The 284,784-nt window shown below is 44.3% G+C and overlaps 25 protein-coding genes, 1 long non-coding RNA gene and 2 other non-coding genes across 46 annotated transcripts; 13 read left to right on the forward strand and 15 right to left on the reverse strand.

Moving 5' to 3' along the window:
- Positions 1–2,563: 2,563 nt before the first annotated feature.
- LOC1276349 (brachyurin) lies at positions 2,564–3,539 on the forward strand. The gene has a single exon (XM_315686.2). It carries the CDS (start codon positions 2,582–2,584, stop codon positions 3,485–3,487), a length of 906 nt encoding a protein of 301 aa, XP_315686.2. The 5' UTR covers positions 2,564–2,581; the 3' UTR covers positions 3,488–3,539.
- A 1,944-nt stretch (positions 3,540–5,483) lies between these two features.
- On the reverse strand, positions 5,484–6,461 carry LOC1276350 (brachyurin). The gene has a single exon (XM_315687.2). It carries the CDS (start codon positions 6,432–6,434, stop codon positions 5,532–5,534), a length of 903 nt encoding a protein of 300 aa, XP_315687.1. The 5' UTR covers positions 6,435–6,461; the 3' UTR covers positions 5,484–5,531.
- A 2,292-nt stretch (positions 6,462–8,753) lies between these two features.
- Positions 8,754–9,742, reverse strand: LOC1276351 (chymotrypsin). Its single transcript, XM_315688.2, has one exon. It carries the CDS (start codon positions 9,716–9,718, stop codon positions 8,816–8,818), a length of 903 nt encoding a protein of 300 aa, XP_315688.2. The 5' UTR covers positions 9,719–9,742; the 3' UTR covers positions 8,754–8,815.
- Positions 9,743–11,626: 1,884 nt separating this feature from the next.
- On the forward strand, positions 11,627–14,615 carry LOC133391873 (uncharacterized). The gene is made up of 3 exons (XR_009765327.1): positions 11,627–11,720; positions 13,941–14,123; positions 14,191–14,615. It is a non-coding gene; the product is annotated as an uncharacterized LOC133391873 (long non-coding RNA).
- Positions 11,717–15,596, reverse strand: LOC133391872 (putative nuclease HARBI1). The gene is made up of 3 exons (XM_061648437.1): positions 15,395–15,596; positions 14,760–15,062; positions 11,717–13,879 (listed from the first exon to the last, which is right to left on the reverse strand). Exons 2-3 carry the CDS (start codon positions 15,059–15,061, stop codon positions 13,024–13,026), a joined length of 1,158 nt encoding a protein of 385 aa, XP_061504421.1. The 5' UTR covers position 15,062; positions 15,395–15,596; the 3' UTR covers positions 11,717–13,023.
- A 1,919-nt stretch (positions 15,597–17,515) lies between these two features.
- Positions 17,516–25,484, reverse strand: LOC1276352 (staphylococcal nuclease domain-containing protein 1). Of its 2 annotated transcripts, none has more exons than XM_315689.4 (8): positions 25,031–25,484; positions 24,581–24,732; positions 23,014–23,138; positions 21,808–22,935; positions 20,112–21,120; positions 19,440–19,621; positions 18,989–19,115; positions 17,516–18,885 (listed from the first exon to the last, which is right to left on the reverse strand). In XM_315689.4, exons 2-8 carry the CDS (start codon positions 24,656–24,658, stop codon positions 18,775–18,777), a joined length of 2,760 nt encoding a protein of 919 aa, XP_315689.3. In that variant the 5' UTR covers positions 24,659–24,732; positions 25,031–25,484; the 3' UTR covers positions 17,516–18,774. The 2 variants fall into 2 exon arrangements, with proteins under 2 accessions (XP_315689.3, XP_061497437.1); XM_061641453.1 differs by having other exon boundaries at positions 25,021–25,463.
- Positions 19,980–20,071, reverse strand: LOC133392360 (small nucleolar RNA SNORA53). The gene has a single exon (XR_009765685.1). It is a non-coding gene; the product is annotated as a small nucleolar RNA SNORA53 (small nucleolar RNA).
- Positions 25,485–29,139: 3,655 nt separating the features above from the next.
- Positions 29,140–30,051, reverse strand: LOC1276353 (EEF1A lysine methyltransferase 2). Its single transcript, XM_315690.4, has 2 exons — positions 29,694–30,051; positions 29,140–29,633 (listed from the first exon to the last, which is right to left on the reverse strand). The coding sequence occupies exons 1-2, from the start codon at positions 29,899–29,901 to the stop codon at positions 29,179–29,181; spliced, it is 663 nt and encodes a 220-aa protein (XP_315690.4). The 5' UTR covers positions 29,902–30,051; the 3' UTR covers positions 29,140–29,178.
- A 672-nt stretch (positions 30,052–30,723) lies between these two features.
- LOC133392250 (uncharacterized) lies at positions 30,724–32,113 on the reverse strand. The gene is made up of 4 exons (XM_061652122.1): positions 31,827–32,113; positions 31,724–31,755; positions 30,956–31,390; positions 30,724–30,870 (listed from the first exon to the last, which is right to left on the reverse strand). Exons 1-4 carry the CDS (start codon positions 31,855–31,857, stop codon positions 30,862–30,864), a joined length of 507 nt encoding a protein of 168 aa, XP_061508106.1. The 5' UTR covers positions 31,858–32,113; the 3' UTR covers positions 30,724–30,861.
- Positions 32,114–34,003: 1,890 nt separating this feature from the next.
- LOC1276354 (uncharacterized) lies at positions 34,004–102,180 on the reverse strand. 9 transcript variants are annotated; one of them, XM_061652115.1, is made up of 6 exons: positions 102,023–102,180; positions 99,777–99,984; positions 43,234–43,633; positions 39,561–39,698; positions 39,022–39,207; positions 34,004–36,766 (listed from the first exon to the last, which is right to left on the reverse strand). In XM_061652115.1, exons 3-6 carry the CDS (start codon positions 43,631–43,633, stop codon positions 36,744–36,746), a joined length of 747 nt encoding a protein of 248 aa, XP_061508099.1. In that variant the 5' UTR covers positions 99,777–99,984; positions 102,023–102,180; the 3' UTR covers positions 34,004–36,743. The 9 variants fall into 9 exon arrangements, with proteins under 9 accessions (XP_061508099.1, XP_061508100.1, XP_061508102.1 ...); XM_061652116.1 differs by having other exon boundaries at positions 101,749–102,093; XM_061652118.1 differs by having other exon boundaries at positions 101,932–102,043.
- A 6,332-nt stretch (positions 102,181–108,512) lies between these two features.
- On the forward strand, positions 108,513–113,391 carry LOC133391877 (ice-structuring glycoprotein-like). Its single transcript, XM_061648455.1, has one exon. It carries the CDS (start codon positions 108,571–108,573, stop codon positions 110,086–110,088), a length of 1,518 nt encoding a protein of 505 aa, XP_061504439.1. The 5' UTR covers positions 108,513–108,570; the 3' UTR covers positions 110,089–113,391.
- A 39,021-nt stretch (positions 113,392–152,412) lies between these two features.
- Positions 152,413–169,781, forward strand: LOC1276355 (uncharacterized). The gene is made up of 4 exons (XM_315692.5): positions 152,413–152,531; positions 154,401–154,685; positions 154,770–154,870; positions 167,751–169,781. Exons 2-4 carry the CDS (start codon positions 154,496–154,498, stop codon positions 167,913–167,915), a joined length of 456 nt encoding a protein of 151 aa, XP_315692.4. The 5' UTR covers positions 152,413–152,531; positions 154,401–154,495; the 3' UTR covers positions 167,916–169,781.
- Trnap-ugg (transfer RNA proline (anticodon UGG)) lies at positions 153,421–153,492 on the forward strand. Its single transcript has one exon. It is a non-coding gene; the product is annotated as a tRNA-Pro (tRNA).
- Positions 167,960–169,781, forward strand: LOC133391090 (uncharacterized). Its single transcript, XM_061641418.1, has one exon. The coding sequence runs from the start codon at positions 167,960–167,962 to the stop codon at positions 168,131–168,133; it is 174 nt and encodes a 57-aa protein (XP_061497402.1). The 3' UTR covers positions 168,134–169,781.
- On the reverse strand, positions 168,885–184,872 carry LOC1276356 (PAN2-PAN3 deadenylation complex subunit PAN3). 6 transcript variants are annotated; one of them, XM_061641412.1, is made up of 17 exons: positions 184,717–184,872; positions 181,172–181,974; positions 177,471–177,552; positions 177,293–177,385; positions 176,882–177,203; positions 176,685–176,785; positions 175,111–175,249; positions 174,883–175,029; positions 174,675–174,815; positions 174,474–174,590; positions 174,249–174,369; positions 174,046–174,168; positions 173,830–173,959; positions 173,633–173,769; positions 173,375–173,566; positions 173,126–173,288; positions 168,885–173,054 (listed from the first exon to the last, which is right to left on the reverse strand). In XM_061641412.1, exons 3-17 carry the CDS (start codon positions 177,534–177,536, stop codon positions 172,938–172,940), a joined length of 2,109 nt encoding a protein of 702 aa, XP_061497396.1. In that variant the 5' UTR covers positions 177,537–177,552; positions 181,172–181,974; positions 184,717–184,872; the 3' UTR covers positions 168,885–172,937. The 6 variants fall into 6 exon arrangements, with proteins under 6 accessions (XP_061497396.1, XP_061497398.1, XP_061497401.1 ...); XM_061641414.1 differs by having other exon boundaries at positions 181,172–181,977; positions 184,717–184,826; XM_061641417.1 differs by having other exon boundaries at positions 184,629–184,814.
- Positions 184,873–185,369: 497 nt separating this feature from the next.
- LOC1276357 (G-protein coupled receptor 52) lies at positions 185,370–233,089 on the reverse strand. 5 transcript variants are annotated; one of them, XM_061641544.1, is made up of 6 exons: positions 208,501–208,657; positions 207,012–207,826; positions 195,382–195,704; positions 195,165–195,305; positions 194,836–195,094; positions 185,370–191,478 (listed from the first exon to the last, which is right to left on the reverse strand). In XM_061641544.1, exons 4-6 carry the CDS (start codon positions 195,295–195,297, stop codon positions 190,902–190,904), a joined length of 969 nt encoding a protein of 322 aa, XP_061497528.1. In that variant the 5' UTR covers positions 195,298–195,305; positions 195,382–195,704; positions 207,012–207,826; positions 208,501–208,657; the 3' UTR covers positions 185,370–190,901. The 5 variants fall into 5 exon arrangements, with proteins under 5 accessions (XP_061497528.1, XP_061497527.1, XP_061497524.1 ...); XM_061641543.1 differs by lacking the exon at positions 208,501–208,657 and adding an exon at positions 232,547–233,089 and having other exon boundaries at positions 195,165–195,704; XM_061641540.1 differs by having other exon boundaries at positions 195,165–195,704.
- Positions 212,300–213,012, forward strand: LOC133391663 (uncharacterized). Its single transcript, XM_061647232.1, has 2 exons — positions 212,300–212,589; positions 212,667–213,012. Exons 1-2 carry the CDS (start codon positions 212,444–212,446, stop codon positions 212,842–212,844), a joined length of 324 nt encoding a protein of 107 aa, XP_061503216.1. The 5' UTR covers positions 212,300–212,443; the 3' UTR covers positions 212,845–213,012.
- On the forward strand, positions 222,682–237,710 carry LOC1276358 (epidermal growth factor-like protein 7). The gene is made up of 7 exons (XM_061641539.1): positions 222,682–223,958; positions 236,380–236,478; positions 236,578–236,663; positions 236,726–236,947; positions 237,037–237,134; positions 237,207–237,302; positions 237,384–237,710. The coding sequence occupies exons 1-7, from the start codon at positions 223,420–223,422 to the stop codon at positions 237,429–237,431; spliced, it is 1,188 nt and encodes a 395-aa protein (XP_061497523.1). The 5' UTR covers positions 222,682–223,419; the 3' UTR covers positions 237,432–237,710.
- Positions 237,499–239,830, reverse strand: LOC1276360 (uncharacterized). The gene is made up of 2 exons (XM_315697.4): positions 239,437–239,830; positions 237,499–239,049 (listed from the first exon to the last, which is right to left on the reverse strand). The coding sequence occupies exons 1-2, from the start codon at positions 239,613–239,615 to the stop codon at positions 237,885–237,887; spliced, it is 1,344 nt and encodes a 447-aa protein (XP_315697.3). The 5' UTR covers positions 239,616–239,830; the 3' UTR covers positions 237,499–237,884.
- A 1,697-nt stretch (positions 239,831–241,527) lies between these two features.
- Positions 241,528–243,147, forward strand: LOC1276361 (syntaxin-17). Its single transcript, XM_315698.5, has 2 exons — positions 241,528–242,187; positions 242,261–243,147. The coding sequence occupies exons 1-2, from the start codon at positions 241,866–241,868 to the stop codon at positions 242,878–242,880; spliced, it is 942 nt and encodes a 313-aa protein (XP_315698.5). The 5' UTR covers positions 241,528–241,865; the 3' UTR covers positions 242,881–243,147.
- On the reverse strand, positions 243,134–243,960 carry LOC1276362 (protein LLP homolog). Its single transcript, XM_315699.5, has 2 exons — positions 243,572–243,960; positions 243,134–243,468 (listed from the first exon to the last, which is right to left on the reverse strand). The coding sequence occupies exons 1-2, from the start codon at positions 243,746–243,748 to the stop codon at positions 243,169–243,171; spliced, it is 477 nt and encodes a 158-aa protein (XP_315699.3). The 5' UTR covers positions 243,749–243,960; the 3' UTR covers positions 243,134–243,168.
- A 3,625-nt stretch (positions 243,961–247,585) lies between these two features.
- On the reverse strand, positions 247,586–248,516 carry LOC5667393 (brachyurin). Its single transcript, XM_001688654.2, has one exon. The coding sequence runs from the start codon at positions 248,477–248,479 to the stop codon at positions 247,586–247,588; it is 894 nt and encodes a 297-aa protein (XP_001688706.2). The 5' UTR covers positions 248,480–248,516.
- Positions 248,517–249,761: 1,245 nt separating this feature from the next.
- On the reverse strand, positions 249,762–250,728 carry LOC3290023 (brachyurin). Its single transcript, XM_556332.4, has one exon. It carries the CDS (start codon positions 250,726–250,728, stop codon positions 249,835–249,837), a length of 894 nt encoding a protein of 297 aa, XP_556332.4. The 3' UTR covers positions 249,762–249,834.
- Positions 250,729–251,054: 326 nt separating this feature from the next.
- Positions 251,055–252,191, reverse strand: LOC5667341 (brachyurin). The gene has a single exon (XM_001688655.2). The coding sequence runs from the start codon at positions 252,159–252,161 to the stop codon at positions 251,190–251,192; it is 972 nt and encodes a 323-aa protein (XP_001688707.2). The 5' UTR covers positions 252,162–252,191; the 3' UTR covers positions 251,055–251,189.
- A 1,422-nt stretch (positions 252,192–253,613) lies between these two features.
- On the forward strand, positions 253,614–254,664 carry LOC3290022 (brachyurin). Its single transcript, XM_556335.4, has one exon. The coding sequence runs from the start codon at positions 253,703–253,705 to the stop codon at positions 254,603–254,605; it is 903 nt and encodes a 300-aa protein (XP_556335.4). The 5' UTR covers positions 253,614–253,702; the 3' UTR covers positions 254,606–254,664.
- A 2,247-nt stretch (positions 254,665–256,911) lies between these two features.
- Positions 256,912–257,981, forward strand: LOC133391403 (brachyurin-like). Its single transcript, XM_061645564.1, has one exon. The coding sequence runs from the start codon at positions 257,020–257,022 to the stop codon at positions 257,920–257,922; it is 903 nt and encodes a 300-aa protein (XP_061501548.1). The 5' UTR covers positions 256,912–257,019; the 3' UTR covers positions 257,923–257,981.
- Positions 257,982–260,242: 2,261 nt separating this feature from the next.
- Positions 260,243–261,293, forward strand: LOC5667342 (brachyurin). The gene has a single exon (XM_001688656.2). The coding sequence runs from the start codon at positions 260,353–260,355 to the stop codon at positions 261,253–261,255; it is 903 nt and encodes a 300-aa protein (XP_001688708.2). The 5' UTR covers positions 260,243–260,352; the 3' UTR covers positions 261,256–261,293.
- Positions 261,294–263,411: 2,118 nt separating this feature from the next.
- Positions 263,412–264,335, forward strand: LOC1276364 (brachyurin). The gene has a single exon (XM_315702.5). It carries the CDS (start codon positions 263,415–263,417, stop codon positions 264,318–264,320), a length of 906 nt encoding a protein of 301 aa, XP_315702.5. The 5' UTR covers positions 263,412–263,414; the 3' UTR covers positions 264,321–264,335.
- Positions 264,336–284,784: the final 20,449 nt, after the last annotated feature.

Below are 284,784 nucleotides of genomic sequence, written 5' to 3' on the forward strand. Positions count from 1 at the left end.
TAAACGAATATAATAGTCAAACATTTCCATTTGATTGCCGTTTATTGCAAGCTTGTTTTTAATAAAAAAAAGGCTACGGTTCTCTATAAAAAGAATACCAAGCAATGCTGCCAGTGAGTGTTCGTGGTAGTTTGGTTGTAAATTCAGCTCGTTAAATGTGTATCAAATGCCGGTGGGTTATATGGTGCGTATTTTAAGCCTTCAAAATATGTTTGAAAAAAAACAACCCTTAAACGTATTGACATGCATGTGGTTTGCGTTAGGTTGGTGGTTGTTTTCAACGCTGTAAACCGTATCGCTACTCTTCGTCTCCAGTGTCGTAGCGCTTCCTGTGCTGTCTATGAATTCTGCTCGATAGAGGATAAGTTCGCCCTTAGCTATATTCCCGAAACTACCCGCAGGGTCTACATGTACCGCAGTTGCATCGAACGCATGGATCTCCCGCTACTAAAGGATCTGCCTAGTTTTGTGAAATCTTTATACATACAGCGTGCTACCCCTTTAAAATGGATCAGTGTCCCGCAAACGCTCAAGGTTCTTTCGATAGAGCAGACAAGTCTGCGTTCAATCGAGATTGAAGCAAATAGTACACTAAAGCATCTAATCATCGCATACTGTCATCTATCTACCCTTCCCGATGCCATACGACATGCGCCAATGTTACTCCACCTTCAAATAAGATCGTGCAACATACAACAGCTTGATCTGGCAAGTTTGTGTGAAAACGCGCTCCTAAGAACAGTCATTCTTACTCAAGTTCTTAGTCATTCTTCAGAAACAAGTTGCGCTACATTGCGAACACGTCGACCAAACAGTGTGCCCTCTACGATTCACTATCGGCCCTTGTGTTGACAGGAAACCGGCTGAAATCGATCAACATGGAGCTGTTCAATGTGTTCGTTCGGCTAGACTCTGTGTTTTTGCAGAGCAACAGAATCACCTCGCTTGCTGGCCGGTTTGTTCACAACGCAATAGCGGAGCTTCGGATGGACATCAACAGGCTAGCGTGGGTAGACCTCTGCCAGTGGAGCGTGCCTGCACTGGTTTGGCTTTCGTTCGACGAAAATGTTTTGGCGGAGGTTCCAAAGTGTATGAACAATTTGAAGAATGTTACGAGGTTGGTTCTGAGCTCCAATGTACTATCTAACTTTACAATCGAAAGCGTAGCCGGGATGGAGCATCTAGTTAGCTTAAGCTTATCGTACAACCAGTTACTCTCAGTTACGTTGAACAGTGAACGATTTCCGCGTCGTCTAGAGTTTATAAATTTGTACCATAACAATCTTACATCGCTTGATCTGTCCTTCATACCGGTACGATCGCTAAAGATCGATGCTTCCCGTAATTTTATTGCGAGCTTTGATGTACACGGCACGTCTGCAAACGTTACCCGATTGGCTATGGAGCACAACCCAATCGACTGTTCGTGGGATATCGACACGAAACGAGAGCAGATGCAATGTAAGATTCAGACAGGATGAAGTAGTAGTAATAGTATCCAGCATAGAAGCTTCAAGTAATCCTACTGGTATATTATGATGCAGTCGTATCCATAGCATAGAAGTTGGCAGAGTAATAAATCATGGAGTCTCAGATGTTGGGTTTCAACTGCAGAATCTTCTGATATTTGGTGTCTTTATCTCGCTTAGTATCAAGTATCTTCGATCGTCACAAAGCACCGTTCTCGCAGACCATGCATAAAGGACTGTTTGTCTACACTGGTAGCAGGCTCAAACAACTTCCCTATCAGCTCAGCACGACCGATTATCGATGTTCCCAAATCTTGTGCTGCATCATGGTGCGATACACCTGCCATAAAATGCTTCCAAGCGGCCGGTGCGTCAGTAAACCCCGTATCGGATTGCCCCAGGTTCGCTTATAAGCGGCTAATCAGTTAATTGCTTGAGCGTAATGCTACCATCCGTCCAGCGCTATTGTGGCTAACCAATTCATTACCTGAAGGCCCGCTACCGGTAACGCAATCAAAGGGAATTCCCGTGTTATTATTTTTGCGTTCCTTGGGTTATTTTGGAGATATGCCGGCTTCGTTCTTAGCCTGTTTGGCTTTCCGAAGGATGTGTGTTTAGCTTTGCGTTTTAATCGCCTGCTTTTTGTTTTGCTGCTTTCTTATCTATACGCCCTCTGTCTGGTAAGATACGATGATGCAAGTAGCGAAGAGTTTGACAAATAATGTACGTACGATACATATAAACATAATGTGGGCTGGTAAACAATGGTTAAGCAAAAATGGCCATTTCTTTCATGATATGCGCACAAACTGATAATGCTACTAAAGGATTTATGACGTCACTTGCGGGCATTTTAATCGTTCGCTCGCTTTCGTCTGTTGAAGGCGTATTTTTCAAGGCACTTTAGGTATGAATGAAATGCAACTTTCTGGTGACGAAACAATTGATAAACCGTCACGCATGACTTGATGCATCGTACACCTGCTCCAGATCTAACGTCGGTTTCGCCCACTGGAAACTCCGCCACTGATTAAGCTTTATCATAGATCTATTGGATTTAGTTGTTCTATATAAGAAGTTCAACCCAAGCTGCAGCTTCATTCAGTTGCAAGATGAAGACGTCCGTACTGCTCGTTGCCTGCCTGGCTGCCGTTGCCAGCGCCGAATGGATCGAGATCGATTGGTCCAGGGTGCGTCCGATTGAAGACTTCGATCACTACTGGGAGCGTCTGCCGCAGCAGCTGCAGATCTATCGCCATGTACGTCCGTCGCACCGCGTCACCAATGGGCAGGAAGCGACGCCCGGCCAGTTCCCGTACCAGATCGCACTGGTGAGCGAGTTCGTTATTACGAGCGGTCTGTGCGGTGGCTCCGTCCTGACGAATAACTTCATCCTTACCGCTGCTCACTGTGTCGTTGGAACGGCCGGCATCCTTGCGTCCGGTGGTACCGCCATCATTGGCGCTCATAATCGCAACACTGCGGAAGCGTCGCAGCAGCGCATCCGCTTCTCCGGTCCCGGTGTGATCCCTCATCCGTTCTATGCCTCCAGCAATCTGCGTAACGACATCGCGCTGGTTCGGTTGGATGCTCCAATCGTGTTTAACGATCGTGTGCAGCCCGTCCGTTTACCGGCTCGCTCGGATACCCGCCAGTTCGGTGGTTTCCTGGGAACCGTGTCCGGATTCGGACGCACGTCAGACGCTAGCACGGCTACCTCGGATGTTGTGATGTTCACGACCAACCCAGTGATGACCAATGCTGACTGTATTGCCCAATGGAACAGTGCGCTGATCGAGCCCCAGCAAGTGTGCCTGAGCGGTGAGGGTGGTCGCTCGGCTTGCAACGGTGACTCCGGTGGCCCGCTGGCTGTGCAGGACGGTGGCAGTCTCCAGGTCGGTGTTGTGTCGTTCGGATCTGCTGGAGGTTGCTCGATCGGTATGCCGTCGGTGTACGCTCGTGTGTCGTTCTTCCTGGACTGGATCGTTGCCAACTCTGACTTTGTTGCGGCTGCCTAAATCTGTACGTGATCTGCGATATTGGTGATATAGGATTAGGATTTTAATAAAATCTAATTAACAAAACAAACAAGTATTTGTTTCATTGAAAAACAATTATGAAAAACTGCTGCTGAGGTGCATTTGGAAAACTGCACCAATAGCACGTGTGTCCTCAAAAAGTATTTGGTGTACAAAAATGATTGATTTCCATTGATCATTAATGAAGTGAATGTTTTATTTTGAAATTGTCCATTGAAGATCTCTTTATTAATGGGCTGTTTTATTCTTTTTTGAGGAGCTGGCTGATTGATGATTATTTTTATCGATGACTAAATATGACTTGGAGTCCAAATTATTATATCAACCATGTGTTGTTTCGTAGAATCCGTACACATGGTCCAAAAACATGGCTAGCTTAAAATATTTTCTAGTGTTTTCATTTGCCAAAGATGTTTTGGGCTCAAAAAGATTTTTATATTTTTTTTATGCTGATCCATTATTTCTATTAATAACTGTTCTGTTGTTGCCATCATATTAATTATTATTATTTTAATTTTGTTTTATAATTATAATTATTATAGTTATTTAAACGATTGACAACCTCTTGAATGATTTACGACGAATTCAAGAATGACTTGTGTGGATTTGCAATGGGACGATCACAATAAATCCTGGGAACGATTCAAAAACATGTAGGAAGCGATCAATAAATCATCATTAGACGAACCCAGGATTGCAGATAAACGAGGCAAAGACCAAACTGATGGTGGCAACATCAGCGGACCTACCAACAAATAATCAGAACCTACGTAGGCGTGACGTACAGATAGGTGAACGCACTTTTGAAGTCAGAGGTCAACAACGACAATAGCATGGAAGCTGAGTTGCGCGCAAGGATGCTGGCTGCCAACCGGTCATTCTACAGCCTGAAAAATCAGTTCACCTCAAAGAACCTATCACGAAGCTGGGACTATATAGTACCTTTATAGTACCGGTACCCACATACGTCTCTGAGACATGAACACTGTCCAAATCTGACGAAACATTTCGAGCCGCGTTCGAGAGGAAGATGCTCAGAAGGATACTTGGCCCCGTATGTGAAGAAGGACAATGGAGGAGTCGCTATAATTACGAGCTATACGAGATGTACGGTGACCTCACTGTCGTGCAGCCAGGTTAAGGTGGGCTGGCCATGTTGTACGCATGGAAACGGACGACCCAGCCCGTAAAGTATTTTTAGGCCGTCCACAAGGACAGAGGAGGTGTGGTAGGCCCAAACTCAGGTGGCAAGATGGCGTATAGGCGTCCGCCTTTAAGGCCGGGATAACGGACCGGCAGACGATGGCGCGAGACCGCGAGCGGTTTCGGACACTCCTGAAGCAGGCCAAGACCGCAAAGCGGTTGTAGCGCCGGATAAGTAAGTAAGTAAGTAAGACGAACCCAAACATTATGGAAAACAACCAAAAACCCGGTAATAATAAGAGGAATTTTGGTAATAAGAGGAATTCTTTAGTATAAAGAAAATAAATTTAAAATGGCATGAAGGAAAACATATAAGATGTCTGTTATAAGTTATAAGACCATCTGTTAAATTTAATTTTATTCTACTCGTGACTTTATTAGAACAAGAAGTTCCTGGCAATTTTATGAAACATTAGTTAGTTTTAGCAGATAGCACATTTGAACAGTTTTTTCAACAAAATAATTAGAAGATGTTTCAACTGATATTAAAGATGGGTAATTAATAGTTAGACAAAATATTTCTTTCGAAAAAATGAAGTGATGATCGTAGTTATGTCCAGTCAAATGCCCACCGTGCTATGTTCTAGTGGACAGTCTCCTCAATACGCCTGCGAGTTCTGCAACGAAAAGGTTCAACTGCCAATCCAACCATTATCTTCTTGAGATATCTTGAACTACAATTCACTCTGAACCAGTTGTTAGCTCACTATGAAGAGAAATATCTTGTCCATGGTTTGAATCTACTTTCCAGTAAATGATTCACAGGTTGTACTTAATTTTGGAACTAAGTTTATTTATCATTCAACATCAACGCATCCGCTTAAGGGCGGGCGACGAAATCAGAGTTGGCCTCAATCCAGGACAGGAAGAACGACACGCGAGCGTACACCGACGGCATACCGATCGAGCAACCTCCAGCAGATCCGAACGACACAATACCGATCTGGAGACTACCACCGTCCTGGACGGCCAGCGGGCCACCCGAGTCACCGTTGCAGGCCGAGCGACCACCCTCACCGCTCAGGCACACGTTCTGGGGCTGGATCAGGGCCGTGTTCCAGCGAGCAATACAGTCAGCATTGGTCATGACCGGGTTGCTGGTGAACCTCACCACAGCCGACGTAGCCGTGCTGCCATCAGAAACGCGTCCAAATCCGGACACGGTACCGGTGAAGCCACCGAACTGGCGGGTGTCCGAGCGGGCCGGCAGACGGGCAGGCTGAACGCGAGTGTTGAACACGATCGGAGCATCCAGACGCACCACGGCAATGTCGTTACGGATGTTGGTGGTCGTGTACTGCGGATGACGGATGATACCACCGGTCGAGAAGCGGATGCGCTGCTGGGAAGGCTCGTTGACGTTGCGGTTGTGGGCTCCCATGATGGCAGTTCCACCACGGGCCAGAGTCGTCGCACCGGACACAACACAGTGAGCAGCGGTCAGGATGTAGTTGTTGGTCAAGACGGAACCTCCGCACAGACCCGTGCCAGTAAGGAACTCACTCAGCAGAGCGATCTGGTACGGGAACTGGCCGGGCGTAGCCTCCTGGCCGTTGACGATGCGGTGCGTCGGAAGCATCTTGCGGTAGATCTGCATCTCCGCTGGCAGACGCTCCCAGTAGTGATCGAACTCCTCGATCGGACGGACCTGAGACCAATCGATCTCGATCCATTCGGCGCTGGCAACGGCCAACAGACCAACAAGAAGCACGAAGGTTTTCATCTTGACTCAGAGGGAATGTAATCAGAAGGCACGAGCCAACTGCTTTTATACCCAAAATCGGTTCAATTAGGGCTTATCCGTCCAAAATGTTCTTTTCGCACTTCCTCAAATCGGTAAGCAAGTTACCGGTTCTTCTCACGCCGATAAGATACGCTACCCACAGGCAAGGATAAGGCCGTAATTTTCTTATCATAGGTGGCACAATAACCTCTGTTTTGGAGGGACTTTTGTTTTTCACCTTGTGTAGATTGGGTGAACCGCCATTCCCACCGATGAAATCCACTCTATTGCCTGGGATTATCTGTCAACGGCGGTAAATTATAGCCTTTCGTCAATGGTTAACGTGTTTCGTCAGACGTGCGGTTTGGTGTAATTCGTATGATAAGCGCTCATATGCCGGCAAAGTATATACCGTTTAGAAACATACTGCAAATGGCTCAAAGGCTCAAGGATACATTCGGCTTTGCATTACATCGGACTGTGTCGGAGTTCCAGACAGCACTCACGAGCACTGTAGTTGATGCATTCCCTACGCAACTCAAAAGAGTGACAAAGGCCCAATCTAAACACAGGTTGTTCCTTTTCCACCTCAAATGTATGACATTGTTGCCTACATTTAGGCGCAAAACCAAACTTTCCTAAAGATGATGACGAACCTATTGAAATCTCTAACAAAATAGGTGAATGTACTTTTGAATTAATCTTAAAGTCAACCATCGACACATTGTCAAGTTTTAGAATCACGTACAATTTTTGGAACTATTGGAACTGTTCAGGGGACGCAATCTTCAAAATGAGTTAACTAAATATGTTACTAGCTCCGGTCTGGTGGTACAGGCATCAACTCGTACGACGTAACAACATGTCCGTCATGGGTTCAAGTCCCGAATAGACCGTGCCCCCATACGGTAGGACTGACTATCCCTGCTATATGGTAACAATAAGTCACTGAAAGCTAAGCTCACTTCATTAGTGGGTACTGGCCAGGCCTTGACCGACAGCGGTTGTTGTGCCAAAGAAGAAGAAGAAGAACTATGTTACTTATATTGTAATCTCTCTGCAAAGTTAATTATTGGATGTCTTATAGTGGGTGTGTTTATATGTGTGAGAATTATTTCGTCTTGATACAGTTTTTTTTTTCATATACAAATATAAATTCAATTTTATGATAGGCTACGATAGTTTTCCTCCGACTGACTCAACTTAGGTGGACTTCCTACAATGACAACCTTTATACTTGTATTTTTCCATATCTCTGATAAGATACGGTGTGCTTCACTATCCCGAATAAGTTTTCTTATCTTTGTACCACAATAACCTTTGATTTGGTAGTGAACGTTAATCTTGGTGCTCCAGCCGAAGGAATGCTCTGGATCTAACATTAGCTGCGATAGTATTCGATTTATGACGTTCCCTCAATGTCCCCCTCCCTCTATCTCTCTCGCGATGGTCTGCTCTTGAATTGAATTTGATTGTTGTACGTCGGTGAAGCATGGCCCGGTCAACAATAAGTGACCAAGCTGCTTGGTCCTTAGCTGCCACTTCCATTTGAATTAGACATTGCCTGTCTCCGACAAGTCTTGCTTCACATCATCCGGCATATGAAATCACTGAGCTTCTCTGCAGCCCGAGTTTAAGCTGTGAGATACCTCACATTTCGATCAATCTTGTAGCCTTTAGGATTGAAGCCCGTAGTATGTGCGATTCCCTTGTACAATGCATCCTCGGATTTCGCTGCTAATATCGTCGTAAGGCCGGTGGGGGCGGTCCCGTGGTACAATCGTCAACTCGAACGACTCAATAACATGCCCGACATGGGTTCAAGCCCAGAATGGACCGTACCCCCGTAGCAAAGATTGACTACGAGTCTCGAAAGCCTGTATAGGCCGGCATGTCCGCGTAGGACGTTACGCCAAATAGAAGAAGAAGATCGTCGTAAGGCCGTGCTTAGATAGTAGAACTCCCCAACCACCTTGTCGTAGTCGCCGTCAATTAATACACTGCCTCTTAGCGGGGCCCTTTGACCGGGTAAACCACCGGCAAATAGGTATTTCGTCTTAATTGTATTGATTGTCAATTGGTGGATTTTATGTTCTAATGCTCATTCAACTAGTTAAGTAATCCAATGAATCCAATTTCCAATTCAACACTCAAATGTTCTTGCATATACTAAACTTTTGAAACACGTGATAATTATGTGTATTACATTAAACAAAAGGATCTCATTGTCTTTAACCGACTTCATTCTGAAACAAGCTCCACTCAAAGGAGTCCAACTCGACAATAGCCAACTCTACAAAACTTTGATCAATTGGGATGTATGTTACATTGAAATCAGACCTTTTTATTGTAAATTTAGTACCAAAAACGCATGCAGGAACTTAAGGACGAGCCACGAAGTTAGAGTTGGCCTCAATCCAGGGCAGGAAGAACGACACACGAGCGTACACGGACGGCATTCCGATCGAGCAGCCGGCAGCAGATCCGAACGACACGATACCGATCTGGAGGCTTCCACCGTCCTGGACAGTGAGCGGACCACCGGAGTCACCGTTGCACGACGAGCGACCACCCTCACCGCTCAGGCACACGTTCTGGGGCTGGATCAGGGCCGTGTTCCAGCGAGCAATACAGTCAGCATTGGTCATGACTGGATTGCGCGTGAACCTCACCACAGCCGACGTAGCCGAGCTGCCATCCGAGGTGCGTCCGAATCCAGAAACAGTACCGGTGAAGCCACCGAACTGGCGGGTGTCCGAGCGGGCCGGCAGACGGGCAGGCTGAACGCGAGTGTTGAACACGATCGTACCATCCAGACGCACGACGGCAATGTCGTTGCGGATGTTGGTGGTGCTGTACTGCGGATGACGGATGATACCACCGGTCGAGAAGCGGATGCGCTGCTGGGAAGGCTCGTTGACGTTGCGGTTGTGGGCTCCCATGATGGCAGTTCCACCACGGGCCAGAGTCGTCGCACCGGACACAACACAGTGAGCAGCGGTCAGGATGAAGGTGTTCGTCAGCACGGAACCTCCGCACAGACCCGTTCCGGTCGCGAACTCACTCAGCAGAGCGATCTGGTACGGGAACTGGCCGGGCGTAGCCTCCTGGCCGTTGACGATGCGGTGCGACGGAAGCATCTTGCGGTAGATCTGCATCTCCGCTGGCAGACGCTCCCAGTAGTGATCGAACTCCTCGATCGGACGGACCTGAGACCAATCGATCTCGATCCATTCGGCGCTGGCAACGGCCAACAGACCAACAAGAAGCACGAACGTTTTCATCCTGAATAACAATGACTGTACCTGAAGGGCATTTGCGGTGTGCTTTTATACCCCAAAGGCAGGTGCAACATGCAATCGTTCTCATATCTGCCGAGTTAAATGGGAACTTCCCAAAAATCCTCAGCTAATCAATAGGTGCAGAGAACAAAAGCGAAATCTCACTTACTGTAATGAGATTAGCTGATTGGAAGCAAAGCGCAAAACTCCCAATGTCGCGTAATTTACAATGTACAAACCCCAAATAGAAGAAAAGATAATTCTGGAATCTGATAGCTTTCGGTATTACTCGTTAGCGTAAATGAACGACGTCATGTGATAAGAATTTGCACAGCTCCGAGCTCAAAAGCACTGTTACAATCCCACGCTTAATTCTATCGATAATACGAATCGGTTAGGACACAACAATAACGCTTTATCGCACTTCGTCGATGTAGGATTTGTGTTTTGTTATTGGCTGACTGCCTTAATTTTAACGTGATGGATAAGCTTTCTGGTGATTTAAATATTTACTGAGCCAACTCGCTTATCTGACCTATTTTTTACATTTTGTCACTCCCAAACCCAATCCAAATTAGGATCGTATAATGAATCAATCATTGATCAACCACCGAAACTGAACTCCTACAGGTCCTGAAACTGACACTGAACCCAATACAGTCTTTTGACCGATAGCAAATCCATACCGGCCCTGATACTTATACTGAACTCATGCCTGATCTGGAACTGATACTGAACCTGACCAGGAACCGATACTGAACTTCCGACGGTCCTGTAATCGATTAACGACCTAAACCTGTCCTTAAACTGATGAAGAATCCATAATGTTGCTGGAACTGATCACGAATCCATATCGGTCCTGCAACTGATACTGAACTCATAACGGTCCTGGAATCAACTAAAAATTTCTATCGATCCTTCAACTGATGATGAACCCATATAGTTCGCGGAACTGATACTGAACTCATATCTCTTCAGGATACTGATACTGTTACTACGGCGAACGGATCTGTGGGCCACGCGAAGGATGCGGCCTTGTGAGTCAAACCCGCTCGGGTAACAGCGATCTTCTCAACCGTTCAACACCAATAATTAACCTTCCCCCTAGTTGCTCTCTCAAGTAATTTGAGGAGCCTATGCCGCAGAAGGGGGTGACGAGGGATGAGAGATTTCTTTCTGATCCGAATATGCAAAATTAAAAAAGAGGTTTCTTAGAGTTGCAAAATCCGAATGATTATTTATTGAAAGTTCGGTCCCTTTTATACCCCCGGAAGCCCATACAATTTTTAGGGTGTTAGTTTATCCTTTCCGAGGATAATAGCACCGACAAACCGACGTGACACTTCGAACAAAATGAGCTTCAAAAGTTGTCTCCTTATTTCAAATGAAAATACGTTAAACACTAGCGCCATCTCTATAATGATTCGCTTACTACACTGACACAGAAAAGAAACTGCTAAATCCCCTATTTGTTTTTCTTCGCAAATTCCAATGCGTATTGTTTTATGTACTTCTCACATTTTTTGCATTGATTTGGAAACTTATAAAATGATTTTCCTGGGTGTTTTGTCCAATAATTCTCACAAAATCGTGCCTCGCACTTCCTTCGCAATTTGTATTTATAAAAGTTGTTTACATCGAAGCAGCAGTGAACAGAGCTTAGAGAGCGGTACTTGTTGCGACGCAATGCGTTGCGATTTTGCCAAAATGTATGGGATTTGACAGACGCATGCGTTAACGACGCACGACGCAGCGTCAAAGTAGAAAAATTTCTATTTCGACGCACGTCGTGATGCGTCTGTCAAACTAATGTCATCATTTTTGGAGGGAGATAATGTTTTGATTGGAAAATTGAGTTGAAAGCCGTACAGGATGGATGAAGAAAAATTAATAACACTGGTAGAGCAAAATAAGTGTTTGTGGGCCAGTAGCCATAAAGAATATAAAAATCAATATATGAGACAACAAGCATGGAAATCAATTGCGGCTGTATTGAACTCGACTGGTAAGCATGTTACAGATCGTCAAATCAACTGCGCAGTCATGAACCTTAGAATTATTTACATAAAAGTACATCTTAAATGGAAATAGAACAATACATTAACTCATAAAATGTATTTCTCATTTTTGTGCTGTTACATCTGAAAATATTTAAGTTGTTACGAATTTGGGCATAGTGAAACATTGCATAGTGAGCTTTTCCTGCGTCGCAGTCGCAAGGTGATCTTGATGTAGTGCAAGAGTGTCTGGAATCGCACCGGGTCCGGACTTTTCGATGTCCCAAGTATTTTGAGCCAACACTTCCCCAGTCCTTGAAGCCGGTTTAAAATCAACGCCAGCAAACGAGTCAAACGGGGCAACACTTATCAACATCGAGATTGCCTTAAAGCTCATGACCCGCTCTGGTGACGGTGCCGTTCTGTTACTTCAACGCTGGTCATCGGTAGCCGAGCGAGCCTCCGTTGTGTATTGAATCCCAAACTATCATGTAACTATACTGACTGTGCAATTGGCTGCGGGTTTCGCGTTGGTCTTCGGACAGTATACCACCGATGACTCGCGATGGTATGACGCGGGCTGACATTCGAAACGACAATGCAAATGGTTGTTTCATGGGTGTTCGAAATCGGACACTTCTAATTTATCCACTGCTGTCGCTTACTAAAATCTTTGAAGTGGATACTGGCGTTGGTGTGATGCCACCAAGGCAGATATTTATCGGTGTTAGGATGCTTGCATACCTGTCCCGAGAACCGACTCTGACTTCGTAGACCGTAGATCAAGACCGGAGAAGTGCCTCCTACTCGAATTTTGTTTTCTCTCTTCTTTCTTGAAGGGAAGTAAAAAAGGATAAAACACAGTACTCTAATTTAAGGTAAAAATGCATCGTTAAGTAGAAAGAGCAGTCGGATTGCGATGTGAATTTCGAAGAAGTGTTTGATTTTGAATACCCAGTGTAGCATATTGATGTATCGGATCCTCCATTTCGTCAGAGGATTTTTTTCTTGAAAGATTTGCCTGTGTCTCAAATGTACATTTGAGTACCAGTACAATAAAGGTATATTCTCTTCTTTAACCATTGGGATAGGTGCTTACTATTTACCTGCTTTTTTAGGATGTGGAATGAACGCCGGAATCCAGCATCCAGCCTACACCAGTAAAATTTAATTAAAAGCTTCTTAAATTTGCATTGTAGAGTTGTGAATGAACTGTGACTATGGGGGGAAATTCAATGCTTTTATTGTTCGTACTTATTTTCTGTTATAGGTTTACTTGAATCTACGTACATATCCAATTTAAGGTGAATTTTAAACACCATTTTCAAAGAAATAATTTTTGAAAATCTCCCTCACCCTATAAGCATCGCGTGAGGGATGATTATGACTATTTCTGTTTACGGTAATACCAGTTGGATTTGTCCATCGTAGGATTTTGCGTGGTTTTATTACATTTGAGCAAATATTATGCAGCAAACAGCATGCTTGTACAATAATTGTTACATGATCAGGAGTCATTTGAAGCTCCGTCATTAGACACCGCCATCTCGTAACTAGTATGCCAAAAGCACACTCAATAATCCGCCTCGCTCTTGCATGCATAAAATTAAACCTAATTTGCTCTGCCGATAAATTATTAAATGGATAGGGTCTGAGCAAATATGTTTTTAAAGGGTATCCTTGGTCCCCTAATAATACGTATGGCATAGGTTCAATTGACCCTGGAAGTGGTTTCGCTGGGGGGATATTTAGCTCTCCATTCTCTATTGCTTGGTACAATGACGAGCTATTAAACACCCTACTGTCACTACGTCGTCCATATTCACCTACATCGATAAATATAAATTTTCCATGTGCATCAGCGACAGCTTGTAGATGCAAAGAAAAGTACTTTTTGTAGTTAAAGTAATCTGATCCACTATTAGCCGGTGCTTTGATCATCACATGCTTGCCATCGATGCATCCGACGATGTTGGGAAAATTGTATTTTTGCCAAAACTCTCTGCTAATTTGTTGAAATTTTTCAGTTGTTGGTACCGGCATGAATTCGTCTTTCATCATCTTCCAAATAGCATCGCAAGTTTCATACACTATTTTAGCTATTGCATTATGACAGATCCTAAAATCAAATGACAGAGCCCGAAAATTTGTTCCAGTAGATAAGAATCTAAAATTGAAAAAGTATGGTAAAAATAATAAATTATTTTTTTTGTGATATCAATTTTCAGAAAATGAAGTAAAAAAGCGGTGGAGATCTCTACGTGACACATATTCGAGGAAGTTAAATGATATGAATCAGCCTTCAGGATCGGGTTATAAACATGTAGGTTGGAAATATTTTCAAGTTATGTCCTTCTTGAAGGATTGTTATGCGTCTAGGCCTCGAGAGGGAAATGTTCCTATCCGCAAAGGTAATACTCTATTATTCATTTTTTTACTGATGTTATTATTGAAGCGTTTCATTTTTTTATAATGCAGATCCTGCCAATGAGGAATACTTAGAATACGACTACAACAATAACGAGGTTGAACATCTAGATGAGGATGAATCATATTCTATCTTCGATTCCGAATCATCAAGAACTGCGACAAATAGCCCTGCGCCGTCCAAAAAAAGAAAACAAACGCAGGTTCCGTTGCTAGAGGAGCTTCTTGAGGTAGAACGGTCAAAGCAGGAAACATTAAAAGCCCTTATCGAAACGCGGCCGAAAACATCATCAAATTATTTATTTTTTAATAGTTTAATTGAACCTGTAGATGCTTTACCTTTACATGTACAGCTACAGGTAAAAGAAAGCATCATGAAAGTAGTTCATGACGCCATGTTACTTAATGAATAATTAAATACGTTCAAAAATTATAGCAAAAGTAAATAAATGCATTGAATTGGGTTTTTAAAATAAGATATACTGTACAATTAATGTGAATAACGTCATCATGAACATATCAACAGATTGAAATTCAATACAGGAAAGATTATAAATAAGATTGGAATCATTTTAATAGTAAACTCCGCATCAAAATATAATACTCAGTAAATAATTTACCTTAATGTGACCATCAACCGTTCTTCTAAAGAAATATGTTGAATATTCCGCTTCTTTTTCGCTAAGCTTGGGGCAATTTTATTGAGAATGTAAAAGAATGTTTCTTTAGGCATCCTCATATATTGAAAAAAAGAAACTTCATCTTCCAGGAGCTGGTTGAATAGAGTATGGAACTCTCCATACTTCGTCCTGTCGGCATAAATTTGCTTAATACTGGCATTAGATCGACGTCGTTTTGCAAGAAAATACTGAAGTACCAGGTTAGGTTCTGCAACAATGCTACAGATAATCTCGTCGAACATCCTTAAAAAGAAAAAAAAAGTATGTTAATTTGCAGTTACATTAGCAGTTAAGTTAGCAGAGGACATGATTTTAGTGCAAATTTCCAGTAGAAACGGGATTTTACAGCGAACCTCATTTGCGAGATGTTATGTAAATCTATTTTCAGTCTAATGGTTTCAACCAACTTCCGATAAAAGCGATAATGGTGTAAACGTTCGACGTTTACTTTTTCGGCTTGTACTGGCCGTATTGTCGTTTGAAGGACCAGACGCTGTAACTACCGTACTACACCAAGTTTACTGTCTTGATACAGTTTGTTTCGTAACTCTTTATGAGTAGATATAATAAATTACCTTTATTTCAATTAGTGATGTTTCAAACAATTTAATTTAATGGTTTATTTAGCAGCAATCAGTAAAGAAATCTATCACTCCGTTTATCTAAACCAAACCATTATCTGTTTTATTTATGTTTGTTTACGTTTTTCTTTGTCAGATGTGTTTGACATATCTATGCAGAACGCAGCGAACAGGTACCAGCTTGCGTCACGCAATGCGTTGCGATACGGTGCGTCGCAACAAGTACCAAGCCCTTACTTTGACAGAAGTGATCGCCTCACCCGGCGCTCTAGCACCAATCGAACACGACATCGAACATGAAAAATGTATGGGATTTGACATGTTTGTCTTGTTTGTTTGTTTGTGTCTGACAGTGCACCTCCATATGATTATATGGGTTTGTTCGAGTCGGTTGTCGTGTTCGATTGGTGCCAGAGCGCAGCCTCACTGGTAAATGTCAGTACTTTCGTGTGGGACACTTTTGTAACGCCAGTGTCACGTCGGTTTGTCGGTGATAATAGTACATAAGTGTGCGTACGCGTGAGTGCCGCATGTTAGTGTTTGTGACGCATTTTTATTCCGCTTTTACACGCAGCGTTCTCGGTTTCTACATTAAGGTGATCGCGCACCACGCGAAATCCAGTTTGAGACATTTTGAATAATCGCACGCGTAACAGATACTGATTCCATTCTGAATCTGGAACTGATACTAAACTCATACTAATCCTTTAAGATATCTCTAACTCATACTAGTCCTGGAACCGATCACAAAACCATTCCGATTCTTTGTCTAATCATCATACTATAATAATCGATACCGGTTCCGGAACTGACAGTACACTCATACTGGTCCTGGAAATGTTACTAAAACCCTACAAACGTACTTGTCTGGTTATGGTTCCAGATTTTATTTCAATCGTGAAATGGTTCCTGAACCTGTACGAATTGTGAACCTGTTCCGGTCTTGAAACCAATACATTCAGCCGTACCGGTGAACTCGTTCATCGAAAACCATTCGTCGGTCATGGGTGGACAGGATTGTACCACCAGGTTGGGCAGTACAAAACCTAGACGGTTATCTTATTTTTTATCTAGAGGGCTATGAAATGACTGAAAATGAGCATCGCGGCGAATGTTCCAGGGAACGAACGAATTCACCGGTATGGCTGATTGTCTGTTTCGATCCTGTATCTGATTCCCAGGTTCAACGGAGGAGGTTTTGTAGGGATTTTAGCTCAATTTTTCCTTAACGAAATTCTTTTTCTTCCTTACAAGTGCAAAACAATTATGAAATAATTTACAAAATTTAAATTAACTGCTTCACCAACGGCACCACTGTGCATAATTGTGTCTTCTACAGCAAGACAGATCCGTTCCCCCGTAGCCGGTCTGTCATGGAGCATTCCTTTGCTAAAGCAGCATAGTAGGCTGTAAATCCCTTGAGCTAAGACTTCTGGCCATTAGTGTTGCAACGTTCAGTGAAGTATCCATCAACTAGTTCAAGTCGGTAAAAAGTGAGGTTGAAATCTTTTCAGCATGAAAAATGGCCGAAAACTGCTTCGAAATCGTATTAATTTCACGTAAGTCCGTAAGTACGATCGATCTGTTGATGTTGTTATGTTTTTTCTCTGATTTTTTTTTACAATTATGCAGCCAATTCCAAGCATTGGGTCAACCATTTTTTTCTGAGTAATGGCTGCCATGTCCTTGCTTCTCTAAATGCTTGTAGAAGTCTAGTCTGATCGAGTTTCAAAGATGATAATCGACAGCCGGTAAGTGATCAACATTAAATCTAATAAATAATTATGCGTTTCGTAACTTATGTGAAATTGATACCGGCTTCGCAAGAAAGGGCTACCAAAGTTATCTATAGCACTGTAGCAGTCAAATTCACTTTACGGCGCCATCTTTTGGTGTGTAACGAAGCTGTGCAATATTCGTAATTGTCATAATTATCGTGGAAAATCGGCATCATTTTACTAATTAATGCTAATCGTTTCTTAGTTGCCGCAGTTTAGTCGTTTGACTTGTTAATACTAAATAAAGTAGGGCAGTAAGACACTAGCATTGCGCCCTCTTTCAAATTTCGGATATCATTCAATACACAACAGATTGCTAACACTCCCGAGGCACAGCTTTTACAGTTTTATAATGTCAGTATATTTTTTGTTTTATTTCCACCATGAATTGAACCAAGACAAAAGAAAAAAAAAAAAGATAATGCGATATAACGCAGCAAATAGAGAAAGAAAAAAAAATACAAATCAAAAGATTCTTTATGACAATCGGAGGCAAATGGAAGATACAATGCGTTACGCGTAATTCGTAAAAATAAACACATAGCTTTGTGTGGATACTAATGGGAAAAGACAAACCTAATGGCTAAATGTGAACGCGTGATAACAAAAGGCCAGCCGCCCACCAAAATATGCATTGCTCTGGCGCGCCCGCGAATGTGTGAGTGTGAGTGTTTGTTTTATATGCTCCAGTCTCATGTTTTAGTAGATGCCCTTCTATGTTTTTTGCTCGCAGCACCGTCTGAGTAGTGTGGGTGGGTGCTGTCTGTTTTGTTGTTGTGAACGGAATCGAACCGCATTCCAACAGCCACAAAGAGTATTAGGCGCGCCGATTCCGTTCACGACCAGCCTCTCTTCTCTGGAAACACGAGGAAAAGCGCATGTTTGATAATGCGCTGGATGGTGACACACGCATTCGGGAGGGCCGAAAAGGGCAGTGCGACGACACACTTACTACTTCCGCTTTGTGGAACACGCCAGAGCAAATCCATCGTTGTTGGGCGCGTCCCCTCATACCGCCTCTTTCTTTTACACCTTTTTTTTCTTCGTTTTTATCTCACATTATATAGTGTAGCTTTTTTTTCTTTTTTATATAGTTTTTTACTGTTATATATCGATAGGCAGGTGTGTAATGATTCATTGTATGCGTTCAGCGCGGTTCTCGGTTCCAGCTCGGTTATCGGTTGCTGTGTGCGTGTGCGTTCCGAGTTTTGCGTGTCGCCGTGAAGAAGCCGCTTACATCGGAACGGTTCAACCGTTTGAAAATGGCGCAGCATTCACACAGCATCACACTTCACAACCAAACACAGCACCACCAAGCAGACCGATTTAGAAAGACATCTTTGAGCCTGGCAGCCATTTTTTAGATGGCCAGTTTCATCGCCCTTTTTTTACACAACCCTGAATGAACGATGCACACATCAAATTACGATGCGCGCACCTTTACATTACACAGATCGGCAATGAAGGGAAAGAATTAGCGACCATCGATGGAATGGGCGGGGCCGGGTGACAAGATAGAGCGAACGGAGCACGAACGGAACCGCTGCGGTTGCGCTTTGGCCGAACAGCATACTGGGAGAGTGGGGCTTGACCCCATTAACGGCTGAGGCCAAACTCTCCGGCCTGGTCCTCGGTGCTGTCACCGTACTGCCAGATGCCCTTGTGCTGCTTGCGGGCCTTCTGCTCGGCATCCTTGTAGTCCGCAATCTGTGCGCGCGTGGGGAGAAGAGGAAGAACGATAAAAACGGGGTTAGGGGAAAAAACGGCACACAACCCGGTTAGGCTCAGAGTGTTCCCATCAAACACTTACCAGCTTGGTCAATCTGCGATCCTTCTTGTTCTTGTCCGCGATCAAGTAACCGTCAGCGATCAGGTCCTCGGCGATGTCGGCCTTTGTTGCGGGGTCGGTCAGCGTCACGTACTCGGTGCCCGAGATGCTACCAAAAAAAAAAAGAGGAAATATTAATGCAATTTTACTACGAGACGCTACTCTGTTTGCTGTGTAGCATTCACAACGCAACTTTTTGGTTTAAATAATGTAAAACCTATTTAAGGCTGCACGCAGTACCGTTAATCGCTGCGCGCGCTTTCGAAAGTCGGTACGGATACAGGCAGTGCCAGATCCTGTCGTTACTTTAGGCAATGGTCTAGAAGATCTGGCTAGGGGCGCAGCGCAAGCACTGCACAAACCCACATCTTTGGCATACCATTGCCAGAGAGGTCGAGAGTGTGTACTGTGTAGAGTAATAATTCAGACTTACCGATACTCCACGTTCATGTTGAGCGTTCGGTTCAGCACGTCCTGCGAGAACGCCTTCACGGCCTCGGCACGATCGTCAGCATCGGTCGGCAGCAGCAACAGCGCCGGCACGTACAGGTGCGCGAACGGCTTCTCCGAGATGAACGTAGGCGGGATCATGGCAAGGCGGGTCGATGGGACAGTCTGTGTACGGTGTGGAAGAATGTTAAAGCCCGATTAATATCAAGTTGTTCTCTCTGGCTCAAAAACATATCTATAAAATTATGTTTTGTCCGAGCAGAACGCAACTGAATGCTGTGACCAGGCGACACAATTTGCAGTTGCACTCTCACACCCTAAGCACTCGGTTTCCCCGCACCTTTGCACCATGCACCGGACCGCGATGGAAACGTAGCAGCGCTAATAACGAACAGGTAAAAGAATATTACCGCCGCTTTCACACTACCAACGTTCCCGGGGGTACGATACGATGCTACGCGCCATAGGTTCAGGGAACCACCTAGGGAGGAGATTGATCGTGCGGCAAAAGATCGCTAATCCCAGGGTTCCAAAAGCTCGAAATAAATTGCTCTGGCAAGCTTATGACTCAAGCATTTCTTTCGCAGTTACAGAAATGGATCTAAGGAGCTTGCGGGGTATTACTCTTGCTGCTAGGCTCTACAACCACACCTACCTCACGGTTGCCGTAGTCGATGTAGAGAATCGTCACGTTGCCACCCTTCTCGACCTTCTCCACCTTCGCACGGTACCACTCGTTGTCCTCGGAGAACTTGGCCGCGCACATGTCACCGCGCTTCGGCGCGTACGAGCCCGTTACCGGCGGCATCGCCTTAAAGTCCTGGCGCAGCTTCGTCATCAGCTCCTCCAGCTTGGCGCCCTGGTCCGTGTGCTGCGCGTAGAACTGCAGCTCGGGCGTCACCTCCGTCACGACCACGCTCTCGTACTTCACCTTGCGCTCGACCGGCGTGTTCACGTCCGGCGTGTCCTCGATCTCGTCCTTCTCCTCCTCGGCCGCCGCCTTCTCGACGTAATCCTTCCAGATGTTCTTGCGCTGGGCCTTGGCGCGCGCCTCCGCATCGCGCAGCACGCGATAGTAGTCGGACTTCTCCGCGGTAAAGTGCACCTCGGCCAGACCCTCCTCGACCAGGGCGACCGACAGGTTCACGTTGTGGTCGGTGAACAGCCAGCCGATCACGCTCGTCGCCTGCTTGTCGGTCGTTTCGATCTTCACGCTCACGTCCCGCTGCAGCACCTTCTCGCGCGTGAACTGGAGCGCCTCATCGCCGTACGGTTCCGCTTCCTGGGCCGGGGCGCCACCGATCGCCGGGCGGGACGAGCGGCGGCAGCTGATGCCGGCGAGCAGGAACGTGACCAGGCAGCTTTCCTTCGGGCAGTAGAGCCGGAGGCGGGAACCGCTCGCGACGAACTCGACCAGCGCCTCGGTACGCAGGGCACGCTGCCAGGACGGCAGGTAGTGATGCTTGATGCGGGAATGGTCCGTGGTCAGATCGTTGATGCGGTGCGACGGCGTCTGCTTCTTCGCGTGCATACCCTTCTGGCCCTTGATTGCCTGCTCCTGGGCGGCGCGCAGTTTGTCGTACTCGGGCGAGCGCTGCTCATCGTCCTGGCGGTAATTGATCACCGTGGCGAGGCCCCGCTCGAGCATTGCCTCAGCGATGTTCCTGCGGAGGGAAGGAGGAGCAACGGGAAGAAGAATTTCAGTTTTAGGCTGCCCCTTTTTATCTCTATCTAAACGATTGGATCTAACAAGTGATACTTAAATTACTGTTCAATGTATCGAAAAATCGACGCGAGTGAGCTCTAAGGAAGAATAAAACCACTCTCTATCGATCATTGCGAACGATAATGTCCCACCATTTGATCAAAACACTTTCCAAGGGTATAAAAGGATAAAAGTGTTTAACCTATATATGGTGGTAAATCCCCCGTAACACTGTTTTCAAAAACTTGTTGAAGTTGTATCGCAGAACCTGATAGAGCTTGTCCAATTTTTCCCAAAGGATGGTTTAGCTCATCGTATCAAATTACGAACGATAATGTCCCACCATTTGATCAAAACACTTTCCAAGGGTATAGAAGGATAAAAGTGTTTAACCTATATATGGTGGAAAATTCCAAGTAATACTATTATCAATTGTTTGTTGAAATTGTATCGCAGAATCTGATAAAGCTAGTCCAATGTCCCGAAGGATGAAGCAACCGTATTGTACCAGATTGCGAACGATCATGTCCCACCAGTTGATCAAAACACTTTCCAACAATATGAAAGGATAAAAGTGTTTAACCTATATCTGGTGGTTTTTCGAGCTTATATATTCGATAAAACTACACTATCCCCCTTCACTTACTGGTCGTCCAGGCGCACGGTGTAGCAGTACTTCTCCGGGTAGTTGTCGCGGGCCGGCGCCACGTAGTCGAGCGTACACGTCACCCGCTTGCCGATCAGCTTCTTGCGCAGGAACTCGCGCGCCTCAAACATGTAGGGAATGTCGTACAGGGGGCGCGAGTTCTTCGCCCGCGGACCATCGTCCTCCTTCGGGCGCGGCGGACGGATCGACGAGAAGAACACCTTCTTCGACACCGTGCCGACCTTCACCAGCACGGCATCGCCGTTGTACACCTCCATCACCGTGCCGACCAGCTCCTTGTCCTTGGTGTTGGCCAGCGCCGCCGGCGGCTTGTAGTCCTTCCACAGCCGCAACCGGGCGGCCTTCGCTTCCCGCTCGCACGCGCGCAGCCGGTCGATGCCCTCCTTCACGTACGGTATGCTCCACTCGACGCACTTGGCGAACCCGTTGCGCAGCAGCGACTCGGCAATGTTACCCTCCGGGCACAGGATCGTGCCGAGGAAGTTGGTGTTGCTGTTCGACTCGAGCCGCACCTTCACCTCGCGCTGCAGCAGCCGGCACTCCACGTGGAAGCGGGCCTCGTCCGCGTACGGCACCTCGGTCGTGTTGTCCGGCCGGCCCTCCGCGTCCAGCTTGAAGCCCGGGCAGCGGATGCCGGACATCATGAGCGTGACGTGCTGGAAGACGCGCGGGTTCGGCATGAGGAAGGCGCGGACCGTCGAACCGTCCCGCACGTGCTCGATGATCGCCTTGATCAGCTGGCCGGCGTGCTGGTCCACGAACTGCTTCGGGTTGTCGATGTTCCACACGATGTTGCGCACGTGTTCGCCCTCGGGCGCATCGCTCCAGAGGCCCTTCCGGGCACGCCGGGCCGCATCCTCCAGCTCGATCAGGCGGGCATGCTCGGGCGTCTGGCGCACGTTGTCGCGGCGCACCGTCACCAAGCCCTCCGACACGATCGACTCGACGATGTTTTCCGCGTTCGGTTCCTTGCCGAGCTTCACGTAGCCGTACTCGCGGTTCGCGTTCGGCGGCTTCTCCGAGTAGAACCACACCTCCTGCCCGATCAGCCGCTGGCGCAGGTACTCGCGGGACTCCCAGGCGTAGGGTTGATCCCTCGAACCGTCACTGCGGAAAAAAAACAAAAACCGTTAGATCGTTCATACATAACCTCAATCATCTGGCTCCTGGCGTTTGACCACTTACCTCGATCCGTTGGTTGGTCGGCGGGCAAGCTTCGGTGCGACGATGCCAGCAAAATTAAGCTGCTTCTCTCGTGGCGGTCCATTGACGGGTTTATCGCGCAGGATCAGCGAATCACCGGAAAGAATCTACGGGGCGAACGGAGAAAGAGACCCGCACTCGTAAGAATATGCTGCACAAGTAGACGACCTCGTGGACAACGAGACGCGTTCCACTGCCGGCACTTCCGATTCCGCACGAAGCCAGCAAGAAAAAGACAGCGTTTTGACATTCCTGCGCCTGTGTAAATCCAACTGACAGCACCAACACACACACATACACACACAAACGCACTCGCCGCGAGCCGAGCGGCCACGTTGAAAGTTTTAAATCCCGCAATATAAATACGCGCACACCCGGGGGCAGGCATATCCTAAGCATAAATTGCCCTACATCGAAATGGGGGTTAGATTTCGTCTTTTCTTTTTCTTTTTGCATCTCGATAAAATTATCTCCACATGCTTCTTCTTCTTCTTCGACGGCAATTTCCATTGCAATCTTGTGCAATACAATTGGATGCAGTTTTTGCCTCTTTGCAATTGAATCCACAAACAAAACACACTCAACGTGTTTCCGAAACATATGGAACACGAAGCAATAAATAGATACCACCGTGAAACAGATGAGAGAGAGAAGAAGAAAAAAAACATGCAACGGGAAATACTTTCACCGTTCTCCAATTTCTTCTTCTTCGTCTTATTCTTTTCCACTTTGGGACACCTTTCACCTTTCGACCAAGTTTTGGTTCACAAAATGTGTAAAACTAAACGAAACCCCGCCGTTAAGTAGGCATTGGGAGGGCGATCAATTCCACCGTGGCAACCCCACAGGTGACCAATCGCTGGAACCGGAAAGGGGAAGGGCGACGTCATGGTGCATAGGGGGGAGAGGCAGGAGGCAGAGGGTGTGTTATGTGGCGAGCAGAAGGGACACAGCAGCGCTACATAAAATAATGCCAACTTGGCATGCCACATCGCAGCGTGTCAGCGTGGAACGGTGGCGTAGCGATAGGGAGGAAAAAGCGAGAAAGAAAGAAAGATAGAGAGAGAGAGAGAGGGGGAGAGCGAGAGCGAGAAAGGTGCGTTGGATTAAAAGTTGTTCAACAAAGACCGATGTGCACTGGATGGAAAATCACGGTTTAAGAGGCAAGAGGGATGCTTTTCCCCACAACAGCTTCTTGTTTTTTTCCTCTAGCGAGACAGAAGATTCCCCCCCCCCCCCCTTAGCCCGCTTCAACCGCCTCCGAAGGGGGTGGAGGGTAAGTCTTTCGATAATGGGCTGATGGCAGGGTGATGTGTGCAAACTTGAGCTCTAATCATTTATCGCCGTCCACCAACTCGTGCCACGGATGATTTTTTCGATTACTTGGCTTTCTGCTGCTCCCGTCGGCGATGTGTGTGTGTGGCTGTGCATTTGTTTGTGCCACAATGGAGGAACGATGCACTTTATGTTGGGCAGTAATATGGTGTGTGGATGCAGCAGTCATGTGGAAAGCGCGTGTCGGTGTGCGTGTGTATGCTGTGTACGTTACCTGCTTCACGATGCCTTTCTTCAGCACGGGCGGTGGAGCAGGGTTGGCGGCGGCGGCGGGGACATTAGCGGCACTCATTTTGCGTTCCGTAGGGCAACGTTGCTGCTCGGCAGAACTTTTCTGTTTTCACTACGGGACTGTTGGGAAACACACTGAGACGGGAGGAAAGATGATACGAGAAAAAACGGTGGTCAACTTCACGTGAAAAACAAGATTTCACACCCCACAGATTTCTTCCCTCACCCTCTCGCTATCTCACTCTCTCTGTCGGGAAGTTAGCACATTCCACCGTCGGTGGCTGGAAGACTGGCACACTTTCACGCGATACCAATATTGTTATGTGACCGGGACGGGAAAGGAAAGAAGGTTCAATCCCGGAAACGAAGCAGAGAGAGAGAGAGCGAGCCAGAGGGAAAGATTTTAGAGGCACCGGGGCTGACCTTTCTATACCTTTGCGATCAGGAGCAAAACGAGTCCGTACGGGAGCTAGCGGCGTTTGGAACTACTGATCACACCACACCATGTACCACGACGACGACAGTGACACACCGGGACAGCAAGAGCGACACACGCACACTCACAAATACACACACACACACACACTAGTCGGCGACGACGGCTGTAACGGGTACAATAGACCAGAGGGGCGAACGTGTGTAACCACCGGAATCGGGGTGCAGGGGCAACCAGGTCACCACAGTTGCACCGGACGGCACCAAATTCAGGGAAACGGCCGAAAAATTGAACACTTTCTGTGACCGAACGGCACTACAGCACGGGAGAAAATATATCTGCCCCAGTCTTGGCCCAAGCAACAATTATTGCAGCAGGAGGCGAGCGGCACACGTAGCCCAAAGTGCTGACGGAGCGCTGACAGGTGAGCGACCCAATGAACAAAATACGGCAGACAGTAAATTTCAAAGCCGTTCGACCAAGAACTGTGTAGGAACGAGATCAAATATTAGCCAAAATCAGATTGGCCATCTTGGATGCCATTTGACAGCAGAAAGCCCTTAAAAATTTAATTCTTGCTAAACAGACTACAGGCGGTCCCCGAGATACACGGTACCTCTTATACGCGGATTCGGAGATACACGGTTTTCTAAATTTGACAGTTCTTTGAGAAAATTGTACTGTTTTGACACATCAATTGTAAATTGCCAAATAATTTCCGTTTCGATCCAATGTTAAAAACTTTTTAAAAATGTTTAAAACTGTTATATTCAGTCAGGATCATATCAAATAATTCATAAAATGACTAAAACCGCCCCCTACTTGCAAAATTACACGAAAATTTGTGATATTTTAGCTAGAAATCACGAGATTCGACTTACGCGGAAATTCGAGATACGCGGTATTTTGCGGCCGTTTTCGGTCCCCATTAACCGTGTATCTCGGGGACCGCCTGTAATTTATCATTTGACCGCGCGGCTACATGAGGTAAAATATACAGCGAAATGAACTATTTGACAGGCGAAATATCTGACGGATAAAGCATCACAGCAACCAGCTGATGTGTAATGTAAACAAATAACATGCACAAAATCGTAATTAAATCCATTAAATAAGTTCAATATCGAGTACTTCGTCAATTTTCAGTCAACAGTTCATAATTTCTTCTAATTAGGGAATCCCAAGTGCCACAAATCCACTAAACGACCACTAAACGGCTTCTAAACGACTCAAGTTCTCTACCTAAACGGAATATAGAAAGACTTCGTTTAGCAGAAGTTTAACGACTCATGCATTCTAAAAATAGCAAAAAAGCTGGTGAGATACCCCAACCAGTTGAGCTTCATCGCTTGGAGAAGAGCTTTCTCATACCCTCTGTACTGTTGTATGGTTTCGCATTGAAGTTATGCATCGCTAGAACTAGAACGGCGATACGTTTGTTTAAATACTAAACTCCAACGGAAACCACCAGCACTGAAGCAAGTGAGATTTGAGTAATGGTCGTTGGTGTTGATACCCACGTATCTGATCACACGACCATTAATATCCCAAGTGCCACAAATCCACTAAACGACCACTAAACGGCTTCTAAACGACTCAAGCACTCTACCTATACGGAATATAGAAAGACTTCGTTTAGCAGACGGCAAACGACTCATGCATTCTAAAAATAGCAAAAAAGTTGGTGGCGCCATCTGTTTGTGGGATACCCAACCAGTTGAGTTTCCTCGCTTGGAGGAGAGCTTTCTCATTTCCTCTGTACTGTTGTATGGTTTCGCATTGAAGTTATGCATCGCTAGAACTAGAACGGCGATACGATTGTTTAAATACTAAACTCCAATGGAAACCACCAGCACTGAAGCAAGTGAGATTTGAGCAATGGCCGTTGGTGTTGATACCCACGTATCTGACCACACGACCATTTATATAGATTTTTGCTCAGAAAGTTAGAAGGCTATATAAGTCATGATAAGATGAAACTTGTCGAAACACATTGCAAGAAAAGGATAGCAATATAATAATCAGTTTTAATACGCCATCTATTGATCAAACCAATGAAGCTATGGAGCTTTCATTTTTTTTCTATGGATATTCAATTTTCCAGTCGTTTAAGCTTAATCTGTGGCGCTTGGGATAGATTTTTGCTCAGAAAGTTAGAAGGCTATATAGGTCATGATAAGATGAAACTTGCCGAAACACATTGCAAGAAAAGGATAGCAATATAATGATGAGTTGTAATACGCCATCTATTGATCGAACCAATGAAGCTGTGGAGCTTTCTTTTTTTTTTCTATGGATATTCGATTTTCCAGTCGTTTAAGCTTAATCTGTGGCGCTTGGGATGTTCTGCTTAAGAATATGTTATTTTTAATAGAATTTCGAAAGCGGATGTTGTGTCTCCCCCAACCCTTTAGCTGTACCTGTCAGATATTTCACCTGTCAAATAGTTCATTTCGCTGTATATTTCACCTCATGTAGCCGCGCGGTGAATCACAAATAAAATTTGAATCGAAAAATGCTCTTAGATGTCAAACTGCCTGTAACGAACTTTTGGCTACTTGCCAAATCGTTCTACAATACGGGACATCCCCAAGCGCCACAGATTAAGCTTAAACGACTGGAAAATTGAGTATCCATAGAAAAAAAAAATAAAAGCTCCACAGCTTCATTGGTTTGATCAATAGATGGCGTATTACAACTCATAATTATATTGCTAGCCTTTTCTTGCAATGTGTTTCGACAAGTTTCATCTTATCATGACCTATATAGCCTTCTAACTTTCCGAGCAAAAATCTCTATGAATGGTCGTGTGGTCAGATACGCGGGTATCAACACCAACGACCATTACTCAAATCTCACTTGCTTCAGTGCTGGTGGTTTCCATTGGAGTTTAGTATTTAAACAATCGCATCGCCGTTCTAGTTCTAGCGATGCATAACTTCAATGCGAAACCATACAGCAGTACAGAGGAAATGAGAAAGCTCTCCTCCAAGCGATGAAGCTCAACTGGTTGGGTATCCCACAAACAGATGGCGCCACCAGCTTTTTTTTTTGCTATTTTTAGAATGCATGAGACGTTTGCCGTCTGCTAAACGAAGTCTTTCTATATTCCGTTTAGGTAGAGAACTTGAGTCGTTTAGAAGCCGTTTAGTGGTCGTTTAGTGGATTTGTGGCACTTGGGTCGTTCCTACACAGTCTTTGCGTTCGACATTGAGCTCGATTGCAAACGCGATTACAACTGCTATGCTGTCAGTCCTGTCATGTTTATCGCTCATGTGTCATCGCTCAAAAATGCCAAAATCGTTTTCGGACCCATAACGTCGGACATGGGATTTCGTTGTACGACGGAATCATTTTTTTTTTATTCCGTCGGATCGTCGCATCCAATTTCCAATATCCAATATCTACCAATGTAATTATGTAGGTTATTTAGGAATAACATAAAATTACTTGTTTATAATGGTTAAACAATTAAAATTATTTTAATAATCGCAATATGGACCCAAACAGCGTGTGTCAGAGGCGTCCGAAGAAACCGCTTCGGGTGGGCGGCCACAGGTACCGAATCGGTTCAATCGAAGCGAAACTGCGTGCTAAAATATAAAACGAGCAACTTTTTACACACAGTTTATTGTTAAATTTAAACAGCAACAAAGTATTTTTGTTTCTTTGCACTATTTTAATTTTTATGAAATTATTGTTTGATTTTTCACCAAAATAATTGCAATTACAGAAAGTAATGAAAACCATTGCAAAAACCATTGAGCGCAACTGCAAATTTGCGTATTTCGAGTATCGCATACTGCCGATATTTGGTGTAAGTGGCGTGTTAGCGGCTCTTGCGATGTACGAGTTTAATTAGATGGTCAAATAAGGTTCTTAATTGAAGCTCACTATACAGCCTTACATTTGCTATTTGGGAGCGGAGGTAGCACATGGAGCCGAAGTTTGAAGATTCCCGAAGTTCGACAGCAGTGACTTCAACGTGGCACGGTGGTCGCGCATGCAGTCATACATTATTGACAAATTATTCTGTTTATAATTTGTGCGAAAATCAAGCATTCGTTCAAATACCGTGGAAAACGGACAATGAAATGTATTTCATCTTTTCCTGAGCGATAACCATTTATTCAGTCTAAAACTAATCACTTTTTCTCAAACACAATCGACGTTACCACGCTGCCCACCTTGCCACCGAATTTAAACGTCGGCGTTGGTATGACCGTGCGTAATTTAAACAGTTCGGCGAAACTTTGAACCAGCTCACTCTCGGTCCAGTTGCAGGACGTCAGTATGAAAAGTCCATCATCATGCAACATCCGATGCACGTTGGCGATGTAGTGCGTACGCATTGTTTTCGCATCCTCCGGATGCAGACTGATCGCGTCGTACGTGCCCTTATCGTGTACCACTTTGAACTGTCCCAGCGCAGCCACTTCCGGTTCCGACATCAAATCCACCACCTGGTAGTTGATGTTAAGGTCCTGGTCCCGGCATATGGCTTTCGATAGTTCGATGGCTTTCGGTGAGTAATCGATGCCGGTCAGCTTCGTGTACCCTTCTCTGGCCAGCTCGATCAGCATCATGCCATTTCCACAGCCTGGAGCAGATTTAATTCGGTGTTGTTAATGATGCAAGATGTAACACATTGCCAACATACCCAAATCGATGATAGAATCGTCCGCTTTGATTTCATCCTCCTGTTTGGCAATCCAGCAAATGATGCGGTTCTGGCTGTCCTCATCGAACCAAACCTCACCGACATCGCCATGGTCGCGATAGTTCGCTATCTCTCGAGTGTAGCTCGACTCCCAGAAATCTTTTGTTCCAAGCTCCGACCCTTCTAGCTCTTCAATTTGTTCACTCATCGTGGCGTTTCAATGTCTCTAAACTTCAGTATAAAACTGTTTAAAAGTTAGGCTCAGAATATTAGCACTGCGTTTTCTCGATTGGAACGGACCAACACGAGCCGGGTTTTGTTGGTAAACAACTTGATGTCAAACTGACAAATGGTATACACACTGTCAGCTGTTATACGGAATACGAAAACTAGTTTTTTTTTTATTAAATATTTAAAATATAATTTACAATTCCTGATTTCGATATAAACAAAACATAGATAAAAATTTCTTTTAAGTGACCGGAAGTAGTAGCAATTTGATAGAAATGTGTACAGAATAACAACACGAAAAGGGTAGAACAGTGTCTTATCATACACAGTGGAATTTTGTTAATGTATTGGCTATTATTTAAGCTGAATTTGGCTGTATGGATTATCACACAAGACCGTTGCATCTTCCGGGGAAGTAGTATTTCCTCCAAAATATACCAACATCTTAGTTAAGTCATATTTGTTTCCTATTTTCAGAACAGGAAATTAATCCAGCAAGTGTATGACTGTATTGTGGAAAGTCAAGTGAAGGATAGACCATGAAAAGGTAGGACACGAACGAGTTATCATACTATTAATCTTGTTGTTTCACAGGAAGAGATATAGGGGTGAATTTTATTTTATGTTGTATATTTCTGCAGAGAAACTAACGGTGGGTGGGATAGACCTTGAAGACAGGTGGTACACCAAGTTGATAGAGAGATTATAAAGGCAGTTCTTCGAACGATACGGTCTGCCTCTAGCTACTGTGACGGGTTCAACGACATCGTTCGTAAAGGGGTATTGCGGTTGTGCAGTATTTTGTATTTCATTTATATATATTTCAAGGATATCGTTTAGTTTAGTTCTATTACATTCAAAATCACAAAAGTTGCATATTATTAATAACGCAATTAAATTCAAATGAAATAATATCAGATCCGAAGAAAGTACTGCTCTAGGTAACCTGTAAAACAATAAGCATGTTGTTAGGTCGGTTTATTTTAACAAAAGTGCTCAAGGCAAATAAAACACGGCTACTTTACGCTCACCTTTTTCACTTCGCCGATTTTCCGTCCAAAGTTTTTTTCGAAATGATCTGCTTCCTCCTCGATAACTATTCTTTGCATCCGTATCAAACACCGTCTGCGACGTTCTGGTGACCAATTCCGGATCACGTGGCTCATCCCCGACAGCTCAGCATCGACTGGGTCAGTTGGTCGTTTCAATCGGTTAAGCATCTCTGTTGTGGCACTTTGAAACGCCCGCAACGATTCCATCAGTTCCTCGTGGAGAGCACGACTGACTATTAGCCTACGCCGCTTGATTGCCCTTGCCGTTACATTGGGTGCAATGTTTGGACGAGGAGATGCGGGATACCCTGACCGTCCAGGTTGCGGTGATGGTACACGCTGTGGTGACGGCACGCTGGACGGTCCAGTAGAGGGTGTGAGTCCCTCGTCTAACACCTTTACTTCCAATTGTTCCTGTTGGTCAAAGAGGTTTTGATGTTAAATATAGAATTTGCATGTCCTGATCTGGAATTCATTTTCTATGTGTATCAATCGGCAAACGAAAAACCAAAGTCCTTTAACATGTACTGTTTTGTTTCGCTGTGATTTGCTAGAACCTAAACAGATCGCTCGCCGTTGATTTGCAGCGAAATATACCTGCACAACGGTTATCAGTACGTAGAAAGGCTCAATGTGTAAATAATATTTTATACAATTTAATCTCGTTTCACCACGGCGATTTTGGACGCCATAAATTGCTTCATAAAACACATCTGCTGTTACTGGCATGTGCGTACCTCTACATACCTTCTTTTGGTTCTTCGGTGCAGGTTTGGTATCTGGAAATCAAAAAACAATGGTTTGATTTCTGTAATATTCATGTTATTTCTCTATTAAATGCAATAATTACCCATTTTTGTGTCAGTTAGTGTAAATCTCATGCAATTCTATTCCACGCTACGAGCTGTTTGCCGTGCCAAATTGTAAACAATTAAGAAAGACCGCGAAATCGTAGACACAGCAACAGGGTTTGCGTGCGCGGAGATTGACAGTTGAACCGTTATACGTCTGTTATACAGAAAGCGGTATTTCACGACCGCGAAATTCCTGTTCGTGTGTTTTTGTGTAGTTTTTAAAATCTTTGTACAGTCTACTATCGAGTTTTTGTGGTCAATGCGTTCCTAACACATCGAGTATAACGATTTTCAGTCAAAATATGTGCTAAAAATGAGTATTTTACTAAGCCTAGTACTTGTATATAAAACACTATCAATTTCATACATTTTACAGGGAACATCAGAATACTTTTCGGTTTCTTTTGAAGATTGTATAATTTAAGAAAAAAGCAATTTATTGTTCATTACACTATTCTTCACTAATTAAAATGTGTATAGCCGCTCTGTTACCTTGATTCACATAACTGAAAAGCGAGAATACAGTGGAACCTCTCGTAACGAGTATCCATTATTAAGAATTCGTCGAATAACGAGGAAATTTAAATGCTCAACATATACCTCTCTTAGAGAGACGTATCTCGCATTACGGGCAATATCATTAGACTTCCTGATACGTTTTTTGGTGTCGATGTGAAATCAAGATCACAATCGGTTAAAATTGACCATTTCTGTAATTTTGCTTATAGCTTAGGCAAATGAGGGCTTCGTTTAATATAAAACTATTGCCAGGAGGAGAAGTATCGTATAATTGTATGATGTACAAGTGTGTGGTGTGATATATTGACGAGTGCTGTAGATTTAATGCCAATTCATTTATCGTAATCTTTGAAAAATTTGTTCGTACTGCAGAATATTTACAAACAATTTTTAATGGAGATCGAAAAAAAAATCGGTAAAATCTAGTTGGAAATATCTAACATATGACCATCAAAGTCTGCCTAGGCACAAACCAATAATAGATCGTTCAACATTTGTTTAGTTTGCAGCAATGCAAGCGGTGACTAGGAGCTGTTGACTCAATCATTGATCAAGAAAATAAATGAATCATAATGACGGAGAAATAGTGAACTACAACCGTCTTCCAATATATTAGTAATATGAAGACATTTTTTTATTTGTGTTTGGTGCACATGTTCATTTATATTAACTCCTTTGTGGTTCTGCAACCAATTATTTCAATTTTCATAGAAATTTTATCGGTAAGAGTCTCCCGCTTAACGAGTTTTATATTAAACTTTTATGTTTAGTTGCTTACCTTACAGTAGAACAGTAGAACACATGAATTCGGAATAAAGGGGAAAAAACGAACACAAACACGCAAGTGTACAACATATCACAAAAGAATATGTTTTATTAAGAAATTTGATATTTGAAATTTTCATGTTTCTGCTGCTGTTGCTGTGGCTGTCTGACGCTCGACGGTCTTTCGCTCTATCTCACTGGTAGTGTGTGTGTGTGTATTATGGATCTATTGTTTATGCTACAGTTATTGTATTTCTGTTCTTTTTCTTCTATATAATTTATTCCCATTGTGGCCCAATCTAATGGAGAGTAATCGAGTAAACGCAACCAAATGGGGCCTGATCATCGTTAAAATGATGTAATGCAATTACGCATTGACTGTGGGTGTGAAAGAGGAGATCTAAAAAAGTATTTTAAAACCATTGTTTTACTACATCGCTTTGTGGTTATTTTCCAATTCCAAACACCTGGTATATTGTAATCAAACTCAAACATCAGATACCAAAGTAAAAACGTATTGCAAAAAAGAGCAGTGTAAAACAAAGCCAAACGCTGAAAAGATAACACACACGTCGCATTGGAAAATGGATCGCTATCCGTAATTTGAACTGTTTTTTGTTGCTGTGTTTTGCTTGTTTAATTGTTAAATACTAAGAATATCTGTATAAGTATCTCCTCCCCTGCCCCTCCTTCTCGTTCGAGTTCGAGTGTACGACTTGGTTTCACTTTTTTAAGTAACTACTTTCCATCATCTTTCCCTCCCTAATCCTGCATGTTACTTAACGCATCGTTCTTGTGTGAATTTGTGTATGTTTGTATATAATATATATATTTATCTAATTTATATTGGCCTTTACATTCTGTGTGTTGCTTTTGTGTAATTTTGTTGTTGCAGTTTTTGGCTTCCAGATTTCCAGATTTACATCCACCGGTGTTTGTGTTTGTAATATGTCGTTTGTAACATTTTCATGCTTCACTTTCCGTGGCTTTTGCCGTTAATCCATTACGTCCAATAATTGGAGGAGGCTTTTTCTCTACACGGTTAACACACCTGGTGGCTAGTGTTGCATTTCAACTGTTTGAATGTTCGACCATGTTTTGTTTCGTTTTTATTCAGTAACTTATTGAACCTTTTCAGAAGTTTACAGTGAAAACGCTTATGTGTTTGCATGTGCATCGTGTTGCTTTTCTGTCGAAACAGCTCGCTTCATACACACACACATATACAAACGTGGATCGAACGGATTTTCTATGTTTGTTCCAGGGCCGGCCATCGCATACTCTACTACTCAGTATTTCTTAACGTGCTATCAATAATCGGTTTACTTTCGAGATGAGAACATCAAACATACAAGAGAGACGACCACAGTTGCTTACGGCAATTAGTGACGGAAAGTACGCAGCCAGTTCCATTGCATTCGTCATACCCACTTTTCCTTTTCTCGCTTTCATTCTTCATTCGTGTTTGCTGCTGCTTCGTAAAATCGGAGTGTTAAAAGTGGTTTCGCACACCCCCATTCTCTACCCTTTCCATGCGAAATATGTGTTTGTGTGTATGGATCTGAGTGTATGTGTGTTGTGTGTGTGTGGGTGGGTGATTTTTAAATATATCGCAAAGCATTCAACGAACAGCAAACGCCGCCTGCCTGAACCGATGAAGAATCGGCACCACATTTGTCGATGTTGCAAACGGAAGAGAAACTGATACCGGCCTGGCTGGCGGTTTTAAAGTTGCCTACTGAAAATGGAATTCATGTCGATTAGCTTGCTTTCTCTGTTATCTAGGAGCAAATATAGGAGTGCTGCGATTATGTTATGCTTCGGTTCTCGTTTCGTCAACGATCTCAGCAACGGTCGCAACGCGGAGAGTTTTCGGGTTAGGGATTCTCGGTTTATTGAACGGAGCTGATCTTGCTGCAGTTTATTAGTGGTGGTCGTTGAAATAGTTAATTGAAACGCCTTTCGGTACGAAGCAACGCAGCAAGTGGTTGGAAAAATGAGTCGACAGTTCTGCCAATATATTTACTTCTCCAGAGAGATGAAAGATTCTGACTAATAACCTTTCTCCCGTTTTTGATGTGTGCTATTGTTTTAGAATCCTGCATGAATTTGTCTCGGTTTGATTTCGGTTTGCGTTTTTTATGCGTTCCTTCAATGCATTTTCTTTCGAAGGATAAAACGTTTATTTATTTGATTCCATTTATGAAATGTGTTATGCGTTGTTGCATTGTTGTATTATCTTCTTCATGCTTACCGCGCATAAAGCCGCGTTTTGGGAACAACTTTATGGGTGTTTTCCTCTGAGAGATACATTACTTTACGTTTACACTCACACAGACAACACATAAACCCTTCTTTTTCTGTTGTACATTTGGGCAGACAAAATTGTTTGAATCGTTAAAAGCGCAAGACTGCGGGACGATCCATTAGATGTCCCGCTTTAGGCTGCAATCTTCGGCACAGGGTGACCAGGGCCAGAGGTTTTTGTGTTCAAAGTGTTTCTTTATTTAAAAAGACAGGCCACACTGTTATCAGACCACATCCAGACCCTGCTGGATAGTTGGAGGTGCCCCCAAGGAACCCCAAGGTGGTTTTGTTTCACTTAATCATTTCAGTTGTTTTATTACGTTTATTATGATTTCTGCTTTTTTGTTGACATAAGATCTGAAAAATGCCATTTGCCGGAATGATACTACATCGCAGCGATTCACGACATTCAAGAATGTGTCGGTGTTTAGACGTTCAGTTTATTATTATTTGCTAAAAATTATCGAAATATCCCACACCCGACGAACCCTGCCCACGGCTCTGTTGCAGCAGTAAGTAGTGTTGGAGAAATGTGTGTTGTGTGTGTATGTTGGCACTTTATAATCGTACCGATAAATGTACTGCAAGTATTTAATAATCTGCACATCGTCGAACTAACCTGTTACGGGTGTAAAACAGTTGCCACTAATGCCTAGTTTATGTTGTATGCTTACATCTGTTATGCTTCTTGTTGATGTTGCTCCTATGCTCTGTGTTGTGAGTGTGTGTGTGTGTGTGTGTGTCTGTTCGTATGAATGATATAATGCTTCTCTGTCTCTCTGCTAATCTGCTTAATAAATAACGCTACCGATCTCAGCACCGCCCACGAAGAAAGAAGAGAAGATTAAAAGGGAAATGGAACTGAGGTACGGTGGCGTGGCAAAAAAAGAACCATACGCACGCACATACGCCGTAAGTCTAATTATTCAAACACACTCACACGCACACTCGCTTCCTCCTGCTATATTCCATCGCAACTAAGTAAGTGAAAAAACGGGGATGCTGCAGGAGGGCATCTGGAGACAGATCGATCCCAATTCCTTGGGATTGATGGGCAGCTAGGGGTTTGTGTTTTTTTCTTCTTCTTTTCTTAACCCCATCTATTCCTTTCCCTCGCTCTCCTTCCCGTTTTGTATTTATTTTAAAGAAGACGATTGTAGCTTATTGTAACCACATTGGGCGATGATGTTGTGCTGCTGTTGTTTGTTTTGCGCCGGGGGATGAAAGGATCTGGGTCTGCACCGGGCGCACCGATCAGAAACTGAGACATTGTAGAACGTAGGGGGTGAGTGTGTTGTTTGGCACACGCGCTCGTGATGCATTTACTGGCGGTTTTTGCGGACACCTGTGGTTGTGGAAGGGAAGAAACGAAAGAGAAAGAGAGAGAAAAGTTAGTGGACAATTCGAAGCCAACTGTTCACTGCAAACAGTGCGTTCAACTCATATCCATTGCGTGGGGTTATTGGTGGGGCGCCATTTTCTTATGTGATTATTACGTTATCAATCAAACAGTGTTTTCCACGATTTATTGGTTGGTTCCAATTGTATTGATATCCAATCGGAAAATATCAATAAATTATGGGAATGCACCAAAAATCTATGGGATACGATCAAAAAATCGTGGGAACGCACCAAAAAATCATGGAAACTGACCAATAAATCGTGGGAAATCCTGTATTCTAAAAGTGCTAGAAGTCCTTTTTTAAGTGAGAGCGTTAATTAATATACGAATAGTTTTATCTTGACACCCAAATTGGAAAAATGTAGGGCTTTCGAAGGATTTTGGACTGTATCACACATAATTTTGAATTGACTGCGTAATTTTTTTTAAAAATCTTGTTTACAATTAATATTTGGCCTCGTCCTGTGATTCATTGACATTGATTATATGACTAGAAAAAAAAAAATTAAACACAGCATAGGAATTACAATAATCGTTAAACACTCTACTATTGTATTTTTTTATTCTTTTTCGTGAAACTGTCTAAAGCGAGCTGAAAATGGCAACCTAAAAAGGGGATTTGCTTAGCAACCTGTTCTCTTGCAAAGACCTTGGTTTGTATAATTCTATCTGTCAAACGCGACAGCAAAACAATATTGAAAATTTGGGAGTATCGTGTGGTAATAGCATTTTTTCCGCAAAACAAAAATTTGGGCATTACACCGTTAAGTTTTGTTAAGAAAAAGTTGTTGAGAAGAATATATTATTTAGTCAAACAGAATGTAAATGCACTTTGTTAGCAAGTTAGCTCAAAAATAAAATATATAATCACGAACCAATAACTATTTTTTAAACAGCGAATTATACTTTGATTGTGATTTGCTTTGTGATTAATCATTCTTAATTAATTTTTTTTAAATTTAGTTCAAAAATTAGAAAAAAAATAGTTGAAAAAAAAAAATTAAAACTATTTCGAAGAATTTTTTCTGAGCATTTTGGGAACGATTGTTCTATGTTTTTGCAAACATCCATGGCATTGTTGCATGTTTTCGGTAGCAATTTGGAACATTCAACTGTTTGGATAATTCTTTAAATATTCTTATTCAAAACTCTCTAACCGTGGAGAATTTATTTAAAAGATAATTAGGAAACTGTCAATAAATTGTATGGCGAGTTAAAACAAAATATGATAAACAGTAAAACAAAATGTTAAGAAAAGTAAAAACAAATAAATAATGTTTCATATTGCGAACATTGCAACGATTTCTCGTCTCACTCTGTCTCATAATGTTGACTAGGTCTTTAAATTATTAACTATGTCACTGTTACAGCCATTGCTTGTAATGTCAAAATGCCAATCAAAAAGCTTCTGTGCGTCAGTTTTTTTTTTATGTGCGCTAATGCTGCTAAACACTCTTTTTGCTTGTCCATTTTCCTTTGGAGATAATAGTGCATTGGTGGAAACACAAATGTTTGGTGCCGCTGCAGGTGTAGTTTTATTTTTTCGATCAACTTTTCTACAACATAGCAAAACCTCAAACGCACAACAAACCACAACCTTCTCACCCGGTCTTAGTGGAGCATTTTCTTTAAATGAAATTACATTAAAAAGAAGCGACTTTTGAAGCCGCCACACACAAAGATAAAGGCGCTGCAGGGATCAACCGCATAATTGAGCTGCGTGTGTGTGGATGCGTCCATTACGCGAACTAGGATGCGTTGTTGAGTTGTTTCTGCTTGTTGTGCAGCTTTAGGAACCGCTTAAGCTTTCGCACTGGTCGGGATGATGGAAAAACAAAGTTTTTTTTTCATGTTTACTTCCCATTCGCTTACACAACAATTCGGATGTGGAGGATCGCGGTGGAAAAAAAATGATCATATTAAAAGGCATACTTTGGGGCAGGTGGTGGTGGCCCACAGCAATGGTCGTGTGTCGTTTATTTTTCGACAAACACACACAAACAAAAGCAACACAAAACGGGTTGATGAAGAGCAACCCTTTTTAGCCTGCTTAAAGTTTGCCCCGAGATAGTGTAATACCATTTTTCATTCTTTTCCCCTTTCACCCCGGCATAGTGGGTGGTAGCGCCCAGTGGGCCGAACCTGTGGACGAAAGGGCTAAAAGTGGCTCGTGTGTGTGCCACTGTCGGGACATTTACCTTTCTCCTTCTTCTCGGCCTTCGGTGGTTTGTTCTGTTTGTCTTTGGACTTGCCCTGGTTGCAGTTTTTGTTGACCACTCTCGTCGTCTGGCAGGTGGCATCGCTGGTCTGCTTCAGGCTGTCCGTGCGGGACATCTGTCCGTTGTTGTCGCAGTCGGACCAGGCACCCTTGTCGTAACGGCAGGCTGGCGACAGCATTAAAAGCAAATGAACAAAGAAAGAGAAGGGCATACAGTTGTATTATCCGCGAGCATTAAAGTTAAAAATTAACAGATAAGATCGTTTGCCGTCAGCAATATGGTTTCAGTTGTATGGGGGAGGGGGGGGGGAGGGGGTTGGTAGCAGCTTGGGAATGGTTGATGGGTTAAAAGGACGAAAGGGGTAAAAAAGTCACCATAGGAAGAAAGCTAAGCGACCAAAAAGTCCCTTTGCGTGTATGTGTCATGCTTTTGGCATCAAATAGCAAGGATTCTGATTTCAGTGCGTCCTTTTTATCTTTTTTAGGGATGAATCTTTCGGTTTTATGACATCGACTAACCTTTTTTGCATTTCTTCTGGATGGTACGGGTCTGGACGCAAGACGATTCGCCCTTTTTCAGCGAAAGGGTTCGCGAACGTGTGTTGGACTTGGCGTCACACTCGGTCCACGGTCCCTTGGTGTAGCGGCACTGGGAGTCTGCGGTTGGGGGGTGGAATTGGTGTTTGTTTTTTTGTTTTTGTTTTTACCGTACAACGTTCGTTATCCACAGCGATACGGTGGGAAGAGATTGCGGAAAGAAAGAAGGCGAAAAATAAGATTATAGAAAGTTATGTTTATCGCAGATTCTGTACATATCTAGATGGATGTTACCGTCGACGCTACGGCTGTACTGTTAGTATGATTACTGTTGTTAGTTAGTTAAGTTTGTTATTCGGCGAGAAAAACACACACACCTTTTACATAATAACGTGCTAAATTATGCAATTTAAGTAATGAATGAAGAAATTAAGAAAAGATCAAAACACACTCACACTATAACTCAAATTATACGACAAATCACGCAAAGGTTAAGATGATTCAAATCTTTGGCTCACAAAAATTGTTAAAATGCTTGATATATAATTTATAAACATTACGAACCAGATTCTGGCTGCAGTAGCTATTCGAAAGCATTAAAAACATATTTGGTTGTAAGGGCTTATCCTTTCATTACGTAACACTCATACCAATAAGGGAGAGTTCCTTCTAGCGTTATGATGCGTTGAGGCCGGGGGACACTGTCCGTACTCGCTAGTGTGATTTCGATATTCACTAGCGCATCTGGCGACAGCTGGTGAACGCATTTTTCCAAACAATTTGGAGCCGCTTCAGAAAATATATTATTTTTTCATGTTTTTTACTTAATTCGGAGGAGAAAAGTTTTGTAAAAGGTAGTTGCACATGTCCTGCACGCATTGCATCTATTTTCACGATAAAAAACGATGGAAAAACTACAGGTGTCCCCCGAGATACGACTGTATTTGAGACCGAAAAAATGGCCCAAAGCAAGGCGTAAGTCGAAATAGTCGTATGTCGAATATCTGTCAAAGTTAAGTTTAAACCCGAAGTTGAAGAGGCGAAATCTATGATATCGTGATTTTTATTTGAAATATTGTTTGATAATGTATTAATTTTACACCGAAAGTCGTTTACGCGATATAAATATCAAAGATCGGCTAGTTGTAGAATCTTTGGAAATGTGTTTGTAACGGTTTTCAGCACAGAAATTCAAAAAAATACATCAATTTCTTCTCACTGACAACTTTTCACTGTCAAAATCAAAATCGTCGTATCTGCGAATCGTCGTAACTCGAGGGGGTCGTAACTCGGGGGACGCCTGTACTTAATTTTGAGATCCGGCATGACCATTCCTTCGATGACCAAAAAAAAGCTTCCGCCAGCCGCCGCCAGAAGCGCTAGTGCAAATCGAATTTACACTAGCGAGTACGGACAGTGTCCCCCGGCTTTTACATAGAGGGAGAGAACAGATTTTAAGGAATGCTACAACAACTCTATGTTGCTATTCGAAGAGATTCGAGACTCCGAATTTCGTACCAAATATGATGATGATAGTTTTGCGTTTTGTGGCGCCAAATACGTAATTAATAGAGCGGGCGTTACGCTTTGTTACACTAATTGAGGGATTGTTTTGAAATATCACACCGTAAGCGTTACCCAATTAATGGATAGCCCCTAAGCAGTTCTTATGAAATTTCTTACGATATACGATAAATATTCATGGAAAGAAGGAACGGGCAGCCATTTTAATCAACGCATTGCGCAGAAGAAAAAAAAGGTCCTACAAGGTCCAAGTAATGAAAAGCACCACAAATGCACCAACGGCACAAATAACGCTTCAGTCATGGGTGTTACGCGAAACGAGTCCCCAACCTGCAGCACACGTTGGTGCCATTTGTAGCACATTTTATGAATTATTTGCACATTGTAAGGAACAAAAAACCGTCCCAGCGTTGGTTCGTTTACTGCACGAATGCGTTGCAGTGGGATCGGGGTGGAGCAGTAAGCGTAAAATTGTGCCACCGTGCAGGAACGGAGCCAAACGTTTCGCTATTTGGCACAAATCAAAGGACCTGTGCTGCTGCTGCTGCTGGGTGCGACATGAAAAATGAAAATGGTAATCATAGTGCACGTGGCATGCACCCTGGTAGGGTGCAAATGCTCGAGGACGACGATTGGTGAAAGCAATTTTCATCCCACGTCGGATGTTGCTCGTGTCTGTGTGTGCTGCTCGCAAAAGCGTATTGCGACGCTCCGGGACATAGCTGAAAGCGGCTGTGGCTGGCGATTGTTGCAGGATGTCTTCACCGATACTGACCACCACCACCACATGGGGCGTTCGGTATGTCGGTCCAGTAAGCGCATCCAAAGCGTTCGGTAATGTTTGTGAGGTAAACTTAATTTTGATTAAATTCATTCCACCAGAAAGAAGCTGCTGCCCCGGCCGGGAGTGGGGTTTAACGATGCAATGGAGAAGGGAGGGTCGTGAAAAAGGGGGTGGGTGGTTATGGCGTATATGGTTGGTATGTTGCTGTAGTCGTAGCCGAGCTAAACCGTAACATACATACAGGTCGACCAACACAAACGATGGGACGCGTTCCCGTTGGCCGCTTGCGTTTGTTTGAGGTTAGGACACATCGGCACGGTCCTCTAACTGATTCTTAGTGTATCCCACGCAGCGGCATTAGCGTCCGAGTGGCATATGAGTCTAATTAGTGTGTGATCTTTGTGTGTCTGTGTATCCCTCGCACACCGATCGACATGTGCCGGGTCGCTGATGTATACGATGCGTCCGGATCAAGCAAGGGATTGTGGTTTGTCTCGCTATGCCCCGAGCACACAACTCTTCGGTCCTGCGTCCCGCAGAGGTCGACCTCATAGTGTAAGGGAGTTGGGACTAATTCTGCTTAAGTGTATGCGTGTCGAATTAGCAGGTAATAAATTAACACGAAAACATGGGTCCAACTCAAACATTGAATTTTGTTCGAAACCACCAACCGACCCGTACACTTCACAGAAGCGCGGGTCATAAATTAACTTGGAGCGGATGTAAATTAAGTATTCCGTTTTCCGAGGACTTTTGTTTTGTTCGGGAAATTTGAGGCACCAAAACCCTGGAATCCAGAACATTCAACCAGTAATGCATAGCTCTGAGGTATACATTCAATTAAGAATAGTGTCTGTAGTAGAATGCAGATGATACAATTATGGTGCTGCAATGCATCTGAGGATACTAACAAATTTAAAGTAGTCTTAGAATAGTCAAAGTATACGCTTTGATCTGCAGCTCTGATTGCCCAAAGGTTTCAGAATTTGGTGCATTATTGCTTGATAAATCATTCAATTTACTTCTGAGCGTGAGATTTTCATGATAACTTGTTAAGGCTTCAGATCTGAATCTCACTTATTACAAAACTCCTGTTTTGTTATCAGGATTTGAAGAACATTTCCAGGAATGTTCTTATTATCAACTTTAAATCGCAGGAAGCACAACACAAACTGATAAGCAAAACCAAAACCAAAGAACATATCACAACCAAAGAGCACAAAATCACACACTCCTCAAGCAGCGGTGGGGTTAGTAGCAGGTTAGTGTAGCAGGTTCACTCCAGAGCTTGGGTCGCGCCATCCACACACTCGGCGGTCACACACGCGTAAAGAAAGCTTCACTTACTCGCTGCCGGCTCCGATCTGGTCGCGTCAGTCGGTTTCACCTTTTTCTGTCCCTTGCGGCCAGAAGCTCCGGTTGCAGGCTGCTGCTGGTGCTGCTGCTGCTCCTGGTGCTGCTGGTGTGAGCTGTAAGGGGAAACTTTCTCTTTCTTGTGGTTCTTCTTACCGGCGGCCGCGCTGCCCCCGTTCTTGGTGCCGCGCTCGTTGCGGATCAGCACCTCCCGGTCGTCCTCCTGCCAGATCTCCTTCAGCCCGTTGTCGTTGACCGGCAGGGCGGCTTCGGCGGCGGCGACCGATTTCTTCGGATCGTGCGCGCCACTGCTAGCGGCCGGCGTACCGTACGTGCCGGCCGGGAAGGTTGTCAGCGACACCACCGCCAGAAACGATATTACCAGAATGTTCATCTGTGCAATGGAGAAGAGAGAGAGAGAGAGAGAGAGAGAGAGAGAGAGAGAGAGAGAGAGAAAGAAAAAGGGAAGGTTAGTTTTGTGCTTTCGTTTATAGAAAGTATCTTGATGTAATTCTAGATTCGTAATTTTTCATAAAAATTGTATTGATACAAAGCACTTTAAATGCGTCTACAAAATAGCTTCTACCATAGATTTACTGGATCAATTTGCATCCACATTGGTGCAGCCAGTATCCAGCCAGAACCGAGTACGATGGCCCAAACTGATTGCCCTAGACATCGCGTCACTTATCATCCTAAGCATGCATGGAAGGTTTGCTATGTTTCCTGATCTAAATTTCCCACCAGACCCATAACAGCGAGTTACATCCCTTTCCGCACAAGAGACCGTACTCTTGAACCATTCTGCCCAACAGGGCTCTTCTACACATCATGCCAATGATCCGATCTGGCTGAAGCCGAACCCTCACATCCATTCATCTTCCCATCCCTGGAACGGGTTGAGAGCAAAACCAACCCGTGTCCTTCGCCGCAGCTCATCACCATCTCCCAGCGGGAGTTTTGCGACTGGGCAAAGCGGATAGCTTATGAGCGATGATGATGCGATGGTGGTCACTGCACTGTATATAGGCCCATGATAGATGGATGGCACGTATGAATGGTTTCGCTCAGCAAAAGAGTAGCCGTAAGAATACGTATCCATGTGCCGGAACGCCGAGGCGCACCGTGAGATGATCGTCCGCCCGTGCTCGGTGGGGATGTGTAATAATAAATTCTAATTATTTTTCCAGCCACCTTCTCGGGTCCGTCGGCCACAAAGATATACCCATAGGTGTGTGTGTGTGTTGGCCCCTTGTTGCCAGTACGGGGAGCTACGGTGAGCTTTCGCTGGCTTTATTGGCTTTCCGCTTTGGACCGCTGTGCCACATTGGATGGATGTAATTTTCTTTCACCGTCGTCGTGCTTAAGGGGGACGAGAGGGTCGTGGGGTGAATAATTAAAACTGATTGCCTACATCGTCCACTCTAATGTCCGGCAGCGACGGCAAACGGTGATGCTTTCTTTCATCCTCTCTTTTGCTCCTTTCCACGCTCCGTTTTAGTTGATTCAACACAACAACGACAAACCCGGTTTACTGTTGGTGGTGGTGGTAATTACAATGACCCATCAACCTGTTCCCGTTTAACATCCGATCTGGTTGTTTTGAGAAGGAAAAAAAGAAACCCCGTTACTGATCGGTGGGTGAAGAAAAATAATAAAACAAATATTCCACCACCTCACGCTGACCGCTAACGTCCCACAAAGCAAAACTGCTGGAGCGCCCTTTTTTTGTAGTGCTACAAAGTATTTTGCGCGCAGCATTGTGTGTGTTGTGCGATCGTGTGGGGCCCTTGGGCGAGAAAATGTCAATTAAATTTTTATTTTCCATCCAAGCTCTGCTGCACTGTGGACGGTTGCATTGCGGCGAGGAATTTGCTGCATCGTATGAAGGCAGAAGAAGCAAAAGGTTGCTGCATTTACACTGTGGTTTTTATTAACTCGGTAAGTTTATTTATACAAAAAAAACAACAAGCTCGAGCTTATGAAAATGGTTTACTACATCCGCTTCCATCGGTCAATATCGATCGACGAGAGAGAGAGAGAGAGAGAGGGCATGAATGGTAGCCTTTTTGTCGTTTTTTGCACTTTTGAATCGTTTTCGGAACCAGAAACGAAAGGTTCGAATTTTATTTGCCTGCCCTGGGTGGTGATGCACGCAACGGAAGTGGCGTCGGAAGAGTAAATTCGAAAAAAGTAATTTACAAGACCAAACCACCACACTCCGCTCGGGGGTGGTGTTTGTATTTGGGTAGGATTTTATATTGGCCCCACATTGCCGTGCCGGTGGCGCTTGTTTGCCAATTCTGTCGAAGAGAGGTAATGCCAGCGTTCGGTGCTGATGGATCTATTTGTTCGGCTATTTTGATTGTTGAGTGGCACATTTTCCCATTTTAAAATAACAAATAACAAATGAAAAGAGTTGCCGAAAGTAGTTGATGGAGAATATTGAATAATGCAGAACAACGGTTAGTAGTGTGGATATGGATATTATTACAATGTTGTCGAAACAGCAAAGTTACAATAGCAAAAATTAAACAAAATTAAAAAAAAAGGCTTAAACTCCAAGGATGCTTTATGCTTTTCATATATCGATATCATTCGTTTACTTACAATCTTCCATTCAAATCTTATATTAAATCCTTATCATATTCTTTCCTTCAAAACTTCATCTCTGTTATTAAGCTACAGCAGCGAGCACATCGCAGCGAGCTCGTTTCTCAGTTCAGTTAGTGTAATTTATAATGGAAAATCGCCAACAATCCCGTACGTGCTGGCCTTGGTCACGCATCCAAGGTTTTTGCCCTCCCCTTACCACACGCTTGACGCGATGCAAATGGTAAATAATGCCGGCTGGAGGAGTAACTGTGTGTGTGGTTTGCAGGGAGCAGTTGATAAAAACCAGAGCATTAAAGTATTTGCTACCGCGAGCTATCCTCCCACTGCACAAATGGTTGCGAAAGCGAAAGAACCAGCTAGAGCAAGAGCCGAGAAGAAGCAGAAGACACTGCTTTTGTAGCGAATGTACTGTGGGTTGAGATGAAGATGGCTCGGAAGGGCGAAGAATAATTGCTTTTCTTGTGCAAACGTCGTGTGTATTTTTCATTACGCGTGTGCTGCACGGATTCGTTTTTGGTACGAATGATTCTAGTAAAATAATATTATATTCGACTTGATGTTCTTACTTTGAGAAGACTTTCAGACCAATTTTATGGATTGCGTTACATGAAGTGGCATCCATTGTTCATAGCTACCTCCTGTTGCAAGAGTAACGATTATTATCAGTGATTATCTTTGCATAACAACCTGCTTCAGCAATGTAGTTTATGTCTCTAAATTAGCAGATTTGGAGTTTTGATTATCGTACATTTCTGTATAACCGACGTGATGTGTTACCCTCCACATTTCTCACTACCCCGAAAGGTTTTATAGCCGTCTCGGCGCCACACACAACACCCATGGAAAACTTAATTTCGACCGTGCACCGATTCCAGCAAGCTTCCTTCACCTTCCCGTGTGTCGGCAAATCAGCTCGAGCGGCAAATAAAGTTGCCTCCTCTAATCAACCGTAGCAAATCGTGGCAAACCAATTTCACGACCACGTAACTGGCCGGGATTTATCAGTCACGATGCGCTCCCCATCTACGGCAAGCGGAAAGCGACCGCATATACAAGTCTACGATTGACCCTGACCATGGTCCAGCCAGTCGAAAAGTGTCTGCCGTTCTCGCCCTACCTACGTTTCGATTGGCCCGTTAGCCAAGCTAAAGTGCACGTACAAACACATACAAACTCACACCAGTTCGAGGGGTTAGAAAATCACTGTGTGGGGAGATATCACTTGGTCACGTCCTTAATTAAATTTCAACAGGCGCCAGTCGGGCAGCACCGTACTGGTGGCTCGTGTGGTAATCGACCGGTCGGGCGGGCGTCGGGTGGAGGGAGGTCTCGGGTATGGGGTATGATTTGTTCCGACTCGTTAGCTATCACACGATAATAATCACCACTTGCAATCGTGATTATTTGTGTGCCGTCGATCTCTCGTTCGCGCTCCTCGGTATGATGGTGTACTACCGCGAGGAGGTCCGTGACCTATCGCTCTTGTTTGAGTAGGTCGGATATTATGCCCTGTGCCAGTGGCGGTTGGATGATGCATGCAGTCCGTACCATGGTGCTGCGGGTCCGTTGATTGTTTGTGACCAGCTTGTGACTCTTATCGTATCATTTCCCTAATTGATTTGTGCAAATTTGCGCGCAGCACTGTAACGAACTGGCGGATTTGTGAACTTTATCAATCCAGTGTACACACGGCTTAATGGTCGGAAAGGTTTTGAGTACGTTTATCGTGTACAAACAATATTGCAAGGGCTTTAAAATCATCGTGTCCAATCGCTCAAATTCAGCACGCAGCCAGTTTTGTGGCATGAGCTACTGGGCGGCTCCATCGTTACGCAGCGACACTTTCTTCTGCGCGTAAAGCAAGGCATTTCAATATGAATGTGTCGATTTTTGTGGTATTTGATGTTTGTTGTCGTAATTGAGGGTCAATTGAAGCAAAAAGTTATCGAAAAATCGACAAAATAGATATTGCGTCGTTTGCATCAGTACGCAGCCAGTTAGTCACTATGAGCTACTGGGCTTCTCCATCTGTATTAGATCGTTTATATTTTAAGTAACTTATTGTACAACAAACTTGTTTGCATTTTGTTCGAAAATATCAGGTTCATGTTTTCTATCTCCACTGTCATGGGACTAAAACATTCTCGTAAATCATTGGAAACTATTATTACACTACATTCACTCGTGCACGCTACTCCCCAGCCAAGAAAGGCCAACAAAGGTAGCATCTCTGGCCCGGCATTGTGCCCGTTTTGCAGATAACCTGAAAACGTTGGAATTTCCCGATTCCGGTGCGATGGTGCTTGCTACTGCTGCTGCTGGTCAGCTGATAAGGATGGGTCCCAGCAGACGCATGACCTGGGACCACCCGGAAGCGTTTAATTAATAAATCCCCTATAAATCATAGCACTTTTTGCACTTCACAGCATTTTCCACGGTCGATAATGCTCCTAAACGGTACGGAACGGCCGGTATGGTGCCGAAAAACGAACGGTCACCCGTTCGGTTGGCTCTATCGGAACCGAATTGACTTTCTGCGCAGAAAAAGGTTTCTCCAAACCCGGTCACGAAATCCCTGAACCCGAAACACCCACCCGTTTACATCCCATCCGCTTTCCTGGTTGGTTGGTGTAGAGATGGTTGGTTTTTTATGTGTGTGTGTGTTGGAGTTGAATGAATTTCCAGCCGATTTTGCTTCACAGTCGGTGTGTGACAAAAACGGAGGAAACGAAGCGTTCGTTTTGTGTTCCCGTGACCACTTTTCGGAGTATTTTAGATGTTCAAAGTCCACTTCCGCTAGGGGATGGGAACTGAAAGGCAAGGCTGTGGTAGTAGTTGGTAAGACGATAACCTCTCAAAAGGGCCAAAAGTCAAACAAAAAAAAAAGAAGGAAACCGGGTTGGAATGATGAAAAGGATAAGACCGGAGCGAGCAGTTGGGCTACGGTCTCTTATCCGTTTCCGGTCGAGTGGAACGATGGAAGGCTGTGCCGTATATCCGCCCCGTTTCGGTGTGGGTGAGCTGCGGAAAACCCGGCCATTCGCGCGGGCTTTCACCTCCAATAAAACGAACGCCGTACAAACAAAAACTGGCCAAAAAAAAAAAAGGTGAAAGGTTAAAACCGTAGCTTCTCGTAGATTATTGCAGGGAAGAGTCTTTTGCACCACATATACACACACACATGAGGGGGGAAAATTTGGGATGCTTTCAGTGTTCCCACGTGTACGTGTGAAAGATAGCTGCCGGGTCGTGCAGGAATGGTAGAAAGCTTTAAAGGCGGCTGAAGGTCCCAGAAATCGGACCAGATTTATGCACACACCATACACGATTCCACCAAAGCCGCGCGTCGTCCAATGGGCAATGGACGCATTCGGCAAGGAATTCCAATCATTAAGCAACATTGGAGGCCAAAAAAGAAGATGATTGGAAGCAGCGGATTCCAATGCAGTTGGACAGCATAAAATCTCTTTTTTCTCGTTTTTTTTTAATTTAAAAAGCTGAAAATGAAATGTGGCATACCTTGAAATGGTGAGATTGCAGACACGAATGGTGAATTTTTGGACATGTGCACCTCCTTGTACGGAGGAATGCAGTTTTGATAGCGCATTCTTCTCGGACACGCGGAGCAGGGGAAAGAGTAATGGCTATCAAATAAGAAAGTTTCTTTGTTGTTGCGGTTATGCGATAAGGGGTGGCACCATTTTACCTTGACCATATGACCGGAAAGACGTGACTTGGGTTGAACGCTTTTTTTTAGTATCCATTGCTGCAGGACCATGGACAGTCACGTGCGCAAGGTACGCCTTTATCTTTGGCAGGATGTTATTGCAATGGAAATGGAAATTCCATGGTAGTGTGGTTTGTTGCATTCCGCAAACGCAGATTGAACGAATGCTCGGGCACAGGATGAAAAATGATAGTTTGAAATATGGTTTTATTTTTATGGCGTTACTATTGCTTCACAAATCTTGTTTATATTTTATATATTGACTAGTTAAAATGGCCCGGTTACAGGGCTACGCAACGTTTATCGGAGGGCGTATAAGAATTGCACTTCAATTAACCATTTTGTTTTTGGATCCTTTGTGAAAGATTTTTTTCTGTGTACTTATATTATTTATAACATATATTGCAGTATATTGATTTATGATTTCTTAATTTTCTTTTATTTAATATTTTGTTGATTATTAAAGGATCGTGTACCCCTTGCAATACATAATTTATGTATAAAAATTTACATTGTTTTCCCGCATGTTTTCCCGCAAATGCAATACCCTAAATTTGCCCCAAATCATGCTCCGCCGAATACACTGCTTCAGACCTTTACTGTACACGGATATCATAGGGACTGTGAGCATCCAGGATGACCGATAGCTTGAATGTAGAGTGTAGCGTGCTTTCCATGGTCAGCAGCAGAGTAGCAATTCCACTCGAAGCCACTGCGATTGCAATTTTCGATTAAATGCAAGAATATTTTCGAGCATAAACGGATTTCCGATGCCACCAGGTCAATCTAGCAAATAACCTGTACATTTTGTGTCTCCTCTCCGCTGGATTGTTCTGTCAAATCGTAGCTGTCCACTGCTGCGGTAATTTCATCGCACACCGTTCATTGTTCAATCGGTTCACGTTTACTAATATGTTGTCCAGCTCATCGATAGCATAAGAGTGTTCCGCGTCCACCGGGGAAAATATTTCGGCTGTGGATAAGGCGTATTGTAGAAAGTCTGGCAGTATCTGCACAAAGTCGTCTAAATGCAGCATGGTCGGAAACATCGTCAGCGCCTTCCGTGGCGTCTTTTCGCACAGGTACTGATTAATGAGTCGCAGCGCTTTGAGGTTCTCGAAAGCTCGCAGTATCTGATTCTGTTTGGAGTCTTCGACGGTGTTCTGATCTTGATTTTGCGAGTGTAAATCTTCACAAAAGTGGTTCACGTTTGCGTTCTACAATAAGAAAGGACAATGCGACATTTCCTCCACCAATATAAGGGTCAATAAGGTAACGCAGATTATTGAACATTTGAAATGAGACTGCTGCCTGTAGAGTCTTGGATATTTTGTTGTCGTTCTGCAGCAATCCAGACATCAACAGTACACCGTGCGGCCAATAACGATCAGACAATCAGTCTGGCGGTGGCCCGTGATCCACTGGTTACCCGTACCAACATACCACGGAAGCTGCTGCAATAAATTTTAAGCTTAACTGTACTTTTTGAATCTTTATGCTGTTTAGATCACTTCATAAATATTACACAACTTCACATACGTGAGGGCGATATTCGTCTGTTCGTTTGACGAAAACATCGTTGCCGTCTTTCGTCCAACGCCAACATCAATGAATAGCTACGTCGTTGCAAAGTGTGCGAGAAAACCAACACGGTACAAAAATCATCCAAGCTATCCGCATCAGCTAACCTAACATCAACTCACTAACCTACATCGTCTCACTATGGAGTGAAAAAGTAACGCTCTATAGTGAGAGATTGAAAATGAGAACCTTTTTGTAAAATTTGTTATAGGATATCTTTTTTTTGTATTCAATATATGTTATATCATATTGAGTTTAAAAATTAAAAAATGTATAATCTTAGGTACTCCACACCACCTGTTGTGTTTGTGGAATTATAATTTCGTTCGAATATAATCATAAAACCATCTTTTTAATCTTCCATAGTAAATGTTACCAGACCGGTCTCAGAAATCTACACTACAAAGGTACCATTTAATTGAGTTTCAGCAGTAAAAATGCCCCCTGTCTCCCCCCATCGCGTCCAAACGGTCAAACAAACTGGAAAAACTTTTAATCTCAGTACGTTCCAATTGGCCGGTGCGCTTCTTTCCCGAAGCATGGGCCGATTTGTTTACTTTCGCTTGATTGAAATTTAATGCAAACAACTTTCGAGCGATGATCGCAGTGCTGAGGGCGTGAGGAAAACCCATTACACTGGGGAGAGGGGGAAGCCTTAACCTTTCGAAACCACGCAACCAATTGGGAAATGGAAATGGAACTCTCCAGTAAACTCCCGTTCCAGCATGCGCTAATCCTGGCCAGGCGGTGCGATCTATTCGCATTCCGACCGGGGGACCATTCTTCCAGTTCCAGCTTACCCGACCGAGTGACGATGAGTGCCGTGTTTTGTTATTTTTAATCTACTCCTCAATCCCGCCGTTCGCCACTGCCACTTCTCTGCGCGAGCTTGAAAAATGCTCGATCTCAATCCGTTAGCGTAAACACGAACCACCGCCGGAGGCCGCCTCCCACATCGATTGGCTAATGTAACCGGGCGGCCTTAGTTTGCCGGCCCTTTCCCCAGAATGCGGGCAGATGGAAATTGAAATCTTTTCCTGCACACAGCAGATGCTTTCCCGACTGCACGGGAGGAAATCGTCGCACCCTACCGCTGCATAAACAGCTCCCGCGCGGTGTGATGCATTATGTGCTGGAATGCGTTGAGCCGATTAAATGGTCCCTTTCTAGGAAACACCCGCACTCACACACAACGCTCTAAGCGGGACGGAAAACAATCGCTGCAGACGGGCGCGTGCAATACGCCCACAGAAACACGCCAACGATCGCACGTGGCGACCAGAGAGGGAGAGAGAGCACGCTTATGCTGGCGAAGCATTTTGTCATTATTATCTTTGGCGTGTGTTGGCACCAGCGCTGCTACGTGTATCCGCCGCCCGGTGTTTATTATGATGATGGCACAATGCACTGGCATTTTTCTTCTACTTCTCCTTCCCGCTCCCCCTTCTCGCAAGCTACACGGAAGTGGGTGAGTGTGGTGAAGAAAATATGAATGAAGCAGTGGAATAGAGGGCGTTTGTGTGTGTGAGATAGAGAGAAAAAAGCATCGTTTCTGCTTCACTACTACCCAGCGCAGGAAGTGTAGGAATATAAATGGCTGCGGAAGGGCTGGCAGTCGCCGTGGCTGCAGCTGCAAGCGTGCACGAGCTCGCCGCACAAAGTTATCGCAACCGAAACAACAAACTAATCCGTTTTAACGGGAAGAACATAAATAGGTATTTGCTATTTCCTGCCCGCAAACACCGGACTCTTTGTGCTTCGCTGTGTTTTTCTCACTCACAGACACACACACACACACACACACACACACACACACACACACACCTAGAGACATGTGTACAAACGATCTCGGGTAGTTTCGTTGCACGGAGCTTGCCACGGATGTACAATGTGTGGTTCTCGGATATCATTTATCTTGTGATGCAAGCGGGGGAAGAAAACAGAAAAGACAACACCGACCGCTCTAAAACGCTTCCGAAGAGCAGTAGAACCAGCAGACAGCCTTGCAGTGAGCATGAACTCGAGAGCGTTGTGAAGCGATGTGTGTCCTTCCGTTGGCCGTTGCTTGCCTATTACTCATTCGACCGCTTTTTGGAATGTGTCTATTCATTAGCAACAAAAAAGGGGAAAACTAAACGTTCCGGTCTAAAACTGTTGTTGTTTTACTCAAAGACAGTGTTTGTTTTTTTTCTCCAAAACATTAAATAACATTGGATTTATTGGTAAAATATTGATTGAAATCATCATTCGGTTGTCATAATGATGGTTTAAGTTAGACAGCTCAAATGTTAGTCCTTTTTCTTCTTATTCTATTTGGCATAACGTCCTACGCGGACATGACATCCTATACAGGCTTTCGAGACTTAATTCATTACCACGCAGCCGGATAGTCAATCCTTGCTACTGGGTCAAATTAGTCCTTTTTATGGGACATATTTAACCAATTGGATTGTACTTTCCGTTCCTAGTTAACTGTTGCGTTCCGCTGTATGGGATTTTCATTACCAAATCGCTCTTTGTTTGATTCTGATATTGTTGAAGAGTTTGTTGAAGGGTAATTTGCCAATTGTTGCACACTTAAGTTAACAGCCAACGTATTTCGTATGTTTGAGATGGATAAAATCACAATATTATTGTTATTTGTGTCTAGCATACATAATTGTTGTTTATAAAATGTATGTATAATTATGTTTACGATTGCCCGGAGTAAGTTGTAAAAAATATTACTGGGAATCTTTATTTGCGAACTGCTAAACTAAGACTAAAGCTAACTTCTGGATTCGGTGCTATTTAGCTAGGCTGGTGTTTTCGGTGCTGCCAGGTTTACCGGTCACGTTCTCATCCACGTTTATGATGATCATGTTGCCTCGGTCCGTCCGACCATACGATACCACACCTGGTAGTGAGAACCTGCTTCCAGAGGAGTTCCCGTTGGAACCTGACTCCGCGCTTGGAGTAACATCGATGACACGCTTGCGACCGTTTTCTTACTCAGCACCTGTATCATAGCGCGTAGCGCATGTGTACATATCTGTATATTTTATTTTAGGGACAAAAATGATAAATAATGCCAAGAAGTACTGATTTTTAAACCTACTCAAAAATCCAATTGTTGCACACTTACAAAAACTTTTAATTGTATTATTGCACACTTCATAGCCAATTATTGCACACTTTCCAATACACTTAAATAGACAAAAATGAGCCCTAGAATGAATGTTTTCCTATAGAATAATGTTTAGGACAATACAAAACGCTATTACATTACATGTTTGTCCTTGGCTCAAGCCGGAATTCCGTAAAATAAGTAGCGAACTTTCATCTGCCACCACACGCCAATTGTAAACAAAACACTGTCAAACTGATAGCGCGGTGAAAAAAGAGGCTTTGGGTTGTGTAATAAATAGGATCAAAGCACTCTGTTTATTCCAATTATTAAACATTAAACATATTAAAGTATTTTTTGCAAAAAATCGAAAATTTTGCAACGGAATCGTGAGATTTAACCTTAGTTGTTTGATTACAATCAAAATAAAAAAAGTGTAAGATGTTCACTGGGCGATATACACCTTATTTTATGATGCACAATTCTTAGCGGTTTTTTTTCTAAGAAATCCAATATAAAAAAATGGCTGCTATCATCGTTTTTTCACCAAGGATTGAAACTGGATCTCCCGCTAATCGTTGAAGTGTTGAAAATCATGCTGAAGAAATTAGAATTTATTATGATGAAAGTTTTTTAACATCAATTTTCAACACATCATAAAAAACGGTCAAACTTAATCCAGCTTGAGACGTGTTGAATTCATGTGAAAAACCTGATAAATTATTGTGATGCAATTACAACATTGTCTCGGAAATTGTCTCGGAAACCTCTGTAAACAAGATATTACTAATTTTTAATATTATTGTCTTCCCAAATGAAATGGCTGTAATATGTTGCAACAAGATCTAATGTATGCTAAATTAATATATTTTGAACGTAGTTTTCGTAAATAACTATTTTTATCGCTTTTCTCGTAAAACGAGAATCGCCGTTCGCCGTTGAATTATTTAACAAATATTTTTAAGAAAATATGGCTACAGACATTCCATTTATTTCGTGAGCTTTCGGTCATTTATTCGATCCAAGGGATAACAAATATTCCTATCCCTTATATTGTAACTGTGTCACGAATATTAGAATATCCAAAACATTCTTACTGAAATCATCATAAATAAAAGCTTCACTAGCATACTTCGGTTACATGCCTTTTCATTAATAATAGGCCAAGTTGAAAATAAATCTATACGTAACATAAAATATCATTCCGATTTAATTATACCCGTCGTAGCGTGAACCGAGGAAATAGCAGGATCACAATAAAAAAACTGTATCGACATTCATTACATACACATCACTTTTTAATTTGTTTACATTCGATTACACTAGACGCCTAGACGCCGTGGATATACTATACAAAAGCTATGAAAAATGTAAACAAAAGCTGCTTGGCCCTCAGTTCAACAAAACCAAAACAAGTGATGCGGCACTCAAAGCGTAAAAATTGAGCTGTAAATTGCTCCATAATTCCAGAGTATGTAAACTATTTACATACCAACCTGTGGACAGCAAATGTACTTTATTCAATTGTAATAATCAACAACACAATAAAATGCACACTTTCATTACGACAGTCTTTCTTGTCAGCTGACGAAATGAGGAAGTACGCTAGTGCCAATTAACGCACAATGGACATATTTTGTTGTGCATTATTAATCGCAATGCAGTGCAGTAAAGTTAGAACACGTCCGCGTCCAGCAGGGCCATTTCTACTGTCTAGCTCATGTTTTGTTTTTTTTTTTTGTATGCACATGGGCAAAGTAATTATATCGCAGTGCGTCTAATTAAAATACAACATTAAACATGTGTGTTGAAAGTTTATTTTATATTACCGTTACGGTAACATCTGGCGTGTAAAGCGCCGAGTATCATTTTTGCAAGCCTGATGCACTGCCGTATTTGTTCGCTTCATTTCATAAATTCAAATTGTGCATGTTTTTTTTTATTATATCTCCCGACAGCTGGAAACGGCAATAACCATTTCATAGCTCTCCATGTCATCTCTTGCATCCCATCACTCCGGGCCAAGAATGCAATAAGTGTGTGTGTGTGTGTGTGTGTGCGGTGAAGGGTAAAATCGATCAGATGAAAAATGTTACTTTCTCCATATTGAGTTTCATAAGCCGATTGCAACGAGAGCTGCCCTCATCCTGCCGTCCCGTTTCCGAACCGTAGCGAGACACGAACATGTTGTTGTAAAATTTTGCTCCTTCTCTCTGAGCTTTTTTTTGTGTGATAAAAACACAAACAAACTCACAAACTGTGGGATGGCCACAGCAGCATTGCCACTGACATGTTGCTAATAGGAAATGTATTACAATTCATCCGAGCTGTAACGCGGCGTGACTGGTGGTCACCTTGCGCCAAACGGAAAAAAAGCCACCAGAGCGTTGGGATCGATGCATGATGAAACCGTTCGCTTGCTCTGCAGATCGATCGACCCACAAAAGGGGAGGGGCGACGGGTACGGGCAGGGCTGCACGAAACGATGCAACCGAACCAATTGCACCCCTGGGCGCACCGAAAAGCAATTTCTGATACCATCCTGCTCGCTGTTTTTGCCGCTTCTACACCCGATGACAGACGGCATTTCTCATCGTCGCAGTGGTGTGGCAGTGTTGTGGTTATGGTAAAACAAACTGAACACACACACGCTCTCATTCGAATACAAACAGGCAACATATTTGGCTCCACAGGGAGCGGGAGAGAGAGAGATATATAGGGGACACAAACTCTGAGGGCTGACGCGCTGGAAGCTACCTGGAAAATGAAATCCCACTCACCGGAGGGCGCTTGGAGTGTGGCTGTGCCGAATGCATCTGCCAGCTGAAATTGCATCTTTCGATTTGGGGCTGGTGTCGAATGAAGGACGACTTCATTGCACCCGACATTCGAAACCAACCATTGGCCCCGGAGCAGAGACAGACATATCACACCCGACACATATCCGGGTTTTGCAGAAAGAAATAACGCTCCACTCAGCTCGCTTCGAGGAAGGGCACGGTTTCGGGGTTTTAGGGTTAGGGTTTTCAAAATTTGATATTATTGGATATGAATTTTTCATCCAAACTTCCGAGTAGAGCTCAAAGCTTCGGCTGCTGCCGTTTCGGGGAGGGGGCGGCTTTTGGGGCGTTCGAGTGGGGTGTGAGCTTTTTGAATCGTTTGTTTCGTTGCCCTGCAGGCACCCGGCACTCTCTTTCGCCACCCAGCTCACTGACGATCGGAATGACGAAGGAGATTTCGCATGGAGTAAAAGTGGCGTACCGTTTGATTGCGAACTCATAGCCACCTCCCACCCATCCCCCCCTTTTTGGTGTCAATTTTGAGTGGCAACGGGCTAAAGGTTTCTCACCCCTTTCTTTATTCGCCCGCAGCTAGCCAGCCAGCCTCCGGGGGGGTGTCTTGAAAGCTGAGGACTGCTTGAAGCGGGATGAAAAATGATGTTCTTTTTATTATGTGAGGTTCTTCCCCAACGTCCCCCTGCTCTCTAGTGCTCAACCTTCCCACTCTGCCCACATCTCGTAGCCGATCGAGAACCATTGATTGCACACGGGATTGCGATATGGTTGCGGTGGCGGGTATTACCCGCACCAGCACCAGCACCAGCAGAAGACACGCGCTGGGAGGAGTTTTCCATTTAAATAAAATGCCCCTACTCCTACCCTTTCTTACTCCTGTATTAAAATACGCAAAAGGCAAGCAGGTGGTAGTAGCAGCAGCAGCCGCAGCCAGTCTGCACGAAAAGTTTCGATTCGTTTTTCGGGACAGATCCCCGTTCAGCAGCACCAGCAGCAGCGCCCCAAGAAGCTTCATTTGAAATTCAATTTATTTTGAACCGATTTAGATATGTAGAGCAATACACGTCTATCGGGTGTGTGTGTGTATGTTTTTTTTTGGGAAAGAGATATAGAAGGTGCTTTTTCTGTTCGCTTTGTACGATTGGTTTTAAATCGATTGAGTGTATGTATGTGTATAGCTGCTGCTAGATGTTGGTATCAGCTTCACGGTTCACGACAAAGCTTCCCAGGGACTTCTAGCGAAAACTCGCAGATAGTTTGCCCAGGGATCCTTAGACACTTTTGGCGGTGGCCGTGGCCGTAATTGTACGCCCTCGGCAAGTGATGTAATCAAACTCGCGAATAAATGAACGAACCCGAACCGTTCTGGGGTAGAGTGTGAATTGCGCGCACGAGCTCTTGATGACAGTTTTGGAGAGGTTTTTTTTTGCATTCTAAAATCCTCGGTTTCGGTTGCAATGCAAGGGTGAAATCACAATTAGATCTCTATTTCTCACCGGGCTATTTTCAATGAAAGCTCAACGTTAAAAGCTCAACGCTTAGTCCTAGGCAGTGCTGCAAAATGTCACTGTCAATGTCATAAAAAATCTGACTGAAACAAAATCCATATCAGCATCACGTGCTCAATTGTGATAATCAGAGGTGATACTCAGAACGGTTGGTGTTACTAATACTTGCTCATGACATGTTTGCGACCATCGCTTGGTTAGTCACGACCTTTTTTGTGCTGTGATCTGTTTTGCAAAATGTCAATGACATAGTCATGACAAATTCCGGCTGAAACAAAATCATCTCAGCGTCACTAGCTCTACTGTAATGATCAAAGGCGAGCCTCAAACAGTTGGTGCGACCATCACATGCTTGGTGACATTGTGTGCAACCAACTCTTGGTCACTCATTTGGTCTCGACATTTTCAGTCAGTGATCATCGCGATGGTCACGGGAGATATGCGGTGCGTGCGAGTGGTTCCAAAATGAGCATGTTTTCTCGCTTTGTTTGCCCGACAGATAATCAAAACAGATAGAGGGAGAAAGCTTGCTCATTTTGTTGTTAGAGCCTACGCGCCAAGTATATTCCAAGAATGTCGTGATTATCGCCGAAAAAAATGTCGTGACCAAGTGAGTGACCAAGAGTTGGGTGCTAATCAAAATGTCACCAAGCATGTGATTGATTCTCCAACTGTTTGAGAATCGTCACTGATCATCTCAGTTGTGTACATGATTTGTGAATCACGTCATCACTCAGTTGTGAATATTTGAGCTTCGTTTCAGTCATGAGTGTTGATGACTGAAACAGTGGCATTTAGCAGCACTGTTCACAGCCAGAACAAATCATGATTATGCGTGCGCCGGCATTAAGCTAAGCTTATCAGTCCGAGTATCGTGTTGGACTCAAGAATTCTCATGTCGTTTTCAGCAAGTCATGACGCACTTTTATTGACTATCAGCAATGAGCATCAAGCTATCACGGATAAGTTCATTGTTTTCGTTGGTGAAAATCTCGTGATACTCATGACATTTTGCAGCACTGGTCCTAAGTGTTATGTCAGTTTTCAGTTCAAGATGCTGATATCTCACAAAACATAACTTACCAATGGTATTTGATTATGTATTATTTTACTGTCACACCAATGAGTTCAGAGTGATACATGACAAGTCTTTGTCTCACTTCTGACATGGTTTTTACATGTTCAGATTACGGTGAAATGTCAAACACATCTCTGAGTAACGTGGCGATGGTAAGACACTGAACGTAGCTCTGGTAACTGATTCCAGCGTAAGAAGTGAATATATATGTCATAGTTTGTAATAACCTCGTAAACCTAGGAGTAACATAACCAAAGGCATTTATTCCTGACCTCCTCATAAACCAAAGCAATGAAATCGGTAAATAACACCGCCGAAGAATACACATCAAACAAAACCCTCTTCATTGGGTCCAACGGTTCAAAAGCCTTCGTTAGCTATTCACAAATCAGATAGGCATACAAACACACACACACACACACACACACACACACACACACACACACACACACACACACACACACACACACACACACACACACACACACACACACACACACACACACACACACACACACACACACACACACACACACACACACACACACACACACACACACACACACACACACACACACACACACACACACACACACACACACACACACACATACCTCGTTCGCCCCTTCCTCGCTCCACTGTTCCACGGTGGAGATAATTCTTACCCGTGACGGTTATGATTTCATCGAGAGGGAAACGTAGGAAAATGGTTCAAATGGACCGTGACCGAGCACTATCCAGCTTGGTATGGTGGTGGAACAGGGCCTGCGGGGATGCTGCACAGGATATGCTGCCTAACTTGTGACTGTGCAACGTTCGTCCATCGTCCAATAAACCAGAAGGACGCAAATATCCTCTGGCTTGGTTTCGAGAACGTATTGGAACCCATTTTGGATGTGATGGAAGTGGAGGATAAAGACACACACACACACGCTGGAGAGGGATGTGTGGGAGTGGAACTATCACAGAATCATCCGTATGTGTGCACAATCAGTGTCGGGATGAAAAATGGAACCGTATTCCAGGGTAGGGCCGACCGAGGCTTGGATTATTACAGTCATTTTGATGGGGCGCCCAACCATTACGGCCGTCGGTGTGGGGGTATGTATTTTCATGAGAGGCACACCGACACATCGAATATACATTCATATAAATCCGCCTCAGATGTGTGTGTGTGCCTTTCTGCTCACAAACAGCCAGCAGATATTCACATTCATCCGATTGAAGTGTCGATGAGGGGACGGCGGTGGGTGGATGTGAGAGCGAAGTCAGCCTATGCTAACGCTGGACATAATTCCCATCATTCAATCAAATGGCGCTGGACACAAAAAAAGCATACAGAAAGCAGAGGAAAACGTGTATCACATACACGATCAGATGCGAGTGTTGGAACACAAATACAAGCGCCACTTTCCACCGTCCAATATACCATACATATGCAGGAACAAACAAAACCGATTGACAATTGGGTACTTCTACATATTTGATTGTGTGTGTGTTTGTGTGTGTGCACATGTGTGAGGGGAATGCAAAATTCAACTATCATTTGTTTTGATTTATGTACTCTTTTTTCAAGCAATAAAGATTACCCTGAACGACCGGGCGCCTCCACCGGACTCCAGGGCGGGGGATCCATATCAGCGGGACACCCAGCGGGGTGTCGGGAACACCGAATTGGGATGGCTGTTTTGTTGTGTAATTGGGTTCGTTTATCTCTTTTATGAGGCGGAAATAAATTGACATGTGAAGCGAAATGGCTAGCCCCGTTCATGCCGAAGTCGGAAACAACGCTGGCGATGGCATGCAAAAAGCGTGGTGTGTGCGTGTGTGTGTGTGTGTGCAATGGCATTGACTGACTGGACGTTCGCTCCAACGTTTGTGCGTTCGGTTGTTAGTGAATAGATGAGATTCTGAATTAGATTGTGAATAGTTTAGTGTTGTACATTTCAAAGTGCATTGCTTTTGTGCGGGTGAGTGTCGGGATGGCGTTTTCCCGTACATAAACCCCTAAATCGGGTATAAATGGGGTTTAGGACATTTGGAGTGATGAAACTGTTTTATGAAGCGTTCAAAGGTGCATCATGTATCAAAATATAATTTAATGTTTCTTCAAAGAATATTTTGTCAAATATTTTATGTATTTACAGGGTTTTCTAGGTGTTCTCATAGTTGTGGGACACTTTATTGACTCTTTTTTAAGTGAAATGAACTAAGTGTAATGAGAATTAGAATCTGTAGCACCCTTGTTTGACAAATCCAATAGGAAGTTCCGAGAAGTCTGTCCAAAAAGGGTGCCTTGGAGTCCAATTTCCATTGTATGAAGTTCACTTCCCATAAGAAAAAGTCAAGCAAGTGTCCCACAACTATGAGAACCCCTGGAAAACCCTGTAGATAATTTAAAATAAATTTTCAAACTATTCTTCATATTTTCTGGAACCCTGTTTGCTTAAGCATAAACCTATTCAAATCGAAGAACACGAATCTAAAACAAGGTAAATAGCAAGCGAAACTTTCCTGGCGCGTGATTGCGATTTAAGCGTGCGATAATTCCGCAACAAAACAACAAACGGGTCGAAAATGGCGCCGACTACATACACAAGGCGTGGCGTCACTCTGCTTGAAACTGCCTGCCACACAACAGGCAAATTTCTCCAAGCAGCAGAGCACCCTGAGATAAAAAGAGTCTGTTTTCAGGCGACAAAAAAAACCCCTCCATCGCTTTACCGTTTTCCCCTTTGCCACGAAAATCTCAAACCGAGACACCGTTAAACCGGATACTTTACACGCCAAACGCGATCGCGGTACCATTTTGGGGCCAATCGAAGCATCACACACACACAAACGGCACTAAAGAAGAAGACAAAGAAAAACAACAACCCAAACGGCCCTGTGTTGTACATCACGGCTCTGCTTATCGACTAGCTGGCGGACACATTTGAAACGCCATTTTCACCACACGTTTGCTAGGGCATTTCCTCCTATTTGCACCGCCGGAGCATAGCCTGGGAGTCAACTTGATGCTCATAAATATTCAATAGCTGCACAGCCCAATCTGCACACGGCAACGACGACAATCGTAGAGAAACGACATCACACCGCACGATGTGTGCTCGCGAGCGGATAGACAAATTGGAAGATGAATTCGCACTGGCAAGAACAATCGAACAATTCACGAAGGGGGGAGGGTAGAGAAGAGGCAGATGGATCAGAAGCCGTACCACGCGGTGCGTGTTTTCTTCCACCGGGCGTCGGGAAGCAATTTGAGTTGAGCAGGAGAATTGCGCTGTCACGCCATTTTGTTCGTCACCTGGATACGTGCCTTGATCGGATTCTCGGCAAGCCTGTTAGAATTTGGTGCGCTTAGCGGTGCTATAAGATTTATATTAACTGATAGGCGTCGTGCCGTACAGAGTGAGAAAGGGGAAGAGCAAGGTAATTGTAGCCCATTGCCACGCCACGTTCGGCGCCGACGCCATAAAAGCGCCCTGTCGAATGTGTGTAAAAGCCGAACGGTGCTTAGCGGGGAAATGGCGATGAAATGAAATGGTTCATCTTCCCCCCCGGTGTATGAGGCGGTTTTTGGCGGTGGAACTTTGTTGTTACCTTTGGTCGCTGATGGGTTTTTTTGCCTTTCCTGGAGAAAAGTAAGTTTCCACTGAGCCGGAAAATAAACTTCTACCCAGTAATTGGCCGCACGATGGTTTGGCCTTGGTGGGTGGAGAAAACAACTGCGGGTGTGTCTTTGTTTTTTTTTTGGCTCAAGAAAAGCTGTGGGTATGTGTTGTGCCTTTTCTCGCGTTACTTTGCTGAGCTGTCAAGAATTCGACCACAAAACCTGCGCCCTTCTCCCTAGCCCATGGGCGTGGGAATGTGTTTCAAATCGCTTTCTCTCACGCCGATAAAAGCCAATCGCTTCCTAATACGCCCTGTTGTTGCGGTTTGCAGAGCGCGTTTTAATCCAATTTACGCGAGGTACAGGTAGCAACCAAAGCGTGGGCCAAAAAGTTTTCATCTGCCACCCGCTGTCATATTATCTCACTCACTCTCACATACACACAAACACACTCGCTTATCGGTCGGATCAGTTCGAAAGGAAAAGTGCACGAGAACAAAACAAAAAATCCCCCCAATCGCAGCTCTGCACGACGAGAGAAAGGACGGCTGCTGCCATCCTTAGCGAAAGCAGCTTTTTCCGGTGCAGAGATTTTGCGGTGGGCCGTACAATGAGCCCAAACCCACCCACCCACCCCGAAAGGGATGTGAGTATGTGAATTCTGTTCCCGCGGAGTGAAGAAATTTTATGCACGTTTCACATATCCATAAATATTTATGAACAGCCAGCAAGGCTGGAATGGGAGGCAAGTCGCACTGAGAAAGTATCATCTCTCGCGTCTCGGTTTGCCTCGTTTTATTCCTTCCAGCATTATCCTAACCTTCAACTCAATCCGCACACATACACACATGCGCTATCTCTATGCTCCACCGTATTTGTTTTCCAAAAAAACACACACACATACAGAGCAACCGAAATAAAAGGATTGCCAAACACCGTGCCAAGCAATGGAAACAAATGGAATGCAATGAATCTTGGCTTCCTCGGGGCGTGTGCGGTGTACCGCACCACCGCCACCATCATCATCAGCATTATTATTAAGAAGCGACACAAAGTGAGTGAATTGAAAAATGCTTCCCACACACACATACACACACGCCCGTATGTATATATTTTGTTGGTTTGAGAATGAGCAAGAATGTTTGCTGGCGCTGCTCGATTAACTCAATCATCTTGTCCCGAAATTCCCCGTTTCAAAATGTCCCGTAAGGCACAAAATGTTTTTTTTTTCGCGTTGTCAGTTCGGATCGCGGTAAGGTGAGAAAGAAGAACAGGAAGGGAAAAATTCGAAAAGAAGCATTTATTAACTTTTATTCCGGCTCTTGTTTCACACCACCCTCCTCCACAGCGCCCTCTGCTGTGATTTGGTTTTTGCATCCACAATTGAACTTCTCGCGTTGCCCTTTCTTTTCTACCCGGAAGCGACAAACATCGAACATAAATTGGGCGTGAAACGGTTTCGTTTTTGTGGGAAAAACATAAAAAACAACATCCAAGTACAAAATGGTTGACGGAGGGATGTAAAGTTGCCATTTTTTTAACAATGCTCGATGAATAAGAAATATCGTAGGGTGTTTTTTTTCGTGTTGTTACTCTCTTATTTACACTTCATGTTCAAAAATATTGAAAGATGGCGGTTTCGTTCTTTTTGGAAATTAAGAGTTGCTTAGATGTGGAAGTAAGGCACACCCGATTTTTGATTCCAGATTGAATCAAAGTGAAGCATTCCCTGCCGGAAAAGCTGGAACTTTCCAAGCACCTTGTTTATGTGGTATCTGCCAGAGCAAAGGCGAACAAATTAAGTGCTCCAGGGAAAACTTGGAGCAGCAGCTTTGGCGAATCGATCGTGAAAAGCCTGAGACCTTTATTGCTTCGACTTATCCCTAAAGCCGACCGCCACCACCGCTGCTTGGTGCGGTACAACCGTGCTCACCGTAACGGTAGTAAATTTATACAATTTTTTTTCCCTGTGTCTTATCTTGCGTTCAGCCTCAAGCCACGCTACATCGGCTCGCCTCCCCAGTGTGTGTGTGTGTGTGTGTCAGATACTGGTTTCGAGCCCGGGATGTTGAGAGCAAAAGCGGCGCACCCAAGAGCCATTCATCTCGATGAAGGAAGCATTTAGAACGGCTCGTGGAAGGAAGTGCCTTTCCTTTTGCTTCAGCCGCCATTTGTGCGTCATTTGCCAAGTGCACACGATGATGATGGCTTTTTTGTTTCGGAAGCTGCCCTTAATGGCAGGGACGGAATAGGTGTTAATGCTGCGCGCGACAACCGGAGACTTGTTGGACATCCGGGGCTCGCTTGCGGGGTTGTCTTAGTGTGGTTCGCCATTGAATGTAAGCAAAGCTGTTAGCCACGTGGAGACTAGCCCATCCATTCCGAGGACGAGAGTCCTTGAACACGATGAATGGGACGGGAACGCATTAGTAGGTCTTTGGCTGAAGGAGACGTTAAGACGGGTTGGGTACTCTTACGAGTAGATTTATTGCACAAAGATTAGGAGAAAACATAGGAGAGGAAAAAAGCTGTTAGGTAGTTGAAATGCATTCATAGGGTTTTGTGTATATGCCGAAGGAATATGTACAGTGGTATTTACTAACACAGATTGTTTATAGTGACCAATTTAGATATTTTCAGCTTCTAAAGCACAAAAGACAATGAACCAAACTACTCAGAGCAGCAAGCAGTCTTGAAGACACCATTAAAAACCCCTCGGATAGTGTTAAACTTGCACGAGAAACCCATTTCCGGCATATCGTCCCGCCAATCGCCATCAATAGTTATGGTGAAACTTGGAAATTCCATCACAAAACCCAAACATCTTGCTACGTCTTGCAAGCGCTGCTCGTCACGAACCAACCAAAACGAGGACGTCCAGTTAAAGTAAGTGCAGGAAAATAGCACCTCCGGGAGAGAGGATATAAATATTTATGAGCACCCGGCCGGAACGAGCCCGTAGCACATTAAAACTAAACCGTTACCTAGCACCATGTTCGCCATGTTCCGCGCGTTCCGGTTAAAACCGGAGCAATGGCTCGCGCATGCTTGCTCCGGAATGCCTGGACGCTGTTTACCATAAACACGGCTTTGTTTATCTTTGACACCAGGACACAGGGCCCGGGACAATAGTGCCTGCCCGATGAACGTTAAGGGGCAGTGTTCAATAGCTCAAATAAAACGATGTTGCTAAGACGGCTTGTGGGCTTAGACTAAACTTTATTTTACAATTATTCCTACATTATCCTATTTCATCCTAATCCTATCACTAACACTAGTATATACATGCTTAGGCTACGCTATAGGCGTGAACATCCCGACCACCATAAAATTCTAATTTTATCGCACCCATTAATTCAATACAATTCAATCATAACATTCTAATTAGCCTCTCTTATTTCACTACCTTCTTCTATGCTCTTAGCATTAAATGGCAAAATACAAATTTTAGCAACAGGTCGTTTTACCCTTTCTGTTTGTGCCGTTTTGATAGTTACCACTCTTACTACCCCGTCTTCTGCTGGATGTACTTCTGTAATTCTTCCTAACGGCCATTTGCCAGGGGGCACATTATCCTCCCTTATAAGCACCATCATTCCAGGACTAATCTTGACAGCTGACCTGTGCCATTTTGTTCTAGCCTGTAACTGCTGAAGGTATTCTTTTCTCCACCGTGCCCAAAAATGTTGTACCCGCTTTTGCACAGCACGCCAATGATTTAGTCTATTATCAGGAATATCGCTAACATCAAGCTCCGCAATTTGCTGCATATTTGACCCCGTAAGGAAGTGTCCTGGCGTGAGCACTTCCATATCCGCAGGATCATCTGATAGCGACGTTAGAGGCCGGGAATTCAGACATCCTTCGATCTCAACTAGAACCGTTAAGAGATCTTCGTACGTCATGGGAGAATCTCCGATCACACGTCGAAGGTGAAATTTCATAGATCGCACAGCTGCCTCCCAAAGGCCCCCAAAATGTGGAGCGCGAGGGGGTATAAACTTCCAATTAATGCCTTGCTGACTACTCCACGATTGCACACTCTCCTGAAATTGTACAGACTTAAATAGATCGTGTAGTTTACGAAGTTCATTAGCAGTTCCCTTAAAATTTGTCCCATTATCCGAGTTCATCTCTGTTACCAACCCTCTTCTAGCTACAAATCTTCTTAAGGCTGCTAAAAATGCTGACGTGCTCAAATCTGAAACTAGCTCGAGATGAATTGCTCGTGTAACAAAACACACAAATACGGCGACAAATGCCTTGGTTGGTACTGATTTGCGTTGATTACTCTTCACATAAAATGGACCGCAGTAGTCTACACCGGAGATTGCAAATGGCCTAGCTTCTGTCACACGTGATGTTGGCAGATCTGACATTGGTTGTGTTACACATGATGGTGGTTTAGTTCGAAAGCACCGCACGCACTGTCTTGTAACCTTTCTTATACTGGATCTAGCCTTAATTAACCAAAATCTTTGTCTTAACGTAGTTGCTAACAATTGAGGCGCCGCATGTAGATATCTTTTATGGAAGCATTCTACCAATAATGTGGCTAACTGACAACCCCTCGGTATAACAATTGGGTGTTTAGTATTCGCATTTACTGTAGATCGTCCCAGTCTACCACCTACTCGAATCAAACCAGTTTCATCCATATATGGACTAAGTGTTGCGAGTTCTGAACGCCTGGCGACCAATTCGCCTTTCTTTAACAATTTGATCTCTTCTGGAAAATGCTCAGTTTGTACTACTCGACAAATGGCTCTTTCTGCTCGGTATAGTTCCTCAGTCGTTAACGCACTTCCTCTCTCTTGCTTGCATTGGTTAAGTCGACTTTCAATATAACGCAAACAATATCCGACAACTCTTCGAAGCGTTGTATACGATGATGTTCGACTGAACAAATAACTACAGAAGCTTTCTTCCGTTCCAGAAGAAACTAGTGCTACCGTCACCCGTTTTTCTTCGCTGGTTGTTTCTCCCTTAGTTGGAATTCCTGGCCACCTCTCCACTCCTTCCCTCAACCACTGTGGCCCCGACCACCATAAGGTATTCTCCGAGAAACTATCTGGCTCACAGCCTCGTGATACGAGGTCTGCTGGATTCATAACGCCTGGTACATGTCGCCAGTAACAGCCTTCTGTTAACTCCTGAATCTTTGCTACCCGATTAGCTACGAACGTTTTCCAGTGATTATGTGGTGCGTTTATCCAGTGCCAAACTGTCATGGAATCAGTCCACAAATAACAAACTCCCTTAGCCATATTTGCTCTCCTCATTGTTTGATACAATCTACTAGCCAACAATGCTCCACATAATTCCAACCTAGCAATGGTAAGCCTTTTCGACAATGACGCCACTTTCGATTTTGACATTAGTAGCGCTACCTCAATCCCTCTCCTTGCCTCCGTGTTTCTCACGTACACCGTTGCACCGTAACCCCTCTCAGACGCATCACAAAATATATGATACTGCCATTCGCCATCCATAAGTAACCTTCTTGGAATACGAATCTGTTCCAATCTATTAAGTTGGTTTACGAAAGCCTTCCATTCTATTTGCATCGCTTCTGGTAGCAGTTCATCCCACGACCAGTTTTTTCCACTATTATTCTTCATAGCCCAGATCCTTTGTAATAATAGTTTTGCTTTCATTTTGATCGGATCTAGAAAGCCTAACGGATCATAAATCCTTGCCACATCGCTCATAACCACTCTCTTTGTGATGGGTTTTTCAGCATCTAGTGCTGGGATTTGTACACGAAATTGATCCGTCCGAGGGATCCAAATCAGCCCTAATGTTGACACATCTTCGTTATCCACATTAAATTCATCTGACTGTGCGCAATCATCTTCTGGGACATGGTCTAAGGCCTCCAACGCGTTTGAAGCCCACTTTCTTAGCTTGAAACCTGCCTTACTCAGCATCGCTGACACTTGTTTAGCTATCTCCTTAGCCTGCTCGACATTGTTGGCTCCGCTGATAAGGTCGTCAACGTAAAAATCATCACGCCACTCTTGTGCCTTAGGAAACTCATTTTCATGATCTTCAAACACCTTTCTCAGCGTTCTGATGGCCAAGTATGGAGCACATGCTGTGCCGTAGGTTACTGTTTGAAGCTCGTATACCTTGACAGGTTCGGTTTCGTTTTCTCGCCATAATATTCGTTGAAGTTTCCTATCTTCTTCTTTAATCAAAATTTGCCGATACATTTTTTCGACATCTGCTATCATGGCTACCGCTCTCATTCGAAACCTCAACAAGATCAACAAAATATCGTCCTGTAATTGTGGACCAATCATAAGAATGTCGTTTAACGAATGACCACTACTTGTCTTACATGACGCATCGAACACCACTCTACATTTTGTGGTAGTACTGCCAGGCTTCCAGACTGCGTGATGTGGCATGTAATAAAAAGCTTCATTTTCTCCAACTTCCTTACTATAATCACAAATCAGCGACATGTGTCCCATACTCTCATATTCACTCATGAATTTGTGATATTCCTTCCGTAAACTAGGATCAACTTTCATTCGTCTTTCAATTGCCAAAAATCTCTTCAGTGCAGTTGATCCTGAGGCACCTAACATAGCATTGTGTTGAACTATTTTTGGCAATTCAACTATGTATCTTCCTTCTCTTGTTCGAGACGTAGTGCTGAGATACAACTTCTCTATTACCGTTTCCTCCATTGTTTTTACTCTCTCTTCGGGAACGCCTTCCAACATCACCAATCGGTCCATTGCCTTTTTCATTCCCTCATCAAACATTCCACACGCAATTACTTGGATATTGGTTTCCTTATCCTTGCTCTGCTCCCTGCCACATACGACCCAACCAAGCTTTGTGTTTAATAACATGGGCAAATGAGGCGCTAAGCGCAACTGGCCTTGATCCAATAGTTCAACGAATATTTCAGCACCAATTAATATATCTATACTGTCTGGCTCTGAGAACAATGGATCTGCAAGTAACAGTGCTTCTGGAATATTCCAATCCTTAACATCCACACGCCGAGGTGGAAAATCCGTGATTACTTTAGGTAGTACTAGGTAATCTAAACATGCCGTAAAAGGTGTTACTCGTGATCTTATGTTTGCTGTCACCATACTGGCTGTCGTTAGAGAGACCGATCCTATACCATGCAATGGTTTTTCTAAGCGTCTTTTTCGTAACTGCAGCTGCTGCACTAATCGCTCAGAAATGAAGTTTGCTTGCGACCCTTGGTCCAAAAGTGCCCTAGCAGGAAATTCTTGCCCATCCTGTCCACTGACCCAAATGATCGCTGTAGATAACCACACCATACCAGTTTTCCTTACAATTCCGTAAGTGGTAGCAGTTATCGTCCCAGTTTGTGGCTGATTTTCTACCGATGCTGGTTGCACCATAGGAATAGCTACTTGCGCGTCTGATGGTACTTCTCTCATACATATCAACATATGATGTCGGCCTTCACACTTGTTACAATTACCTCTCACCTTACACCAACGTGCACCATGCCCTCGCCTCAGGCATTTGTAACAAACCTTGCCTTCTTGTACAATTCGCCATCTTTCGGCGACAGATAAACCTTCAAACGCTGTGCAGTTTGCTAACTGATGATTGTTTTGGCAATACACACATTTCGAAGGATCTTGCGGTGTCATTTGTGCAGCACATGTCATCCATGTACCAGGTGCCCTTTTCACTGTCTTCTCTGCTGTCCGCGGTGTCCAGCCTCGATGAACCGCTTGACGTTGGAAGCTGCTGCCTTGGGTGACTGGCTTCGTGAGGATCGAGTTACCATGGTGAAGGGCCGTGCTGGTCAACATCTTGATTTGTCGTTCACAAAAGTTCATCATCATTTCGTACGTATCGGTTTTCTCGTCGGCTGAAAATTGTTCCCACGCTATTAGTAATTTTGAATGTAATTTCCATCTTACCATGCTGGTGAGCGGGGTGTCCCACTGATTAATGGGTTCCTTCAACCTTTCCATGCCTCTCACTAAACGTTTACATTCGTTTACCACTCGAGTGAGTTCCTCTGCGGAAGCAGCGGTCATGGGCTCCAGCCGGTACAGCGCCTTGAAATATTCCCGACGAAGAATCTTGCTATCATCATAGCGTTCCAGCAGCGCCTTCCATGTTGTATCATAATTTTCTGCGACGAGCTGGACGTGTTCGAAAGATGCCAATGCGTCGCCCTTCAGCGAGGCTAGCAAATACTGCAGCTTCATCACTTCCGATATTTCTGCCACGTCATGCACCATCGATACAAATCGATCCTTAAAGGTTACCCATTGAGTTATGTCGCCATCAAACGTTGGTAACTCAATCTTAGGTAGCCTTACTCTCGCACTCGAGTTCATTGACACCGCCATCGTACTGTTGGAAAATGGACGTTCCCCTTCATCTACACCTCGTTTGTCACTGAGAAAACCCTTTACACTGTGATACTGTTCGTAAAACTGGTTTCGTTCTTCGTTAATTAATTGTTCATCATAATCGTCCAGCTCCAGCAATACCTTGTCCCTCACACTTTCAAACTCTCGCTTAGCTTCTTCTAACGCCTGCAATCGACTCGCTAACTGAGTATAATGTGTTGTCGCATTATAACCCTCCTTAAACTGCACAAACGCATCAATCGCACGTAACCGATCATCATACGTACGCTTCAGTTGCTTAATCGCTTGAGCCTTAAGCGTCATGTTGACTTCTTCCAAGTTTTTAACAAACTGTAAGCAACAATGTTCCGATTCGTTGAATTAATCACACACCAAAAAAATATTCTTCTCAAAATTCTAAGCCTTACGCGCACCGTATCTAACACTGTCGCAATCCAGAACGTGTCAACAACCTCTCAAACACACTATTGCACGGACTCAAATTTAACGCACGTTCACTCAATCTTGCCTCAGCTATTAGATGCTTGTACTCAGCGCAGTGTTCACGCACACACTTTCCTTTCTAGCGCACTCCTTCACAGTCTCTATACACTCTCCCGCTATTATGCGTTAGACAACCCTGCTGAGAGTGACCAATACGTAGCTCTCTCCCTATTCGAGTGCGTTTTACACGTACACTGCAGGGCAATACACGAACACTTTCCACGCACACTGTCCTTACACACTCTTGATGTGGTACGCATAAAAACCGTTTGGTTGAGGCTACACACACAAACCCAACTCAATAGGCCATCATGGCTGCACGAGAAACGTAAACCTCCTATCACAAGAAAACGCTACGCTCCAGTCACACTCAAATTGGTGCAAATAACACAAACTACAATTTGGTAGACCACACTAATTGAACGCAGTTCAAAAGTTCACTCTCTGATGCCAATATGCCTCAACTGTCCTAGCACAAGTTCACTAATCATCCGCAACAGTTCGTACCCGATCCAGCGCCCAATAATTGTGCCTCGAGTCTAGCCACACACTCTATTATTCAAGCAACATACCGAACGGCAAAATTAACTAACTCCAACTTAATCAATGTCACAGTATATCCGGCTCGAAGGACCAATGTTCAATAGCTCAAATAAAACGATGTTGCTAAGACGGCTTGTGGGCTTAGACTAAACTTTATTTTACAATTATTCCTACATTATCCTATTTCATCCTAATCCTATCACTAACACTAGTATATACATGCTTAGGCTACGCTATAGGCGTGAACAGGCAGGTTGAGCGAAAAAAAGCATTGCAAGCAATTTTGGACCTTCGAACGCTTCGGTACAATCGAGTGTTGTACGGGTTGTACGGCGGGGTGCTTTATCTCTCGCTTTAATGAGACGCCGATTTGCGATTGAGATTGGTGTGGTGTGGGTTGCGCATAACCTTTTTTGCTGGCTGAGTGTGATCTTGAAAAGGGAGAAGGGGTAAGAAGGGATGTTCAAGGTCTAGGTAAAGAGCTCAGTAACGATCTACGAGGTTGGTCGGTGCTGCCTTTGAAGCACTTAGCACAATTGGGACGGATAAAGAAAGCAACAAAAGGTAATTTATGTAAAGCTGGTAGTGGCATTTGCAAGAAGAATCATTAGTAAAGTATAAGTATGCAATCGGGACGAAAAGTATTGCAACATCATGTCGTGAATTCACAAGACAGCGCGTATTACCAATGATAAAAGGAAGCTATTTTTCAGAACTATTTCAGAAAATTGCATTTTATTCTTCAGATTTATTTTCCAAACACCATTGTTTTACACATGTCAAAATGATTCCAATTTTTGTTAAATAAATACTGAAGGCCTTAAATTCCCGGTTTGAAAAGTTGTTTCGCTGAATTCTAGTGTAGTTACGTGCAAATTTCAGTGTCTTAGGCACTAAGTTGGTGCACCATTTCGCCAAAAAAGGCTATCCGGAGGGCCTATCTCTCAATTTTCAGAAATTGGGAGGAGGGATATGAATGCACAACGAGGTTTCTTTATTCGATATCCACGCAAATTTTCTTGAATTTTTGGTAACATGACATATCTGATAACTGTGCATTCATTTCATTGATGTTGATGTTGATGACTTAGGTAAAATCGTTCTGCATTGGATGCATATCTCCAGCGGACGGGTCGACTCCAAGGTTGGCTGTGGTCTTGGAATTCACGACATTGATCAACTGGTATCGTTTTGTGTGGAATACGAGGTTACACTACCAGTCTTATTAGAGGCAATAGAGAGAAGATCTCCTGATATTTCCTTGCAGGATATAGCATTTCTTAATTTGACAGAGCAAAAGAATTAACTGTATTCTACAAGCAATTGATCAAACTCCTATTATGCATTGATTTCAATTGAAATTCAAACCATTCAAAACATCATATGTCTAGTAGTTAACATTTTAAGATGCAAACATCTCTTGAAGTTATCTATCTTTTTGGCTAAAGACGATCAAAAACATTCCTCAGCATATATCACATGATACATCCAAAACGTATACTCTAATGCTCATCCAACCTATACAGACATTTTAAAATAAGGCTAGTCTTAACTTCAACAGCAAGAAAAGTTTTCAATGAAATGCTAATTTTGCTTTAATTCTAATTTCAAGTAATATTGCCTCAACATACACCGTTGTTCTATGTCACGATAAACCAAGCGAGAGATAACGTAACACAACATCAGAACCAATTGTACAACTTGTTTGTTGTTGTGAATAAAATTAAGCTCAGATTTCTCCACGTGTTTTTGTTTCGGTTTTTGCTGAAGCATCGTTTGCTGTGTATATTAATTAGTATCCTGCACGAGCGAGCATAACAAGCTCATAATTGAGTGCGCGTTTCATTACCAAAAATCCAAGGGAGGAGTTCCGAGGAACCGTTACCTCATCCGCTGGCAGCGCTGGTGTGTAAAGTGTGATGGAATTTTGATATCTTCTATCCATCCACACAGATTCGGGCACACACATCTTGGAGCATTCTTTTACGTAGCCCGGGTAGAGATTTTTGGGAGCCAATTTGCACCACAGTTCAGCATTGGCACCAGAAAGTGGTTTGAGGAGCCATCCAACCCATAGCAAACTCACGCTATGCATTGAAACGCAAAAATGTGTGTTTTTTGATGGGGAAAACGGAGCGATGCTATGTAAATGAGGTGAAATAAAAACACAACAAACACAGGCAACGACTCGCCCTCGCCGTCTCTCTGTTTCCGGCCCCAATCACCGACCCATTCTCCAACCACCGATGATACCCTATTTGCAAACGTGTGCGGCATAATTGTGAACCGTGTTTAACCACAAACGTCCCATGTTTTAAGTATTGTTGGGCGCGAGAAAGAGAGTGAGAAAAAGGGAAAGCCCTTAATAAAAGAACAAAACGAGCGCTCATGTGAATGTGCCCGAATGGGGGTGGTTCGGTTGGTGGTGGGATCTCTGCGTGTGTGTGTTTGCTTTGTTTTGAGTCGGCCCGCTACTCCGGCGAACCCTCCGGCCAGAACGCCAGGAACGCTTTCTGGGCTCGAGGACGCTTTAGTGCGCGCTATGTCGAAGCATACAAATCTTCTTCCCCGGCTGCTATTTATGTGCTCTCAGGGACGATGCTCGACAGAAGGACACACTCGTGGTACCGCTAGCGGCGTTGGTTTTTGCCCATCCTCCATCCCTCCCTTGCTGCCCAGCTTTGGCCAATGTTTAGGTTGTCTAGTGTGAGGTTAGTGACACCACTTCAAACAGAAACCGTCAGCGGTAGCGCTGGATATATTTGTCAGGTGTAACGCCGCTGGCGCTAATGGCAAACGGGGCAGGACACTGACGCGACCACTCGAGGACATTTGTGCGCGAGACCCCCGGGTGAACGGCATTTAGCTCAGGAAGGGAGAACGAACGAGACAGCCTCTCACAACGGAACGGTCCCTGTAGCTATTGGGGCTCTTTTAAATGGGGCAGACAAAAAAAAGCTAGACTCGTGCTTCGAAGCGTACTCTTATCGCACTCCCATCCTTTTTTGTCGCATCTTGGAATGATCTTGTTTTTGTTCCGAGGACGGCTAGCGTCAGCCACGCTGTAAGCGACTAGAATAATAACGAATTTCCACGTCCACTTGTCGCGTCCGTTTAGACCCTTTTTCCTATCAGTCGTGCTGCTTGCACAATGGGTTTGCTTAGTTTCTTCGTTCCAGTTCCAGGACGCAGGTCCACAAACTAATAAACGCAAAACCATTCAGCGTCACGCGTGTGTAGCGATGGCGACGTTGCGTAGCTAATGCGTCATTATCCGACCAGCAAAGAGTTCCCCCGAGGAAAAGAAAGCACAAAACTTGCGTGCCTTTCTTTTGGAGGTCCCGTTTCCAGAGCTTCTCCCGCTCTTTGTAATTGAAATCACCTGTCCTGTTGGGCGACGTAGGGGAGCCTGCCTGTGGGAAGACGAAAGACGCAACCTGTGCGCGTCATCCGTTTCCCAATGTTTGCTCGCGAACGGAGTGATTAAATATTTGCCAGCGGTACGCTTTAATCAAGCCAGTACATATATTAGACTTGTAAATTGCGCAATGTTGCACTTTCACCCGCGGCTGAGATGAATCTTTTCCGGGTCCCAGGAAGGTCTGTGGATGTCTGTTGGGAGAACCGTCAGTGTGTCTCCATCGTCACCAGTTCCTTGCACACACACACAGACGGGGTGAGGGAGCATTCGCAACCGCAGGGGATGAATTTTCCGGGTGTCTTACATTAAAATTACCTCACCGAGACCGAGGCGTGTGTGTGTGTTCTGCTTCAGGTGTGGCTGTGTCGTCTCTCAGTACGAAAGATGCTCCAGACTTTTGCTCTTACCTGCGGACGAAGAAAGAGGAGAAAGATGAAAGAGCTCATTTTAATAACTATTAAACTTTTCATGCACGAGAAAAACCCACAGTGGGGAAAAAGGTACAGAGAGAGAGAGAGCGCGCGAGGTACAAAATGAACGCCACAACATCGGCAGCTTGGATGTGGTGTGGTGATGCTGGAGATGGAATTATTCATGAAAATGTTGTACCACCCGTGTGCTACGCCTTAATAACTTCTTCCCGACTAAGCAAATTACGTATGCACGCGTGTTACGGAGGTGGGAGGAGAGAGAGACGCTGTTGCTCACGTTGGGTGAAGTGGGAAACAGAGGGAAGGAACAACCGCACAGTGTTGCCATCGTCTTAATTTCTTGCATGACATGGAAGCCGCTCGCTTCGCCAGGTTCTCCTTCCGCCCATGATCCAATGTCACAATTTTGCAAAGTGTTCGCTGTTGCCCCCAGGAACGACAAACTTTTCTCCCCGGGAAAGTCGCACGGCGGGTGTATCGTCGGGATTATGGGCCGGGAAAAGTTACCGTACCGAACCCACAGGTACCAGTGTGGCAGTAGTGTGCAATTCTACCACTTTCGAGTCGATAGATACTGTCACAAATGGTGGGCAAACAGCAACAGTGTGGATACTGGAGGACTGTTTTACAGCAAGCAAAAAACAATGGTAAAACAAACATTACACAACACCGTTACATCGAGTTCGGTTTGCACCATCCCCCCATTGAAAAACCGGTAATTAAATTGAACGTTGGCCGCAGGGCTATAATTTATATTGTCCTTCAATAAATCAGCTCAGCTGTGCCGGCTGGGTTTGCATTTTATTCGACAAAACGGTACACTTTCCAATCGCCCTCCCGGCGGTTGTGGTTCGTTGTTGGTTGGAATTTTCCTCCCTACATTCCCTGCATAGGGGAGGGGGTAAATCGATGTCCGGAAGTTTCGTCCACGTCCAATATTTATTGCACTATTTAATATCGGTTTAAGTTTGTTTCATCAATCGTGTTGTGCTGATTTACCACGAAAAAGGAACAAGGGTGGGCGAAAACAATTCATAACACAAACACTTTACAGAAAGGTTTCACAAAGGAGGGGGGAGGTGCAAAAAAGGATCCCGTTGCTAGTAGATTTTTAATTAATTTCGCGCAATAAACAATAATCGTCCAGCGAGGGAGGGAGGTTTTCGGCCCGCGATCTAATGAATCGCGTAAATCACGCCGCAAACCGGGCGTTTCGGTTTTCTCCTGTTTCTGTGGATCTGCGTCCTCTTCGCCACACCTTTTTGCTAACGAGGTCGATGGAGCTGTGCGTGGAGGAAGGCAAGGAAAGCGTTTTATGGTGTGTCGCCTTTGCGGTAATCTCAAATCATCCCTGACAGTGTGCGCATAAATCAAACGCCTCGTGGATAAAGTTAAGAAACTCTCGGCCCCACAACCACACGAACCGTCTGCGCGTCCTGGAACCTGTTTCTGTTCTGCACAAGTGCGTGCGTGCGTGTGTGTGTCTATGCTCGCTGAACGTCCCTAAATCCAATTAACACATACTCAACGCGATCGGTCGGGGAATCCGTGATGGAAAGGCGGGAAGAAGCAGAGAAAGGAGTCCATTTTCAGTTTTGGCGTATTTTCCGGAAACGGTGCGCTAGAAATCCCAAGCAAACGACCATTTCTGAAGGAGTGAGGGAGACGATTGTAGCAAATCAACCTTCCTTTCTCCCTTCCTTTCCCGTTGCGCTTCCCATGCCCGAAAGGAATCTTTTGTGCTGTGGAGGTCCCTTAATTGTATTTATTTTATTACGCGCGTTCCCCCCTAAAAAGGCTGCAGAAGATGGCAAGAGGCGTTAAAGCTATTGCTCGTCTCCCCCCCCCCCCCCCGTGAAAACCGTCCGAACCCCAACACCCTTTCTTTAAAAGGTAAAGCGACGGAATGAGTGTCCCTCACTCCCGTTCTCTCCCTCTCTGTCTCCTGTTGCTCGCTCCCAAGGGGCCGATTGCACCATTTGCGAAGCACCGATCGAGCCTCACCGTCGTCAATTGGCCGCCCAAATTGATCGATCGAAAGTGCTTCCGGTGTGGTGCTTTTGGGGGGAGAGGCGGTAAGCGCGTAATCAATAATCGAGTGTTGCGGTTCCGGCGTGTGATGTGCGCGCGGGAACCGTTCTCATTATGCTTTCATGGCATGTGCCTCCGGGTGCTCACGGGCTTGTGTCTGTGGCCCGCTTCCAGCCGCGCGAGATAACGAACCAACCTCGTCTTCACCATCACGAATGGTAGAAGGTGTAAGATGGAAGACAGAATCGAAGACACGTGCTATCGTGCCTCAACCCGCAACTGTATCGTCCCTCCCCCCGTTCGCTTACTGTGGATGCCAATTTACCACTAATTCAGTGTCCGGCCGCAGAGACTCGGGGACCAAGCGGGAACCGTCCGTTGGTCCGTTCACACACCGGATGCTAAAGGGAGGGAACCAGACCCAAGAGGGCAATGGTAGAAGAGGGTCGATAAAAACATAAAATTGTTTATCATTCGGCTGTGCATTTTTTTGCCTGTTTGTTTGTGATTGGTTCTTGGCGGTCTGTGCGCGTACGTGTTCTGCATGCCGGTTGGCGAACGTCCAGACGCGGCCTGCCTGTCGCTCACGCTTAATTACGCAAAATTTGATTAGGTAACCGTGTAAAGGGTACCCCGCGCAGGGAGGAGAGGTGCATCGGAAGGGGGTTGGAATGGGCCAACCAAAAAGCACACACACACACACACACACACACACACACACACACACACACACACACACACAAACACAGATACTCCGAAACTCGCAACCGGACGCGCGGGGAGTGTAAATTTGTAAATATTGCTATGCGCTTTTTTTCTCTCTCTTTTTGGTGTTGCGCCCGGCGGTGGTTGTACTGGTTCGCAAAATTTCGCATCCCAAGCTTCACTTCCGCTGTTTCGGTGGTTGGCCGGATGTGGGGAGGATGGAAAATTAAAATGTAAGCTAAACTGAGAAAGCAGCTCGGCAAATAAAACGTTTCCACCCCATTTTCCCAGGAGGAATGATAACGCACGATTTAAAGTTAAATTTCGATGTCGAGCGGGAGTGTTGTGCCTACTTGCGCGCGCGTTTGTCACACTTTAATGGTAATGTTTTTTTTGGTGTTGCAAAATCATTCTAAAAATCTTTACCTATTATAAGCAAAACGATTCTTGGAAACTTTTTTTTTCGTCCTCATTCGGAAGGCAAAATTGACAGCTTTGGCATTCAACGTGCAGTATTTGAGCTTTTTTTCTCCTTTGCCTCACACACACACAGATAGGCCCACAGTACGATAACCGATCACCGTGATAAGGGTACGGTGTGGTTGTCGCAGCTGTCAAGTGCGAGATGATAAATTATGCTTCAAATTGTTTACCTCCATTAGCCCTAGGACACAACCGCTGTGCTTCGCAAGGGAAATGTGCAGCGAAGGGACTGCAAAATCAAGCAGGGGAAGCAAGGAACCGTTTGTTGGGATAAATCTTTTTTTCTTTTCTGGACCTCCCAAACGAAATGTTGGTTTATCATTGCGTTGCACCACCACTACCGTGGGTCTGGTTCCGCCTGGTAAGCTTTCTATAGGGCTTTCCACGCATAATGCCGCTGAAAGCCTTTGTCCGGGACAGATGAATTTGTGAGGCTTTTAAGGGACGGCGGTAGCAAAATTTAAAAAAAAGGAACTGTTACACCTGTCGAACTGTTGATTTTGTTGTTGCTGGTACTGGTTTTGTGATGTTACCAATTGTAAGGCTCGGAAATGATGCTTAAATTAAAATTAATGTAGAATGGGGCTTCTGCGCTCTCGCACCAAGTATTCTGAGCTCCTGAAGGTATGCAAACTGTTTTACAATAACTACAAAACATAATTATGGACGTTTGCCAGCTATAATATACCTTTAGGCACATCAAGACTAATTTAAAATATAAAATTTCGAGGTTGTAAACACTGTGCTGAGAAGATCGTCATTTAACGTCCTACGCGGACATGCCGGCCTATATAGGCTTTCGAGACATAATTCATTACCACGCAGCCTGATAGTCAATCCTTGCTACGGGGGAACGGTCCATTCTGGGCTTGAACCCCATGACCCCATGACGGACATGTTATTTAGTCGTTCGAGTTGACAACTGTACCACGGGACCGCTCCAAATATACAATGATATAATATACTAATCACAAATCAAGTATACTAATGACAGTCAAATATAAACTCTTGGTTGAGTCACGATGTGCTCAGATAAACGGTGTTCCACTGTAATTAAACCATTTAAAAACTATGCAATGAATGAAGCTGAAATTCACTGATGGTCCCAAAAACCGCTCCTGTGTTATAACCGTCTACCAAACCATGGCCTGCGTAAAGAGCGATCACACAAAAAGTAAACAGTCTCACTATCAAGGTCTACAAAAGACGACATGAAACGAAACTACTCTCAGCAAAATTCACATTCAATGCAGCTCCGTAACTGATTTGTAAAATTGTCCATATACCTCGCATCGCGACACGGATGGTGTGCTGTTATGCATACCTAATTCACAAGGCTCGTTCAATCCCAACCTTCAATCTCACAACCGATTACCAATATTCACTGCACAGAAAAGGTGTTAACGCGTATATCTTCGATTTTGTTTTGTCATCAAATTCCCACCCCCGCCATTTTCAAATTTGACTAGCATCGTGAGGCACACATTTTCTCAACCATTGCTATCATAAATACTGCGACATGTTTACACATTCCAGTGATCCATCCGCAAGTGCACACGAGATGCTCCGGAGCACACGGGCTATCTGCATGGGGGAAGCACTCCCGGTGCCAGACGGTTTTATTGTGCGAGTGTCATAAAAATCGTCATTTTCGATTCCATCGAGCTAATGGACCGTTCGCCGTGGTGCCGGATTGCCAGCGGCCAAGGCCAAACCAGACGGCGACAACATCGTACCGCACGCGTGTGTGTTTGTGAGGGTACGCGCCACGCAAATCAGGTTTATTCGAGCGCAAATCACTCTCGGTCGGGTGCGTAAAAGCTCACAAGCGTCCCTTGTGGGGCAACGTGTGCGCCGGAAGGTCGCCATATTTTCATGGCACCACCATTTCTCTAAAGTGTGGTGCCATTTTCCAGATTACGGCACACACACACACAAACACACATACACAGCGAGTTATGGACGGCTTTTGTTCGCTTCACTTGATCGGACGAGGAGACGAGAGATGGTGACGTCAATCTTGCGAATTTTCTGCAAGTTCACACAGCGACGGTAGCGTAGCGGTGAAGGTAAAAAGTGGCACAAATATGATAACGGTTCATTAGTTTTCCAACAACTCTCCAGCACGAGCCGAAGACTACGTAACCGTGCAGAGCAGAGGGAGTTGGCAAGTTGAGTTTCAACGTTCAAGCGTTCCCGTTTTTCTTTACTTCCCAACATCAGAGACGTGCCTTCCAGTTGATTTCTTTCCAACGTAGAATAAGAGGTAAAATTAAGAGCACAAAACCATCTTGTCCGGTATGCTTGCCGGAAATACAAGGAGAAGTCGAAGAAACTATGCACCATTTTTCTGCCAAACAATACAAATATCATGCTCCGCAAAATTTGACCTTTTTTGTTGGAACTACAAACGGCTCGGGGTAGAGTAAAAATTGGGTCCGGAAGTTCAGGATGTTCTTGTGGCATTGGTTGGGACTTTGGGGTGTAAGGTACGTAATCAAGCGGCTTGTTTTTCGGAGAAATTCTGAGCGTTCTCTAGAGTTAACAGAAATCACAGTTCGCCGTAAAGCAAATGTCTTCTTGGAAAGTAATCCTTACATAAGAAAACGAGTAGGTTTTGTATTGGCCGCAACTAACCTCACTTCTCTCTCACCCAGCTTCTGCTACTTCTTTGCGTGTGTGCGTTTATGCCTTGAAGTTTCTTTCCCGTGATATGGTGTGCTGAGAATTTGTCAAACTGGCACGACTATATTTTGGCAGCTTAGATTTCCCGTTGTTCCACTTCCCCATCCAGAGTACGTTCTTCCGCATCTGTCGTCCATCATGTGCGAGTGGGTGTGCTGTTGCTACTGTGAAAGAACTTAGCCCACGGAAAGTGTGGATAGCGCGAGGTATAGTAGCGAGTGGCAGGTCCCGCTGGCAGAGATTTATTTAGTTGCAGAAATGATTTATGGTACACGAGCAGCTCACAGCTACAGGGGCGGGCATCTTGGGAGGTTTCAGTTTACTTGTGTCTTAAGACATCTCGCTTGTTAGACGTTGGCTATCGTGTAGTAGCAGACGTACCAACACACCTACACCTCTAGCTCGATCTTGACGTCCTTGTTCAATCGTGCCATCGAATGTTATTGGAATCTTTGGCATCTAGCTGTCCGAGAGTGTTCGTTACTATGGCTTTCCACCTCCGCAAAAGTCAGATCTACACCCGGCCCAAAAAAAAAATAAGGTTACCGAAACGTCGACACTCTTGCTTGATGGGCAGCCAGCAGTGCAGCAAGACAAATGGTCACCAATTTTATTGGGCCACATTTGGTGTCCTGTGCTGTTGCCTGGACGGCAGCAAGTCCCAGCGGATGTAGGAGAATGTGTTTCTGTTGTTTGGAGGAACTAGTTGAGTAGATTGGTGTACCGTCGTTAAGGCAATTGTTTGGCATCGAACTCCAATCAGCGTTCGGGTTTGGTTCGGGTAATTTAGCAGAAGACCTTCCAGTTGCAATGTTTTGTATCATTGTTCGCTTAACAAGATGATAAACGAGATTGCGCCACGAAAGACCGGTGATTGCATCTCTGCCACAAATTAATGAATTGCCCTACTTATTAAACTTCTGAAATGCATCAATAAAGTCAGGCTGGCCAGGCTATCAGGCAAACAGCAGTAGGAACTATGTTGCACACCCAACTGAAAGACTTGAAAACGGCGGAATAAATTGAAGATTTAATTTAAATATCTTGCTCGAAGGAAGGATTAATTACAGGCCTTCATTTATCCGTCCCGATCTGCTTATACTACACCGAGATGACATCATCCCCGAGAGTGGACAGCCTCATCCTTCCACCCTCTCAAGCGGCAAACGAGAGTTATTTCTCGGCAATGTTAACTCATGGAAATATGCCACAGAATGCCATTGCAGCTCAATGTACCGTGCAAGAAGGTGAAAGCGGGCGAGAGGGGTCGCTGAATGTGTAATGTCTTTTAAAAGCCATCTCGTCCGTGCAAACCCGTCGAAGAGCAAACAAGCCGGAAACTTTTAATGAGACCCGGGAAGCACGGGGCACAATCTGCATGTCCTTTTTGCCGTGGCGCCGTGGCGTTCCCATTGGGGAGGGATGGAAGGGATCCAGCAGAAAATGGTGACATTTCGTTCGCATATTCATGGCATGCCTTTACACGTTTGTCGGTACGATTGGGAGTGGTTGGGGATGGTTGGTATTTAATCACTTTGTACGCTTGGTAAGTTGGAGCACTCTTTTTTTTGCCCTCCCCACAGTGCATAACTACGATCGACTCCTTCGGGAGCTAGGCTGCTTTGCTGCTCTGTGCAATGGGGCAAATCCGTAAGCAAATGCAAACATTTCAATTTAACATCGCTTGAGCGATTTGTTCTATTTTTCCTGTCGCTATATTCATACGCTGCTGGTGCTTGTGTTGTTGATGTGCCACTTACGCCCTCAACTCATCCCGTTTTAGCATTTTCGTAACTCTCGGCTCGGCCTTACCCAAAGATGGCTGGATTTTCTGAAGTAGGCGCAAGGCATCAGAACGACAGCTTTTGGGGCGCGAGCAGTGAAGCAACAAGAAACAAACACAATGTTAACAATATCATCCCCCCCCCCCTTCCTCCTCCCATCATCCAATGTAAGGTGTGGTGTGGCTGTTGATCGGTGCAGCAGGTGCCACCCTGTTTCCCTTTCTGCTATTGTGACTGTTGTGTTTTCTGTGGGCAATAGCTGTCAAGGATTTGCTGCAGGGGTGGGGGGGGGGAGATGGTTTGAGGGCATTGTTTTTCACGGGAAAGATCCTCCAACTCCTACTTCTCCCAACATTTTTCGCCCTCGAATGTCTTGAGCGCGGTGAAGCATTAAAAACAGGCTTTGGTTCTGTTCAGTTCCCTTTTCTTTCCGAGTCGAACTGCCAACAGGGGGGTCTGGGGGGAGGGGAGTGCGTGTGGAGCCGAGAAAAGTTTAACTCCCGCTCCCTGGACTCCTTTGCCAAAAGGTAGGCTTCACCGGAATTTGCCAATCCTTTTGTTTCATCGCCCAACAATTCGACAAACAGCAAACGAAACGCCGCCATCTGCTTTTGGGGAGTTCTCTCTCTCTCTCGGGTGTGGGCTTCCTGCACAGCTTCCTACGCCCGTCTTTCATCGGGTAAAGTTGCAAAAGCTTTCGACCATGGCGGAAATGATGAATGATGTATTGCTGGGTGCTAGAGTTGGGCGTCTTTCTGTGTGTGTGTGTGTGTGTGTGTGTGTGTGTGTGTGTGTGTGTGTGTGTGTGTGTGTGTGTGTGTGTGTGTATGTGCAAGTACGCAGAACAATAAAGAATGGGAGCATTGGGGTGGATGGTTTATATTTTTCTATCTGTCAACTTCCGCCGTTGTTGTTTCATCGCTACTCCGTCGTCGTTGTTGTTGTTATGTTTTCCCAGAAGGAAGTGAAAAGAGTTTTATGCTTTGTTCTCGCACCTCGTTTGCGCCGGCTACTTGCCCCCTTCCCGGGTAATTCCGGGTTGATGTTGTGCTGTGGCGTAGGAAAATAATAATCCGTCGCAAAAGTGCCGCTTAATAACTCTCGACGCTACTACTCGGTTCGTCTGTCTACACGGGAAGCAATTCCGGTGCTGTGTGTGTGCATCGAAACAAAGCTCGTAAAAGGTGAGACAATCTCAATTGTCTAGCACGGTGTAGCTCGTCGTTGTGCCTTGTCTCCAGTTGCCTCACCCCACCTGGATTGTGAAGGTGGGGTAAATGCTAAAAATACCTGTCTTTCGGATGGCACAAACATGTTTCTTTTGCCTCATGGGAAGTTATGCTTTGCAAGGATTAGCATTGACTTTTTTGATGCTTGGGTTGGGAGATTTTAGAACAAAAAATTACATTAAATACTTTTATTGCTCAATGATGTTTTTTAAATTGTAGTTCTGGGGAATATGAGACAAAATTTAATAAATAAAAAATAGAATAATCCGTTGATAAATTTTTAAAACAACAATCACAACTTCAATCCAAAATTACAAGCTATGAAACAATACTTTATAACTTTAATATAGTAAACAAGATAGAGTATGTCTTACTGACTTAATATAAACAACTAACTGGAAATCTAGCTTCAACTGTGAAACGAAATACTTCTTTGTTTCCTTTGACTCCACATCTTCATAAAACGCAGAATTGATTACTTCATAGACTACGTCCTTTCTGCTCGATCACTAGCCAAAATTGAACGTCCCATCATCCCCATTCAGAAGATATTTATTGATCTCCCGTTGATTCGCATCTTTTTGTTTCGACCCGCTCACCAGGAACGGAAATGAAACATGTTTGCTCGATGTACCTGGCAGTTCCTTCCGCCAGAGACTCACAAACTCTCCCACCCACACGCTCGGGCGTTCGCTGTCTCTTTCTCTTCCTAATGGTTTAAATGTCTTTCTAACGGGCTGCTAGATTGACGCGTGCGGATCTCAACCGAAACAGGCAGGCGAAACGAAAAACGGATGCAAATTGTCACCAGGATAGAAATATTGGCAAACGACCAAACCCCCTTTTTAACGCCACCAAGGGGTCGGGAGGAGAAAGATGTTGCACGTGCCCGAATGAAAGCCCGGGAATGCAGTGGAAATCTGCCTCCATCTCTTCCACCCAATTTTGCTCCCCGGGGAGAGAGAGCGAGAGAAGACCAACGCTGCCCTTGTGGCTCTCCTCCCGCCGGTACGGTTCCATTTTGTGCAGAATTTTAAGACATTCTGTCGACAGCAGATTTACGGTAACTGACGAGGGTTTTATGAGCGACGAATCATGCAAAAAGGGATCAGCGCATAAATCGGCACCCGAAACCTTCATCGTCTTCACACCCCCCGCCCATCAGGGTGAGTGGATGTTGGGGCGGGTGTTGGAGTTTTGCATGTAGGTTGTTGTTGGGCGGTGCGTGCTTATACCGACTGGGAGTTGGCAAGAGGAAAAAAAGGGCTACAGTACAAAATAAAACCACAATATGAGATCTCGTGCAAACGTTGGGTAGCGTTTGCTTTGCTTATCCGAGTATCGTTTTGTATTGAATCCAAGGGAAGCGGCAGCCGCACAGGAGTGGGCAGAAGCAACGCAAGAAAAACACTCTCCGGCTTCGGCAATGTGAGAAGCGAAAGTTTCACGCGAGTGAAAATGATCCGAAAATTACATCATCAGCTAAGGCAGATCGGTGCTGCTGCTTCCTTTTTTTGTTTAGTCTTCACTGAGTGGGAGCACCGAGCAGCCGTACATCCGTGGCCTCTGGGGAGTAGGGCAGCAGAATAAGGCATCCCTAAGCACCCCAAAAAGGGTGTACAATTTGAGTAAAGCGAGAGCAGTTCTCGTATTTCCTCCCGCACGCTTTATGGAAAGGCAGCGGAACTTGCCGTCGTTCCATCATCATCAACATCCTCGAAATAAAGCGGGAAAAAGTCGAGGCGTAAGGCACCGGCGCAGAAAGAAACATAAAAAAGCCACAAAAAGAAAGCATCAAACACCACAAAACAGTGTGGCCGGCCCCACCCTGTTCCGGTTCCGGAGCGGGGCTTGGAAAAATGGCGATCCGTTACAGCCCAAGGACGCGCCCAAGGAAGGAAAACCCGAACCATAAAGCGGTGCCCCCTTCGTGTCCGTACCGCAACGTTTTGCCTGACGGGTTTAGGCTTCAGCGTGTCGGATGAAGTTGCCTAGGCGTTAGGTTTGCTGGGCGTTTCGTTGTGCCTCCGGCAGTTGGACTGATTTGTCGTATCCGCTTCATATATACATACATATTTGTTGGGAGCATTGGGAGCCTTTTCTAGACTACAATACATTTGACGGCGAGATAATTCGCAGATTGGAGGCGTCACGTATGATGCCCGAGATGCTGCGGGATATATGGGGATGAAAGTCTGCAGTGAAATTGTTTGGGAGAGGGAACGTTCTGTGATTTTAAGTCATAAAGTAGCGCTGCTCGGTTTTATCACCGGTCGTGGCTAGTGGACAAAGTTTGGTCGTTTTGCAAACTCTTAGGCGTTGGAGTTGAAGATCCCATAAAAGTTGGTGTACAGTGTACAGTTCAGTGTCTAACACGTTCTGAAGTCGTTTTATGGCAAAGAGGAGACGTTTTAGATTTATAGACACACATAGTGAAAGTTTTAGACCATTGTAGTGTGCTGTCGATGACGATGGATGAAGTAATGGCAATATCGAAATCCATTTCAAGGCATCATAATAAAGACACGTGTATTGTGAGAAGTATTGAATATTGTTTAAAAAAATACGATGTATAAAATTTTGTACAAATTCATGGAAATAATACTTTGAACATTGAACATTACAGTGCAAAAAATGAAAAAATGAGACCTGAATTCAAAACATACTATCAACAGTTTTTCATGTTTAGTATTACAGTATGTGTAACATATCAAAATGGATGTAGCATTGTTTTGCTCTGCTTCGTGGTGGTACTCGGTTATGCCGACCTTTTTTACTAACTTCATAGAATTATTGTATATTTTTGTGTATATCGGAAAGTCAGTCCTTGTTACGAGAAAACGGTCTGAATAAGAATCGATCCTATCCGAACTTGTAGGAGCCGGTGCTTCTGTCGAATGAACCATCGAGCTACCTCTGAGTATTTTGGTCTATATCCAATTAAAATAAAACAAAAGCTGATCCACTGTTATGAAATATTTGAAAGAATTAATTCAACGATTCATTAGACGCAAATGGCACACGATTGGAGTTCTACTTTCATATAATCCGTTTGTAAATGATAGCCCATCGAGAGCGAATTAAAAGTAAATGTCACAAGATAAAGAGAGACGTCAAATAATGGACTAACACACACACTAAGCATCAGTTGGTAGGATCCAAACTTTGCTTTTACTCTAGCTACTACGGCTTCTACAGTCTATTACTGGCATGAAAAACGAAAACAGAAAATGGACTCCAAAAGCTCTTAGTTTCCCAAATCAAATTATCCCACGTCTCTTCCTTGCACAACATTACAATGTTTCAGATTCTTTTTTTTTTGTTGTTGTGTCTATAAATTTCCCTATTGCTTTTACTGCCGGTTGTTCTCCGGTGTCTATGCCCCGAACACACCGCTCACAATGCCGCCCCGAATCGCGTGTATCCGTTGCTAATTGCTGGCTCGGCAAACTTGTCCTTCCCGGAAAGAGTGCCAGCTCCCACGGGACTACTTCATTCGAAATTGACTTTTCATTTCATTTCTCTCCACCATTTTTTCCAATGTCCCATACCCCAAAACACACACACAACAGCGTCTGTGAGGAGAAAAGTGGAGGCTTTTCAATTCCCTCATGTGCCGGTACACGTGCGAGCACTTTTTTTGTGTCTTGCTTTCCTGTAATGTCGTTTTTTTATCGATCGAAAAGCGGAAGACAAATCAAAACTTTTCAAAACACCAGCGCGCTGCATCACTCTCTCTGACAGGTTGAAAATCATTTCGATTCAATAATATTACCTTGTTTGCTTTTCTTTTTACGGCCACTTACTGGGTGGAAACCACCGAGGAGCAGGAGGATAAGTGTCGCAAGAAGCGGATGATGATAGAGACACTCCATTTTCCGACTGTCATCCGATCTGTCAGCGTAATGGCGTTTGACACGATGCCACGGTGCTGGCAGCCGCTAGCAGGAGTTGAACCGGGACAAATTTACAGATATATTTGCGCCTTTCAAGTCATCATCTCGTCCCCGACGGCAGACAGGTTGGGCATTGGACGTAGAATGATCTTGTGATGCATTGCTTCGTAGTTTAGCGCAAACGAATTATAAGTAATCCGAAGATAATTTGCTTTCCATTAAAGTATGGAGAGCTATTATAGGAAAAAAATGGCTGAAAATGTTGACGAAATACTAAGCCTGGCTTCACATTTTGAAGGAAGATTCCCATTTTTGTAACGGAATGGATTGTGTAAAAGAATTCCTGAAGCAAATCTCTAAATTATCTACTTGTTTCAAAGTCGCATCGAATGTACGACAAAAAAAAACCATTTGATTCCATGTTTATTTGCAACTTCGATGAGATCATGCTGTCATAAAAAAGAAAAAAAAAGCAGCATCGATTGCACCCTGCCGCAAGCTGCAACAAAACGAAAAATTGCATTCTTCTTACGTCGGTGCTAAATCGAATCACAGAGTCGTCCCACGTCTAACCTCCCCTGTAACTGTAACCGGAGCTCTTCGCGCCGACCGGCCACTTGGGATGCGCGTGCAATTTATTTATTTTAATATTGGTATCACTTTTCCGTGCCAGCAATTTTCCCCTATCTCCTACCAGCACTCTCTCCCTCTCTCTCTCTCTCTCTCTCGCTCTTCCTCGACGCTGCATCTCACTCACCGGGAGTGAGAGATGCGTTCGAACCATTTTCCCAATTGGCACCCGCGGTATCAAACAGTACGGAAAATAGTTTCGCGCTTCATCGCCGCCCCAGAAGATCCCAGCTGTTGCGGTAGTTTCGCCAAACAAGGGTGCAAGTTAGGCCACCGGCCAGAATGACACGAGCGCCAAACCCCCAATGTTTTACTTGCCAAACCCCCGCTTGGTTGGATGTGTAATGGATACGTTTTCTCGCCCGCAGACTGACAGATTTGTGGGGGAAAAAGAATTTCAATTTTTCGGTTCTATTTTTTTTTTAACAACCACTTTGGATCACAAACTTCTTTTTGTGTTTGACGTCCAGGACATAGACAATAAGAAAGAAATAAAAAAAAACGAGAACCATACAGGACGTTGATGATTCATCCACAAAGAAAGCCCATCCCCTGTACTTCTTTAACACACACGTCAGGTCGGCTGCCACGAGTCAGCAGACTTGCCTTCGCCTCGCCCACCCGACTGATCGGTAAATTGAATTCCTGGGCCCGGGTCTGTGCCGGACGGCGTAATCGGTGCAACGTTTTTATTGGACAGAAGGATGGTAGGAGCTGGGTTGGAAAAACACGACAATGAGCCGCGTTTTTCAATTTGGCAACGTGCCTGCATCGGTTGTCACGTAATGCGATACCCTTTGTGTGTGCGCGCCACCCGTTTTTTTTTTTGGCGCAGAGAGATTGCACTGGCCGCACCAAGAATCCCTCTTTAATATGGTTGCCCAGGGGAGGGATGGTAATTTTAATTTTTGAATAATTATTAGATTTTTATTATTTATACCACGACACCACCACGAACACGGGAAGCATACCAATCCACTCATCCGGGGGCTCATCAGCTTTCCGCTCAATGTGAACGGGATTTTGACGGCTCGTTGCCGTCACTCCCGGTGACACCGCTGGTCCCCGTGCCCGTGCCACAATTTATATCAAAAATCGATCACCCTTTCGATGCGGTTGAGTGAAATTTATACACAGCGTATCCGTTTTTTTATTATTATTATTATTTGCTCAGTGCTGCAACAAATTATGCCCTTTCCGACGGACCAGCGGGAATGGAATGCTTCGACTCCCTGCCACTGGGCTGACGTCAATCGAATTATCCCACTACGCCCAGCATGGGTTTTTGGGGGTGGGGGGAGCTGGATTATTGCTGAGAAACGTAGAAAACCTATACCGTTGCGCGCCACGCTTTTGCCACGGCTCGTTGGGTCCTTATCCCTTTGGCAACGGTCCGGTTGCAGGATCGAACCATCATCAGCGCGTTACCGTCATGTTCGATTTTTGATCCATTTCGCGTATTTTCCATTCGTTTTGCTCCATTTTTTTGTTGTTGCTCAAGCTGTTGTACACATGACCCTGGGTGTGTATGTGTGTGTGTTTCTATTTAGTTAGTGATCAATTTATCACGATCGAAATACCATTCCGCACCCGTTCGCCGAATGGCAGTTGGAACTGTGCCCGCCGGCCAAGCGGGGCCGTCGTAAATATAGGGCGCAATCATGTTTTAATGTTTTAATTTATGAGGATGCGCTGCGGAAAGCAATTTAATTTATGATGATGCGTGGAGGAGTCAACAAAGTTATCCGGGACCAAAACACCCCGGGCTGGGTGAGGTGTGTGCTACCGAGGGTTGGCGAAACAAACCCGATCTGCGGGCTCTGTTTGCTAATTTTCTTAAGTGCAGCTGGTTTAAAGCGAATGATCGAATTTAAGCGAGAATTTAAGATTTTCGATAGCCAGTAAAGCTTCTTTGCTGAGTATATCGTTTAGTGTACGGGTTTGTGATAGCAATTTGTATGAGAAAAAGGGATTAAAAGCGATTTAAAACATACCACTTTGTGAAGCATGACTCGTGTCGTTCAAACTCCACAACGTTCTTGCCCAGAAAATTCGGGCTGCTTAAAGATGTTTCACGGTTTCTAGGGAACACGTACACACATACATACCAGAGCGCTCTATGAGCATCAAAAACCCGACAGTCCCACCACTCATTGGCAACCGGCTCCGAACCGGGCATAAATTACGTCCCAGTGGAAAATTAGATAATTTATCATCATTAATAACGTAATCGTTATTATACTAATATGTGTGTGTGTGTGTGTGTGTGTGTGTGTGTGTGTGTGTGTGTTCTAAGTGGCATCGGACCTTCACCCACGTTCGCAGTTTTGCACATCACTTAGCTGTACACACTCTCTCTCCCGGCAAGGTTATCGCATCGTATTTAAGTTCGGCAAGGGCTTATCGTTCTTGTCACCGACACACGGCACCAACTGCCATCGTTTCAACAAAAGCAACCACAAACTTGGGCTTTGAGCTTTTGGGCACCAGCCAGCCAAAAACGAAAAGCCCCATCAACGCATGAAAGGATTGGTACGTCCTTTTTTTTCTTTTGCTTTTTTTTGGGGGGGTACTTGCAAAGCAAAAAACTGGGACACAAAAAATCAATTTCCTCCTGCATGTGCACGTGCAGCTTTGTGCCGGGATATGGAGCACAGCAAAAATGGTCGAAGATTTCTGCGACCAGAAGGAGCATCGTAAGGGTAAGAAAAAAAAGGGCTAGCCTCTTCCTGCTGGCCGTACGACAAAAGGCCTGATTGCCAGGCCACCAGGGGATGTTGCCACGGAAAATGACCACGCGATGAAATGGATCGAAAAGCGTAGCAGCCGGAGCCACAGCAAAAAAGCGCACAACCGGGGCGAAAGAAATGAAATGGAAGCTCAGTGTGTTTTTGCTTCATCGTCCCGGTGTCCCAGAGTGCCCCGTTGTGTGCAAGCAAGAAAAATGGACTTTTCGTGCGTATCGAACCGGTCCCGATCGTTGGAGCCGAAATGAAGGAGCCCATGTAGCAGTGGCCCCCAAAACGTTCCAGGACGGCGTGCAAGCGAGGTCCCTTATAATCGAGAAAGGTAACACCAACTTGTGTGTCTGTGTGTTACCGGATGCTTGCAGATGAGTTCACTTCTTTCTAGTAGTTCGCTGGAGAACATACAGACACACACACATTCGTCCTTTTTTAGCTGCTATCTTGCCCTATTCTTCGGTAGTAGTGTGCCGAGTGCTTGTTATTTTTTGCAAACTTCCAGTGTGTGCGATGGCATTTGTGATCGTTTCCAAAAATACCTATCCAACCCCGTGCAAAGAACAACTTCTTCGGTGACATCGAGAATGGTTGCTTGTTAGTGGGGGAAGAAAAAGGGGGAGAACAACAAAGAAAGAATAACACGCTTCAAGCGCTTCAACATTCCCGAAACGATGCCCGAACCCCTCGAATGTCGAACCAGAGATACCATTTCGTTAGCATCAGGTTCCGTGCACATAAATGTGTCGGTGTGTGTGTGCATGCTCCATTGATGCTTTTAAGGTGGCTTTGTCCTTCAGTGTTGGGCTCCCCGGGCTTCCGGGCTGCATTTCCTACCGAAACACGCTAATGTAAAGCACACACACCCTCACACATGGAGAGAGCCATCTCATCCATTGACCATTATCCGCCCTCGAACACTCCCATCGCCGTACAGCAAACCCCATCTTAGCCGGCTAACAAGAGCACGGAGCGTTACGTTAAGAAGTGTCAGTTAGCATCCTTGACGGTTCCGCCGTGCCGAAACCGTGACTGTGCATCTTGAACGATGCACAATCATGGTCACGTACGGTGAACCATGGCAGGGTCGGGTTCGATGGTGAAGATTGTGCCGAGATAAAGACACACACAAAGAGGGGCGAAAGCGGTCGCACCAAGTCGGTTAAAGTGATTTAGAGCGTAACCCATTTGCAAGTACCATCGTGTTTCCGGTTGGGTATTTGACCGGCACTCGCACATGAAAGTCACATGCCGGGGAGGGATGCAACTATTTTGGGGGAGAATGAATGTGAAACTATCCCTCGTAAACGATGTGTGCGGTGCTCCGTAAAAGTGTACCCTATTGACCCGTTTAATGGTGCGGAGACTTTCCCGGAGTGTTGTAGCAACTTACATACTCAAACGGAAAGGATGTTACGCAAGCAATGAGCTCCACACATCCTACTCGATGCGTTGATAGTGTGCTTTTAATGAGACTAAATAAACCACGGAACCATTTTCATTATCATTGCTCGTTTGCTTAGGACCTTTCGAGGGGTATCTTCAAATCGATCGAGCGTCTCTACAAAAAAAAAACCCTTAAAACCATCTCCCAAACGATTGCTATCGTACCACACCAGCGTGACACAAAAGTTCACCCCGTTCGAATCGGTGATTAATTGAAGAGGTGAATAAATTTATAGTTCACTTCAAAGATATCTTTCCCTGTGCTCCAAAATGCCCGCGGCACTACGGGGCAGGTGAAAAAGGGATGATGCGACGATGATGATGAGTTTCTTATCTGCTGCGTAGTACGTGGAAAGAACACGACTCCTTGGCGCTCTCCTCCATCGATAATGTAAATGGAAACCAGCGAGGGGAACAGAAACGGTGGAGGTCCAGAGAAGTGTGTCTCTTACCTTGGGAGAGAAATTAATGGTAGAATTTTAATAAATGATCTGTCACTTCCATTTCCAAGCGTAGTGATGGTAGCTGCAAACAATGAGGGGTTGGAGAAACTCCGCTGGAAGGTAAACTTCAAGACAACTTTACCGCTTGACGAGCGCCGTGTTGGACAAAGATGGTGGGGCTCATTTTTCTTTGATGAAGTACATACTTCAGCAGCTCATTTAGTATTCACCCTCTTTATAACTCTCTCTCTCTCTCACACACACACACACAATCTAATGCTTTGCTGTCCGTGGACAGGATATTGTAGACACTCGATACACCCACGGCCTTGCGACTGCCACTGTTTGCGGGGACGGTGTAAACAATGGGCAACGGGCAACAGTTATCACAATATTTATGTCTGATGGAAAGCCGGCCCGTGCAGCATGATTGAAAATGGAACAGCGAGATAGCGCTGGGGCCCTTACCGGCCGTCGATTCTGCCGAGCTGTGGGAGTTAAATGAGCACAATTTCATACGCCCTACGGTGTGCAATTACTTACACATCTTGCTTGCTTTAGCCTGCTCTCTGCTGGGGAGGATACAGGTGGATATTGAAGCGTGCTCTTTGTGGATGTTTTTTGGTGGCTCTTTTTTGCTACTTTTGTACGAGCAACTTTAGTCAACGCGGTATGGTTTCTGTTGAAGCTGACGGTTAACATGAAGCTTAACGTATGAAACAGAAATTTAAACCACGCTCAAAGAGCTCCCACTTGCCGGGGCTGAGCGACTTGTTGGGATAAGAAAAAAGAAGCCTAGAAAACCACAAAAGTGCTCAAGTATCTTCTGGTATAAAAACTCGGTCCATTTTTGTAACCAGCGTAACGGCTTTAGTTGTGAAGATTTTTGATGGACTTTACGCGGGGAGAGAAAAATACGTGCAAGAAACATTGAGTCAAAGCATGTTTCATACCTTCTGCACTGTGTACTGTAAGCTCTGTTGAACTGAAAGCTGTTAGTGTGTGTGTGTGTGTGTGTGTTTGAGTGCCACAGCCTAAGGGACGTGGAAAGAGCAGAAGATTAAGGACGGTCAGATCAAAGTAATCGCAGCATCACAAGGACTCCTACGGCAGGCACTAAAGCTTTAGCCTCAGCTGCTTGGAGAGCGCGAACGAGACGGTAACGAATTAAAAACGACGAAAGGTATCTTTCAAGCGCCACGCGTAAGAGCGAACAAGAATGTAGCCTTCCCTCGGAGCTCAGAGGAAAAAGGTGGAAGAGGTGTAGAAATAAATGAAATTGGCAGAGAGTCAGGACAAAGTTTGCCGCGGGCAGCGCGCGGAACTCGCAAAAACTCTCTCTCTATGTTGCCACGGTGCTGCAGGGCCGACCGGGCCTTACGACCACACGAAAAAAAGTCCAGAAGACTGGCTGACTGGTTGGCTGGAAGGGCGTTAAAAAGATTCGTCAGATCCTACAGTACCTTGGTTTTTGGATAACTTTCTACAAAGCCACTCACACAAAGAAGTAAACAACCAAAACAAAATCGCCAAGTCAACGCCGAGCCGATGTTTTAATGCGTCAATATGAGGACGACAGAGGAGTTCAGGGGATGAAAAATGCGTCAAAAATCTTGCCACTCTCGGTGCGCGCAAAAAAAAAAAACGCACAGTAAAGGATGACTTATTGTGCTTCATTGAGGCGAAGAACATATGCTAATGTGAAGCGAAAGAAAAGCGTACTGCGAGGCGACATGATAAACTGTGGTGTGGTTTCTTTTTTTGGGGGAGGCGGTCGGTCGGTGGCGGCATCTTGCCACACGCATTAATATCATGGTAATTTCTGCCCTGCTGTGGACGGCAGGACGGCTGGATGGTGGCATAATTTCGGAAGTCAGCGAGAGGAGGACAGTTTTAAAGGAGGTTCCTACCTAATCCTACCGCTCAAGGAGCGGAAGGATCTTTTATCGACCACCGCAGCGTGGGATATGCAAAAGCTTAAGCGCTGCCGGGCACACAGACCGACCCGGGGATCAATGGCTGTGTGCCTCAACTTTGTTGAGTAATCTTTGAAATGGGTTTTAAATTATGTTTTATAAAGAAGAAAAAAAACTCTCCATTTTACGTCGCTTTTAGATTGACCAAGCGAACGAGAAAGAACCGAGAAATTGAGCTTGTTTAAAGTGTTTTGTCATGATGCTACTGTGGCACAGTGTTTTACTTTTTAAAGCCACGTTATGCAACCATGAAGTTTTGTCCACCGTATGCAATAATAATAAAGATAGCACAACATGCTCGATTTTTTGTCGTTTGTACTTTGGCCACCAACAAACAGAAGTACACACATCGACGATATCAATCGCAAATTCAGCAGCAAAGAATCTGCAAAGTCGTTGTTGTGTGTGCGTTTTTTAAGCATAAAGTTTTGGATTAAGAATTTAAACGGAGCAAAACAAACCGCCCAAAACTCGCTCCAGCTTTTAATGGGGAAGCATGGAAGCAAAGAAGAAAGTCTATATAAAATATTGAACATTTTGCCAAGAGGAGATTTTGCGTCCTCCTTTTGCTGTTGCGCCATGGAGCAGCACAGGGCTATCGGTACGAGCAGTGAAACAGTGCCTGCAGGCTGAACACAGGCGCTAGCGAATGTCATAGACGACGGTCACTGGAGAGTACAAAAACAGCTCACGCCATCTTGAAACAGTATTGAACGCTAGTTGAAGGTTTTTCTTGATGATTTGAGCATTGGATTGGAGCTTGGGGAGGAAAACATAGCTATCGAAGTTTCGCTTCACGTGGTTTGTTCGGTTTTTATGCCTGGCCGTGTTCAGCGTTTTCTTGGATGCACGAAATCTGTCAGTCATATCCTCACGTCTTGTGGCAGGGTGGGAGACTCCAATGAAGCCGAGGTACGTTGATTCTTGGTACAGATTCATTTTGCTCGGCCATTGCCTATAGAAACATTTCCACAACAACGTCTCCAAAGGCAAGGGTCACATTGGTGTTTGGTTCAATATTTGGAAGTTCTGAGGCTGGTAGGCTCTTTCTATTTGTCAATCTGCCGAGTAAATATGCATTGGAGTAAGGCAGAAAGGCAGAATCTCAATGGACAATCCATTGACAGACAGTGTTCGTGTTCTGGAATATGTATTCGATGTCCGATCAGATTTCTCACCACCACGCTTATCCCGATGCTTAGCTCATAGATGGCAGAATCGTGTCCACACATCTCAAAAGGATTCGTAAGTGCAGTTTGGTGTGAGTGTGTGGGCTGTGATAAACTACACTTATTGCCTTCACGCCCTCTACCGTATCTAATCTCCGACCGGAAAGCGCTTTCGCGCGCCGTACAGTTTGCCTCGAAACAGTCCCCTGGATAGTTTTCCTCACGTTTGCCTCTGCGACAGGACTTCTCAAGCACACACACAGCATCGAATCGATTTTATGGACAATGGCTACCATGAGAGTATAGGGCACGGTACGTCGAACAACTTCCATCCACAGCACATCCGTGCACCTTATCACAAGTGTACAATCTCGAGAAACAGTCCGTCCCTTCGGGCTCTCTCCGTGTCCTTTTCTTTTGCGTTCTGTGAAGGCACTGTGTCGTTGGCATTGCGCACTTCCCCTGTGCGTCTCTGCCTCGCTTCAATCGTACGCTCATAAGCGCCATCACGCCGGAAAAAGGAGGGTTTTCGTTGAAGCAAACCCTTTCCCTGCCACAGTGCTGCCGGTGGGAGGCAGACTAGCCACGGGAGAGTAGTTTTTTGAAGTGGCTCGATTCCGAAAGCTAATCAGATTTATTGCTTCCTTTTTTGCCTGTTCTCCCCGAGACGCGCTCGAGGGACAATCTTCATGTCAGTGCTCGAGGGCTAAAGCACACACACACACACCCGCACGGAAACACAAAACACACATAAACGCTGTTCAAACAAGATGCCTGGCCAAGAGTGAGTGCTTGGGTTTCCAGAAGGCGAGTGGAAATTGAAAACGAAATATTGATCCCACTTCGGTACGGAATCGATGCACCACTTTTCGCAGAAAGCGCTTCCGACCTAGCTTCTGCAGAGAGTTGGCAAAAAGATTCTAATCTCGGCCACTTCGCATCACCCAGGATCGCCCCCGGGGAGGGGTTAAACTGGCACCGTAAACAGAGCTGTGTAACCTTCTTGAGACGAAAAGACTTTTCAATGACGGTGGCTACGCTACGGTCCTGCGGTCCACCCGGAGTCCGGAAACGACTTTTTGATTAAAGATTCTGCATCCGATTAGCTATTCATCAAGTTTACGATAGCTCAAATATTGAGTGTTAACTAGGTGAATACATCAAACTGCTGGAGTGGTGGTGGTTCGAACTGCTCGCATCCGTTCTGATCGGGTTGTCTGAGCAGCCAGCCCACTGGGGAGGGTGGCGAATTCCAAATAAGGAGCCAGGGCACGGATAACTGGTTTTACATCTGCACGCCCCAGTTTATCGATACATCGGGCAGAACACACTCCAAACTGGAGAACTTCCAACCCTTGGGACACAGGCGCTGCAACCCTGACATTTAGTGCCGAGTCGAAGTTGAAGTGTTTATTCTGGGAATTTAATCTTTCTCTCTCCCTCGCAAGCTGTAACCCACTCCTTCATTCCAATATGGCGCCTCGCAAAATCCAATGCGAAATGATAAAGTTTTCCTGCATAATCCAGTTTATAATCCTCACCTCCTCGAATATGGTGTGCCCGGCAGGGGAGGCCTCGGAAATTTATCGACACCACATGTCGATCGTAAAATTAGCCACCGATTAATGCGACTTTTCACCGGCCAGAGTGCCAAGGTCTCGGTGCCAAGTCAAGTAGGTGTCAAGATATAAACAGGTCTTTGCCATTCCCCGGAGCCTGCAAGCAACGGGTCTTAACGCGGAGAGAGGGATTGGGTATTGGGAACGTAAACCCATTTTACGGCCTGTTTTATATTTATTAACGACCCAACGGTACCCGGACTTTAAATCTGGGCACTGTGTGGTTAAGGGGCATAAGAAAATCCTGCGGGGGCTCAAAATCTCAACGCACTGGAACACTGGTGGTGCGGCTCGAGCAAGCGACAATCTTGCCCAAATCAGAGATATTCCAGAAGTGTTAACAGAGAAAGAGACTGGTTGGGTAAAGCAGCAGTACGTTCAGTCTTCACGCTTATCCTTTCCACTCACCTTCGCACGATGAGGTTCGCTGTTGGGTTGATTCTTGCTGCTCCGGCTCAAAGATGCCACCGATAAGGAGTTTCGGACTTTCTGGAAAGTCAAAGTTCACTGTTCAAGCGCTTCGCAACTCTGTTTTTCACCTTTTTTCTGTGCACCAATAATTTATTCTGTTGGATAATAAACACACACACACACACTGGAACGGCTGAAAAATTTACTGTAAAGAAAGTAACGAAAAAAACGTATTGGGATAACTTGCGTGTTTGTGTTTTGCCCAGTACAGTCCTTCTTAGAATATACAGAAACCCCGTTCGAGGAGCAAAACAGTTTCAAACTTTCATAACGCAATAAAAACACGCTTTCCTATTCGGGTTTTGTAATGCGCGTTAGATTTTGTATTTGCTGTCGATTGGTTCATTCTTTCGTTATTCTTTTACGACTCTGGCAAGAACTGCATCTCACTTGCCCCGTACGTAGCAGAGTTATCGCTTGTGCGCCTGTCTGGCTGTGCTGGGTTGCTTGCGCTGCGTCACAGGCGTAGGGCGAACACTGATTAAGCAGGCTTTCTCTCTAATCGTTGCGGCACCCGTCTTCGCACCAGCGTCGTCCCCGGTTCCTGGTGCACAGTTATGTCCCCTAGTTTGCTAGCGTCCCGGTTTTGTTTTTTTGTTTGTTTGCGGTCGGTTGTGCAGAAATGACAGAACCAGTTCACGGCGTATAACACCGCCTGTAGCTCGGGAGGAGCTCTTATCGGATTGGGGCGCATCGGACGCAGGGCAAATCGTTGCAAGAAACCGTTATTCCCAAGCCTGAATGAGACACACAAACGTACACATACACCAACACACAGTCATCCCATGGTATGGCTAGATCCGCAATCTACTCAATGTTTCTCTATTGACATTAATACATCCAATTAATGAAAGTCACAGCCCGGGTACGGACACGAACGCCGGCCACACGGCCACTTGGAAGAGCGAGTAGAGTTTTCCATTTTCTTTCTCTCCCCCACATGACACGGCGTGGAGAAAGAGTCGGGCAACCGCTGGTGGGGATTGGAGTTGGAGAAGATAGAACCCTCTCCTTGCCTTCCCCTATTGGAGGTCCCTGGTTAGGTCTTTGCAACCGTCGCTCAATTGAGTTTATTTACACCGCGACGCGACACAGGGCAAACCCGCCGCGGGAAGCACTGGTTTCATCGGTCAATGGCACTGGGAACGGCGTATTGCATACACGCTGCTGGAAATTATCCAACCATCTTCTGCGGGAACTCGTTTTGGAACTCGCTAGGCGGAATCGCGTCTGGGCTAAGCAGAGTGGAAGAAAATTTGCCAGCCAATACTACGGTGGCATGGGGTAAAGAAGTTATCAAAAATGCTTTAACGACAATGCTTGGCTCTTCAGCATCTCGCTGTCCGAATCTCGATCTATCAGCATCTTATATTATATCACTTTTTGTGTGCTTGTTTTTTTTTTGCTTCGCCTCCCACCGTGTCTGTTTCTGTATCTGTGGTGTTATGCTATTTCTTATGCTTCTTTGTTTTGTGTCCAATTTTCGTCGTCGTTGTGCTTTGTGGCATGTTTCGTTTACTTCCACACACATTCACACACATAAATGCGACACATACAAACACACACACATACATTGGCACTTGAGAACGTAGATACACACATAATCGATTACACACAGTGTCACACATACAGCATCTTCGCACAAAACGCCACACCATTATAATGTTGGCAACATGGCACGGCAAGACAATTCCCCTGTGCTGTCCATACACCCTCCTGCTATCGAACCCGTTTCATTTACACGCCATTTAAATGGTCCCTTTCCCTCCCGCCCGCGTCTTTTGCCGTTGCGTTCTGGTCTCTGCTTTTCCCGCACCCCTTTGCGTATTGCTGTATTGCCCATGGTTTTATGAAGTTTTATGCGTCTTTAAGCGAAAGGTGAAACATAAGGAACGCTGCTGTCCCGTACACAGTGTCGTTGCCTTCTTTTGTCGTTTCACCCACTCACAAACACACACATGAGTGCACACACACACACTGGAAGAAGATGCTGGAGATCTAGCACTGTTTGTTCAGGTTTAAAGTACCATACACAAAAACGCACTACACGATGCGGAATAGTTCGAAACAAATCGCTCTTTTGTGAACGAACGCGGCAGAAAAGGGTGTATCCTACACAACCACTCTCAGGGGGGTGGCGGTTGGTTGGGTTTTGTACGATGAAAGGGTGGAACAATTCTTACAGCAGCCACAAGACAAATCCTCCAACGCAGCGGTAGCGCAGATCGAACCAACGAACAGGACGAAAACTCACTCACTGAGACAGGCCGCAACAACTCACGGATGTCGCTTGCTGGCGTTGATTTTTCTGTCCACTCTCGCCAGCCGTCTCTCGCGGGCTCGTTCTCTCACTCTCTTGGGTGGGTTGCTGCCGTGGGAGAGATTTCGGCTCTCTTGCTCACCAATTTGACTATGCAGAATTGTAGAATGAAGTGAAAAAATTGTAATTTTAATGAAAAATTAGTTTGTAGAAACGTAGAAAGAAAACTAACAAAAGAACGCAAAAGAAACATGAACATTAACATAACATAAACAAAACAAATTGAAAGCTTAAGAGAAATAAGTTTGTAGAAACGTAAAAACATTAAATGCATTAAAAACGTAAAAGAAGCAGAACAAAAAGCTATGAAAAAATTAGAAATGAACATAATTTATATAATTTAATGAAATATAAATGTCGTCAACTAAGATATATAACACAGTAATAAATAAATAACCAAGAAGGGAAGTACAAAACAGCATAGAAACTAAACGCTTAAATAAGCTTATCTAATTTTGATGTTTGAAAGAGTTTTGATGTTTTGAAAATGAAAGTGATAGTTTTATAGAAAATTGGTAATTAAAGAAATTAAAGTCAAAAATAAAGCTGTGATAACACTAGCCTCTGATTATGGTAAATTAGCAAACAATACATCAATACATAATTACAGATCAGTAAACAAAATTAAACAATAACCTTACTTTTGCATAGCAGTTCACAAAAAAATATGTCACTAAGCGATCAAAGGAGAGCAAATTTAAATACTTGAGATCTTTGATGTCATGATGATGATGAGCAACACATTGATTTAGTTTCTCTATCATAAATATCTCTCTAAGTTATGCGTCCCTCAAAGATTCACCTCAGACGGACCTCACTGTTAATGAATACAGCCCATAGTGAGATAGCAAATTAGCATTACGAGAGCCGAGCGAGGGAGCAAAGAGAGCGAGAGACAAGAGAAATCAAATCAAAACAGGGCACTGAGCATAAGAGAACGGGGGATGATTATCTCTCGACAGCATCCCACCAAACCACCCGGAGATTGGAAGCCACCGACTGCTCTGCAGAAGCGCACACCGAAGAAGAAATGGCTCTCCGATGTTGCGTGCCCCCGGACCAACGCTGCCGGAAAGGGGTACCATCGAAAGCATAATTGACACCCGCGAACCGCTTACATGGTCGCCCTCACGCCGCCATCCCACCTGGTGGTTGCTATAACCTTCCGTACATGTTCTTCCCCAGCGTACTAGGGTATCTCCAAACTCACCCCCAAAAGTGGCGTGTGTGTGCGCGTGGGCGGTATGGCGTAGGTTGCGTTGTATCGTACCACCTCCCCCCTCCCCCACCACCCTCTTTAGGACAAAATTCGCTCGCCCTCAAGTGTGTCTGCAGCGCCCGAGGCGCCCTTGCACGGAGAGAGTGTGTACACGCTTGCTGCCGTTTGGCTGGCAGCATTAAATATTTAGCGATTTCGGTCGCTTCGGAAACCTGCATCTGATGACGCATGGGAGAGGGGGGGGGGGGGGGGCGGAACGCGATGTCTGCCGTTTTCGTCAGCAGCGTTGGCGAAGGTTACGGATGCGTGTTTGTTCTCCTGCCTGACATTCCGCGGACAAAAACGGAAGAAACTGCATGCTGCGACATCGCTGGAGGAGGCGCTCCTTGTTTGACTGATTTTTTTTTGGAGGTCGGTTGTTTGTTACCTCTTTGCCTCTTTTTAGCTTGTCTTTTTGACACATTTGTTTAACACATGTTTCTGAGAATGGGGTGAAAATTATGTCACGTTTTTATTGCAACTGGAAATGATTTTATTTTGAATAATACTAGCTAACTAATGAAGAATATGATACATAATTAAATACTCGAAGTACTCGACGTAAATTAAATGCTACTTTTAGTTTGACGAAAAATATTCCAATCTCTCCAGCTCGCACAGCTCTCAGACAGGGGAGAATTACTGGCCAAGCCAAATTAATCGTTACCCCCGCACATAGCCCAAACAACGCCCGGCGGAGTTTGGCCGTAAAATAGAGCAGCAAAAACAAAACAAGCAGACTACGAAGCGTCCCGCATCCTACAGCAATGGTACCGGGGCCATGTGGAACCGTCGATCTTGCTACGAGTGGCTTTCGTGTAGGAAGCGATCAGTCCCAAAATAGAAATAAATCCGATTTTCTTATCTGGCGGCTCCGAGCAGTGGGCAATATGTGTGTTCGTGTGCGTGCGTGTGTGTGTGTGTTGGGGGAACGAAAGGGGCGTTGAAGGCTAGAACAAAAAAGAAAAACCAAAAACCCTATTACGTTCTTGCTGCTCTGCTGCCTATGATCTCTGGGTACGTGGGAAAGGGAACTGTAAAACCCCTGAACTCACTCCCTCTAGTGCGGTCGTGACTGTAAATGGTAAATAAATCAGCAAAAGTGCGTTGCTGTGATTGCGGTTTCCGTGTCGATCGGTTAGCGGAATGAGCGTGCGAAACGATTTGCAAGCCGTGCTGGGTGTGGGTATGGGTACGTTGTTTTACATTGAACTAGTCCAGACTGTTTCGACGGTCCAACCACGCACATTACATGGAATGTAGCCTGGGAAGTTGAAATTGTGTCACTCAATTAGTGTTGTGAGAACGTGTAAGGCTTTCTTGAGGCGTTTTTGGGAGTTGTTGGATTTTTAATCAAGGTCACTTGTTATTTCAAGACTATCTATGCGACAACATTGTTTTGTATCAGATGCAATGCTCGACGGTGGATTTAGTATTGATATTGGAACTTGGACGACTTCAATCATATGAACGGCAATAATTACGTAGATTTTGAAGAGATTTTAGGGACATGAAGAGGGAATTTTTGGGAAATATAATCAGGATTTATCATGGAGTTGAACATGTTGAAGCTTATGCCAGTCAAGAGAGTGCATTATAGCCAAACACCGTACTTGGAATCACATCATCAACACTACCACTGGTCGACGGCTGCTTCAAGAAGTCTGCAGACGCAGAAAGTAGAAAATTGGAGCAGTGGGGATGAAGAACTCCCCAAGGATCGAACAATTCGGCACTTGGTGTGCTTTGTGCCGGAAGCAGCGACTGCTGCTGTAGTGCTCCAGAAGGACGCCCGAGAGGGAGAGAGAGCATACCGGGTTAAGTTAAGAATCAAGCTAGAACTTTATTTCAAGTACCTCGGTACCTCCTCCCTTTTCGTTTCTTTCCTCATCCACGCCGGGCAAGCGAAATGACCAAAGCAAAGCTTTTGTTGAAAAGTTGCCACATTGTTGGGAACGGAACACGACCGTCTTGAATGAATTCTTCGCTCAGCGTTGTCAAAGGGCAACCGTTGGCCCCCCGTAATTCCTGCCGTCCTCGGCCTCTTAGGGCTACGCGCTTGGCTGGTGCTACTCCAGAAGCAAAATTATACTGCCGCATACTTGCGAGTCGCGCACACTGAAGGGTCTTATGCAAGCGAGGTCTTTTACATTAGATCCTTTTACGGGCACACTGCTCCTGAAAGCCTCAGTACGTCCGCTCCCGGGTCTCGTTCCCGGGTCTTGGTTGTTTGCACTTGGCAAAAGCATAGGCAGCAGTGGATGCTGCTGTTGCCCAGGCTGCCTGCTAACGACTCAAGCAGCTCAGCGGTACGCAAAGACTGCCGTGCCGGTGCCGGTACGATAATGCTGCCATGGATCGCTTCAGAGCGTGACGCCAGTGTGCGGCGAAGTGGAAACAAATTACTGTAACATTAATACCTAAAGAATGTGCAAGCGAACGTGCGGTCACACACTCGGTACTTATGGGTTTGGCCCGTGCCCTCTCCCCTTTCGGTGCACGTGTAAGGGATAAATTTGTGATGATTATTTAGCAATTAAGAGCATCCACCTCACTGTTGCTATAAAGTATACAGTCCCGTTTTATAGCGTACGATGGAGGTTGGGTTTTTCCATGAGAGGTGTTCTCCCACGTACCAGATGGATCAATAAGGAACTAAGGTTTATGGTTCGTGTTTTAAGCCGTTAACCGATATTTTACGCAGCTCCATATTTATTCCAGGAAACATTATAAATTTGAGCTTAACACGGCTAATGATGTTGTTATTTTTGTTGCTGTTGTCACAGCTGAACATATGCATTCATTAGGATCATTTTTTTATGTAAAGAAGTTTTAATTTCAACTTTCAGAATTTCGATTCGATTATAGGTTGAAATTAGAGTTGAAAAGTATCTTAGACATTTAAACTGTTATACTTAGCTTAATGGCGATATGCCTGAGGTATGGTTTGTAGAGTAATCACAGCAATGTTTGGTTATTTTCTATAATTTTCCGGTATTATAATATTCAGCCTTTTGCCTTAGACATAGATAACTGACGTAGAGAAATTATCAACATATATCATAAATTGGTCAATATCAAAATCAACACTTCTATCGTACTGCTATGCTATTTCGATTAGTAAAGAAACTACGTCGACTAACATACACAAAGAGTAATGTAGAATAGTGCATTCATACTAAAATTAGAAGCGTTGCCCTGTGGGCTTCATTGATCGTAAGAGGAAGGTAAAAAAAATTATACAACATGTGATGCCGTAGGTGTATTTCCATGTGACCTCCCATATGCATGCAAACCATCGTTATGCCTCACATCTATATATCTATATATTATATAATTTAATAAAACAAGTTAATGCAGCAAGGGATACTCAGTCACTGCGAGCAAGGTTTTAAAAATAATGCCAATATTAGCAACAACTTGTAACGCCACAAACCTGCAGTAAGCTAAGTGTGAAAAAAGAACACAGCCAACATTGCTGCTTCTGGCATTTTGCAGCAATCTTCCTCGATGACTTTCTATTGCAACAAATTTCCTGATTTCCCGTTTGCACTGTCTACGAATCGATCATGTTCATGGTGTGCCAACAGTACCTACCGGGAGCTTTTGTAGAATGCACTTCACCCCTATTCGAAACGGTGACCAACCATTAGATCTTCATTTGCTGGATTGTGCACGTTTTCACGTTCGCTCTCCATGGGAAAGGCTGGGACCGAACTGCCCGAAGATTAATGCTTCGGCATCCTACACTTCTGTCAGGCGCCCCCTTTAACTCCCCCCCTCCCCTCCCCCAGTTCCATGTCACATTCCTGTCCACTCACCATTCAATTACATTGTCCGCATTGTCTGCGTTGAAAGTTCCATGCGTGCTGCGGTACTGCAAATCGGTGCACTGCGCGCTACCACATTGCCGAACTGCCGGAACTGTCTGCCAATAAATTCTCGAATATAATCACCGAAAACTGGTCGCCCCGGCCGGTACGGTAGGCGCGCGAACCCGGCTTGATAAATGGTGATGTTGGCTTAAACGGTGGCTCATGCGATTGGAGAGGTGCGGCCATGGGAAGCCGGACTTTGCAAACGCAAATGAACCGAATCCCGATACCGTTCCCGACCGTTGCTGTGCTTGGAGTTTTGCAGAGCAGGATATAAATGTGCTGTGTGCTTGGAGTAGACTAGGATATCCAGGCATTCTAGAAGTGATAACAAGAATAACAGAAAAAAACGGATGAAAGGGTTGAAGCGTTTAGGCTTTGTTCTTTTCTTTTCACTTGAGTCCTATTTGGGCAAATTTACGGCATTGAATTTGGCCCTGAATGGCTTAATTACTATTCAAGATAGAGGATTACTGTAATCTTTTCCAACGTGCAAAGTATATTTAAGAGACAGGAATACAGTTACCATCCATTAATTTAAACACTTTCAAACTATTTCACTCCTATCTATATCACAGTATTCTTACAGTATACTACTTCATGCTTCCAAAACCACAACTCGTTTGCCCTAATGACTTGATACGTAAAGACACGTGCAAAGTTAACTTCAATCTCAGAGAGCAAGCGTTGGATTTAATCCGACAGGATCCGATCATTCTAAACGATACTATCGTTTCCAGGAAAATGGCTTTTCTCCGCAATGGATGAGGCTTATGGTATGTTTCCTCAACAGACTCAACCAGATATATTTAGACAAAAAGGGCGAATTCCTGTTAAACAGAAATTAAATAATTTAACAAATGAAAAAGTTCAATTTACTACTTAAAGTGTTGGTTCAATTTTTCTTGTCATATGTTTCCATTTTGTTATAAAAATATATTATTCCTTTTTCTATATATTAAGGCAATTTTATATTGCACAATATACGATTTCACTTTGTGGTTTGGTTTGAGGAGTGTAAAAATTGAAGAAATAAATAAAAATGGACAAATTTTTATTAACATATAAACCCAAAAACCAATCATCCATTTTACGATCCATAATTTCGTTTGATTGTGCGAACGTAATACGAAGCATTTTCCAATACCTTCTATTAACAACTCTAGCTAATCCAATGAACTGTCTGAAATGATTATTGTTTTTTTTTTTGCAAATCAGTACGAATCAAAACGTCAACGAGTGCAGTCGTGTTTTGATTCATTTTTGCAAACCCCCGCGATGGCGAATAAGCGATCGCAATATGCGGACGGAACGTTCCGCATCGATTTCTCGATGGTGCCAAAGCGACCGTCTCCTTCGGAGACCGTCGATTTCATGTGCGAGCGGCTGGGAATCGGCGGAAAAAAAGTGCAAGTCGCCCAGCTAAATAGTGCGAAGAGCTGTGTGTTTGTGACGATGGAAAGGGTGGAGGATGCGGAGGCCATCGTCAAGGAACACAGAGGAAAGCACTCCATCACGCACGAGGAAAAGCACTTTCCCATCAATATTGAGATGGTAGATGGGGCGGTAGACGTGTCCGTGCGCGATCTGCCTCATCTAATCCCGGACGAGGAAATTGTTGCCGAGATGGCACAATACGGTGAAGTCCTATCCGTCACCAAGGGCGTATGGGCCCCCGATTCACCGTTAGCTGGTGCGCTCAACGGTGTGCGTGTGTTGAGGATGAAGCTGTTAAAGCCCATCCTCTCCTACGTAACACTCTGTGGGGAGGTTACAGGTGTGTCCTATCGTGGTCAGGCACAAACTTGCCGCAACTGTGCTGCACCGGTGCACCACGGTCTGAATTGTGTACAGAACCGGCAAAATCGGTTTGCGAACGTTGTACAAGTAAAGGCCACGTACGCCAACACCGTTAGTGCAAAAACAGTTGCACCCACACCACAAGCAGCGTCACACACTGCAGCAGGCAATAGTGGCCAGAAGAAAAAGAAGAAGAGCCGCTCAAGGTTCCTATCGGCGGCGACACCTGCACCTACACACGCAAACGTGGAAGATCAGCATCCACGCGACGCATCGAAGATCGCCGCACGACTGATCATCCCGATCGTGCCGGTGACCGTTCGGCCTTCCAGCCCGAAGCCGAACTCTCGCAAGGGGAAGATAAGCAATGCGAACGATAAGCATGTCGCTCCAGCTCTATCTATCGCTCCCACGACGGATGCTGTCGTCTCCGCGCATGATCGGCGCTTCGATGATGCGTCATCACCTGCCGTTCCTGCCGCTCCTGTGGCCACCGCCGCTCTTGCGGCTACCGCCTTTGCTGCGACTAATGCTGCTTCTGTGGCTACCGCCGCTCCTGCAGCTATCACCGCTCCTGCAGCTAACGCCGCATCCACGGCTGCTGCTCCTGCTGCTGCCACCGCTCATGCGGCTACCGCCTCTCCTGTGGCTACCGCCGCACTCGCTGCCGGCGCTCCTGCGACTGTCTCCACTCCTATGGATAAGGATGATCCTGCTGCTGCCGCCGCTCCTGCTACTGCCGAAGTCCCTGGTGCTGTCGTCGCTAACCCAGCGGCAACAAGTGCTCCACTGGCCCTTAAGGTACCGCTCGATGTCCTTCCTGCCCCCTTTCCAGGCCCTTCCACGGATGAACCGCGAACGGTAACACGTAAGCGAACCACTGAGTCAGATGTCGAGAGTGACGCCTCAAGTTCATCCATGAACAGCTTTACGATGGTCGCCAAGCGTAAGCCTGGTCGACCATCCAAAAAGGCCACCACCACTAACAACCTCTGAATTTCGTTGCGATGGATACGGTGACCAATAATATAAGAACAATTGTTAATGGTAGCTGTAATATAGCTTCTATTAACATCAACACCATATCCAGCGCAACGAAATTAGAAGCTCTTAAGACATTTATCAGGACGATGGATCTGGATGTTGTATTTCTGCAGGAAGTATATCATACGGATCTAGCGCTTCCAGGATACAATGTTTTGTCTAATGTTGACGCGTCGAGGAGGGGTACGGCGATCGCTTTACGGGACCATTTAAAATTTTCTCACGTCGAGCGCAGCTTGGACTCACGTCTAATCTGCGTTCGGTTGGAGAATATAGCCACCCTATGTAACGTTTATGCTCCTTCGGGAAGCCAGCGTGGGGCGGAGCGGGAGGAATTTTTCAACCGTACCGTGGCGTTCTATCTGCGGAATGCATGTCCTCATGTCATTCTTGCGGGCGACTTCAACTGTGTGTTGAAGTCGAAGGATGTCACGGGTGGGGGGAATTTCAGCCTTGCTCTGCGAAACGCCGTAAACAGCATGGGTATGAGTGATAGCTGGGAGGCTCTCAGAGGCAACTCTGTGGAGTTTTCCTACATCACTAGTGGTTCGGGGTCACGCATCGATCGTTGTTATGTCTCCTCTTCGCTGGTAACACAGTTAAGGACTACCGATATGCATGTGCTCTCCTTTTCGGATCACAAGGCACTCACAGTGCGCCTCTGCCTCCCAACCCCGCCCAATCGTTTGACCAACAACGGTTATTGGCAGCTGAGGCCACACGTATTAACTGAAAGAAACCTGGAGGAGTTCAGATGCAAGTGGAATAACTGGACTAAACAGCGTCGAAACTACGGCACGTGGATCTCGTGGTGGGTGGAGTTCGCGAAGCCTAAAATAAAATCATTTTTCCGCTGGAAAACAAATGAGAGATTCCGAAGTTTCCACTTGCACCACGAACTCCTCTACAGAGGGTTGAAGTCCTCATACGAGCGATATCTGTCTGACCCTAACGAGTTGACGAATATCAATCGTATAAAAGGTAAAATGCTTCTCCTTCAGAGACGTTTTTCCGAGGACTTTAAACGTATCAATGAAACCCGCGTATGTGGCGAAAACATCTCGACCTTCCAGCTTGAGGAAAGGAGGAGGAGGCGAACTGTGATCGAAAAACTAAATATTGAAGACGGGACATCCTTAACTGATAAAGACGCGATAAATGTTCACATTAGGAGCTTCTTTTCAGAGCTATACACCACAGACAACACAGACAACACACAAACAGACGACACATTTACATGCACACGCGTCATTCCTGAGGATTGTGAGATCAATAATGGTTGCATGGAGGAAATCACTTCTGGTGAGATCCTCTATGCGATCAAAAACTCACAGTCTCGAAAGTCCCCTGGCCCAGATGGAATACCCAAGGAGTTTTATCTCCGCGCGTTCGACGTCATCGAGCGCGAGCTTGGGCTCGTGCTCAATGAGGCACTCCGCGGAGAGATTCCTCGAAGCTTCGTCGACGGGGTCATAGTGCTGGTGAGGAAGAAGGGGGGTGGGGATGCCATGTCTTCAATTCGACCTATATCACTCCTTAACACAGACTACAAGCTTTTGTCGAAGGTTATTAAACCCCGTCTCGATTGTATAATCGGGAAATGGGGGATAATCTCGACAGCGCAAAAGTGTTGCAACAAACCTTGCAACATTTTTCAAGCTGTACTCTCTGTTAAGGAGAGGGTGGTTGATTTGAAGATGAAACGCAAGTGTGGTAAACTAGTCTCCTTTGATCTCTCGCAGGCGTTCGATCGCGTCGATAGAGGCTTCCTCTTTAATAACATGGTTTCTATGGGTTTCAATCCTGGGCTGGTGGGGCTTTTGAGAAGGTTTGGTGATCAGTCCTCCTCCCGTATCCTAGTCAACGGATCCCTATCTCCCCCTATTTCCATCCGACGATCCGTTCGTCAGGGGGATCCACTTTCCATGCACCTTTTCATCCTATACCTTCATCCCCTCATCACCAGACTAGAAGGCATATGCTGCGACCAGGATGACCTGGTCAATGCGTACGCCGACGACATCTCGGTGGTGACTACCTCATCCCAAAAAATCGAGTTGGTGCGTGAGGCTTTTGAAGCGTTTGGCAGAGTCTCCGGAGCCCGCCTCAACGTCGACAAAACCATCGCGCTCGACGTGGGATACACCACATCAAATGCCATTCAGGTCCCTTGGCTTCGTACCGTGGAGAGGCTTAGGCTCCTCGGTATATTGTTTACCAACAATGTACGAGAAGCTATGAGCCTCAACTGGGACCTGTTGATCCACCATTTCCGACAGCTGGTGTGGCTTCATCGCGTGAGGGACTTAAACGTGGTGCAGAAGGTTGTTCTGCTGAACACCTTCCTACTCCCCAAGCTGTGGTTTGTTGCATCGGTTTGTGGCGCCCGTGCAATGGACATAGCGAAGGTGACCTGCACCGTGAACACGTTCCTCTGGGATGGATCCGGAGGCTTCCGAGTCCCACTGCAGCAACTGGCGCTGCCTCGCAACCGTGGTGGGCTTAACCTTCACCTTCCTGCCATCATGGCCAAGGCGCTGTTGACGAACCGGTATGTTACGGAACAGGACTGTCTACGAGTCGGAGGTCAGCACATTTCTTGTGCTGGGAATCCTCCGAACATCGCCGCTGTTTCGTCAACGTACCCGTGTCTGCGTATCGTCATACAGCAACTTGGCTACCAACCCCCATCAGCCACCATCACGACACGCTGGATTCGCCAAACAATGACGGAAGTGCTTCTTGAGCCGAAGGTAGCCTTGGAAAATCCGTCAGTGAATTGGCGGCTACTCTGGCGCAATATTCATCGTTCCTGTCTATCGTCCCTTCAACGCAGCACGCTCTTCTTGCTGGTAAACGGCAAGATCAGCCATGGAGAGCTGCTGCATCGAATGAACCGCGTCCCATCTCCGTCATGTTCGTTTTGTTCTGCAATAGACACCCTGGAACACAAATTCGCTGGCTGCAGAAGAGTTGCTGATGCTTGGCAGATTCTGCACCAGCGAATTAGCGTTGTAATTTCAGGGTGTCCGTCTTCGTCAACGTTATTGTTCGGTTTGTTGCGTTTGCCTGTACTAAACGGCATTAGTGCAGGTAAACGCAGCCATATCCTAAGTTTGTTTGCGAACTATGTCATCCACATCATTGGAAACAATGATGCTGTGATTGACATAGAAGTTCTGCGTTGTTCATTGTAAAAATTAATGTTAAATAGAACCTAAGCACGTTTTTAATAAAACATTTATAAAAAAAAAATTTCAAATTCACATCAAATCCGTTAGAACACGTGTCGAAAGTAAAGCTTGTAAAATAAATTCCCCTTTATCCTGATCCGATCAACCCGATCGTTTGCCCGAAAAACTCACACGACAGTAATCCTGCTTTATGGTCGATAATGGTGCCACACTTCACTCGTAAATTAATAACTTTTCACATCGAGCAAACGAATGCGTGATGGGGTTTCGACTGCTAGGGTTCATTTTCTCGATTGCTTTCCGTAGAAAACAAAACCGTCGTCCTGCAGCCGAAAAAAGGACACGGGACTGTAAAGTCTGCCAAGCGAATGAGTTCCCGTTTCCTTGCCGAAAAGGAATCAAGTAACAAAATGCAGGGGGACACCGAAATCGATCGCAAAATGGGCAGCAAATGGGATGGTACATAAAAGAAACAAACCAAAAAACAACATGAGGAAACTACTTTGGCCTTAATTAAAAACTTTCTTGGCAACGGGCGCTCGGGCAACCGCCTTACCGTACCTGGACCGGGCCCCGCTTCCGGCGTAGTGTATCTCCCTGACGCGTCAGACTGGTGGCAACCGATGCCAAAACCCTGGACGCGCTGGTACGTGTGATATGGGACGGTCGTTTTGTGCCGTCTAAACGGCGGCACTGGATGTAAAATTGGCAAAACTATGCATAAACTTATCTATACGTTTTATTAACGATGGCAGTTTTATGCCCGCCCGGTCGATGGGTTGCATCTGCCCGAAGGCCAAGAATTCCAGCGGAAAATGACGGAGAGAGAGAGAGAGAGAGAGGATCCCGTGGAATGGCAAGTTTGCTGGACGGTGGTGTGTGCATCGTTTATCCAAACGTTTCGAAGTACTTTGAACAAACTTTGCCCAGACCTCCGGCTTCTTGCTCGCTTGTTCCAAGAACCTTCTTTTGCCGTGCTGCTGTGCACTGCAGGGCTCGAGACGACCTGTCTGGATATTGCTCCTACACCGTCGTCCAGCAATCTGTCCGACGTCTTGAGCCACGGCGACTGGGGGAGGTCCTTTGGAGCACGGAAAATGTAACGCACCTCACACACACACATACACTCACACCACCGCTTCTCCTCACAGGGGGGACGATCGGCAACAGCAGATCGGCGGGAATGGAAGCAAGAAGCAGCCAAAGCAGCAGGTAATTTATGCAAAGCAAGATACTCGACGAAAACCCGGGCGAATTTACGATTCTCTCGGTCAAATGTACCGTGACCGGTTTGTCGTTGACCGGGGCCAAAGAGGAGCTTCACAGGTGAAGAAGAACCTCACGGTGGAAAGGGACCGAAAACGGGGAGGTTGGGTTTTGGCTTTGACTTTTCCTTGAATCCTTTGCGTAGTCCGACTTTGCGTCGCTACCGTGTAGCGTATTGTTTGGAGCAATTAAATTCTCGTTCAGTGTCCAAGAGAGCATAAACACTGGAGATGTAGTTAATGCTCGCTTCTGCTTAAGGTTTCTGCAGAAGACCGCCATGTTGTGTAGGTGGTTGTTTGAAGAATTAATATGGCCGGCAGTGGAGTGGGCCGAGTGAATGGCGTTCGCTTTAACGAAAGAAATATAATCAAAATGTCGCAAAGCATTTAATATTCCGCAAATGAAAAGAACTTCCAGACAGTTCTTAAATTAATTCTGCGGAGGGAAAATATGATTTACTAAGAAGCTGATTAAGAAACATTTCATAATTTGCTCCACAATTTAAAATACCCCTAGAACTATGCAATTGTATATGCAAAGGAGCAGTCCCGGCAAAAGCTTAACACTTTTAGAATCTCTATTAGTGGAGTGTTCCGGTAAATAGTTTTTAATACTAAATAATCTGTATATTTCAAAGAAGCCTTTGATTCTGTCCTTTGATTAGAAAAACTCTAGTATTTTAGGGATCCCCAAGGACTACTTACTGAAGGCATATTTGAGAGTTCTTATTTATTTAGTTCGTTAATAACGACGACGCTCACGGAATGCGGACATATTGAACTTGTACAGGTCATAGGCGTGGTTGAACGCGACACACATAACGTTAAATGTCTGAAATTGGTTCGATAACGTGAAATATAGAAAGCTTGATGTGGTCTGAGGGATCTTGTCGGTGCAGAAAGGTTTAATTAGCATAGTATACTAGGTGCGTCAATCGTGTTGTTAAGGAGACTGTCTACAAAGAGACATAAGCCTATTTGGTTACGAGTGGCTAAAGACTGAAGACCTAATAGTGGACAGCTAGCTTCGTTCGAAGGTCGAGGGTCTCCAGCCCTCCAGGGAAGTAGCATTATCGCATATCTGATAACCTTTCGCTGTATCGATTCTAGACGTGCAGACGATATGTCTGAGGAAGGGCTCCGTACTATGATAGCATATTCAAAAATTGGACGAACAAAAGAACAATACAAAGCAATAATAGTCGTAGGGTCGCGGAACTCTCTCGGCATTCGTATAATTAGACCTAACATTTGTTTTGCTCTTGATATCACAGATTCACATTGTGTTCTAAAGCTGAGACGGCTGTCAAGTAGGATACCAAAACCGTGAATGGAATTGGTCCTTTTTAGAGTTTGATTAACTGTGCTGTAATTAATGGATAACGATTGTTTAGCCCTAGCAAACGAAATAACACTACACTCATCAACGCACAAGGACAAAGCATTATTAGTGCACTACAAGTTGAAAACATTTAATGCTTGTTGGAGACACCTGCAGTCTTGTAAATCCTTCGCCATAGCAAAGATTTCATCAGTGAAGAGTAAAACTCTATGATATTGAAATATTCTAGTTAGTTTCCAGCATTCCAGAATTTCTTCATGCGAAACATACAGAACCTGAATTAAAATGCAGAAGTTTAACTACCCGTGGTAAAGACTGAAAGGCCTGAAGGTGTTCAGCATTGTTTGAATGTCTTGTTTGCTAGTGACAGGTAATTCCAAGTCATTCAGACTACATCCTTATCTAGGAAAAACGATTAGCTACGGAAGCAACAGAGTAACCAGTAACACTCAGGAACGGGTCATGATATCGTTAGTTGTACATGATATGACGTTTTGATTAAGGTAAGCTTTCGAGATTGGGTATGATAGAGCAAGATCTCAACATGTAAATTGCATGATGTCAAGTCCGCTCAACCATGCAAATGAATGATATTGTTACTAGAATGCATTCGAGTAACTATTTTCAGATAACGATAACGGTCCAATCATGTGGTGCACCAAATGAGTAAGCTAAAAATGGAAAATCGGATGAATCAGTTCGTTGGGAACAAAAATCCACCAACCAAACGTTAAATCACGCCTAGAAAATCCGTATCAATTAGTTCCATATCTCGCTTATCCTTTTCTATACCTGCCTCGCCCTCTCATTCTCCTTTCTCACCTACACCTAACGGAGAAAAATTATTGCCATCTGTAAAATTTAAGACCACATTAATTTTCCGACCGTGGTGCCGGAAAATTATTAATCTCTTTGGCCGCGCGCGAAAAGTTTGGCCCGGCTCCAAATGAATTGTTTCCGGCCGATGCTGATTGCTTTATTTCCCATTTACCAACTTATCATTCGAGAGGCGACGTTTGAGCTGGAGGAAAAATGAATGCTTAAATTTATTGTTTTCCCCGTTTGTGTTTTTTTGGGTTGTCATTTTTTTTTTTGGCAATTTTTGCCCTTTTGTTATCATTATTCGACGGTGATGCGTCATATGGGCCAAGAGGGCGGGTGAAGTTGCTGCGATAATAAAAGAGAGTGTTGTTATTGCATCAAAAACAGCTCACTCCCGCCTCGCTTACCGTTTAACCCGAAATCACTCGGCCACTCGGGTCTGATTATCGCGCTCGACCGTTAATGCTTGTTGAATTTTATGCACGCACTCTTCAACCGACATACATCCCAGCTCCCGTTTCGAACCCCTCCCATCGCAACGAAGGGTTATGTGAATTTTAATAAAATTTAATTTTAATTTCTTTCTTTCTTTCTTCTTTGGCACAACAACCGATGTCGGTCAAGGCCTGCCTGTAGCCACTTGTGGGCTTGGCTTTCAGTGACTTATTGATTCCCCCCATAGCAGGATAGTCAGTCCTACGTATGGCGGCGCGGTCTATTTGGGGATTGAACCCATGACGGGCATGTTGTTAAGTCGTACGAGTTAACGACTGTACTACGAACCGGCTTTATGAAATGAAATTAGGTTCAATTTTAATTTCATAACCGTCAATAAAGATCAATCAGCTCAATCGATGGGCACAGCATGAGTCTTTCCATCGTCTGATGTATGCTGACACCAAACGGCATTGGAGAAAAAAGCTCCGCGCGACCACAATAAAGCGTGTGGGAAGTGGACCATTTTGCTACGTCCCATCCAGTCCCTCTGCCTTGTCCCTTGCCATGTGCAGCAAAAAATCTATACGTTTTTCTTTTTCTCTTTTTCTCCCTTGTTTGCTGTCATCAAGCGACAAATCGATTGTTGTGTATGGTGATGAAAATTATACAACAAATCAATGAACAAAAACACACCCATACACAGAAGGAGAAAGCAAATCAACCGGGCACTACAATCGTGTCCGAGAGTACAAACTGAAGCACCCATGATCGGGCATAATTGCGAATTGGATTCATTATTCACGCTTATCGCACGCAGCAAAGAGATTATTGTTAAGAGAAAGGGGACAATGGAGGGGTAAGAGCAGCTGAAGTGAAACATTAAACTAGCGGCAATGCAAACACTCTGTTGCAAATCGGAGGTGGAAGGCTGTGGAAACAAAAAACACTCATCGAAAGAACAATAACTAAATACAGTCAAATCGGACAGCATAGCATGCGATTGCAGCGAGTAGACAAATTTGTCGCTGCAGTATGCAACTGGGATCGATATCCATTTGCAGCATAAAATGTGCACCCGTGAGGGGTGGTGGTTGCATACCGTGTATCAATCTAATATGTGTACCGTGTGCAAATATTTGCATCTATTAAGCACTCATACGCGTATCACATTTACATTTGTTCAGTGCGTGCGCGGAGAAGAGTAGATGGAGTTTAGTGTATTTTGTTTTTGCTTTCTTACTGATCAATTTGGTTGTCTTTTATTTGCTGTATATGTGTATGTGAGTGTGCAAATTTTCATCCTGGAATTGATATTAATTTAGCAGACATGGACATGGCAGAAACGGATGAATTTTGAGCGGTGTGCTCTGGTAGGAGGGTATACAGCAAATAACATATTGCATTAAGTCTGTCAGATAACGATTGAATTTGTTTCCAAATTAATTGGCATGTAGCCGTCATACGTGATTGCAGAACTGCACAATAGCGTGCACCATGAAAAGGTTATGAAATAATCACATTTGATGTTACAGTCGTTGCCGCATATTTGCCCACCAATTTATCAATGTTTGTTTCTAAAGCATTATTAATTTTGGTCTGTAAATCGATTGATTTGGTTGGAATGTTCTACTTAGTTGCCGAAAGTATGTGTGTGCCTCAAAATGAATCAATGAGTTATGGGACGTAAAGTTATGGGATTTCATTGTATTGCAGATTTTTTTCATAAATGTACCATAAAAGTTATCACAATTCTTCAAGCTGAACTGATAATGAATTAAAAAACAACGAAGCAAACACCGTTGACCTACAGCAGCGATGTCAAACTCATTTGACTCCATGGGCCAAAATGCCTCTTAAAATAGGAGCATGGGTCGCATACTAGTTTTTCTATGATATTGTATTCATATTCATATTCATATTCATATTCAAATTTATTTGTCTACCTTTTGGTTACACAAATACTTAAATAATACTTATTACCTATGTTCCTAACCTAACAAAAATTAACACAAATTATCTAAAATTTGAGAAAAAATTTTTTTTAGAAAATTAGAATTTAAAATTTAAAAATTGAAAATTAAGGCAGCACGGGATTATGGAGGGTTCTGATGCGGGATCGGAAAGAGGATAAGGGAAGGTTGAAATCAAACATAGAATATACACAGTTAAATCGACGAATTGCACGAAGAAGGGGGTCATTACGGCCCACTGCAGTTCGGCGGGAAGGGATCACTAGGGGAGGGCGGTTTCGAAGAACACGGTTAGGGGCGTAGAAAGGGATAGAAGAAAGAAGGGAAGGAGAATCAATATTACCAAGGAGTAATGCGGCAATAAAGGTGGATTGGGCATGGGAACGGCGGTTTTCCAATAGTTCCAGGCCAAGCTGCCGGCACCTGCCCTCGTAAGGAGGTATGGGGGAGGACAATCTACCCAGGATTTTACATATAGCAAAGCTGGTGAACGATCGCTGCACCCGCTCGATACGTTCCACGTGGGTTCGAGCTATAGGGGACCAGACTACTGAGCAGTACTCCAAAATCGATCTGACCAGAGAGCAGAACAGAGTCTTCAGGCACATTGGGTCGGAGAAATCGCACGCAATTTTCTTTAGGAGACCAAATGTTTTCCGCGCCTGATTGACAACTGAGTCAATGTGGTGGCTGAAGGTGAGGCCTCTGTCAAGCAAGACACCGAGGTCTTTTACGACACAAACACGATTGACTGGTACAGAATTTAGGACGTACGAGTAAGTGATTGGAGACTGCGAACGACTAAACGAAATGACGTTACACTTATCAGGACATAATGTGAGGGAATTACTAGAACACCAAGACGAAAAACGATCAAGAATATTTTGTAGGGAAATGCAATCACTAGGAGACGAAACTGGGAGAAAGATTTTGAGGTCGTCTGCGTAGCAGAGGAAACACTCAGGAGGGAGGGTGGTACGGACATCATTAATAAAAATTATGAACAGCAAAGGACTTAGAACACTACCTTGCGGTACGCCTGCACTACATGAAAAGGGAGTCGAAAACATATCATTAAATTTAACACTATAGGAACGATCACATAGAAAAGAACGTAACCAAGATACAAAAAGATTATTGACGTCAAGTTGTGAAATTTTATTTGGAAGTAAGGAATGAGGAATACGATCAAATGCAGATTTGAAGTCAGTATAAATAGTATCAACTTGTTTAACTGACTCTAACTGGGATGATACGAAAGAGGTGAAGGACATAAGGTTAGTTGTTGTAGAACGGTTAGGAAAAAAGCCATGTTGCTGAGGGATAATAGTAGAACAGGTGAGTTTAAACATATAGGTATGGATAATATGCTCAAATACCTTGGTTATTGCGCATTGTATTGAGATGCCACGGTAATTGGAAATGACAGACGGGTTACCTTTTTTGTGAATCGGAACTAGCCATGCTCGCTTCCACAATAAAGGGAATGAAGACGAGGACAAAGATAGGTTAAACAATTTTACCAATAGAGGGACGAATAGAAAAGGTGACTTTTTTAAAACCGAGGCTGGTATTCCATCCGGTCCAGGGGAGAAGGATGGCTTAAGTTTTTTAAGAGCTTCAGAGACTGTATTAACATTGACAATACCCTCAGCCCATGCGACGGAGTTTAAACCAGGCCACATGCCCTCAGACTCTGTCAAAGGTTGACTCTCCGGTCTAGACAGACCATTGGCGAAATGCTCAGCGAATAGGGAACAGGTGTCAGCAGCATTGTCCGTAGTGACCGAACCGAGCGACATGGAAGTAGGAAGGGAAGAGGGATTACGACGCTTCTTGGCATAAGACCAAAAAAGTTTAGGATTACGGTATAACATGCATTGAAGCCTTCCAAGATACAACCTATAACTGGCCCGATTATAAATACGAAAAGCAGAAGCGGCATATTTGAAAACTCTACGATTATACTCAGAAGGAGTTGAACCGAGTTTTTTGAGGGCACGTGTCCTATCCGCCTTTAATGACCGCAATGTAGCATCGTACCAAGGAAGGCGAGAGGAGGGTTTAGAACGAGGACAACATAAAGGGAGAGCTGCCTTAACAATATTACTAAATTGCTCCACCGCTACGTCCACAGTGGAGGGAGAATCGGTTCTAATTTACTAAAAAATTCCAATCAGAGTTGGTTATGATTTCCCTAAATTTTTCTAGGTTCATTTTCCGATAATTCAACTCAGATTTGTTATCTCTAACATTATTACCATTATGCGGTAAAGGAACATTTACTACGAATTCCAGAGGTGGGTGATAATGATCTAATTTAACAATAGGGTCAATACTACAAGAAACTGGTGAACATGAATATGTCACTAACTCATTAACAAACACTAAACCTAGTTGCCTCCGAAAAATATTTACGACCCCTGAAAGTTGACGCAGATTGAATTCAGCTAATCCGTCTATAAAGTAGGATGAGGCAGGGTTAACGGCAAGCGGTGCGAAATAATCTTCATTTTGAGACCACGATAGTCCAGGTTGATTGAAATCACCGCATAAGACAAACAAATCCCTATCTTTCATGCGAGATTGTATTAATGTAATTGTATTGAAGAATGAGTCTAACGTGTCAGTATTCGAGCTGAGGTTTGGAGGTAAATACACACCACCAACAAAGAGTGAGTGACCGTTCAGTTTAATTTGAATCCATAAAAGTTCTAATGAGCATTGGGATACTTCAATGTGCAGCGACAAGAGCTTAGCGGAACAGGCAATGAGTACACCACCGCCGCGAGAGCAGGTACTGTTAGCGCTTGAACGATCACAACGATAGACGGTATACTTTCGGTCACAGAAGAGGGATGAAGGAATCGAATCGTCCAGCCATGTCTCAGTTAGTATTATGACATCATAACTCGCAACTTCGAGAGAGATGCGAAGATCCGAAAGTTTGGTTTTGAGACCGCGAGTGTTTTGATAGTAAAATTTTAACGGAGATTTAGAGTGCGAGTGTGTAAGTAGTGTTACTATTGCTGCTGTGATGATCGAGGAGGTGACGTCGAGACTGCAGTGTTGTTGGTGGAGGCAGTATTGTTGTTGTTTGTTTCCATATGAATGTGGATGTTGGTGGTGTATTTGTTGGTGCTGTAGTGGTAGTGGTTAGGAGATTTGCCGACAATGTAGAAATAGGAGCATTCCTACGATCCGTGAACTCTTTGAAGACAGTTCCGATCGGCCACGATGAGCATAATAATGCTTTCTCCTTATAATCCGGCGACAAACCGACTTTAAACGAAGAGAAAGTCAGAGTGCGGACATCGCGGTTAAGTGGCACCAGCTTAAAAACGGTGACATCCTCGATGCCGATTTGCTCCTTGACGAAAGTCTAAATTATGATATGTAAATTATGATCTAAATTATGATACATATGATACAATTATGATACAGATATGATACAAAAATCAGATCGTTAGGAGATCTTTTGGAATTTTATTTTTGAATAATAGTTACGTTACAAAAGTTTAAACTTTATACCTCTGATATTGGCCTCCGGTATTTGCAAAATTTTCATAGTTTTGTAGCAAACTAACAAAACTCAGTACGCAAAAATAATGGCAAAAACTGACCATGACTAACTGCGTTGGTATATCCAATACAAAGTAGTAAATTTTGTAACGTAAAGTTGATATTGATTATCATTTTGATTATTAATATTTTTGAGATGGTATTGATTGTACACTGCATTTACGTACGTTAGAAACAGTGAATTCTGAATTCTTTTGATGCTGTCCAAAGTCCATACATTACTACAGATCGGTTTGTCCAGGTCCACCTGTACTTTTTCTAATCACGGGGTCCTTTCCGTTTTAAGTTGGTAGGCTGAAATGTCAGCCAGTCAGCTGTTTGCATTGAACTCGAATCTAATTCTAGCATTGAGGCTAGAATAATCTAGACTGAAATTTGCAGGGTAGTTTTGTGCGTGGTTTTGTATGGAGTGTTTACATGATTTCAGCCTCCAACTGTCAAACTCCATACAAAAAACTGACTAGAATCGTGAAGGGCTCCCACATAAGTTTTGGGCTCATAAGGCTGCCTCATGGACTGTTTGAGATCGTTTGTAACATCATATCAAAAGTATCACTTGTTTGTGCTGACATCTGAATTCATCTGATTTCTAAAAGTCTTGCAGAAGTATAATGTTCTAAGCTGCAACCATACCTAAAGAGGGGTTCGATCTTTCCCAAAACATGTGAGAGGTTGTGTTTTTAATTCCAGTTGGTTGAGTGATCTTGTTAATTTTTCCAAGTTTTTTTTTTCTTATATTGTCTAAATTGGTGGCTAAACAATAGAAAAAGTAATGTTCCAAAACAACAGATGAGTAAGACATTCACGATTTAAAGAAATGTTTATCAAATATTTTTTATTAACAAATTTATTCATTGGGAAGGGTATAAAAGAATTTTCATTAATTTCAAACCATTTTACTAAAATTATACGAATCGAATGCTCATTTTCATTAAAATAAATATGTTTCGTTTTCCTTCTATAATTCGAAGACATAATGCATGGTCTGACAATTAGTAAAGAAACCTGCGAAGTTGAAAATCTCTTCATACTTCAGGAGTTCGGATTTGACTGGCATGTACTATTGAAGCAGAAATATGCTTCTACAAATAAATTTTGGCCCATGCTATCGACCTCGCAGGCCTCATTTAGCCAGCGGGCTACCAGGTTGATATATTTTATCTACAGATAAGAATAGGAGTATTACAGTTTAAAAAAAACTGATGCACACAATCAAAAATTGGTCCGTTGGAGGCAAACATCAACGGCATCGACTGCGTTACATCTCTTGAGCATGTCATGTTTGAGTATTTTTACTTAAATTAATGTCATATCCACAAAGTGTTTCACATTGAGCCACAAAACAAGGTTTTATATGAATCACAAACATAGTTAAACTAATACCCATAGCTCATGTTTTACTTTGTTTTACATTTGTATCGTTTTAAGCTGCGTCTAATTGAACTAAAACCACAACAAAGCAATTTCATTTGATGTTTCCATATCTAACGTTTGTAAAACATCACTGTAGGAGTCGAATGAAAGATATCCACTTCATGTTCATGGTGAAAGAAAGTTTCCACAAGTTTGAACCGTTTGTTTAACGCTACCTTAATTTTCAATTCACACCCAGAACTCCACAAACGCCAACCCATCACGCCCAGAAAATTAAGATATACTGTCTACTGACGGACACGCTTCGGGCAATCGTACGTCAAGGCAATGCACCCACACATTATGACTTTCCCTGCCCTGCCCTGCCCAGACAGCAGCTTTCGCACACTTTTGCATGGTCAAATTTGGGCGATAATTTCACAATTTTGCCATCGCTACCATGTGGGACGCTCGGACGAAACCCACATGGAGCGTCAGAGAGTTGCAAAAAAAGAGAATAGAACCCCCACTTGGACTAGCTAGGGTGAGAATGGTAAATAAATTTCCAACGTACCATCTTACGGATGAGGTAAAGCGGTCGCGATGCTTGCTGCATGTGTGTGTGTGTGTGTGTGCCATGCCCTATCACGGTACAGTGAAAGCGGAAAAGCTTGCCACAGCTTGCACATAAATCCTGGCCCAGCGGCGGAACCATGTCTGCCCGTTCGGGGTCTGTGCAAAATGTGAAGATCTTTCCTGGTTTGGGAGAGAAAAAGAGAAATATGAGTATCAAGCCACACACAAACAAAAAAAACTGGAAAAGTGATTACGAATCGAAGCAACAAAAAATGCAATCTTGTTAAAACTCTATCCAAAAAAATGCCCAGCAAGTGGTGCAAATGAAAGCGAACTAAGTGAAAAGGATAAAAGCCCGAACCCCCCGGTACGACTGGCGCAAGTGGGTGGTTTCGTCTGGTGAAATTAACACACGCGTTCGAATGTGTTCGAATTCGGCGATTGCGTATGACGATTTTGGCGAACAATTTCGCGAACCGCGTACGAAGCAAAACGAGTGCAAAAGCATTGTGCAACCGTATCGTACGTGACGCGTACGTGGGTTCAATGTTCTCCTTTTTTTGTATGCATTTGTGTGGTCACTTTTCCACACTGTACCGTAGCACCCGCGCGCGGTGACCCACAAACGAGTGAGTGGAAATATTTGCACAGCAAGAAAAGCTCGTTTCATAGCATTCGCTCGTTGTTCATTTTCTGGTTTTTCTCTCTTTGCATGTCTAGATGTTTAGATTATTCGGCGAATTTCGCACTTGGACGAAATGTTTAAATTCATTTTTGTATCAAAAGAGCTTAGTTGGGATTAGGCTACGGGGAGAGAAAATGCTGCTTACAGTATTAAAAGTACGATTTTGTTGCGCAGTTTGCATACATTGCAATATTTGTGCGCCTAATTGTATGCAATAGTGTCCCATAAAACCCTTTTGCTGTCTTCTTGGTGAGTAGTTATGAGCACATTATCAACTTTTTAACCTGATCCTACAGTATATAATATTAAATTGCAGTGAAACTTATAATTAGAACGCATTTCTAGGCATTCATATTTCATTCGGAATCGTGTTTCATTTTTAATGATTTCGCCGTAAGATAAATCCCATAAGGAACCATATTATTTTACACACATTCACCGTGCTCACCATTTATCGCACTTCTTGGTAAATAATATCACACGCGCCGGACCATTTTCCACGTCCAGCATCCGTTTCCGACGATTTGCTCCGCCAGACATGGTGATTTCCTGCCTCCTCACGGCGCCAAAGAGGAAAATAAGTAAAGGTAAAAATGAGAAAATTATTCATCCTTGAAATTTACTTTATGCTCCGTTTGCGTTCAGCAAGCGCCATCCGAGCCACCACCACCACCACCACTACCTTGCACACGGGGACAAAACCTCAACTGCTCCCCAAGAGTGCTTCACTGGTGTCATTTCCGGTTTCAGTTTCGATGATCCATCAGCTCAACGCCCTGCCATTCCCCCATCCGACAGGGAACTGGACAGCTGTGTAGAGAAAGAGAGAGAGAAACAGAGAAAGAAAGACGGAGAGAGAGACAGAGAGAGAGAGAGAGAAAGACAGAAAAGCCTCCACCCTAAAGCGTGGTGGGAATTAATCCGATCCGGTGCTTAACAGGATCATTGTCAATGTCCGCCGAGGCTTAGCCCGGTATTGAGAGTGGCGAAAAGCGAAGACAAAAAAAACGCTACAAAGCTCCGTCTCCAGCTCCCTTACCCCGGGGGGATTTTTCAGTACATGCGCCGTCACCGGCGAAGCGGCGGTGCGTCATCCTGGAGTACATTTCGTCAGAAAGCCATTACCATATTTCTAATGCGGATGCGTTTCCGTTTCGTGCAGTTCGGGAAAAGTTGTGGCCTGCTTTTGCCCGAGGTGCGTTTTTCGTCCACGTCGTCATCGTCGTCGTCGTCGGTTAAAATAAAAGCTTTTTCAAGAGTTTCAGTGCGGGTGAGGTTGAGGCGAAACGTAAAGTTTCGCAGCGATGGGTTTAAGCAAAAGTTTTATGAAATTAAGCTTCATCGCTTTCCATCCCATTTCCCTGCTAGCTGCAGGTTCCGGTGGACAATGCAAACGCTTGCCACGGAACTTAAACAGTACAATGGCCGAGCGTTGCTAAATGAACAGAGGGAAAATCTTTTTGCAAAGTTTCGCATCGTGCCGATGACGAGTTTGCCTCGATAACAACAAAGGGAGCTGGTCAGCGCACTGGGGAATCACGCTTGGAGAAAAAAGTTTTTGTTTGACTTTTGTGTGTTGGAAGGAAGATTTAATGCTGCACTTGTTTTGCCGCTTGCCGTTAACTGGTTTTTGAGAAGTGTCTGTTCTTGCAGCAGCATTTTCACTTCAAACGTTTTGTTGTGTTTGTTTTTGCTATTCATCAGTTTCTTCTCATTGTTTGAAGTTCTAAATTAGTTAAAAACGGATGAGCAATTTATTAGTAGACCAGATCCAAAAAATAACCTGAAGCAATATCCTCACACCATTCTGCAAAGGTTTGCAGTTGCCCTCTATGCAATCGCAATAAGCAGCATCGTTTGAATGCAATGCTAGATGAACGTTCGCATAAGCTTCGGTGGATGATTGAGACAACTTAAAGCACCGAAAGCAATCCAGTCGAACGTAATCGGAAATTTAATTTTACGAGCTCAAACAATTTCATCCCGCCCGAGCGACGAACCCTCACAGTTCCAACCCATGGTCTGCTCTCATCTGCTCTCATGCAAGGTAATGTATGAATTTTCATTAACTCGGTTTGTGGCATTCGCAGTAGAACGATTGCACCTTTCCCGAGAACCGAGCGGAAAAGCGTACGAGTGCCACACATTCTGGTACGGTGCAATCACTCCCTTTGCTCCATTCCGTGCTCGGTGCCGTGTCTCATCTGCAACCGAACGGTGGCTGCAACACTATTATTGAAAACCCATAAACCGCTGGCCAAAATGATGTGAGAGTGAGAGAGAGGTGTAAGCACAAAGTAGCAACCGGCAGCTCGGCATTATCTCGCAAGAAAGGAGCATCAGCATCAGGGATGAGGAGGATGAAAAATAGAAACCACAGAACCCCAATACATCTCATACGACCTCTGTTTGCATCTTCTCGTGTCCAACCAGGTACTTTGTGCCATCTTGCAAGTCAGTTTGGCTAGAAGCTAAGCCGGAGTTAGGACCGTCTTTAAGTTCGAAGTCTGGGCGGTGTTGTTTTTTTTTTGTCTTAAGATTTATGCACCGACATTTTGCTGCCAGCATGGAATGTCTGTTGAGGATAATGTCTGTTTGAGGTTTATCGATTGCAATATACAATGTGAACGGCTTTGGCACGGTGCAGGTGCTTGTTTTATCTGTACTTTATGTTGAAGAATATTTAGAATCGGAAACAAAAACTAGAACAAAGAGCCAGTGTTCATTTAAGTGTGTTGAGTCCATAGAGAGAAGAACGGTTAAATGAGATCATTTCGGAGGTTGTCCCCTGTTGCAGGTTAAACTTCTAATGTTCGAAAAGTCAGAGCAATAAACCGCAACACACGAAATCACAAACCCACACACACTTCCCGCATTCCCTTTATCGGGAATGCAACGGAACGCTGCTCCCACAGGAATGGAACTCATCCTCAACGATGGTGTCGCTTCAAATCGGTTTACATTTGTCGCTTTTCATTGGCGTTGGTGTCCGAGTTTCCAGCGTGTGTTGCATCTGCACTAGTGATGGGTAAAGTTGGCAAACATCCGGAGTCGACTCCGATCCGACTCCGATAAATTCGGAATCGACTCCGTAAGGTAGATCCGCCCTGCATTATCCAGCGTCCTTCGGAGTTGCTCGGAATCGTTCGGAGTCGTCCGGAGTCGCCCGGAGTCGGAGTCGTCCGGAGTCTTCCGCAGTCGCCCGGAGCGGTCCGGAGTCGCCTTGTGTCGTTCGGAGTCGTCCAGAGTCGCCCAGAGTCGTTCGGAGTCGGAATCGTCCAGAGTCGTCCGGAGTCGTTCGGAGTCGGAGTCGTCCGGAATCGTCCGGAGTCGTTCGGAGTTGTTCAGAGTCGTTCGGAGTCGTCCGGAGTCGCCCGGAGTTGGAGTCGTCCGGAGTCGTCCGAAGTCGCTCGGAGCGGTCCGGAGTCGCCTTGTATCGTTCCGGTCCGACTCCGATAAATTCGTAATCGACTCCAGAAGGTAGATCCGCCCTGCATTATCCAGAGTCCTTCGGAGTCGTTCGGAATCATTCGGAATCGCCCGGAGTCGGAGTCGTCCGGAGTCGTCCGCAGTCGCCCGGAGCCGTCTGGAGTCGCCCGGAGTTGTTCGGAGTCGCCCGGAGCGCACCCACGATTCCGATCTGATTCCGACTATTGTTAATCCGATTCCGATTCCGGCTAGTTGGAATCACTAGATCCACCCGGACTCCGAGTCGCCCGGAGTTGCCCGGAGACGTCCAGAGTCGCCCCGAGTCGCCCGGAGTCAGAGTCATCCGGAATCGTCTGGAGTCGACCGGAGCCGGGCTTCGAAACAAAGGCCTGTATACGAAGTGCACGCGTAAAGTGAAAGACAAAAAACACAACGAAAGGAAATGCCTGATCACAAGCACATTAAATCACACGACCCGGGCGACTCCGAACGACTCTGGACGACTCCGGGCGACTCCGAACGACTCTGGGCGACACTGGGCGACTCCGAACGACTCCGGGCGACTCCGGGCGACTTCAGGCGACTCTGGGCGACTCTGGACGTCTCCGGGCAACTCCGGGCGACTCGGACTCCGGGTGGATCTAGTGATTCCAACTAGCCGGAATCGGAATCGGATTAACAATAGTCGGAATCAGATCGGAATCGTGGGTGCGCTCCACAGAGCACATCACTAATCTGCACCATGCCAAAACTGCAGCCATACATACACACTCTGGGTGCAATACGCTTCGTTCCATGTAGCGGACACTGCTGGCCAGAAGTACATTAAAATTTTATTACAAATCGTAAAAACGCTACACTGGACACCCGAGATGGGAATGTGAGATGGGAAAGTTGTATCCATTTTGGGTTGGATTAAACTCGTGCTGGACTATCTCAACCGTTTGACTATTTGTTCAGCTCAAAAGCGAACGGGACGGTGTACTGTATTGAGTGAGCTTTGGCGGTTCCCGTTTGATTACTTTTCAATTTCTTTCTTATTTTATGTTTGATACACAGTAGCGACGGTTACGATAACTTTGCGCCATCGTGTCAAAAATGTACATGGGTTCGCTGCAATCAACCCTTATCGCGGTCCAGACCGTAAACCCTTTTTTTCGGTCAGTCAATGACGTTGATGACTTCTTGCCCTTGCTATCAGTCTAGAGGCACTCAAGCACAAGGCTTCCCATCCAACCCAGGCACCGCTTCACTATTTGCCACCTTCGCATCGTACAGCCCAAAGCCCCAATCGCGAACGTTTCATCTTGGGATGCGCTTTGTTGTCTGCTGTTGTTGGGCATCCGCCGCGCGCTATTAGCGAAACAATGGAATCATTTAACCGTACCTAAAACACCATCTACGGTTTCCAGTGGGGCAACAAAAGCGATGTTGCAGACCCGTGCAGACAGTATGGCCTTTGTCTGGCGGTGCAGAATGATTCGCTCGTGTGCGAGTGTAGAATGTCCCATCGGTTCAGCATAGTGAGGTCGGCGGGTGCAGGCCCATTTTCTCCCCTGCATAGTATGCAATTGGCATAACAGGCAATGTGTATATTTTGGCATTTTGTGGGTTCTGTTAATTGAAATAAGCGAAATGATTCCAATTCTAATGCGGCACTGTTCTGTGGGTTTTTTACGATGTTTTATTTGCGATCAACTTTCTGCATGTGCTCTGTTCTCGATCTCCTAGCGAACACACACTCACACAACGCTTCGGCTTGTGGTTTGACAGTTCAAAAACGCGGTAATCTGTCAGCGCGCAGGTTGCGTCACTCGGTGGCTGTCAGCGGCCATGATGCCAAGCATTCTTAACATAGCCGGCCCCCGTGGAAATTGAAATTTCCACCACTTATTCCGTGTTGGAATGGATGGGCAAAACGCAGATCTTCGTAATTGCTCGTTTGTATTCGCCGTCCTTTGTCTTCACCGTGACCACGCGGATGTTGCCGTCGTCTCCTCGGTAAATTTGAGTTACCCGTCCATAACTCCATTTCAACGGTGGCAAGTTGTCTTCCTTCATCAACACGAGAGTTCCGATTTGGATGTTGTCCCGTTGTTTCGTCCACTTCGTGCGGGGCTGCAAGCCAGACAGGTAGTCTGTACTCCATCGGTTCCAAATGCGTCTCACGAATTCCTGATTCTGTTGATATCTATCCAGGCGATTAGATGGCACTTCCTCGTATGAAGGTTCAGGAACAGCAACCAGAGGACGATGGATCAGGAAATGCCCTGGAGTAAGCACCTCCAAATCCTCGGGTTCCGTGCTGATGGGGGTCAAAGGGCGCGAATTCAAGCAGCTTTCCACCTGGGCGATGATCGTCTCTAAGTCGTCTCGACGCAGGATCGAAGTTCCAATAGTAGCTCTAAAATGATGCTTAAAAGACTTGACGGCGGCCTCCCAGATTCCACCAAAGTGGGGAGACCTAGGAGGGATAAAACGAAACTCTATACCTTCTGGACCGCAATACGACGAAATTGATTGTTGAAATTGTTGTTGCTGCAGTTGTTGATGAAACACTTTCAATTTTCGTTCCGCTCCACGAAAATTTTTAGCGTTATCACACTGAAGAAGAGATGGTTTTCCCCGACGAGCGACAAATCGTTTCAGTGTTGATATGAACGCATCCGACGACAAATCAGCTACCAATTCTAGATGGATAGCCTTCGTGGCCAGGCACACAAATACTGCAACGTAGCACTTCACCGGAGCAGATTTCCTGGACGCCGAACGATAAAACAGCGGTCCACAGAAATCGACACCAGTGTTCAGGAACGGAAAAGTTGGAGTAACTCGTTCTGCGGGTAAATCTCCCATTATCTGTTCCATTGTCGATGGTTTACAACGGAAGCACTGAATACACTCGTGTACTACTTGCCGAGCAAGGTTTCGAACGCGTAAAGGCCAGTATTTCTCTCGAACAGAAGCAATCAACAGTTGTTGTCCGGCATGTAAGGTTTTAAGATGATAGAAATCCATGACAAGACGTGTCAATGGATGTTTGTAGGGCAGTATCATTGGGTGTTTCCGATCGTAAACAACAGGAGCATTTCGAAGACGTCCCCCAATGCGTAGTACACCGTTAACAAGCATTGGTGTCAATGATCTTAAAGATGACGATGTTTTGACTTCTCCAGCAGTTTCGAGAGACCGAATATCATCAGCAAAAGATTCGTTCTGTGCAATGCGTACCAAATTCTCTCTTGCTGCATGTAGTTCAAATGTTTGAAGGTAGCCTTGACGACGATTGTTTCTATTAACAGGTTTACAGTTGTAGCTAAACCGTTGCATATATGCCATCAGTCTAACGAGTCCGGAGAATGTCGATTTTAAGCTAAATATTGGATGATGAATATTAGACTGTTTGTTAATGATCAGAACAGTCTTCCGTTCTTCAAACTCAGAGGGTGGGCAATCGAGTATTGGATGATGTAGCTTCCAAGTATTGGATGGTTGGCTTAACCACTCTGGTCCATGCCACCATAGGCATGATTCTTGCAATTGACTCGGCATCATTCCTCTAGAGATGATATCAGCTGGATTTTGATCCCCAGGAACATGATTCCAATGTCTAGGTTCCGTCAGATGCTGGATTTCAGACACCCGATTAGCAACAAATGGCTTCCAGCGTGACGGGCTACTGTTTATCCAGTGAAGCACGATGGTCGAATCCACCCAGTAGAAACACGAATACTCGTGTTTAAGACTATCTTTAACCTTTTGCCAGAGATGGCATAACAATAAAGCTGCAGATAATTCCAGCCGAGGTAAAGTGACGTTCTTCTGTCGTTTGCTATTTGCGAGTGGAGCAACTCTGGATTTAGAGCACAAAAGGTTAACAGAAACTTTTCCATCCTCAGAGACCGATTTCATATATAAACAGGCTCCATAAGCCTTCATAGACGCATCACTAAAACCATGGATTTCGATGCGATGGGTACTTCCTACCACTCTACGTGGGATACGCATGTCTTTCACAATTGAGAGCTGTTGGCGAAACTGATTCCATTGTTTATGCAATTCTTTTTCTAGCGGCTCATCCCATGCCTTTTGTTGTGCCCAAAGATTTTGCATAAAGCATTTGGCTATCATTATTGTTGGACCTATGAGTCCCAATGGATCGTATAGACGCGATGCATCTGATAAGGCGATCCGCTTTGTTATTTGTTCATCTTCTGTCCAAATCGGTACGCAGAATCCCAACTCATCGGTCGCTGGGATCCATTTAAGACCCAATGTCTTAATGGAACTATTTATGTCAAGGCTGCACAATCCAGAAGTATCGCGTTGGTCTACGGGAATACTTTGCAGAATTTGGGAAGAGTTAGACGCCCATTTTCTCAAAGTAAAACCAGCACTCGACAACAAGTCAGTTAGTTGATGGCATAATTCTTCTCCTTCTGCTTGAGTTTCTACTCCGGTAAGCAAGTCGTCCATATAAAATTCATTTGCCAGTACTCTAGAGGCTTCCGGATGAGTAGAAGTTCCATGAACGGAAAGCATTTGCAAACATTTGGTTGCTAAGTAAGGAGCAGATGCAGTGCCATACGTAATTGTTTTTAGCTCATATATTCGAAGCTTATCTTCGGGACAATTCTGCCAAAGGATTCTTTGTAACGAGCGATCCTCTTTTTTAATCCATACTTGTCGGTACATCTTTTCGATGTCCGCTACGATTGCAAATTTGGGCAGACGAAAACGAATCATAATTGCGACCAAATCATCCTGAACAACTGGACCCACCATTAACGCATCATTCAACGAGAGGCCGGAGTCGGTAGCACAAGACGCATCGAACACGACTCTAAGCTTTGTAGTTAAACTGTCAGGGCGTAAAATACAGTGATGCGGTAAGTAATAAATGGGTGTGTCAATGTTCGTATGTTGTTCCGTGATTTCTTCCATATGTCCCAATTGAACATATTCCTCCAAAAAGGCTATATAAGCAGCCTTAAGGTCTTTGTTCGATGCAAGACGACGATTTAGCGAGTTCAATCTACGTTTGGCGATTTCAAACGAGTTTCCGAGTTGTGGAACGATATCCTTTTTCGTAGGAAGCGTTACAATAAACCTTCCTTGATCATCACGCGTGGTTGTTTCAGAGAAAACCTTCTCACATGATGTTTCTTCAATAGACATGGTGCTATTTGTATAACAAGATTCGATTTCCCAAAATTTAGTTAGTTGATTTTCTAGGTCTTGATTAGTACATACCAGATTTACTATAGAGGATGTAGGACGACGTTCGAGCTCAACCCTGCCAGAAACGATCCAGCCTAACTCGGTGTTCTGTAGCATTACTTTCTCGGGTACCAGTTTAAGAATACCTTCTAGCATCAGCTCATCATAGCTCTCTCTGCCGATCAATAAATCGATGGATGATGGTTCATAGAATTTGGGATCTGCTAGAGTACAAGTGTTGGGAATGCAGTAACGTGTTTTGTTCACTTTCTCTGCAGGTAAATTCCAAGTAATGTAACGCATTACATGAAATTTCCAATTTGCCTTGAAGCTAGTGCAATGAGATTTTATGGTAAGCTGTGTCGAGTGCGATGATACATGCTTGCTTTGTCCAACTCCGCCAATTGGATGGTTCTCTCTTTTTTTAATGACCTGCAATCGCTGACACAAACGCTCAGTTACAAGATTAATCTGCGATCCTCCATCTAAAAGAGCTCGTGCCCAATGCAACGATCCGTCTGGTAACTCTATTTTCACCAAAGCTGTGGGTAATAGGATAGTAGATGGTGTTTCTATCGAATTTGTTAGCAAAGCATTGCCACAGTATGTGACCACGTTCTGATCCGCAGGTGGATCCGGTTGCGTCACTATCTCCTGGTCATTAGGAGATGCTTCAGCTGAATTACAGGTTTGTACTGGTTTGTGCAACATAGTGTGATGTTTTTTGTTGCAAACTCGGCATACACTAGATGAACAGTTCTTCATAATATGCCCAGGCAACAAACAGTTGATACAAAGCTTCTTTTCTTTGACCTTGTCATAGCGCTCTTGTACTGTCCAGCCACTAAACATGTCACACTTAAAGGGCGAATGTGAACCTTTTTTACAAAACGAGCATATCTCCATAGAAGAATTTACCACGTGCACCTCACTCTTCGATCGCTGCTTCCACGACGATGTATATTGTTCTTTCTTTTGGCCTGGAGACAGCATTGCCTGCAACACTAACGCATGACTCTTCAAGAACGTTAGAAGTTCATGGTACTCTGGAACGTCAGTGCTGCGATGGTGAGCCTCCCAATGCATTTGAGTAGCCGAATCAAGCCGAGAATGTAGCATGTGCGCCAGAAGCACACTCCAACCCTCTGTTGCCACACCAAGCTGCTTCGTTATGTTGACGCTTCTCTCGAAACTATCTAGAATATGAATGAGCGACTCGTACGAATCCTTCTTCATTACCGGTATCAAAAACAAAGCATCAATATGTCGCTTCACCGCTAGCTTTTTGTTTTCATAACGAGCCTTAAGAAGCTCCCATGCCACTATGTAATTAGCCGAAGTAATCTCAATGTCCGCAATTAGCTTATTTGCGTCCTTTGTCAATGCTCCCTTCAAATACCGCAATTTGTCCACGTCTGACAGGCTTGCATTAGCATCAATCAGGCTACTAAAAGAATCGCGAAAAGGCAGCCAAGCTTCGAGAGAGCCATCAAACGTTGGCAGCCGTAATTCGGGAAGCTTTACACGAGATTGTGAAACATTTGTAGTGATCGACATACCACGTTCAATCCGTAGCAATAAGTTGAAGTGACGTTTTTCGAATCGTGCATATTCCTCCTCACCGTCCTCAAAATTCTCCATATCGGCCGTTTCCAAGACGGTTTGATGCCATTTTTCATACTCCGACGCCAGTGAGGTAAGCCGATTTGCACATCCCTTCAGAAACGTCGTGTCACCCAACGATGTACCATTCAATGCTTCTTCGATTCGCTGTAATTTGTTAAGAAAATGCTTGCGTATACATTGGTTCTTATCAATAGGCCGATGCACTTCCTTTGCTTCATCCAAACCCGCAGGGATTTCCGATGACGGTCCAGCTTCTTCCATGTCAATGGGTGCAATTTTCCATTCCTCGGATTCCGCTGGCGTTTTGTGCACATCACTTCTCCTGACCGACATTTTGTTGAGCTATTTGCGCCGACAATACTTTTTACGATGCTGCTCTTCAAAATGGCTGCGAAGCGATCTCACCAACACTTCCAAACAGGTACAGCCTGACGACACGTACACGCACACCAATGTATCTTTTCCTAAAAATTGTCCGCGTCTAATACAGCATACCCGATAGTAAGCTGAATTTGCACAATATCACACTCAATTGTATGATATTCAACAAAGTATCCTCTAACAGGAACTGTCTTCAAATTATCACCATAGATAATAACAACAAGATAAAACTCCACACGAACAAGGCGCATACAACGAAAGGAACACCTATGGACAACGCATACGACTCGACTCGCTCGACTGTTCACAAAGGCGTACGAATGTTCACGAAAGATCACCATAGATCACGATTTTCAAACGATATCCGGATTTGAAGGACCAAAATGTTAATTGAAATAAGCGAAATGATTCCAATTCTAATGCGGCACTGTTCTGTGGGTTTTTTACGATGTTTTATTTGCGATCAACTTTCTGCATGTGCTCTGTTCTCGATCTCCTAGCGAACACACACTCACACAACGCTTCGGCTTGTGGTTTGACAGTTCAAAAACGCGGTAATCTGTCAGCGCGCAGGTTGCGTCACTCGGTGGCTGTCAGCGGCCATGATGCCAAGCATTCTTAACAGGTTCGATGGAGCGATAAAATAAAATATTGAGTCATGTTGGAATGCATTACATGCAAAAGGGAAAATGTACAAAATATATTAAAATATGGAAATAGCATTAAAAATAAAAATAAATAATTTCTTTTTAAATGGAACTGTCGCATCCATGTCAAGTAAAGTAAAAAAATCTAAAATGCAATCCTCTCGACGCTGAAGCTGTTACATACATTCAGCTATATTCTGTTATAATATTTATAATAAACAATATGATATATTCATAGGATGATAAAATTCATAAATAATAAACAATAAACAATAATATTCGTCATTTTTATGCTCACGTCATTCCAACCCAACACGATGTGATGTTTCTATGATGTTGCAATACATTAAAACATTTCCAAAAGCAACTGGAGCGCGTAAAACGTTCATCAATAGAAAAAAACACATCCATTTTAAACATTGTACCACACATGCTCAACTAAAACTGCACAACACACAGTAGAGGCAAATCATAAGAAGCAAACGGAAATAAACAACCAAACGTGCAGCAGCAGCAGCAGCAGCATCAGTCAGTCCAGCGGACGAGAGTAAGCAACAAAAACAACACTCGGATGCACTGAATGCCATCGGAGCTGCATTGAAATGCATACCGGAGAGAGATGCATGTGCCCTACACTAAAAAGGAATAAAGATCTACCCTCCCCCCCCTACCCCCTCACCGAACGGTTCTAACAACGGTCGGGCGATTGAAAACTCCGACGGCTTCCTAGTGCAAGACAGTGTATTTGTATACAACAGCATGTGGGGGACGAAACACGAAACTAACAGACTATTGAAAGCATGCATAGATTATGAAAGTCAGCTACGTGTGTGCCGTTTTTATTCACACAATAGCATCCACGAAAGAAAGCAACACATAACAACTGCATCTCCCGAAGAGAGATGGAAGCCATTGCGAGTGGCGGAAGGAAGGAAGGGAAGGAAAGCGTCAGCCAGGGAAAAATGATTTGTTTGTGTTTGCTAAACTTTTTAAGTGCTCTCCGTTACGGTTGTTGGTCCCGCACACTCTGTGCAGGGTGAAAAAATTAGCCTCCGCTGGCGCTGGGGTTAAAAATACATGCCCAGTTTGTGGTCGCTCCGGACAAACTTGCTTCCGTTCGCTGCTGCTGCTGCTGCTGCTGTTGGAGTGCCCAAACATAAAGGCAAAAACAATATCCACGTACAATATGAAATAATAATAATCCCAGAGCATCTCGCGATTTGTCGCCAGCCAGGTCGTCGTTGGCTGTCGTTTCCGCCGGGGTGATAGCAGGAGGGTGGCACACATGTATCATACCAACTTTGAGCTTCCAACGGTACCAAGTCTGCACAGACACATTAAGTGCATTATTATCGTTCGCGATTCTTTCTGCACGGTGGGGATTGTTTGGGGGCGCAACCTCTTCCCTGGGAGTGGATAAGAGAGAAAAGAATGGAAAGAAAAAAAAGCAACACAACAATATGCTACAATGTAAGTGCATTTCCGTGCCAGCCTTTGGCCCGACCCAGTGCGCCACTAAGGTGCGAGCTGTCGTAAGGTTTATGACCTTCTGCCAGTGGTACTTGGGAGGCTTTGGATGTTTTCTTTCGCTCTTCACTTCGCAGCCTCTTCCAACATCTATTTATGCACTTGCCGGGCGTGTACACCTCTTTCACATGCCGGTTTTTCCCCCACTAGTCCTCGCTCCAACATCATAATTCATCGCTCCGGGAGATCATTAGTTTTTGTCGCTCCTCTCCAAGAGTGTGCGGAGGAAGGACTGTGAGGTGGGCCAGAGTCTGCGAAGTACCAGGCACAGACATTGCCTACGCTGGTGAATGGAGATTATTTAGAGCACGGGTACAACAATAGTTGAACCTGGCAGGTACCACCCGCCGCGGAAGGGCGACTGACTTTACTTGAATTACAATTTTCCCTACACCCCCCCCCCCCCCCAAACACGATATTCTGCTGCAACTAAAGGCCAGCAGAGAGCATGAACATGATCGTGGTAGAATGAAGCCCTGCTTTTACTAACAATAAACATAACGCCCTCAAATAGACGTACACATTGGAGACGGCATTACACTTTCCATTCTACGGTTGAATGTGTACTTTCTCGTCTTAATGTGCTGTGACCCGGGCGCATGGGGAGGGAGGTATATTGCTGTCAAAGAATGGTGTTGGTGGTATTGATGGATTTATGGTGCGATAAAACCATCACAGCTGGAGCGGTGGGAAGCCATAGGGAGTGGGGAGTCTGGGAAAAGGATTAAACGCCAATGGAGCGCGGTAGAGCAAGCGATCGGTAAAAGTTTGGGATTAATAGCAGCAGTTTGAACTTCTTTGGCAAACAATTACTCTTTTTAACTCGCGTTTGATAGATTTATTGCACACGGTCTCGAATTATGACACCCAATTATCGGCTAATGCTGTTTGTTTTACGGTTTGAAATGAGGCTCCAGCCCATCAGTCACGGTATGGTCTTCTACGAAAATACTAACAGAGATTTAGGTTATGTTATTAGTTGCTAATTGTTTTATTTTTTTTAAAGCTCTTACTTCTTACAATAAGTGTTTTTCTTAAAAGAATCCTTTTTTTGTACCTAATATACGTTTTTTACAAACCTTTTCGAGCGAAACGTCATAACGCTATTTAAACATAGAGATATTCAAATAAGGCTTCATCTATGAATAACGTAATGTTGAAATTGTTTTTTTTTTTTCGATAAAAATCCAATTACAATAGGTTTAGGTGAAGTTTCAGAGCCGACAAGGGTTGAGAATCAGTACCAGGACCGATATGGGTTCAGTATTAGATCCTGAAACGGAATTAGGTTCTGTATAAGTTCCAGAAAAAGTGTGAGTTTAATGAGTAGAATCAGTTCCATGGATTAAGAATCAGTTCCAGGACTGATAAGGGTTTGAAATCAGTAGTAGGTCTTGTATGGGCTTCACGATCAGTTCCCCGAATCAATATGGAAATGGATTTAAAAGTCGTTTGTTGAACATCTTGAAAGCGAAGGGTATTAGAAAAAGGTAGTTAAATTAACTAATTTTAACAAAATGTAATTTTGGAAGATGTCCCCTTCAATTTTTGCTATACAAATTTCTTCTCCTAGTTGGAGGGTGACATTTCAGTTTATTGCAGTAAATCGAGATTTCTTAATTTCTTTATCTTTTACGTTACGGTGATTTTTTTTAACATGTTAAAAACTTAACAGAATAAAATAATTTTTCAGATTCTAATTTATGCCGTTAATTGCCCGAACAATAGATAGCTCTTTGTTTATTAAAAGGAATTTTGTGAGCATTTTGGAGATATTTTTCGAATTACGATTTGAATATTGCACTGTCGATTGAAATTGGCCTTACAAGAAATGGAATTTGTCTACCATTATTTAAATAGCTACAATTGCGTAATCCTTTCAGAAAACATGATAATTGTACCGTCATTATTGTGATCCTATTTTTACAATATATGTTGCGTTTGAAAACAAATATTGAGTACTCATCTTTGATGCAACAATTCGTAACGTTTGGCGACATCCCAATTCCCCCGTAAGCGTAACGTTATTGCTGGATGACGCCTAATTCTATTCCGAGTTTTTATTGCCTAACTTTAGGCGTCATTACATCTATCTATTGTATACATATCAATTTCAGCTGCCGTATATATTCACCATCTTATTTGGGAACCACTTTACCTACCAGTCAGAACAAAAGCCTTCGTTGCCACTTCATTAGAATCAACATCAAAATTTAAACACTAACCATTACCGGCTACCACTAACTAGTATGCTGCATTTTATGGTAACGAACAGAAACTGTAAACAGACGGGTGAGTTTTAGTTCACCCTAATGGTGCAAATGAAGAGCCGGTAAATAACAAACAGCTGCAAGAAACTAATCCACTGCCGATCGGTTCGAAGCACAACCAAATTGCTACCGTTCTGTTACTCTTCTACTCTTTGCCACTGCGCGAAGGAATGGCAACGCTCCATTCGAATGGATAATCGTTTGTAGGTTCAATAATTCAATGAATGCACACCAGGCATCAGGAAATGCAGCGATAGGAAATCGCCCCAAAACTGCCCTCAATTCATTCGATTTGGGATCTGTGCTCAGAAGAAGAAGATGAAAAAAAAGAAAACAGATTATCAATTCTTTTTGTTTAAAAGCTCCTTCTGTGCAGCTTCAGTGGAACAAGGGCCAACAACAGAGTGCCGCTGAGCTCTCGAAATTGGTACTAAAAAATATATATTCCAATCAGTAGCACTAACATTTTACGATCCACAATTCTACACCGTTGCCGCATTCATCGGCAACCCGGCTTGGTCTTAAACTCTCAACCCATTCCGGAAAGGCCTGGGACCACCCGGGATGCTCCAGGGAGGTGTGTGTTAAACCACCAACCCACCCAGACTGTTGCACATTCTCTCACACACAGCATGCAGGAAGTATCGATTTCCTCATTCTTTCTCTGCCCGGCTATGATGTTCCACGTGTCGAAAGATCGGTTGATGGAAAATGAACAACACAAGCACACACATTCACACCCACACTCGCAGATGTTCTTCCCATTCTTAGCTCCCAATTCCGAGCCGAGGGTAACACTAGTACGTCGACTACCGAGGTCACATATTCACACTGCTTCCTTCCGGACCGTATGCCCACTCCCCCAACCCACGGGGTGGGAGATTGTATTGAAACAAGAAACAGCTCTCTCTCACAATCGGTCAAGAAGATTCCGGTGTCGATGGTGTTGATGCGGGCAAACGGAAACTTAAAAACTCACCCTTTGTGTGTGTGTGTGAGAGAGGACCAGAAGAGGTTTCCTATCCTGTGCCGGGGTAATCCGCAAAACCCATTCACTCTGCCTCGACGAGGAGTGTGACGCTTTGAGGAGGTATGGGACGAATGGGTCATATGTGTGTGTGCTGCAAAAACAATCAAGAATGCGAAACACTTATCCGAGGAACCGAGCTCCACTCTTCCGTCCTGCTCTTCGCTTCTGCCAACCCTTCGTGAACTATGTTCGTTCCTATTGCTCGGTTTGTGGAGAGTTTTTTCCTCCTTTCTTCTAAAAAACTCCGGCGACCATGCCTGAAGGAACCCATTCGACCACTTTGCACAAAGAAGCGCATCGCACCGTTGTTGCGAGAGGTCGTGTTGAGTTTGATCCGACACAAACAGGTCCTTGTGGTCGATCGTGTCAGTGGATGGTGTTTCGGTAAATGAATGTCTGAATGGTCGAAGAGGTTTCACACTTTTTGCAGCCTTTAACCCTTCCTCCCGTATCATCCTTTTGCTAGGGAAATTCTTCCCTTGAAGCAATGGAAAAACTTGAGCTGGAAAAGGACACTAGTGGGAAGGGAGGAAGTAGCATTCGCATTCGCACCGGGTGTTTGTAATCGAGGCAGTTGGGAAACCCCTAGCAAGGTGGGGAGACTGGTCTCTTGTTTCGACCAGGTTGTTGTTAGAGTCGTCACGTTGGTGAGGATAGAGATCGGAATTAGAGCAGGATGCGGTTAGCATAAGGCGTGTAATGTAATGGAAAATGAAAAGTAGGGCTATTTACTGATACCGGGGCTCTAATCAATCGATGCACTTATCCCCTCACTACTCTCACTGCCCTTCGTTGATGGAGAGATGCTAGAGTGCTATTAACATTCCAGAAAGGCTCACTATCCTTACATCCATTCCATCGTTGCTCAATATTGGCTTGATGAGGAATGTTATGGAAAACATACCAGATTCAGGCTTAAATGAAGCAAAAGTACATAATCAGCTCTTATATAACCATTCCTTTATCGCTTAATAAACGATGCATAACATCTTGAAGCGTTCCCAACATCTTTGTTCTCTTTGGAACCACAGGAAGTTCTGTTACCTGAGAAGTTTAGGTAATGCCCTTTTTTATACAATATAAGGAATTTGAAGTATCTGGGAGCTCATTGAAAATATCAGTTAGATTGCATTGCTCTACTTATTCGCACAATTCTGAGATGATTTTTGAAGAAGACTTGAAATCCGATATGAGCTATAGAATGGAATTCGAAGTATTCGATAGTATCATCTTTTTCAGATGACTTACAGAATTCTCTTTCGGCCGACTCTGACTGCACTGCAATACATCACCCTTTCTGGTTCAAGAACTGCACATGACCTACTGCCTTCAGGACCGGCACTGGAACTATGCAGGTTCATGAACTGATGCTGAGCCTAAACCGATCCAGGAAAGAAATACTGATCATACCGGTCTTCGAACTGATCATATACTAACAATGGTACTAGAACTGATACTGAAACCATACTGGCCCTAGATCATATCATGAACCCATACCGGAACTGAAAGCTATCATGAACCCGTACTGGTCCAGGATTATCATACACCCATACTAGTCCTGGGACCTGTCATGAACCTATCCCGGTCCTTGCAGCTATCATGAACTTATAGCGGTCCTGAAATTGATACTGAATCCGTACCGGACTTAAAACTGACACTGAACCCATACCGGTCCTGGAACATGAATCCATTAATGCAGCGTATAAATTAGCATAGGAGAGAGCGTAAGAATTAGCGTTAGAAATAGCGTAGGAAATAGCGTGGAAAGTTTAGTAGAATATGTACAGTGAATGTGAGCAGAAAGTAATACGACTGCTAATGACTACAGGTTCTTTGTTTGATTTAAACATCGAAGATTCCTACAAATTACACATAGATATACCCAGGATTAGGTTCTTGAGTCGTCTCAGAAAGTCCTGGACGAATATTAATGCGGGTGAAGAGAATATCTGGGCCGGTCTCGTGGAATAGTGATATAGGGTTCAAGCCTTGAATGGACCTTGCCCCTATACGTAGTACTGACTATCCTACTAAGGGTAACCAATAACTCACTGATAGTCAAGCCCACTAGTGGTACAGACCAACAATGACTGTTGTGTCAAAAAAGAAGAATAATAAAAAAACAATACAATTACATAATTTCTCAAAACAAAAACGTAATTAAGCAAGGACATTGTAGGCAGCACACCAGACAGTACAAGACTTGAATGAATATCAGCTTACCTGAATGCTATGTTCTCATTATTACTCCTGCGTTGAATAGAAGATTCCTTTTTTCTTACACAAAACCCATGAAATCTGCCCACCGAAAGCAGTGAAAAGATCACAGCTTCCTAAAAAATGATACAGCACAATCACCGGCAACTTCAACTCGTTACGTACGCCACCCTGACACTTGCTCCATCCTCCTGGGGGCCCGGGTTGGCGCACATTTGTGCAGAATTTTTGTTTGCCCAACCTTGACACAACAGTGACGCAGTGGGTTGCTTCGCCCCCAGGGGTGTCATTATCAAATTAAATGCAGCCCCAGTTGCCCGCCTTCAAACACCAAGCATTCGGTTGCCCAAAAAACGTGTGCAGAGAGTACCTTTCCCCAGTGTCACTCAAAACAGCGTTGCAGCGTTGCGCGTCAAAAAACTTGCTCCACTGTGTGACTCCACCGTGCAGACAAAGGAAGTGCGGAGTAAAAAGTGTCCAAAATTTCATAAAAAATACCCTTTTGAAGAGTGAAGGGGCAGCTTCCCGGTCCCGCACCATCAAAGAGGAAAACCACTCAGACAAAGGCCTAGGGCTAGCGGGTGGCTCGCTGGACTCGGGCCGGTTTGACTTCCGGTCGGTCGGTCAGGCACTTCGCGCGCTCGTTGCCGTGCATCGCTGTGTTCTTCGCTGTTCGTTTGCGGGGCTCTGTGTGTTGACTTTTCGAGCGATGTTTGTAACTTTTGTTAGTGTCGCTCTTTCCGGTAACGCTTCCGGCAAAGGAAGTGCCCGAACGTCTCTCGCTCTGGCTCGCTTCCTCTCCTTTGACTGGCTCAACCATAAAAAACAGGGGACAAGCGAGAAAAACTAGAATCAAAAGAATCATTTTTCTTTCCCCCTTGCTTCACAAACTGGCAAAGAGATGGGCAGGGATGGGCACTAGTAGTAGCAGTAGTAGTTCACATGACGGCAGTAATTGTGTTTGTATGTTGTGGGAGCACTCGTGCTTGTGTTGGCTTGTTTTTTCTTCTATCACTTCCAAAAAGGTTGCCAAGGGAGCCTTTTTTTGGAGGAGGAGCCAGCCGTGACCCACACTCCTGTCGATCCCATTTCCCATGAGGCTTAGGACCTTTGCAGTGAAGCTGTGAGTGTCGAAAATCCAACGAAAACTGTCACACTACACAATCGAGCGAGAGAGAGATAGATACACAGAACAAAAACGTTGGAAAGTTAGCTGGAGGAAATGAAAATAGATCAAATGAAATAAAAACCCTCCCGTCTAACGCTTCCTTCATGTCTTTCATCTCAGCGCGGGATGGTTTTCCTCAGCTGGATTTCTTTTTTTTATTGGCTCCCGGCAGTGTGTGTGTGTTTATATAAAACTGTCAAGTGGTGCTGTGAGATGTGAGCTCCAGCAGCAGCAAAAACCGACCACAGAATTTCACACACATGAAGGAAAGAGTGAGTGAGCGCTAAAAAAACACAGGCCCATCAAACCCCAGCTAAAAGCGACAAAGATTAACTTCTCGGGGAAGAAAGTCCCTATCGGTAGTCGGAAACTTTTCCCAACCGCCATGACAATGGAGGGCAAACAAAAAACGGCTTCAGTTGGAAACGAAAGACGTTAGAAACGGGGGGCGAGGTTTGTTTTGAAGTATTGAAAGGAAGGGAAAAAGACAACCCCACGAACGCTGAGTGGCATTTGTGCCATTTGATCGTGTGCGTGTTTTTTTGTGTCATATGTGGATGAAAAATGAGGAATGAACTTTGTGTCCTTTTCTCGGTATCCCGTTCGCCCGGGAAGAATATGCTCCTTTCCTCACAGCAAAGCAGCAGAGAGCTGTTAATTAAGTGCACTTTTCCCCGTGCAGCGTTGCTCAGCGGGTGAATGGGTAGGATCAATTATGTAGCACCAGAGAGCTTTTGCACAGGGACACACACACAGACAGGACGAGCTTTTCAGCTTTTCAGCTGCCAAAGTGCGGGGTGGAAAACTAAATCCAAGTTTTGCAAAGGAAAACTTCTTGGTGCATTGTGAAGATGGGCGGCAATTAAGAAGCATTACGAAGAAGTGCAGCACTTGCAGTGTTTAAATGGAACCCGTTTTCTTTTGAGGGCAATGGGTAGTGAGTGTGATTATTCAAAATTTGTGAGATAATTTAAGGAGTTGATAACATTATGTATTAATGCGTGTATGCTCACTAACATTGGAAATAGAAAGGTTAGAATTTTGCACGAACTGTAGATTAAAAAGACAATTAAATTTCATTTCAAACCTGTGGCTAATGGAATAATTTTAAAATTCTCTTCTTTAAATGAAGGATTCATAAATAGTCGTTTAATGAAATTAAATGCAATTGAACAACAGTAAAATGAACAAAGAGTGGAAAACATTATTCCAGAAGGAATATAGCATAACCCCTTTACTTCGTCAAGTCAATGAACACAACATAGTTATTTTATTTAGAGATCGCGTTCTTCAGAGCGAGGAAACTCATTAACTCCATCATATATCGTGTTCAGTGTATGCTTCGCAGCACTTCCCAGAAATATGAGGAAAAATAATTTAAAGCTGTTGCCGAATTCTCGAATTGGCTCATCTTCCATTTAGATATTAATCGAAGACATTTTTGTAGCAAAGTAACGTGTCGTATTAGTAGAATCGTCGTTTGATTAAAAAAGTATCGAAATGTATCGAAATGCAAATGATCAAACTCAATCAATAATGAAGGTTTTTGAAATGTTTAGATATTAGGGAATTTTAGAGATTGTTAGTTGTTGCTAAACAGCCAAAGTCATTGTTTGGTTGATGGATGGTATAAGCTACTATGAGTTAGCTACAATAAGTCCCCATGAAACACTTTCGGCGGAGTGATCCTCTAGTAAGTCGTAAATTCATTGGACTTAATAACATGCTCGTCATGGGTTCAAGCTTAATATGGACCTTCCCCCCGTAACAAAGATTTGACTGTCCGCTTATGTGGTATTGAATAACTGTCCAAACCCAAATAGAGGGAAAAACGCTTTGCAAAGGATTTTTAAACTGGATTTGGCCATGTAATCGTGCCTGGTTTGCATGGCAGTTAAGTGACACTAGTAGAAGAAATCTTGAAAGTAGAACGTAGACTTTGCCGCACGGATGTTGTCTAACAGAACAGATTTAAACTCCCATGCGAACATACGACTAAAGAGTTTGCTTATACTAATCAATTATACGCATCAATCAATCACCATCCAAATGGTGAAAACATGAATTGGATACACCTTCCCTGCTAGGACCCTTCGATAGTGCAGCTTGCTGAATACTGTACCAAGATGCACACTGTATGAAACTAACGATCCTTTTTTATGATGAAGCAATTTAAGGACTAGACTGATCATTTTGAAATTAACTTATCGAGTGCTTCGTGTAAGACTAGTCTTATATTACTTTTTTTAAATTCCGGTGATAAAAGGTTTTGAATTAGTATTTAAATTTTGAATTCAAGAAAGTTTAATAAGTTGGTGTAGCACTAGTATGCGGGACAATTATATTAAATAAATTAATAAATTTCGTCCAGAATAATTGTCAAGATGATGTGATCTGCAACTCGGAAAGGTTTTTTTTTCTTTATATCTCACCTCGCTTATTATTTATTGAAAAGAACTTTACCAATCAAAAGTACATTGTGCATATCTTTAGGAACTCCGAACTGTTGAGCTGATTTAGATGCAGAACTGCTAAAAAACTGAACTGTTAAAAAAAAAAAACAAACTTTGCAACCAAAATCCAATATTATACAAGCATGGTACCAGCTACAAAAACACTAGAATAGAGCTGGAAAGCCTGGCTAATCCTCGAGAGCATCGAAGATTTAATTAAAAGAGCTTTTTTCCTAATCAGTGAAATGATGATAGCCCCAAATACAATGCTTAAAAGTTTATGAATGACCTTAATGACTGCATTTCATGTTGTGTCAAAATCGGTGCTGAAAAATAAAATTCAATGACGCACGATAATTAACGCACCCTCATAAGCTGCTGTCCCTTTGTTTCTGCTGGCTTCAAACTCACACCGAACAAATCGAACTTTTCCCCGTTTTCAAGTTTGTTAATGGTTTTTTGCTTTGTTTTATCTATTCCTCCCCATTTCATGGCACATTTTCCACACTAGAAATCCCATTTAGAAAGCTGCTTAAAATCAATTACCCTAGCGCTGATAGGCTGGCTGCACTCTCTACATTCGTCTACAACAGCGGGACAACATGCCAAAGCCAATCGTTCCGCCTAATCCCCCGACCGCCGCCTGCCTTCCCCGCTGTTTCCCGGTAATCAGCTAGGATATCGTGCCACAGTTCGAATGGGTTCGAATTCCCAATCCGTACCACTGCCGATTTCGCTTGTAATCACTTAAATAATTCCACTTTAATTATCCGTACCACAAGGCACAAGGGTGCGCGGGTTCACCTGGGGCCAAAACCAGGTCAGCAGTGAACCAGTGTTGTGGAGCATCAGCATGAATGTGCAAAGTAATGGCGCACAGGGCTGCGATTACATTGTGCAGTGTCGTCTTGTCGATCGAACATCGAACGGTGGTTGCATCGGAAACCCAAGGTTGCATCCGAGGTTGGGGTTTAGCAAGCGGAATAATCGAGCGCAGGGCTTTTTGTGTGGTGTGCTCACAATAGGATTGTTGAGGTGGCGTGGTAAACAGTGTGCGGAAAAATTGCAAACAAAACTAGAGAGGAGAAATAGAAAGTCCAAATGAAAGTACTCGTACACCCACTGAGGCGCAATTGATTCGCAAATGATGCTGATTTGTCGGTAATGTTGAAGAAACATTGCTCATAAATAGGGGAGATTGATAAAAACTTATACTACAGCATAAAATTTTATAACATTTTGTTTGAAAAAAGATCTGCAAATACCTCTTTTTATGTAAAGACATCGTATAACCACATAGAATTAGTAATACAACATGTTACTTGATGGTCCAATTAGGTACGGTGGTCCCTCTTGCCTGTTTCCCTATTCAAGAGGTGCAATCAACCGTACAGCAGGAGTGCCTCATAATTTCACCAATCCTTCAACAAAGCTTCAACATCCCTAGAACTCACACACACACACAGTTCCAACCAGCATAACCTGCACCACGCAACAACAATAATGGGTGCAATCAAGAGAATGGACCTCTTCGCTTCAAGCGGAAACTTCTGCCTGCTTCGCAGCGCACTGGCGCACGGCTCGACTCGCTGACTTCATAGATTTCACCGTCTCCCGGGGCAGGACTACGCCGGCCCATCTCAGGCACCTTGTCCGGGTTGGGATTAGCTAGGGTTTAGCTAAATGCCCCGGATACCACAAAACCGTGCTACACAACATACCAGCACAATGTTCACATACTTCCGTCCTTTGGCGTGCCCTTTTCGTTTCCCATCACACAAACCACCTGCCGCAGTGCATCGTTGGTGGTGGTGGTTTGGGAAAGATTATGGAGCTAAGAATGTGCAACGTTCGCGAAAACCGCCAGCAAACGCCCACCAAACAATGGTAATCTAATTAAACGTACACAGACACACACACATACACACAGATAGATGCAATGCCGCTGCAATGCCGCGTTGGGGAAGGTCGCTCGTTAATTGGGAAATTTATTGGGAAAGTGCACAGTGCACAGGTTGAAAACGAATAAATTTATTACCAGAATGAAGTGTCGTTTAAACGGGGAAAATGAGGCCAGCGAGATAGTGGAGGGGGGGGGGGGGGAGAGAAAAATGTGCCGCCAAATGTCCAGTGATTTAACTTCCTTTTTTTCATTCGCTAAAATGCATTCCAATTTTTGTTAGTATGACCAGTTTTCATTGAATTTGGAGCATTGCAGTGAAGGGGGGAGGGGGGGGGGGGATATTTCAATCGCTTGCGATTGTGTGCACGTGTGTTTGTTCAATTTGATCGCCAATCCCCAATCGCCAATCTGATTGATAATGGATGCAGTGGCGGATCTAGGGTATCAGGGGCCCTAGGCGGAACGACGAGTAGAGGCCCTCTGTAAATGGTTGTGGGGGGGGGGGGGGGGGTTGCGGCACTAAAGTTGCTGTTGGGAGATTGAACAGTAAATTTGAAATGCCGTCGGGGCCCCCTTCGATCGCAAACTCTTCAATTTTTGCTAACGGGGGGGGGGGGGTGCAAATGATTCAGCGGGGCCCCCTTCGATCATCAGTCGCAAACTCTACAATTTTTGCTGACGGGGGGGGGGGGTGCAAATGATTCGCCAACGTCGGGGCCCCATCGGCCATCCTTCCGGGGGCCCTTGTCGCTTGTACTCTGTCCATACGGCATACTATAGAAGGGCGATCTACGGGGCCCTTAAATCGGCGGGGCCCCAGGCGACCGCCTAGTCCGCCTACCGTTAGATCCGCCGCTGAATGGATGGCATTTTCATTGTTTCAGTTGTTTTGTGTAATTTGTTGCGTTGCTTTTTTTATTTAATTTAAACCGATTGATTTAATTAATTTGAAAAGTTGTTCTTAATGTGTACACATTTAACACTGTTATTGATAGATGCTTTTGTTTATTCTTGTTTCCATTCACTCTTTCATGTCTTTCAGTTAAATAATTAGTTAACTGCTTTTGATTACTCATATTTTGTTTTAGGTTTTGATCACCTGTATATAGATTTAAATTCAAAATTAAGTTAACGCGTTTCCATTTCTCTTCTTTTTTTGTTATGCTTACTTTTTCTTTTTTTATTTTAAGGCAATAATCAAACAGTATACTACTTAATTACTAGTTTTTGGTCAAATATTGTGAAAAGCTTGGGATAGTCTTTAATAGCTATTTTTTTTTTATGTTTGTATGTGGTGTATGTTACTTATCGTAGCTTTTCTTATTGACATCTTGTCTCTTTGTCATATTTTGTATAAAATATCATATTCCAGGCAACCGGGCTTCCCGGGTAACCCGCGACTTTAGAGGCTTATAACTTTTGAATGCGTAATCCAATATCGAAGCAATTTTCTGAAGAAAATTTAAGAAACTAATGCAGTTTCTATAACTGTGCATAGATTGCTTCAACTCCCTACCGTATTTATGTTATAGCTTTACAAAGTTGTAACAATTAAAAAAAACGTAAAAAATTTTCTCCAGTTCCTTACAAAATTTTCACAGCACAATGATTCTAGTAGTTGTAAACACTGTGTATTATTACACGTGTTGCTTATTTTTTTTTCAGAAATGTTTTACTAGTTATTAAAAAGATCTTTATCTTTTTATCTTCAAATAGGAACTAGTTTTAGTTTCTAGTTAAATAAAACCGTTACATTATGAAACTTGCTGGTAGAAAGACGTCAAAATCAAATAAACTTCACATATAATGTTTAAATTCAGTCTCTTTACAATGTATTTTCGACATAACTTACCAATAGAGACCATTTTATTAAGTTTTTGCATTTGTCGCAATTGCGCATTTTATTAAATTATGAAAAAAGGTGTGTTGTAACGGTTTTTATTCAAATCGAAATTCTTTTCTATGTTTTATGGTTCATAGAAAAAATCTTAAAAATGTATGCAAGACTTCTAATACATAGTTCTCACAACTACTAGAGCCATTTTGCTGTGAAAATGTTGTAAAGTACTGAAAAAAAAAGTTTTCAAAATTTTGTTTTTTTTTTAATCCATTTCAACTTTGAAAAGCTATAACATGAATACGGTAGCGAGTTGAACCAATCTATGCACAGTTATAGAACCTGCATTAGTTTATTCCTTTTTTTACAAAATTGAATCAATATTGGATTACGCAGTCAAAAGTTATAAACCTCCAAAGACGATGGCTACCCGGGTAGCCGGTTGCCTAGAATAGGGTTAAAGGCATTCTTTCCTCTTCAGTGTTTGTCACACTGCCACACTAAAATATGTATGCTATGATGTGAAAATTTCAATTTTATTAAATAATACACGAATCTCACCCATAATCATTATTTAACGCAATAATTAATTAAATAAATATCAAATCATTATCTCAGCTGATAATCCAACTACAAACATAATGAAAATTATGAAAGAAAATATCCAAAATCATTATAACTAAAGGTAATAAAATATTACATCGGTCAGTATCATTCACGCGATCAACCCTGATGTTGCACTTCCGATGGAACCGGTTTCAAGCGATACCATGATGATCAAGAAACGCTTCATGTTAACCCTTACGGCAAAGTTTCGATCTTTTCGTTCTAATTATTACATAGTTCAGCGATATTTGAAACGACTTGTTTCACAAATGGCAGTATTAAATAAAAAAAAAGTCAGTAAAAGAACAAAATTGTGCTAAACATTTTGTTGGTGCTATGCTGTTCATAAATGCATTAAGTCAAGTAGAATACGATCATCCCTTGCACTGCCTCAATTTCCCATTTGAACACCATTAACAGATTCCACCCGGTCCCGTGTGTCTTCCCGATCCGCTAACGACATCCTAATCGTCCCGGTCCTGTCTGACCGGCAGCATAAAGAAATCGCCCGCGTGTTGCCGCCCGCAAATCATCAAAAGCCGTTACTTCAAAAAGCAGAGAAAAAGGTGTGCCCCGTCTATGCTACAACAGACCGAAACAAGCATAACAACGCGTGTATGTAGCGAAGCAAACAAAAGCCCTGCACACACGCACACACGGACACGGAGCAATTAGCGTCGGTGTGGTGGTGTTGGTGCAATCGATCCGGGCAGCGGCAGTGTGTGGCAGCGCATACCATACCACGCCATACGCCCTGAACGCACAAAGTGAGCTGCGGTCGCAACGCTGTGGTGTGTCTTTCTGGTGACAGCTCGTGTTTGGGACGGTTTTCTTCGCGTTAGTTGAGATAAAAAGTGAGTAAAACAATGGTAGGAAGGTGTATTTCGTAGGAGAAAACGTGTTTCTTGCGAGTGTAACACAAAATGGAGGAAATAATTGTGTGTAAACCGTCATGGAAAGTTAGGACAGGAAGCGCACCTCGTGGTTCGTTCGATCACCTACCACGCCCTGTGGGAGAAAAGCTGTGCTTGAAAGTTAGCGAAAACAATACACCGCAAAGAACTGTGTGTGTGAAGCATGAAAGTAAAACGACAACAATAATAAGCAGATAGAATGTAAATGTGGTTCTTCTGGAAGATTCCAGTTGCGTGTAACATTGATCCTCTTTGAATGGGAAAAGCGTGTGATCATCAGCAGCATACAACGCCCAACGTGTGTGTGTCAAAAGATGGCTTCATCCAACACGCAGACAGGGCGCGCAACCGTTCGTCGCCTAACGCAAACGCGCGAGACGAGAAGGAGATCTTTTTTAAGTTCAAGAAGGTTAGGGGAGCGGATGATCATACGCACCCCGCGGCTCTTTTAATTAAATTCCGTGCCCTTAGTGACCAACCAACAATACAGTGACGCATCGCACGGTAGACACGGGAAAGCTGCCGAACAAACGTGTCCGTCCGTCCGGCAGCAGCAGCAGCACACATTCTTGCCCAACACTTGTGTGTTTGCGACAACGAGAAAAAAAAAGAAGATAAAACTTTACGATACATCGGTGTGTTGGTGTGGTGTTTGGTTAACCCAAACAGCCACAAACAAACACACGCAAAGTGCGCCCTAACGTCAGTGAACGGCTTGTTTATATCGCGCGGTAGATGGGAGAGATGGTAGTAGGCGTTGGAAAGTTGTATCCAAAGTGTGCCGCTGGCTGGATATTTGTATTGTAGTGGTGGTTGGTAGTCAACAGGCGGCTCAATGGTCTAGGGGTATGATTCTCGCTTTGGGTGCGAGAGGTCCCGGGTTCAAATCCCGGTTGAGCCCAGATTTGCTTTTTGGTGCAGAGAGCGTATATCTTTCGCTTTTGTGTATTTTTTACATTTCATATTTTTGCATTTTTGCAGTGGGCACAACAGCGAAGAGATTCAATCAAAACAATACAATTCAAAACCTTGCCATCGTTGCTTGTGATGTTTGATTGCATTTTAAATTTATTTAGTTTTTGAAAAGTTGTGAAATACTTGAACGATGAAACACTGTTTTTTAGATAAAACGGTAAAAGTAAAGATTCGCCCACGCCGGCTTACTGGTTGTAGAGGCTAAAGAACTCGAGGGCTTAGGATAGTTTGTTATTGCTATTTCTCATACTTTTTGTATGAATATTTTGAAGTATTTATCTTAACACACACAATTGAAATAACAGAAACGAGCAGCCACATTTTAAATAAAAAAAAAATAGTTTTAGTAAATTGTGCTCAGTCAACATATTGCATACCTTCAGGCGCTTTGCATCGCCAGCGAAGTTTGATCGTTACTTTTATCGATACAGCTTTATTCAAACGGCAGATAAGAGAATTGATTTTTGATTACATTTGACTGAAAATCAAGCAATTTAAATAATTGATCACACATGTAAGCGCCGTTGCGATAGATTCATATCAAACACTACAGTCGTATTCAAATTTCACACATATTTCCATGATCGGTAGGGGCGGCTTCTGCCTACCAATAGAACTTCAATCAAAAAGCCACACCAGAAGTGAAAGCAAACATTGATTCGACTAATTTCACATTCCCTTTTTACACATCGTGTGACACAGAGACCCATCGTGTGTGGCCAATTTACATCGCAAATTTAGCATCATCCGTTAGAAATCGCGTTGTCCTGCGCGCCTGTATCGATGCACATATTTAATTGTTTCGTTTTTCGTTTCCTCCCCTTTCCTGTGTAGCGTGTGCTCAGCCCCCCCCCCCCCCCCCCCCCCAACCCCAATCGGATCCTGTGGACGGTTTTGCGACCGGGCAGGTATGGTGTGTTAGGTTTACCATGTCCACCATCGAGGAGCGTACAGCGTACCTAGACAATCCGTACTTCAAAGGGCACATCTACGGGAACTTTAACCCGTTCTACGTGACCATCGCCGTCTGTACCGTGCTCGGCGTGTTCATCTTCGTGCTGAACATCGTGTGCGGCTGCTGCTCAAAGCACAAACAGTACTGGCAGGACAGACATACGGGTGAGTAGCCGACGAGGACGATCCATTACAATGGCCGTTGCCTTTGCATGTTTCATATCTCGGTGCGTATGTTTTGTTTTTTAGGCAATCGTTGGTTAGTGTCGTTTTGGTCGGCCACACCGCACAAGCAGCCGCCGCTCGATCTGACGGAGCTGAAGGACGCTAGCCACTTCCAGCCGGTCAATGTAAGTGAAGTTTAATGTTTAATTTTAGCGTCAAAATTTGTTTTAAGCGTTTGGAGCAACTCGGCGAAACCGGTCGCTCAACAGTTCCATCACAAAGGCCACCAATGCAATGGCATACCCGGCGAAAAGAAGGTACAGAAGCGATGCTAACTCACCCCAGCCAAGCGTTTCCTGTACGAGGATCCTTCGCCTCGCAATACCTTCCAGCTGATGCACGTAGATTGCACGCCAATAGTGCGCCAGCCCTGCCTGCTGCGCCGTGCCAACAAACTGGACCAGCTGGTCTGCGATCGGGCTGTATCGGAACACCGAAAAGCCATCCAGATGCTGCCGGACCGGCTGTTCGAGCTGGTAGTACGGTACCCGATACACGTCCGGGTTCACGTTCAGCAGCAGGTGCAGCAATAGTTGAGCGTTGCTGCACGGCATCAGCAGGGCGCAGCGACCGTTTTGCACGTTGTCCATGTGCTGGGCGTCCGTTTCGGGCACGATCAGCTGTCGGTGACGGTGCAGCTCGTGGTAGTAGCTGGCTGCATCCCGGTGTACCACTTCGAGCGGTACGGAGGTTCGCAGGAACTGTTCCACCGTCCGGAGGTGTGGTTCGTTGAGCGAAACCATAAACAGGGCGTGCAGTTTCCCCCAGTACGCCTCGGTAAGGGTGAAGAGGAGTACACTGCCGACGGTTAGTAGACGGCGCTCGGCGAGCGTGTAGCGTTGGGCTTGATCCCCAAACAGTAGCGTCAGCAGCAGAGCGTTGGGAAAGCGTTGCGCTTGCAGCCAGTTGAGCAGGAAGCTACCAGCGGCTAAGAGCCCACACATTAGCCACACGGGTCGGGTGAAGGGCAGAAGCAGAAAGTAGAACAGACCTCTGTTGGACACTTCCGGCAAAACGACACAATCGCCGCTAAAGCTCCCGAACGCCACGGGCTTTAGCGTGTCGCGGTACGTGTCGTGGATTTTGAGTGCAATTTCATAGCGCGTCGTATTCGGTTGCCTGTCAAACAGTGCCAGCGCGTTAATGTGCTTGGCAAAGGCGACAAAGAACCATCGATACACACCAGCAATACCTTTCTGGCTAACGATCAGGAAAGGGAATTCCATGCTCGTCTTAATCCTCACCGGGAGACGGTCAAGGTTTCGGTTCCGATCGTGCGTTAGCCATGAACGATGTTTCGCACCCGTGCCCGTCACGGCGTACACCCGGCTGGTGTTGTAATCGCACACCAGTGTGTCAATGATCCCCCGACGGTATCGCACTACCGCCCCGTTCCGTATGCCGAGCGGTGGAAAGGCACGGAAAACGTTCACCAAGCTGGCATGCGTTGGGCGATCGTTGATCGCTACGATGTAGTGGGCGGCCGGGTTCCAGTTTCGCCCGGCGGACACATTCTGCAGCAAGCGGTACAGATGTTTGCCCTCAATCAACGGTGCTACGACGAGGTAGACCGAGCAACGGTGCAGCTGAACGTTGTGTTGGACAGCATTAAGAAAGACTCGGGGATAGCTGGAGAAGTGGCTTAGATAGCCGTCGACAACGGAACTCCAGTAGGGATCGGTTGCGTGTGTGACGAGGCACAGCTCGTACTTGGCGGAAGGTGTTTCTATTTTATGTATACCTTTTGTGATGTTGACGAGTGTTTCGACTGCATTATTTGAAGCACAACAAAGCTCCAAAAGCGATAAGTTAAGAAGAAAAGGGTAGAATATTTTCACCCACATTTTGATCCGTTTACCTAGAAACTGGGTGTGCACAGCCCAAAACAACTTTTTCAAGTGCTTTCTATCATCCATGGTAATGATCGTTCGCTTAATGCCTCATTCGCTGTAATTGGCTTTTAGCTTTAATTAAACCTTTCCGCAACCGCCCGCAAGCAATTAGCGCAAAGTGAGTGGCAATCTCCATCACAAACACGCCGGCCGACACACCGTGCCCCGCCAGCAGCAAATAGTGTAACGAAATCAAGTCACGCATCGTCAACGTCTTCCGGTAGCGGGTCGAACGGGACCGCAGCGAATGTATCCGCTTCACGTACAGCCCGTGCCAGCAGTTCCACAATCCGGCCTGTGCAATGCGCCCAGCAAACTGTGTCAACTGCACCCGAGCGGGGGAAAACTTCGATACGCTCCATCCATTGATACGCCAGCCGACAAACTCCTGCAGGATGTAGTAGCGCACCGGAAATTCGTCCTCACTTTCGTTCAGTATTTCGTGCACCAGATGCTGCGCATTGCCACAGTCGAGCAGCAGCGCATGCTGACCGCGCCGTACGTTCGCCAGGTACGTGCGCTTGTCGCTGACCAGTAGATTGTGGCGCAACTCTTCCGTGAGCAGCGTTTCGCGATCACGCTGCACACTGGGCAGCTCGAGCGTGATGCCGGACGCAGCAAACTGGCGGATCGTGGTCAGGTGTGGCTCGTTCAGGGAGCGGATAAACTCCGACAGCAGCCGGGCGGTGTAGGCTTCGCTGAGGAAAAACATTACCAGCACGGCGAAGAAGATGAGTCGCCGTTCAGTTCTTCCATAACTGGTCCGCGTGTCCTGGTCTCCGAACAGGATCGTTAGCAGGATGCTGTGGCCGAACCGTGCCGGACACTGGCAATTTAGCACGATCGTTGCACCGACGAGACAGCAGCACAGATACCATAGTGGAGCGGTGAACGGGAACAGCAGGTAGTGGATTAAACCGGCCTTTGGCTTTTCCGGCACCACCAGACAGTTGCCCGTGAAGGCGCCATCCGCCGCGATCGGTACACTGAGCGCGTTCGGTGCTTTAATGCCGAGCAGGATCTGATTGTCTGTCGTATCGAACGTTACGCGCACGTTGATGTGCGCGGCAAATGCGTCAAAGAACTGCCGGTACACACCGGATACTGTGTCGCGCGTGTACATCAGGTACGGATACACTACCTTCTTCTCGATCACGAGCGGCAGCTGATGAAGGTTGCTAGTTCGATCTGCTAGAAGCTGGCGATAGTGTGGAGATCCAGGGCGGAAGGACTGTATGAATCCTCGCTCGATGCACGCAACAATTGCGGAATCATTGCGTTCCCTGTTGGCCACCAGATGGAGCACGTTGTGCATGCCCATGGTGTAGAATACTTTGAAGAGCGTTTTAAACTGATCCGGTCGCTCAATCCACCCCGTCAGCAGGATGACGTGAGCGGGCGAGTTCCAGTTGCTGTTGCTGGAAATTGCTTTTAGCAGCAGGAATAGCTGCCTGGCCGATGCGTTCGGTTCGAATAGGAGATAGAGCGAGCATTTGGGTAACTTGACGTCGGACATTTCGATCGATGTTAGCACTCGCGGATATAGGGGGAACTCGTGCAGATAGGCCTGCAGGACATCGTTCCAGTGCGGATGGGTTGCGGACGTTGAAATGCACAGCTCCTGGCCGGCCGAGGGACGTTCGAGAAACTCTGCCCGAGTTGTAACTTGTCGGAGGGTGATTAACACTGACTCAGACAGTGTGTCGTCGCTTTGTGCCTGGAGGGCCATTGTGAGTAGGGCAAGGGCTGCAAACATCTTTCACGGCTGTTGGGGTAGAACTCTGATATTTATTCCACACAAAGTCCTAATATAGCATACTGCGTGCGCAACTGCTGTACAGAATAGCAGTCAGATTTAATTCAATTAAATGGATCAAAATCCAATTTCTAGGACAATTTCCAATGATACTGCCATTAGTTTTCCGGTCATTAGTTTCAACAATGTTGTAACGGCCGCTGCATTGTGTGTCTTGTGCAATTATGCGACAACAAATGCTTTATTTCGTTCGATTTTTTTTTCGAAGACTTATTATATAAATTGCTCAGATATTTCCTGCCTCCATATTTCCTTGAAGTAAGATTTCCTGTTTAAATTACTGGTGCAATTTCTGTTTAGCCTGCATTTGTTGGGTGATTTTGGAGTGCATGAATTGTGTTCTTTGATTGGCTATGCTAAAAGCTCTCCAGAGATCCAACTAATGCACCTACGCACGATAGTCCCAGGGCGGACATGGGCCTTAAAAATATTTTATACATTTTTTAAATTTATTTTATATTAGCGTTTTTTAAGGTAAATGAATTTACTGGAATGAAGGTAGCTACTTTGTTTTCAATCAAAACATTTTTTTTATTATTTTTTTTTTATTGATTTGATGATTTGAACTGGAGAAATGTGTCAAATTGTCATATGTGTAGAAATACAATAATTCTTCCAATTGTAATTATTCCAAAACAAACACTTGTAAACAGCAAAACAGCTCATTTGAAAAGGGTTTTCCCCGCTCATTACACTGAAAGTGGATGAAAGTTTAGTTTTATTGGCTGTAATTCGAGTGTTTATATAAAATGTTCAAATAACTGCACAAAAATTATTAAAAGTTTAGATACCTCGATTATTTTTATCTTGTCATCTCCAGTACGTGAAATTGATCATGTTATTGAATCAATATTTTGTTATATATTGTTAATTATATATATATATATATATGTTATATATTTGCCAAAAATCGGAGCTGTCATTAGCTGCGTTGTGAATGTTTTAAATAAACATTTCTACGTTTTCTTTATAATCTTTTTTGCTTGTAATATATGCGCGGGAGAGTTAAAATGATTTGATCAAATCGTTTCTTACCACGAATCTGCTTCATAAACACTTATTTTGCATTGCTTCGAGTGTTCAACCACAACATAATACAGTCTGAACTCACTAGTTGAACTTCTTGAACTAGTTGGGTTCGATTCCCTGCCAACTATTGAATATGTGCTTTTTAGTTGGCACGTTTTTCCATACCAAAAAATTATGAATTTTATCTCGGCAAGCCATGATTTTTTTGTGAAATTTTCAAAACCCGGTTTTCCCATACAAACGCGTGCTTTTTAATTGAACTGTCAACCAACTATCGCGCGTTCAACTAAAAAGCATGCCAACTAAAAAGCGTTCAACTATTGAATTCTGACTGTAGTTTACTACAGGTATTCCCCGATGTACGGCATACTCGATATACACGATTTCGCTGTACGCTATTTTCTTAATTTGACAGTTCTTCGAACAAATAGTACCGATTTTGACGCAACCAAAGTCAAATGCAAAATAAATTCCTTTTTGATCGAATTTTAAAAATCATTTAAAAAGGTACAACATTGAAATTTTCAGTTGAAATCAGATCAAATAACTAATTTAGTGGCTAAAACCTACCACTTCAAGCTAAATTATACGAAAGCTAGCTATAATTTGACTGAAAACCTCGAAATTCGACTTACGCTTATGTTCGAGATACGCAATTGCCTCTGGTACGAGTTAATAGCGTATATCGGGGAATTCCTGCACACTTATGGATTGCAAGTGTTGGTACAGTGGTGCCATCTGGATGTCCAATGCACAAAATAACACACTAAAAGCACACACACACACACACATAGGCAAACGATACATAAAAAAACATGACAAAATCATCAATGTCCACCCACTGCTCTGAGGGGAACCACTGTGCGACGCGTCCTCTTACACCGCCGTACACACCCCATCATCACCTCCACCCCGAACACGATCGCGGCACTCCCATAGCCCACCGTCAGCACGTACTGGAGCGATATCAAATCACCCATCAGCAACGTTTCCCGCTGGGACAGTTCCTTCCTGGCCACATTTCTCAACTTCTGTACGTACTGCTCGCGCCAATACTCCCACAGCCCCGCCTGCCCAATCCGTCCAATAAACTCCACCAACTCCGCAGCAATCGAGCTAAACTTCGACACGGAAAACCCATTCATTCGCCAACCGACCATCTCGCCCAGAATGTAGTACGGCACCCGGAACACACGCGTGTCGCGCATCTCCTTGTGCAGCATGTACTCCGCGTTGCCACACTGCAGCAGAAAAGCGTTCCGTCCCGCCCGCATATTGCGATAGTACTCGGGCTCATCGAGCACTTCCAGATTGCGGTGCAGCTGCTCGTACCCCTCAATGTCCTCGTAGTGCAGCACACCGATCGGAACGTCGGACGCACCGAGCGCACGGAGCGTGCGGATGCGCGGCTGATTCAGCGACTCGATGAACGTGGACAGCAGCTTGGCGGAGTAGGCTTCGCTGAAGAAAAACATGAGCACGATCGCGAGAAAGATGAGCCGCCGCTCGGGCAGGGAGTAGCGCTCATCCGCCGCTTGATCGCCGAACAGCACCGTCAGCAGGATGTTGTGCTGGAAGCGGTGCGACCAGCGCCAGTTCAGCAGGAAGATAGCAGCAAGAAAGCAACAGCACAGATACCAAACGGGCGACGAGAAGGGCGACAGGAGAAAGTGTACCAGCCCTTCCTTCGGTCGTTCCGGCACGATCACACAGTTGCCGGTGAAGCTGCCGATCGCGTACGGTTGCGTGAGCGTTTCCCGGTTGTGTATCGTCATCACGATCTGCACGTTCCGATCGCCAAACACAACCCGCGCCTTGTACTGTCGGGCGAAGGCGGTGAAAAACTTGCAGTAAACCCCCTCGATCCGCGATCGATCGTGAATGAAGAAAGGAAATTCGGCTCTCCGAGCCACCACGATCGGTTCACTTTGCTGCAGTCCCAGGGAACTATGGTTCGCCAGCAGCTCACCCACATCGGACACATCCATCACGTAGTCGAGCGTCCGCTGGCGACAGTTGGCCAGCATGGTGAAGGTGCGGTTATGCTCCGGGACACTCATCAGCACCAGCCCGTGCCGTACGCCCATCAGGTCAAAGTTTTCAAACTGATTAAATATTTCGCGCGTATGCGAACGGGCGTTGATGAGTACGGCAAACCGGGCGGACGGATTCCAGTTGCCGTTCGTTGAGAGGAACTGGATGCGCAGGAACACTTGGCGTGCGTGGGACACTGGCTCGAAGAGGAGATAGAGCGAACAGCGGTGCAGGGGGATGTTGTCGCCCAGCTTGGTGCGTGTGAGTACACGGGGGAGCAGTGGGAAGTGGTGTAGATACCGCTCCAGTACGTCGTTCCAGTAGGGATCGTTTTCGGGCGGTGGTGCAATGCACAGCTCCTGTCCGGCGGCTGGCCGTTCCAGCGCTGTTCCCGGGTGTGCCGTAAGGTAGGCCAGCGATGCGAGGGCTGCATCCGCACTCGGGGAGCTGTCTGCCGCCAGCAGACCGAAGCGGACGAGCAGAAGGGCCCAATCGAACGGTGGTGGAACCATTGCGAAGGTTCGTAGCTTACTGTGGCTGAACTGAGCTGATAGTGTCCCCAAAACTCCCCCCATATTACCCATTGGCTTCTCGGGGGACTCATCGCGCCGTGTGCACTATCGGAGAGGCGAAAATTGGCCACCAGGGGAATGGATAGAATCGAAATTGTTGCACTACGGTTAAGCAAACAAAAGCGCGAGAGCTCTCCTTACATTGGAGGGAGTGGTGTTTCCCTTGTGGCGATAAGTTTCCCAATGAAATATAGAGTTGCAATTTAATTGTTCTGTTCGCCCCAAATTGTAGGCCTACTTAATACGAGCCCGATGCAATTTAATGCGCTTTTGCCCCTTTATCAAGCTCAACTCGAATTTCCCGTTCGGTTGGGTAAACTCATGAATCCTGGAAAAGAGGCTGGAATTGGTGGGCTGTGTTGGCCCACCTAGTCGCAAATCTCGTCCCCGGCCCTGTGGTGAACTAACAATTAAATGCGGACGGGGGAGGAAAACATTATTTAATTAAAATTCTCATTTTGTTTCTGTCTCCCTCCCATCCGTTGTCGGACCGAGTGATGTTGTTAATTTTAGTGTGTAAGATACAGGGTTTCCAAGGTTTTTTGGTTGTTTTCCCAACTTCTTGGTTGCTTCCCATATTTTTAGGTGTTTATTTTTTTTATAGAGACTTTGAGCCGATTGGCCTCATTTGCCGCTTTTAATCGGTGGATTAATTCTAAAACTTAATATATAACAATCTTCTTTGTGTCTTGCAAATACCTTATACCGGGTAGTCTCGGTTTCCTTAAAATTATCTGTTGATTTTATTTATAATGTTTGTCTGTTTTACATGTGGTTTTGGCTAGAGTTCTCTATAAAGGTTAGTAATACGAAGGAATTTTAAAAGTTTACGCTGGCAATCGATGTCCGGTGAGAGGATGGTGTCGATGCTGTGGTCCAATTTGCAGGTGATGCGTTACGCAGTGTATCCATGGCATTCGGTTAATATGTGACGGACGGTGATGTCAACGCCACAGACACTGCATAGTGGCGGGCTGTGGTGAGCCTGGTGTGTCCTATCCGAAGTCGTGATAGGATTCTCTGGTTTTGGTTTGATGGATGGTCTTTCCATGGTGGTGTTGTGGTCTTGATGGTTCTCAGGAAAGAGCGGCCGCTGCTAACCCAATAACCTTTCCAGGTGTTGGCGATGATGGTTTTGCTAAGTCGAGTAAAGTCACGGTAAGGAAGAGTGTTATGGCAGCAGTGTTTGTTGGGTTAGCGTGGTGAATTCGGCGTTTGCCCTTTTGTATAAGGGCATCGGCTTTGATATTTTCCTCCATCATTCGTCCTGCAGCTGCTGCTACCTTGTCGGTTATGATGTGGTCCAAGATCAAAAGTCACACCTAGGACATCGGCTGTGCGTGTGTTAGGTATTGCTTAGTTATTGTATGTTATGGGTTTTAGAATATGATATTTGCTATTGCAGATGTGAACTATATTGGATTTGAAATGGGGAAATGTGTATCCTGTCCAACGTGACCATTCCTGAACTAAATTGAATCCTTATATCTACTCAGCATACATGAACTATATCATCAGCATACATGAAACATTTAATGTTACTAGGTATTGGGCGAAAGAGGAATTCTATGGGATACGATGAATACAGGGTTTTGTGATAGAACTCAAGACTGCGGGACACTTTGACGAATCGTCGTGAGTCAATCGCAAGACTGCGGAACGTTCCGTGGAAACGTTGACGATAACGAAAGGTGTGGATTTTTTATCGCAAGACTTCCGCACACTTTTTCGGGTACAGCTAGGATCTTTTAATTTCAAAAATTTTGGGCGCCTGCTGTTTGGGTTTTGGAAAAGCAAACTGTAATGGCTTTTCATTTTTGTGAATTAATTGTCGAATTAAAAAGCGTCAGATGAGCCCAACAAATTATGCGGACCATACAATACATCGTGGAAACCCTGCAACGCTCTCCCAAATACACTGTAACGTTTGGTGATTTGGTGACAGGGTGAGAAAGAGGAGATGCAATTGCGGTCCATTTTGTGTGTGCGCCGATAGGTTGTTGGATGATGCGATTGGCCAAACTACTGCATCACGGCATCAAGGGAAAGGGGGAAACCAGGACTGGAGAGCAGGAAAATTGGCCAATGGCTTTTTGCAAGCGCTAAAAGGAGGACAACGCCAGCAACGCCACTGTGAGCCGTTTAAAATTTGTGACCCTTTATATTAGCGTGCTCGGGTTGATGGGAGTCACAAATGGACCAGAGAGAGAAACAGCACGTGGGAGAGAAGAAGGGAAAGGGGGTGTGAAAACAGCATATCGATTGGCTTTGTGTCGGGCCCGTTTGGCTGTTTGGGATGCGCTAATGTTTTGCAAGTCATCACGCCTGTTTTTTTGGTCACTATTTCAATTACGGTAACACGTTCTCATCTCTACGTCGGCTTCCGCAGAAGTGTGAAGCGGAAAAGTGGATGACATTCGACAGTACAAAAGTAGGAGAATCTGGGTAAAAAAGAACACACTGTGCGAATGATGAATTCTTTTTTTTAAGGATATCAGTGATTATGATATACAGAGATTCCTCGACATACGCTATTAATGCGGGCCGGAGGCAACAGCGTATCTCGAACATTAGCGTAAGTCGAATTTCGAGATTTTAAGTAAAATTATAGCTTATTTTTGTCTAAATTTGCTAGAAGTCGTAGGTTTTATCTACTAAATGAGTGAATCGATGCGATTTCAACCGAATACTTCCAATTCGGTACAAATCTTTGTAATTCGTTCGAATGAGAGTTCATTTAGAATTCAACAATTGATGTGTCAAATCAGTACAATAAGCGCCAAAAACTGTCAAACTTGGAAAATCGCGTATAGCGTACATCGGGAAATACCTGTATTTCAGCAATGGAGGCATCCGATCTGAAGATTTCTGTCCAATTAATCAAATTTGGTAACATAACAAACAATTTTGTCTTGGCTTGTGTATGTTAAGCTGTAAACTCTGGATGAGGAGATGTCATGATTATGAAGCCCACAACTGGGTAAAGACTGGAAAATAAAAATCAGTACAAAAAATCGTATACTCTGGTCGTTTAGGCATCATTATTGCACCAGAGTGGGAAAAACGGTTACTCTGCCGTGGGGAAAAGCTGGACACAGATATTATCAATTTTGATTCTACCATAAGTTGGAGAGTGGGAAACGCCAGAAAAATTACTTAAATAAGAGCACAAGAAAGTCATGAACTATTCGACAGTTAGAGAACACGTTGAAATCTTCGAGTTTGAGGCTGTCACAAGTTATGTTGTTCCTGCAAGATGCTGATCAGGCAACTGACGTTCAAACGTTCAATCTTGCCACGACTTGGATCACTTGCTTCTGCGTTCAATCCACAATAAGCAGATACGACATCCTTCAGGGATAAGAATTAAGATATTTAGCCACTTTCCAAAACTCGATTGAATTCGGGAACGATTGTAGCGGTTGTCAAAATGAGATAAAATTGAAGTTTCCTTTGATCTATTTTGAACATTTTGCCATATTGTACGCATAACTGATCAGGATGCTCATGAAATAAATTAAGGCAACCGTTGTATCTAGGTAACGGCAACTATCGTGCCTCGTCGATCGAGTTTGGGAAAGTGGCTGGTTCTCTAGGATTGCAAAGATCGACGTTTGAAAGTAGGACTAGGAAAAATGGCTGAAATTCTACAATTCTAACAACAGCCAAACATGCTAAGGTTGCGAGTTTGAGTAATTTTCTGAAGTGAAATCCTAAGCTGTCTTTCCGTAAGATAAGAGGACCATCTTATCATTGCATATCAAGTGTCCGTCTTGCCTTAACATCCCACAACTGCTCTAAAACAACCTTACAGCGTTTTCTAGGAGTTCTCATAACTGTGGGACACTGTAGTGACTCTTTCTTATATGAAATGAACTTACTGTAATGGGAATTGGACTCTTTAGCACCCTTGTTGAACAAATCCAATAGCAATTTAAAATGAGCCTGTCCAAAAAGGGTGCCATAGAGTTCAATTTCCAACGTATGAAGTTCACTTCCGGTCTCGTAGTACAGTCGTCAACTCGTACGACTTAACAACATGCCCGTCATGGGTTCAATCCTCAAATAGATCGCGCTGCCATACGTAGGACTGACTATCCTGCTATGGGGGGGGGGGGGGGGGGGAATCAATTAGTCACTGAAGGCCAAGCCCACAAGTGGGTACAGGCAGGCCTTGACCGACATCGGTTGTTGAGCCAAAGAAAGAAGAAAGAAAAGAAGTTCACTTCCAATGGGAAAGAATATGCGAAGTGTCCCACAAGAGTCTAGGAAGTGGTTCCCTATGAGAGAGAACCCCTGGAAAACCCTGTATATGTATGACGAAACATTTTTTTTAAAGAAACTTTCGAGTTGTAACACCTTTTCTGATGAAGAATGGATTAAATTATGGACTGCATTTATGGCATAATTGCTGTATTTATGCTTTTTTTCAAATACATCTTAGGATGTCCATTGTTACTTACTTTCCCTTAGCTTTTTAGTCTCTTCGAATTGAATTATTCAATTTTTGAAGCAAATTATTTCAAAAGATAAATGTTAACCATCATATGAGCATTGAAGTGATTGCACTTTTGCAACAAGCACTGTAAATAATCATTCTAACAAAATCATCATTAAATCACCACCAGCACGGTATGTGTGTATGTGTGCCGATCGTGCCAATAATGGACGCAAATTTTCCGCACCAACAAAAGCGAACGTGTTGCTGCAAAAACACGCAAAACCCAGGGAGAGACCGAAATTGAAATTAATCCCATGCACACCGAAATAATACGGGGTGGGTGGGATGACAAAAACGCACCAATGCTGCTGATGCTGCCATCGCGTTCGGGAATATTGGGAATTTGGAGCGCATAAAGCTGTGTGTGTATAATTGAACGAGTGAGGAGCGCGCCGCTGGAAAGTGGAGCAAACGGAGGCTTTTCTCGTTCGATTGCACCGGGAGAAAAAGGAGGCACAGATAATGGCACTTGCTGCCAAATGCCCGAACAGAGTCAGGATTGATCGGATTCCGTTTTGCAGACGGAACAACTCCTTTCCGATTGGAATGGCTGCATCGATAGCATCGAGCGAAGAAATATAAGCAGATGATGATATGCATAATGAAAGGCAGTTATGCACACACACACACAGACAGCTTGGGAGGACTTCTAGTTGAGCCAAAATGGGGGCGGAAGAGGAGGGTTGCATTATTGAAGCGTCTTTCTTTCCTCGATCGATTGTGGATGCGAACGATGGTGGATAATTCATGCAACGGCAAGGATATTATCGCACGGCTCACTGCTGGCTCAAGCTGCTAAATGTAGTAGAGTGTAGAGGAAGAAGGTCTGCTTAAAAATAGATGCTGAACTGCAAAACTGAAGCTTCGGTTGGTATCGAGTTGTAAGTGCTTTTAATTTTGCAAATGTAAGGGCCGGTAAATGACGTTTGATTAAATTTCTTCCGTCGTTTATCGGCATTGTGAATGCGTTTGTGTTGATTTGAAAAGCTTCCTCTAACTGCAAAAGCCAACGCAGCTGCACTTCCGATGAGACATGGTCTCTTTTTTTAGTAGCAAATACCTTTTTTCTTTCTTAAGAACCCATTAATGCGCTAAACGGATTAAATAAGTGCAAAATCGTCACTAATCCAACTCCATTTTTCGCTTTTCTCACTCACACAGCCCGACGTCGAACGGCCGGTAGAGTACACCGTGCAGCACCATCGTCCCCAGTACCAGTATCCGCCCAGCCGTGGTGCTTCCCCGCAGGGCTACCATCACCATCACCAGCAGCAGCATCACCGCGAGGAGTACGTCGAGCTGCAGAAGCGCGAAAGTGACATCTAAAAAGGCGGCGCCAAAGAGAACCGCTGCTGCGCGAGCTAAACACGATGGCTTGGTTGGTTGCGTACCCGGCAGTGGCCATGCTGGCCATGTTCATCGTGCTGGTCATCATGCTGATACTCCGGTTCGGTGCACGGTTGTGTCAGCTGCGCCATCACACCCTGCCGGACGATCAGGATTTGCGCGACCAGGCGTACGATCAGAAGGTCAGCTACGCCTGACCGACCGACCCCGGCAGCTGAAACGCCATGAATGACGCCAAAATATTGCTGACGGGAGAGGGAGGGAAGAGATGATGGTGTGTGGCTTCCCCCTTTTTTTATTGTATTTCCATTTATTTTTCACAATTCCACTAAGCAATGTTTCATTCTTTTTATAACGTGAATCTCGATTTTCATACCGATCGGTGAAGAAGAAACACAAATGATGCTTTTGCCCCCTTGCAGTTCGCTAGAGCTAGACTTTAGAGATGTGTACTACTAACCATGTGTAGTGTTAGTTACACATAGAAGATTATTCTTTTTTTTTTTAATTCCCACAAATGACAGCTAAACGTAAGACTTGTAACTACTCTACTGTGCAACACATTCCGTCCAGAGAAGGGAAAGCTTCCCATAGTTTTAAAAAAGCCGTCCGTTACGAGCGCAACAATGTATTTTTTGTAGAATGTTCCAACACAACACGAAGTTTTCCGAAACAATGCAATGCAGTTAACACATACAGAAAAGAAAACAATGTGCCTTTTATACACAAAACTTTACTAACATTCCTTAAACTTCCACTCTCACTCACACAAAACCGATCGATTTTTAGAACATTTGTACAAGAAGAAGCAATATGTAGTAAACGATAAAATAAATAAAAACCTTTTTTTTAATTTCTACAAAACCCAACACAGCGATTTGTTTTTCTTTCACCAGAGAAAACGCTTTCGCACAATAAAACACGACCCGTTTTATTCAGTAAATATAATTTTTCACATTTTATTTCTCAACGTTTGTTTGTTTGTTTTTTTGTTTTGCGCATTTTTTTGTATACGCATTTTCTCCCTACCCTCCTGCTACAATTTTCTCTCCTCCTCCTACTCCTGCTCTTCTTTTATGTCAAATATAGTTTAACCTTGTCTGAGTTTCATCATCTTTTCACCCTTTTTCATTTTCAGTGGATGTTTGTCTCTATCTCTCTTTGTTTTTTGTATTTGTATTCTGCTTTGTTTCTCTCTTCTTCATTATCTTAGTGCATTATTTGTAGTGTATTGATGTATCATTTTCCTTTTCTTTTTTCTTTTGTTTAACTTTTCCATTTTCCTTTTGCTTGCACACCGATGCTCCGATGCCTTTCTTTTGTGTGTTCCTTTTCGGTTTCCTGTGTTTTGGTTGGTTCGGTTTGTTTGTTTTTGTTGATGTTTATTATTTTTTTCCTAACAAATTTTGTATTTTTCTTCTTCTTCCTCTCCTTTTGTCCATGGCTAATTGAAAAACCGAAAAATAAAGCAAGGACGCCCGTGTCTTTCGATTGTACCATGTGTTGATTATAGTTTTGTAAGTTCTAATTTTTCCTTCGCGTTACAGGCGCAGTTGTTTTGGTTGCTCAGTGGTGGTGGGTGGGAGTAGTGTTAGTAGAAAATTGCCAGAACAACAAAAAAAAAACGCACCAACCAACTCCCGCACAATGGAAACGCGTACGTAATGTGTGTATGTGTTTCTGTACGTTATCAAAAACTGTGTGTCCATTCAGTCCGGGATAACCAAAAGTAAAATGAGATCAGATCGCGGGTTCTTGCATTATCACAACGGAGGGATGATGATATTTACGATCGTTTCGTGCTTATGTATGTGTGTGTGTTCGAGAGACAGAAAACATAGAAAATCTGTTCCGGGGAGGTGGAACAGAGGGGGAAGGGATAAGATGCTTTTTTAAAACGTAAAACAAAACAGAAAAAAAACAAATACGAAAAGCTACCATCGTTTCAGTGTTGCTACACATTTAATCATCATCATCGTCGTCGTCGTCGTCTTCGTGCGTTGCTGCCTTTCTCGGCGCGCGCTGCTAGAGGTTCGCTTCATATGCTGAAGCTATTGAAATAGAATCTACACGGCCATATTACACATACAATATATTTTAAAAGGTAAGTATTCTATGCGTTATTTTTTGTTTTGTTATGTAAATAATATTTTTTTTACCGCGCCTTCTGCTTGACGCTGTGGCCTGTTGCACAGCAGCGTCAGCCGGCTATAATAAGAGTGTAGAAATGATTGTTGTTTTCTTATAAACGAATTCCAAGAGCGTTTGGTTCAGAAGTGGGGGGAAAAGGTAAGGCAAAAAAAGGGGAGAAAATTTTGTTAACAGGGAACAGAACGGAAGAACGTATAAACAGAAAAGGAAAAAAAATAGAACATTATGAAAATTTATGAAAAGCAGCTCAACTAGAAGAGTTCTATCAAAAAAGGTAAGCAAAGAATGAAACCAAAAAAAAAAAATAATAATAATAAAAAAAGCAGATAGCTTCCAGTTCTGTTGTCCGACCGGGTCGGTTCGCCAGTGGAAAAGTCCAACAAGACAAGACATCATGCCCTGATGGTGACACGCAACTGTGCCCAAAACTGGAAACATAATTGCGCTCAACAAGCACTGCCTCTCCGCTTCCGCTGTTCCACTTCATTTTTTGATCTACTTTCTTCGTTTTGTGCATATTTTCCGCCACACTTTTTCGCCTGTTTTCTATTCCATTTTTTTATACAAATATATCTCTGGTTTAATTTATCTTGTTTCTCTCTCTCTGTCTCTTCTCTTGTGTTTTCTTTTCGTTTTCAGCTACACCTGCACGTACACATGCGGCTGCTGCGTATTATAATGCGTGCGCCCTTCTTACGCGACACGCGTTGCATCTCTCTCTCTCTCGCATGTGTGCTTGTTGTTTGCTTGCTTGCGTTAAATATTATTTGTCACAATAAAAAGTCTTTTTTCATGTTTTACCTTCAAATAACCAACAAACACGGCACGGCCCCACTCCGTCAGCACCGCCGCGCCTCCCTCTCCTTCTTTGCCCAGAGTTTTGTCATTATGTCCTGTCGCGGCTTCGGCCCACATCCCCTCCTGTGTTTCTCTTGGAAGTATATGTATGTGTGTATATATATTAGCTTTTTCCCCCTTGCCTCCACGTCTGCCATTGCTCAGCGTGCGGGTAGTGTTGAGCGTGTTCCAATCTTCGACTTCAATTAACATTTTCCTCTCCGTCGCTTCGTTTTTGCGACTTTCAAAATGAAAACAAACACAAAACACATTTGCTTCCTTGTTTGCCCGATGCCGATACTGTTCCACTTTAGCGTAAACAACCCGTCATTGCAAGCTGTAACATATCACTTAGCGCGAGGGGGGAAAGTAAGTAACCCTTACTAATCTACTAAACAACATAGTTTTTATTGTTGTTTTAGTTAAAATTCCACTGCACTTGTCTCTTACGAACAGTTTTTATGCACACAAAAAAAAAGTCAGCTGCTATGTGCACCACAAGTAGTTTTAACTTAAAATAAACTTCGAATTTCTTCCCAAAACAAAAAAATCCAAAACAACACACACTTAGTCAAGACTTGATCGCACCACAAAAAAAGGAAAGAAAAACAAGTGCTTTTAGAAGCAGCAGTCTTACGTTTGAGAAGTTGTACTACAATTTTCCGATACACATTTACATTCTAGAGCGAGACAAAAATCAATTTCAATAACACAGCAAAACAAAATGGAAACAGAAAAATAAAAAAAGGATAATATCCTAACTATCTCTTTCTTTACTTTTGTTTGTTTGTGTTTTATCACCCTGTTGGATCGCTTTTTCGTTTAAACAGAAATCCTTAAATCACCTAAAACGCCTATTTCATCTCAACCTTAAACTAGCAAAATATGATCTTTCTTTTTTGTAAGTGTTTCCCTAACGGATCGTTTCAATTAACAGAACATCAGAACGTACACTATTTGTATACCGCCAGCATTATATCCCAGGAACTGTTAATGCCGTGTTTTGCCTACGCTGTGTGTGTGTGTGTGCAATAACTCGATGCACGAAACAAACAAACAAAAAAGCTACCATACCAGAACTCCATTCGGGGCAAATCAATTGGAGTCTAAATAAATCACAACTTAATCATGGAACACTAAGCAACAAGCGGGACATAAAACAGGAAAGGGTAAAGCGGTTTGTAGAGAATGTTTGCACAATTATAATTCACCATGATGCGGTGCTGCGCCCGCCCATCGGTTCAACTCCGCTCCAAAAGCTGGAACAGACACAGTGAGCGAAGTCCGCCTTTTTCCTTTTTTTTTTTAGTATATTGTTGTATCACAAATGATAGTCACACCACTTTGAAGTCGTTGTTGTACATACCGTTTTGTTGTTGTTGTTTCATGCATTGTTTTACTATCGACTGTATAGATTCTTCCGTTTTGTTTCTTTGTGTTTCGATCAGTCTATAACTTTAACACGCTTGCGTGACGCCTTTGCGCCGCTTTCAACAAACAATGTACTTTTTCCCTGTTTTCGAACCATTCGGTATGGTGGAAGATTGCCAAAAAAAAAAAAAAGATTAATAATACTCTCTCCTCCTTTCCTGCACACAAACACACTATACCACCCGGTGATTGGGCGAGCATTATTATCGCATTATTTCATGTGAATTGCAGTTCTGCAAGAAAAAAAAAAACGAGAGAAAGAGAGAAAACTCATTGGCTGAAGTAAGAACCAAGTGCACGACACAACCTAATATAGTAACTGTAGGAAAAGACGGAGAGATCGGACCGTTTTGGCGGGATTTGATGGGAGGGGGTAGGAGAGGTGGCTGTGGGGACGTAAACGCGGGCGTAGAGAAAGAGCAACTGCACTGTACACACACACACACGCACGAAAAGGTGAAAGGAAGATGGATGGAACGCTGCTGCACGCCAGAGCAGCAGCCAGCCTTCTTTCGCCCTTCATCCGGTGCAGCGTGTGGGGGGCGGCGGCGACGGCGGCGGCCATGCAGTGCCGGTTGGCCACTAGACGGAACCTTCGCTGGCTGCTACCAGCTCGGAAAATGCCTGATCGAGACAGTGCTTCAGCTCAGCATAGGTCACCACTAATACTGATTGTTCGTCACGGGACATAAGTTGAACCTGGGGCGGGAAAGAGAGACAGTTAACGAATGCTGCTTCAAAAGCTTGCAACAGCCGGTTGCAATGGTTACCTTTTCCATCGTGCCAGCATCCAGCTTGTTGAGGCACTGTACGATATGGGACTGGTTCAGCCACGGGCGGCCATCCTCGGTGACGGTGTGGAAGAGATAGTCCCGGAACAGTTTCAACATGTAGCGATCGCCTGTTTCCGACCACGTCACGTCCAGATTTAGCCTGCGAAACAAGGGGGGAGGGGGGAAAGCGACGTGTTAAATGGTGCCCGGTGTGTTCGACAAGCTTGGCTGTCGCTCCGTGCTTACTCTGGCCGTTCGTTGATGCAGCCGAGCTTCACGAGCAGCCGGTACAGTCGGCCGTTCTCCATCTCTTTCGCCAGTTCATCCTCCTGTATATCACATTGGGCTTGGAGTGCGTCGAGCTGCACGTAGAATCGGGCACCGATCATGGGCATGATCTCCGTCACCGAGCGGCGGGTATTCGTGTTCAGCAGACATCTAGTGGGACGGATCGGATCGGAAATGCGTTAAGGCGAACACAATCGAGAGGATTGGCCAACTTACATTAGAATATTTCTAAGATCAGAAGAGTAGTGACGGGAGACGAGCTCGACGCTGCTTTGAATTTGATCCCGCTGGACCGATTGTAAGGAACGGCAAGCTAACGCCAGTATTAGCTTTCCCAGTGCCAATAGATCCTCCTGAAAACGAAAGAAAGGGAAGTTAGTAAATTGTTTAAATAAGGAAGCAAACCGCCATACCTGCTGATGGTGATCTAACACCGTGAGCGGGTTTGGTTGGTTCGGGTCGAACGAGAAGATGTCCGATATGCCCACACAGCTGTACCGTATCCGTTTCCCGGTCACAATGATTTTCGTCGGATCTAACGTACTGTGTTTAGCACGAATTGGGAATGGAAAAAAGAGTACATTGTACAATCGCGCTCGAAAATCTCACCCCGCAGACACGCCACTTACCGGCACGCTAGCCCGGCCTGGTGTATCGCACGCAGACCCGCACTCAGCTGTATGATAATTGACCATATTTCATTCTCTGGCAGGAGTGACGTGGCGGCTGTACGATGTAGAGAACTTTTGTGGCTGCGAAAAGGGAAACAAAAATGGATATTTTTAGCTGTTTGCACTCCGAAAAACGTATCAAAATCACCACTGAACCATACCTGAAGGGACGAGCTTCGCCGGCGAACGGGTCGGTGTAGCCGTTCGTTTCCGGAACGGATGTGAAGTACTTGGAGAGCAGCGTCTGTGACCCGGGATGATAGTCGTACACCATTACTAAAGCTGAAGAATGGAGAAGGGAAAGGTGAGATAAAAAAAAAAAAAACAAATTACACAATCGATTCCACACACGAAAAACGTTGAGCGTCCCCAACCACAACACTCACAATTATCACCGAAAGTTTTCGTGGTAAAGACTTCCCGCAGCTGCACAATGTTTGTGTGCTGCAGCTTCTTCCACTTATCCACCACCTGCACACATTTGGTGGACTGTAGACGGAAACCTGACGAGCAAACGAAAAAAAGGCAGTCAAAGGGGTTAAATCGTCCAGCTTGGAAGGGAAGCGCGAACAACCGCACAAACTAACCATGAAGACGCCGCAGGCAGTACTTGACGCCGGTGACGGCATGCGTTGCCCGGTACGTGGACGACGGTGCCAGCTTCGTGTGCAGCTGTACCGACTCGAGCAAACACAGCGAGTGATAGTTTTCCACTTCCAGAGGTATATCTGCAAAACGAGTCCAACGCGATTAGTAGTGCACACTTGCGCGAGTACGATGTGGCCAACTTCGTACCTTGACCGTCGCTCTCGATACTGTTGATGAGTTCGTTTCGCGCTAAAATGTCGTTCCGCAGCTCGTCCTGCATGAAGAATGCGGCCGACACTTGTGCCTTCGATTGCATGTTGATCACGTGCGATGCAGGTCCCGGGTAAACATGTCCTGCGGCAAGAAAGGAGAGAAGAGGAGAGTGGGTACAAATTAGGGCTAATCGGTTTTGCTAATAAGTTCTCCTTGTCTTACCTGGATGGGTGTAACTTATATTAATTTGTGAGCTTGCTATGTGGACAAAGGAGTTATCAGTCGTGTTAACTGTACTGCTCGACGACAGCTGATGGTTGGCTGCCGTTGGATAGAAGTACGTAGTGCCACCAACATTTTCCTGCGGCGCGCCAAATGACGAGTGTTTAGGAAGAGAATTACAAGAAGCGTTAGCGCGGTTTGTTATTGATTGGACGACATGTGGCACGGACAAGAGTAGTGGGTGTATGCGTGTGTTTGTGTTTGGTTGTGGACAGGTTTATGCTGCAATTTTAGACCTATACAACAAAGGTGCAAAACCTTCCTTTCGTGGTGCGAGTTAATTAAAATGACCCTTTTCAGCATTTTCGACGTAATGTACCTACAGTGGCTTATCAAATTGATGATACTTGAATATTGTCGCAGTGTATGTTTTAAATACATTGGCTAAAGTTAGATTTAAGTTTTGGTTTCCACATTTTTCCCCATTTTGAGTATCAAAAGCACCCTGATATGAAGTCCAACAATTTAATGTAAACTTAACATGTTGTGGCCGAACGTACCACCTTCAAAGACATAATTTAGTTATCATGTGCAATAAGGGTGCCTTCTCGCTCTACAAAAAATAAAAAAGACTTGTTTTGGCCGATAAGCTAATAAGATAAGCCTTGTACCAATAAGAATCGAAGAGTATTAATTAAAATTTCCTATAGTGTTACACTCTAGGCTCATTTCAATCTACGAACAGCGGACAAACGCTGGAATGGAATAAGTCTCATCAAATCCTATCTTATTCCTGCATTTTCAACATTTCATTCTTCAATATTTTAAGCCCGGATTACAAGTTTCAGTGAAATTGAACGTGCCTTTTTGGGATTTTCTGCTATATTTCATGAAATATTAGTCACAATATTGCTTATCGTACACCAAAAGAAAATAAATTCAATTTCCCAACTATTTACATCTAATTCCCCAAATATAAAAACTGTAAAACGTATTGAAATAATAAATCACATATGAGCATTTCCTTGAGATTCCCCGGTTTGTTCGCGGTGAAAATGAATTTGAGGGGAATTACATGGAAATTCGTTGTATTAATTATTTCCAATATCTTTTACAGTCTTAATATTTGGGGAATTGAATATCCTTTCTTTTGGTGTACGATAATATTTTGATCAATATTCCATGAATTGTAGCAAAAAACGAAATTTCACGGTCTATTCTAGACGTACATGTTAAACCAAGTAATTTGATCCGAGTGGATCTGTAAAACAATTTACAGTTTAAAATTTACAAACATAAGCAAACTGTTCAAACAAGATTCAAACATTTGTACCTAAAGTACAGGTTATCATATGGAAGCACGAATTTTTAAGATCCACTGTACATTTTAACCAAAACAAAATTCAAATTCTATAATCATAAAACGCACAACTTTAGATAACAAGCCACGAAACATCAAATCAAGCTCCCGATTAATACAATCCTTCACAAACGGGTTTAAAAAGAATGATGGCCACAGTAAAAAAAAACAACAACAGCACAGCAAAAGCAAAAGTAGAGTAGTGGTAGTTTACTTGATGAATGTTGGTGGTAATTGGCGGTGGTGAAGGTTGGGGCGTAATACGGGGAGATGTATTAGTACTTTGCGGTGATTCGTTTCGCAGCATGTTTCGTCCTGTTTGGGGGGAGAAAAAGCAAAACAAAAGAGAGAAGGTTTAGCAAAAGAGGGTTCTCAACCTTCAACCTGTCCCGTTTACCCACTCTTACTTACCCTTGATCGGTGTGACCGCAAAGGCGGATGTGCTGCTCAGTGCACCGGCCAGTATGTTGCCCGGTACGGGGCCGCCGCCACCCGGCCCAACGTAGCCACCGTTGGTGACGACCCCGCCGCTCTTCACTACCGAGGACAGCACCGCCGCCGGTACGACGGTGGCCTGCTGGGACGGCGGTTGGGCGGCGACAGCGGCCGTACTGCCGTTGCTGCCGGCGCTGCCATTGCTGCTGCTAAGTATCGAGTAGGACGAGTAAAAGTTCGGCGACGAGGACGTGCTCAGTCGATTGTTTGGAATGAATTCGGGCGACTGTGGTGTCACCTGGTGGTGGAAGCGAAGCGAAGCAGCAAGTTAGAGGAAAATATTTAGCAAACAAACCCGTCTCCGAGGCTACTACGATCTATACTTGCCTGTGTTTTTTTGAGCGATATGGGAGAATCGAGCGTTATCTTGGAGAGACCCATCGGCAGTCCGTACGCGGCAGTCGTTCCGTTTTGACGACTCTGGAGGACAGATACGATCGATGGAATAGGAATTTAGTTAACTTCCTGTGTGTGTGTAGTGTGTTTGATGTCTAGTCTTACTTACCATGTACGTTGCCAGCTTGCTCTCTGAAGGAACTCCATTGGAGGGAGAAAAGAATATTGGATCCATAGTCCACGGCGAGAACCTACGGTGAGGGGCGAGAGCGAAAGGGAGGAAAATAGAGAAACATTAAATATGGGACGGAAGTGAAACAGATGTCAAGATAGCTTAATATCGTTTACAGATGTGGAATAACCTCACTTCCCCTCAGATGCGGTCGTATCATTTACTAGCTCACACATCTGGTGTCTGATTCTCTGGACAAGAGCAGCCTCACCAACGCCGACATGCTTGGAAGATCTGATGACAAGCTGTGTTTGGTAAAGCCATTAATTGCATCAGATCTTTAGCCCCTTCTAAGTTCGTCAGCAGAAGATCTTCATATTCGTGTTCATGAAAGCCTAGATGACAATGATTTTCCTAAATCCTCTAAAGCGGAGAACATAGAGGCTTTATCCCTCACGTGGTGTGAGCTGAATTTGAGGCACAAAACGCTACCCCGAAAGACATAACCGGCAGGTGCAGCAGCTGCTGACAAAACCGTGCCCATCGCCAAAAGCGGTGCGAAAAAAGGTAAACCAAAAAAAGAGAATGTCGGTCACCGCCGCAGCTGCTGGTGGTAGTGACGGCGGATGCTTCAACGGTTACTACGATGTTGTCGCTCTACATTTTGCCATTCGGGTTTTGGGGCGAGGGTGACGGTGTAACCGGGAGCTTCAAAGCTCTCTGCCACCGAAACCGAAGCCTCATCTCGTGTGCTGTGGAACAAGCCTACGCATACAAGCTCCATTTTGCCCTCCAATAATAGACACGAAATGAACACACATTGTTGTGACTTTGTGAGGTAGGCGCGTAGGTGGCGTGCCCCGCTCAAAGGACGCCCAGATTTATGCATCCCACGCGTTTGGTTATGTTGCAGCAAATGGACGGAGCGAACTGGGAGCAGAGCAAAAACAGGATCAATATGTGGGTAGATAGTCGCGAAGACTCCCTAACAGCATATAAACACTGCTGTTGCACCACCATTCCCAACATCTGGGGGTTCTCGTTGGAGCGTTTAACCCTCCTGGCCAGCGTCAGCAAACAATGGGCCGAAACAACGCATTCAATCGCTTTGCGTCTCTCTCTCTTTCTCGCTCTCGGCACGTTGGCTTAAATCCATTAATTAGCCAAGAAAAAAGGGGCGATATCATTAGACGGAAGGAACACACGGACTACCACGCCACACTGCAAAAACAGCGCCGGTTGATTGTGTTTTCGCTGGGAAACAGGTCCGGCAAAAAGGTGTGTGCTCAATCAGAATCTGGTTCAATATACGGTCGCAAAGTGGAACAATTTCGCACTAATGAAATGATTCTTTTTGCTTGTTTACTTTTTCCTGCGAATGAAACTATTATTAAAAGTGCACTGTCAACACGTTGTCCTTTTTTCCCCCGCTCTCTTCTAATTGAACACCTTCTTGGCTCATTTATGTTTTCCAGCAAACGGGCATCTCGAACGGACGACGGAATGACGAATTCGGGGTTTCGTGTGTCCTCCCCCAACCGGTGGCTGGCACACACGCGCCGACGGCAGCCATTTTTGTTTGCGTTCTCTTTCCGTGAAATAAAATCAACCCTTCGCGCTCCACGCTACAATCTCACGGACACGCACACACACACACAATCACAGCACTGTATACAAAGAGGTGTTTTTGATCGTTCTAGCAGCCCTTCGCTTCTGTCGTAAAATGTAAACAACAAACAAACGCGACCAAGGAAGCGGAGCGTACGTGACGCATGAGCAGCTGACAGTGCACTATGGGTCAGTCGGTGGTCATATGGGTAGTAAACTTTTCCTTTTTTAAGTACAACGAGGTTAAATCGTGTTCAAGTTTATTTTTGTTTCGATAAAATTGTCGTTTTAATATGCTCTAGTAATACCAAAAAATGTTAACATATCGACCACTTTGCGACTCCATTTTCGGCCGCCAAAATGTCTTCCAGCGTCGTAAAACTAGTTCGAAAAGTTAGTTTAGTTTTCAATTTTCATAACTAAACCAAAAATGCAAGCAAAAAAGGAGAAAAAGTGTTGTATGTTAAGCAAGCAGGCTCTACTAGCAGGCCTTTGGAACTTATTGTACTTCGGAGAGTACATTTGATCCCATGGATTGTTGAACGGAAATTAAGTGATTTGATAATGGTGCGCTTTTGTGAAGAAATGTGCAATGAATAAAAATAGTATGATGGAAAGACTGATTGAAGTTTGGCAACCATATTTGCTGAGAATAATGTTCAAAGTAAGATAAAAATCAAACATTTCCTCACGTGCCACTGATTATATGACGAGAGAAACCCCAGATATTGTTACTATTTAAATTACGATGATCTTTTATAGCGCAAAAATGCAGAAAATCCGTTTTTTCATATAACGATCTTCGCGATCATACCTGCCAATGCAGACTTTCGTGATAAGACGTTTTCTAGTTGGCATGCCCTTTAATTGAACGCTCGATTGTTTGCTAAAACAGTTCAATTAAAAACATGGTACTTGGAATGAAAACAGTATGGAAAAAAAATTGCACAAAAAAAGGTTCTTCTAATGGCGTAAAATCGTACATGGACATGCTCTGGCCTATGCCCAGCCTTTCGAGACTTTTTCAGAGCATCACGTAGCAAGGACTACGGGGGGACGGTCCATATGAGGCTTGAAACCATGACGGGCATGTTACTATAAAGTCGAACAATTAGATGACTGTACCACGGGAGCGCTCTCATGCACAAAAGCACAAATTCTGTTGCTGTTTGGCAGGTAATAGAAGTTCAGCTAGTGAGTTCAGACTGTCAAGTATAAAGATAAGTTGCAGTCTTTTGCTACACATGAGGAGGATCTGGATGGGAATCGATTCTGTCCGGCTTTTCAGGGGCATAGAATAGGCTATCCGGACCGCGTACTAGTGAAATGATTGAAATTGTATCAATTTTCAAATAAGCCATAGGTCAACATTAACCCAAACCTACAGTGGGACTGGATTGTGCTTAAAAAGTAGAACACTTACAGGGATTTTCAGGGGTTCTCATAGTTGTGGGATACTTCCTTGACTCTTTCTTATTGGAAGTGAACTTCCCATGATGGAAATTGGACTCTATGGCACCCTATTTGGAGGATCCTTGGAAATTCCTGTTGGATTTGTCCAACAAGGGTGCTATAGCGACCAATTCTTATTACATTTTAGTTCATTTCACGGAAAAAAGAGTCAATAAAGTGTTCAACAGCTATGGGAACTCCTAGCTACAACACCAGTAAACTTTAAACCTATCAATGAATTCACTGCAGTTCTCTTCTTGTGCAGGTCACTAATGGTTTTTGAAAATAATTCCGTCCAACGTACTAAGAAGGCAAAATTGACCCTCACTTTTCAGCACCTCTCAAAACACATCAAAATGCAGGCTCTTCGAAGTGCGAGAATAAACCCCCGCTTAATGTCCCTCTTGGTGCTATTTCCGAGCGCATGGTGCAGTCAGTGGCAAGGTTCAACTGCGAGCATGGCTGTGGGGCCGTGTGTGTCGTTGTGCATACCACACACAACAAGAAACGTACCACACCACGACGGCGGCCCCACACTACACGAGAAACGATTTCTATGCATCAGTGTGTGTGTGTGTGTAAATGTTTGTGCGTCCAAGTGACGGCGTATGAAACAAGGTCAATGTACAAAACCATACCTGAGTGTGTTTCGTTATAGTTCACTTCTTGGCCACTGCTTCTTCGCTGACTCGCGCCGCGCTTGCAGAGGGAAGGGTGGCGCGACGATCGCCGCCCGTGCACGATCGGCCACGGGGCACACGGGCTGGGCGGTGTGTAGGTGGAGAGGGGTGTAGCGGGGAGTGTAGATTTTGCTCGCTCGCTCGCGGCCTGCTGTCCCCGCTTGTTCCAGTTCGTCTGGTTTCGTCGGTACCACCTCTGTGCCCAGGGAAGGGACGGAGAGCGTGGGACAGGGGGCGGTCGCGATTTTGAGGGTGGTGGGTGGCAGCAGGTCGTACACACGGTGCGGTGGGGCGCTGTTAGTAGCGGTTTTGCCCTCCACGTTTCACACACACACACGCCGCCGTGCGACAGGCGTGTGCCGCGGGCTGGTTTCCCCCTCACACCTCTTGCTTTCCCTTCCCTTTCGGCAACAGTACACCTAATTCGCTGTTGCGGTGGCGGCGGCGGCGGCGATGCTTTCTCTCACGTTGCTCTCACTTCACTTCTGGCTCGCCTCGGTCTCCTCCTCATCGACCGACAAACAACACACACACACACACCGTGTGGCGCCCCCGTGGAGATGGCGATGATGGAGGGGGTGAAGAAAGGTTGCTCTTCTTCTTCTTTTTCTTTTGATATTGCCAAAACTTTCTTTCTCTCACTCACGCTCGAAACATATGCACTCACAAACACATAGAGAGAGAGAGACACACACAAACATACACCTTTCGTCGTCGTTTATAAGTTTCGTGGCGCTAAATCGCTGCTTGATCGTGCTTCACTGCTTTCACAACACAAAACACAGCGGCGATGGAAACATGGAAAAAAGGTGAACAAAAAGGATGAATAATAATTTAAAAAAAAGAATAAGCACGGTAGAAAATTTCACATCAGCACATCAACGTGGGAGAAAGTTCCAAACAAAGGGAGGAAGCGAGTAGAACAACAATTTAGGTGCAAAATATCACACACGCACATTAACGCACAGCTCAGCTGACAATAATGTAGCATACTGTAATTTTTTTTTTCTAAACCACCAAATCAAAAACAATAAAGAAACTGAAAAACAACGGTACTTTTAAGCGATCCTTCTTGACGCGATCAGTTCCCCGGGTGGAAAGAAGGATGTGATGAGAGCATTTTCTTTCGCCACTTTCATCCATCTTTCGGGCACACGGACACGCACACACACACACAAACCAAAAGTAACCCCCTTCACCCCACAAACAGTTGCTCTCTTTCACACACACGCACACACTATCGTTCGCCAATATTTCCTCCGTCAGCACCTTCTCCAACCCAACACAACCAACAACAACACCACGGTACAGCACAATATTGTGATGATGCTTTTCAATCATCAACCAAACGGCAGTAGGCGAGATGTGTGAGAGAAAGCGAGTACGAGAGAATGGGACAGAGAAAAAGAGAAAGAGATAGGGAGGGAGAGAGAAAGAGAGAGGGCATCCGCGTTCACTGCACTTTTTTCATCCCCCATTGCAGAGTATTGCACCGAGCGAAAGAGTAATGGGTTCGTTCTGAAATTAATTAATGCCGACTTCACTCCATTTTGACCCTCGAAGCCATCATTGCCCAATCTCGTGTGGGTGGAAATTTGTCCATTTTTTTTCTGTGGGCTTTTTCAACCAACCCCCCTCGCCAACAGGTGGTAACACACACAAGCAGCACAGCAGCAGCAGCAATCAAGGGGGGGGGGGGGGGGGGGCAATAAAGAGACCATTTTAATCGCTTGCGGAGAGGGTGGCCGGTGGTGCCGGACGAGGAGTAAGAGGAGGAGAAGGAGGAAGGAGGAAAATGAGGTGTGTGAGCGAGGGGGTGTATGTGTGTTGTAAACAACCCCGTCCGGCTCTCCTTGCCTCGCGCGATAAGAAATCACACCAACCGACTATATGGCAAGAGCAAAAAGAAGAAAACATTCATCCCTTTGCCGCTCCGCCTTTACACCCTCCTTTCCAGCACTAGCGGCAGGGTCATTTCTTGGTCCAATCCCACCACCCAAAAGGTATGGGGCCAAAATTTTGAAACGCAGTATTTTGTTGCTTTGCGGCCTCTTCTTCATCTTTCACGCGCAAATCAATTCGCCTGCCTGCGGTGTGTGTGCGTGTGTGTGTTGGTTTGTTCCATGGTAAAGGAAAAATGCAACAATCACAACCTGACGCTGCTGTCCCTTTCCCGGCCCGTTGTTACCGTGTTCGTTGAGGGGAGGGGGTATAGAACTTTCCCAACATCCCCTCGTTTCTACCGATTTGGAAAATACACACACACACACCAGTTGGAGCGCACACCTCCAACCCACACACACACACACACGCTAAGCGCACGCACACGCACGAGCACAGCGCCATTGTTTGAACGAGAAAGACGTTCTCTATTGCTTCGACGGGGCAACGGAAAAGGACAAATTTAGCAACGGCAAACAACGGCAAAAAAAACCCACAACCGGAACAATATGTTGTCAGTTAGTCGCCGTACTTCTCAACATGGCTGGCTGGTGAAACATACACACACACACACACACCGGCGGAAAGAGTAACCACTGCTTTTCTCCCCATGTACGCCATGGAACCTTTGCTGCATGGAGGAAGAACTTGAAACGTCCATCGTAGCAGGCCGTGTACCCAGAGGCCCGTGTTGCTATGTTTCGCTTTTCTCGCAAGCTATTCACTTTCGACGGCCATTCGAAGCACATACACGCACACACACGCAGACACACGGTAGGCCCCGTGAGAGAGCTGAAACCGCTACGCAATTCGAAACGAAAACAGACCCAACACGGAAAAGAACGCGAATTGTGGCTGGAGGAAAAGATGAAGGCAAAACAACAACAACAAAAACACGTCCGTTGACACACACACACACACATACACATGCGAGCACACGCGCGCAGACCGAGACCTCCTGCAACGGTGTTGAGCTGTGTGTGTGTGTGTGTGTGTGTGTGTGTGTGTGTGTGTGTGTGTGTGTGTATTTTTGTTGTGTTGTGCTGCTGGTTGGCCATGTATTTTAGTGCGTCGTTGCTACTTCGCACTTTCGACGGTGCGTCCTCCTTGTGCGCCCTTGTACAACATCACACGCACACACGCACACATGAACACACCACCGCTAGTACCTTTCCACCAGTCTTTGCGTACACATTACCCCCCCCCCCCACGAACACAGTGAGAATGCGTGAGACGACGCTTCTTGCCACAGCACAACACAACAAAATCACTTTGACCCGAAAAAAAAAAGAAACACACTCTCTCGCACCACAAGGACACGCAAACCACGCACACACACACACATCGACGGTCGCGTTGTGCACGTTCCTTTCCACCCCTTCGTTTTTCGTTCGTTTTCGTTGCTTTTGCTGCTGAATGCCACTGTACTGAAGGGCTGGGGAAATTAAAACACTTTCCACCGTGGGACGCGTACGTTTAGCGGGCATGGAAAATCATCACAAACACACACACACACACACACACACACAATTCGATGGTCACGGTTTTCCCGAAACGCTCACCATTTTCGATCGCGCAGCAAAAAAAGAAGCTGCACATCCGGAGAGCTGCTAGTTTGTCTGGCGCACACACCAAAATAATGCACGACTTGTTTGGCAAAGCGGATCACCGTTTCAGCTTTAGCAATGTGTATGCGTGCGTGCGTGTGTGCGACGCGACCTGTCAGTTGGCAGCTGAGCTGGTTGTCTCGCTCGTGCAGCCGCCTCCTGCTGCGGCCATCTCGCTTGCCCTTGAACCGTGCTGAGAGAAAAACGCGAGCCAATTCGCTCTCTCGCAAAAAAAAGTTTGTTGCTTCGGTGCGTTTATGGTGCCGTGTTGCAGGTCTGACGTTTGACGTTCAGCTGATGGATGGGATATTTTGCTGGCAGTGGGAAAGGTTATTTTTGATAATTTAGGTTTTTAAATTGTGGCCGTTATTTGGAAATTGCCCACATTCATTCATATAGCATGATAATCCTCTTGTAAAATTAACGCGTTGTGTGATATCTAAATACCCTTTCGGGGAGAAAAAAAGAACCGTTGCAAAAGATGCATTTTCTTTTTTTTTTTATTTGGAAATGGTTTATTATAAATTAAAAAATCTGGACATCATTCGTCACACATTTCTTTCTAAGTTTCTTTTGTTTTTACTTCTTAATCGTTTTCATTCACGCTATGATGGAACAGCCAGTTTGCAAATATTCTAATGTTTTTTTTTGTTCTTCTTCGTGAATTACATGTTACGTCTCTTTGCTGCCGGCTGCGAATGCTACAATGCTGTAGTTTTATTTCCCACATTTTTGTTTAATTGATTATATACGGAAGCTTCTACAAAGTGTGTGTACATGTGTGGTTTTGGTTTGCATTTTGTTCCGGTAGCCTTCACTTGCGCCTTGTACATAGTTTTGTTGTTTTTTTTTGTCTCTCCATGTATAACTAGTTGTCCTATGTGCTCACGCCTTTTTATGACCGGCAAGTGCAGTCGTGTTTGTAACGAATAAACAAAGAAAGATAATATAAAGTATTGTGTAAATAAATTATAAAATAGAACAATTGTTTTGAAGTATTGATGAAAATAAGGTCTTTTAAATTTGAATAAAAAGCTGATAAATTGTCTAGTAAAATAACTGAATATGTTAACCATCTAAAACTTTTGTTAAACTCTTATTAACTCTTGAAAAAAAAATCTAACGAAACAAATAAAACATACCAAACAGATAAATATCCCGTGAAACGTATCGATTAAATTCGTTCGTCAAATTCAAGCAACGGTTGGTTTGCTTTCTGTTTTGTGTGTGTGTTTGTTTGCACTAAGCTTAGCCGCAAGTACTACTGAAACTGTTTTCTGTTTGCCTGTTTACACGTATCAATAGCCAATAAGATTAAATGTTCGACTTTATAGCGTCATCCATCGAGTGTGAGAGAGAAAAATTGAGAAAGTTCGCCCGAAACGCGTCCCAATCCGTCCACTCAGAGCTGAGCAATTCTATTAACCTGACTAAGGTATATGCGCATACATGTACTAAACGTGAACGGGAGTCATCACGACCAACCGTGCTCTCTCTCTATCTCTCTCTCCATCACTGTGTATTTGTTTGTTAGTGAACACTAGTCTACGACCGAAGCGAAATATGGAATTACATACAGCCCCTGTGCACGCACACACGCACACACACTCATCCACGGCACGGGCTGGTGTGCCTTTGCTGTACGGGGTAACACGTGACAACGGGGTGGAAAATGTAGTAGAAGTAAAACCACACAACCACACTTTTTTTCATTTTCGGTTTTTCGGCACTCGCTTCGCTCACAGACCGTACTAAACCACCGACCTAATAAGCCTAATCCTGGATTGAACAACGTTTCCGTACACTACAAGCAACGGTTTAGACTCCCCTGAATTGGCGGGCTACTTAGACTGTAACGCGTATCGGAGTGTAACGCATTGTAACGGTTATATTTGGATTTGAATTTCAGTAGCGGTGTAAGTTTGTTCTTAAAAAGATGTGATTTTGTTTATGTGAGATTACACGGATCTTGTTACTGTTTTTGCAAGTCGTTTAAAACGTAGCTCTATCTTTTTGTCTTCTTCCCTATATCAGCTCCCGCTACTATCAGCTAGTGTTGCGCAGTGTGTGAAAGAAGTATAGCTTAAAATCGATTTACTCCGGAGGGGTGAAATCTTGATCAGAGCGATCAGAGACACGGTGATGAAGCAACAACCGTACCGCTTGTTGTAGTAAGGATCGTTAAAAGGGTTCATACATGTTTTAGTAAATTAAGATCACCTCCTGCTCGTCACTCGCCAAGTACGTTGCTTTGGTTTCTATCTGGGCGTTACGCTTTACCCCGTTTCGAAGGAAATAGTTTTGACATGCTGGCAACTCACACCGAAAAACAAACGTTCGCCATCACTTGGGGGCAGTTTCGTTATTCCATTTACCTTACCGTTTCAACAACCATGTTTGATCTCTGATAAAGAGTTGCTAATCTAAACAAACACGCCGTGGCGCCAGGAGAGGCGTTACACGCGCGTGTGACGAATTTCACGGGACTTGCACGGGAAATAGCATCCCTACATCTTTTTGCTACCCTGGATTACATGGTAATTATGTACGTGTGTGTGTGTCTGTGCATGTGTTAGTTCGGTGTGTATGTAGGCCTTATGGAAACATATATGCCAAAACCATGATAGTACAGACTGGTTAATGGGGCGCGGGGACTGGCTAGGGAGGGAAGCTTTTTGGTATTGCTTGCTCCCGAATTAAGTAGTGGGCCGAGCGGAAAAGGGCACTAGTGTGTGTGAGTGTGTGTCTGACTGATACATTACTTCGGCACCTTTCTGTGCACAATTCAAAGTTGGGCTAAGACAGGTGTAGATGTAGCTGTAGTAGTAGTAGTAGTAATAGTCATAGTAGCTGTGGTTTTAAACGTAACATTATTAGTAGAACTGGCTAGTGATCGCATGGAAGGACATTATTGGATCCAGTGCACCAGTGCTGTTCGCGGTCGATCACACGCAAGGAGGATCCATTGTGGAGGTATTGTGTCAAAACTCACACTCCTTTGCGCCCTTTTTTCTCTAACTGCTGCTGCTGCTGCTGCGGCTGCTTCTTACAAACAAATGTTAAAGGAATGATTGAACCATTTGCTAAGGAAATGTCCCTGTTTTTCTTTTTCTTCTTTTTCAGTGTCATTACTGTTACTTTTCCTGCATTCTTAAGATTAGTTCCCGTGCCCGTGTTCGTACCCGCGACGTTAAACCACCGATCGAGACCGTCCTTCCTGTTTTACGCTACCGTACCATACTAAACTCGATTACTTGCTTACGTTTACTTCTGTGTATCATTACTTATTGCAGTACGGCTTAATGCGCTGCTCCATTTTCCCTGTCCCTATTAGCTTGCCTAAGTTAGCTTATTAACTTTGTTTTATTTAACTTTTATTCCAGCTTTTACCTGTGTGTTTGCGTCGTTTCGTAATTCTGGTGTTCTATTTTTCACTTATGTACTCGTTTCGCATCTCCGGGTTTTTTTGTTTTTCTTTTTCTGGTAACGACTACTAAGAGCATCGAACAAACGTTTGTACGAAATGTTAACGAACTTACGATTAAATAATTATTAGCCTATTCTTTTGCCGACTTATGTGGTGTCTAGTTCATCATGCCACTGTATTGATTTTGCACAAAGGTTGTTTCTATTTTTTTGGGAGGAAAAAAACGAAAGCTTTGCTAGTAGTTTGACCCGGGACCGAAAAGGTTCGTTGTTGTTCCGCGACTGTTTAAGTTGATTTAGAATAAAAAATTAAGCATTCACATTAATAATCAGGACAAAAGAGAGTCTAACGTGAATATTAAAACGCTCTTCTCTTTGCACAATATTCCAACTTAACAGCAAAATTCTACGGTGTCTAGCCCAAACGCTACTAACAAACAGACAGCGAAAGTGTTTCCCTATGTACATAAGTAGTGGCTAACAAAACAGGTTAGACTTTTGCATCGTTTCCCATTGTCTGGAGACTGGCATAACCTGGCAATAGATAATTACGCAGTCTCCCCCCAAAAACAAAGCAGCCGGTCTACTAACGAATAACAATGGGCACGGGTGGGAGAGGGAAGGAATTGTGTGGGGCCGCCTAATGGTGGGGTATTATTGCTTCGATGTGGGGAGGAGAACAGGACTCACAACGCCCTGTCTCCGAAAAATGTGGGATGAGCTGTCGAAAACCAAACTGATCTGCTCTAACGATGAGATCGCACATTTAGTTTCATACACTGCTCCAGCATGCGATTCGGAGCAAACAATCCAATCCTGCGCGATTAGCTGGTTCAGTTGGCTACTGTTTTGTTTTGCATTTCGTTTAACAAGTTTCTCTTTCGCCATTCGCTGTCTACTATTATAATATTTTGTTTTCATTTATTAAAGATTAAACATGCACACTTACTGTTTTTTGTTTGTTTGTTTGCTTACGTCTTTCTTCCCTTTTCTGTTTTGTTTGTTTATATGTTTCGTTTCTCTCTTTCTCTCTATATTTGCACTTGCCTGTGTGTGTGTGTGTTGCAATTGCAAGCATTCCTTTGCGATGCGTGCAAATAGTGTGTTTTGTTTCGTTTACTTTTACTTTTACATTGGTTTAGTCTCACTCGTTTAAAAATCTAGAAAATATAACCATACACGTGAAACTGCTGACAGGCTGGCGTACCTACAATCTCTATACGCCTTGGATTTCGGCTTGCGGCTGTCTATGTACGGCTTTTTGGCTCTCTTTTTGTTTGCAAGCGTGTGCAGTAGTAAGCGCTGCTTGCTTGCTTGCTAGTGGTAGCGGCCTGATGCGTTACTTCCTAACCCTGTCCTTCTGTCACGCCTGCTGTATCGCTAGTTTGTTTGATAGTTTATACCATCTTCCATCTTAGCTTTTTGGCATGGTTTGCAAATATTTTATCATCTAACTGTAGTCGCTTTGCGCTACTTTACTGATGCAGTTTCGGTGTGTTTTTCTTCTTCTTCTTGTTCACCTTCTCTCCCTTGTATATTGATTCCGATAGCGTATGAATTCGATCCACAGTATGTATCGGTTATTGGTGAGCCCTGAAATAGTGTGTTTGCTTAAGTACCGGAACCTTCATATGCTGAAGTCCTCTCTCTCTCTCTCTCTCTCGCTCTATCCATCGTACTGCTGGAACGCAACGCACGTGGAGAAAGAAACATCGCAGCAGCTCGTCTTGCTGTCTCACTCAAAAGGTTAGTTTGTTGCATTCTTTCATGCCTCTCCAACACGAACGGTCTGCACAGTACTAGCTTAGAGCGCAACGTTCGCCCAACAAACAGCACACAAACATTGAAAGATCTATTCGAGACAAATTGATTGATTGTTCAAAAGGTTCTAATGGGGGGAATAGGTTTTTTTTTTCTCCAATCATTATGCGCCTTTCTCCCACAAACACACATACACAGCCCACAGTTTTGTAGCAATGTAATTGAGTCTACCGCGCCTAGAGACACTACCCGAGAGACAGGCACGCGACAAAGTGGGTGCAGCAGCAGTAGCAGGTGCATAGTGTACTAGGCTACTAGCTGTCAGATCTGCTCCCGCCTTCTTAGGAGCTAGAAGTTAATGCAGCTTTATAGCGGCGCTTTCTACGGCCTATCGATTGAAGTAAAACGGGATAACCTGTAAACACGCACGTTTATACTGTGTATAAGAGGAGTACGGCTATATGGCGCGGGCGGTATATAAGGGAGAATAAGATACAATGTTTGCCATCGCTGTCTAACGGCGGCCTAAGTCAGCGCTCTTCTTAGTGGTAGAAGTAGTAGTCGATAGTAGCAATAGCAGTATTAGTAGTAGTAGTAGTAGTGCAGTTTGCTGTCGATGGTTTCGCTTGAGTGGTAATTGTACGCCGGGAACTATCTTGCTCTAACCCTGCCGAATAAAAAGCGCGTGGTTTTTTTTTTGTTCTCTCTTTTGAGTTCGCTGCCAACTACCCTAACTCCCTTATTAACCCTACTCCTCTGGGACTGTCCCGGGTTCGGGTCGGTACAGTTTAATAGCACAAAGTGTTTGTATCTGTGTGTGTATGTGTGTGTGTGTAAGTAAAGTTGATTGTACGATCGTTCGATTCAACTCTCCGGAATCGTGCTCACCGGCTGACCAGAGCAGTGCGCGTGTTTGTGAAGTCCATCCGTCCGTCTGTGCAGTCCTTCCCGCCTTAGTCGTCCGGATCCAGCCCGATCAGCTCCGCCTGCAGCCGGCCCTTCGTCTTGCAGCAGATCGTGAGGAAGAGGAGCCGCACCAGCAGCCGGAACTGCTGCGACATGCTCGTCATGATGATGATCTTCCAGAACGAGTTGAGGATGCCGATCCAGACGGCGCCGAAGTGCAGCAGCGGATTGTCGATCGTCTCCCCGGACACCAGCTCGTAGATGCGCAACCCAATGTACGGTGCCCACGAGATCCAGAAGGAAAACACCAATGCGAACGACATGCAGTGACTGGGGTTCGCTAGGTTCTCGGCGAGCGCCGTGGCGTACTCCTTATCGTGGATCGGTGCACCCGATCGCACTTTGCGCATCATCGTGAAGATGTAGCCGTAGTTGTAGACGATCGAGATGACACTCGGCCCCAGGACTAGGATTGCCAGCGTTGCGCTATAAGCCGCCATGTTGCCCCACTCGAGCATACAGATGTTGGTGGTTTTACTGTAGTTGGCCTCGTTGTAGCCGAGCAGCGGTGGACAGCAAAGCATGGCTGCCGAGATCCACGTGAACGCCATCCAGCATTGGCATCTTTATCGGGAAATCGGTGGGTTGGATGGGAGGGGAGAAGTGAAGGGACAGGGGATGGGGGAGGGTGAGTTGGGGTAGGTAGGGGAGGGGTTGTTACGGGTCAGACAGAGAGCGAGCAAGTGGGTGAAGAAAAAAAGCGAAAGGAAAACGAAAAAGAGACAGAGAGAGAGAGACAGAGAGAAACAGAGAGAGAAAGAAAGAGAGAGAAAAAGAGAGAGAGGATTTCGATCCGTTAGTACGCTCTGTTCGGGCTGGCCTCGCTTCCAACCAAGCGTCTAGGCATTAATCCCGAATACGAATACGGTAATTACGGATTAAGGAATAACGCAAAATACGCAGCATAAGGCTTATCATACAGAGAGATACGGTAAAGAATGCAAACACAAAACAAAAGGAGAAACAAATGAAGAAGAAAACACAAGGAAGCGTTGTCAAACCCCCGTCCCACGTGGCGTAACAGGTGGCAGTAGTTAAGTGGTGGCAGAGGGTTGTGTATGGGCGGCTGAGAGGGGGCCGAGGGTGTGTACGGCACAATTGGAAACAAAAAAAAAAACATCTACGCAGCGCAACTACAAACACGACAACAGCGCAACGATAGCGCACGCGGCCAAGCTGCGTGTGTGGTTTACAGCGTTTACGTGGAACGCAAACGGCTTGCGCCCTGCGGAGGGGATGGGGGGTCGTGCACGTGCCAGGGTGCGGCGTGACAGGGGAACAATTAACTACCTCTACAAACTAAGCAGTGGTGCGAAGTTGTATCACTTTTGCTAAACAGAAAGAGTGTAGAACATATATAGGAGGGGGTATGAGGTCGCTCAAGAAAAGGGGTAACGGGCAAGATGGTTGATGGAGAGCGGATTGTTGTAACAGAGTGTATAAAAATGTATTGTTTCTAGTCATAATGATGAAGAAACATAATTTTTAGGGATTTTTTTATCAGCATTAACACTTAGGATAGTATCGCGCGTTGCTAATAGAGGGCGCCTCCGTATGAGTTACTACAAATACAGTAGAGACTCACTAATGGAGTTTCAGCTTCATTGGCATTGTATTTTAATACAAAATTAGTCAATCTCTACTGTACTGGGATTTATGTGAAACGGCGAATGATTTTCATTTAGGATTTTTAAACATTTTGTACACTAATTCGTTGAATATTTTATGTTGAAACATATGTATATAAACAAGGTAAATAAGTAATGAGTAAATCATTAAGATAAAATAAGGTAAATATATTAAACAGGTGTGTTGATGAGAGTTTAACAGATCTAGAAATGTATCCATAGTGCAATTGGTCGTGCTGGATTACTAAATTTTGCAAGGAACTAAGAATACTATCTACGTTAACCTCTACTGCGATGGTGCGGACTACCCAACGGATCGAAAGGAAAACTATTTAAATAATACATAAAACAATATCTAAACCAATATAGCTCTACTTCTTTGTACAGCGAAATGATAAGGGAATGGTGCAATGTACTAATTGTTTTTTCTTCTTCGATAAGTAGCAAAACAAGTGCTACAAAAGCAAAGGAATTGCAATGTCCAAAATAGACCGCATTAAGAAAAGAAAGGAAACCAAGTTTACCAAAGATACAGGGATAGTTTGCTAAAACAGGAAACCAAACTGGGCGGGGAGGAGCTCATTTTATAAAAATAAAATATTTATATATATAGGGAAAGTATTCAACTGGCTAAAGTATTCAAACCTTCCATTCCTAGATATTAGTATTAGTATTGAAGGGGGGAGTAGAACATCACACACGAACAAACATCGATCAATAAAGGGTTTTTCCGTTCCGTTCTTTCATTTTCTCTCTCCCGTGTGCACCCTCCCCACGCACAAATGCACACATACACACACACCCACCCACCCACACACACACACACACACGCTCACACATACACACTCTCACATGCCCACATACACACACATATACTCGCACAAAATTTTAAAAGTAATGGCCAGAGCATTCCACAGTATTAGTTTTGCATTAGTTTCATTAGTTCGATTATTCGATTTTGTCGGTGGTGTACGTGGGAAAGGTGATCAAGGGAGGATGTACATGTAAGTGTGTAAATGCGTGTGTGTGTGTGTGTGCGGGCGCATGTGTGTGTGTGTGTTTATCAGTGTGTACAACAGGCCACAATCGCATGTACGCGATCGGTTGTGCAGTTGGGAGTTGCGCAAGTTGGTGGAGTGTGTCGCGCATCAAAACCGCAACCGCCATGCGTTGCCATAAAGGGGATGCCATAAATTGGAGTGGGTTTTAGTGTGCCATCCAGAGGGGACGGACCCGACCGAGGATGTACAATCATGGGAAAAACGGAACGAGAGAAAGAGAAAGATAGAATAAGATACGGCTCAAACATGGATGATACGGAGAGGGCGGGAGATGGGATAGAGAGAGAGATAACAGAAAAATACAAAAACAATGTTTCGGAAAAATGGAAAAACTAACAAGGTATAAAGAGAGATTGTAACAACAAAAACAAGAAGAAGAGGAAATACATTTTCCAACCAACCAACATTCAAAAAACAAGTTGAAGTTTTTTAGAAGAAGTGTAACGCAACGAGATTACAAAACTGTTAACAAAAGTTCTTTAACAAAGTAGAGATAACACATTGCACAAATTGTGTGAGAAAATCAACTTCAGTCAAGCATTACTTCAACCAAATGGAAGTTTGTCTGGTTTTGTATTCCACTATATAACACATAACCATTCATTCGCGGGGTGTCAACAAACGAGGGTGAGTATTTAGTTAAGAAAAAAGATGTTCAGAAGAAAACCGAAACAATAACGAAATATATATATGAAGAAAAAAAAAACACAACAAAAAAACAATCACACTGTGAGGTACGTTGCACAACTACATCTTACGATACAGTACATCACGCATTGGTACATATATAAGTCATAGGCACACACACACACGCACACACACACACGCACGACAGCGAAACAGTCACACCAAAGTGCGATGGTGTTGGCAGACGTCGAAAGGGGGTGGGTGGGTGGGAGTGTCCGGAATCTGGGACTCTCCATGGGAAATCGAGACCCCAACTGTGGGTGTTGAAAGTGTTGTGTGGTGATGAAGTGGGCGCGCAGTATACGTATTGTATCAGTGTATTGTATCATCGGTATGTGTGTGTGTGTGGGTAATTTTTGCTGTGTGCGTTGTACGCGCCAACTCAGTGGAGCTGTACAGTGGGATCTTTCATGGGGTATGATAGGGGTAACAGGGTGAAGGATCAATGGGGGGGGGGGGGGGGTAGAGGGCATCATCATCGGTCACCGGTGAACGGTACCGGTAAGTGGGCCGCCTGTCCACCGAGCCAGAAGTGCAACATTTACCTCGTCTTGGTTTGGATCGTTTCGTAGCGCAGTGGCTTCCGCACCGCCAGATAGCGATCGACCGAGATCCACATGAAGGTGTAGACCGAGATCGACCAGAGCGTCACCTCCAGGTAGCCGACCATCCGGCACACCACGTCGCCGTATATCCATTCTCCGCTGAAGGCCGGATACACCGAGAGCGAAACGATGAACAGACCGCACAGCAGGTCGGCGACCGCTAGCGATAGCAGGTAATAGTTTATAACCTCATGAGGTCCTGCAACGAATCCAAACGTGGACGAATGACGCGATGTCCGAATTCACCGTCCGCTGCTACAGCAACTCACCCTTAAAGTTAAGATATGTAGCTACTACGATGAGGTTCGAGATGACGATGGCGACCGCTAGGATGAGGATGATCGTGGCCTGCGTGAGCGCCTCCAGGGTTGAGCCGGTTTGCAGGTGACTCAGCCCATGCATCGTAACTCCTGAAACAGAGACGGGCGAGATAAGCATTGCACCCTCGCCGCATCACTGCGTCACCGGATCCGGGAGGACGGTTACCTCAGCTCCGGTCATGACGTGGCGTCGGCGAAGGGGGCGAATGCGTACCAGCTCCGAACCGTCGTCGATTGTCGGCGGCGTTATCGTCCTCGTTGGCGTGGCTCGACTTCGGGCGTTCGAGGGCAGCCGCTCATCTATTGGTGGCACACACTGTTTCCGAGCTCACACATTGAGCGCACCACCGGGTACACAGGTGTGGGGCTTTTGTTTTTAGTACAGCAACGTTAGTGCTAACTGTGGAATCATTCACGCTCCGCACGGTAATGGAAGAACGTTGGATTTTACTGTGAGAAGTATCACGATACTTTTACACCGTTACAGAGCTGTGAAAAAAGAAGAAAAGGGGTACAAACATATTTTAGTACACATGTTAGTACAAGATGTAGTTTTTAAAGAACATAATACATAATGTAGTTTGAAGTGCCGGTCTGGTAGTGCAGTTATCAACTCGTACGACTTAACAACATGCCCGTCATATGTTAAAGCCCCGAATAGACCGTGCCCCCATACGGTAGGACTGACTCTCCTGCTATGGGTAATCAAGAAGTCACTGACAGCCAAGCTCACTTCACTAGTGGGTACAGGCCAGACAGGCCTTGACCGACAACGGTTGTTGTGCCAAAGAAGAAGAAGAAGTTTGAAGTCGATTGTATCGATGATAATAAGGCAGGACTGATTCCCATCCGGATCGTATCCTGAAGTAAGGCCTGATTATCCGGCTGTGTGGTACTAATAAGTCTCGGAAGCCTGTATAGGCCTGCATGACTGCGTAGATAATAAGGTTGTTAATTCCAACATGAAGCTTAGTAAATATGTATAAATTTATAATACCGCAATGAGACCATGAAACAAAAGTCAAAAATATTACTCCTCTTTACATACTGTTGTGGACCAAAATTGCAGAAAATTTTGATTTTTCCATCAATTTTTTGCACTTTTGCAGACGACCCTCGGGTTTCCGCATCAAAATTTGCTATTTGTTCTAAGAACGTTTCCGTTTTAGATCACAACAGGTTTTAGAACAGAATAGGCAAGACCAAAATGTCGCGATTAGTATCATTTTTTCTACGGTACTTGCATTTCGCGACGTTACGATCGAAGTTAGCCATTCATTCGTGCTAAAACGTTGGTTGGATTAACCGAAAAGGAATGTCTCCTCAAAAATCTTTGAAGTTGATTTGTTGCTCGTATAGATTCAGTTGTAGAAGGATTCAACCACCATATGCAGTACGCGCATACTTAACAGTTGCTTTAGGAAATAATGAATACGGGTGCAGATTAAAGAACAAAGCCTTGCACACACCATTGAAACAGCTTATATGAATAAGTGGTTTTCCAAATAAGGAGGACAAAAATGTAATAAAAATAAAGGGACAGTTTGAAAATGTTTAAATGAAAATAGTAAGTTTTGTAGTCGATATTCACTGTTTAATTATTGTCTTTTCTGGTTGCGTCTCCAAATCAATGATCAATAGCAAACAACCAAATTCAACGTCTTCAAGTACGACATTCAAGGACCACAAATTAACAAATATTGTGCAGTTTGAATTGGAAAGGTGACAATTAGGTTATAATGTACTAAGAATTCGAAAGTGCAGAAGATAGACACTGTTTTTATTTAAGTGTTCTAACAATCGTTTCCTTTGCACAAACCTTTCCTTTTATTTCGTTAACCGTAATTAGTTACTCTCGATTCAGTTCATTTCGTGCGGCTTGTTTCACAGCTACGTCATTCTGTGCACATTCAGTATTCCGCTGGGCTCACACCTCAACAAAGGTCGTCCATAGAGGACACGACCGTTGGGTGATGACCACTCGTTTGCATGCTTAATGTCTCGGAAGGCCATCTGGCACCATTTTCGGCTGCCAGACCATCGTCTCATTTGGGACAATTATTTAATCAACGTATATCTGTTTGTGTCTGTGTGCCAGCATGGCCGTAATACTAACGTGAAACGTAAACGTAAATTTGCTGCGAATATAGCGATTGAAATTAATTTTAACACAATCGGTAGCAAAACACTTCATTTCGCCTCATAGCCCGCCCCAGCCGACTTGCAGCAATCTTTCCCGTGCTGCTTCCTACTTCCAAGTCCTGCTGATAATCACCAAGACACATTGTAAATCATTGTAATTATGGCGCGAATATATTCCCCAGCACACGATAAAAATCTTTAAAAAAAAAACCACCCCACCCATAGACTCCGTGTTGCAGCAGTCCTTCGCTTCGCAACAAAGCGAATGGTGGACCGGACTTGCAGCTGCAGCATTTACCTGGTCAACCATCGGAGGGCACTCGCGCTACCCATCGGGCTTCTACATCGAACAGGAAAAGTGCCGTTTCCGGTTCAAAAGCACTTAATGAACGGCTGGCATTAAATGCAATTGTATAATTGTTAAATTATTCATGCAAGCTTTCCATCCGTTCCCTTTTGCGGGATAGCGCCCGGTGCACGCAGCCCCAAGTCCAGGCAGGTTGGTTAGTAAATAGCGCCCAAACGGAGTAGCGCAGGAAACGGAACGAAGCAGTAAACGTACGCCACCGATGGTTTTACATTACTAACTTGGCGAACGTCGTGTAAAGGACTTGGAGCACGCGTCGTCCTGGACGGTCGCCTGGGCATCGATCTGGAGGTATGATTTTATTGCATTCTGGCACGCGCAATGTAAAGCGTTTGTAGGGGGGAGAGGGAGGAAGGTGTTGGGCCACGTATTTCATGCCACGTACGTTCGCATTATTATGCAGCATTGGCGCGTGAACGCAAGGGGGCAAGTGAACGATAACAAGAATGAATTAGGTTAGAGGTGAGATATTTGGCCCCGGGGTGGAAGGGCCTTTTTTTCCTACACCCTCAATTATATAAGTGAACTAGCAGCCAAGGATTGATTTTCCCCAGGGCTGCGATCAATAAAATTTGGCTGATTTTCGAAGCGCCATATCGGGAATGGAAAAATTTTGATTGTAGAAAAGTGCCAACAGGGCATAAAGTGAGTATGAAAAATGATTTCCGTGCGGCAATCGAACGGGTGGCTATAAAAAAAAAGTACGCCATCGCACATCGCACTGCCAGCACGGATAAGGTTGATTTAATATCCGTGTCTCGTCAACGTCCAGAAGCGCGCTAGCGCTACGTCGACCGACCCATAAAACATCCACCTCCCGGCTAGTGAACCACCATGCGTCTCCATCTAATATTAAACAAGCGTGGCACAAGCGTGGATGCGAAAAAAAATCACACACACACACACACACACACACACACAAACTGTGTGTTGAAATATGTTCTCACCCTTCCCAAGGTCAAACACACATACACACATACACAGGCGTATGGTTGTGTGTATTTCACCGCACCAAAAGCGACAGCAAACATTCGACCCAATCAGTTATGGAAAACAGTTTTTAGGGCAGTTTTTACCTCTTTGATTCAAACAACATAAAATGTCATAGATAGAGACGCGATTTGCTGACAGGCTCAGCATTTGATGTATGATTTGGGAATTGCAAAGCTACGAGCCGATACCGACTACAATCTTTGCCTGCAGCGCTAGCTCAATTATGCTGTAGCCGAGGGAGTACCGTGGGAAGTTACATCGATATTTGCCTAGTTTTGTGAAATTCAGCCACCATCCTCTCTGTCCCTTTCTGCCCATGTTTGCATGTCATTGTGTGTGTGCCAAAGCATACGCTGAACAGCGTGTCAACATGTTGCCCCTCGGGAGAAGTAGAGCGAATCTCAAATTCTGCCCCCATTATGATAAACGCGTTCTGCCCCGGGTGTCGATTGTTGGCAGTCCAAATTCAGGAGCAGCAGCTGCAACAGCAGCAAATGCCTTGCCTCGATCGATCGCCAATTCGATCGATACACCGTGAACCGTGGGGAGATGTCCGGTACCATGTGTTTTTATACTGCAATGCGTTCTCCCTATTTTCCGCTAGCCACTCTCCCCGTGGCTGATCAAACAAAAGGGGTAGCTTTTTATGTAGTAAAATCTCTGTCCCGCAGCAGTAGCCGTTTCCGACTATCGATTTTGCATGCGGAAACATACACAGCAAACAACCTGGGAATGTAAACACGTGTTGTGATTATGCCAATTGGGGAATGAGGCCTGAGAACAGGGGGAAAGAGATAATAATGGGACGACGGTCTGTGACTGGTGTTACCCGACTCGAATGCACAGTCTGTGAACGGGTGAACGACACACGTGATGGGTACAGATTAATCATTCCTGAAGGTGTTTATGTTGATGAGTGAGGCTGAGGCTTTTTTATGTTTCGGTTTGTTTAAAAGCGATCTGGGCGTGTAGGTCCGATGGTAGAGGGGGGTCCGATGTGTGGGGCAAAAAATGTTAAATAAATAACTTTTTTTTTAAAGATCTATTGCATTTTAGAAGCCAGTACATGGTAGCTTAGAAAATTCGTTATGATATAGTTAAGGATCATCATTGAAGTATGAGCTTTGACGCAGTATGAAGAATTTCCAATACGATTTGAATAATTAAATTTTAAAATTATTCAAAATATACTTCTACAAAGGTTTTATTTACACAAATAAATAAAATAACTAAATAATAAATAAATAAATAAAAACATAAAGTATTTAACGTTTAAAAAGCCATCACGGCCCGCATTTTAGACTCTTGAGAGCCACATAGGACCTGCAGTTTGGAGATTCCATGAATTAGATCGAAATGCATTAAACCAAGGATTTTAATCCTTTTTATATATTGTATCGTATATTGTTTAGATGTTCATTTTGCAAATAATGTACTAAAGGTATCAAGCTCAATCTATATATCCTCATTTAGTCTTTATACTAATAACTTTATTTTAACGTTAAACAAATTAATTAAAGAAAGTGCTCCACAACTAGCTTTACACAAACAAATGCTCTAACATAAAAAATGAATCTGTTGATTGTTTCATTACTAGAGAAAATGAGCACTGAAAACATAGATTCAGAATCACAGTTAGCAATTTGACGGTTTGTATAATATTTTTAGACACAAATATTTTTAAATAAATTTTTACCACAAAGCTTCTTTAATTTCCTTGTTCATAATTTAAAGACAACCTTATCATGTATTTTGCGAAAGATTAAACGTATACTATGATTTACAAATTTAGGCGTCTCCTTCGATTACAGGTTTGTCAATTAAAAACCTGTCAAAAGGTTGACAAACTGAGTATATAGCTAATAAAAATAACCAATAACAGAGCGAAGAGACGGCAACACCATGCACGATGACCCTGGTTCCTATATTGGTACTTCATCCATTAGAAGTGTATACATGATCGTACGCCCCCAAAACAAACAAACAAAAAAATCAGGACAAACGAGGCAATACTGGATTGAATCGGATAATCGATTGTGCTATCACAGGGAAAATGCGAAACAATCGTTTATCGGTTGTTCCCAGGCTTTCCCGTTTTGATATGTTTTGCTTTTCCCACTGCGGCTGTTGCCTCTGCTCACTGTAGCTCAATGACATGCGTAGCACGTGACCACAGTGCTATCCTGGGAGGAAGTAGCAGCCAGCCAGCCAGCCAGCCAGCGCCACCATTATTGACCTTGGCCTAAAAATGTTTATGCTATCTTGCACAACGCACACATACAGACACGCACAGCCTCATGTTCGCAGATAAGCGCTGAACGGCACGGGCTACACCGACACGTGCAGGGTACATGGAAATGCATAACCACAGCACAACACAGCTACTCTGTGCCCCAGTTACTTTCTTGAACGAAACACCCAAAGCCCACGGCCCGAAAGCTTTTCCGTTTTACGGACAGCACACCCTTGCCCAGGTGCAACAAATGGGCGGAAATGAGTTGCGCCATTTTCATCCTTCGCTTGGAGGGAACAGATAGGGCGCGACAATAACAATGAGCGGAGGAGAAAAGCGCTTCAAGTAGATGGTAGAGGAGGCAACAGCCTTATCGGGAAGCGCCCACAGCTTCCGCCCTCCGTTGGGTGGGGCGCTTGTATCTGTCTGTGTGTGTGTGTGTGTGGGTGTGTGTTTAAGCGAGAGCACACGACTACAACGTATGACGTCAGACGCGTCGTTTATCCCCGGGGCCGCGCGCACATTGCTAACGCTCCAGTGGAAATTCTCATCCGTCGCGTAATGAAAGAAAGGACCGCTGGTGGTGGGGTTGCTGTTCCGTTACAGTTGCCGGTCGCTGGATGGTCGATTTTGCTGGATGCTGGCAAAATATGTGTGTGTTCAGTGAGATGGAAATTGCTCTCCCTTTTCGCTCCTTTTCACTCCCCTCTTACGCCTCTCGCGTGTGATGTGAGCTCGAAGGCACGAAGGACACACTCGTTCGGGCGCGGTTTAGACACCCGGGAGTGTTCACACTGAGTGTGTGTGTGTGTGTTTGTGTGTCAGTGTACGTGTGTGATATAGTGCTGCAGCTGAAGTTTACTAATTATTTTTAATTGTTCTCCGTTTTTGCCACACCACTTGGTGCGACATTTGTATGGGGCGATCGGGTGAGTGCAACACGAAAACTTATCCTTCCAATTTCCCACCTTCGCTGCACGGTTCTCTTTGGGCTAGATTTGTACCTATTATGAGGCGTATTTTTTTCGCTCTCTCTTGTCCCTGTTATGAGCCTGCCGTCGCCTTTGTTATGTCACCATTTTTATGGGTTTTCAAGACGCTATTCAGAAATTTGCTATTTTAGCAAGGAACAAAGGCGCCATTGAGTGCTGGTGGTAGTTTTGTAGTGTAAGGGATTTTTTGTAAGGGGTATGAGTTTTATGAAGCGAATTTAAAATAAGCTATTTTGAGTCCTTTTGTCTGTATTGTAAGAACATATTCTACGTTAGGTAAAGCAATGAGAAAACCTTGCTGATCATTTCAAAGGCAAATTAAATGTAATAGATTATTCTGAACAAACCAACTAACTTCGACACGATCAATACTTAACATCAAATTAAGCTCCTTTGTATAAATATCGAGGAAGGGATATTAAATTAAATGAATACATTAAATATAGTTAAATTTGACTCAATCTCTTGTTGGCTAATAATAAATTGATTTATTAATCGTTTGATGCAATAAGCAACATATTTCAGCTTGCTTTTTTTAACGAAATTTCTTCCAAAACCTGATATTTTGTTTCACATGTTATCTCTAATCATTGACTCAAGAACTAACTCTAATCCCTAGTTATCCATAGTTAGTACATCTATTATTCCACATTTTAAATTCGATTTTTAAGTTTTAATTTCCGTTTTATTTCAAAGCAGATTCATCTGGGCTATTTTCCTTTTGCCGAATCACTTATTGTTCGTCTCGTGTGCATTGACCTCTAGCAATATTACTCGTGCTGCACATAATGCAAACAGCTTAAGCCTAGCTTAATCAATCAGCTTAAGCGTAATAGATGTGTTTAGATCCAACAGGGCAACAACTTAACAATAAATCACTTTCTGCATCTTAAAAACAAAATACAAGATCAAAAGCGCGGTAGCGCTCTCAACGAAATGATTTTCAAAACACACGAAACACACCCACTCCGGAATCGATTTAGTGCAACGATGAAGTCATTTGCAAAAACGGCCTACCAATGCAACACATCTCCTCCCCACCCAGTCGACGCTCCGTTGCTGCATCCGAACGATCATGTCTGTATGCGCTGCCCATTTCCCCAGCACACTCGATTGCCCGCCGAGCCAGGCGGAAAAAGGCGGAAAAAAGGGACACGGAACCATTTTTCGATCTCACCCTCGGTCTCACTCCCCCCATCCCGGGTGCAATCCCAACAGGGTCGACTACGCCGACTAGCATTTGGCAAACGGCCAACAATCAGCGCCACAGCGAAATGCCCCAAGCGTCAAGACGATCACGGCGTTTTGCAAATCGATTATGCACGTGATTTGTACAATAAGATGTCACCAACTTTCGCCTCTCCGCACCCTGCATTGCGGTCTCTTCCCGACCCTCTCTCTCTCTAAGCGCGATTGCTCTGTTTTCGGTTGTGGACCAACGTTTTGCTCTCGGATGTTGGGCGCTTCATTTATCAATTATCTTCAACCCGACGACGACTTTTGCCCGGACCGGCCAATTGACAACATGCGAACTTGCAGGTTGGGTGGAGTGGGTTGGTGATTTAATTTTCCTAATTACCCCAAAAAACGACCGGCTCGGCGGGCACTGTGCCGATTGTTGGGGAGCAGGGATGTGAGCTGCTTGACCATATTGACCGTTTGGTGACATGGAAATTAATTTACGTAAAGCTGGTGCAAGTTGAGGTTGATTTCAAATTCAATTTGCTTCTTGTGTGACATGGGGGAGCGGTAGTACAGTGGTAGAGGGCTGTGATGTTATTTATTTTCGTTTGATGAACACGATGACGAGAAGACTCTCCCGGGAGGAGATAGGCAATTCAAGGACTGGAGTGCAAAGGTGATATTGGCGTGGTTCTAAAATCAATCAATGTGGTTTTTTATATCGGTGGGCGAAGACAATAACTTTTTGAGAAATGGTTTTTTCGGCATTTGGGAAGCAAATGGGATCAAACAGGGCAGTTAGGTTAGATAGGTTTTATATTTTATATCTCAACATGGTCGTCAGGGTTTGCGTTGTGTTCTTTTCTTTGTATGTTGAATAGACATCAAACAACACAGAACATGTCTATGCTTTAGGGTAAACTCAATTGAATTATTAGGCATTGTAGATTATAGCCAGTTTTTTTAAATGGAATCTGACATTTTTCAACTAAAATTACGTCATCACTCTATACGAAAGCACGCGCCAAAACTTCAAGTTTTCTACCTATTTCAGTAAGGACTAGTGGTGGAAGCTCGGAATCGGACCTACCCGATTCTGATTTCGTGCTTGGAATCGATTCCGAAACCAATTCCGTAGCTGGAATCAATGCCGATTCCGGAGCAGATTCCAAAGCATATTCTGGAGTGTACTTCTAAGCCGATTAAGGAGTTGACTCCAGAGCCGATTTAGGAATCGATTCCGGAATCGGAATTGGCTCCGCAATCAGAATCGGCTCCGGGTTCAGAATCGTTCTGGGAATAGCAATTTGCTCCGGAATCGGAATCAGAATTTAATCCATAATTTGAATTAACTCCAGAATTAGCATCAGTGCTTGAATTAAGATAAGAAGTTTCAGAAGCGAAATCAATCCCCGAATCTCCATGAGAATGGAACGTTTAAAAGTAAATTTGGATTCTTTGTGGCTATCAATACGTAGCATCATTGGACCCAAACGTCTCTTCTTGATTCCAGAAAACTTCGGAGCTAGCCAGAATAGATTAAGACGAAAACTAGGATAGAAAAATCTAAATGTTTTGCCATATATGATTGAACTTCTTTACTGCAGTCTTTCAAGTTACGCGAATATTGTATTCTGGGGACGTTCATGTAATTCGAATATCACGTTTAGCAGCCAGAATGTTGTTGATAAATAGTTATTTTGCAATAAATTTAGTACTCTTATGCCCTTACCTACTTATTTAAGACAACTTGGTTAGAAAATTCGAATATGTCTGAGTTTTTAGCGATTTTCAACATTACTTATTTTGAATTTGACAATCGTTGATTTATGAAGAGTAAAAATCAAAAATTCACGTAACTCAAGTGTCGCGTAGTTCAGAGAAAGATCTTTTTCAAAAAAGGCGAAAAAATATGTAAAATGAGGATTATCAAGGCAGTAAAAGGATTTTAACTTTTTGGAAGTCTAATATTGAAATATTGAAACGATTTGGTACGGTGATTCACTCTAATATAGAGGAAATTATCTGTCATTTGAATATGGAATATTGAACTCAGTTGAAGCATATCTCCACTGACACAGCCTGAAACACCATCTTTCGAATTTAAATCATCAAAGGGACCTTTATTAGTAACGCGAAAACCGGCAGCCTCTTCCATCATCGGCACGAATTCATTCTAATGATCATTCACTGTCACACATGACTCCATAATTAGATAGTTGACCGATCGATCGATAATTAATTGGTGAACCGTCATGTTTCCCCTAAAGGGAAAGGCTTCGCATTAAGAGGCACATCACGTAGCGCCGTAATTGTACAACGCTTCATTCATTCAATTGATTCGTTCTGTTTCGGTTTCCTTAAACTCCAACCAAGCGCCACTCGTACGACAAATGGCATGGCGCGCAGAACGACCCAACTTATCCAACACACCACCGATCGATGCAACAGCGACCAAATGGTCAGCATAAAACAGCACTCGCTTGCTTCAAAACGTCGCAATGTGTCCCAAACACGGCCGCGGGACACGATGTTAGACGGATGAGGTCACACAAGCGTGCCGGAGCACGCTGAAGGTGAATTCGAGTGAGGACACTATCAAAACACGACCCCCCTCCCCCCCGCAACACACAGCAACGGACGGAATCGGTAACGGCAAGAGTCAAGTCAGTTAATTTTGACAACGCCCGGGACAGGGAAAATCGATTTGGTTCGGCACGCAACCGGCAACGACCGCCAGTCCGGTCAGTGGGTCCTGCCAAACAGTGCTCCGTTTGCCGGTGGTTGTCCTCGAGAGGAAAAGGTTTTTCATAGCAACACGCGGCAAAAAAATTGGGCGTTTTCCCCCCAAATAGAACGAAAAAGATAGAACTGAAATTTATTACAAAGGGAAATGTTCAATACCCTGTTCATTAAATCCTTCCTCTCCATGCTGGTGCAGCACAAACACACACATTGAAAATTTGCACCACCGTACGAAGGCACCGCGGCATTTCCTCGAACATTCCAACCTCGGCAGGGAACCACACACATTTACATAACGCCAACATTTCGGTACAAGCCAAGGTATGCAACGGTGCGGGAGTAACCATTTTTGGCAAGTAGCCAACCCTGCTGGCCCAAAGCCGAATGCCGCAGAGGGGGGCGCAGAAACGGAGCTTTCACGTGTCGTGCGGCGATTCCTTAGACCCGCCGGAGCATGTCGTGCAAAAGGATAAGGACAGGAATGCAAATTTGTCCACCAAGCGTCATGTTGCGACGTTCCGGCGTCGTGGTCGGTGGTGTGTGGTGATCGAAATGCCTGCAGGCTTCTTCTCCCGGTTTTTTTTTAGCTCTGGCAACTGATAACCGAATGCCCAGGCCAGGCCAGCAGAGCACAATAAACGCACCGGGGGCGCAGTGAAGCATAATGAGAAAAGTTGCTACCTCTTTTTTTTCTTGCCTTTACGCTATGTCGCGCACTTGCTTTTAATTAAACGCTCTTTGCGGGGGGTTTTGCGTGTCGTTTTATGTGTGCTGTAATAAAGAAGCAAAGTTAAAATGGATTGCTTGAGGAGATAGCGTGTAACCGAAGCTAGCGGGCGACATGCTTTTCCATTTCTCATTCTATTGCTGTGATTAACTATCATGTTACCTTATCTAAAATTGCTTGCTGAGTCTTATATCACGTATATTCCTTGAGAAGTGTCCTTTAAAACACAAACAAAACGACTATCCAATGAATCCAATGGTCATGCTTAGCCTGACGTCGATCAATCCAATCTCTAGACGGAACGCCAAACACATCCAGACCGTCGAAAGCTCCACGCCCTTCTCGCTTTTCGGCAAAGAGGGCGAATCGAACAGTCCAAAACTCGAGCGCAAAACCGCACGCGGCGAATACTTACAGTGCAATGCAAAAAACGGACACCATCCGGAAACTAATCCACAAATCCTTGACAAACGGGAGTTGACTGGTGACGATGGCGTGGGAAAATGGAAGAGCTCGGATCTTGCGGACAATGCGTTTGTACCAGGTCAAGGCTTCACTGTACGATAAAACCACAACAGTATCCTTTCCTTGACGATTTTCCAAATATTTTCCGCTCACTTATTCACTCACAACATCCAGATTGTGCTTGACGTACACGACCGCACTGTGTACTATTTTTCTTCACTGATAAGCAAATGAATCTGCGTACCACACTGTAGCCACACTGCTGCTGCTGCTGCTACTTCGATGGGCTCGGGAATCGATTCCAACTCAGCAATCGAAGCTCGACCTCAAGAGCAAGAGCAATCGAGCGTGATCACGCTCTCCGCAAGCAGCTCTCACTAAGCGCGCACACACTCTCTTACTCACTTTCTCGCTCTCTCTCTCTCTCTCTCTCTCTCTCTCTCTCTCTCTCACTGCAAGACTCCACTTTTGCTCTCCCTCATTTAGGGGTGGCTTTTCTTTCAAACCTTCTTTTTTTTGGTGTGTGCGTTGGGGATGCTTTTCTTCGTTTTCCCACGATGTACCGCGTTTTGCTCGCTTTTAATCACTCTCTTGCTGTGTTTTTTCTTCTTTAATCACGCACACACACTCTTTCTCTCGCTCGCTCGCACTCGTTTTTATTCACCCTGTATCCTGCGCTTTTTTTGTTGTTGTTGGTGCACTCGCACTACTGTACAGCATACGGATTCGCCTTTTTTGCTGGGCTGTACTTTATACCCCCACAGGCTGTGAAAGGATAACATGAAATATAAGAAATGGAAAACACACACACACACACATACAGAGAGGGAATATCACATTCTAACAAGCTCAATCAAAGCAAAGATTCCTTTTTGTACAAAAAAAAGACTTGGAAAATTGGTGAAAATTCCCCAAGCAAACGGTGAGCTCTTTGATTTGCCATTGAAATGGGAATGAAAAACGAACGGTGTGGATCAGTGACGCAGGGACAAAAAGCAGTGAAAATTTAGGGGGATTGGGCGGGGGGGGGGGGGGGGGGAGAATGCCAGGATCCGTTGACAGATTGACGAGACTTGCGTGAAGGTTTGATGCTTTGTGCAGCAATTCCGTAGGAGGGATTTTTCTTTTACTCTGCACTATTTCTACTACACTCTTCTTTTGCACCAAATTCCAGAACAGGAAAAGCTACAGCTCAAGCTTGAACCAACGTCTCTGCCACACAAAATCACCACTGCATCCGGACGTTTCCCTACTGTCTCACCCACACAGGACACTTTCGCTACACCTCAGGACCTTTTTCCCCCTGCTCTGGCACACAGTCACAGTCCGTCGTTTGCCTTCGATCAAACAAAATGTGTCGTTTTCTTATTACACTTTTGTTGCTTTTTCCACCAGCGCTACTGGTATTGCCTTGGTTTTCTTTTCCAATCCTTCCTCACCTCTCTCCTCGCTCTCTCTCTCTCTCTCTTCCACTGTGAAGGCGAAGGGTGAATCCCTGCGACAACTGTTAGCAGCCCGACCAGCAGAAAGCCCCAACACGGCCTCGACGTTTACACGCTCGGCTTGCACTCAACGTACTGAAAGGCGGCCCCCGAGCAATGGCCCGACTGTGCCGGACGATCTCTGCGGGCACTCATTTGTGCCGTGCCAGGATACGGTGAGTGAAATTCTCATAAACGTGTGTGCGTGTGAGTGTGTGTGAGAGAGAGAGAGTAAGCTTCTGTACGTGAAGGCTCGTCCTCGTGCGGGCTTGGAAGCTTTGGCAGTTTGGCGTTGCGTAACAGGGTACCAGCAAACAATGCGGCTTTGGGGATTGGAAATGTCGTGTAAAAAGGGGGGGGGAAGGAAGGATGTGACGGAGAGCGGAGAAAAGGATGTTATACTCCATCGCTTCCCTTCACCGTCGTTACTGATGGGAACACTGACCTCGGATTATGCGATGGTGATGGTGATTAGCTTTTTAGATAACCGTTGCACGATTACACACACACATAAAGGACATAAAGGATTCGTATGGGGGAAAAGGAGGAGGCATTTATCGGAGGGAAAGAGCGGGAGGATGTTTTTTGTTCAATGAATGAAGCGCCTTTTTTTTTTGGTTCGGTGTATAACGATGTAAGTGATTTTGTGAAGGCAACGACACGGCTTTGTCACTTTTAATGATTATTGACCAATCTGATTGGGTAGCCCATACAGATTGTATTACATTTGCATGTTTGTTTTGTAACTTTCGTTTAATGCTTTTCTTAAGAACCTGCTTATATAGGTACACAAATCTTTTAAGATAAAGGAAATTGTGCTACTATGCTTACATAGCTTGAACTCTACATTTTGATAATAATAGTTATTTTGGCCTGGCTACAGGGCTACGCATTAGATTTCAAACATCCCCTTTACTCTAAAGAGTGCACCAAATTTAATGGTGTCGAAACCAAATTAAACTGAGATACTTATGACGACCCCGTAAGAGACCTAAAACCAATGGTTCAAGAAATGCACATTAGCTAACACCGGTCCTGAACATGATACTGAACCTAAGCCGGTCCATGAATCGATACTGAACCCATACCGGTCCAGGAACCAGTACTGGTCATACCGATCCAAGAACTGTTCATGAACCCATGTCGGTCTTGGAACTGGTCAAAAACCCATAACGGTACTGGAACCGACCATGAACCTATTTCGGTTCTCGAACCTATCATGAACCCATACTGGTACTGGAACGATCATGATCCTATCTAGGCCCTAGAACGTATCATGAACCCATACCGGTTCTGAAACTGATCATGAACCTGTCCCGGTCCTGGACCCTAACATTAACCCATATTGATCCTGAAACCTATCACGAACCCATATCCGCCATAGAACTTATCATGAACCTATTCTGGTCTTGGAACCTATCATGATCCCGCGTTCCTGGAACTGATACTGAACGCATATCGCTCCTGGAACCGATCATGAACCCATACCGGTTCTGAAACCGATCATAAACCTATCCCGGTCTATCATAAACGCATATCGGTCCTGAAACCTATCACGAACCCATATCCACCATAGAACATATCAAGAACCTATCCCGGTCTTGAAACCTATCATGAACCCATAGCGGCCCTGGAACTGATACTGAACGCATATTGGTCCTGGAACCGATTATAAACCCAACACGGTACTGGAACCTATCAAGATCCTATCCCGGTCCTGTAACCTATTATGAACCCATACCGTTTCTGGAACCGATCATGAACTCATTCCGGTCCTGGAAACTATCATAAACCTATACCGGCCCTAGAACCTTTCATGAACCCATACTTGTCCTGGAACTGATCATGAAACCTTTACCGGCCCTGGAACATGTCATGAACCCATACCGGCCCTGGATCCGATCGTAAACCCATACCGATCCTGAAATAGCTCTCATTTTTATTCACTTCCTGAAACATTACCTGGAACTGTTCCAGATTCGGAACGATAATTGAATCTTGGTTTGGGTCTGGAACTGTTACAGATCCAGTTCCAGTCGACAAACCATACCCGGTAGCAAATGAGCAGCGTAGGAAAAAGTATAGGAAATTTAGTAGAACTATAATCTCTAGAATCGGTTGACGATTTTCAAATTCCAACGTTTCGACGCGTACAAAAAAACGCTTTAATAAGAACAAAAAAATGATAGGGTATGCAACATACTATACATGATCTATGGTCCTTTACTTTATTCCATAGAAAAGAGATAGAAAGATAAATAATCGTATAAAACATGAACTAAGCCTAATTAAACACAACATTGCTCAACATGTTCCATTGCATCGTGTTCCAAGGACCTCTCAGACTAACGACAAGTGAGCTTCATCATTTAAATTTTGTAATTAAAAGCCCATTCTTGAATCACATCAAACATACGTATTTTCCTCTTTTCATCCCCTAACCAGAATGTGGCTTCGGCTTTCCTTCTCGGGAAACCCCAAGTTCACACGCATCGTCGCATCTTCCCTTATTATCGGCCGTTCGATAAAAGGGTAATTTCCGCCCAATACTCCACGGACTAGCACACGTACTGGGGGCTGTAAATATACGACCCATTCACGGCATATGTAGCACACCTGTTCCGATAAGCAACGGCTATAAATAGAAGCTATGCTATGATATTCTTATCACGCTACGGGGATAACAGTGTACGCTTCCCGCGTACAGTAAGAGGGGAAAACTCGCAGCGACATAAGGAACAGGTTGTACAACGATACACACCGGCGATACATGTCAGTGATAAGGATTTTTTTGTCTAGTTGGAAGACTTGCCTGTTCTGTTTGTTTCAATGTTGAGCTGTGAAGGCACGGAAAAGGGTATGTTGTCGGGGAAAAAAGGAAAGTCCATGCCACTGCTTTACCGTTTGCAGAGTATCGATATCGATGAGACTTTGATAAGCTAGCATATTTGTGCCAACTACTCTCTTACAACGGCATTCCCAGGAGCGTTGCAAAAAGAGAGAAAAATAGAAGAGAGAGAGACGGAAAAAAACCTCGCCGGAACAGTGTTCTGTTACGGAAAACAAACCAGCAGCATGTTCGACTGGGAGCAAATATGTTTCACCAGACCACCACCATCAGGCCTCATCCCTCCGAGCCGAGCGCGTGTAGCAAGTGACACGTCCATTCACTATAACAAGGACCAAGATTAACCACGTACGAAGCCACTCGAGCTGAGCGTAAGCACGGAGCTCTCCAGCATTTTCCCGGGAGGATAGCTTCGGAAAGGATATCACCACCAACTAACCAATACTCGCACACACACACACAAAGCCACAGTTGAACGGAAAGTCACATCAATGGAAAGTCAGCATTATTTCGTGTCGAGTTCTCAACGGACGGGACACATTCTCGCTCCAAGCTGAGATCCACTTCGGGCTGGAAACGCTCGCAAAGGCTCTCACAAAACCACCCGCGTGTACGAGGGTAGGTGAGGGCACGAACTCACCAATCAATGACGTCATTCCGGTCCCGGGCAAAGGAAACAGCCGCCGAACCACGCGATGGACGGACATCACTCATGCTGGGTACACTCGTGCAATCACACGAACGATTTGCGATGTCTGATTTGCACCGAAACGCTATTATGCTATTAGCAATTTTGCTCGGAGTGTGCTTAGAGGTTGGGAGCGAAAAGAGCACTACGGGGCAAAGGCACACTCACATTTGACAGTTAAGCGCACGGAGCGAGTGTGATTTAAATTTAGCGCCTCAGCAACCAATGAGCTTTGAAGGCTTTTCGGTCGCGACTGTATCCTCCTCAGCAGGCTGGGCAAACGATGGGAGGAAGCGCTTAGCGAGTTTTGCGTTTTTGGCGGGCATCAGACGTCTAAATTTTTAGTGCATTTCCCTACTCGTCCAATGAATCCAATCTTTCTCTACGGTTACACGGCCACCGGCATCGGGTTGGCCGTTTCGCTGCTTTACCTCGGCCTGTACAACATCTGCCAGCAGCGCAACCTGCGCCTGGTGCTGGAGAGTGCAACCTTTCGGCAGTTCTACGAAGGGTAAGCTGCAAGCGCTGTGGGTAGTTTTTGCGATTAACAGTTCTTGAAACCTTTCTTTCTGTTTCCTTTTGTAACAGTCACCGGCTCCATGCGGCGGCACAAAAGTACTCGAACCGTCATCGCACGAAGCTGATCACTCGACGCGCGCTGCACAAAATCAATCAACTCGCCCCGCGGGTGCATCTACTCTCGGAGGGCCCCCGCTGGAAGCTGATCTACACTCCCGCCGGCGAAGTGCGTGCCATTCCCCTCTGACGCCATGTGGGTGTGGTGCAGTCGGAGAAAAGCAAAACTATCTGCAACTGCATGTGTGCCAACGGGCAATAAATCATACCGCACGGGAATGATTGTCGATAAGTGTGAACGTTCTTTTTCCCCCGCGTACATGCAGGGAAATGCAATGAACCGGTCATTGCACACACACACACACGCGCGGTACGTTTTGTTTTCAGTGCGAAGGATCCCCTTGGGAGCGACCGTTGGAAAATGTTTTCCGGCAGCATGTGGTGAGTGTATCGGGGCGTATCTGGCAAACGTCATCATGTCAATCAACGGCGGTCGGTTGCGGTGAAAGCAGTCGAATGAAGTAAGTCCGGAAAAGAAATAATTTATAATGTTAATTGTTTGTTGATGTTGAACACGTTGCGATTTGAGATGGATTGATTTGGAAAAAGAGCATTTTTGTGCGTAAATATTTTAAAGCAAACGGTCCATTTAATGATCCTGGGAAAGTGACTGTAAAACATTTTCTGTTTGAAACGCATATTTCGCATATTTTTTTATCCTAATATGATGATTTATATACCAACAGAAAGAGGTTTGGACTACTGAACAAAGTTCGTTTATAGTGAAAATTAATCTTCCGCCAAGACCAATGACCATGACGATGACTACAAGCTATGCTTAACGTTATATTTTATCGTAGAAAATTATTTTTCCCACGCTACTGCTCAACAACAAATCAAAATCCAGCAAATGCTACATAAAAAACATTAATGAGAAAAGCTTAAGAATCGAACCCATTATCTACTTACTTACTAACTTATCTGGCGCTACAACCGCTTTGCGGTCTTCGCCTGCCTCAGGAGTATCCGAAACCGCTCACGGTCTCGCGCCTTCGTCTGCCAGTCCGTTATCCCGGCCTTAATGGCGGACGCCTCCACGCCATCTTGCCACCTCAATTTGGGGCTACCACGCCTCCTCTGTCCTTGTGGACGGCCTAATAAGACTTGACGGACTGGGTCGTCCGTTTCCATGCGTACAACATGGCCAGCCCACCGGAGCCTTGCGAGCTTGATACGCTGAACGACAGTGAGGTCGCCGTACAGCTCGTATAGCTCGTCATTATAACGGGACCTCCATTGTCCTTCCACACATACGGGTCCAAATATCCTTCCGAGCATCTTCCTCTCGAACGCGGCTAAGAGGGTTTCGTCAGATTTGGACAGTGTCCATGTCTCAGAGGCGTATGTGAGTATCGGTACTATATAGGTACTATATAGTCCCAGCTTCGTCCGTCGGGACAGGTTATTTGAGGTAAAATGATTTCTCAGGCTGTAGAAAAACCGATTGGTAGCCAGCATCCTTGCGCGCAACTCAGCTTCCATGCTATTGTCGTTGCTGACCTTTGACCCAAGATAGGTGAATTGTGGGACGACTTCAAAAGTTCGTTCATCTATCTGCACGTCACACCTACGTAGATTCTGATTATTTGTTGGTAGGCCCGCGGATGTTTCCACCATCAGTTTGGTCTTTACCTCGTTTATCTACAATCCGAGGCTCTCTGCCGCCTGCTCGATCCCTTGGTAGGCTTCTGCTACATAGGAGAGCCGCAGACCAATGATGTCTATATCATCAGCGTATGCCAGGATCTGAGTTGACATATAGAAGATGGTATAGACTACGACTCCACCCTCGAGTCACGGATGGCCCTCTCTAGCGCCAAGTTAAATGGGAGACAGGCAAGCCCGTCTCCCTGGCGCAGAACTTTGGTGATAGCAAAGGGCCGTGAGAGTTTTCCATCCACCTTTACCTGGTAAGTGACGTTGGTCATAGTCATTCTAACTAGCCTTATCACCGGGATTCCAAAAGAGCTCATAGCGTCATACAGTTTTACCCTGGCTAGGCTATCATATGCGGCTTTGAAGTCAATGAAGAGATGCAAACCCATTATCACGAGGAATTTTTTTTTAAAACATAATTACATTAACTACTACGAGTCCAAATAAACTACTACTAATACTACATCGGGGAAAATGTTGCAAATAATTGAAAAAAAAAATCCTCTCTTTTGAATTTTGATTGGTCCATATTTTGATGAGTATTTTGTGTCAATTACACAACACACTCAATCACTAAATAGACCTTAAGCCTAGTTTATAGCTCCAGTGAAATCGAACATGAAATTTGATGTTTTTTGCTATACTTTATTAAATATTCATCAGAATGTGGCTTATCGTACACCAAAAGAAAGGAAATTAAATATTTCAACTATAAATTTTATCCCCAAATAGTTGCGGAATTAAATATGATTTCTTGAGGGCTAAAGCTAAATTCTGAGGAAATTTAATTATGTCCACTTTTAAGCAAGGTCTAAGCGTCCTTTAAGGTCTAAAGCGACCATTTTTGACACGATTTGAAAGCTCATAAATGATAACACACTCATACTCACATACCAAAAACTAACATTTGGACATAGATTTGTAGCTGTTCATGTAGAAATTGCTGAACAAATGGCACATCTCGTCATAAAACATATCAATCGATCTACACACTACAAACTGTTGCATTCACGGGCCAATCCCCATTTCCATAAATCATGCCCAACTGGCAGTCATGGGTAGCGCCATCCAAAGGGTGTCCATTGTTTGATCGAACCGATCCTTGTCTTAATTTCCTTCTCGACCTCCGAAAGGGTCAAAACACAGCACTCACGTTACACTCAATTGACATTGACAGTGACCGGTGCCGTATGTGTATGTGTGTGTGTGGCTTGTTTCCGTTTACTTTGCAGCAAGATGTTACAAGTGACCCCCCCGCACTGGCAAGGCCAATACACCCAGTCTCCAGTGGCGCGAAAGTTCAAGTTGAGCTCATCAACCGACCACCCGTCCGAATGGTGCAGTTGCGTTTCTGTTCTTCGCCGTGTGATCGTGATTTCTTGCACACCGACCGAGCCCACCCACCCAGCCAGCCAGGCCAGCCCGAACGCACCACGCAAGGTGTCAACGTGGTGGACGTTTTTATTAACCACTTTCTCGCTGCGCTGTGTGCAATTTATTCGTTAATGAACATAGCCGCCAACGATCGCACTGCTTGTCGCTGTTCGATTGACAGCAAAAGGTGAGGTGGTGGGCAGGGGAGGGATGGCGCGTCTGTTGGCTGCAAGAAATAACATTTGCAAAGAGCAAAACGATCACTCGCACCCGGAGAGTGATCGAAACTGATCGAGTGCGCAAATGGTAATTTCTGCACTTCCGGAAGATGTTTGCTCTTACGCGCTACATGGCGTTAGATCGGTCTTTGTTAGTTTATTATTGTCGTCTGCGGGTAATAAAACATTCGGCGTGTGGAGTTTCTAGGGCTATTGGAGGGCAAGAGATGTGTGCTCAGTGCCGGGGAGGTTAAAAGTCGTCGTAAAGTACATTACAACGCGTGTGTGAGAAAAGTGAAATATTTGCTATTACATGTATCGTCTCTGACTCGTAGAGGTTGAAGATCAACTTTAATTAAGACGAATTAATGTTTATTTACAGTGTTTTATTTGTAAATAACATTCAACGTTCGCTCTTTTAGTGTTGAGGATTTGAGAACTGGAATTGAAAAACATCACTTTTGCTTGGGAATAATGGTTTGAAATACTGATGCTCAATAGATTGATGGTACAACTGCATCGAATTTCCATATTAATATAGCTTGAACTGGCTGGAAATCTTAATTTATTTGACCAGCCTTCACCTTTTTGCCACGGGTGTGTTGTCATTGCCTTATTAATTGATTTCATGGTTTACTCCAATCAAAACAGATGTTAAAGAATGCATTTCGTACAATGCAAAATGCATTTGACAAATTTGGCAAAAAATACACGAAGACAAGATAATGCAACAACAAATAGTTGAAATGTTACATTCAAATAGGATTTTAAAAGATTTTTTTACTGCACATCTTGTATACACGTTGGTGTTGACCACAAAACGCTCGCAACTCTAAGAAAACTAAACGATGACCTCAAATGTGGCAGTTTTGTTCATCAACCATGTCTGTACTGTGAATTGTTTGACTTTGCATTAAGGCAAACATTTGGGTCAAAATAGGAAAGACAGATTATGATAATATTCTACTTCCAAAACCAAATTAATGCTCAGAAAGAAAATCTATCGAATGGCATACTAGTTTAAAGTTTAGCTTGAAAACTGGCCAAGGTACTGGTAAATGGTTGCAATGAAGTTGAGTACACCATTAATTTATTGAACAACTTTGTGTGAAAACATTTAAAAAACCGTGAAACAAAAAAAGACAAATTGAAAAATAATAGTTAATTCTTGAAAAACAATCAACACAGCATCTATTTTGCTGCATTTACTGGATTTTTTTAAGAACATGGAAGAAATTTTCCATACAAATGAAACGTTAAATTTTGATGAAGAACTAGATAACGAGGACAGTTTTTTTAAGCAGTTGTTAAAATACTTGAATAAAATAATTTTGTTTTAAAATATGCCAGTTAAAGATAAAAAACTATGATTTACTTTTTTTAGAACATATGTTTTAGTACAAACAGCTTTAAACTGAAAATGTGTATCTTTATGTTTAAGAGATATTTTTTCCATTTAGCTTCGTTCATACGACGCTTTTTGCTACAATTTGCCTTGCTTGAACTTTGATCATTTCCTTTGCGCAACGCATTCATGTTTACCAACACAAAACAAGTTCTTTTCCCAGTGTCCCCGGATTTGTTTACCTCTTCCTGTGCCATTCCAGATGCACCAGACAGACGCCAAGGTCTGGCTACCCGGCAGCAGTCAGCCCAATCATAACGCCAAGCGCCAGCCGTCTTAAACTGTAAACAAATAAATAAAACCCTACGATCAGGAGGGAGGCTTTACTGCGTGCTTTATCAACGTCTAGTACGATAAAATTAGCAAAAAAAATGGCTACACCCAAGCCTTGCAGACAGTTCGGATTTGCGGGCTGCATAAGCGCCAGTGTCTGGCTGTCCAGCGCGCCGGTATCATACAATTCGTGCCCACCATCACTCGTTGACAAGGGGTTCGTTTCATACTTGGACGCGTCAGTCCATTCGCAACGGTCGCCCATAAAAAAGGCGAACCCTGTGCTGCTGCTACCAGTTTAATGCGATTTGTTGTAAAAAGAAGAAGCACGACCAGACACAGTCGACAGGTGTGGCAGTGTGGTTGTTATGTTAACTTTTACTTGAAGGTGTGGAAATGCAACTGTGGGTGAAGCTTTTCTTTCGCCCCTTCGCAAACACTGTCAATGAACGCACACACACAGTGGACAAATGATGATGCAAACAATTCACTCCACAATGGAGGACACCAGCAGTAGCAGCAGCAGCCACAACAGCCGTCAAACAATCAGTCAGAAGGTCATCCTACAGGTAGTTCCGACAGCAAGCCACGCGCTAACACGCTAATTTTTCGGTACCTTCCCCGCTTGAGTGCGGAAAGGCTCTCCGGTCGACCCGGTCTTGCCCATCTATGGGCAAGATTGCGCACCGCAGTCGCGCGGTGGGCACGATTTGATAACACACTCCACACTCGATTTGCCAAGAACAGGTTTCTTTGCTCTTTTTTTGTTGCTGCTGCTGCTGTTTACTCTGTGCTTGCGAGTCACGGTTGCGCCCGTGCAGCATAAGAAGGTATCGTCGATCTAGTCGACGCGCAGCATAGCGTGACCGACGATCGTATCGCAAGGCGTCGAGTGCATGGTACGGGAGAAGCAAAAAAAAAAACGAAACAAAAACTAAAAAGCAAAAAAAAACACTGTCCCGCGTGTGAGTGCTTGACTCAGACTCAGGAAGTGGTTGAGCAAGGCCCAGCCTCAGTGCCTTCGCCTTGTGCGCACTGGCACCAAAAACACTCGATCGTGAGCTGAACCGAGGTCAGTTCATCCTAGTATGCAGTCAGTTCAATCGGTATCGATGACGATCGCGACGATCTTGGTGCGGCTGTTTCAGGTTCGGGCTTCGGGTGGGATTAAAACGATTCCCGGATTCTGATTCCCGCCCCGCTCAGAAACTCTTGGCTGCCCGTGTGGCTTCGCGTGCAAAGGTCAATATCCGGTGCGTTGCTGGGGTCATCAGCGGGCTTTGCCTTCCCGTCCCGGGATGGGAAATGAGTCTAAACAGAGGGGGGGGGGGGAGTGTCAAGGAGAAATTGAATCCATTTCTATGGGCACAGAAAGCGCACAACACGATACCATTCTAGGGTGCCCTTCCGAACGGTGCGCCAGCACTTCTAGGGCAAGTCATCGTTTATTCAAACGGTCCGGAAGAAGGGCTGAAGCCCTCGCACGGCCAGTGGGCATTAGTGTTGCTAATAGGCATTTGCAATATGAAACCCTGCGATCGTTCGCCCGGAACTTTCCGCATGCCCCGTTAGCTTCGCCCGGGTTATAGGGGTTGTCAGTTTGTGTGCAATAAAATCTTACAGATCGGACTGGAAAGGGCCACAGGAGACACGGCCGATCAACCCTTGGATAGGATGCTGGATTTAAACGAAGCGTGTTTTCTGCAGCTGTTAGGTGGGGTTTTTGGTAAGGTTGGATTTAAATAATGCTGTATTGAGTACAGCTATATTTAATTATAAAAGTAGCAAATCACAAAAATCCCCAGTACAGAAATTAGTTTACAGTTTTGAAATACCCTAATACAGTATATGAAAAACCATTTCAAAATAACGTAAAAACAAACAAAAAACAGGAAACTTATAAATATCTACGATATCCTAACAAAAATAGAAAGACAAAGAAGATCTTTAAGTATCAAAAACTGATAAAAATAAGATAAAAAACTAAATACATGATATGAAAAATCAACATCAGTAAACTGATAAACACTAGATAACACTATATCAAAAAGTAAAACACAAACTCTTCATATGAATCTAAAATTAATAATAAAAATAATTTCCAAACTGAAAGATATACTAATATAAATAATGCATAAAATAACAAAAAATACAAGAAATATTACAAGAACTAATCACAAAAAACCATACTTTCCAACTGAAATACAAGAAAGAAGAAGAAGTTTGATCACCCACAAATGTATGACAAGAGAAAATAAGACAACCATAGTAAATCACTGATATAAACAACGAAGAGAAGTAGACATAAAAAATAAGAAATACGAACTCATGATATAAAAATAATAAGACCAAATAAACAAACAAAACAATAAACAAACAAACAAGGGACGGTGCCGTGGTACAGTTGTCAACTCGAAAGACTCAATAACATGCCCGTCATGGGTTCAAGCCTAGAATGGACCGTACCCTAGCAAGGATTGACTATCCGGCTTCCGTGGTAATGAATTAAGTCTCGATAGCCTGTACAGGCTGGCATGTCCGCGTAGGACGTTACGCCAAATAGAAAAAGAAACGAACAAAACGAATCAACACAGCATATGTAAGGCAAAATGGATAAAGGCTCTGAAGATGATACCCATACATGATATCGATTGCGTTCTTCGCCTTGAATCGCTTTTGGTCAAACACTTCACAATAAGGCTGAGCGGAAGTCACTTGTACCCTAAACCGTAAACAGGAACTACGCGATATCGCGAAACCACTGAAGGATGTGAGTTGATGTCTCTAGAGAGAGGGAGGGAGAGAACAACGCCACATACGATCAAAACGGCCTGAATAGGCAAAACGAAACGACATCAGCGTTTCCAGAATATATAAAAAACACACACACAAACGCCTCTCGCAGACGCAGTTGATCTTGTTCCCAATTCCACTTCTGCTCTGTTCGCGTGTTCTCTAATTCTGCTAACCCAACCCAATACGTGATCATAGACATGATCTCGCGACCTAGAATACCGTCCGTCCGCGTGGAAGTGTGGTGCACAATGACAACAACAAAAAAAACAGGCCACATTAACACAAATCTAACCGTAGAGATGTTGGGATAAAGGCTGCCCCAAACCAACCGGCGGCATTGGAATGGTGGAAAATAAGGGGCAAAAAACAAACATCCATATTTGTAGAGCAAAGACCGCTGGTTTACGCAAATGTAGAAGGAGAGCAAAAAAGAAGCCCCTACCTGAACTCCGCATTGAGCATTGCGGCCAGGATGAGTCAAGCTTTAATTGGCGTTCGGAGTGACCGCTCGAGAAAGAGAGAGAGAGAGAGCGTTAAATGCGTATACGTTGAGTTGAGGTGTTGATGTAACCTCCAGTGAGGTCCGGCTAAGGGAAGTAAGTTCAGCTTGGGGGTGTGCTACAGGGCGAACGGGTTAGCCAATTTCCGGAAAGCCAGAGTCCGAAGAGGGCCTGGTCGGAAGGTAAACTCGGATTAGATTGGCGATATAGAATTGATTTTCTATTGATGAGTTTCTGGAGCAATAAAAGTCCTTCAAAACTCGCAACATACAAAGACAAAGGCCCCAGCTAAGAGGGCGACAAATAAACCGATAAGAAACTCCCCTCCCATCAGCAGCCATAAATAAATAGTTTAATTGGCTCAGATTGTTCCCAGACGGTGGTGGTGTTTAATTGGGTAGGTCGGCGCGCTGGCTGGCGCTTTGAATTTGTTGCTGCTGTTCCCTCTCTCTCTATCTCTCCCTGTCTCTTCATAAAATGTATGCCATTGGCTCTTCTAAATCCTCAACAACCAAACGCTCCATGGTCGCGGGAGCAGTCGCCGCTAATCCGCGAACAAACGGCAAACACTGGCTCCTTCTTTCCTTCTTTTTACTATTCTTCCACAGTGTCTTAACCATGATAAGATAAGTGGTCAACAATCTCAGATGAATAAACAGAGCGATTTCAGAGAGGGGATGAGTAGCAGCAGAAGTTGGGGTAAAAAGAGAAAGATATGCAAACACAACTCCCGCAGAATAGCATCGCACGTCGGAGCGTTGCATATAAAGTTGTTGCAAAGTAAAGTTCAAACGCTGCAAAAGGTTATGTGGGAGTGGGAGGGAAGGGTGCGAGAGAGGTCCGTGCTGTGCCTGTGGACGATTTTGTCTTGCCATGCCATTCATGCCATCGCCCGCACGATCGACGTTTACGTGCGTTTTCTTCCTGCTCGGGCGATTCTTTCCCCAGAAGTTGTCCGGCACATGCACACGATCGGGTAATTCTAAACCAAAGACCTTCCCCTGCACTGCAATGTGCCGGCTGTAGGTCGCGGCACGGCGGAATACTTTGTAGACGATGTAGACTGCGGCAAAGATGCATTGCGAAGGTGGCACTTTTCGGAGGATGCTGTGCTTCGTCTCACTCGGTATGAAAATAGGACAAGATGATGCTAATAATGATCAAAGGAAAATCTTAGTAAAGGCTTATGTGTTGTTTGACATCCAAAAATAGTGCAAAATAAAGTTTTATTCAGATACAGTTGATTTAAAATCTTTTAAATTCTATAGCGATCTGCTCAAATAGAATTAAATCAAATTCTTAACATCCCAAGAGGATTCTTATTGGAGTTTGAAGAAGAATTCAATAGGAATGTTTAACAAGTTGCAGCACGTAGGTTGTGAAATATTTTGCCTTTGTTTCTCGAGCATCTCACCAAAACTCCCATAGTGAGGTTGCAAGGCTCCTACCCCACCATCGCCATTTCCAGAGAGCGGTCGAAAGAGAGAGAGAGAGCGCGCGACAGAGAGCAAAAAGCACTCCAAAAGAAGAAAAACAAACCCCATCTGAGGCGACGGCGTCGATCGTTCTAGCTGTGCAAGAAACGCAGGGCGCAAATCCCCAACCCCCTCGCTATCACAAAGGATTCCAGGCGTGCACGTGTGTGCGAGTGTGAGAGAGTGAAAAAGTCACCCTTAAAAGGGGGGGGGGGGGGATTGAAAGCCCGCGGCGTGAAAGAGACACAACCAAGCAGGAAGAATCGGGCAGCGCAAACCAACACTCTCCGATGGCAAGAACGAGCGTGCGCGCACGCGAGACGGTTTAGTCCATCCGAGAGCATTGTGCAGGCCGGTGCTGCGTGTATTGTGTATTGCACGATCAGCACAGGGCCCCCTTCGTGCAAGCAGGAAGCGCACGATCGTCGACCGCGTGCGCGCCTTGTTCGCTCGATCGACGACCACAAACGCGAAAAAAGTGGTCGAAGAAAAGTGTTTGTTTGTTTTGTTTGTCACCCTCGGTTTGATCTCGCCGGTTAGAAGTTGCAAATTTGCATTTAATCGTTTTGGGATAGAGTGCGAGTGTTTGCGTGCTTTCGCCCGTCGTCGGAAGAAAGCTGGAAAGCGCCGGTAGTGATCGTACTGTGTGTGGTAGTGATCGTTCTTGGTGGATCGAATACGGCCTTTGTGTCTGTTTGCGAAACCGCGAAAGAGGCATTGAGAGGCAGCCAACAACAAAGTTCACAAAAGGTCCTATTAAGAAGAGCCTTCCCCAGAAACCGCTAACGACGCTCGGTAGGGCTCTAATTGAGTGCGAGATAATTGTGCCCTTTTATCCGTTGGTCCGTTCGCTGCATCTGCGTGCTGATCTCGTAATCCCCGTGCCGTGCTTACGTGTTTCTTAGAGCAGTTTGAACGACAAAGAGAGCGCGAAAAAGCGAAAGGTGTGTTTGTGTGCAGGTAGTGGGCAGCAGTAGCGCTGGTACATAATAACAGTGGACACAAACGATGGGTCGGAAATTGGCGCACCATCTGGTGCTTGTTGGCACGCTGCTACTGCTCGCTGTCGAAAGTTTCTCGCGGGCACAGGCAGCGGCCGATGATTACCCTGCCCAGCAGCACCAGCACCTGAGAAATCAGCAGCATCACCAGCATCAACATCACCACAGGCACCGAACGGCCGAGCCGAGCAGGAGTCGGAACCAGACGTCCTTAAACTACGCGCTAATAAGTGGCCCCGGGAGCGTGGGTAATGGAGGGAGCGATTATCGGCCACCGTACCAGTACCCGGGCACTACTGGACAGCAGCACTGGGGGAACCATCACGGGAACCAGCCGCAACACCATCATCGCGAGACGCCACCGCAGCATCGGCGCCATCATCGCGGTCAGGCCCATCCTTCCCATTCGCAGCCGTCATCGCCGCCGGGAGCGGCTGGCTGGCGCAGGACATCCGGGAATGGTGGTGTGCCAGCGGCACGTCCGGTCACCCGTATGCTTACGCGCAGTGGGACGGTTGGAAGTGCGCGCCACAACAACAGTACGAGGTAGGTGTTGTTTGTGGATTGGTGGATGTACTTTGAACCTACTTTGAGCTAGGTGTTGTTGTTGGAGTGGTGGATATACTTAGAGCATCCGAGAGCTTCGAGACAACAAGGGCTTAGGAATTCCTGGAATCATTTAAAAATTAAAATTTTAATATTCAAAAATTACTTTTTGTGCATGTTAAACGTATTCTTACGCCTTCTTACATCAGATAAGAGATCTTACAGGTATGATTTAAACATCCATTTCGAGGACCTGTTTTGAACCATCTGGCTAAATAATGACTTTGGACTACTCAAAAATGTCCAGCGTAGATATGAGCTTAAAACATTCTGAGATATGTTGAAATTCGGAATATTTATTTCGATCAATTACGTACTGTGCAGTTTTAAATGATTTAAAACCTTCTTAGAACAGTTTAGAGATCTTTTAGATGTGATCAAAATGACAATCTTGAAGATCTGTTTTAGATAATTTGACAGGTTCATGGTTTTGGATTGCTCACGAATAAGAGATAAGAACCTAGAACTTCTTGGAATTAATTGAAAATTACTATTGCATATGTAGGATCATTTACTTATTGTGCATTATTAACGCTTATGACCTTGTAAGACAGTATTAGGGGTCTTACGGATCTGATCTAAACATCAACATTGATGATCTGTGTTAGACCATTTGACTTATTAATGGGGTTAGACTTCTCCAATATAGATAAGATCTTAGAGCTTGCTGTAATTGATCAAAACATGCAATTTGAATATTTTATTTCAAATACTTTAAGACCCTCTTCACGATATTTAAATATTAGCTTTGAAGATCGCGTTAAACAGTCTAATTGTTTTGTGCTGCTTGAGAATGTCCAGTATAGATAAGAGTCTAGAACATGCTGGAATTCGATGGAAAATGAAATTTAAATATGTATTATCAGCTACTTAAAAGGAATTATTCTTCGAAAAGTTCGTTTTAGTACACAGTGACACTAACAAGCCATCAATCTGGCACAAATGTATGCTTCTTGGCTGCTACATGCCCTTCAATTTACAACAAGTAAACAGTCACAACAAATTGCTTCCTTCCGGCTGGCTGTAAATCGCGTGAAGGCATCCTTCCAGTACCGACCCGGTCTACCTACGCCTATTCAACTCCTGAGCCTCACACCGCCAGAACCCGTCAGACAGTCTGACATGATCGTTTACCGTCTGCGTCGTATTAATTTTACTTATTCCCCCGTACCCGTCAAGGATAAAGGCACTGCCTTCAATCTGACTCAAAACGTTGGAATATAGCAGGGTCTATAAGGAGGCGACAGCTTTGCTGCCCACGACCTCCACAGCAGGATGAGCACGCAAGTCGGAGAAGATTAATGCAGCCTGCGGTGACTGGTTGGCTGGAGCAAACGGCTTCAGCCTTACCACGCTGCTGGAGGGTCTGCGTTTTCTGTCTTTTCCTCTCATTATTATTGTCTTGCTTGCCTGCTGCATAAGCGCCAAACCTCTTTGGGCGCTGGAATGCAATCCTTCTGCACCGATCGTTACGGATGGATGCAAAAATAAAACCATCGCGGTATGATTCTTAAAAACAAGACTGCGATGCTAGCGCGAAGAAGATGCGTGAGGTGAAGATTTAGTGTCGGATTGGGGTGGGCTGTTTTTGCTGTATCTTCAGATTTATAATTAAAACCACAACCAACACCGCCGCACAGCACTCATCTGATTTGTTTCGGTTTGAGCAACCATTGGAGGTTAAAGGATGCTTAAAACCCGAAAACAGTCAACTCCAACAAAACAATGATCGTTCTGTTTGGCACAACCTTTCCGCAGCTGCTCGCTCGGCTGCTTTATTTATTTTACAATCTGATAGAGATCTAAATTGCCTTGTTTCCTGTACCACAGTGTGTGAGAAATGCATTCATCGTCCGACATGAAAATGGCAAATGTGTTTTTTTTTTTGTTACTGTCTTTTCCTTGCCGACACACCCATTCATGTGGTATTGGGTCGGCGGCTTCGTTATGCGTGCCCCATTTGTATGCAAATGCATTTTTGGGAGCCGTTTTCTGCGTGCGAATTGTTACGAGCCGCGAGCCGCAATCTGATCGATGGGCGCTTTGACACCTTGTTTCGCGTCGGGAGTAAATCTCTCAATACGAGATCGTTTATTTTGATGTTGATGGGGCAACAAAAAAAAACAAATGCCATTGGGCAAATAAAGATGCAATGGCTTTGAGTGTTGTCAAAGTGTGACACTTTTGTGTTTACGGGGCCATGATTTTTTATGTGATCTTGTTACAGGACACTCTGTCAATCGTCAGCGTGCACTTGGTGCAGGCATTTTGTTGGCAATTTATGTTTAAACATATGGGATTGATCTCCACGTTTTTAGTACATTTTAGTACAGCTTTTTGGAATGTAAGGGATTGTCCCTTTGGGACTTTTGGGTAATAACTCTCGTACTAAATTGAAAATGAACAGTAGTTCGAATGATAAATCCTTGTAAAAATGAAATATTTAACACATTTTATTTTATATGCTGAATAGTATTGGGTAAGCGACGATGTACCAACCAATTTCCCTACCCTTTCCGGTATCAAACACATCCAACGGATGGAAAACCCACATGAGGCGAGCGCATTAAGAAATAAATCTCGAAATCACTCCCATGTTATCTTACGCAGGGAATTCCTACACCCTCACAAGCGATAAAACCAGCGTTCTACCAGCGCCCATCAATCAAACCCTCCAAGCAAACCATTCCCATCGTTGCAATGCCGCCCGAGCCCATTAAAGACCGATCTAATGACAATTGCCGTGCCGGATTAATGAATAATGGAAGGTAATAAGTCATAGCGGAGCGGAAAACCAGTGCGTAGAACCAGTGATCGTGACTTCGCGCCATGGCTTCTGTGAAAACTTTCCTACCGATGCCGTTGCACATGAGTCAATAAGTCATTGCTGTACCCGTCATCGGACAATGGCGATTTGGGTGGATGAGCGGTGTAATATGACTTCTCCATATGGATGGGGATCAGCACGTTCCTCCATGGAGGGTTTTTTTTTCGCTTCCCTCTCGAGTATGCTTCTCGTTATTATCACACCACGCTGCAATGTGTTAATGCAATGCGTGTTTGTGCAAAGTGTGTTGTGCAGCGTTAATGGTAGTAATTCATCGGACAAGGTTTAGAGTGTTTATGACGCGATGTGTGTGTTTCGAGCGTTCTCAGTTCTATTCTAGTAAATTTTAATACCAAAAAAAGAAAAACAACAGATTTATGTTTTCATCCTCATTTCGTGTTGCTGCTTTTTACGCTTACCCTCGTTTGCCCTTTTTAACCGCTCGCGCTTTGCTCGCGTAATCGTCTAACGAACCGTGTAATATTATAATGGCACAATCCAACCTCTTTTTCTCTCTCAACCCTTCTCTCTCTCTCTCTTACTCTGCCATCAGCCTGGTTCGGATTGCATTCGAACATAATTCACATCCTGGCCCAACCCCCTTGCGGCACACATCGTTGCTTGCTTGCCTTCGTCATACCCTCCGGCAATGACTCATAATCTCAGCACTCAACCCCAGACGCAACTTCCGCGCGAAGCACGAAAGAAGAACTAGAAGAAAACACAGTCCAATCGCACAAATACGATCGCACCGATCGCCGACACCTTAGAATGCGGGGGGGGGGGGGTTTGCTTTCTTTTGGCCACCTTTGCTTGCACTTTTTGCATGGCCTTTTTGCTGCGAGGTCGACCATTGAAGGGAGGAGAACGGGAAAGAGGAAAAATAAAACTTGCGGCCGACACTTTCGCACGCGTCCGACTATTAATAACTTTGGGGAGGGGGGGGACCAACACCACAGCGCACCCCGCAGACCCCGAGCGGCTAGTCTAGGCAGACGGGTGACGATAGGAGACCGAAGGGCACTATACGCCTGTGAACATGTGTTTCGTATGTTCTTACAAAAAGCGAGCAACGAACGTGCATGGCCCTTGGAGTGCAGCGGAAAGGAGGGCGTGTTGTGTAGTAGGAAATGTGAAAACGCTTGTAGAGTGTAAAGATATTGTAGATGCAATTGTGGGCTGAGATTTGGGGCAGTAAAATTACAATTTTAGATTATTACAATATTAAGGTTATTACAATACCGTTAGAAAAGTTAAAGGTTGTTGACATTGTCCCTTTAATTGCGGGAACCTATGGCGCTAATTAAACCCAATGGAGAAATTCGTGAAAATATTATTAAATTAATATTTAATGCAATAAATGTAAATAGTAATAAATATTAATTTTATTCTTAAATTTCGATTATTTCATAAACTCTAGTAAATTACAAATTAAAAAGATCTTCATATAGTTTATGAAACTTTAAGTTGCTTGTGATAACTATTGTTTTTTTTACAAAATTTTGGTTTTTACACGATATAGTTATTAAATAGCAATCTGAAGTCAGCGCTATAACATCGATTTCATTTAATGTATTCATTTCCTATTATCAGTTAATCTTAAATATCGTATGACAAATTGAAAAATACGTCCGAAGCCGTAAGAACGTTGAATTCTATAAATCTTAATTTTAAACAAAGCTGAGAATTTGAGGATGCATGGGCATGTTTAACAGTTTTATCCATACTATTTTAAAGGAATCACTAAACACAGAATTACTGTTACATTATTCTAGGTTTAGGTCTGTTGTTGCTAGGTTTATGCTGTGATCTATGAATTATCTGTTGCATTCTTGCATTGCTCTATACAGGTATTCCCCTATATACGCCATACTCGATATATGCGATTTCGCAATACGCTATTTTCTAAATTTGACAATTCTTTGTGCAAAATGTACTAATTTGACACATCGAATGTCAAATGCAAAATAAATGCCCTTTTGGTCGAATATTAAAAACCATTTCAAAAGGTATAAAATTGTAATCTTAAGTTGCAATCAGATCAAATAACTAATTTAGTAACCAAAACCTACCACTTCCAGCAAAATTATACAAAAATTAGCTATAATTTGACTGAAAACCTCGAAATTCGACTTACGCTAATATTAGAGATACGCTTTTGCCTCCGGTCCGCATCAATAGCGTATATCGGGGAGTGCCTGTATATCCTCCAACAATATCATTTACACGGTACAATAGATATAATCTGATGCTTTCGAGCTGTGCCATTTTGCCACGATCGAAACATTTGCATATGTTTTGTTAGATTATTAAGAAAATGCATCAATTTAACGACAACTAAAATATAACCCTTTAAAACTTCTACAATTTCTTGCAATATACAAAAAATATTATTTTCGAACTGGTAGGAACCACATTTTAACGGCAAAATTTGAAAATCGTATTTATTCTAATTATATTTTCATGACGAATTATAAAGTTATGCAATTATACAATAAAACATAAAGATTATCCAGTTTCCCCTGCAGGTTATCTACTACCCTTAGTTGCACTGGATCCGGTTCGAAGGGCCAAACGTCGACCTGAGCCTAAGCATGAGGCGAAAACATTGAAATATCTTTGGGATGAATTTATTGCCCATAAATTCTAAGCAAGAAACATAAATCAATGCCTTGCTCGTCCTTGAAGATTGACTCAATCGGGCCAAACAATTAGTCATGGACTTGCAATGTATTCGATGTCCAAAACAGGTTGGTCTGGCTGGCAATCTTTGTGCAGTTGTCGTGTGAATCGAAGAAGGAAAACCATTTGAATAACAATGTAACTCTATATTGGTGTGAAAAACATGATTTTTGTACAAGAGCCTCAAATTCTTCCACAGCACAGTTGCTCATTGATGGGGTGTAAAACGGGCTATTAATCACGCGTCTCAAAAAAAGCGCCCAATTCACACCTGGGAGAGCTATGTAGTAGCTTTGTAGCATCAAGCTCCCCAAATGTATCTCTTCCGACAGCTAGATGAATAATTTCTATACGCTAACTTCCTGATTCCTGATCGTCCCGAGGTGTAGAATGGGTTAAAATGTATGAAAAATCACTACAAACATACATCGCTCTGCCCGAAAGAAACCGAACGGATAAATCACCACTTTATCGCACTGTAATGCTGCCCCACTGGGAGGTGAAGAACACGGGAGGTGCTCGACGTTATGAGGTGCAATAACTTTGCACCCATTTATGGACATACCACTTCATCATATTTATGCGACAGTAAACCGAGAAATGAGACGAAACGACTCATCCGGAGTGTGTTAAGATGGAAGAGATGACGCAAAGTGTGTTTGGTTTATAGCTGTATCTATCCACAACCGGCTACCGCCGTAAAGGAAGGGTATACCTACCCCAACCCCCATTTGCATACATTTCGTCTGTGTGTGGTGTGTTATCATCACACCGATTCGCTCATCATGTGTGCATATTTGCGACGTCTTACGATGGCCTGGATGTGTTTGTGGCATTTTTTGTTTGCTGTTACCGTTTATTAGCCCCGGGACCAGCTCCATCCTAGCTCCAGTTCCCCATGCAAAACCTTCTGAGTCTGATTAATAGAGTCAACAGCTTAATGCTTCTGTTCACGGTAGAAAGTGGCGGTCGAGCTTCTTAAAATAATCGCCCAGTTTCTTCCAGCCAAAACCAACTGCAACGCCAAGCGTGAGGGCAATTGCCGTGTGAGTCGAGTGTCGCTTCCCGCTCCCACTAATCGACACCAATGATGGCCTTGATTGATCGTTTGCAGTTGCGAATCATCAACACGTATGCCGTCCACACTGAACGCACAGGCAGCAGGTACCAGCAGCAGTCAAGGGAATGATTTATTGGCGCGTTTCGATGCAACAAGGACACATCGCCAGTGATTCGGAGCCGCAGCGGTAACTAATGCCCGATGCAATTTTTATGCACTTCGTGCCGTGTCGAAGGGCAATGTAGAGGGAAGAATTTGAATGCACGGCATGCAGCCGCTCGGCTTCGGTGGTAACGGCTTAATTAAGTTTTCTATGCCCCCCACATGTGACCACGATGTGTTTATGGAAAGTAAGGTGATTCGTCCCGCTCGGCTGTTTGGCATGCGAAAAATTGGACGAGGGTTCGTATTAACGGGTTGATTGCTTCCATAGAATGCACTTAAGATTGTAAATTGACGTTATTAAAATGGGTTTATTGGTGGAACTGTTGCTTGTTTTGGACGTGACCGAAGGATTGAAGGTTGATAAAGAAGATCGTGCTTGTTAAAAAAAAAACGTCTAAAATACGTTCAAGGCATAAGAGGCGAGGTGGACAGAGATGGGAATTAAAGTGGGAATGGGAATGGGAACTGGGAAAAGAACATCAGTGGTAATATATGAAGATCTTCCAGGTAAAGATGGTCCATGGAATTACTTCAGACTTTATGAAGCTGTCAGTTCGAAGCTCTGATAGCACATGATGGGCGAAGATGGTTTAATGATGTTTATATAAAAAAAGTTTAAATACTGCGAGGTCTTGTTGATCATTAGAACCCAGACAACATTATTGGTAGAGAAAGGTACTCTTAGTCACCCTGGAATACATAAGGCTGAATACCTTGGTACGTTAACAATAGTGAGGAGTTAATTTTAAATTTTTCCGAAGTTGGGTGGTTCCGGTTCCGGTGCTAGTAGGAGCCGGAATGTATCTGGCTTTGGCTAGCTGGACGACATCGTCTCACTCCAAAGGACTTCAGATGATTTCCAACGATTCCAAAGGATTCCAGAGGATTCCAAACAACTTCTGACGACTCCAGTTGACTCCAGATAAATTTAAATGCAAGCAGGAGTCGAATAGACTCTGGTAATTGACTCTGGCTAACGGAAGTTGCCAAACAATGTTAGATGTCCAAAATTTGAATGAAACCGGAAGACTTCGATACAGTCCGGAAGGGTCTAAATGCCTCCAGATGACTCTGTATAGTAATCGTAGCGCTTTTTTAAATGCAGCTGATTCTACTCAAAATCGTTATGGTGTCTTCTTACGCCTTAAAATAATTTCAATCAAGCCCTTTGGATCCAAAATCATACAGACTAGTTCAGATTTATTCGTTGTGATTCTTCTGGAGTCATCTGGAAGTGTCCGGAGTTATCCGAAGTCATCCAGAGTCCTCTGGTAAATCCATATTCAAGCCGCAGTCATTTGTAGTCGTCCATATTTGTCCAGATTCATCCAGAACTCTTCGGAGTGTTCTTAAATCCTGATGAGTCGTCTTGAGTCATCTAAAGTACTCCGAAGTCTGAATTTCTCCAAAGTTGTCTGAAGCCCTCCAAAATCGTCCAGAGTCATTAAGAGTCGTCGAAAGTCTTCTGGACACAATTATCACACTCAATTTCGGAGATGAAATTAGCTTTGGTTTTGAGTCAAATTCTGTTTTTCAGGATTGGTTTTGGAGTGGATTACACATCACTACAACCGGAACAAGATCTTTAGTGTTTGGAGTGGAATGTCAACTTGATCTTACTCGACGTATTTCTTCTATGAGTGATACAAAAAGGCGTCTAATTCTAATTCCGTGCCCTTTGTCGATTATTTTTATCCAAACAAAACCACTAATCCAACGCGAAAGGTCTCCACACATCATCTACCTTCTTGAATTGCACCATTAAACTTTAGATAAAACCCTTTCTTTACTCACCGTAAACTCTATCCCACCGTAAGCAGTCCACCAATAGGGCAGCCTGTTTCTTTATCCGTTGTTTCTTTTTTTTCGTGTTCGTTCTTCCCTGGCCCGATGCACGATGCCAATTGTCACGCAACTCACATTTGCGGCAAGCTGAACTTCAAACACTGCACCGGGGAGGCACAATTCCGTCGTCGGCGAATGGCTGTCGCAGGCAAAACCGATGCATATTTATTGTCTGTCATTCGGGGACACCGGCAAACCGATGATCGGCAGACAGATGCATCAACAAAAATCAAGGCGGAAAGAACCCCTTTTCAAACACTTCTAGCCAATCTGGCAAATATCAGTTGTGCGGGACGGCCCACACCGATGATCGTATTGCAATCGTATTTATTAATAAACACGTGCAACAGAACATACCGATCGGCTTCGGGGAAGGGTAGCTGGGAAGAGATTGGGACACAGTGCACAGGGAGACTTCTGTTCTTGCTTTTATATCAAACGATTTCCTCTCCTGTTTTATGTGCGTTTTTGCCCACAATATGTACAGATCATCGGAACTAGAAATAATTTAAACAGTGACACAAACATTAAAACATACACCGCGCTTACATGCACTGAATCGATGTATAGAAACAAACGAAAAAAAAAAAACACACACACACTGATCAAACACTGCAAAACAATTTGCCACACACACTTTCCACGCAGAATTTTCCCACGCCGACACACACTTTGGCAGCGTGTGGCGCTTCGCCGACACTTTCTCGATTATGATCACGATCAGCGCGTATATTTGCATAAAAATAAACACCAACATTTCGCCACGCAAACGCGCGTCACACACCGCCACTCTTCACAACTTGACGAATTTAATTACGGAAGCAGGCGGGCGGAAAATTGGGCCGCAATGGCAAAACACGCACCAACGCGCGGCGGAAACGCTTTTCGGCACTTGGAATATTATTCGCATCAGCTCGTTTCCATTGGCAGTAGCTGGAGCCAATGGCAGGTTTCGCCTGCCTAACGACGAATCACTTACAGAATCACACGCACACCCGCCCGGTTTAATTGGCAATTTTGGTAAAACTAACACGGCAACACAAACGATCGTCCGCTTCCTTGCTTCTGGCAGCTAGAGCCGTCTCATCCTTGGGAAGTTTGTGAGATCACTGTCCTCGCGAACGTTACCGCGAGAGAAAGAGTGTCACTACGCGCCCCTCCGTGTGCGCTCGTGGGACGATCATTGATGCCGACAGGGGGCGGTGGCGGTGAGGCGCTGTTAATTTTGCGGAAAAGTGTCTTAATCGTGTATGAGATGAGCAGAGAAACTGTCACACTCGCGGAAGGAAAGGGCCGCGAACACCTCTCCCGTTTGGGTGAAATGAGCTGTGTAGAGTTGGTTCTCACTCCCCGGGAGTGCTCTGTCTCTCTGCGCGTCACAGGTGGTGGTATAGATCGGGCTTCGGGGCCACTTTATCAGATGAATGGTAGATTAGAATCTCACTCGGGCTCGAGTCGAGATTTGAGAAGCCAAGAGCAGAGAGCAAACGATTTTCCTCGCTAGCGAGATTTGTACTATCGATGGGAAGCGTCGGAAAACGAGAGAAGCGTGATCACCGTCTTATCCCCCACGATCGTGCGGCTGAGGGTTGTCACCCGAGTCGAGGAGAAGGAAAAGACTGTGTGTGATCGCCGGTAAATGTGTATTGACACATCTTATAGACGATCCGCAGGAAGTAACCGTTTAATCGTGCGATCCGCTCGGGCGAAGAGGGCGCACAGACGACACCACCAGGGAGAAGCACCAGGAGGGAACACGAAGCCGAAGTGGGAATTATTTATTTCCTAAAATTAGCAAACCAATTTTAGCACCGTACCACCGGATCACGTTCGAAATACTGCATGACGAGGGAGCAGAGAGGGTAGGAGGTTGAGGGATTACAGGGTAACGATCGGTTGATCGTGGTCAATCAGTGGCCTAGAGGTGTTCGATACGGGGGGAAAAATACGTTTCAAACTTTCTGGCATATATAAAGGTAGTAATTTGATCGTTTGTGTTTGTATCGTGTTCATCTACTCTTTTGCCGTCAGGTATGCGATAACCAATGTGAAGAAATCTTTACAGTTTTTACTGGAGAAGTTTCTTATTTGGACAGATCCTTATTGGAAAATATAGCTTAAAGCAAAGCTCAATAACATACACATCTCAAGGACCTTGTCTGCTCAGGGAGGTTGTTCATTGAACCAGGATTATAGATTGTTGATTGATGATTTTCAATTCAAACAATGATATCACTCGGCATATCGCTGGTAGTCTTCTTCTTGTGTCGAACATTCACTCTGAACTCATCACGTGTTTCAACTAACTCCTTATACTGTCCGTCCTTAATACTGCTTGATCTTCAATTTCTCTCACCATTTAAAGTTAGCTACTAGCACATAGAGCGCTAGTTTCATCCAGGATCAAGATTCGTAAAGGACTACTTGACACGCTTTCGGATAGTTATTTTCCAGAAATCTTGAAGTCTTGATACTTGAAGATTTTGAATTCGGATGAATCCAGGCGTCTCTAAAAAAAATGGAAGATTTCGGATTAGCACGCACTAGTCCGAATGACTCCGGCTTAGTTCGGATGAGATGAGAACCGGCATTTTAGTTGCCAATACAAAAAAGCCTTTAATAGCATTTGGATTGAATCGAAATCATCTAGACCCCATCAGACTTATTTAGAGTCGTTCGTAATCGTCCGGAGTTATCCGAAGTGGTCCAGAAATGTTCCAAGTTGTCTAGAGTTATTCCAAGTTGTTCGGAGTTGTACGAAATCGTCCCGAGTTAACTGAAGTTTTCCTTAGTCGCCTGAATTCCTTCGAATTCAGCATGAGACTTCTGTATTCCTCCAGAGCTCTACGAAGTCATAAGGAATCCATGCTTGGATATGGCTTAATCTCGTCAAAAAAGCCTATATGTGGGATGGTATTTTATGGACGAGATGACTATGGACTAGTTAAATTCTGGCACTGTAGCCGTTTCTGGGAGTGAAATTTGCCATTCTCGACGATTAATTTCCCTAATTGATACTAAAGTCTCCAACGCATTATGCAGCAATTGGTTGGAGATACTGTATCCATATCCTTTCTGGGCAATTCACCAATTTGTGATATTCTAAAAGTTTTCAAACGATTCGATACTCAAGGATGTACCTTAAAAAACAAAGGACAAAACGCTAAAATTAATTTCCATGTTTTGATCATACAAAGTTCAAACTGTCCTACACAATCACAAGAGCGACTCTCCTCCTGCACTGCAACAGACTGCGTATCTTAATTGCGTCCAGCGTGTTTGCAAGATTGCAAAATGCCACGCATATGACATGGCAGCTCTCAATTAGAGTCGAAACAAAACGCAAAAGCGTCGTTCCCATGCGAATGCATTCACATAACGACACACAGCCCCTCCCGCCGACCGCTTAATAGTGGGGCGCGCGAGAAAACCATTAGAAAACCACACCATTCCGTCTGACACACCAGCCGATTCGATGGCCTTGAAGAGTGATTAACCGTAAACCGGGAAGTGCAGTTTTACTCCAACCGCGCCACAAACACACACGGACCGTACCCCGTTGTTCCATTCACTTACACCGTCGTTCAGCGACGCACTTTTTCCCACCCAATCTTTCTTTCTCTCGGTGTAGTGTTTGTTTTGCCCGAGAACCCCTTTTGCCACCGTTCATCCAAGTAATACGTGCCGTTTGGCGTGGCCGTCCGCTTAGCGCCAAGGATCGTTCGCTTTTGCTCATGCCCGTGCTCATGGTTTTGTTTATCCCTCCTTTTTTTCCTTTGCAGTGGCAAAAACGTGTGCACCGTGCATGTGTATCGCAAGTCGGTGATAAAGACGTACCAGGGAGCGCCCTGCCGGGATCCGGCCAACTGTTATGGACTTCGGTGAGTAAAGAAGGGGGGGGGAAGGGAATGGGGACAGTCTAACGAACCCGCGCGTGGATGTGATAACTGTGCTGCCCTTTTTTCCCCCATTCGCATTAGAACGTACTCGGCGCCAGTGGCCACGCGGGAGGTATGCTGCCGGGGCTGGGAAACAACCACCACCGTTGCCGACGGATGTTTTAAACGTAAGTGTGATGAGACTTCCTTCACAATCGAGTCTGGTTCTCAACTGATGCTACCATTACAGCCATTTGTCAAACGCCGTGCCGGAACGGTGGCCGCTGTACCGCACCGGACCGGTGCACCTGTCCGGCCGGCTTCACCGGCAAGTACTGCGAGCTGGACGTGAACGAGTGCAAGGAGCACAAACCGTGCGACCAGACCTGCTACAACACGGAAGGCTCGTACTACTGCACGTGCCGGGACGGCTTCATGCTGCAGAGCGATCGTCAAACGTGCAAAAAGATCGGTAAGCTCACGGCAGTGTACACCGGGAGCGATGGAAGATAAGAACGGTACACTGAGTCACCGGTTTTCCCTTTTTTTTTGTTGTTTCAGATGAAACGAACGACCTTGCCACGGAGGCGCGTGACATGGAAAACGATCTCGACGTCGATTACGACAGTCTTGACATACGGTTAAGGAAGCTGGAGCAGGTAATTGTCGGTTGCCGGGTGAAATTCGCAGATTCTTACGACTCGGGGTGATTTTTGGATTTTCTCTTACAGCTAATGGCTACCCGCGACGACCGCCAGGAGCTGACCAAAAAGGTCCAGTACACGATGGATGCAGTTTCGGTGCTAAAATCACAGGTCGCACGATTGGTAAGTGATTTTGTGGTTACAATTTTAACTTCTACAATACCGCATTAACGCGTTTTTGTGGGTCTTTCTTTTCCCTTCCAGAACCAACGACTATTTCCACCGGTGGACTATGGAAATCGGGTTCACTAGGCAAACCGGAGCGAATGGAGCGAACCTGTTTCTAAGTTAACCCGTACCCCCGTACAGCCGTGCTATGTTCAATAGAATTGAAAGTCTTACATTTATTGTCCTTAAAATGCTATTGCCTGTGTGTGTGTATGTATGTGTGTGTTTGGGTGTAATTCATGTACGTGTGTGTGTGTCTGCGAGCTGTGTGTCTTCTATTCGTGTGTATGTGTGTGTGTGTGTGTGTGTGTTTGTACGTGTTGTCAAAAATAAGGAAGATTAAAAAATAGACTATTTACTAAAGACCGCGTGTTGGGTTGTCTTCTTCTTCTGTTTGCCTGTTTGTTTGTTTGTTTTTTTTTTTTGCTGAATTCTCTCTGGGCCGGTTTTTGTTCCTGCTGTTTCTCTCGAGGCATCTAGTTCCTGTCCGAAAAGTGTTTTGGGACCGTGCCACTCACACCCCATCCACACGCACACTTACTCCGACCAGTTCGCCATCAGCTCCGGGTAGACGTTGTTCTCCCAGTACTCGAGCGCCTTCTGCAGCTTCTTCATCACGAACGGTTTGTTCAGGTTGAACGAGTGCATGAACAGCTCGTTGTTCGTCTCGAAGTTCGGATCGGCCACGCACACCACGCCGGACGTCGCGCCATACATCAGCATGTGCACCTGCATCTCCAGATAGTACTTCTCCTGCAGGCTCCCGTCCGCCGTGACGTATTTCTTCATCGTTTCGTGCGACCGGGGGCACTTGATTTCCACCACGTGCTGGGGGCAGATCCCGTCCGGCACGTTGAAGATGATCGGGAACGACGCGTTCATCGTGATGCGCGGGCTCTCGTACGTGCGCTTGGTGTACTTTTCCAGCCGCTGGCGGATGGCCAACTTTTTACGCTGCAGCTGCGTATCGATCTCCTTGTTGCAGCCCAGTATCTTCTCGTGCAGCAGCGTCGGGGACGCGTTCGGCTGCGTACACTCGAACACCTTCGCGCCGGTAATGCGCCCGTACCGGAGCTCCTGGAACCAGGGGTTCGAGCGGGGCTGAAACTTGATCTTGTCCGCCAGCACGCCGGACGCGGACGCGACGACGGCCTGCGCGTGCTCGAAAAACTGCGCCACCGAGTAGCGGTTCTTCACCGCGCAGATGATCAGCTCGTGAATCGACAGGTTGGAGAACTTTTTGTTCGCCGACGAGAAGTTCCACCGCAGCGGACAGTCGATGTCCTCCGTCTGCAGGCCGTGCACGATCTCGCGGATGAAGTTTTTCGTTTTGGTTTTGTTGACCGGCGGCTTCGCCGGGATCTGCTCCAGCTCGGTGGCGAGCGGCGTGCGGAAGAAGCACTCCACGTCCTGGTGCGTGCCGGGCTGGTCCTGCGTGTGCAGCCACAGCAGCAAGCTGACCGTGTGCTGGCAAAACCCGAGCTCGGCACAGTCGCTGCACGCGACCGACTCCACCTTGTGGTTCTCCTCGTCGATCGTGACCGTCAGCTGGTAGATTTTGATTTCCATATTTTCCCCATCGTCGCACGGGCCGATCGTGTGGATCTGGCCCTTCACCGTGCAGTAGGTGTCTTCGCGCCGCAGCTGCACACAGCCGACGGAGTCGTCCCCGAACTCGGGATTGTTTTCCGCGCACGATTGTCTGGAAAGGGGAATCGTTTTGGGTTAGAAGTGATTTTTTGTAGGAAAATAAAAACGGATGACATTTTTTTTTGCTTTGCTTTGCTGTCACTGCATCAATTGGAATGTTTTGAGTGTGAAATAAAATGTTTGACGAGATAGCCAACCAGCCAGGCGAACGAACGACGTTAACATTTGACGGTCACACAAATGACAACCCCGCCGGTATATCTGCCACATTCAGATTGACGTTCCGCGAACGACACTAGGATCCGTTGACCGCGCCAAGCAGCGAGCCGACCGCAACACCGCGGGCAGACCCTACTTGCCCGACACCGTCGGAAACGCGTGTGAAACCGATCGCCCCAAACGCGCTAACCGTGTCCCCTCCCCATTCCCAACTACTTACAGTGCCTTCAGGAGACTATCGTTGCCGGACACGGCCTTCATCAGGCGGAGCATGTAGTCCCACAGCATCGGTCGCGTTACCGTCGGCAGGTTGAAGGTAAAAGCCTTCTGGTAGCCGGGCGCTAGCTGCTCCTCGAGATCGTTCGGCCGATCCATCACAAAACGCGCCTCTCCTTCCATGGTTTGTCGTTTCTTTCCGCTTTACTTGCGCTGTCAATGGGTTCGGGGGGAGTTTTGGACCACTTCGCGCCTCGTTGCGTGGTGATGGTGTGAAGAGAAGGAGCTAATTTTTCACTGTTTCGGAGTGAAATTGTGTTTCCGCGATTGTTTACCTATCACCCACCAATACTGAATGACGCGATGGACACACACGCACACAGGCACGCAACCACACGAAAGCGGTACGCAGAGCGGTGCGGGAGAACTGAACCCAGGGCGGTTGTAAACGGAGGCAGTTCGTTCGAAAATGAAACACAATTTGAAATTGGGATTTGCAATGTGACGGTTGCATGTTCGAAAAAGGGTAATTTATTTTATTTTAATGTCTTATTTAGGCGAAGAAAAGTTCAAATATTAATATTGAGGCAGGGTTTAAAAAAATTAATAAAAATTTAATAACAAATAATGAAAAAGTTTAATAAGTTCAATTTAATAAAAATTAAAATTAGAATGCAATTTTAACTTGAATATGAAAGTGTGGATACGCCAGACCTACCATTTTGTTTTTAAAGGGATTATTTTTAAAATTTGACAAATTATCAGCAAGTGCTCTGTTGGTCAATTTCAATGAGTTTTCTACCAGCTTGCGTATGTAACGGATTTCCAGCACCTAAAATGCGGCCCATACTGACTTTGTCGATGTTGAAATAAAAACAATGGTTATTTTGAACAAATTTCCCACAGATTAAGTTTAAAAGATTATCATCTTCTTTTCGCTCAACCCAAGTGCCACAAATTCACTAAACGACCACTAAACGGCTTCTAAACGACTCAAGTTCTCTACCTAAACGGAATATAGAAAGACTTCGTTTAGCAGACGGCAAACGACTCATGCATTCTAAAAATAGCGAAAAAGCTGGTGGCGCTCTCTGTTGGTGGGATACCCCAACCAGTGGAGCTTCATCGCTTGGAGGAGAGCTTTCTCATTTCCTCTGTACTGTTGTATGGTTTCGCATTAAAGTTATGCATCGCTAGAACTAGAACGGCGATACGCTTGTTTAAATACTAAACTCCAACAGAAACCACCAGCACTGAAGCAAGTGAGATTTGAGTAATGGTCGTTGGTGTTGATACCCACGTATCTGACCACACGACCATTGATATAGATTTTTGCTCAGAAAGTTAGAGGGCTATATAGGTCATGATAAGATGAAACTTGTCGAAACACATTGCAAGAAAAGGATAGCAATATAATGATGAGTTGTAATACGCCATCTATTGATCAAACCAATGAAGCTGTGGAGCTTTCATTTTTTTTTTCTATGGATATTCAATTTTCCAGTCGTTTAAGCTTAATCTGTGGCGCTTGGGTAGTTTTAATACGCTATCTATTGATCAAACCAATGAAGCTGTGGAGCTTTCATTTTTTTTCTATGGATATTCAATTTTCCAGTCGTTTAAGCTTAATCTGTGGCGCTTGGGAACCTAAACGGAATATAGAAAGACTTCGTTTAGCAGACGGCAAACGACTCATGCATTCTAAAAATATTAAAAAAAAAACTGGTGGCGCCATCTGTTGGTGAGATACTAAACCAGTGGAGCTTCCTCGCTTGGAGTGCTTTTTCCTTCCCTCTGTACTGTTGTATGGTTTCGCATTGAAGTTATCAAGTTAGTATTTGTACTAAACTGTAGTAAATTTCGATGCAAATTATCAACAAAATTGTGCACTTCTAATTCAAATCACAGCCGAATATGTTTACGTTTTTTCACGATTCCATGTAAGCGATGCGCGTAGATTTTCACCAACACAACGGAAGGACAAAGGTGGACGAAATGTTGCAAGCGAGTAAAAGACGGCTAGAAAAATTGAGCGAGATGCAGCTATTTTCGAACGTCAAAAACTCTCGCCTTGCCGTGCGGGGCAAAAACAATAACAAATCCCCCTCGTGTCGTATGATTCAGCCTCGAAAACAAGGCGCAAGGGAAAGGAACAGAGTGTAGAAACTAATTCCGCGCCCACCCCCCTTCCGTGTCACGATCGATTTGCGTTCTTTGTTTCCACTTTCGATTTTGATAAGATTTGACGTGAATTCGTTGTTTTGATTGGGCCCTATTTCTGTTGTGTGCTTGCTGCGTCGTTATCGCTGTACATAAGCGTACGGGCCCTTGTTTGGCCCCAAATCGGAACAGTGCCCAGAAGGATAGTGATCGCAAGAACGGAACAACGTAAAAGCTGCTCCACACAGCAAAAATACAACACACATACACACCATGGAACCGAACGACGGGGACGAGAAAATCCCATTAAAGCTGGCACAAATATCGATCGACAAGTTTAACCAGACAATACCACAGTACCTGACGGTGCTGCGGAACCACAAATGCAACATCGAAAAGGCAGGCTCGCTGAACGACTGGGAGAAGGTGAAGCGGGAGCAGCTGAACGCGACCCGCATCGTCAAACAGATCCGCTTCATGCTGGTGGAGATCGATAAAGTGCGCCAGCGGTTGCGGGCCAGCGACTACGATCGGTTCGACGAGGGCATCGCGTCGACGAAGAAGGACGCATTCAACAGTATGGCCGAGTATATGGGTAAGTGGACGGGGTGGTTTGGTTGTTGGCAAATTGCTTTAACACCTTCTTCCGTGGCTTGATACAATTGCAGCGATGCAGCAAAGCGTACGGGCACAGTCAGCCCGCAACTATCAACGCTCGCAGTACGACGAAGAAGGTGGCAGCAGGGACGGTAGTTCCGAATTTCCCACCGGTGGCCGGCTGGCCTACGTCCCACAGATTACCAGCTCGTTCAACACGGAGGAGCACGAACTGCGCCAAAGGGAGGAGTGTCTGCGCCAGATGGAAAGCTTGCAGCGCGAAATGGAGGACATCCAGGAGCTGTACCAGAAGGTGCACGAGCTGGTGCACGAGCAGGGCGAAACGGTTACCCGCGTCGAGGAGAACGTGGACGTGGCCCAGATCCAGGTGGAGGCGGGCGTGACGGCCCTGCAGAAAGCGCTCGCGTACAAGAAAGCCGTTTACCCGTTGGCCGGCGCCTTCCTTGGCTCGTGCATCGGCGGCCCGATTGGGCTGGTCGTGGGACTGAAGGCGGGTGGGTTGGCCGCGCTCGGTGGCGGGCTGGTTGGGTTTGCGAGTGGCAAGTTCATCAAAAACGTGGACGCCCTTCCGGAGCCCGATGAGGCCGGTTCGAATGATAGTGCGACCGAGGCAACACCCGGCACGCCCACGGAACCGGGCGAAGCGGAACCGATTGCGTCGAAAACATGACAGTTGCTTAACCGGTGCACCATTCAGTAGGTCAAACGCTGTCGAACACATACTCACCCGTTAGCCGATGTGTTACTTTTACCGTTTTAATGTAATGTGCTGACACACACACAATAGCCCCGGAACAAACGCTTTGTGCATCACAATTATATCCCCCTACAAGCACTAGAGTACGCTAACGTATACCGCCGCCTGTCGTAGTCGTTGTCGTTGTTTTATAGCCAATAATGGAAATACATCCACGTTCTTCGTGTTACTTTAACAAAATTACGGTGCGTGTGTGTGGTTTTATTGCGCCAGCAGTGCCTTCCAGTTGTTCGTACGATCGATAAAGTGCATCCGTTTGCCGCGGAACTCCTTTCGTCGGGCGTCCTTGCCCTCGCGCACCATCTGCTTCTTGCGCTCCTTGCGCGGGTTGTACCAGGCCGGATACTGGCCGAACTGGTCGCGCTTCGTTTTCACGTTGTACAGGTGCTTTACGTTCGTCTTCGGGTTGACCACCGTGATGAACTTTTCCCGCTTGGCCGTCGCTTTCTGCTCCTTCTGAACGATTTCCGCGAGCGTTTCTTTCTTCAACAGCTCTAGCTCCTATGTAAGGGGTAGGGAGTGTATGCAGCGATGTTTTGATTAGAAAAGTGCGTGTGTTTACATACAACCAATGCTGATAGCAAGCGATGAAACGCGTAAGTACCTCTTCCTTTTTCTTCTGCTCGGTAATATCCTTCAGCTTGTCCATCAGATTGCCCTCGCCGACGTCCTCCTCGATGAAGCCGAGCATTTTCTTCAGTTTCTTTACCTCCTTCACCTTGTTTTTGGCACGGCGAATGGCGTTGTTCTGGTTGCGGCGTTTCTTGCAGCGGGCCGTCATGTTGGTGGCTGTGCGGTGTACTTTATTCACTCGGAAACGGTAAGGCAATGGAGATTACTAGCGTTTGAGAGTAATTTACGCTCGAAAGTAAGCGCTTTGCACCGCTAAATACGAACAAATGTATGAAGCAAACACGAAAACGTGGTGCCTCTTGTTTGTCGTATTTTGGAAGAGAACTTCAGGTGACGGAAAGGTAAGGTGTTTGACGTCTGGCGACAGGTTTGACGTTATTGCTTGAAATGTGGCGGCCATTGTGAAGCTTTGTTGCTGTGCTGGAAAAATTGTATTTTTTTATTTAAAGGGATAAACTGGATGAAAATCATATTTTTAGTTTTAAAATACGCTATTTTTAATTGCACACGTGAAAATCATAGTTTAATTCAAATCCTCATCTGACTTACCGAAAGAATTCAAGTCTTCTTCAACTATGCACTATAAACATATGTCGTTTCGCTTGAAATTTAAATTGGCGAAATATTTCAAGAATTTCATCGTTGAAATACGAAATTTTAACATAATCAACAAAAGCTCGAGAATAAACTTTTTTTTGCTGAAAATGCTTGACATGACCTAACAAATTGTTAGCTATAATTCTTATTTAAATTAAAACCACCATAGTTTTAACTACCTTACCTTAATTACTTAATAATAATAGATAAAGTTGGAGTTACCTTAGACAATTCTAGAATACACATTTGTGCTCAACCTAAATATTGATGAAATTGTTTGTTATATTGTGTCAAAAATTGAAGCAATACAAATCGATGCTCCAAACAATTGAAAAAAAATATTAATAAAAAAAACTGTATAAAAATCACAACAAATAAAAACATCAAAATTCTTGAAAGAAAATTCTCACGACGAATGGTTTTCAAACCTTCTCCTAGCGTATTCCACACCGTTGACGCCCATTCGTTCCGGCAGCACCCGAGCCAGCCAATTGATGGATGAGTGGTTGGTTTTGCCGTGATTTTTGCGCCGCATTTCATTCGCTCGCCAGCGTCGTAGGCAGCGAACCGTGGCCGGAAAGCCATGGCCGATGCACGCCCTTCATTCGCATTTCTAGGGATGCTTTTGACACCCTTGCTTAAGGTGCTTACCCTACACGCCGGCCATTATGAGGGGTGAAACCGACACGAAAAAAAAAATCCGACACCCCCTCATTTGAGGCATAACGAACGAGAGCGAAAAAAAATCAATATGGCTGCCTTACCATTGCCGGTCTTCAGCACACATACACTGACGAATGCAGGACAGTGTTGGAAATTTTTCTTTTCGAAATATTCCACTACAAGAAGGGAAAACAATCACCAAAGGCAGAGCCCTAACTCCGAGTGCTTCCTTCGGTCCATCCGTGTGGCGTTGATGGTGTTTGGCCAATTGCACGTAGACTGTACACTGTGCATGATGGTATTAGTTAGTATTTTATTCTTCTCTTCACGCTGTTGTAACGCGTAAAACGGAAAGAAAATGCTCTTAGCCACGAAGGACGACGATACAGTTCCAAAGAAATAATGAGGCGCTTTTCCTTCTACGCGTTGGTCTACATCAGCGCCATCTCGGACCAATGTGATTATCGGTAGGGGGAATGGACTTCCCGCTGTAAAGAATTTTCCTGTTCCTTTCAAGAGGACGATAAAGAGAAAGAGCGAGACAGAAACAAGGTATGCAACACAGAATAAAAAAAAGTTAGAGGAAAAATGTATTTGCTATTCACTTGTATTTGAGGTGGACGGCGGCCATATTTGCACGGCTTTACAGCACGATTCGCAGCAAGGTAGGTAGGATATTTTTGTTAACGAGAGCACTGTTTTCGTCTAAATTTTTCATTCCCCTTCCTGTTTCCCAGGGTAACTGTCGTTTCCCTGTGGAGTGGAGAGGATCTGGTACGTTACTTCGATTTCCTATGTGAGAGTGTGCTGATGAAGTTTCGGCTGCTAATTGAAACTTTCCATGAGCTCCTACTAAAGCCTATTAAAGGGACGATTACGTTGAAATAGAAATAAGATTAAGGTGCAACCTTTCTGTGAATGGAGTCACTAAAAGATTAATTGTTTTTTATTAGGATAAAATATTTTTTTGGTGCCATCATGTATTGTTTGTCGCTCAAGGACGAATATTTTCTAAGCTGCATATGCGATTTTTTCTTTCTATTTAGTGCAATAACCGTAAGTGATCTAGACCTACCTTTACCACTGATGATAGTTGGCTATTAGAGGCTTATTTGATCACCCTAACATAGTGGGATAGTCGAGTCCTACGTATCGAGAGTACGGTTCATACTGGGACCTTGAACCTATTACGGACATGTTTTGAAGTCGTGCGAGATAACGACTGTATCACGGGACTAGCCGCAGGTGCTATTTGACTACCGACCACTCTTTAAGATGAATTTTGTAAAGGCAATTTTCTGCAATATTTTTGCTCCAACTCTAACAACAAATTCTAGTGTATTTATTTTTTCAGATTTTTCATCTTCTTAATTTTATTGTTGTGCTATACATTCGTCTAGGATAGACTTTTCTGATTGTTTGTGTTTTATTTACGTTTTACATAGGACATTAGTTATGTAAGGAGTTCGTTAAGCAGACAATTTGAAATAATCTTGAATTGAATCAAATTTGCATGGTGCTGTTGATGTCTTGTATACTTCATTGCAACGAGTTGATAGAGAGGTATCACATTACAGCGATATCAAAAATTGCACAGTTGTTGGCACATTCAACATTTTCTCCATTTTTCAATTTTGAGGCCATTCGATACACAGTGTTTCTGAGAATTGAAGTAATTTTAAAAATGTACGATAATTCCCCAAAAACTGTTGAAAAAACACCATTAACAAACAATTGATTGCTCATCTATGGTTATGTGAGCAAATGTACAGTCTGTTCTCGAGATACGCAGTTTATGTGTTCCCGTGGCATCCGCGTAACTCGAATATCTGCGTAAATGGAATATTACGGTTCTCAACTGAAAAAACAGTTGAAAAATTGGTATTTTTGAATAAATTTAGTATTGACATACACTGAACTATTCATCAAATACGATTTGTGGAGAGCACTAGTAAATTACTGGTTTTAAGGGGTTTAAATATCAAATCAAAACTGTCAAGTTTCGAAAACTGCGTACCTTCGGATCTGCGTAAGTCGAGAAACGCTTGACTCGATAACTGTACCACAGTTTAGAACATAATTTAATGTTCACAAGCAAAAAGGGCCACTGATCTTCTTTAGCTACCATTAAATAAAAAAAATCTCTTTGACCAATTTGAGTCTCGTTAAATACAAAAAAGATCTACATGATTAAAACATTGATTGAAGTTTTTTTATGAAACAATCATGATAAGTCCCATCTTTTACCCCAACACAGGTTTGCGAAGGACGGAAGTATCTTTCAGATGATATTACTCTCATGGAAATGAAGAAATAAAATGTACAAGCAAGTGGTGGCATCGGAAAATCCTCAGCATAATAATAATAATTTGTAGATCACTTCATTATATAAACAAGATGGAAAAAATCTTCAAACCTCTTTAAACAGCTATTTTAAGATTTTTTTCTTTTTTATCATTGTTTCTTGTAAATGTTCTCACATGTGTCTATTTTTGATTAGGTGAATCTTAAAATTAATAACACATACCAATAACAACCCAATTTTTGCAAATAGAATAAGAATAAATTAATAAATCAAGAAAAAAATGTATTATCTGCCGCAAAAGAAATATTTTCAGTTCATGTGTATTTGAAATTGTATAAGAAAAATAAATAAGTACAGTTATTACGTTGATTTGATTCATCACATCCGCTATTTTGTCTATGTTCGGGTTATTTTCACCCTTTACCATGTGTTTGCATTGATCCACGGCAGGAAGTACGTCACACGAGCGTATACCGAGGGTCTGCCGGAGGCACAGCCGGCTGCAGACACGAACGACACCACACCGATCTGCAGCACTCCGTTCGAGTCCACAGTAAGTGGCCCACCGGAGTCCCCGTTGCAAGCCGACCGTCCACCCGACGCCTTCAGGCACACGTTCTGGCTCTGGGCCAGTGCGAAGCCCCAGCTCGTAATACACTCGGCGTTGGTTAGGACCGGGTTGCTGGTGAAACGTAGCGTTGCCGACGTAGCCTGACTTGAGTCCGTGGTGCGTCCGAACCCAGACACGGTGCCGGTAAAGCCTCCAAACTGGCGCGTATCCGTGCGGGCCGGCAAACGAATCGGTTGCACGCGGGACGTGAACGTTATCCGTGAGTTGAGCAAAACCAGCGCCACATCGTTCCTCAGGCTGGTAGCGTCGTACCCTGGATGTCGGCGGATGCCAGACGTCGAGAACCGGATGCGCTGTTGTGACAGCTCCACAATCATACGGTTTTGCGCTCCCATGATGGCAATACCCCCACTGGACAGGGCATTCCCAGTGCCACTAATGCAGTGAGCCGCCGTCAGGAGGAAGTTGCGGGTCAGCACGGATGCTCCACAAAGCGCTGTACCCTCGGGAAAGTCGCTCAGCAGTGCGACCTGGTACGGGAACTGGCCGGGCAGAGCCTCCTGCCCGTTGGTGATGCGGTCCGTTGAGGTCTCGTTACGGTAGGCCTGCATTTCCGGTGGCAGGCGGGCCCAGTAGTGATCGAACTCCTCGACCGGTCGCACCTTCGACCAATCGATGTCGATCTGTTCCGCCCTGGCAGCAGCGACGGCCAGACAGAAAACTGCAAGCACAAACGATCTCATCTTGCTGGAGAGAATGATTGGGCGGTGTGTGTGGATCGACGGTTTTTATACTTTGCGTAAAATTTCGATTCGAAGAGGCTTCTTATCGTTGTGTTTGTTTTAAGTACTTCAACTTAGCAAGCAACTGTTGGAATTGGGACATCCGAACGCACGAAGGAACAGGACGCTGCTGTCCGGTTTTTACCACCAAAAATCTCCAAAATACGATGGTTTTCAGATGTAGGTTAGATAGCGCCCGATACGCAAACCAGTATTCTCGGCAGTAAATCCTTCGTTCGTACGGTGCACGCTCTTTGGGGTGTTGCAGGTCGATTTCGGATACATTTCGATGCTTTTTGAATCATAATGCGAACTTTTTTTTTTGCTTAAATTTAATTGATTGATGCCCAGGCATTAACCTTACCGTTTTCTTATGTTTAATGATTACCATGATGTACTGGAGTCAATTGCAAATTTACGGTCATCTTGTTCTGATACATGAATTCAATTTATGTTTGTCAGTGGCCATACCACCAGTAGTCAATGCTTTGAGTTTCGTTTTAAAAAAAAATCAGTATTTTTTTAATTCTGTCAAGAATTTACGATTCTTTGTTTTGTTTTTTTGTTATTTATATTCACATTCATGCATAAATTAACCAAAAATTAATTGAGTAACTCATCAAAAGAGTACCTCTACAATCGATATCGTAAGAAATGAATGCAATTGATGTGTCCCATTAAATCCCCTATCATCGGAAGGTAGTGCCCTAGAGCCAACCGTTGACACTAGTGGAATTGGCCATATGCATGTTGCAGTTGTGTTCCGAGAAGTAGTGCGCCGGATCCACTAGTTGGTTCTTGGCGAGCTACGTAAGGGATACATTAAATTCTCCTGCTTCGGAAGGTAGTGCACTGGAGCCAGCCATTGGTGCCAGAGACCCTGGAGTCAGCGGTTGGCACTAGTGGAACTGGCCATATGCACGTTGCAGTTGTGTCCTGATAAGTGGTGCGTCAGATCCATTTATTGGTTCTTGGCGGACTACGTAAAGGATGCTAGGGAATGCCATTGTATTCGATGGAGTACGACCCGTTTTTTCTTGATGAAACTATGTTGGTCATCTTGGGTGTGTGTATGACTCGGACGGTTCCTCTGAGAGTTTTTCGAAGCCACCACTTGCTCGTGTTTTTATTTCATAACAACTATTAGAGTAGAATTATCTTATAGATACTTTGTCCTTCTCAAACCTGTGTTGGCGTAAGAGGTGGGACTTATCATCATCATCATCATCATCATCATCATCACTCACGGTTAATTCCCTATCATATTTCGATGTCTCTCGTGCAATCGAAACCGGATTGAGGTTGTGTTCTTATTATCACCATATATTTTCATTGATCCACGAGAGAACGTACGACACTCGAGCGTACACCGAGGGCCATCCGGACGCACAGCCGTATGAAGATCCGAATGACACGGTGCCGATCTGCAGCACTCCTCCCGAGTTCACCGTAAGTGGCCCACCGGAGTCTCCGTTGCAGGACGATCGTCCACCGGTCGGCTTCAGGCACACGTTCTGGCTCTGGGCCAGCGCGAAGCCCCAGCTCACAATACACTCCGCTTTCGACATGATCGGATTGCTGGTGAATCGAAGTATTGACGAAGGATACGGACTAGCGTCCGACGAGCGCCCGAACCCAGACACGGTACCGGTGAAACCTTCAAATTGGCGCGTATCCGTGCGGGCCGGCAAACTGATCGGTTTCACCCGGGACGTGAACGTCATGGGAGAGTTCAGCAAGATGAGTGCCACATCGTTTCTCAAGCTGGTATCGTCGTACTCGGGATGGCGGCGAATGCCAGTAGACGTAAAGCGGATGCGCTGCTGCGAAAGCTCCATTGCGGTACGGTTGTGTGCTCCCATGATGGCGATACCGCCGCTAACGAGAGTGGTGCTGGTAGCGCTGACACAGTGGGCCGCCGTCAGGATGAAGTTACGCGTCAGTACGGAACCGCCGCAAAGCGCCGTACCATCGGGAAAGTTGAGGAGCAGTGCGACCTGGTACGGGAACTGGCCGGGCAGAGCCTCCTGCCCGTTGACGACGCGGTCCGTTGAGGTATCGTTACGGTAGACTTGTAGTTTGGGTGGCAGACGGGCCCAGTAGTGATCAAACTCCTCGACCGGTCGCACCTTCGACCAATCGATGTCGATCTGCTCAGCACGGACAACGGCGGCACCAAGACAGACAAGTGCAAGTACAAACGATCTCATTTTGCTGACCATCTGGTGCGGTTGGAAGGTTTTTATACTCCGACACCAAAAATTGCTTCCTCGAGTTTCTTCCCCGATGAGTTTGTCTTTGTTTTAAGTACCTCTTGCTGGAATGGGGACATCACAACCAAAACGGCCCAAAAAAGATGTAGGTTAGACTGCGCCCGACAGGAAAACCAGTATTCTCTGACAGCAAATTTTTGCACCGGACGTGCGCCTTTGAGCAATTCGTTTTTTGGGACGATGCAACGATGCAACAGCCGGTTTCGCTTGCTTTCTTTTTTGAATCTTAAAAGATGCTGCAATAAAACGGGAAGTGTTTATACTTTTGAATTCAAATAATCAACGTTCTAAGTCTACATTTTATTGATATCTTTACAAATAAATCAGTATTATTTTATCAGTAAATACAACTACCAACTATTGATCTTACTTTATCCTACTATTTCTGTCCACTAAAGTTACGGTTGGGCCACAAAATCGGAGTTAATCTCAACCCAGTTCAGATAGAACGACACACGCGAGTATACGGACGGCATACCGGCCTCACAACCACGAATCGACACAAACGATACCACGCCGATCTGGATCGGTCCACCCGATTCCACCGTGAGCGGCCCGCCGGAGTCTCCATTGCAGGACGAGCGTCCTCCCGTTCCGCTCAGACACACATTTTGGTCCTGGATATTAGAGGAGCCCCAGCGCGTAATACAGTTCGCATTGGTCATGACCGGGTTGCTTGTGAACCGTACGACCGTCGAGATGGATAGGCTAGCGTCGGTCGTACGCCCAAATCCCGACAGCGTACCAACGAACCCACCAAACTGACGAGTATCCGACCGGGCCGGCAAACGTACCGGTTGGATGCGGTCGGTGAAGGTGATGGAAGAATTCAGCATCACCACGGCAATGTCATACCGCAGCGTGGACGAAACGTACAGTGGATGGTACCGAATGCCGCTGGCCGTGTAGCGGATCCGCTGCTGGGAAGCCTCCTGAATCGTACGGTTGTGCGCTCCCATGATGGCGATACCGCCCGACACCACCTTGTTCGTTCCCGACACGACGCAGTGGGCAGCAGTGAGGATAAAGTTACGCGTCAGCACGGAACCACCGCATAGGGCCGTTCCGGTCGGGAAGTCACTCAGAAGTACGATCTGGTACGGGAACTGGCCTGGGGTCGCTTCCTGCCCGTTAGTGATGCGTTGGAAGGGACGCCGCTGACGATAGATCTTCATTTCCGTCGGCAAACGATCCCAGTAGTGATCGAAATCTTCGATCGAACGTACCTTCCTCCAATCAATTTCGATCCAGTTTGCACTGGCAAGCGTGGCCAGAAGGGACACGGCGAACAGGAACGTTCTCATGCTGGTAGAGAATAAAGCGAGCCAACGTGTGGTACGATAGGTTTTATACCCGTGAAATTCCAGCATTGAGGTTCTTAGCGTTGTCTTTACATACACTACCGCGGAAGGTGGTGACCAAAGTGATATGTAAATAAAATGTACAGTATAGATGGAGAAATTGGGTGACAACGGTTGAGGAAACCAGTTCTGTTCGTAATAAAATTGTAAAGCTGTATTGATGGTAGTGCGTGAACAGATGTATATTTTTGGAAACATATCGCTACATGTTTCTTGCAATTAGGCATTGGAATCAATATAATGGTTATAAATGGGAAGCTACTACCGTTAATGCTGCAATTCCTAGTCACTGGTTCAATGTACCAAATCAGGGTTTGTTTTTAATAATTATGGGTTTGAAAATTTTGGATGTTTTCCCTAACTATTGCGATTATATTAAGTAAAACCAGATTTGCAAAATCCGCTTTATGTACCAAAGGATCTACACGTTTCAGTTTAATTTGTTGTTCAACATTTGTTCATGTTGTACTAGAATCAATTCTTGACTTTACTGACATCTTGAAGGCACTGATTTCGAGAAAAATAAATATTTTCTCTCAGTTTCTTTACCAACGGAGGCATTCTTAAATCTTTTGACTCTTCAAATAATATTCATTGAAATTTAATCGGTTATCCTTATTGATATGGACTAGATCTTTTGGAGCATATTGTAGCTGCTATAGTTGTTCACGTGAAAATTAGCATAGTTTTATAAAACTTTGCTCTGAGTTTTACAACAACTCTTATTTAGCTTTGTTCTGATTTTTTTTATTCAGCGTTATAATGGCTTCAGCCGTATTTTAAATACATCATGCTTTGACATATAAGTCATTCTTCTGACATTTAAACTCTGTGTAAAAGTCTTACTCGAGATAATTGTCTAAAATTTGAAGAACAATGTTTTATTTGGTTAAAATTCTGGAAAGTTGGGAAAAAATGAGTTTGTATGATAGTATCATTATATTTGGCTTTGACGATTGGATATCATTGATGAAATAAAGAAGATTTGACGAGAGGTTTTCGTTGGCGATGCAAGGATGATTGGATGAATAACTGTATACAAACAGAAAAATAGTACTAAAACCTTGCTGTCGGTCAACCAACAACGAATCTAACACTAGACTGCTCTATATATGAATTGGTGTATCATTGTAGGAAAGGCTGTAATATCGCCGAAATGAATAAAATGGATTTATCAGCCAATACTAAACTTCCTACTCTGATAGGTAGTTCCTGGAAAAGGTTTCGTTTCCTAGAATAGTGGTGCGCCGCTTAGTCTGCATTGCTAATCACCGTAGACGCATAATCTATGGCAATTGTTAAGCCGTCTAATCGCACCGTGCTAACGACGGTTGAACTTACTCCTTCTGCAATAAACGCTTCGCCTAAACTGTTTCTTATCGATAACACTGTCGAATTATGATGATAAGAATTTTGTTTCCAAAACATTGGGTATAAAAGGTTGCGGTTTACCTTCTCTAAATCACACTACGCTTTCAGCAGAGGCAGAAGAACTCCTTGGGAGCCAAAGTCTCTATCAACCGTACCAACCCCATCACTCTTCTGACAGGATGAGATCGTTCGTGCTTCTATTCGCTGTTCTGGCCGCCGTTGCCAGCGCCGAATGGATCGACATCGATTGGTCCACGGTGCGTCCGATCGAGGAGTTCGACCACTACTGGGAGCGTCTGCCAGCTGAGCTGCAAGTCTACCGCGAGAAGCTTCCGTCGCACCGCATCACCAACGGGCAGGAGGCGACACCCGGCCAGTTCCCGTTCCAGATCGCTTTGATCAGTGAATTCGCGTCCGGTAACGGTCTTTGCGGTGGCTCCGTCCTGACGCGCAACTTTATCCTGACCGCTGCTCACTGCGTCGTGTCTGGTGCCTCGACCCTGGCCTCGGGAGGTGTCGCCATCATGGGAGCGCACAACCGTAACGTTCAAGAATCAACTCAGCAGCGCATCCGCTTTGCGACCAGTGGAATTCGTCGTCATCCGAGCTACAGCTCTAGCACACTTCGCAATGACATTGCCACGGTTCGCCTGAACTCGCCGATGACGTTCACTACGCGAATCCAACCCATCCGTCTACCGGGTCGCTCGGACACTCGCCAGTTCGGAGGATTCACCGGTACCGTGTCTGGATTTGGACGCACTTCGGATGCGAGCTCTGCTACCTCGGCTGTGGTTAGGTTCACCACCAACCCGGTGATGACCAATACGGACTGTATTGCCCGCTGGGGCTCAACTGTAGTTAACCAGCACGTATGCCTGAGCGGAGCGGGAGGACGCTCGTCCTGCAACGGTGACTCTGGTGGTCCGCTGACCGTCCAGTCCGGTGGAACGATGCAGATCGGTGTGGTGTCGTTTGGATCCGTTAATGGCTGTGCCATCGGTATGCCCTCGGTGTATGCTCGTGTGACGTTCTTCCTGGACTGGATCGTAGCCAACTCGGACTTTGTTCCGCAGGCGTAATTTCGTGATCGATCAAATGATTTGACTGACAAATAAATACATTTGTTTGTGAAATATGAGCTAGTTTGTGTACATTTTTGATGGGCTTAAACGGCTAGAAACGAAAAACAGTTTTGTGATATTGTTGTATTTGAATGGTTTGGTTTTGAATTTTGTATGAACATATTCCCAAGCTCACGTTGGCTTTCAGTGATTTATCGGTTTATCATAAGCAGAACAGTCAGTTCTACGAATAGGGGCATGATCTATTCAGTGCTTGACCCCATGATCAGCAAGTTTTTTTTAAGTTGTACGAGTTGACGACAGTATTACGAGACCGGCCCTAATCAACCTTGGTTCTTTGTTATTCTCTTTGTTTAGTAATAACTTCATGCTTGTACTACCTAATGACTCATTTCTTTTAAACGCTGATGATGTTAAACTCTTCAAAAACAATACGTACTCATTAGGATTATGTTGGGTCACATGAAGATATTGATTCTTTTTGTTTGTGAAGTTTAAAACTAATAATATCTAAACATCCGGTATTCATGGCTGTATGGTATCATTCCATCACTTGAAACGACGGTATGTAAACCATTATCATATAAAAGAAATCCAACTACGACGTCATTCGTCTGTAAAGGTGTCGAACTTGAGAAAACAGGACACATGTTAAGGACATCACTGATAGTTGTTTCCAGCAACAATCTGCCGAATTCAGAGGTCCTTTGTGTTTAAAATCATTGTAAAATTGTCCGGTTCATACTATACTACAGTTTTGCTGAGTAATGTGCTCTCTCTCTCTCTCTCTGATGGCCGGCTTACGATAGAGGACGTCGAAGTGACATGGCCTGGTGAACAATCATTGTTTAGGATGTTCGGGCCTTGGCTGCAGCCTCCCATCCATGTAGACACTCGATCTCCGACAACTCTCGCTTTACCTGATCCAGCTGCTGATTCACCATCGAGTTCGCAGTGCTCCCCTGCGCCTCATGCTGAACTGGGGATCGCCTTCTTGGTGGGGTATGAGTCCGGCGTTCTCATAACATTCCCCAGCCAGAGCATTCTGCCAGCCTTCACCGCCGTCAGGAAGCTTGGTTCGCCGTACAGCTCAGCAAACTGGTTCATCCTTGTTCACCAATTTTCTTGCTCGAACACACCGCCAAAGATAGTCCGGAGGATGCGTCGCTCAAACATGCCCAGAGCAATGTGGTATCTCCAATCAATAGGACTTTGCAAAAAATATATGCTGCCGAATGGAAATTAACCAAAGGTATGTTTCGTTGCTTGCGTTGGAGAAATAAATTAAATTTTCCCGGATACCGTATCCGGTGTCTAATGCTCGGACTGCAATGGGTAAACAAATCATGTTAATCATTGTCAAATTGAGTAATAACTATAATAGGCACGGTCTCGGCCTGCCTTACAGTTACACCAATTAAGAAAGAGAAAAATAGATTATCAATTTTTACGTGCTATATCTTTTCAGCTATCTACATTTTGAAAATCTGGTGGCAAATTCAAAAGAATGTATAGTAACGTAACTGGTCTCGATTGAAGAATAATTAATTTTTAAAGATAAATAAGATACTAAGCAATTAAATAAATTCATTTATTAAAAAAAAGCAATCAATCAATACAAAAGTAAAAATTAAACAAAAATAATTCAAAAAATATCTCAACTAACGATTACGTGTAAATAAAGCAATAAATGAACGAATACTAAACAATGTTTAGTTTAATCTTTTTCATTGCATCAATCTATTTGAAAAATCCCGCATAATTTGTATAGATAGGGCACCAAATAGTAATGGAGTCAAAACGAAGCTGGATTAAAGGATTAACATGAAAATGTTAAAAATAATTTATTAAATATATCAAGAAATCATTCCATCGTTGATGAAAAATTGTCTAATATTTTTAGCTTGTTTTATTTTCAATACATCTCGAACTAAACATTAAAACTCTTACTTTTATGAGTGATGTGGAAATATTCAAAAAAACAACGAAGAAGTGAATAAAATGGGTTTATAAGCTTATAGTAAACTCTCTAATCTGATAGGTAGTTCCTAGAAAATGTCCAATTCCCAGAATAATAGTTCGTCGCTTAGGTGTTTTGATAAAGAACGGTAAGTCTGCATCGCTAATCACATTAAGGGCTTTCTAATCACCTAAGGATTATCTATGGCAAGCCACTATAGCATATCGTGGTAATCGATTGTTAAAACCACTCCTCCTACACTTACACTGCCTTATCAATAACGTTGCTAAATTATTATGATAAGAATTTTGGCTCCGAAACTTTGGGTATAAAAGGTTGCGGTTTACCTTCTCTAAATCACTCTACGCTTCCAACAGAGGCAGAAGAACTCCTCGGGAGACAAAGCATCTAATAACTGTACCAACAGCAACCCCATCACTCTTCTGGCAGGATGAGATCGTTCGTGCTTGTATTCGCAGTTCTGACCGCCGTTGCCAGCGCGGAATGGATCGACATCGATTGGTCCACGGTGCGTCCGATCGAGGAGTTCGATCACTACTGGGAGCGTTTGCCAGCTGAGCTGCAAGTCTACCGCGAGAAGCTTCCGTCGCATCGCATTACCAATGGACAGGAAGCGACTCCCGGCCAGTTCCCGTTCCAGATCGCTTTGATCAGTGAATTCGCGTCCGGTAACGGTCTTTGCGGTGGCTCCGTGCTGACGCGTAACTTTATCCTGACCGCTGCTCACTGCGTCGTGTCCGGTGCCTCGACCCTGGCCTCGGGAGGTGTCGCCATCATGGGAGCACACAACCGTAACATTCAAGAATCAACTCAGCAGCGCATCCGCTTTGCGACCAGTGGAATTCGTCGTCATCCGAGCTACAGCTCTAGCACACTTCGCAATGACATTGCCACGGTTCGCCTGAACTCGCCGATGACGTTCACCACGCGAATCCAACCCATCCGTCTACCGGGTCGCTCGGATACTCGCCAGTTCGGAGGATTCACCGGTACCGTGTCTGGATTTGGACGCACTTCGGATGCGAGCTCTGCTACCTCGGCTGTGGTTAGGTTCACCACCAACCCGGTGATGACCAATACGGACTGTATTGCTCGCTGGGGCTCAACGGTAGTTAACCAGCACGTGTGCCTGAGCGGAGCGGGAGGACGCTCGTCCTGCAACGGTGACTCTGGTGGTCCGCTGACCGTCCAGTCCGGTGGAACGATGCAGATCGGTGTGGTGTCGTTTGGATCCGTTAATGGCTGTGCCATCGGTATGCCCTCGGTGTATGCTCGTGTGACGTTCTTCCTGGACTGGATCGTGGCCAATTCGGACTTTGTTCCGCAGCCGTAATTTCGTTATCGATCAAATGATTTGACTAGCAAATAAATACATTTGTTTGTGAAATATGAGCTAGTTTGTGTACATTTTTGATGGTCTTAAACGGCTAGAAACGAGAAACAGTTTTGTGATATTGGTGTATTTGAATTTTTTGGTTTTAATTTTGTTAATATTAATTAATATTCCCAAGCTCACGCTGGCTTTCAGTGATTTATCGGTTTATCATAAGCAGAACAGTCAGTTCTACGAATAGGGGCATGATCTATTCAGTGCTTGACCCCATGATGAGCAAGTTTTGTTAAGATGTACAAGTTGATGACAGTATTACGAGACCGGCCCTAATCAACCTTGGTTCTTTGTTATTATCTTTGTTTAGTAATAACATCATGCTTGTACTACCTAATGACTCATTTCTTTTAAACGCTGATGATGTTAAACTCTTAAAAAACAATACGTACCCATTAGGATTATGTTGGGTCACATGAAGATATTGATTCTTTTTGTTTGTGAAGTTTAAAACTAATAATATCTAAACATCCGGTATTCATGGCTGTATGGTATCATTCCACCACTTGAAACGACGGTATGTAAACCATTATCATATAAAAGAAATCCAACTACGACGTCATTCGTCTGTAAAGGTGTCGAACTTGTCAAAACAGGACACATGTTAAGGCCATCACTGATAGTTGTTTCCAGCAACAATCTGCCAAATTCAGAGGTCCTTTGTGTTTAAAATCATTGTAAACTTGTCCGGTTCATACTATACTACAGTTTTGCTGAGTAATGTGCTCTCTCTCTCTCTCTTTCTCTCTCTCTCTGATGGCCGGCTTACGATAGAGGACGTCGAAGTGACATGGCCTGGTGAACAATCATTGTTTAGGATGTTCGGGCCTTGGCTGCAGCCTCCCATCCATGTAGACACTCGATCTCCGACAACTCTCGCTTTACCTGATCCAGCTGCTGATTCACCATCGAGTTCGCAGTGCTCCCCTGCGCCTCATGCTGAACTGGGGATCGCCTTCTTGGTGGGGTATGAGTCCGGCGTTCTCATAACATTCCCCAGCCAGAGCATTCTGCCAGCCTTCACCGCCGTCAGGAAGCTTGGTTCGCCGTACAGCTCAGCAAACTGGTTCATCCTTGTTCACCAATTTTCTTGCTCGAACACACCGCCAAAGATAGTCCGGAGGATGCGTCGCTCAAACATGCCCAGAGCAATGTGGTATCTCCAATCAATAGGACTTTGCAAAAAATATATGCTGCCGAATGGAAATTAACCAAAGGTATGTTTCGTTGCTTACGTTGGAGAAATAATTTTAATTTGCCCGGATACCGTATCCGGTGTCTAATGCTCGGACTGCAATGGGTAAACAAATCATGTTAATCATTGTCAAATTGAGTAATAACTATAATAGGCACGGTCTCGGCCTGCCTTACAGTTACACCAATTAAGAAAGAGAAAAATAGATTATCAATTTTTAAGTGCTATATCTTTTCAGCTATCTACATTTTGAAAATCTGGTGGCAAATTCAAAAGAATGTATAGTAACGTAACTGGTCTCGATTGAAGAATAATTAATTTTTAAAGATAAATAAGATACCAAGCAATTAAATAAATTCATTTATTAAAAAAAAGCAATCAATCAATACAAAAGTAAAAATTAAACAAAAATAATTCAAAAAATATCTCAACTAACGATTACGTGTAAATAAAGCAATAAATGAACGAATACTAAACAATGTTTAGTTTAATCTTTTTCATTGCATCAATCTATTTGAAAAATCCCGCATAATTTGTATAGATAGGGCACCAAATAGTAATGGAGTCAAAACGAAGCTGGATTAAAGGATTAACATGAAAATGTTAAAAATAATTTATTAAATATATCAAGAAATCATTCCATCGTTGATGAAAAATTGTCTAATATTTTTAGCTTGTTTTATTTTCAATACATCTCGAACTAAACATTAAAACTCTTACTTTTATGAGTGATGTGGAAATATTCAAAAAAACAACGAAGAAGTGAATAAAATGGGTTTATAAGCTTATAGTAAACTCTCTAATCTGATAGGTAGTTCCTAGAAAATGTCCAATTCCCAGAATAATAGTTCGTCGCTTAGGTGTTTTGATAAAGAACGGTAAGTCTGCATCGCTAATCACATTAAGGGCTTTCTAATCACCTAAGGATTATCTATGGCAAGCCACTATAGCATATCGTGGTAATCGATTGTTAAAACCACTCCTCCTACACTTACACTGCCTTATCAATAACGTTGCTAAATTATTATGATAAGAATTTTGGCTCCGAAACTTTGGGTATAAAAGGTTGCGGTTTACCTTCTCTAAATCACTCTACGCTTCCAACAGAGGCAGAAGAACTCCTCGGGAGACAAAGCATCTAATAACTGTACCAACAGCAACCCCATCACTCTTCTGGCAGGATGAGATCGTTCGTGCTTGTATTCGCAGTTCTGACCGCCGTTGCCAGCGCGGAATGGATCGACATCGATTGGTCCACGGTGCGTCCGATCGAGGAGTTCGATCACTACTGGGAGCGTTTGCCAGCTGAGCTGCAAGTCTACCGCGAGAAGCTTCCGTCGCATCGCATTACCAATGGACAGGAAGCGACTCCCGGCCAGTTCCCGTTCCAGATCGCTTTGATCAGTGAATTCGCGTCCGGTAACGGTCTTTGCGGTGGCTCCGTGCTGACGCGTAACTTTATCCTGACCGCTGCTCACTGCGTCGTGTCCGGTGCCTCGACCCTGGCCTCGGGAGGTGTCGCCATCATGGGAGCACACAACCGTAACATTCAAGAATCAACTCAGCAGCGCATCCGCTTTGCGACCAGTGGAATTCGTCGTCATCCGAGCTACAGCTCTAGCACACTTCGCAATGACATTGCCACGGTTCGCCTGAACTCGCCGATGACGTTCACCACGCGAATCCAACCCATCCGTCTACCGGGTCGCTCGGATACTCGCCAGTTCGGAGGATTCACCGGTACCGTGTCTGGATTTGGACGCACTTCGGATGCGAGCTCTGCTACCTCGGCTGTGGTTAGGTTCACCACCAACCCGGTGATGACCAATACGGACTGTATTGCTCGCTGGGGCTCAACGGTAGTTAACCAGCACGTGTGCCTGAGCGGAGCGGGAGGACGCTCGTCCTGCAACGGTGACTCTGGTGGTCCGCTGACCGTCCAGTCCGGTGGAACGATGCAGATCGGTGTGGTGTCGTTTGGATCCGTTAATGGCTGTGCCATTGGTATGCCCTCGGTGTATGCTCGTGTGACGTTCTTCCTGGACTGGATCGTAGCCAACTCGGACTTTGTTCCGCAGCCGTAATTTCGTGATCGATCAAATGATATGACTAGTAAATAAATACATTTGTTTGTGACATATGAGCTAGTTTGTGTACATTTTTGATGGTCTTAAACGGCTAGAAACGTGTCCTTCTCTAGTTTCGTTTCGCCCTTGTAATGTCTGACAGGATGTTCAAAACATAAATTACTCGATGGCCTGGAAAACCTTGTCTCTTGTAGAAGCCGTTGATGATACTTTTAGAACCATAGGTTAGTGTATCAAACCTTGGTGTGTTGTAATATGGACACAAGGAATGATACACATCACAGAGTTTGCAGAGTTGTACTTTTGTAAATCCAAGAAAATTGAGCTTTTATTAAAACATTTTTATGTTTGACATATACGTACATGCAGCAGAAAATACATATGCAGACGCCATGCAACATATTCAATTCGAGAAATCGGGAATCCAATGATCGTCAGAAACAATTGCCTAATGTTTACAGCTCTTTATAATTAAGTATAACTGTTGCCTAAGGAGTTTTGTTTTTTTCTTCTTTTCATTAATTGATTTGTTTGAATAATTTTAAAGTATCAATAAATTTATTAAGACATGCAATGAAGCATTGGAACTATTCTTTTTTTAAAGATTTTTTTTATTTCTGATAAATTTTATAAAGTTATTCAAACAAAGTTTGCTCAATGACGCAATAAATAAAACAATCAATTGAATGAATACACAATTTTTCTAAAGAACTTTTCAAAATAGTTCTTAGATATTTTATGGCAAGGGTATAATTCTTAATGTGCGGAGGGATCTTGCATGTTCAGTTAAGAATTCAGAATATGTATATGAAATCCTACTAAAATTTGAAAAATATACGATGTTGCAAGTAAAGGTTGTCCTCGAGATACACTGTGCTTCTTAAACACGGAGTCAGAGATACTCATTTTTTTTAAAAATTTGACAGTTCTTTAAGTGAATTGTACTGATTTTACGCATCAATAGTCAAATGTTACAAAAATTTGCGTATGTTCGAATGATATTATTCTTTTCAGAATGTTTAAAATCATAATATATAATCAGAATTAAATCAACTAATTTATTTATTTGCTAAAATCTATTAACCTTTTAATTACACAAAAAAAGTGTTATTTTCACTGAAAACTATGAAACTAGACTTACGCGAGAATTCAAGAAACGTGGTATTTGCGGTCGTTTTTGGCCCCATTAATAGTGTATCTCGGGGACCGTCTGTCTACTTTTTTGGCAAAACAACACAGTCTATTCGGGGCTTCAGTCCATGGCGGGCATGTTGTTAAGTCATACGAGTTGACGACTGTACCATGAGATCGGCAATAAGTAATACGCCAACACTTCAATGATATACACGTTATTGATACACTTCACATACAAAAATACAAAAACGCTCCAAATCATTGCCATACAATCACTTCTAGAAATTTAAATTTTTATCTCTATTAACCAATACTTAAAATAATAAAAAGCATTAATAACGTAAATTGTGCTGCTTATTATGCGAGCCTTATTGTAAGATATATTTAAGGAGCATATAGATATGTTCGTTGTGCGAACAACTAGCTAAGTATGGTTACCCGTCATGAGAGGATTATCTTCACGGTACAAGTGCAATTTCTTGAAACAAAGCTTACATTTCCTTTACATTTGATTAGATTAAACGCAGCTATAAAAGCATTAAGATTGATTTGCTTCCGCTTCGATCAAACAGATAAGTAAATACTTATAAAATCTATTGTTGTTTTACCAAACGGCCACAATACGATACGATTTCCAAGAATCGATCCACCAATGCGGAGATTGGACAAAACATAGATTTATAGCATGAAGTCAGACTCACTTTATCACTTTAGCAGTTCTCGGAAAACCATTATTGTCCAGATGCGCGAATTGAGCATTGTGCGCCTTATCTCACCTGTATATTGAGTACCACGGCATGAGTTTGGAAACTCAGCTACGGCCCAATGCTATTGGCTTAGACTTTTTTGGTGCGTAAGATCTTTCTTATCCACTTTTAGTGCCTTTTGCCATTGGTCAGTGATTAGGTTGGCTTATCACTCTCGCTTACAAATGCAAAAGATAAGAAATTTGGTAGCTCTAGTTAGGTATAAAACTCACATGTTCGGGCTCCAAATGCACAATCATCAGTCTGCAAGCAAGCATGAAATCGTTTGTGATTTTAGTCGCCCTTCTGGCCGCTGCTTCCAGCGCGGAATGGATCGAGATCGATTGGTCCAAGGTGCGTCCGATCGAGGAGTTCGACCACTACTGGGCGCGTCTGCCGGCTGAGTATCAGTTTCTACGCAACATGAACCGAACGAACCGCATCACCAACGGACAGGAAGTGACACCCGGCCAGTTCCCGCACCAGATTGCGTTGCTTAGTGAATATGCAACGAGTACTGGACTTTGTGGAGGATCTATATTGACTCGGAACACTATCCTGACCGCTGCTCACTGCGTCGTGTCCGGACCGTCTACACTGGCCTCGGGAGGTGTCGCCATCATGGGAGCGCACAACCGTAACGTTCAGGAGTCAACTCAGCAGCGCATCCGCTTCGCCACGAGTGGAATTCGGGTTCATCCGCAGTACAACCTTGCCAGTATCCGGAATGATATTGCCACGGTGCGCCTCAACTCGCCGATGACGTTCACTACACGAATCCAACCCATCCGTCTACCGGGTCGCTCGGACACTCGCCAGTTCGGAGGGTTCACCGGTACCGTGTCTGGATTTGGACGCACTTCGGACGCCAGCACTGCTACATCGGCTGTGGTTAGGTTCACCACTAACCCGGTGATGACAAATGCGGACTGCGTTGCTCGCTGGGGTACCACGATGGTTCAGAACCAGAATGTGTGTCTGAGCGGAGCGGGAGGACGCTCGGCCTGTAACGGTGATTCTGGTGGTGCACTCACAGTACAGTCTGGTGGAACCTTGCAGATCGGTGTGGTGTCCTTTGTGTCAGTGAACGGCTGTGCTGTTGGTATGCCCTCGGTGTATGCTCGCGTGTCATTCTTTTTACCCTGGATCGAGGCTAACTCGGACTTTGTTGCGCAGCCGTAAACTGAAAATGAACTGAATGATAAAATGGTAGAAAATGAAATGAACCGAATGATTGAACGAAACATTAAATATAGCCCAACGCAAATCATTTAAACATTGCTTTTTCCTTATGAAGTAATTAGCCTTATTTCTATGGAACGATTTCTGCTTGAAAACTCCTTTCAAAATCATCATTTTCCATGACAACGGAAAATCGATAAAAGTTCGGCTAATCTTAATCGTGTTATTTCTGTCATCCGCTGTAGGGTAGATGGTATAAATCTTTGCTTGTAATGTTTTGACTGGTACAAAGAAAATTGTGTATTTTGGTATTTAATCTTTGGGATCCCAGCGCTTTTGAGAACAATCGGAACAAATTTTTTGGGATTTCCATATGGTGAAAACATGTGTTAATGTGTACATGATTCGCGAATCTTTTTTTTTACGATAAAAGGGAAAAGATTGGCCTTTAAAAAATTGTTCCGTCGAAAGTTAACTATTAACAATCAAAGGTCTAGAAAACCACTCGCATTGCAAAAAAGGTATCAGAATACCTATACCATTCACATCGTCTACGGTCTCTACGGTTTGTTGTTGACACTGTTCTTACAATACATCGTACCACCCAGATCCGCTATGATGAATCACATGATGAGCTGGTTCTATCGCGCAGCTGGGGAAGAACTTTGGCACAAATAGTAGTGCAAAAACCACTTCACTTGCGAGCACGATTTACGGGGTGTCCCGGTCTTGCGGGAGCGAAGGGGCTTGATTATGGATCAATAAATTAATAGTCCCTTCAACGTAGGTGGCTCGTCGGTACCGGATCGAAAACCCCGGCTCTTCCAGGCCATTGCAAGTTGGCTGGACGTACGCGCCAGCTTGAGGAGGCGTTTCGTTTTTCGTGAAAATATATTGCCCCGTAATGAAGCGTGCTTTGGTCATCCGGTCGCCGGTGTGAAGGAGATCGATCGATCGCCGGTTTCGAGCATAAGGTGTGAAGTTTCGCTTTTCCTCACGATATAATCCCCCTTTCGTTGTGCCATTTATGCCGATCATAAATTACACAGAACGAAGGTGACTAAGTTTAAGGATGAGTGTGATGGAAGATTTGTAATTCGGTTTATTTCTTTTTTTTTATAATGTTGCAGTACAGGCAGTAGCGGGTTTACAGTGTCGGAGGCCCCAAGCAGTAAGAATTGTTGAGGCCCTTTGTACATAATTACCGGGGGGTACTTGGCATCCGTCTTGAAAAATGTAACATTTCAACTTAAATTTTGTTGCTGCCGGGGGGGGAAGGGGGTGCTTGGTTGTCTAGCGCGGGGCCCCAACGTCCATCACCCACGGGGCCCTCCTTGCTAATACAGTGCCATATTCTATCAACTGTTATGGATAATGGACTAAAGATTCCGAGGCCCCTCATTGACGGGGCCCCCCGCAATTGCTTACTTTGCTTACCGTTAAATACGCCACTGAGTACAGGTGGCTAGAAGGTTGTAACATTTGTTTGATGAAAGAAAACCGCAAAATGATGATCGATAAATTGAATATTTTCTATTATGATTGAGTTCAATCAAACCTTTACCCTTCAATCCATGATTTCTTTATACTGAATCTGATCTTATGGAGCAATGTGATTTGTAGAATGTAAATTTTGTTCGTTTTTGTCAGTAATTCTAGTTAATTTTTGTTCGATATTTATTATATTCAAAACATACCACTTTAATCACGAAACCTCTTTTGGAACGATAACTTTTCTAAGCAAATCTCTATTCTGAGCAAATGCAATACTCTCCTTATCAATTGAAAGAAGATAAATGCCAGTGTCTAGCAACAAGTGGAGTTTCAAAAATTAAACCAGAAGAAGAAGAAGAAGCGCAAAAACGTTAAAACTGTTCATATAAAAATATTTAAAATAATGCAATCCATAACTTATGTTACGAAAGCAATGTGATGGCTGTAACAGTTTCATGTTCGTTTATTTTAATACATTCACACTGAATTACTCATTTTTCGTGTGATAAAACACATAATTCCTAATCTGCGATTTGGGTTTTAAGTCAGGTTGATTAACTTATTTTTTGCCTTTTTTACGGTATTTTTGTTGAAGAAGGCAGTTCTACTTTTAATAATTGATTTTTATGTTTTTAGATTCTTGTTCTTTAATTTTCTCGTTGCTTAATAAATTGGACATTTCATTAAGACAAATTTAGCGTTTTTATGGAAGTTTAACATCAAAAACTTTATAATATGTTAACGTTTTGCTTATTCTTTAAATCATAACTATTGCTGGTTTGTTGTTATATATGACAGAGTTTAAAATTTTGCAGCAAAACCTGACCTATAACAAAATAAAGATATCTACTATTTAAAAGTTAGTTTTAATTCGAAAGACTTGCCTCACATACTGGTTTCTCTAAAAGATTTTACTGATCAGCAAAGGATCGAAAAAGCAAAACAATTATTGTCAATGAAATATAAATAAGAAACAATGAATAATAAATAAAAATCGAGTAATGGTAAAGACCTTTAATAAAATTGACGTAAATCATAGAAATATATATACTTCAACAAAATGAACACAAACTAAACCCCCATTAATAAATTTACGGTTAGGACGAAACGCTTCACACATCCAGAACATGCTTCCTGCCCGGGGTACTGAGAGCTCTCGAAAAAGAAACCAACCACAACGTCCTACACGCAACCTGTCCGGTGCCGCAAGTGGTTGTTGAAAATCGCGGCAATCATTATGACATTACAGCCCGACGAAGCAACGCTGTTTGCAAATATCCCATTTTCAGTTTCACTTCGCGTTGCAAACATTGTGTGTGTGTGTGATTGGATGCACGAGATCCCCCCCCCTGTACGTTAGAGTTTCGTCCGATAACTGCACCCCTAGCCGTAACCGTTTCGTTATAAAGCTGTTGAACCAAATTATAGCTCTGGCTGGAGGATGATTACGGACAGGCGGAAACTTTTGCCCGCCGCAGGGCACCGGGCGGGCGAAGTGCTTGTGCAAATTTGTCTAATATTTGCAAGTGCGCGAGTAAAACTGCATCCCCGATGCAATCATCATGATGCATCAGATTTTGAGCTGTTTGTTGTTTTGTGAGGTGGCTCGGGAAGAGGTGGCAGTTTATTTACATACTTTGTGCGGGGTAGGGCTTTTCGAATAGCGGCTAAACGTTTATCTCCACCCCTCACTGGCTCGGGCCGCTTAATCGTGATGGCGTGACAGGTTCCAGCGCTCGGCACCTCCTGGGAGTGGCCACTGTGTTGTTTTTTCAGAGCCCCAGAATGATGGTGAGGTTGTCCGCTTGCCTGCACGAGGAGTTTGCAAAGTGTAGTTGTCTCGTACAGCGGGAGTTTCGAAGCAACGGCAGGCGAAATTAAAGGCCCACAGGGCTCGTCAAAATGTAAGCGCGTCCGTGGCGTACCGTGCTGTTTGGCAGTGCGATGCAGGATCATGCGATCAGTTCACGATTGAACGGTAGGGAGAGAGGGAGAGAGAGAGTTCTATCCCGACAACGCTTAGAGCTGCAAGCGAGATACCCGACCCAAGATCTGGCAGGACTTAGCAATTTGTCCATCCCACACGAACATGTGCAAGCGCACAGGACCCGGACCGTTCAATCATCTCTCAATCATCCGTGGCACCGTGCAGAAAGAAAACCATCCGATAAGTGAGCTGTCGCAAGGGAAGCGAGGAAGGTGGAAAATACCCTCCCACGGGGTTTGGTGGGACAAAATGAGATGCTTTCTTGGCTGGCTGCATTTATTGGAATTATGTTCATGCCGCCATGCAACGGCTTCATCTGGTGCTGAGGCCCGACGATTTCGGCCCGATAATGAAGGAGGCCGGCCGATGTGTCCGGTTCCGATAATGATCGACCCCATCGGTGCCAGTGACCGACGGGTTGACGGGTGGCACGCCGGCACTGCTGTCTACACGTTGCCCAGCTGGTCCAGATCTGCTTTTGTGCATGTTTTGTGCTTCTCTTATTGCTGCGAGAGATTTGGCCCGAATCGCCTTCTGCCATTCGGTGGCTCGGATGATTTCGCTCGGGCAGCAGGCGAACCCGTTTGCGTAACCATTCTGCCGCCGGGGGTTCGTTCGCTACGTTTGTTTCACTTTTACTTTTCTGCACGGAATTCACCGCACGTCCTTACCCGAACCGGACGTCCGCTTCGGTGGTGTGTTTGTGGATGTGTATTACTTCGCAATCGCTTCGCCGGCAGACTTGGCAAACATGGCAAAATCAAATTAAAAATTCATTCAACAAAAGAAATATATGTACAAAAAAAAACGCACACTTCAACGACCAATGGCTAACACCAACTGCCGTATGGTTGCGTTTCGTTTTGCGCTTGCTCCTGCGCAAGTGTTGCGCCGTAGCGCCGGGCGGACTGGCTCGTCGCACAGCAGGACAACGTGTCAGGTGTCGGGTGCGCCTTGTTCCAAGGTTCCAGTGCGCAGGACCTGCCGATGTCTGCTGCGTAAGTGGCGTCTTTTCTTCACCGAAACGAAATAGCATTTTTCTTCATTGCAACAAGTAAGAAAGCAACAGTCAGCAAACACTTGTAACGATGTGTCGTTGCTGACGTGTGCTACTGCATCTATTTTCGGTACCGTTGTTATGATAATTTGTACATCGCCATCAAATGCAGCGTGCACGCGATTTAAACGGTGCCACAGTGCAGTCAGACAAATGAAGAACCGGAACGAAATAGACAGGTAGAGTAGGCCTTTTTTGTTGTTGTGTGAGTTTGTTGAAATTATTTCAATATTAATAGAACTGTTAACGTTGCACCACAAATTAGTCATTGCATTATGTTTACTTCACTTTGTTTTTCTTCCTCTACGGAATATGCTTGTTCGCCTGTTTGAAGGATCATTTGTGGATTGCATTTATAAAGGGTTGGTATGGTCTTGTTGATGGCTTTCATTAAATATATGAAATATTCTGTACATCTTGTAATTTTTGAGTACGTGTTGTAATTGGTACTGCCGATGAGCATTTCATGTTTGCATTAAGTAGATGAATTTATTTAAACCGAAGTGAGTCGTTGAGGATGAGATGAGCTGCCTTTACTGTGCGCAATTCTCGTGAAAAGCCCGTGTTTTTCTTATATTTTCACACTTTTAATCTTTTAGTTTTTTTTAAATTGTTTATTATTTGGTTGCTTGAGTTTTGTTTTTCTATTTACTATACTATTGCCTTCTAAGTTATCCGCTGTTTAACATTTAATTTATAAGTTTAATGTTTTAACTTATTGTACTTTTTGCCAACTACTGCATCTTATTTATTGTTTTGTCATTCATAAGTTTGCAGTGTAGAATTTTTTTGTTTTATTTTTAGTTTGATGTTTAACTGTTTATGTTTTTTAGATATAGTCATATGATTCTGTTTTCAATATTCAGTTTTTAGTTAGATAGTTCGTGGAGTTTTTCCCCTTTTTGGTTTATGCATTTGATTTTTATTGCCACAGATGTACAGCTATATAAAAGTATTGATATATTTGACAAGTTCGATAGTTTATTCTTATTTTGTTTCTAATTTGTGTATGATGTAGTTACCATTCGTAATATTTATTTTATCACACTTTTCCTTTGATTCATGTTATTCTTGAAGAAAGCTTACGTTTTGTGGAATACTTTGGAGCAAAATGATGTAAGAAGCACATTTACTTACATGTACATACTTTATATTATAAAACCCGGTTGTGTTAACGAGAACGACGATTTCATGCTGTTGCTGTTTACGAGTACAACGATTAATGTCAAGAAGCGATATTGTTCTTGCATTGTTATTTTTTGACTTATCACACTATTGCCCATCTTTTGGCGATCCTCAAATGATTAAAGGATACAATTAGTTTTTAAGTAGGTATTATCAATTTTTAACCATGCTTGGATGACACAGTTATAGGAAAACAGCAATAATACCAATCGCATTGCATGATATCCATAACAATTTTTTTTGTTTCTAAAATTTTATAATGTAATAATTAAAACACAATAACAGAAAAACCGCATTCTCCTGGCCATTTACTAAATTTGGCCCTTTGCCTCAAAAGTTTGCCGACCGCTGCTTTATAAGTTTTCTCGTCTTCTTATCCTTGCCAACAAAATAAATCAAAGTAATCAGCTTCCAACCGCTTCGGCGTGTCGGCCGAAAGGTATAAAGGTATAAAGGGCTACGGTAATGCACGCCAAATGTTTGAATGATTACACAAACACACAGACTCTATAACACACACGCTCATTGTACTATGAATGCAAACATTTGCACAGTGCGGCATTATTCGATGTTTGCTTCATTACTGGCGCTCCTTTCGCCACCCAAAACGCCCGTTCGCACCTTTTAATCCCCCTGTTAGCTACCTTCCTCCTCGAGTTCCGAGAGTTTTGATTAGATTAGCCAAAGCGTTTGTTAGTAGGTAGTGTGAAAGGGAACGCACTAGAAAGGACCAAATAAAATCATAAAACTTTGATATTTTACAACAGTTTTCTTGTCCTCCAATCCGTAGCTCAAATGTACTCCCAAAGCAAAACCAATAACCCTCCACCAACCCGTGTGTGTGTCAACTCGCACGCTGCTCTTCATTAAATCTGACATTTCGCGAACCCGCGTTTCGGTGTTCATAATGCACATCACCTCTATGCTAAACGTTTGCTCACGATCTGCCAACACGTGGGTCCGTTGCTGGTTGCACACTTTTGCTCGCAGTATTCGCACCCGGCCCGACGGCAATTCCAGCGTAGGAATTCGTGATGATTTTCGTTCCATCACGCTCGCGGGAGTCGAACTCGACCCACCGTCTCGTAGGTCTCACTCGCGCCCCAGTGTGCCGATGTGTACTTTGCTAATGTTGCGCAAATGTGACGTGATCTGTAGTGGGGGTCGGTGGTGGTGGATTAAGGTAAACAGTGGAACAGTCGAATTAAAACTAACACACACACGGTGGTGCAGGACCACGGCGGGCCATCGAAATCTACCCACCACGATCTCGGGCGAACGGCGGCACCGGCGGCTCCCTCTCTGAAGGTGTCGGGAGGATAAATTGTGCAGGATATATCAATATCAGATTCAATTATGCTCTGCCATCGAGTGCTGCTGCTGCTGCCTGCGAGAGCTTAGATAATTTGTTTGACACACGGCACCCATTCCCAAGGATCCGAAAGGGCCTGCTGTCTGCCGGCTAATCCGCTGGCTGTCTGGAGTTCGGCAAAGTGAGCCAAAAGCGTGACTGAGCGTGACTGGTGGCGAGATCCACTTTTAAGATTCACGTCCCGCGAGGGCTTTATGGCCTTTTGCAGTGACGGAGGGGCCGGATTCGGTGACTTTTGTCCGTGCCCGTGCCATATGTGTTTAGGCTGCAACACGGTGTGCATGGATGATTCGCGGTAGCGATTAACTGTTTATTTATTGTGCCACAAACAAAAAAAACGGAACCCATGCTTCTTAGACTGTCCATGCTAGATGGTCGGCGAGTGAATTTGCATGCCAAAAGTAATTAAATGCATACAACTTCGTTAGGCCGTTTGGATCAGATAGTGGCGCGAGCACACTGGTAATCGTGTAAAGTCATGCTGAGTGGTTCGTTTGTTTTTTTGTGTGTTGCTGTTGAAATTTGTATATTTTATGTTTTACCTTTTTGTTAGTAAGGCTCGATCTATTTCTTTTTTAAAATGCAGAAAGAGTCTTAGGGAGAAGCAAAGCCATTTCAAAGCAGTTGACATGATGGTACTTAAATTTAAATTTTAAAGCAAACAAAATTGACAGACAAAAACGGCAACCTCTTTGTTTGCCATTGGCCACACATCAATGATTCATTCAGCATAAAAAATGAAGAAAAGAAACCAAACACAACAACAAAAAAACCCCAGCCGACAGTAATTATTACATGGAATCTAATTATTTTATTATTCGCATACGCGTTCCACCACGTCACCCGGGCGCGGCCCGGGCTGGCGCGCGATGGTTTTCCAATGAAACAATTTCTGCAAAGTGTTATCGCTCGGGTAATTAATTTCATCAAACTGTAAAACCCATTTTATAGCCCCGATGCGCCGGGTGAGACAGCAGCAACAAAAAAGGAACGCTCCCAGGAGAAACACACACACAAAGGCGATCGCACACAGCGTGATCGCAACTGTACGTGGGACGTGCAAAAAGGAAGAGCGGCGCATTAATCTTGATGGTTACAGTTGAGTTACATTTACTTAATTAATGTTTTGTAAAGTAAAAACTCTCCGTTTTTGTGTGTGTGTGTGGGGGTTTTTTCGGCGCACGGGTTTGCTGTGTTTGCTTTCTTTCTGCCGCGAAATACGTGGAAAATGTGCATGCCGGACGACCACCGCCAGTGCCCGATCGCGCCCGTCCGTAAGGAGTGGCGGCCATGCAATCTGCAATCGAGACCCGAAACTCGGCTGAGCTTGGGAGCAGGCTGGCGGCCCGCGGGAAGGTGATTGCGAGAAATCATTATCGACGGATGTGCTTTTCATTATTGTGTTACAGCTGATATCATTATTATAACTGCGAAATAACGGTGGTACGGATAGGTAGGGGGAGGGGGGGGGGGGGATGAAGGAATAAAAAAAATGAAGCAAAACTCAACCTCCGGGTCCGAGGCCAACGAACGGAGTCGGACGGAAAAACCTTTGGCCAATATCAAACTAATTAACTTCTCCCACCTACCCACCCTGCGGTGCGTACCGTGGCGGACGGTGGCTTCCGCGAATTGACCTTCCTGCCGGCACGGTTGTGATACGGAATGTGTGTGTGTGTGTGTTTTTTTTGTTCTTGGCATGGCTGGGTACCGTCATGACCACCCGGATGGATGCGGGGCATATTCTTGCCCGGCAAGTGGTTGCAGTTTCGGTGCGGAAATATGATGAGATTGCATTTCTCTTTCTTTATGCGCATCACACATACAGCCACAGAACGCTCTTGCATGCGTGAATGATGCAGCCAGTTGGGTCTTGTCGACATTGCTGCTGCACATTGCACCCTGCAACCCGGTAACACTGAGGAGATGAGAAAAGTGGACGTCCTTTACTTTTCCTTGGAAACGCATTCTTCGCAAAAAGAGAAAGAGAAAGAGAGAGAGAGAGAAATATCCCGAAAGCGATTCTTCTCCAAAAAAGAGTCCAGGGGTTGGAAGGGCATACTTTCGACATGAAAATTATGGGGATGCGACAAGACTGTAACCCTCTATGGTGAGGGTTTGGTATGGTGCAGATACACTCACAAACACAGACAACATGCACTTAATTTAGTGTGTGGCGCTGCTGTGAGGAAGGGCACAGGGAGGGCCAGAATCACAGGCTGTCCGGCCAGATGAGGCTGCGGGTTTGCTTTTTGTTTTTGGTGTCCGGGTGAAATTTTTGTTTGACAAGTTGGCTGTCCGTTTTGCTTCGTTTCTGATTTATGAAAGGAGCGCGATGGATTCATGTTTCGTGCGTTTTTTTTATGTTACTGCAACGTTTAAACGGTTTCGCTCAAATGGAACAATGGTATGCAAACGCCCGCTTTGGCAGCACATTGTGTGTCTCTGTGGCTTTGAAAGCCGGTTTGCTGCGTACCATATGTTAGTGGTTTGTATGGGTTTGATTTTCAAAAAAATCAATGTACAAAAGGGACATGTTTGATTTGCCAAATGAATGGATTGTTTGGAATTGGGGTTTAATGATAATGGTTTTGCATTGTTGGAAATTATGACTTTTGGATAAAGCTGTTCCAGTAAGGAATAAAATAAGTATCAATAGACTGGACAAAGGGAAGGACATTGTCCCTGCTGGAATATGTATTTTGGTATTTGTTTCAGTGATTTGTTTTGGTTTTGTGCTGATCCTAGTGATGTTGCGATAACTACAGCGATCATAAAAATAGGGATTCTTTAACATTCTTATCTAATCAGAAGATGTATTGAAACATGGAAGCTTCCTTCAAATGTTATGTTATTGCTATCAATTTATCATTTTTCTTTGCATTATAGGGATGTCAGCAAAAGACGGACACCTGATATGGGTAGAAGCAACACTTATCGAAAGACATTGAGAATTCAAGCAGTTTGATGTATTTTAACATTACATGCAACTTTGCGTTTCCATGGTATATAATAAAACATTTTATGTTCATCTGAAAAGAAGATGTTCCAAAAATTTGAGGTCTGTGAACGAGTCTTTCAATGAATCCCAGAAAGCACAAAATCTTATTGACAGCTCTGGCACGAGCAGCATAAGTTACTTCAGGTCTACATGAATATCGCATTTGTAAATCGCAAAATCATTGAATCTCAGCTCAAACTTACTGAACTTTTTGAAAGGCTCTGAGCGACTTTGTTTCCATCCACCTTGTCAAAAGCCAGCTACTGAACGTTTATCTTTGAAACACCATAGAAAACTTATTCTAATAGCGAAAGATGTCGTTCTCGTTCATCTTGAGCAAGAATTGAGCTTGCACTTTTACTCAATGGTTTCTGTCTTTTAAAAGAACTTGCGAAGTAAATTAGCTGTCATCTATTTTTCAACTATCGATGGCAGAAGCAAAATAGATCAAACTTGGATGTCCGTTTTGCACTTTAACCACCAAAATACAAGCTCCACAAGATCCACAAATTTATTTTGTAATCTTCCACATTTGTTAAAGAGTTTTTTTTCTATTTCCTCTTTATTAATTGCCGAATTTGATTGCCTACTAAAACAGATGCTATGAAAGACCTTTGAATGACCAAGCAAAACAGTACTTATCGTTGAAAGTTCGAGGACATTCCAAACCTGGCAGATGTTATTGTAATCTTATTATAGTGATTGCACATTCTTGTTATGAATTGTAAATTATAGCTTGAGTCATATTCCCCTTATTTCGCTATCTTCGCTAATTTCGCCCCACTAAAAAAGCTTTGTTAATGACAATAATTTCGAATAAAAAGTACACTAACTGGGCTCCACCGGTTAATAAGCGACAGATCCTCATAAGCGAAATTAATTCACTAAATTAGGTTATTAAAAAGCAGAGAGCTAACGATCTGCAAACAATTCCTTAATTGACTTCAGTTTTGTTGTGAAGCTTTGTAAAGCTCATACGTCCCATTTCGAACATACAAAAAAGCAAAGCCACAGTCGGACTAACATCCCCCGTTTTATTTTTGCGGTCGGTTAATGTGCACGGGAACGGTACGGAACGCCGTATAAGCTACAAGATCAAACCATGTCCATCGACATGTTGCACAACTTTATTACGGCGACGACGGCCAGCGTTGAGTGTGTTTTGTGCTGTGTGTCTGCACATGATTTACGAATCCACCTGACCCGATCCTTTGCCAGCGCTTGGTCCGCGTCGTTTGAATGGTTCAGGAAGGGCATAAAAACATACGCGCGCAAGATCTCTACCACCGGTCGGTACCGTTTAGCGGAAGAGAGCGCCGTCTGGGAAAGAGCTGGCCACGGTTGCGAAAGACAAATGCAGCATCGGGTAAAGTGCATGTGTGCATCGCGAACACATCGCACTGGGTCTGGGGAACGACATGAAGGTTCGGAATAATAAATGAAACCGTCACCGGCCGAGATGACCTCTTGTGTGCGGGATCTCTGTGCGCGCGCGAATGTACAACATGCGCTGTCAGCGTTTCTTCGTTTCACAGTGCCGTCCCCGTCCGTCCGGTAAGGATCGGTTGGTGTACGATCGTTTGGTTTGGATCGCAGGTACACTAGCAACGAAAATGCATGCTGCACGCGGGATGGACTATGTGCGGTGAACGAAAATGGTGTCAATTGAATCAACCCCACGACTGCTCAGCCTAGCAAACGGGTAGGTCCACATGTAAGGTGGACTAAGACGTCGCTTTCGTCGACCGTTCGACGCTGATCGCTGATGACATCGTCATTGTGCGGGGTCATGCCGGTCGCAGGTTAACCTAATGAATCAGCCCAAGACCTCCCGTTGGATGTAGCGGTACGGTTGGATTAGAGCGTTTTTGGCATGAAAGGGAAGTAGAAAGGTAAAATATAAAAAGGGTAGATATGAAAGGATTTAATAATCAAAGTACAACAGAAACTAAGCAATATATAATGATAACTGATATATATTCAGTGGAAACAGAACAAAACAAGTAAGGTAACTGCAAAACAAGATAATGCAACATAAAATCAGTTTGAATATAACCAATGAATATAATGAATATAACCAATTTGGCAGAATCTCTGAGATCGGTCTCTCCTGAATAATAAAACAAGAAATTACAATTTAAACTGATTATAATGTTTTTTTTTTTCAACAATCCCAAAAGATGGAACAAATTTGAGCAAATCTGTAAATGTGAAATAGAACATGACGTGACATGACATAAAAATAAATCTCTTTTCGTCATATTTCGACATAAACGCTGACCGTTGAAAATTAAGCCACCGGATCACGCATACCAACCCGTCCGCACAAACGCACGCATTCCAGGCAGCCGGAATTTGGAAGACCTTTTTCGATCAGCACAGCCAACAATCTGCCATAATCGTTCCTGGTACGGCCGGGGAGCATCCCAGGCGAACGCCAGGAACGTGGAGCTAAATGTCGCCGTTTTTGGGATGCGTAATTGGACTCTCGTTCGAGTTGGAAACAGGCGAGTTGGAATGGCAGCAACGAGGGGAGAGGAACGCAAAGCGATAAATAAGAATCGACAGCAATCATAATTTCATCGAAACATGATACATGTAATTGATTTTTTTTCCTCCGCTTACCTCGTCGCTTTAGGGCGGAAGGATTTCGAACCGGCAATCGAACGCAACTGGCGTCGAACACAACCGCGGATGGCACCGAATGGGGTGTGTTTTGGGGCGAGCGGGTATGAAACATGATGAGATCAAATTGTACTGGACCCCAGCCTGACAGGCCAGGACGGTACGGCAGCCCAGGAGAATGGCACAGCAGAACAGGTTCGGGCGGAAATAAAGTACAGAATTTCAATGACCTACTTTGGGCGTACTTGGGTCCGGAGCAACGGGCGCCATGACGAGATCCCACTAGAAATCCTTCGGGGAATAGTAAAGAGTGGCAACACGACCAAAGGTGGCTCACATCTTCAAAGAAAACAATAAAAAAGGAAGCATGAGCCATCCGGGTTTGCTGACATGACAATTTTGCAATCATCGACAAAGTGGATCGATTAATATCCTGGTGCGTGCATTCCCGGTGGTATTTTGCGGCAGTGGGAACAATTGTCCGGAGGATTTTTTTGGGAATACGAACGTAAGATGAGTTCCAGATTTTGTGCTTTGGCTCCTCTGCATCCCTTGTTTTTGCGAACTCTTTTATTGGATTCGTGAGTTAATTTATCATCTTGCTTTGTGGCTCTCTCGCTCTCTTCTGGTGTGAAGGATGATAATAATAAAAAAACCCCTCCAAAGAAAGAATACACAATCACTCGCTATAAGAAAAGCAAAACTCTTACCATTGGTTTCTTATCACTTTCCCATTATCGATTATGGAGTGCAGCAAGTAGAAACTTTTGCACGGGCAGTGCCGAAGCCATTCCCGAGCATCCCCTTTTGGTGGGGTCGAATCGAAATGATGTTTTCTGTCCGTCATCAATCATGCTGCTACCGTGAAAAAGGGTGGAGGTGGGGGGATGGGGTGGCATAGCAGAGTGTGCACCGTTCACCTTGCACTGTGGACAGCAATGACCTTCTGAAAAGCTCTGGCTCGATTTTATTATTTTCGCCACGGCAAACGAATTATTGACACGTTGCGCTGCGCACGCAACGCAACAGAGGGGAGGAAGCGCATCCGAGGCAAAAAAAAAGGAAAGGACCTTTCATTATGTCGTTTCACCCCGGCAGAACCGAGGCAGCCACCGGGCCTGCAACAGCCAACACAGTGGCCGGGGCTTTCGAAGTGTGATCGTGACGGAGCCGTAAAGCGAACGCATTAGCAATGATAACGGGCTAACGGTTTATGATAATAAGGTTCACGGTACGCGGGAGCGTGTATGTAATCAGCATACGTGCGACGGGAGTAATGATGAAGCGATCGCATGTGTGTGTGCTGTGCGGAACGGTAATGGTGGTTGGTTATTCCTTTATTTTTCGGGGTTCGTCGTTTCATGTTCAGGAAGATTTTTGTATTTATGTTACATTGTTTGTGTTGGTTTTGATTTACAGGTGCATTAAGGGGTGTATTTTGACTACAATTTGAGTGTGAAACAAAATGTATTTTATCACATTTAATCAGATTATAAGTTGTGTAGTAATAAATAGGCAATACAATGCACTTGAAAGACTCTCCAAGCAACTCTACAACCCCACTATAAAATAAAATACTTTCAACATTTTGAAGAAATTCATATATTGTGACAAGAATGTTCTTGAGGCTTTGATCCTTTTGTACAAAAGATGGCAGTTAACGGTGGTTTGTATCCAAAAAAGCATGGATACAAAATTTAGTGCAGTAAGTATGATGATTATTATCATGTTACTATTATGTATTAGTGTTTGCAAAATTAAGCCATCGAAACAAATTACAAAACCATTCCTAGCATTAAGAAATCTTGAACCTGAACAATGGGCCGGTCTGGTGGTACAGTCGTCAACTCGTACGACGTAACAACATGCCCGTAATGGGTTCACGTCCCGAATAGCCCGTGCCCCCATACGTAGGACTGACTATCCTGTTATGGTAACAATAAGTCAAAGAAAGCCAAGCTCACTTCACTAGTGGGTACAGGCAGGCCTTGACCGACAACGGTTGTTGTGCCAAAGAAGAAGAAGAAGAAGAAGAAGAAGAGAACCTGAACAAATCTTTTCCAGAACTGATTGAAAAGAACGAAAGAAATAAATACATAAGTAGCTACAAATGACATTAAAATATGAGCAAAATAACGGTATTTAAAAAATGTGTAAATTATATGCGATTTAAAAAATTGAACTTAGTTTGCACTCCTTTTTTTAATCAATACAAATCCGTTTGTATGCTTACAAACTATTCCCTAACTTATCATGACCTTCAACGTGTTTTTATTCGTTATTTGTTTTATTTCATTGTTTTCTATCAATTCTTTGTAGTTTATGAAAAGACTAATGATTTTTTTGCCATTTTGCTTATTTATGCCTCTCAGTTCTAGTTTAGATAATTCGTTGAATGCAAGAGATTTTACGTGGTACGATTCATTTTTTTTTGAAACATTTCCCAGTAATCTTCAATTTGTCTGCAGTTTTTAAATTTGTGTTCTAGTGTTTCAGTAATTCCGCAAAATGAGGAATTTGGACTGTTAACCGATTTGTAATTATGTTTGAATTTCTTATCCTGAGTATTATTTTTTTCATTTACTAGTAAATAGTATAGGGTTCTTTGTTTTGAGTTGAGTTCATTGGAATTGATATTTCGCCATATTTTGTTCCATTTTAATGCTGGGTATGTATTTTGTGTAATTGAAGGAGTAGGAATGAAGTTAATCATTGTTTTATCTATTCCACTTGCCGTAGGGTTCTCTATCATTCGTTCTGTTAGATATGCACATTCTATGGTTAAAGTTTCCAGACATGGATAGTTTTTGGGGATTAATTGTATATCAGGGGGATTCTATGTTTTGCGTTTAATTCTGGATGTGAAGGCCATACAGTGTTGTTTTTTTCAGTATCTATTTGTTATCAACGATGATAGCTTTAATTTTGGTATTAGTAGATTTAATCCCCCTCTAGATTTGGGAAGAGCAAGCTGATTCATGCTTACTCTCAATCCTCCTTTTGGCCACATGAATTCACCTAATATAGATTTCAGTTTAGCTGTATGTTTTTTTGTTTAAGGATATAACTGACCCTATAAACCACAATTTAGATGCAAGGAAGGTGTTTGCCATAATAGCTCTCTGATGGAGGTTAATAGTTCTATGTTTGTGGTGCCTTATTAGCCTCCTAGTGTGTTATATGTGAACATCATTTGTAATATTGGTTCACTGGAACAATAGAGATTTATGCTTACATCTATTATCTGATGGAAAACGTACACTGTTCCAACTGTTCTAACTTTAGATTGTTATTTTTATTATTATTATTATTATTTATTTAGTCGAATTATTTTACTACACTCGATATGGCTATTTTTACATTTTTAGATGGATTCGTAATTCCCTACAAACTATAATATAAACAGTTACTGTGTATAGTTGCTTCAGTCACCTTTACATTTCAAAAGCGACTACCAGCAACACACCGAGTAAAAGGAAATTCATATTTTTCCACCCAAGATAAACTTATACACCTCAGCACCGGAGCGGACGCTTAATTCACCTTTAATTACATCCATTCCCCGCATGCAAACGGGCCAAATGAATGTGCTTCCCGGTCGCAAGGGGTCAGGAATGTGCATGTGAAAATCTCGACAGCAAAGCCCTGCACCGCCGCGTCGGACCTTATCGCAGGTGTTAATACCGCTTTCCACATTTCCACTATCAGCGCTCGGGTGATCGAGTGTGGCCTCTCGGAATGCCGCTCGACTCCACCTTCTAGACGCAGGCACTTGGGAGGGCCACCGTCTCAACCGAGCCACCCACCCGACGGAACCGTCGGACGACACTCTGGGACCGCAGATTGTAGCTTAACCTTTTGCCTGACCCGTGCCTTACCCAGCGATGGTTTATAAGAAAATATAAAGCCTCACTGATGCATCTTCCCGCGCGCCCAGCGGTTTCATTGCCTGCTTTGCGCAATGGTTGGTTTAGAGCGCGTTGATCAAGTGAAGAGCCGTAATCGTTTGCGACTTCGGACGAGTCGGTGTTCGCGAATTAGAAAGGGTTTCTTCGGCGGTGCATGTAGCCCTCGGTTGAGGGCTAGCACTCTTGCTAAACGATTGCGATAATTCAAAACACATGTACATAGACAACAAATTATCGTCATCATCAGCTTATTGCACCGTTTGCCGTTTTGGAAGCGACGGCGGCGGTGAACGAATCGCTTGGTGATTGTGCGCCGCAGTTCGATGAGCGTTCGATCGAGCGTTTACTCCCACACGTGAATTTCCCTTCGAGGTTCCCTATTTTTTGAGCAGGAAAATCCCGCTCGTTTACTGCAGGCACTCAGCTGTAATTGCGCTGTGGGGGGGTTTAGCACGGTGCGGATTAAAGGTAAACCACTGTGGAAGTATTTTTCATTGGATTAAGGCCATTGGAGATAAATCAGTGGGTTGAATTGATTAAAGGAACGATTTCAGAGCGGTGACTAGAAGTGATTGCTTTTCAAATGTTTTTCAATTAAAGATGGAAATGATTGGTCTTTTGTAACATAATAGCAAAATGTCTATTGGATGTATTGTCTGGCGCAATGCTCATGCAAAATCTCAGAGAGAACACACCGCCAGATGCCACAGAGCAGTGGTAAAACAAAATTGTCCCGCTACCACAGAACGACCAGGCTCGTATGATTGAAAACCAAAGTTTTGCCTTAATGGTCATCTTGGTGCGTCTCGAATCAATTTCACCGAACGTTATGAGACACGCTAACACCGCTAGTCGAGCGTGGTGACTTGTACACGCGCGACAATGACGAACCTTGCGGATCCGGCCCTTATGGTTGTGGTGTGTTGCAATCAGTTAAATGCGATGCCCCGATGAAACCCTAGCCCTTAGCAAAACCAATCAAAAATACCAATCCGAACGAGAGGCTGCGCATGGGACGGCATCGGACGACTCGACTCGACAAAATTACATACGCCCTCTCGCGCTGGTGCGCGTGGTGGTCATTACCGGGCCGGGCTGCATGCGTTCATTCATAAAACGGCTGCCATCTGTGGGTCGTAAAGTGCGACTGGAAAGGCGAGCTGGGTGGGTGGTTGTTGACTAAGTGCGGTACGAGCGAGGTTGTTGGAGAGGGACTGTTGTATGTAAACGATCGTTGGTACGTATCCGAGCGGATGTAGGTGATCGTATAAAGTTTATGGCAGCACGACCAACACCGACGACTTGGATGATGATGATGATGATGATGATGGGATATATTGCAGTCAATCGGTGGGTCAGGTCCTGTGGGGTGAACAGGGTGAATACACGTACATGCACACATACACACAATGTTGCACAAGCAAGAAAGGGAGGTTTGGTGCTGGTTGGACGTGTGGTCAGGTGCTAAAAATAATTCATGACACTATTAACCCTTGCTGCTTGTGCCTGTAAAGGTGGAGTTGGATTTCAATGGTGAGATAATATGGCGTTTTTGAAAAAGAAACAATCCGACAACACAAAACTTAATGCTAATGAGGTTCATATATAATTCAGGAGATTTATGCAAACGTGGCAAGCATCCACGTCCGCAAAATCCAATTGAACACTTCCGTGGTGTTTGATCTAGTCAGAGCAATCAATAGACTAATGCAAAGTTCTAGCAGCACTTTCAGCATGGTTTAAATAATTTTAAACAATTAAAAAGCGAGTTGATCATTACGCATTTATCATTGGCTCTGTTAATTTGCTGCCGTTTGTGTACTGGCCTGGAAATGAAGCTGATTTTTAATAAATAAATTGATTGACTTATTGATTCACACGCGTGCACTTGATTCGGCTTGATACAGAGCATACGAGCAATGTAATTAAATTTCACATTAGCTCAACGGACGCACACCCAATGCAATTTAATTAAAAATGGGAGGTTTGGTCCATCAGCAACGGATGTTTGTTGAATGAAATCGAAAAGGATTCGATTATGATTCCCTTTTGAAATGGCTTGATGGGTGGTGTTCGCGATTTGCGACAACTGAGATGTAAAATTTGTTATTTTAAGAAACATTTTAATGATAAACCAACCAATAAAATTGTGATGCTTCACAATTGTGGACAACGCATAAAGCGGATACAAATTAACTGTTAACTAATTAACTGTTATTGTAATTCTCAGTTTTGAAAGGTACTACACCGCGAGCTTGCAAAGTGGAATAGAGCATTCAGAGTTATAAGTGAAAATCATTTAATAAATTACTCATTTTATTTTCGGATTAAACATCGTAGTTCCGTTCATTATTTTCTTTCCTTATTATTATTTAAACATCGCCAATACAGCCTTTTTGTCAGGGAGAACTTTCAGCAGTTAATTTATTTGTAAACAGAGACCATCTGTACCTCATCTCATAATCATCCGTTAAACATTTTTAATGCCACAATAACGTGAAACGCTTAACGGTATAACACAGAATAAAACACACCTTTCTGCAAACATCGCTACTCTTCCTTTGCCAAATAAAAGCAAAAATCGCTTCTTCCCTTTTCACCACCAGTCACCACAGGATTAAGCGAACCCAAACTACCGGTGCGCGATCTTCAAGTGCTTCCAGGTGGCTAACCATCCAGTTAGTGATGGGGTTTTTCCTTTCTGCTTTTTTGCACGCTTAACCATTTCACCATTCCACGCGCACGCAGCCTTCTGTTTTGGCTGGTATAACCTTCGCAACAACAAAACACAAAAAAAAAACGGCGAAACAAATTGCACACGCCTGTCCCGTGTCCTGTCGGACGTGGCGCGGGCCAACGTCAGTCCGCACACACTTGCATCGCAAGGGGGAAGGCACCTTCGCGCCAGCAACAGCTTGAAGCTCTCTGTAATTAAGCAGTTTATAATAAATGTTTTCAAATAACGATTATTAAAGTGGATGTTTATGGTAACCGCTGCCGTCGACGGTCCGACGGCAGGCGACGGAAATGGACACGGGGATCACCCGTTAAGGCGGCCAACGCACCTTCTGCCTGTCACGATATTGGTTTTGTGGTGCTTTTGGGACCCCCCTTCCGAAACAAAATCACCAAGAACGTACCGGTCGTTCTGGACGTTATGCGTTTCAGCTGACGCAAGAATGTGTTTTTTTAATCTTCTGGTGAACTGATGGCTACAAACCCCCAAAAAACGGAGGTTCCCCTTCTCCAAGGGTCAAATGTGATGCGGTCCCTGTTGCTGCCCGCGTTTGATGGGCTTTTGATTGACGGAGTAAGTGATGGGTGCACCAGTGTCCGGGGTTGGAACCAAGGCGAACGCGTTTGATTTATTCCGATGGGCGGTTTTGTTAAAGCAGCGTGGAAAAATAGCGTGAAGCCCGGATCGTGTGGAATGTCTCTGTAAAATTGTGAGTAAAAACAAGGAAACCCGTACGAGAGGTGCGAATGGGTGCAGGTTTGCGTGCCGTTGGTTGGTGATTAATTAGTCTCATTAGGATGAAGCTTGGGACGGGGAACTGGGAGTACGTTGTTGTAGCATCGCGCTTAATGAGGTGGTGGGACCTCGCGAGATGAGGGTTGGAACAGATAGCTTCATCTATTTGGGCATCATTTGTTTCTATTAGTGTTCGTCAAACGAGAACGTAATTGATTGTAACACACCGCGCCTGATGAGGTTGTACAGAAGTGCCGTGTCGAAAGAAGAAAAATGTAGTTAATTATAGAAGAAATACTTTATTTATCATTAGTTGTGAATAACAATGCACTTTTATTCGGTATTTTTTTAAAGTATATTTAA

This window comes from Anopheles gambiae, chromosome 2 (assembly GCF_943734735.2).
Source record: "Anopheles gambiae chromosome 2, idAnoGambNW_F1_1, whole genome shotgun sequence".
Classification (NCBI taxonomy): Eukaryota; Metazoa; Arthropoda; class Insecta; order Diptera; family Culicidae; genus Anopheles; species Anopheles gambiae.

Excerpts from the sequence above, each read along its gene's own strand:
- LOC133392250 (XM_061652122.1), bottom strand. The coding sequence starts at position 31,857 with ATGAGATTTACACTAACTGACACAAAAATGG. Across the intron at positions 31,756-31,826 it reads ACTAACTGACACAAAAATGG|ATACCAAACCTGCACCGAAG; the intron begins GTAATTATTGCA and ends TTTGATTTCCAG. Across the intron at positions 31,391-31,723 it reads CACCGAAGAACCAAAAGAAG|GAACAATTGGAAGTAAAGGT; the intron begins GTATGTAGAGGT and ends TTTGACCAACAG.
- LOC1276361 (XM_315698.5), top strand. The coding sequence starts at position 241,866 with ATGGAACCGAACGACGGGGACGAGAAAATCCCATTAAAGCTGGCACAA. Across the intron at positions 242,188-242,260 it reads CAGTATGGCCGAGTATATGG|CGATGCAGCAAAGCGTACGG; the intron begins GTAAGTGGACGG and ends ATACAATTGCAG.
- LOC1276352 (XM_315689.4), bottom strand. The coding sequence starts at position 24,658 with ATGAGTGCCGCTAATGTCCCCGCCGCCGCCGCCAACCCTGCTCCACCG. Across the intron at positions 19,116-19,439 it reads AACATGAACGTGGAGTATCG|CATCTCGGGCACCGAGTACG; the intron begins GTAAGTCTGAAT and ends TTTTTTTGGTAG. Across the intron at positions 18,886-18,988 it reads ATCGCAGATTGACCAAGCTG|ATTGCGGACTACAAGGATGC; the intron begins GTAAGTGTTTGA and ends ACGCGCGCACAG.
- LOC1276357 (XM_061641543.1), bottom strand. The coding sequence starts at position 195,333 with ATGCTTATCTCGCCCGTCTCTGTTTCAGGAGTTACGATGCATGGGCTG. Across the intron at positions 195,095-195,164 it reads TACATATCTTAACTTTAAGG|GACCTCATGAGGTTATAAAC; the intron begins GTGAGTTGCTGT and ends GATTCGTTGCAG. Across the intron at positions 191,479-194,835 it reads ACGATCCAAACCAAGACGAG|ATGCCAATGCTGGATGGCGT; the intron begins GTAAATGTTGCA and ends TTCCCGATAAAG.
- LOC1276351 (XM_315688.2), bottom strand. The coding sequence starts at position 9,718 with ATGAAAACGTTCGTGCTTCTTGTTGGTCTGTTGGCCGTTGCCAGCGCC.
- LOC133391877 (XM_061648455.1), top strand. The coding sequence starts at position 108,571 with ATGGCGAATAAGCGATCGCAATATGCGGACGGAACGTTCCGCATCGAT.
- LOC1276356 (XM_061641412.1), bottom strand. The coding sequence starts at position 177,536 with ATGGATCCAATATTCTTTTCTCCCTCCAATGGAGTTCCTTCAGAGAGC. Across the intron at positions 176,786-176,881 it reads TGCGGTCACACCGATCAAGG|GACGAAACATGCTGCGAAAC; the intron begins GTAAGTAAGAGT and ends CCCCCCAAACAG. Across the intron at positions 173,567-173,632 it reads GATCTTAGAAATATTCTAAT|ATGTCTGCTGAACACGAATA; the intron begins GTAAGTTGGCCA and ends CCGTCCCACTAG.
- LOC133391872 (XM_061648437.1), bottom strand. The coding sequence starts at position 15,061 with ATGTTCGACGAGATTATCTGTAGCATTGTTGCAGAACCTAACCTGGTA. Across the intron at positions 13,880-14,759 it reads CGGTTGATGGTCACATTAAG|ATTCTTATCTACTGGAACAA; the intron begins GTAAATTATTTA and ends TTTCAATTTTAG.
- LOC133391663 (XM_061647232.1), top strand. The coding sequence starts at position 212,444 with ATGAATCCAATCTTTCTCTACGGTTACACGGCCACCGGCATCGGGTTG. Across the intron at positions 212,590-212,666 it reads TTTCGGCAGTTCTACGAAGG|TCACCGGCTCCATGCGGCGG; the intron begins GTAAGCTGCAAG and ends CTTTTGTAACAG.
- LOC1276355 (XM_315692.5), top strand. The coding sequence starts at position 154,496 with ATGTCCACCATCGAGGAGCGTACAGCGTACCTAGACAATCCGTACTTC. Across the intron at positions 154,686-154,769 it reads CTGGCAGGACAGACATACGG|GCAATCGTTGGTTAGTGTCG; the intron begins GTGAGTAGCCGA and ends TTTGTTTTTTAG. Across the intron at positions 154,871-167,750 it reads GCCACTTCCAGCCGGTCAAT|CCCGACGTCGAACGGCCGGT; the intron begins GTAAGTGAAGTT and ends TCACTCACACAG.
- LOC5667393 (XM_001688654.2), bottom strand. The coding sequence starts at position 248,479 with ATGAGATCGTTTGTGCTTGCAGTTTTCTGTCTGGCCGTCGCTGCTGCC.
- LOC5667342 (XM_001688656.2), top strand. The coding sequence starts at position 260,353 with ATGAGATCGTTCGTGCTTGTATTCGCAGTTCTGACCGCCGTTGCCAGC.
- LOC1276360 (XM_315697.4), bottom strand. The coding sequence starts at position 239,615 with ATGGAAGGAGAGGCGCGTTTTGTGATGGATCGGCCGAACGATCTCGAG. Across the intron at positions 239,050-239,436 it reads GATAGTCTCCTGAAGGCACT|ACAATCGTGCGCGGAAAACA; the intron begins GTAAGTAGTTGG and ends TCCCCTTTCCAG.
- LOC1276354 (XM_061652114.1), bottom strand. The coding sequence starts at position 43,633 with ATGAACATTCTGGTAATATCGTTTCTGGCGGTGGTGTCGCTGACAACC. Across the intron at positions 39,699-43,233 it reads CAGATCGGAGCCGGCAGCGA|ACTCCCAGTGCCGCTACACC; the intron begins GTAAGTGAAGCT and ends CCCCAACCGCAG. Across the intron at positions 39,208-39,560 it reads CCAGAAGAAATGCAAAAAAG|CCTGCCGTTACGACAAGGGT; the intron begins GTTAGTCGATGT and ends TGCTGTCGCCAG.
- LOC1276358 (XM_061641539.1), top strand. The coding sequence starts at position 223,420 with ATGGGTCGGAAATTGGCGCACCATCTGGTGCTTGTTGGCACGCTGCTA. Across the intron at positions 237,135-237,206 it reads GGTTAAGGAAGCTGGAGCAG|CTAATGGCTACCCGCGACGA; the intron begins GTAATTGTCGGT and ends TTTCTCTTACAG. Across the intron at positions 237,303-237,383 it reads AATCACAGGTCGCACGATTG|AACCAACGACTATTTCCACC; the intron begins GTAAGTGATTTT and ends TTTCCCTTCCAG.
- LOC1276362 (XM_315699.5), bottom strand. The coding sequence starts at position 243,748 with ATGACGGCCCGCTGCAAGAAACGCCGCAACCAGAACAACGCCATTCGC. Across the intron at positions 243,469-243,571 it reads AGCAGAAGAAAAAGGAAGAG|GAGCTAGAGCTGTTGAAGAA; the intron begins GTACTTACGCGT and ends CCCCTTACATAG.
- LOC3290023 (XM_556332.4), bottom strand. The coding sequence starts at position 250,728 with ATGAGATCGTTTGTACTTGCACTTGTCTGTCTTGGTGCCGCCGTTGTC.
- LOC133391090 (XM_061641418.1), top strand. The coding sequence starts at position 167,960 with ATGGCTTGGTTGGTTGCGTACCCGGCAGTGGCCATGCTGGCCATGTTC.
- LOC5667341 (XM_001688655.2), bottom strand. The coding sequence starts at position 252,161 with ATGCTGGAATTTCACGGGTATAAAACCTATCGTACCACACGTTGGCTC.
- LOC3290022 (XM_556335.4), top strand. The coding sequence starts at position 253,703 with ATGAGATCGTTCGTGCTTCTATTCGCTGTTCTGGCCGCCGTTGCCAGC.
- LOC1276353 (XM_315690.4), bottom strand. The coding sequence starts at position 29,901 with ATGAGTGAACAAATTGAAGAGCTAGAAGGGTCGGAGCTTGGAACAAAA. Across the intron at positions 29,634-29,693 it reads CGATTCTATCATCGATTTGG|GCTGTGGAAATGGCATGATG; the intron begins GTATGTTGGCAA and ends AATCTGCTCCAG.
- LOC1276350 (XM_315687.2), bottom strand. The coding sequence starts at position 6,434 with ATGAAAACCTTCGTGCTTCTTGTTGGTCTGTTGGCCGTTGCCAGCGCC.
- LOC1276364 (XM_315702.5), top strand. The coding sequence starts at position 263,415 with ATGAAATCGTTTGTGATTTTAGTCGCCCTTCTGGCCGCTGCTTCCAGC.
- LOC1276349 (XM_315686.2), top strand. The coding sequence starts at position 2,582 with ATGAAGACGTCCGTACTGCTCGTTGCCTGCCTGGCTGCCGTTGCCAGC.
- LOC133391403 (XM_061645564.1), top strand. The coding sequence starts at position 257,020 with ATGAGATCGTTCGTGCTTGTATTCGCAGTTCTGACCGCCGTTGCCAGC.